Source organism: Diceros bicornis, chromosome 5 (genome assembly GCF_020826845.1).
Source record: "Diceros bicornis minor isolate mBicDic1 chromosome 5, mDicBic1.mat.cur, whole genome shotgun sequence".
Classification (NCBI taxonomy): domain Eukaryota; kingdom Metazoa; phylum Chordata; class Mammalia; order Perissodactyla; family Rhinocerotidae; genus Diceros; species Diceros bicornis.
Genome location: NC_080744.1, coordinates 38,649,564 through 38,893,356, shown reverse-complemented (window position 1 = coordinate 38,893,356; position 243,793 = coordinate 38,649,564). Strand labels below are relative to the sequence as shown.

The following is a 243,793-nucleotide window of genomic DNA, read 5'->3' as shown; positions in this document are numbered from 1 at the left end:
TAGAACTAGGAAATATATGTATATGATCCACACATAAACACCAATCTATATTTCTGTACCTACTGTACATATATTAAAAACCATGTGTTTATACTGATACCTCAGATTCCAGTCCAACACCACAGTCTTCATTTTAGCTTTCCCCGTTTCCTTACTTAATAAATTTTTTCTCCAACAATGAGAAACCCAGCTAATGATCTACAATATATTTAATTCTAGCATACACATTAAGTAGTTTCAAATTGCTAACCTACACTCCCCACTATGAGGAACACTTAGTATGTGGATCCCAGCATTTACGTACAGTTTAGTTGGTCTTATTCTTAGGTATCCAGTCAAGATACCGTTTGCCTCAGTTACTTTTGTGAGTTCTTTTCTTCCCCACCCACTGCCGAGTGGCTATGTTACTCATTTGTTATACGGTTAAGTTTATTCCTTAGTGTCTATACTCACTTTTGGGTCCCCAGCTCCCACATCTTTGTTTTTGTTTATTGCTTTATTACCGGAAATAAAATACATATCCTAAATTGACTGCACAAAGTTTCCTCACAATGATCACTAAAGAATAATCTGTATGTTTTCTTTATTTTCTAATGTATTTAAACATTATTCTAATAAAATTAAATATGGCATATTGAATGATTGTGAACAATATTTAAAGAAAGCCAAAGAGACTCCTCCATTTGGACAGAAAACAGAAAATGTTACAGTGAACTGTAAAATAAAATCAAGATTTTTTAGAAAATATTAAGTCTCAGTTTAAATTCAAATTACAAAGAAACTGTGGATTAAATTTTATATGATGTACTAAATCTCTGAGGCAAAGAATGTACAAAGACTTTTCATTAAGAATGCAGGACTATTTTAGAGACTGGAAACAACTGGAACTTAGTGTGAAAGTCATAGATAAAGGGTGTAGAGAGTTGTACATCAGAAGTTCTAGGACAGATGCAGGGAGGAGAATAATGCCCTCCTCCCCAAGGATGTCCACAGAACCTAAAAATGTTAGGTTACGTTGCAAAGGGGAATTAAGGTTGCAGGTGGATTTAACGTTGCTAATCAGTTGATTTTAAAATAGAGATTATCCTGGATTATCTGGGTGGGCCTGATGTAATCACAAAGATCCTTAAAAGGATGAGATGGTCAGATGCAATGTGAGAAGGTCTCAACCTGCCATTGCTGGCTTTGAAGATGGAGGAAGGGAGCCAGTAACCTAGGAATGCCCGCAGTCTCTGGAAGCTGGAAAAGGAAACAAATTCTTCCCTAGAGCCTTCACAAAGTAAGGCAGCACTGCCAACACCTTGATTTTAGCCCTGTTTGATACCAGTGTCAGACTTCTGACCTACAGAACTGTAAGATAATAAATTTGTGTTGTTTTAAGCCACTACATTTGTGGTAATTTGTTAGCACAGCAACAGAAAACGAATACAACAATCTACCTTTGAACATAAAGGACTCTACAAATTGGTCCCTCCTCAGCTTACTGACTTTTCTCCCTTTATTCTTTTCCTTTTGGTCTATGCTCCAAACAGTCAGCTCATTGTGACTCAAATATTATCCTAGTTGGTTTTAGGTTTTTACTTTTCGAGGTATGTGAAACATTATTATGTTTCTAAGAGTTGGTCTTGTACGAAATATTTGCCGCTCTCTGGTCAATGCTGCTACCTTGTTCCCATCCCTCCCCTTCTTTCCACCCTTCTCATATAAGACTTCAATCACTTTAATTTCTGGTTTATCCTTGTATTTTTTTTCTCCCACAAATGAGAGATACTTGTGTGTTTTCTTATGTCCCCTCCTTTCTTACATACAGGGTCGTATTGTACTTTTGCCTTGAAGCAAAACTAACTTTATATAAAGTCCAGTGAATTTAGCACAAGAAAGCTACTTAATGACCTTAAGCAAACGCTGTTCTGCTTAAGTGCTAAAGGCCAGATTGAAATGAATTAAAGCATAAGACGTGAAGGAGCTGAAATAGCATAGCTAACTTTCAGGAAGTTTTAATCCTTATCTGCAGTTGGGGTCTACACTAGGTACTTCTCATCAGAGATCCTGGTAGTTGCGTTGCATTAACTAGAGTAAATGTGGGTAGCAGGGGCCTCAAACTATGAAGGTGGCACAGACAAATCCATTATTCACTTTTCAAAGGCTCATTGGGTGGATGTGAGAACAGGGAAACATTTCCGATGACAGGTCTGTGTGTTCCCAAGTCCTTGAATCCTAAAGCCTTCACTTAGGCATCTTGCCCAACTATACCACAGCATTGCGATCGTGGTCCCTGAGCCTAAAGGGGAGCCCCAAACTACTATATAAGAGCGGCTCTACATAGCAGGCACTTCCCAGACGATGCACAAACCCGCCCAAAGGGGCCAGAAACGATAAAATATCACATCCGAGCCCATCCTTTCCTTTAAGTGATCTCATCAGTGTTCGGTATCCCCTAACAAACTAATCACAAGCACTCTCCCACCTCCTGCCCGCGTGAACCACCACTCCCAGGACCCCGGGCCGTTTCGATTGACGTTACTTCCGGGAAAAGTAACCTTTCTTGGGCGGTTGCAGGCCTGGAGAGGTCTCGCGACATTTGCACCCGCGAGATCTGCTTGCTCACTCTAGCGATGACATCCTTCTCCTCCTCCCCGCCGCCTTTCGGCAATCTTCGCCAGTCCCAGCCCCGACCAATCTGCACTCAGATGGCATGGATCAGGGTCTCCCCACGAACCCCGGTCCGAGCGGGGCGTCAGGCGGCAGCGGCGGGGTGCGAGCTGCACGAGGCCGACGGCAGTGGCACTGCGGGGGGCCACGGGCTGGCGACGAGCAGTGAGCGTGGGCGGGGCGGGGGTAAGCCAGCTGAGTAGCGGCTCGATTGTTCTGGCCTGGCTATGGCGCCTCTCCTCCCCCCCGCCATGGCTCCCCGTGTCCCTGCTCCGCTCCTCTCAGTGAGTGAAAGTGGCCGCCGCCGCCGCCGGCCCAGCGCCCGCAGCCGCCTCAGCGCCGCCGCCATCTTGGGGTCCCAGGAGCCGCCGAGGGAGCGAGCTAGGAGCGTCCACGCCCAACGCAGTCACCGTCCCACGGCCTCAGAGAGCGAACCGCGGCTCCACCGTCGGCGGGGCGACCCCCCCCCTCCGGACCCCGCCCGCACCCCGCCCCCCCTCCGCCGCCGCCGCGGCGGCGGGGCCCGGCGGCCCGAGGTGAGGCGACCAGACGTGGGCGGACGAACGGAGGGGGGATGGTGTAGGCCCCGTTGCGCCCCTCTCTGCGGGCGACGACTGGGCCGCGTCTTAAAGGGGCCGTCGCCCCCGGCCCTTGGATTTGTTGGGGTTAGTAGGGAGGATGGGTGTGGACACTCCCCGCAGGGTTAGAACCTCAGGGACCTGGGCCTCGTCCTTCCCCTCTTAAGCCTCTGGAGACCTGGGGTCACGCGGTGACCTCAGCCAGCGGAGGAAGCCCGTGGGGCGCCCACACGTGGGGAGTGTGTTAGACCAGGTGCACGTGGGACCTGGTGGGGCGGTGTCGGGCTAACACGTGTGTGGGTTTGGGGGTGGGGTGGGGCAGGGCGGGGACTGGTTGGTCTCGAGTGGGAACTCGGTTAGGGCTATATTTGTCTTTTTAGACAAATGAGATCTGAGGGCTTGGTAGTGTGTCAATTTATGGGGAGCAAGTTGGGATATGGGTGAATGGTGCATGCTGCCTGTTGGTGTTGGGTGGGGGCAGCCTAACACGTGCACAGACTTAGGAGTGTGTAGGTGACACCTCTTCTGGTCTTTTAGGCTTTTGTAGGGCGTGTAGACAAGTGTCATCCTACTTGGACATTCCTTCTAGAGCTTGCTGATGAATACTACTTCCGTAATCACCAAGGTTGGAAGCCCCCTACAGTTTAGGAGTGATAGAGTCTAAGAAGGTACTCACTGTTTTAGGTAACAGCCAGCTGTGACCAAATTTTCCTTTGATTCATACACTGTCTGGTTTCATGTTGGTGTACTTGTTGGTAGGGATGGGAGAGGGAATTAGGGGGCTGACCTCGCTAACATTACAGATAAGGAGCTTACTTTTCCAATCAGTGACTTTCCTGACTTCCTTTCCCAAGGAAATTTTTGTTGTGGTTTACTAGTGGGGACTTTTTATTTATTTTTTAAGTAACAGCTTTATTGAGATATAACTCACATACCAAAAAACTCAGCCTTTTAAAGTGTACAGTTTCGTGATTTTTAGTATACAGTGCTCATAGAGTTGTACAGCTATCACCACTATCAAATTCATTACCCCAAAAAGAAGCCCCTGAGCAGCCATTCCTCATTCCCCCTCCCCCCAGCCCCTAGCAACGACTAATTTATTTTCTGCCTTTGTAGATTTGCCTTTTCTGGATATTTTGTTTGAACGGCATCATACAATATGTGTCGTTTTATGACTGGCTTCTTTCACTTAAAATGTTTTCAAGGTTCATCCGTATTGTAGCATGTATCAGGACTTCGTTCCTTTTTATTGCCAAATAATATTCCGTTCTGGTTGTGTTTTATGCTTGAAATTCTCAAGCTCTTCCTATAAAATGACAATTTGAGATTATTATATATGGTAAAAGTTGCATACCTACTAGATTCTAAAGTGAATTTGTGTTTTTAAGGATTAAATTCCATTATTTTAGGTTACTTTGTTCTTTTCCTCTACATTTTGTTTCAGAAGAATCCAAACCAATTTTTAAAGGTCTCTGTCTTTTAATAGGAAATAACTGTAAAGAGCACAAATGTGATTAGAAAAACTTATGACTAATAAAATCCTTTTGAGTACATCAAGGTGGAAGTGTGATTAAGTCTAAGCAACAGACCGTAAACTATGGTGTTATAATTTCACTTAATGAAAGTTTGTCATAGTACTCCTAAGGGACGGTGTCATAACGGCTTTTGACTGCTGTTACTTGTGTAGATGTAGGGCTAGGAGAGGAATAATAGACACCGCTTCTGCCCACAAGAAGATTAAAACTGGCTTGCGGATTTAACATGTCAACATACAAGTTCACACAAAATATAAATACTGGAATGCAGTGAATTTTAGAATGGTCAGAATGGGATACAGTTAGTAGGAAACTTTTGAGTTTTTGTAGGAAAATAAGTGAAGTTGATGACAAGTTTTAAAGTTGCATAAGAATTTTGATATGATAGGGTTAGCATGCAGAGAATGAGAAGAGCATAGTCACTAATACTTACTAAACACCTTTTATGGGCACTAATCCTAATCATGAGGGCTCCCGTCCCAACTAATACCGTCACTTTGGGGGTTGGGATTTCAACATATGATTCGAGGGGGCGGGGGGAGTGAGGTACAAACATTCAGACCTTGGCTGTACATTAAGTCAGAAATTCAGTTACAGAAGCATTGGATTCACTTGCTAATCATGATACAGTAAGTTTACTTAGGGTTGAAAAATTGATCACAAAGAAGCTTAATGCCTGGGTTTAATAAGTACATAAGAGAGCTTTCCATATGTGTTAGGTCAGAAATAGGAGATCAGTAGTAGTAAATGTAGTTGACAAATTAGATATAAGAAAATCACTGGGAGTAAATTTTATCCATGTTTTTAATGGACTGGAGGACAGTGAGTAAACTGTATTTAACATGCCTTTATAAACCTTCCCTACTGAGGATTGACACATAGCTTGTGTGATGGTTTCTAGAGCAGGGTTCTTACATTTTTATGTGCTGTGGACCCTTTTGCCGTCTGAAGAAGCCTGTGAACCCCTTCTCAGCCTACGGCTTTTAAATGTATAAAATATAGTTCACATATTTTAAAAAACAATTATGAAGTAAGAAATTTGCTTTTTACTGAGTTAAGTAACAGCTAGTGATAGTCCTGCTAATACTGCTGTGGTGTGCTGCCTACATTCAGAATTGAAGGAAATGCTAATTTCAGTGATAGGTTAGTGAAAATAAGGATGTATATTTTTTTCCATCCAAGTTCATGGACCCTAGTTTAAGAACCTCTGCCCTGCAGAGTCCCGGACACATAGCTAAGTTATTTCATATGGGGCAACCAGTGGTTTCCATAACAAGAATGATTATTATTAGGATTATTGACTCTTAATGTTCACAAGAACATAAACATGACTTCTTACAGGAAGAGCAAATGATAGTTTAGCTAAGGAGAAACCTGGTAGTATAAGGGAAAGACATTGGTTTTAGACTTAAAAAGACTTGGGTTTGAGTCCTACTTACCATTGGGTAAGTTACTGAACTTTTTTGAGTTTCAGTTGTCCTTTTCTGTAAAGTGGGTATAATAATTTTCATTTCTGAGATTAAATGACATAAGACAGCATATTGATGAATATTAGTTTATTTTCATCTTTGAAGAAATAAACGTACCAAGGGCCATGCTATATATTTAGTTTTGATTTGGAAGAGGAGAAGCTATTTGTTATGTGGTAGGAAGGAACAACATGTATGGCATATAGGGTTTTCTCAGGGTATTCAAGTATAGAGTTCACCTTTTGGTAATGGTACTAAAATTATTCTTAATTCATATAAAAGAACAAATAAGGTGCCTCTGGGTTTGCATATGACAGCTAGCTTTTCTGAGCAAGAAGTTAGTAGGTGAGTAGGATAAACTGTGGGTAAATCTTTTGTATCTTTGTTTATGAACAGAAAAATGGCCAGTGAACATCACTGTGGTAAAAAGAATGGTAGACCAAATGGTCATTTTATCCTGAGAATGTTGCCAGAAAGGCCAACAAAATGTTAGTCATTCCCAAGAGAGGTATGAGAAATAAAATTTAAAAATGGACTGCATTATCTTGGTACGGAACCACAATACATCCATTCTTAGACTGTTGAATGGATTCCAGTTATCGCACCTCAAGAAAGAACAAATTAAGCAGGAGAGAAGTTTCTGGAAAATGGCAGTATAAATGATGAAGGCAGTGGTGAGGCTTTCATGTGAAGATAAAGAAATTTGGGGGCTGGCCCCGTGGCTTAGCGCTTAAGTGCTCACGCTCCACTACTGGCGGCCCCGGGTTCAGATCCCGGCGTGCACCCATGCATCGCTTGTCCGGCCATGCTGAGGCCGCGTCCCACATACAGCAATTAGAAGGATGTGCAGCTATGACATACAACTATCTACTGGGGCTTTGGGGGAAAAAAAAAGGAGGAGGATTGGCAATAGATGTTAGCTCAGAGCCAGTCTTCCTCAGCAAAAAGAGGAGGATTAGCATGGATGTTAGCTCAGGGCTGATCTTCTTCACAAAAAAAAAAAAAAAGAAAGAAATTTGACTCCACAATGGAATGATGAAGACTGAGATGGACTATGATTAATTTGTATTGAATTAGGAAAAACATGAGTAATAATCCTGGAAAATTAGAACTAGCTTGAAAATGAATATTGTTTGACAGGTGTATAATGATGGTTTTCTTTATGAAACTTATTAGCACAGAAGGTAGTTAAGGCTCAACAACAGACCAGACACAATTTAAGGGTTACTAAGCCAGAGACTTTTGTGATTTAGCCCTAGTTAAGTTCAGGTCAACAAACCATTTAGTGATACTTGTACCTAATGGTTTATGAAACTTCTCATTCTGGTCGTTCATTCACTCAATAAATATTTGTTGAACACCCAGTGAATGCTTTTTGATCCTCCCAACAACCATTTGTTGAGTATCTGCCACACTCAAGGGACCGTGGTAGATTCTAGGGGTGTACAAGTGAATCAGTCCAGTTATATGTGTATATATGGAGAGTACAGAGGGGCTCTGCAAATATAAACACACAATTATGCAAACTCTGAGTGCCATAGAGAAGTATAAACCTAAATATTTCCCTTGAGGTACTGATATGAGTTACTAGTAGTTAGTTTTTGTTTTTGTTTTGTTTTCTTTTTAAATACTGAGACACTCTTTTCATTTGTTTAAAGGCCCTAATCTGCCTTGTTGACAGAAGCATTGTAATCTATTGGCAGTGTGGTATAGCCGAACCCATATGTAGATCCTAGAGCCAGATGACCTGGGTTCGAATTTTAGCTCTCCCTCTTATTAACTGCCTGGCATCGGGAAAGCTATTTAAGCCTTAATTTCTTCGTCTGTTAAATTAGTATAATAGTAGTACCTACTTCATAGAGGGTAATTGTGAGAAATGAATGAGTCACAGAAATGCATAGAATGGTACCTGGCACATGGTGCTCTCAACAAGCTATAATTGTAAGTACCATTTTGACAGTTTAATCTAGAATTTTAGTTTATAAAGTATTGACAGCAGAACCTTTTTTTTGAATAGAAAATATCTCAGATCTTTTTTTTTTTTTTTTTTTGGTGAGGAAGATCAGCCCTGAGCTAACATCCGTGCTAATCCTCCTCTTTTTGCTGAGGAAGACCGGCTCTGAGCTAACATCTATTGCCAATCTTCCTCCTTTTTTTTTTTGTTTTCCCCTCAAAGCCCCAGTAGATAGTTGTCTGCCTTAGTTGCATATCCTTCTAGTTGCCGTATGTGGGACGTGGCCTCAGCATGGCTGGAGAAGCGGTGCGTCTGTGCATGCCCGGGATCCGAACCCAGCCGCCAGCAGCGGAGCGCGTGCACTTAACTGCTAAGCCATGGGGCTGGCCCTCGGATCTTTTTTTAGATAAGTCAGGGAAATTACATCGATAAAGAAAATAGTTACAATGCATTAATCTTTGTGGTTATGTACTGAATACCAGTAGATGTTAATAGAAGTATCTTCCTATTTAAGATTATAGCTCAAAGAGGTGGTATTTTGCTACGTTAAGCTTTTTAGTTCAGGCTCTAAAATATTTCTGTCCAGGATGTTATTTTAATGTTAGTAATAGTTTGCCTTTTTTAGAATCATTCTTAGAATATAACAGTAGGCCAGGCTCTAGAGCAGGTCTCGGAAAAGTTTTTCTGTAAAGGGTCAAATAATAAATCTTAGGCTTTGCTGGTCATGCCTTCTCTGTTGCAGCCACTCAACTCTGCCATTGTAGTGCAAAAGCAGCCACAGTCAATATGTAAATGAGTGAGTGGGGCTATGTTCCAATAAAACTTTATTTATGGACACTGAAATTTTAATTTCGTATAATTTTCATGTGTTATGAAGTACAGTTTTTTTTCCCCCAGTTATTTAAAAATGTAAAAACCATTCTTAGCTGTCAGGATTTACCAAAATAGTCAGTGGGCTGGATTTGGCATGCAGGCCATATTGTGCCAACTCCTGCTCTAGAGTCTTGGCTCTGTGACTCCCTGACTGGATGATCTTGTGCACGTTATTATTAAGCCTTAATTCCATCTTTTAAATGGGGGTAATAGTATCTACTTTATATAAAGAGTTGTTAGAAATAAATGAGATAATACATTTGAAGTGCTTAGCACCATCCCTGACACAGAATAAGTGTTTAATAAATGCTACATATTATCATCTGATTGAACCCCTTCATTTTACATTGAGGCTGTTGGGACCCTGAGAGGACAGCTGATAGTCCTAAAGTGTATGGCTTGTCAATAGTATTAAACTCACAGCTCTTGACTTCAGCTTCTCTTTCTACCCAGCCGTACTGCTTCCATAGAGGATTGTAGTACCATTTAACTCAGTTAAAATACTGCTTGGTAAAGTGGATACATGACATTACACATTTGTCAAAACCCATAGGGCTTTACAGCACAAAGGGTAAACTTTAATGTGTACAAATTAAACAAAAATCATTTAGGAGGTGAGGGATCCCAGGAAGGGATGCAGAGTGTGACAAGAGAATCTAATTGTGTTGCACATGTATGAAACAACCTTACTATAAGGGGGAAGAGGAGAGTGCTGAGCTGAGAAACCTTGGAAATGAGTGGAAGCTAAGACAAAAGGAACTGCACATAAGCACTGTAGTCTAATTGATAAAGTTGTGTCCCCTGGGGATACAGGTTAATTCTGATACTGATGTACGTGTATACAACAGTTGAACAATTAGTAAATGAAGGGTAGGAAACAGGCTTCTCACTGTTAGAGAGAATTTGCAGTAAGCAAGAGAAAGAGGCTACAGTGATCCATGTGGTAACTGATTTGAATTGGAGACATCAGTATGAACCCATGTTTAGCTTAATACATATACAGATGGTTACATATTGAAATATTTACAGATATGTGTACATACTTGGGTTTATATACACACACATATTTCTGTGCTTTGTTGGCTGAGAAGGTTAAAAGAATCCCAGGAGCACACATAGCACCCAGATCTTGGTTTCTAATACCATTATCCAGTAAAAGGAACTAGAGATCCTTGGAGAAATGGCTGATTCTAGGACTGGGGCAGGAAATATTCAAGATGAGCCTGGAATATCTTGTAGTGCCAGAAAGTAAGGAAGTGCTCCAACCACCACCATTACAACAATCACAACCCTGCATTGATGATATACCAAAGGAGCACAGGAACCAACTGCAAGAGCTCCCAGTGGCCAAAACTGGAACAGTTTGAGCAGCAAAATAAACAAGTCGTTAAGTAGTATGTGGTACTTTGGAGTCAGACTTCTTGGATTCCAGTCCGGGCTCTGCCACTGCTAGTTGTGTAACCTTGGGCAGGTTACTTAAGCTTACTTTATCTGTAAAATGGAGGTTATAATGGTATCTATGTCATAAAAAGATTAAATGAGTTAATACATATATAAAGTGCATAGGCATACAAAATTTGGCACATAACTCTCAATGGAGTCTGTATATATAGTCTCCTTATTACAGTAGCATTTGATAGAACAAAATCAAAGAATTGGGATCCCTGCTTGGAATTCTTTGTAATGAAGTCTCCGTCCCCATCCCCCAAGCTTCTTGAATAGAGGAAAAAGTCTAACAAGTGTTTATTGAGCACCTAATTTGAGGTAAACATACCTGCCTTATTCAAATTGACTGGGCAGACTGTGTAGTGAAGATAATGAGAGTAATTATATTTGGTGTTAAAATCATCACGTCTTGATCCAGCCGTGATGGCCTAGTGGTTAAAGTTCGGCACTCAAACTGCTTTGGCAGCCTGGGTTCGTTTCCTGGTTGCAGAACCACACCACCTGTCTGTCAGTTGCCATGCTGTGGCAGTGGCTTACGTAGAAGAACTAGAAGGACTTACAACTAGGATATGTAACCATGTACTGGGGCTTTGGGGAGGGGGAAAAAAAAGGAAGATTGGCAACAGATGTTAGCTCAGGGCGAATCTTACCCTGCAAAGAAAAGAAAAGCAAGATCCATTTAGTGTACAATTCAACTCATATTTATTTATGGTTTGTCCCTGGGATAAATTACCTGAACTTTGATTTCTCAGGCTTCTTTTGGAGAACACAGTGCTAAATAACTTCTCTGTTACCACTCACACCAATTAATGTGTTCACTCCCAATATGAAAACTGACTTTTAGTATAGGAAAACTAAATATAAAGTGAATTTTGGAATGTTGGCTGTTTATGGATGTCTCTTATTTCTTATTCTCAATAATTATCTCTCACCATCACTCATATAATAATAGGGGGCTAACTATACAGAACTGATAACTAAATTTTCCCAGTACTTTTGTAACTATCAAGTAAGCTAATCTTATTTTCTCTTTGCTGAGGAATGAACTGAGTTGCTCAAGATTTTCTGAGCTGTGAATTCAATCTTTTAATTTATCTCTTCTATGGGAGCATCTTTTTCTCAGCTATCTCATTCCCTGAAAAAGATAAGTGTTTTCGTGGATCTAGCTGTGAAAGTTGTTGAAGTCACTGGTTCTTCAGTAAGAGAGGGTCTTGAGCTATGTTTTCAGATTTTTAATTTCAAAAATTGTTATTAATTCAGATTGGGTGCTTTTCCCTGGAAGACTTATGAAAATATAGCTTAGGGACCTCTAACATAGCTTAACTTAAAAAAATTTTTTTAAAACTTGCATGTGAAAGGTCCACTAGCTACTTCAGGAAACATTTCCTCCCTTTTGGATTTTTTGATTTAGTATTATTTAGACCCTAAATGCTTAATAAGTGGGGATTAAACTTGTTTGACCAAATGCTCTGTCTGTGGTGTATAGTACAGAACCACCCCCCGACCCCAGGCAGTTGTGTTAGTAAGGCTCTTGGTTTTATTATTCTGATAAGATGTTTTGTTCCTCATCTTGGTGAAAATATTCTTTTAGGGAGTTGAAATGATTCTTTCCTAGAAGAAAGCAAATGCATTGTAATTGATTTTTTTCCCCCCTTAGTATCATATTTTATTTTGGTATAATCTGATTTCATTAAGGAGGAAAAGTAGGAAAGAGAAAATGTGGATAAGCATTTTTTTCCTTCTCACTAAATACCTGTGAGGTAGGCCAAAATATTTTCTCTTGGCCATTTTAGAAATTTACGGAAGGGCCATCCTTTTTTAGCTGGTAATTCTTCATTCCATTTAAAATGCAGGTGTATTTTTATCTCTGAAAGTTTGTGCTTTGGGTAAAATCTGCTCGTTAAATTGCTAGGCTGTTCCCATGCCCTTGTAGTGATCCTTTTAGTTGAGCAGGTTGTTTGTGGCTCCATGTTGAGGGCTGTGTCAGCCTCTCCTCCTTGAGGGCAAGGTCTTTTCCTCCTCCTGTTTAGTTCAATGTCTGATTCATAGTACCCTCTTAGTGAATATTCGATCGTCTGAATGGAAAGTTTTGGTTCAACTACAGTTTAAAGAGTGCTTTGTGATTTATTTACCTCTTATTTGCCGTGTGTAGGATGACCAAAAATTTATTGTTCAAACGTGGATACTTTTGAAAGTGAAGAGGGGCCGGCCCCGTGGTGCAGCGGGTAAGTGGGCGCACTCCGCTTCGCGGGTTCGGATCCTGGGCGTGCACCAGCGCACCGCTTGTCAAGCCATGCTGTCACGCTGTCCCATATAAAGTAGAGGAAGATGGGCCATGGATGTTAGCCCAGGGCCAGTCTTCCTCAGAAAAAAGAGGAGGATTGGCATCAGATGTTAGCTCAGGGCTAATCTTCCTCACACACAGAAAAAAGAAAGTGAAGGGAGAGGGACTATTAGTAATTATGCTTAGTAAGTATGCTTGAACTGTCTTGGGCAAACCACCAGGAGGTATAGTAACCCTAGTCATGAGGCTTTTTTATTTTTGTTATAGCAGAATCTCGTGAAGAATTGGAGCTTTGGAGTTACTGATAATAGATCTGAGTTCTGATTCTAGTTTGGGCAAGTTATTTAACTAGAGTGAGAATAAGATTCGAATTGTGAGGATTAAATGAGCTAGTATTATTAAAGCACCTAGGACAGAAAAGCCCCGTACACTAGTGTGCTCTTACTTAGTGTTAGGTCCCTTGTCCTCTCCTCCCGTCATGCCATAACTAGAGTTTTCACTTCCAACTGAGGCTGGCTTTGAAAGTTTTTTTATGGTTAAGATTAACTGAAACGTTTCAGTGAATGCAGAAATGTTTTTCAGCTGAGTGATCAAGCTTATATTCTGTTAAAGTTATATAATTGTGGTGGACAGGAAATGAATGCCCTTTCAAACCTAATTATTCGTACTCGTTCTCAAAATATTCCTGAAAAACTTTTTTCCCCAATTATTTTTTGCAGAATTGCTAAAAGATATTTTAATAGTTTAGATTTAGCAAAATAAAGAAGTCACCGATAACCTTTATTTCAACTAAGTGGAGTGATATGAATAAATTTTATAGGTTAGGAAGAAAATGATTTAAATGAGAATTTCATGAAGTTTCTTATCAATTTTTATACAATACAGAATTGTGTATTCTCTTTTGGTATTTGAGTTATTTTTCCTCCTGTATTTTTGGTGTTTTGCTAATTTAATCTATTTTAATTATTTGTGATTTTTTAAAAAGGAAACCAAAGAAAAGCAGTTTTCATATACTTTGTGCCTTAGTACAAGCATCCACATTGTGAGCTAAATGGAAGTATTCTGGTACTAAGACTTCTAACTGCTTCTGATATTGCATATGATTCCTTCCTTGTTAAACAGCAGATAAGGTAATACAGAAAGACCGAAGGTAAAGAACAATCATGATACAGATCCAACTCAGAGAACTAAGAGGAATGGGGATTATGTAGTTTGCCCATTTAAGTTTACAGTAAATTATTGCTTCCTGTAAAATGTTAGAGAGTTAGGGAAGATACTCTTGCTTATTTTATTAGTAAGGGATGCTGGTTAAGCACAGCATATGTCATGGGAGCTTTTAGTATTTCCCTTAGACTGATACTGGAGGAGCACAAAAAATACTTGAAGGGCCATGGCTGGAAATTGAATCCTAATCTGGGCTGTGAAAGAGAAAATGTACCAGGATCTTCTGGAGTAATTCTTGGTGGCCTTGGAACCCATCAGACTTACATGAGAATCCTGGTAAGATTATGACGTTTGTGTTAGAGGCAGTTTGCACCTTTCTTTCGTGTGGAGTTGTAAAGGGGGCCACTTTGCCTGATTGCATGTTATTGGTACTGCTCACTGCAGACTGATTTTTTAATATCCTTGCACACTGATAAAGAATAAAACCATGCAAAGAATGATTAACACTTTTTTAACATGGAAGTTTTAAATTTTGATGGTCAGTTTATCAATATTTTCTTTTATGGTTAGTGTTTTCTGTGTCCTATCTAAGAAATTTTTACCTACTCTAAGGTCATAAAGATATGTTCTTATGTTTTCTTTTAAAAGCTTTATCATTTTAGCTTTACATTTAAGTTTGTGATTCACCTCACATTTCATTTTTGTATATGGTATGAGATAGGGGTTTGAGGTTCACCCTCCCCCTATGTGGATCTCCAGTTATTCCAGCACCATTTGTTGGAAAAACTTTCCTTTCTTTGTTGGATTATTTTAGTGCCTATGTCAAGAATCAGTGTGACCATGTAACTGTGGGTCTGTTTCTGGACTCTATTCTGTACCATTGGTTTATTTGTCTATTCTTGTGCCAATGCAATACCATCTTGATTACTGTAACTTTAATAAGTCTTAAAATCAGATAGTATGAACTCCAACTTTGTTCATCTTTTTCAGACTTGGACTGTTCTGGGTCCTTTGCATTTCCATATGTATTTTAGACTGAGCTTGTCAGTTTCTTCAAAAGCCCCTCTGTGATTTGATTGGGAATCTGAAGATGAATTAGGGGAGAATTGACATCTTAATAAAAACGAATATTCCAGTCCGTGAACATGTATAGTAATACAAATATCTGACAAAGGAATTGTATCATAATATATAAGGGACTCCTGTAATTCAATAATACAACGACTGCAATTTTTTGAAATGTGGTCAAAAAACTTTAACAGGCATTTCATAAGCATGTGAAAAGATGCTCAATTTCAGTGTTTAGGGATGTACAGATTAAAACTACAGTGAGATACCATTATAACACCAAGTGTTGGCAAAGATGGGAAGCAACTAGAGCTCTTATTCATTGTTGGTAGTAGTGCAAAATAGTAGAACTATTTTGGAAAATTGTTTGGTGGTTTCTTAATAGGTTAAACATATGCTGACCTATGACCCAACAGTTCTATTCCCAGAAATTTACCCAAAGAGAAGTGAAAACCTAAGTATTCATCAATACGTGAATAGATAAATTGTGGCTATATTTATTTTTATAATGGAATCTGATTCAGCAACAAAAAGGAGTGAACTGCTGATACATGCACTAACATGAATGAATCTCAAAACATACCATAAAAAAAAGAATCCAGACACAAAACTGTATGTGCAGTGTAATTCCCTTTATGTAAATTTCTGGAGCATACAAAATTAGTCTATGGTGATAGAAATCAGAACAGTGATTGCCTCTAGGGCAAGAGGTAAGAATTGACTGGGAAGAAGCACAAGCTAGAGAGAACTTTTTGGGGTAATGAGCTATTCTTGGTATATCTTACTAGATATGTGAATTATACAGGTATATGCATATGTCAAAACTCATCAAACTGTATATTTAATATCTCTGCAGTTCAATATGTACAAATTATACCTCATTTCAAAATCTTTGTAACTTTTTCATATGAAAAATAATACATACATGGTAAGAATTTTGAAAAATATCGAAATGAAAGGATAGAAAGTAGAGGTCCCTCTTAGTCCAATTCCCAAAAAAACACCTTCAGTTGTTTGAGATATAACTTTCCAGACATTTTCTAATCTTACAGTATAGCGGTTAAAGATGAGGGCTCTGGGGGCCGGCCCGGTGGCGCAAGCGGTTAAGTGCGCGCGCTCCGCTGCGGCGGCCCGGGGTTCGCTGGTTCGGATCCCGGGCGCGCACCGACGCACTGCTTGGTAAGCCATGCTGTGGCGGCGTCCCATATAAAGTGGAGGAAGATAGGCACCGATGCTAGCCCAGGGCCGTCTTCCTCAGCAAAAAAAGAGGAGGACTGGCGGATGTTAGCTCAGGGCTGATCTCCTCACAAAAAAAAAAAAAAAAGATGAGGGCTCTGGGGTCAGATTATCTGATTCAAAGCCGCATTCCCTATTAAGTTGTATGACCTTGAGCAAGTTACTCAACATGTATAAGCCTTTGGTTCCTTATCTGTAAATGGGATCATAATAGTAACAGTCTCTTTAAACAGAAAATTATTGGGTGGGTTCTGTGTGGTAGAGGTATTGCTAGAATTTTGTAAGAAACTGCTGTATGAGATTTAAATTTGTAAAGTGTTGCAAATATTTTTCACAATTTATCGTTTACTTTTTAACTGTTTTTTGTCTGTGCAGAAATGATACATTTTTTTGTGTGTGAGAGAGGAAGATCAGCCCTGAGCTAACATCCGTGCTAATCCTCCTCTTTTTGCTGAGGAAGACCGGCTCTGAGCTAACATCTATTGCCAGTCCTCCTCTTTTTTCCCCAAAGCCCCAGGAGATAGTTGTATGTCGTAGTTGCACATCCTTCTAGTTGCTGTATGTGGGATGCGGCCTCAGCATGGCCGGAGAAGCGGTGCATCAGTGCACGCCCGGGATCCGAACCCCGGGCTGCCAGTAGCGGAGCGCGTGCACTTAACCACTAAGCCACGGGGCTGGCCCCAGAAATGATACATTTTTAGCATGTTTATTGAGATATGATTCTCAGTCTATAAAATTCACCCATTTAAAGTATATATGGTTTTAGTATATTCATTGGTTTAGTATATTCACAGAGTTGCAACAATCACCACAGTCTAAGTTTAGAGCATTTTCATCAGCCCAGAAAGAAACCGTTATCCATTAGCAGTCACTCTCCATTCCCTCCCCCTCCCCGCAAAATCCTGTCCCATGCAACCGTTAGTCTATTTTCTGTTTCTGTGGAGTTGCCTTTTCTGGATAGTTCATGTAAATGGAATCATACAATATGAGGCCTTTCTTGACTGGCTTGTTTACCTAGCATAATGTTTTCAAGGTTCATTCATGTTGTAACATCTATCAGTATTCCATTCCTTTCTATTGCCAAATAAATTCCATTGTATGGATATACTACATTTTATTTATCCATTCATCAGTTGACAGACATTTGGGTTATTTCCACCTTTTGGCTATTGTGAATACTGCTGTGAAGATTCATGTCTAAGTTTTTTGTGGACATATGTTTTCCTTTCTCTTGGGTATACCTAGAAGTGGAATTGCTGGGTTATGTGGTAAGTCTGTGTTTAACTTTTTGAGGAACTGCCAAACTTTTTCAAAATGGCTGTACCATTTTGCATTCCCACCAGCAGTATATGAAGGTTCCAATTTCTCCACATTCTTGTTAACACTTGTTATTATCTGTCTTTTTTACTGTAATCATCCTAGTGGGTGCTAAGCAGTGTCTCATTCTGGTTTTGGTTTGCATTTCCCTGATGGCTAATGATGTTAAGGCATCTTTTCATGTGCTTGTTAGCCATTGGTATATCTTCTTTGGAGAAATGTCTATTCACATCCTTTGCCTATTTTAAAATTGGGTTATTTTCTTTTTATTACTGAGTTCTAAGAGTTTTAAAAAATATATCCTGGATATCAGTCACATATCAGATATATGATTTGCAAATATTTTTTCCCATTTGTGGGTTTTCAGTTTCTTGATAGTATCGTTTACAGCATTAACATTAATTTTAATGGAATCCAATTTATCTATTTTATTCTTTTGTTGCTTTTGTTATTGGTATAATATCTAAGAAACAGTTACCTCGTCCAGGGTCATGAAGATTTACCCCTATGTTTTCTAGTAAGAGTTTCATAATTTTAGCTCTTAAATTTAGGTCTCTGATTTCTTTTGAGTAAAATTTTATGTATAGTATAAGGAAGAGGTCCAACTTTATTCTTTTGCTTGTGACTATCCAGTTGTCACAGGAAATCAGTTGACTCTAAATATAAGGGTTTGTTTCTGTCCTCTCAGTTCTGTTCCAGTGATCTATGTGTCTAGCCTTATGTCAGTACTACACATCTTAACTACTACAGCTATGTAGTAAGTTTTGAAACTGGAACTATGGGTCTTAGAATTTTGTTCTTCATTTTTAAGATTGTTTTGGTTATCCTAGGTAACCAAAACATTTTGTTTCATTTCATTTCATTTCCATATGAATTTTAGGATCAGCTTGTCTATTTCTGAAGAAAAGCCAGCTTGGGTATGGATAGGCATTACATTTAATTTGTATATCATTGCCATCTTAAAAATATTAAATCGTTTGATCCGTGAACCATGGGATGTCTTTTCATTTGTCTAGTTCTTCTTTAATTTCTTTCAAGGTCTTGTTGTTTTCAGTATATAAGTCTTACAGTTCTTTGGTTAAATTTATTCTTAAGTATTTTGTTCTTTTTGATGATGTTGTAAATGGAATTCTTTTCTTTTTTTTTTTTAAAGATTTTATTTATTTATTTATTTTTCCCCCCAAAGCCCCAGTAGATAGTTGTATGTCATAGCTGCACATCCCTCTAGTTGCTGTATGTGGGACACGGCCTCAGCATGGCCGGAGAAGCGGTGCGTCGATGCGCGCCCGGGATCTGAACCCAGGCCGCCAGCAGCGGAGCACGTGCACTTAACCGCTAAGCCACGGGGCCGGCCCTGAAATTATTTTCTTAATTTCATTTTCAGATTGTTCATTGCTAGTGTATATTGATCTTGTACCCTACAAAATTACTGAGCTTATTAGTTCTAATCTTTTTTTTTTTTTTGTGCTGAGGAAGATTTGCCCTGGGCTAACATCTGCTGCCAGTCTTTCTGTTTTTGCTTGAGGAAGAGTTTCCCTAAGCTAACATCTGTGCCAGTCTTTATTTTGTATGTGGGTTGCCGCTACAGCATGGCTGCTGATGAGTGGTGTAGGTCTGCCCCTGGGAACCGACTGCGGGCCACCAAAGCAGAGCGCATCATACTTAACCACTAGGCTATGGGGCTGGCCCCCTAATCATTTTTTTAGTGCATTCCTTAGGATTATCTGTCTATACACAAGATAATGTTATCTATAAATAGAGAATGTTTTACTTCTTTCCAATCTGGATACCTTTTGTGTGTCCCGTCCCGCCCCCCCCCCCCCCCCCCCCCCGCCGTTTCCCTGGCTAGAACTTTCAGTACAATTTTGGATAGAAGTTGTGAAAGCAGACAACCTTGTCTTGTTCCTGATATTAAGGGGGATCACATTCCATCTTTCACCATTAGGTATGATGTTAGATGTGAGTTTTTCATAGATGCCCTTTGTCAGATTGAGAGAGTGCCCTTCTATTGCTAGTTTGTTTTGAAATGGTATTGGATTTTGTCAAATCATTTTTCTGTGTCTATTGAGATGATTAAGTGAGTTTTGTCCTTTGTTCTGTTAACGTGGTATAGTACGTTGATTTGTAGACGTTACACCAACTTTGCATTTCTAGGATAAATTTTACTTGGTAATGGTGTATAATTCTTTTTATATGTTGCTGGATTCAGTTGTTAATATTTTGTTGAGGATTTTTGTGTCTATACTATAAGGGATATTATTTTTATTTATTTATTTATTTTTGTGAGGAAGATCAGCCCTGAGCTAACATCCATGCTAATCCTCCTCTTTTTGCTGAGGAAGACCGGCTCTGAGCTAACATCTATTGCCAATCCTCCTCCTTTTTTTTTTTCCTTCAAAGCCCCAGTAGATAGTTGTATGTCATAGTTGCACATCCTTCTAGTTGCTGTATGTGGGACGCGGCCTCAGCACGGCCGGAGAAGCTGTGCACTTAACCACTAAGCCACGGGGCCGGCCCTATAAGGGATATTAGTTTATAGTTTTCTTGTGATGTCTTTGCCTGGTTTTGCAATCAGAATAATGCCGGCCTCACAGAATGAGGTAGCAAGTGTTCTTTACTTTTCTGTTATTTGGAAGAGTTTGTGAAGGATTGGTATTAGTTCTGTTTCAAATGTTTGGTAAAATTCACCAGTGGAGCCCTTTAGCCTGGGCTTTTCTTTGTGGGAAGTTGAAAGCATTAAATTTTGTATGATCATATTCATCAGACTTTTCATTTTCTGTTCTTTTGGTTGTACATAGAAGGATCTTCCGTATCCTAACCTGCTGTTTCCTCATCAAAGATATAGATGTTTGTAAATAATGCTGTCAGTAGGAGTTACAGATGCCTCGTATAATATTTAACATGGTCTAACACTCAGAAGTAATCATTTTTTCCTGAATTCCATGGCACTTGATCTGTACATCTCTTAAGTGACTTGCTGCGTATGCTTTTATTGTAGTTATTTATGTTTCAGTCTTACCTACTCTGTTAAACTGAATTCTCTGAAGGAAATACCTTTTTCTACACTGCACTTAGAGTTCAACAATTGAGTGGCTGAGTGAATGCAGCGTTACTCTAGTGTTTGTGTGAAAAGAACATCTCACTTCGTTTTGGTCTTATTTCCATCTATTAAAATATTATGGAGTTCATTTATTTGGCCTGATCCTGCTATTTGTGCCATAGCCCTACAAATGATCAGTGTTAACCTGTGGATCTGATTTAGTAGATCACATTGTCATAACAGATTTGGGCTATAGTGTGTCTGAATTACAGAGGAACAGAGGTGGGAAATTCAGTTATTTTTTTCCCTTACTGTTTGGTGTTTTGTATAAGCTATAGCCCATAACCTGCTGCAGACTGTCTTTAGTCCTTTTTGTTTGTTTGTGAGGAGGACCAGCCCTGAGCTAACATCCAATGCCAATTCTCTTCTTTTTGCTGAGGAAAACTGGCCCTGGGCTAACATCCGTGCCCATCTTCCTCTACTTTATATGGGACGGCACCACAGCATGGCTTAACAAGCAGGTGCGTCGGTGGGCGCCTGGGGTCTGAACCGGCGAGCCCCGGGCTGCCGCAGTGGAGCATGCGCACTTAACTGCTTGCGCCACTGGCCTGGCCTCTCGTTAGTCCTTTTTAAATGCTTTAAATCTATTCTCATAGGAGCTGTCCGTTTTTTCAACCTTTTCTGTACTAGTCTTGGTAAATTTAGGAATTACTTCTTAAAGGCAGACACGATTGAACTCTTTTTAGATATCTAAATAGTGATTCCCAATCTGGTCTTCTCTGAGATATTTTGATAGGTGTTTAGTCAAAGAATGGTCAAAAAAGTTTCGAATTCCTCTGAGAGAGAGGCTAGTAGCACATTAGCACATTGAAGACTAAAAAATCTTAGGTCTAACTTTAATATTTTTTATGTCAGTGGACATTTGTTAATATCTTGAGCTAGTATTCAGAGAAGCAGACTTTGGGAATGCTTTTATAAATGATTGGTCTGAAACCAATTTTGGGCAGCATCTATAAAGAGAAATCAGAAATGAAAACAGAATTAAGTATGGAAAGTCTAAATGTGTAGGTCTTAGGACAAATACTTTATGACCATCATTGTATCTGTAGTACTTTATAAGGTGGTCATTATATATCGTGTTCTTACTGTTAGGAAAAAAGGTTCAAAGTCATCCTCCTCCCATTTTAAAAATAAAAATTTTAAAAACCAAACCAAACTAAAAACTGTTTATTCGACTAGGCTACCATTTGAACAATGCCTCTTAGCTCATCTCCATCCAGCGATAGGGTGGCTTTCTCTCCAAGCGTCTTTGTTAGGCTTTTCCTTTGGAGGAAGATGAAAATCCTATCCTTAGGTAAGAGTTGGCAGTTGGTGCAGGTGTCCTTCAGGTTCTCGTCTAGAAGTAACACCTTGATCTCTCACCTCCCAATATTTGTCTAAAGCTTGTCTGAGAGACAATTTTTATGGAGGATTGCCTGAAAGATATTCAGTTCATGCATTCTCCTGTCCTTGTTCAGCGAGCGTAAATAATGAATAATTGAACCCATTCTGCTTACGTTTCTGTTACCCGACTTTTGTATTTTGTGATTTGTTTTATTTAAACATTTGTCCCCAAATCATGTGTCCAGGATGGGAGTAGAGGCCTCTGGTCATTGACTGCAGATTGTCTTTATATGGAATGTAACATTATAACTAGAGTCTGTAGCCTTGACATTTAAGACTGTGCATAAGAAAGCAAATTAATATGGTCATTTGTAAATATCAGAACCAAATAGATTCATGAGATAGGGACTCTTTGCTCAAATAGTTTATAGTTTGGTAGGGAAGACCATGCATGCATGTATACAGTAAGTAGACTATAAGATCATTTAAGTGCCATGTTTTCTATAAATAATCATTTAGAAGTTCAGAGAAGAGAGAGCATAGTCTTAGCTAGCAATAATCTAAAAGTGGTTCCTGGAACAGGGTATTTCATTTTGTCTTTGAAAGATTTTATTTCAACTTGGTAAGACTTTTATTATGGAGACATTTTCATAGGACAAGGGCAAAACAGCATCCATAAAGGCATAGCAGTAACTAGAAAGTGCAAAGCAGTCAGTCCTGCCATCCTTTGAAATGGTGGTACGAGCCTGTACAGGGTCAGATGAATTTTAAAGAGCTCTTCACTTGAAAATTGGAATGAGTCTTACAGGAAGTTGAGACATTTTCAGGGTATTCTTAATTTGTGTGGAATGTAGGGAAGTAGTAAAAGATGAAATTGGAAAGGTAATTTGAAGCCAGATGATAAAGGTCTTTGAACTTCAGGCTGAGGAATTTAGACTTGATTGAATTTTGGAAAGCTGTTGAGGGATAACAACATAATCAGAGTGATATTTTGGGAATACCGACCTGGCAGTAGCTGTGAGGATGGATTAGAGTGAGAAGAACCTGGAGGTGGGAAGCCAAATTAGGAAGCAGTAGTCTAGGTGTGAGATAATAGGAACTTAAATGGGAACATTAATAATAGGAAGGAAAGGACAGATTCCAGACATCATCCCAAAAGAAGAATTAACTAGACATTGAGACTGATTGCGTGTAAAGAAAGAAGTAGAGGACAATGTAAAAAACGATTCACAGATTTTGAGTCTGAATAACTGTTGTATAAATAGGAAAGACAGATGAACCAGCTGGTATAGGGGCAAATGAGAAGTTTTGAGTTTGTTTTGGGGGCTAGCAGTGTATCAAGGGTGGAAGATCCAACAAGCATCTAGAAATGTGGATTGTATACTTGGTAAAGTGAAGGCCAGAGAGTCAGCCATGTAGCAGTATTAATTGAAGTCCTGGTAATAGATGAGATTTTCTGAGGGGTATGTATGGATGATAGAACTTTGGTAGACTCTACATTTAGAATAAAGAAGTTTCAATCAAGGAGGTCAAGGAAGGAATAGTCCAAGAAGTTGTCAAAGAGATGGAGAGTATCCAGAAGCAAGAGTTGGTCAGCAAAATTGACTTCTGTTCATCCATTCTGATAAACAGTGATCAGAGAGAGAGTGATTCTCTCAACCTTTTCAGACCTAACTCTTCCTTTATATTAAAAATATTATATATATATGTATAATAAATTTTAAAAGCAACATGATGCCCTAATTGTAATATATTGGGAAAACATAAAGAAGTAACTTATAATAACGTAATATGTATTTTAAAATGTGAATGCATGGGCATGACGCACAGTAGATGACATAATGTGGTAGTCATATCTTTGCACCAGTCTGCAGAATCACCTTGCCTGAAGAGTTGCAAATGTAGACTGATAAAGTCTGCTTGTATTGGTGACTCACATAACACAAAGAATAAGAGGAAAACTGAGCTAAGTGGAATAACAAAGAAGGGAAAGATTTGCTCCTCATGCCCTCCCAAGATGAAGGGGAATGAATTCAGGATTTTGAGGAAGAGGGAAAATGTTTGAAATAGTCTTTGTAGAGAATGAGAAACAATTGATAAGAGGTGAGTAAAAGAGTTGTTGAGAAATGTCATGTGCTGTGATGAAGTTGGATAACAACTGGTGGGTCAGGTTAGCATAACCCTGTAGTTTTCTTATAGAGAATGAGAGAAAGACAAATAAATGTAGGAGATGAAAGTATAGGTTATTAGAGTAGTAGCTTTTAACAGACTAGCCAGGGCATATGGGTTGAAAAGAGAGGCTACCAATCTTAAAGGCAATTAAAAAAATAATCGAGTGTGGTGGTGATGGTTGGTACAACAGTGTGAATGTACTTAATGCCACTGAACTGTACACTTAAAAATGATTAAAGTGGTAAATTTTATGTTATATATATTTTACCACAATAAAAAAAATCTAATTGAACTCTTTAAAAATATTCCTTGACTCTCTAGCTATCATCATAAGACTTCTTGTGGAGATATGTCAAGAACTTCATGCTTGTAGCAGCTCCTTTTAGTTGTGTGGAAATAAGGGAATACATCATGGTTGCCATTTCAGGCATCGTTGGTGATACGCTCCAAAGGTGATTCTGGGAGAATCAGACTATGGGATTGATGTGTACTGGGTGTCACAAGGGGGCACATGTGAGCACTGTAAGACCATAGAAGTGACTGTGATCTTTCCTGGACAAATTGGTTTTGACTTCATGTTCATATACAGTCTAGTTACTAAGGAATTATTTTTTTAAGTGGTCAGTTCTTTTTTTTTATTTTATTTTTAAATTTTTGTTTATTGCAGTAACATTGGTTTATAACATTGTATAAATTTCAGGTGTACATCGTTATACTTCTATTTCTGCATAGATTACATCATGTTCACCACTCAAATACCAATTACAACCCATCACCACACACACACGTGCCGAATTATCCCTTTCACCTTCCTCCCTCCCCCCGTCCCCTCTGGTAACCACCAATTCAATCTCTGTCTCTATGTGTTTGTTCATTGTTGTTATTATCTACTACTTAATGAAGGAAATCATAATGCTATTTGACCTTCTCCCTCTGACTTATTCCACTTTGCATAATACCCTCAATGTCCATCCATGTTGTCACAAATGGCTGTATTTCATCGTTTCTTATGGCTGAGTAGTATTCCATTGTGTATATATACCACATCTTCTTTATCCATTCTTCCCTTGATGGGCACTTAGGTTGCTTCCACGTCTTGGCTATTGTGAATAATGCTGCAGTGAACATAGGGGTGCATGTATCTTTATGCATTGGTGTTTTCAAGTTCTTTGGATAAATACCCAGCAGTGGAATAGCTGGATCATATGGTAGGTCTATCCTTGATTTTTTGAGGAATCTCCATACTGTTTTCCACAGTGGCTGCACCAGTTTGCACTCTCACCAGCAGTGTACGCGAGTTCCCTTCTCTCCACATCGTCTCCAACACATGTTGTTTCCTGTCTTGTTAATTATAGCCATTCTGATGGGCGTGAGGTGATATCTCATCGTAGTTTTGATTTGCATTTCCCTGATAGTTAATGATTTTGAACATCTTTTCATGTGTCTGTTGGCCATCTGTATATCTTCTTTGGAGAAATGGCTGTTCAGGTCTTTTGCCCATTTTTTAATTGGGTTGTTAGTTTTTTTGTTGTTGAGATGCATGGGTTCTTTATATATTTTGGAGATTAACCCCTTACCAGATGTATGGTTGGCAAATATCTTCTCCCAATTGTTAGGTTGTCTTTTCGTTTTGTTGATGGTTTCCTTTGCTGTGCAGAAGCTTTTTAGTTTGATGTAGTCCCATTTGTTTATTTTTTCTATTGTGTCTCTTGTCTGGTCAGACATAGTACTTGAAAATATGTTGCTAAGACTGATGTCGAAGAGCGTACTGGTCAGTTCTTTTTGAATCACCCAGTATTACTTTGTAGTTGTACCTTCATACCTCCTTAATTAGGTGTGAATAAAATTAATGATAATTTTCATTATCAGCCAAAATAAATAGAGCATGAGATCAATTATTTTGTAATAAAACCTTGGGAGGGAGCCAAGTGGCAATTTTGTATGCTTTAATTTATATGTACGTGTATCAAGATGAATTATATGTATTCTCTAAGAGAGTTTTGCTGTATTTTTAAAACCAAGTTTCTCTGAAATCTTCTGGAGTGGGTACATGTTAGGTCTCACTTTGAAAAGTAGAACTTTTTGAAGTCTTTTTTTTTTTTTTTTTTTAAGATTTTTATTTATTTATTTTTTCCCCCCAAAGCCCCAGTAGATAGTTGTATGTCATAGCTGCACATCCTTCAAGTTGCTGTATGTGGGACTCGGCCTCAGGATGGACGGAGAAGTGGTGCCTCGGTGCGCGCCCGGGATCCCAACCCGGGCCACCAGCATCGGAGCGCGTGCACTTAACCACCAAGCCACGGGGCCGGCCCTGAAGTCTTTAAAAAAGTATTTTTTAACATTTTTTTCTTTAACTGTGTTACCAAGACTGATATTTTACGTACCATGAAATTCATCTCATTTAAATGGACAATTCAGTGACTTTTAGTAAATTTACAGAATTGTGCGACCATCACCACAATGTAGGTTTAGAACATTTTCAGTTCCCCTAAAAAAGATCTCCTGTATCCATTTACAGTCAGTCCCCCTCTGCACCCCCAGCCAACCACTAATCTACTTTCTGTCTCTATAGATTTCCTTTTCTGGATATTTCATATAAATGGTGTGTAATACGTGGTCTTTTGTATCTGGCTTTTTTAACTTAGTATAATGTTTTTGAGGTCCATTCATGTTGTGTGTATCAATTGTTTATTCCTTTTTATTGCCTGAATAGTATTCCATCGTGTGGGTATACCACATTTTGTTTATCCGTTCGCCAGTTGATGGATGTTTGGATTGTTTCGCCTTTTTTTTTTTTTTTTTTTTGGTGAGGAAGATTCGCCCTGCGCTAACATCTGTGCCGCTCTTCCTCTATTTTGCATGTGGGTCACTGTGTCTGCATGGCTGATGAGTGATGTAGGTCTGCATCTGGGATCTGAACCCAGGAACCTGGGCTGCCGAAGTGGAGTGCGCCGAACTCAACCACTGCTCCACAGGGCTGGCCCCCATGTTTCGATTTTGATTATTCTGAATAATACCGCAGTGAATATTCACATGAAAGGCTTTGGGTGGACATATGTTTTTATTTCTCTTGAGTTAGATAACTAGAAGTGGAAGTGCTAGGTCATATGGTAACTTTATATTCAAATTTTTAAGAAACTGCCAAACTGTTTTCTGTAGTGGCTATAATATTTTACATTTTCACCAGCAATGTATAAGGGTTTCTCTACATCCTTCCCAATGATCGTTATTATCTTTTTTATTATAGCCATTCTAGTGAGTATACAATGGTATCTTGCTATAATTTTATTTTGTGTTTTTTGATGTTGAGCATCTTCATGTGTCTGTTAGCCATTTGTTTATCTTTTTTGGTGAAATGTCTGTTCATAGTCTTCTGCCCATTATTTAGTTGAGTCGTCGTCTTATTGAATTGTAAGAGTTCTTATATTGTGTATACAAGTTCTTTATCAAATGTACGACTTGAAGATATTTTCTCCTGCCTATGGCTTGTCTTCATTTTCTTTCTCTTTTTTTTTTTTTTGAGGAAGATTGGCCCTGAGCTAACATCTGCCAATTCTCCTCTTTTTGCTGAGGAAGACTGGCCCTGGGCTAACATCCGTGCCCATCTTCCTCCACTTTATATGGGGTGCTGCCACAACATGGCTTGAAAAGTGGTGCGTCGGTGTGCACCCGGGATCCGAACTGGTGAACCCCGGGCCGCCGCAGCGGAGCACGCGCACTTAACCACTTGTGCCACCGGGCCGGCCCTTGTCTTCATTTTCTTAATGGTATCTTTTGGAGTGCAAAAGTTTTAAATTTTGATGGTCCAATTTATCAGGTTTTTTTTTTATGGATTATGCTTTTGATGTCATATCTAAAGACTTTTTACTTAAAGAAGGTCATGAAGATTTTCTCCTAGGTTTTCTTGTAGAAGTTTTACAGTTTGGGGTTTTACTTTTAGGTCTCTGATCCATTTTGAGTTCATTTTTTGTGCATGATGTGTGGTAAAGGTTTAAATTCATCTTTTTGTATGTGGATATCCAATTGTCCAGCACAATTTGTTGAAAAGACTATCCTTTCCCCTGTTGAAATTGCCTTGGTAGCTTCCTTGAAAATTAACTGACCATAAACGTAAGGGTTTATTACTGGATTCTCAGATCTGTTCCATTGGTCTATGGGATTATCCTTGCGCCAGTACCACACTCTCCTGATTACTGTAGCTTTATAATATGTTTTAAAATCAGGAAGTATAAGTCATTCAGCCTGTTCTTTTTCAAAATTATTTTGGCTATTCTGGTTCCTTTGTGTTTCCATATAAATTTAAGAATCAGCTTGTCAATTTCTGGAAAAAAAAAGCAGCAGCAGCCTGCTGGGATTTTGATAGGGATTGTGTTGAATCTATAGATCAGTTAGGGGAGAATTCTTTTGTTTGTTTGTTTGTGAGGAGATCAGCCCTTTGCTAACATCTGCCAATCCTCCTCTTTTTTTGCTGAGGAAGACTGGCCCTGGGCTAGCATCCATACCCATCTTCCTCCACTTTATATGGGACGCCGCCACAGCATGGCTTGCCAAGCGGTGCATAGGTGCGCACCCGGGATCCAAACCCGTGAACCCCAGGCCTCCGCAGCGGAGCACGCGCACTTAACTGCTTTTGCCACCGGGCTGGCCCCTAGGGGAGAATTTTTAACATTCACTTGAGTAGAAAGATTATATTAGGAAACTTTTAAAAACTGTCATAAAAGGAGAAGACAACTCAAGATAAAAATGTTATGGTTTCCTTTAAAGCTTATACCTTAGTTTGTAAAATTATAAACTTTTGAAAAATAATTTACCATTCATTGAGTACTCACTGTATGTCACATGGTGGTCTAATTGCTCTATCTGTGTTATCTCACTACAGTCATAAGTTGCTTAATGACAGAGGTACGTTCTGAGAAATGTGTCGTTAGGTGACTTTGTCATTGTGCAAACATCATAGAGTGTGCTTACACAAACCTAGATGGTGTAGCCTACTACACCACATAGGCTGTGTGGTACTAATCTTATGGGACCAGCGTTGTATCTGCGGTCCGTCGTTGACTAAAGTGTTGTTTTGCGGCGCATGATTGTATTTAATCCTGTCTTCACCCCTTAACTCTTTAAAGATAGCAAGGTATAAGGCAGAAGATGTTACATGAAAGACAGTTGGAGGGAAAGTTTTTATATTGTTTCTCTGGTGAAGACATTCTGACTCTAACATTGTCTTTAACAACATAAGGTAGCAAAGAGAACGCTCAGCCTATACCTACGTTTCTCACCTTCACTTGTATTCTCTTTGCTCCAGTTTTCTAAATCATTTCTAAATCTTATACTTCATGGCATATTTACAAAGGATTGTAAAATACTCTGCCAATATATCTATTCCCTTATAAATAGAATACCTCACACATATGTATGAATGTAAATACAAAATGAAAAAGGGAGCAGCTGTTTTGGAGGTGGTGTAGAGAGCAAGTGCTCCTTTGTGAGGTGTGCAGTAATGTAAGCTTGTGGTATAGATTTGGATAGTTGTTGTAAGTAATTATTAATTGTAGGGTGAAAGAGAAGTGGGTATAAATTTTAAGGTACTATTTCCAAAAAGTATAATATGAATTTTCATTTCGATATATGACCATATTTCTGTATTTTGATGTTCTTCTCATCCTTTTAGCTTCTGCCTTTGCTTTAGGAGGCATTGCTTAATGAGAGTTTTATCATGATCTTTCTATAGACAGCTATCGTCTGGTCTTGTGTTCTAGAAGGTCTGATTTCTCTTCACATTGGAGAATGAATAGTATTTCATCTTTCACTACTTATCTCCATTCTGCAGCCGTGCAGTCGGAGATCCTTGTGCATGAAGACAGGTTTGTTCTATGGCCTCGGAGCTGGGTGCCCGGGACGATGGCGGCTGCACTGAGCTGGCAAAGCCCCTCTATCTTCAGTACCTGGAGAGGGCCCTCCGGTTGGACCATTTCCTGCGACAAACGTCTGCCATCTTCAACAGGAATATTTCTAGGTATGCTATTTTATCTTCCCAATATAATGTTTGACCACATTTTTCATTCTAATTATCCCTGTAGATTTTAGAGTTAAAGTATGTTGTGATTTTTGGTATGTTTGATATTTTTTTCTTTCTTCTTTAAAATAAAACACAGCTTGTTCAAAAGATCAATTTCTTCTGTAAAGTGTTCAGTCTACTAACCATAAATTATAATATTTTGCTGGGTCAGCTGTGATTGTGGATTCACCATTCTTCAATTTATAGTGATGAAAGTGAAGATGGACTGGATGACAATAATCCTTTATTGCCCCAGTCTGGAGATCCCTTAATACAAGTTAAAGAAGAACCTCCAAATTCATTGCTTGGTGAAACTTCTGGAGCAAGCAGTTCTGGAATGTTAAATACATACTCACTGAATGGAGTTCTACAGTCAGGTCAGTGTGGTGTGAGATCCCTCTGTGGCCTATTGGTTCTCTTGGGGCAGTTGTCCTTTGATTTTTCTGTGCTTTATGTTTCTTTACACAGAATCGAAATCTGACAAAGGGAATTTATATAACTTCTCTAAATTGAAGAAAAGCAGAAAGTGGCTAAAGGTAAGAGGCAGAATGTTTATAATTCAAATAACCTACTAAAATTACAAATAGAAAGGAAAGTTATTGACTCTGGCATATTGGAGAGATTTTTCTAGACGTGAGTCTTCTAGGTGTGGTTTTTTGAAGAGATTATAAAGAAAAATCTAGAGGACTCAATAAAGTTCATTTTAGCAAACATTTTTGAGTATAAAGTACTTTATGGAGTGAGGGAGTACAACAGTATATCACGTAAGATCCTTGCCCTCACTGGCTCACATTGTACTCAGGATCATTATTATTATTATTATTATTATTATTTTTGTGTGTGAGGAAGATCAGCCCTGAGCTAACATCCATGCCAGTCCTCCTCTTTTTTTTTTTTTGCTGAGGAAGACTGGCTCTGCGCTAACATCTATTGCCAATCCTCCTCCCTTTTTTTTTTTTCTCCCCCCCAAAGCCCCAGTAGATAGTTGTATGTCACAGTTGCATATCCTTCTAGTTGCTGTATGTGGGACGCCACCTCAGCATGGCCGGAGAAGTGGTGCGTCGGTGTGCGCCCGGGATCCGAACCCAGGCTGCCAGGAGTGGAGCGGGCGCACTTAACCACTAAGCCACGGGCCGGCCTGTGTACTCAGGATTGTTAATCTGCTTTTCATCAGTCCTTGAGTAGTTCATTCATTCAACAAGTGTTAATTGAATGCATCCTACGTGCCAGATACTGCTGTAGACAGACAGGGTTCCTGCCCCTGTGGAGCTTACATTCTCATGGAGGGAGGCAGTGAGTAAGCCTGTAAACAAATAAATACGGCTTCTTTAAAGAGATAACTTTTCAACTGATTTCTGAATAATCAGAGACAACTACGTGAACGTTTAAGATAAGAGCATTTCAATCAGAAGGAACAACTGCAAAAGTCCTGAGAAAGGAAGCAACTCTTTCAGTGGAGAAAGAAGGCTGGTGTGGCTGGAGCACAGTGAGTGAGGAGATGGGAGAAGATGAGGTTAGAGAGCCTGATCATGTAGGGCCTTGTATACCATTTGAAGGAGTTTGTATTTTACTCCTGTTACAGCAGTAAGCCATTGGTGTGTTTATAAGCAAAGGAGTGGTATAATCTTATTTACACTGTCATGGCCAAACTGAGTTAAGGATAGTGTTTCTTCTATTGAAACGAATTATTTCTCTATTTCATACTTTTCTTTTGAAGAGCTCAAAGTAATTTAAAGGTACTCTTTCATTATTATCACTAGGCCCTTTAAAAGGTTCATGTGTAAAAGGCCTGATTTGCTTCATATCAGTGAGGCTTTAAGCTGTTGGGAATGCAGAAATCTTTATGTTGAGCCATCACATTTTTAAAAAATTGAAGTATAGTTCACAAGCCATATTTAGTATATTCATAGAGGTTTGTCCAGCCATCACCACTATCTAATTCCAGAACATTTTTATCACTCCAAAAAGAAACTCTGTACTCATTAGCAGTCACTCCCCATTCTCTACTTCCCCCAGCCCCTGACAACCACTAATCTGTTTTCTGTCTCTATGGATTTGCCTATTCTCAACATTTCATATAATGGAATCATGTAATACGTTTCCTTTTGTATCTGGCTTCTTTCACTTAGCATAATGTTTTCAAGGTTTATTCATGTTGTGGTACGTATCAGTACTTCGTTCCTTTTTATGGCTGAATAATATTTCATTATCTGGGTAATAACACATTTTGTTTATCCATTCATCAATTAGTAGATTTTGGGGTTGTTTCTTCTTTATTAGCCATCACAGCTTGCTTTCTATATTCCTTTATACCATCTAGGTAGTTTTTTTGTTTTGTTGAGTTGTTTTGCCTTGGTATTTGACATTAAAGTGCTTTATACTCAAAAATATTTTATATATAGTGTAAGTCCTTAGTGAAATCTAGCCTTGTTGCTGCTTATAGCATTTCCCGTATTTCAGTACTCTTTAGTTTGTGCCCACTAGGTTTAATTGGTGTTGTTTTTCGGTTGAGTTGGTAAACAATAGTATAAGGGAAACTGGAATGACTGCCCTCCAACTGTTTTTGTCATAGTTCTGGGATCTGGAAAAAATGCTTGGATTATAAAGGAATTGCTTCATAGCAGAGGTTTCATTTCCCTTTATTCCCTTTTTCAGAGCATTCTGCTAAGTGATGAGTCCAGTGAGGCAGATTCTCAGAGTGAAGACAATGATGAAGAAGAAGAGGAAGAAGAACTCAATCTCAGCAGAGAAGAACTTCATAACATGTTGCGGCTGCACAAATACAAGAAACTTCACCAGAATAAGTATAGTAAAGACAAGGAGGTAAGAGTTTTTGGAGAAATCTCGGACCTTCATGCTGGGTATTTACCCTCTGGTTTATATTCATTGATAGTACATCATTTTAACTTGATATTCAGATGGTGGTGGTCATTGTTCTAAAAACAGCTTTATTGAAATATATTTCACATACCAAAAAGATTCAGCCTCTTAAAGTGCACAATTTGGTGGTTGTTGGTGTATTCATAGAGTTGTGTAACTATCATCACTATCTATTCCGGAACATTTTCTCACCCCGAAAAGAAACCCCACTCGCCTTAGTGGTTGCGCCTCATTCTCTCCATTCTCCTCAGCCCCAGACAGCCACCAGTCCACTATTTGTCTCTATAAATGTGCCTGTTCTAGGAAATGTCATACAAATGGAACAACATGTCATACAAACGGAACAGTGGCTTCTCTCACTTAGCATAATGTTTTCAAGGTTCATTTATATTGTAGCATGCATCAGAACTTCATTTGTGTTTATTGCCAAATAGTATTTCATTGTGTTGGCACACCACATTTTATTTATCCGTGCATCAGTTAATGGACTAATTGGATTTGTTTCTACTCTTTGGCTATGAATCATAGCTATGAATAGTGAGTTATTTCCACTTTTTGGCTATTATAAATAATGCTGCCATGAAGATTCGTGTACAAGTTTTTGGTGTGGACGTATATTTTCATTTCTCTTGGGTATATACCTTGGAGAGGAGTTGCTGGGTCACATGGTAACTCTATGCTTACCCTTTTGAGGAGTTACCTGACTGTTTTCCAAAGCAGCTGCACCATTTTAAATTCTAGTGGTTACTTTTTAATGCAGTTGCTCTTTGGAAGTGTTCCTATCTTGGAAAAACTCCCTTTCTTCACATAATAACCTTAGATTGATGATAGTTTTAAGTGGCAACTGTTTGAACACTGTTACGAAAATCATCTGATTTTTGTCAGAAGTGTGGCACTTCGGGGGGCCGGCCTGGTGGCGCAAGCGGTTAAGTGTGTGCGCTCCGCTGCAGCGGCCCGGGGTTCGCCGGTTCGGATCCCGGGCGCACACCGACGCACCGCTTGGCAAGCCATGCTGTGGCGGCGTCCCGTATGAAGTGGAAGAAGATGGGCATGGATGTTAGCCCAAGGCCAGTCTTCCTCAGCAAAAAAAAAAAAAAAAGGAGGATTGGCACATGGTAGCACAGGGCTGATCTTCCTCACAAAAAAAAAAAAAAGAAGTGTGGCACCTTTGTACATAATGAGCAATAGTATATTTGAAGACCTAAAAATTTTCCAGCAATTAGTTAAGGTCCAAAGTTAGTTCAGAAAGCTTTGAATAATATACTGAAGGTTATAAACCTGTAGAAGTGATACATTGTAAGATACCCACCTGTTTTGATTTAGACATGGAGTTCCTTATTAAAGTACAGTGCTAAGTCACTTGGTGCTCGAAATATTTAGTCTTTTTTAAAAAATATTTTATTGAGGTCATATTCGTTTATAGCATTGTGTAATTTCAGGTGTACATTATTATGTATCAGTTTCTGTATAGTCTGCATTGTGCTCACCACCAATAGTCTAGTTTTTATCCATCACAATATGTATGTACCCCTCTACTCCTGTCACCCACCATCCCACCCCATCCCCACTGATAACCACTAATCTGTTCTCTTTATCCGTGTGTTTATCTTCCACATATGAGTGAACTCATACAGTGTTAGTCTTTCTCCGTCTGGCTTATTTCGCTTAACATAATACCCTCAAGGTCCATCCATGTTGTTGCAAATGGGACGATTTTGTCTTTTTTAGGGCTGAGTAGTATTCCATTGTTCTTTATCCATTTATCCGTTGATGAGCACTTGGGTTGCTTCCACATCTTGGCTATTGTGAATAATGCTGCAGTGAACATTAGGGTACATAGATCTCTTTGTATTGTTGATTTCAAGTTCTTTGGATAAATACCCAGTAGTAGGGTAGCTGGATCATATGGTATTTCTATTTTTAATTTTTTGAGAAATATCTATACTGTTTTCCTTTGTAGCTATACCAGTTTGCATTCCCACCAGCACTGTATGAGGGTTCCCTTTTCTCTACATCCTCTCCAACGTTTGTTATTTTTTGTCTTGTTAATTGTAGCCATTCTGACAGGTATAAGGTGATATCATTGTAGTTTTGATTTGCATTTCCCTAATAATTAGTGGTGTTGAACATCTCTTCATGTGCCTGTTGGCCATCTGTATGTCTTCTTTGGAAAAATGTCTGTTGATATCCTCTGTCCATTTTTTGATTGGGTTGTTTGTTTTGTTGTTGTTGAGTTATATGAGTTCTTTATATATTTTGGGAATTAACCCCTTGTCATATATATGATTGGCAAATATTTTCTCCCAGTTGGTGGGTTGTCATTTTATTTTGCTCGTGGTTTCCTTTGCCTTGCAGAAGCTTTTTAGTCTGATGTAGTCCTATTTGTTAATTTTTTCTTTTGTTTCTCTTGCATGAGTAGATATGGTATTCGAAAAGATGCTGTTAAGACCACTGTCAAAGACTGTACTGCCTACATTTTCTTCTAGGAGTTTTATGGTTTCAGGTCTTGCATTCAAATCTTTAATCCATTTTGAGTTAATTTTTGTGTATGGTGTAAGATAATGGTTTACTTTCATTCTTTTGCATGTGGCTGTCCAGTTTTCCCAGCACCATTTATTGAAGAGACTTTCCTTTTTCCATTGTATGTTCTTGGCTCTTTTGTTGAAGATTAGCTGTCCGTAGGTATTTGGTTTTATTTATGGACTTTCAATTCTTATTCCATTGATCTGTGTGTCTCTTTTTGTGCCAGTACCTTGCTGTTTTGATTTTGATAGCTTTCTAGTATATATATATATATATATTTTTATTGATGTTTTAATAGTTTATAACATTGTGAAATTTTGGGTTGTACATTTTTGTTTGTCCATCACCATATATATGTCTCCCTTCACCCCTTGTGCCCACCCCCTACCCCCATTGCCCCTGGTAACCACAATACAGTTTTCTCTGTGCATGTGTTGGTTTATATTCCACACATGAGTGAGATCATACAGTGTTTGTCTTTCTCTTTCTGGCTTATTTCGCTTAACATAATACCCTCCAGGCCCATCCATGTTGTTGCAAATGGGACGATTTTGTCTTTTTTTATGGCTGAGTAGTATTCCATTGTATATATACACCACATCTTCTTTATCCATTCATCAGTTGAGGGACACTTAGGTTGCTTCCACTTCTTGGCTATAGTGAATAATGCTGCAATGAACATAGGGATGTATAAGCCTCTTTGGATTGTTGATTTCATGTTCGTTGGATAGATTCCCAGTAAGGGGATAGCTGTATCATAGGGTATTTCTATTTTTAATTCTTTGAGGAATCTCCATACCGTTTTCCATAGAGGCTGCACCAGTTTGCATTCCCACCAGCTGTGTATTGGGGTTCCTGTTTCTCCACATCCTCTCCAACATTTGTTGTTTTTTGTCTTGGTGATTATAGCCATTCTAACGGGCATGAGGTGATATCTTAGTGTTGTTTTGATTTGCATTTCCCTGATTATCAGTGATGTTGAACATCTTTTCATGTGCCTATTGGCCATCTGTATATCTTCTTTGGAGAAGTGTCGGTTCATTTCCTCTGCCCATTTTTTGATCGGGTTGTTTGTTTTTTTGTTGTTCAGTTGTGTGAGTTATTAGATTAACTCCTTGTCAGATATATGTTTTGCAAATATTCTCTCCCAGCTCGTGGGTTGTCTGTTCATCTTGATTCTGGTTTTGTTTGTCTTGTAGAAGCTCTTTAATCTGATGAAGTCCCACTTGCTTATTGTTTCTTTAGTTTCTCTAGTCTGGGTAGGCATGGCATCTGAAAAGATTCCTTTATGACCAGTGTCAAATAGTGTGTTGCCTATATTTTCTTCTTCTGAATTTTATAGTTTCAGGTCTCACCTTCAGGTCTTTGATCCATTTTGAGTTAATTTTTGTGAATGGCGATAGCAGATGGTCCACTTTCATTCTTTTGCATATGGCTGTCCAGTTTTCCCAACACCATTTATTGAAGAGACTTTCCTTTCTCCATTGTACGTTCTTAGCTCCTTTGTCGAAAATTAGCTGTCCGTATATGTGTGGTTTTATTTCTGGGCTTTCAATTCTGTTCCATTGATCTGTGTGTCTGTTCTTGTACCAGTACCGTGCTGTTTTGATTACTATTGCTTTGTAGTATGTTTTGAAGTCAGGGATTGTGATGCCTCCAGCTTTGTTCTTTTTTCTTAGGATTGCTTTAGCTATTTGGGGTCTTTTGTTGCCCCATATGAATTTTAGTATTCTTTTTTCTATCTCCATGAAGAATGTCATTGGGATTCTGATTGGGATTGCATTGAATCTGTAGATTGCTTTAGGTAATATAGACATTTTAACTATGTTTATCCTTCCAATCCATGTGCATGGGATGTCTTTCCATTTCTTTATGTCATCATCGATTTTTTTCAATAATGTCTTGTAGTTTTCATTGTATAGGTCTTTCACCTCCTTGGTAAGATTTATTCCTAGATATTTTATTCTTTTTGATGCAATTGTAAATGGTATTATCTTTTTGAGCTCTCTTTCTGTTAGTTCGTTATTAGCATACAGAAATGTAACTGATTTCTGTAGATTGGTTTTGTACCCTGCGACTTTGCTGTAGTTGTTGATTATTTCTAATAGTTTTCCAACGGATTCTTTAGGATTTTCTATATATAAAATCATGTCATCTGCAAATAGTGAGAGTTTCACTTCTTTGTTGCCTATTTGGATTCCTTTTATTCCTTTTTCTTGCCTAATTGCTCTGGCCAAAACCTCCAGTATTATGTTGAATAGGAGTGGTGAGTGTGGGCAGCCCTGCCTCATTCCTGTTCTCAGAGGAATGGCTTTCAGTCTTTCCCCATTGAGTATGATGTTGGCTGTGGGTTTGTCATAAATAGCCTTTATTATGTTGAGGTACTTTCCTTCTATACCCATTTTGTTGAGAGTTTTTATCATAAATGGATGCTATATGTTGTCAAATGCCTTCTCTGCATCTATTGAGATGACCATGTGGTTTTTATTCTTTGTTTTGTTGATGTGGTTTGTCACGTTGATTGATTTGCGGATGTTGGATCATCCCTGCGTCCCTGGTATAAATGTCACTTGCTCATGGTGTATGGTCTTTTTAATGTATTGCTGTATTCGGTTTGCCAATATTTTGTTGAGGATTTTTGCATCTATGTTCATCAGCGATATTGGTCTGTAATTTTCCTTCTTTGTATTGTCTTTGTCTGGCTTTGGTATCAGGGTGATGTTGGCCTCGTAGAATGATTTAGGAAGTGTTCCATATTCCTCTATTTTTTGGAATAGTTTGAGAAGGATGGGTATTAAATCTTCTTTGAATGTTTGGTAAAATTCACCAGAGAAGCCATCTGGTCCTGGACTTTTATTTTTTGGGAGGTTTTTGATTACTATTTCAATCTCTTTACTTGTGATTGGTCTATTCAGAGTCTCCATTTCTTCTTGGTTCAGTTTTGGGAGGTTGTATGAGTCTAAGAATTTATCCATTTCTTCTAGATTGTCCAATTTGTTGGCATATAATTTCTCGTGGTATTCTCTTATAATCCTTTGTATTTCTGTGATGTCTGTTGTAATTTCTCCTCTTTCATTTCTAATTTTATTTACTTGAGTCTCTTCTCTTTTTTTCTTAGTAAGTCTGGCTAAGAGTTTGTCAGTTTTGTTTATCTTCTCAAAGAACCAACTCTTTGTTTCATTAATGCTTTCTACTGTTTTTTTGGTCTTAATTTCATTTTTTTCTGCTCTGATTTTTATTATTTCTCTCCTTCTGCTGACTTTGGGCTTTGTTTGTTCTTCTTTTTCTAGTTCTGTTAGGTGTAATTTAAGATTGCTTATTTTGGCTTTTTCTTGTTTGTTCAGTGGGCTTGTATCGCTATGAGTTTCCCTCTCAGGACCGCTTTTGCTGCATCTTGTATGATTTGGTATGGCATATTTTCGTTTTTGTTTATTTCCAGATAGTTTTTGATTTCTCCTTTAATTTCATCAATGATACATGGCTTGTTCAGTAGCATGTTGTTTAATCTCCACATTTTTGTCACTTTCCCAGTTTTTTCGTGGTTCATTTCCAGTTTCATAGCATTATGGTCTGAAAAGATGCTTGTTACGATTTCAATCTTCTTAAATTTATTGAGGCTTGCTTTGTTTCCCAACATATGGTCTATCCTTGAGAATGTTCCATGCACGCTTGAGAAGAATGTGTAGTCAGATGTTTTTGGATGGTTTGCTCTGTATCTGTCTACTAGGTCCATCTCATCCAGTTTTTCATTTAGGTGCACTATTTCTTTATTGACTTTTTATCTGGATGATCTATCCATTGATGTAAGTGGGGTGTTAAGTTCCCCTACTATTATTGTGTTGTTATTAATGTTTCCTTTTAGATTTGTTAATAGTTGGCTTTATGTACTTTGGTGCTCCTATGTTGGGTGCATATATATTTATAAGTGATAAGTCTTGGTGGAGTTTCCCTTTTACCATTATATATTTCCCTTCTTTGTCTCTTTTAACCTGTTTTATCTTGAAGTCTACTTTGTCTGATCAGACATGTCTGATATGTCTGCTTTCTTTTGTTTGCCATTAGCTTGGAGTATTGTCTTCCATCCTTTCACTCTGAGCCTGTGCTTGTCTTTAGAGCTGAGATGTGTTTCCTGGAGGCAGCATATTTTGGGTCTTGCTTTTTAATCCATCCTGCCGCTCTCTATCTTTTGATTGGAGAGTTCAATCCATTTACATTTAGGGTAATTATTGATACATGAGGGCTTAATGTTGCTATTTTGTCACTTATTTTCCGGTTCTTTTGCATTTCCTTTGTTTCTTGTCTCATTTCTTTTGGACTGCCAATTCAGTTTGGTGGTTCTGTCTTATAACTCTTCTAGTTTTTTCTTTGTTTATCATATGTGATTTTGTTTTGATTATTTGTTTAGTGGTTACCTTGAGGTTTGTATAAAAAATCTTGTGTATGAGATAGTCCATTATCTGATGGCCTATTTCCTTATACTAAGTCAATTCAATCACTGTCCTCTTACCCTTCTAAGTCGTTCTTGTTATACCTTATTTTATCTTGTGTTGTGGGTGTGTGTTTACAGTGATGACGTTATATTTATTTTTGGTGAATTCCTTCCTTTGATCTTTGATTTTGGTATTTAAGTGGTTGCTAACCTATTCCGGTAAAGATCTGTTATTTTTCTGATTTTGTCTACCTATTTTTATCCTTGCTCCAAGCTTTGTATTCCCTTTGTTTTCTTTTTTTCAGGGGTGAGGGCCGCCTTGAGTATTTCTTGTAGTGGGAGTCTCGTGGCCATGAAGTCCCTTAGCTTTTGTTTATCTGGGAAAGTTACTATTTCTCCATCATATTTGAAGGAAATTTTTGCTGGATAGAGTATTCGTGGCTGAAAGTTTTTGTCTTTCAGTATTTTGAATATATCATTCCAGTCTCTCCTAGCCTGTAAAGTTTCTGTTGAGAAATCCACTGAGAGCCTGATGGGAGTTCCTTTGTACGTTATTTTTTGTTTTTGTCTAGCTGCCCTTAATATTGTTTGTTTGTCATTGACTTTGGCCAGCCTTACCACTACATGTTGTGGAGTAGGCCTTTGCCTGTTGACGTATTTAGGTGACCTGTTGGCTTCACTTACTGGTATTTCCTGCTCCTTCCCCAGGTTTGGGAAGGTCTCAGCTATTATTTCCTTGGATAGGCTCTCTGTTCCTCTTTCCCTCTCTTCTCCCTCAGGAATACCTGTAATTCTTATGTTACATTTCCTAATAGAGTCAGATATTTCTTGGAGACTTTCTTCATTTCTTTTTAGTCTTAGTTCTGTCTCCTCTTCTATCTGGAGCATATCTATATTCCTATCCTCTATAGTGCTAATTCTTTCCTCCATATTGTCAGCTCTGTTCTTTAAAGATTCCAGATTCTCCTTTATCTCCTCCATTCTCTTCTTCATCTCCATCAGTACTGATTGGTTTTTCTTTATGATTTCAATCTCTTTTGTGAAGAAACTCCTAATCTCATTGAATTGTTTGTCTTTTCTTGTATTTTGTTGAGTTTTTTTATGATAGCTGTTTTGAAATCTCTGTCGTTTAGGTTATGTATTTCTGTGTCTTCAGGGTTGGTTTCTGGGTGCTTGTCATTTTCCTTCTGGTCTGGTGATTTCACGTATATTTGCATTGTGGTTCCTGTATTGGCTTTCTTTTTCCTCGTCCTGGAAATATCTGGTTGCAATTTCCACTGCCACCACCGTGTGGGGGTTAAGGGCTGTGTAATCTGAGCCCCCTGTGCTCTGCCCCAGCTATTTGCTGTGGTCGGCTGACTGCTTGGTCTGGTCTGGTCGGCTGAGCTGCAGTGACCGGCATGCGGCGAGGGGGCTCTCTCTTTTCCACTGGGTCCCTGGCCTGGAGGGCTTCTTGCTCGCCCCTCATTATCCACTCTACTGGGGTGCTCAGATGTTGATGGTAGCCCTGTAGCTGTTCTGAGACCTCTATGTGGGAGTTTCCCACTGGCTGAGAGAGCCTGAAGAGCTATGGTTTCCCCAAAGAGGGCCGCCCCTCCCCCCTCTCTGGGAGCCGCGCGGACTGGGATTGCTGATCTGATGGGGAGGGAGAGGAGTTTTGTTTACCTCTCCCCACTTTCTTCGGGGGCCCAGCATGTTCCCCTCTCAGATGTGCGGCAGTGTGGATCCTTCCGATCTTGCTTTTCACTGTCTAGGAGTCTGTTGTTGGTCTGTGACTGTTCCTTTTGTTTTGTCTTATCAGGGGAAGAGTTTGCAGGAAAGCTCACTCCGCCGTGACACTGACGTTACTCTCAGCTTTCTGGTATATTTTGAAGTCAGGGATTGTGATGTCTCCAGCTTTGTTCTTTTTTCTCAGAATTGCTTTGGCTATTGAAGGTCTTTTGTTCCATATAAATTTTGGGATTCTTTGTTCTATTTCTGTGAAGAATGTCATTGGGATTCTGATTGGGATTGCAATGAATCTGTAGATTGCGCTAAGTAATATGGACATTTTAACTATGTTTATTTTTCCAATCCATCAGTGTGGAGTATCTTTCCATTTCTTTAAGTCTTCTTTGATTTCTTTCATTAATGTCTTATAGTTTTCAGTGTATAGGTCTTTCACCTCCTTGGTTAAGTTTATTCCTAGATGTTTTATTCTTTTTGTTGCGATTGTAAATGGAATTGTATTCTTGAATTCTCTTTCTGCTAGTTCATTATTGGTATATAGAAATGCAGCTGATTTTTTTAAGTTGATTTTGTACCCTGCCACTTTGCTATGATTGTTGATTATTTCTAATAGTTTTCTGGTGGATTCTTTAGGATTTTCTATATATAGAATCATGTCATCCACAAACAGAGTTTCACTTCTTCCTTTCCAATTTGGATACCTTTTATTTCTTTTTCTTGCGTAATTGCTCTGGCGAAAACCTCTAGTACTATGTTGACTAGGAGTGGCAAGAGTGGGCACCCTTCTCTTGTTCCTGTTCTCAGAGGGATGGCCTTCAGTTTTTTGCCGTTAAGTATGATGTTGGCTGTGGGTTTGTCAGATGTGGCCTTTATTGTGTTGAGGTGTTTTCCTTCTATACCCATTTTATTGAGAGTTTTTATCATAAATGGTTGTTGGATCTTGTCGAATGTTTTCTCTGCATCTATTGAGATGATCATGTGATTTTTATTCCTCGTTTGGTTAATGTGGGGTATCACATTGATTGATATGTGGCTGTTGAACCATCCCTGCATCCCTGGTATAAATCCCACTTGATCATGGTGTATGATCCTTTTAATGTATTGCTATATTTGATTTGCCAATATTTTGTTGAGGATTTTTGCATCTATGTTCATCAACAATACTGGCCTTTAATTTTCCTTCTTTGTGTTGTCCTTGCCTGGTTTTGGTATCAAGGTAATGTTGGCCTCATAGAATGAGTTAGGAAACGTTCTATCTTCTTCAGTTTTTTTGGAGTAGTTTGAGAAGGATAAGTATTAAATCTTTTCTGAGTGTTTGGTAGAATTCTCCAGAGAAGCTCTGTGGTCCTGGACTTTTGATTTTGGGAGATTTTTGAGTATTATTTCAGTCTCTTTACTTGTGATTGGTTTTTTTAGATTGTCTATTTCTTCTTGATTCAGTTTTGGGAGGTTGTACAAGTCTAAGAATTTATCCATTTCTTTTAGTTTATCCAATTTGTTGGCATATAGTTTTTCATAGTATTCTCTTATAATCCTTTGTATTTCTTTGGTATCTGTTGTAATTTCTCCTCTTTCATTTTTAATGTTATTTATTTGAGCCTTCTCTCTTTTTTTCTTAGTAAATCTGGCTAAGAGTTTGTCAATTTTGTTTATCTTCTCAAAAAACCAGCTCTTAGTTTCATTGATCCTTTCTATTGTTTTTTTGGTTTCTATTTCATTTATTTCTGCTCTAATTTGTATTATTTCCCTTCTTCTGCTGACTTTGGGCTTTGTTCTTCTTTTTGTAGTTCTGTTAGGTGTAGTTTAAGATTACTTATTTGGGATTTTTCTTGTTTTTTGAGGCAAGCCTGTATTACTATAAATTTCCCTCTTAGTACTGCTTTTGCTGCATTCCATAAGAGTTGGTATGTTGTGTTTTCATTTTCATTTTTCTCCAGGTATTTTTTGATTTCTCCTTTGATTTCTTCGTTGATCCAGTGGTTGTTCAGTAGCGTGTTGTTTAGTCTCCACATATTTGTGACTTCCCAGCCGTTTTCTTGTGGTTGATTTCTAGTTTCATAGCATTGTGGTTGGAAACGATGCTTGATATGATTTCAGTCTTCTTAAATTTATTGAGACTTGCCTTGTTTCCCAGCATATGGTCTATCTTTCAGAGTGTCCCATGTGCACTTGAGAAGAATGTGTATTCTGTTGTTTTTGGATGAAATGTCTATATATATCTGTCAAGTCCATCTTGTCTAGTATTTCATTTAAATCCACTGTTTCCTTGTTGACTTTCTGCCTGGATGTTCTATCCATTGATGTAAGTGGGGTGTTGAGGTCTACTACTGTTATTGTATTGCTGGCAATTTCTCTCTTTAGGTCTGATAATAGTTGCTTTATATACTTTGGTGCTCCTGTGTTAGGTGCATATGTATTCTTAAGTGTTACGTCCTCTTGGTGGAATGTCCCCTTTATCATTATGTACTGCCCCTTTTTGTCTCTTATTGTCTTTTTTATCTTGAAGTCTGTTTTGTCTGATATAGGTATGGCAACACCTGCTTTCTTTTGCTTGCCATTTGCTTGGAGTATCATCTTCCATTCCTTCACCCTGAGCCTGTATTTGTCTTTAGAGCTGAGATGTGTTTCCTGGAGGCAGCATATTATTGGGTCTTGTTTTTTTTTTTTTTAATTTTATTTATTTATTTTTCCCCAGTAGATAGTTGTATGTCATAGTTGCACATCCCTCTAGTTGCTGCATGTGGGATGCGGCCTCAGCATGGCCAGAGAAGCGGTGTGTCAGTGCCTGCCTGGGATCCGAACCCGGGCCGCCAGCAGCGGAGTGCGCGTACTTAACCACTAAGCCACGGGGCCGGCCCTAGGTCTTGTTTTTCAATCCATCCAGCCACTCTCTGTCTTTTGATTGGAAGATTCAATCCATTTACATTTAGAGTGATTATTGATATATGAGAGCTTAATACTGCTATGTTATCTCATTTTCCAGTTGTTCTATATTTCCCTTATTTCTCTTCCCTTGTATTTCTGACTGCCATTTCAGTTTGGTTTTCTGTGATGGTTTTCTCTTTATTTATGATTTGTGGCTCTGCTCTGATTTTTTGTTCTGTGGTTACCATGAGGGTTGTATACAAGGTCTCATAGATGAGATAGTCCGTTTTCTGATAGCCTCATCTCCATTAGCCTAAGCAGGTTCCCTCCCTTTCCTCTTCTCCTGAATTATTGTTGTCTCAGATTGTTCTTTTTTGTGTTGTGAGTTTGTGACAAAATTGAAATGTTTATAGTTATTTTTGATACTTTCTTTATCTTTTATGTCGTAATTGTTTACTAACCTATTCTGATATAGAGCTGTAATTTTCTGATTCTGTATGTTTATTTCCTTGCTCAAAGTTTTATACACCTTTGCTTTTCAGTTTCAGATCAGAGAGCTCCTTTCAGCGTTTCTTGTAAGGCCAGCCTAGTGGTGATGAACTCCCTCAGCTTTTGTTTATCTGGGAAAGCTTTTATTTCTCCATCATATCTGAAGGATAGTTTCCTTGGATAGAGTATTCTTGGCTGAAAGTTTTTGTCTTTCAGTATTTTGAAATCATTCTGTTTTCTCCTAGCATGTAAGGTTTCTGTGAGAAATCTGCTGAAAACCTGATAGGGGTTCCTTTGTAGGTTATTTTCTTCTGCCTTGCTGCCCTTAATATTTTTTCTTTCTTATTGACTTTGCCAGTTTTACAGTTACATGCCTTGGAGAAGGTCTTTTTGCATTGATGTAATTAGGAGTTCTATTGGCTTCATGTACTTATAAGTCCAGTTCCTTCTCCAGGTTTGGGAAGTTCTCAGCTATTATTTCTTTGAACAAGCTCTCTGCTCCTTTCTCCCTCTGGAATACCTATAATCCTTATGTTGCTTTTCCTAATTGAGTAGGATATTTCTCAGAGAATTTCTTCATTTTTAAAAAATCTTAGTTCTCTCTCCTCCTCCACCTGAAGCATTTCTGTATTTCTGTCCTCTAAATCACTAATTCTGTCCTCCATAACATCAGCCTTATTTATTTTTTTTGTGAGGCAGCTTGACCATGAGCTAACATCTATTGCTAGTCTTTCTCTTTTTGCTGAGGAAGATTGGCCCTGAGCTAACATCTGTGCCCATCTTCCTCTATTTTGTATATAAGATGCCACCACAGCATGGCTTGATGAGTGGTGTGTCAGTCCGCGCCGGGGATCTGAACTCGCGAACCCCAGGCCACCGAAGTGGAGCATGCAAACTTAACCACTACACCGCTGGGCCAGCCCCTAGCCTTATTTTTTATGGCTTCTGGATTATTTTTTATCTCATTAATTTTGTTCTTCATATCCAGAATTTCTTTTTGGTTCTTTTTTTAGAGTTTCAATCTCTTGGGTGAAGTATTCCTTCTGCTCATTAATTTTATTCCTGAGCTCATTGAACTGTCTCTGAGTTTTCTTTTAACTCATTGAGTTTCTTTGTGACAACTATTTTGAATTCTCTGTCATTTAGATTGTAAATTTCTGTGACTTCAGGATTGGTTTCTGGAGACTTGTCATTTTCCTTCTTCTCTGAACTCTTACTGTGGTTCTTCATGGTGTTTGATGAATTGATCCTTTGCCAGCACATTTGTGGTAGTATCAGGTCGTAGATTCCATAGTATCAGGTCGTAGATTCCATCTGCCACCATTGGGTGGGAGGAATGTGGCGGGGGCAGAAGCTGTGTTTTCTGATCCTACCCTGTCTGCTGGAAGTTGTGCCAGTAGTGCTGCTCTGCGTTTGCACGCTGGCCACAGCTGCTTGGCAGGTCACGCACACGTGTGCAGGTGGGCCTCTTTGCTCTGCTAGTGGGTCACTCTCCTGCAGGTGAGACCAGTGAACTGCTGTGTTAGGCGGGAGGGGAGGGGTCTTTTCTTTCAAGCCTGGGCTGGCTCTGCACTTCTGGGTGGTTCAGCTGAGCTGCTGTGCTTTGTGGGTGGGGCTCCTTCACAGGGGCTGAACCACTGCTACTTGGTGGGGAGCTTTTCCACTGGCAGGGCCACCATGGTATGGTGGGCACTCCCATTGTCTGGGCTACCACTCCGAAAGTGTTTGCATGCAGGCCGGGCTGCCCCTACCTCATCTTATAGTCGTGCCAGCTGCTGTGTGAGGACCCGCTACCTGGATCACTGCCACCAGGGAGGGGTTGGGGTTGGGGTCGGGGTCTGTGTCTGCTCACCTAGTTCCACTGCTTCCCGGGGATCTAGTCCACCCACCTTCAGATGTATGGCTGCGTGGATCTCTCAGGCATCCTGTTGTGCTGTGTGGGGAATCCTCTGTTGGTTAATGAATGTCTGTTTAGTTGTAACTTACAAGGGAGAGACAAACTCACTCCACCATGATGCTGACGTCACTTTAGTTGATCTTTTTTTGTTTGAAGTAAAACATACTTTTGGGAAAATTTTTTTTTTTTCAGATTTTAACTATACAGCTCAATGAATGCTCATTTAATTTTCACCTTTGACAGAGGACTTTTTAATAGTTTTCCATGTTGGTCTTCTATCCTAGTTTCAGTCCTTGGACAACTCATTTGGCTATAATCCAGGAGAGAGATTCAACAGTGGACTACCTAATTTTAATTTGTATTCATATTTATTCATTAGTAATAAGTGAGACAAAATTAATGTGAGCTGTGGAGGTCAATTTAAATGAAATGTTTGAAAGGATTACTCCCTGGACAGAAAAAGAGATTATTCATATGTTAGAATTCTAGCAATATAGACACTATCCATAATATTGTCAGACTCTCTTAATGGGAGATGAACAGAGAAAAGACTTGAAAGATTGGAGAATTGGGATGGCTGGTGATTATTTGAACCAAATATAAGACTATAAGCCAGAATAGCAGGCATCAGAAACCTTAGTAAATCTGAGGGCTTATTGGTAATAGAAATATGGTTTATTTCTTGTTGATGAATTCCAAGAGGAGACCTTTGTACAATGAAGTACATCTTTCAAATATATGTCAGGACTAAGTGAGTATTCTGGTGGAGATTCAGAAGCATGAAGGGTTTTCCTTTCTTAACTTATTTCCAGCAGCTTATAGCCAAGGAACCTATTTTGTTTTGATGTTAGGGAAATAATTCACTTGGAGTACTAAATCTTTATTGATAGTCTCTTTGTGGGAAGAAGACCATATTTGGGAGCTATGGTGTTTCTTTGGCTCAACTTTCTATAGTAAAGATGATTTGAAGGCTGTGCTGTAGAATACAGACAGGCCATTCTAAGCATCACTGTCTTTGCCTGCTTCAGTTGCAGCAATACCATTACTACAGTGCAGGCCTGCTTTCCACATATGACCCTTTCTATGAGCAACAACGGCACCTACTTGGACCCAAAAAAAAGAAATTCAAGGAGGAAAAGAAACTCAAAGGTGAGCATATTGACCTGTCTTCCACAATTAACTCATTCTTAATTTCAGGATTGTATTTGGCCTCCTGGTGCATTTGGACTTTACACATAATCCATGTAATAGAAATTTGCTTTATCTGAAAAACCATAGTCTCCTCTAATTAGTAGTAAGTATTATTAACCTCATTTCGTATGTGGTTTATGGTGTTTTCTAGAATTATAAAGACATAAGAACTACAGATTCCCAGCCAAAGGTTTAAGCCAATTAATTCATTCCTTTTTTTCTTGTACATACTCTCCAAAAGTTGAAAATGTTCTGGGAGAGGAAGAAGTGGATTATGCACAGGGAAGTATGGAGAGTGACCTAACGTGTTTGGAATAAGTTATAATTGTTATCGTCTGTGTTGATTTAAAATAGATCACCTCCTGATGATGTTCTGTAGTGTTTGTTTGCAAGTTTTCCAGGACATGTCCTTTCCTCTCTTACTGAGCTCTAAGCAGCTGGAAATCAGGAAGGAAATAGGAACGGAAAGTTTTAAACTATCTGTACAAGGCAGATTTTATTCCCCTGAGGGTATGAACTCTACTCAGACTCTTCAGTCTTCTTGCCCTCTTTCTCCCATATTCTCCTTGTTTGTCTCTGTATTTTCTCCTTCTCCACACCATCCCTCTCAAATTAGGTTTTTGTTCCATGTATGATTTTCTCTTCATAGGTCTTAGTGTCATATCAGTTAATGCATTTTTTTCTTTCTCTGTTATTTCTCTTTAGTCACCTTGACTTGCCACCAAGTAGAAATGTTTCCTTCCTTTTGACCATTACTTGAATCCATGATACTTCATAAACCTCCTTTCCTGTTGTTGGGTTCAAAAGAAATTCAGTTCTTAGGTTTTATTCTCTGTTTCTCTTTCATGAAAAAGAGAGTGTGTTCTTTTCCAAGGCAGTGAGATCTTCCTCTTGGACTATTCCTGGGTCTAAATAGATAAAGGGATAAACATTGCCAGCCTCAGGTGGAGTGAGGAAAGAACCTTGAATTTTCTTAAAGTGATGAGGTTATTTTTGTGGCTGTCTCCTGTGGAAGGGAAGAAATAGAACCTTCTGAGAGTCTGTTTCCTTTACAGCTAAATTGAAAAAAGTGAAGAAAAAAAGGCGGAGGGATGAAGAACTTTCCTCCGAAGAATCCCCTCGTCGCCACCACCACCAGACCAAAGTCTTTGCCAAGTTCTCTCATGATGCACCTCCTCCTGGCACCAAGAAGAAGCACTTATCCATTGAGCAGCTTAATGCTCGTCGCAGGAAAGTATGGCTTAGCATTGTGAAAAAGGAACTACCAAAGGTAAGCAAGTGCCTCCAGTATAGGAGATGGCAAGAATGTTTCCTCTCCCTGCCCTCTAAAGAGGAGCTGTGAGAGCTAGGTACCTTCACAGAGTTCAGAAAGGAGACTCATTTATTGGAATTAAGAGAATGGTAGTTAATAACTATTGTTGGAATAACTGAATAGTAGTCTCTTCAGTTAACTATTTTTCTGGATTTTGATCAGAATTCACAAGACAGTTAATTGTTGTGTGATGCTTCTTGGCCAAAAAAATGGAAGAAAACCTGTTTGAGGAAGGAACATACTTTTCTTACTTACAGCAATAGAGATTTGAAGCAAATTGAGAAGTGATAATGGAAGAAATTAAAATGGTGGAGATATGTTTCTTAGAGAATTTATAAATATTTGGATGTTATGAAGAAGTGCAGGCATTAGAAGAAAACATGAATGGTTCAAGAGAAACATGTATAAGCATTCTTTTTGCTCTTTTAATTTGTTTGGTTTTGATAACATTTTATTTTGATATAATTTCAAACTTAAAAGTTGCAGGAATAGTGCAAGAAATATTCATATACTGTTTACTCAGATTCACCAGTTGTTTGCATTTTACCTGGTTAATTGCCTGATTATAAATTGAGCGCAATTCTAATAGAAATATGAACAGGATATTTTATGAATTTAGAAAAGTTGATACTCAACTCTATGGAAAAAGTCAATAATCAACAATTGATAAGGAAACACTGAAAAAGCCTCACCATACTATATTTCTACTATAAAACCTCTGTAATTAAAACATTGTCATACTGGCACATGAATAGGCAAATAGACCCACAGAATAGACTATGGAATTTGTAATAAATGGTGCTGGGACAACTGGGTAGCCATTTGGAAAAAGAAAATTAGATCTGTATCTCACCATATACTCCAAATGGATTAGAGATCTCAAGGTAAAAAATGAAACCATAGGAATACTAGAAGAAAATGATTGCATTCCTAATTAACCTTTGAGTAGGAAAAGACTTTCTATGACTCAACATCCAGAGGCAATAAAAAGAAATAGTGATAAATCTAACCATATAAAAGTATATTTTTGTGTGACAAAAGACAGCTGACGAATTGGGAGACATTATTTACATTGTATATCACAGTCAAAGGGCTATTATCTCTAATATGTAAAGAACTGTTAAAAATTGTGAGACGGGGTGGGCCTGGTGGCGCAAGCGATTAAGTGCGTGCTCCACTGCAGTGGCCTGGAGTTTGCCAGTTCGGATCCTGAGCACACACCGATGCACCGCTTGTTAGGCCATGCCGTGGCGGCGTCCCATATAAAGTAGAGGAAGATGGGCACGGATGTTAGCTCAGGGTTGGTCTTCCTCGCCAGTAAATAAATAAATAAATAAATATAAGTAAATAAATAAATAAAAATACTTACTAAAAAAAAAAAATTATGAGGACCACAAATTCAATAGACAAATGAAAATGACATGAATAGACAATACCCAAGGAAAGATATAAAGATGGCCCTCAAACATATTTAAAAAGTTCGTCTGTCATATTTGAGTAATACAAATCAAAATAACACCTAGATACCATTTGTCACCCATCACAACTGGCAAAAATTTTTAAATATGACAACACATTCTGTTAAGGAGGCTGTGGGGAAACAGGCACTCTCATACGTTGCTGCTAGGAATGCAAGTTAGAGAGAACTGTGCTAGAGGGAAAGTTGGCAGCATCTAATAATCTACATACACATTTACCTTTCAAACTGGCACTCCCACTTCTAGGAATCTACCTAGATGATCAAAGTAAACATCACTAGTAATAGAAATTTTGACATCATGAACTCCTTGATGTGATGCACTGTGAAGAATGTATCATTTCTGTGGTATTCTTGCCAAAATGCATGTCATTCCAATCATCAGAAAACCACAAATTTTGGACATTTTACAGAATAACTGGTTGGTGCTTTTCAAAAGTGTCAAGGACATGAAAGAGAAAGATTGAGGAAATGTTACATATGGAAAGAGACTAAGGGGAAAAGCAACTAAATGCAAGGTGGGATCTTGTATAGGGTTGTGGAACAGTAAAACAGTATTAGCAGAAAAATTGTGGACATTCAAATAAGACCTGTAGTTTAGTTAATAATATTTTACCAGTTTTAATTTCCTTTCTTAATAATTATACTTTAGTTGTATAAGATGCTAAAATTAGGGAAAGAATGGGGAGGGATGTAAAGGAACTCTGTACCGTTTTTTGCAACTTTTCTGTAAGTCTAAAATTAGTTCAAAACAGAAAGTTTTTAAACATATATGGCAAGAATAATGCAAGGAATACCATGTATCCTTTATTCATATTTAGCAATTGTTTGCCTCGCCTCATTTGCTTTTGTTATATAAATGCAGACCTTTTTTCTCGCTCATTTTGAGGGTTAGTTTGAGACTTCGTGCTAAACTTACTCCTAATAACGCAATGTGTATTTCCTAAGAAAAAGGACGTCTAGGGCGGGCCTGGTGGCGCAAGCGGTTAAGTGCGTGAGCTCCGCTGCGGCAGCCCGGGGTTCGCCGGTTCAGATCCTGGGCACGCACCGACGTACTGCTTGGCAAGCCATGCTGTGGTGGCGTCCCATCTAAAGTGGAGGAGGATGGGCGCAGATGTTAGCCCAGGGCCAGGGGTCAGCAAAAAAAGAGGAAGATTGGCAGATGTTAGCACAGGGCTGATCTCCTTACACAAAAAAAATAAAAATAAAAAAAGTTAAAGGACGTCTTCTCACATGTAACCATAGTGCAGTTATAAAAATTATTATCTGATCCCCAGACCATATTCGGATTTTATCAGTTGTCTCAATAATGTCCTTTATAGCATGTTTTTATTTTCCTGATTTAATCTAGGATCCAATCTAGGACTACATGTTACATTTAGTTGTCACGTCTCTTTAATCTCTTTTAATCTGAAACAATTCCTCTGTCTTCATCTTACATGACATTGTTATTTTCATGAAGAGTATAGGCATGTTGTTTTGTAGAATGTTTCTGAATTTGGGTTTGTATGATGTTTCCTCATGATTAGATTTGGGTTATGCTTTTTGGGCAGGATTACCAGAGGGATGATGTGTCCTTCTTGGTATATCACAGCAGGAGGTACATGACACATCTGTCCCATTATTGATGATATTAGCTTTGATCCCTTGGTATGGGGGTGCTTCTCTACTGTACAATTACTGTTTTTTCCCTGCATAGCAATTAGTAAGTCTTTCTGGAGAGGGAGTTTATATATGAGCATTATTAATGGGAAAAGTTATGGGAAAACCTGCTTTGTATCTGGTGAAGAGGCTTCAGATGATGCCCTTCTAATGATAAGGAATTCAATGGGAGTATTTGAGATTCTTGTCTTTAAAGTGGCAGTAGCTGCTTAAGAATTAGTAAGAGAAAGTGTTTGAAAAAAGGCCTAAAAATTCCCTTAAGCAGACCAGTCTGAGGTGGGAATATTATAGAAATGGCTTCCAGGCCCTCTATGTAACTTTGAACCCATTGTATCTTCAGTATCGGAGGGAGAGCTCTGTAACAGGCAGAGAGCCACTCAGCTCTGCCTCTTCTTGTGTCTTCTCCCGCATCAAATGGGCCATCGTGGGAAATCAGGTTTCTTTATTAAGGTTTTTTTTTTTTTACACTGAAGTGGAAGACATAATAAGCAGCTTGAGACTGGGTTGTGGGCTGCTGAGTCATCTTGTGTTAGATCTGCCGTGGAATTTTTTGTTGGAGAAGATGAGGTTTAAATGATGGCAGAAATTGAATAATAATGGCAGCAGGTTTGCCGTGGCTGGAGGTGGGGCAAGAATCACGAAGGTGGGAGGCTAGTTTACCTGTCTCCTAACAGTTTCTGTATCTGAGTGTCCTGCTATCTCAGCTTGTTTGCAGATCAGCCCTGGAAAGCAGTATACTTTAATCAGGGGGTGCTAGGCTTAGGGTATGTTGTTACATTTTGCTAGTCCTCCTCAATCCTTAAATATAATTCAAATTCTTTCCAAAAGTATATACAAGACTATTTAAGGCAGCCACAGCATTAGCTTATTCTTCTTAATGCTGCTTTAGTAGTTTTATGTGTGGTTCTGAGTTGGTACATTTGGATGACCTTTGGAAGTAAGGTGTTTTGAATATGCTTGGCTTGATGTTTTATTTTTTAACCCTTGAGGAGTTGAATAAAAGACTGTGTCTACACAAACTTATTTCAGAACCAAATCCTAAATAAAATACTGTTTTTAAATATTTTAGGCCAACAAGCAGAAAGCTTCAGCTCGTAACCTGTTTCTCACCAATAGCCGAAAGGTAAAACTGTAGTTTTATATTTTCTGTTTTATATTTTGCTAGAAGATGTTCTTGTTCTTTGGATGCATGCTTACTGCTCTTGTCTCTTGTGACCTGTTGGTAATGAATCTCATAGTACCTAAGAGAGTTTCTAAATGTTCTCAATCTATTTTATAAATAAAATTGTTCTTCCTCACATTTCTGGTATTTGAACCTTTTTGGATAAGACCATAGTCCACTCTAATTCCTTGGGCAGATCATGGATCTTCCTGTGCTCAGTCTTTTCATCTAAGAAATGATAATATTAATACTTTCCCTTAGAGGGAGGTAATACAACGTCCTTTGAGAGTTGTAAGGATCAGATGAGGTAATGTTACTAGTTGTGTTACCCGGCTAGTCACTCATCGTTGGTTTCCTCATCTATGAAATGAGGATGATGGTAATACCAACTTCATAGGGTTTTTGTGAAGAATAAATTAGTTTAATATGTGTTAAGCTTAGAAGGGGGCCTAGCATATAATAAGCATTGATAGCTATTGTTATTAATGAGTGTGATAACATTTTGTCACTTCCCAGCACATCTCGGGTCATTGTACTGTTTTTTCCATCTTCAAAGGCAATATGTCTATAGATTTTTCATCCCTGATATTACCTTAGGGTCTGGGACTAAGTGACAGTACTGTAGAGGGACATTAATCAGATTGGGGGAGGGAGAGACGTGGCCATAGGAGGACTGTGTGCGCTGAACAGATTGAGAAATGCTGTGGTTTAGAGCCCAGGCAGAACTGGCCATGGTGTTGGATCCTCCTCCACTGTAATAACATTATTGTCATCTGTAGCTCGCCCACCAGTGCATGAAGGAGGTGCGTCGAGCTGCCTTACAGGCCCAGAAGAACTGTAAAGAGACCTTGCCTCGGGCCCGCCGCCTCACCAAGGAGATGCTTCTGTACTGGAAGAAGTATGAGAAGGTGGAGAAGGAACACCGCAAACGTGCAGAAAAGGAAGCCTTGGAACAGCGGAAGTTGGATGAGGAAATGCGGGAGGTAGGGCAATAGCATAAAATTTTGAAAACCCTAATTGCTGTAGCCATATCAAGAGATTGGTTTGCACTTCATAGATTATTAGTCTAACCAATTAAATCATTGAAAAAATGTTTTAAGACAGAACTTTGAGGATAGTGATTTTAGTTCAGTAAACCAGTTCTGTGTTTTTTTTTTGTTTTTTTTGTTTTTTTTTTTTGTGAGATCAGCCCTGAGCTAACATCCATGCTAATCCTCCTCTTTTTGCTGAGGAAGACCGGCTCTGAGCTAACATCTATTGCCAATCCTCCTCCTTTTTTTCTTCCCCAAAGCTGCAGTAGATAGTTGTATGTCATAGTTGCACATGCTTCTAGTTGCTGTATGTGGGATGCGGCCTCAGCATGGCCGGAGAAGCGGTGCGTTGGTGCGCGCCCGGGATCCGAACCCGGGCCACCAGTAGCGGAGCGCGCGCACTTAACTGCTAAGCCACGGGGCCGGCCCTCAGTTCTGTTTTTATTCCTTCAGTAAGGCCCTCTCCCTGGCCTTCGCCTCTCTTCTTCTTTTCTAATTTTTTCTATTCTTTGCAGCCTTATTTCTCTATATATTTCTGGAGGTCAAAAAAAGAAAGAAAAGGAATGAATGAAAGAAAAAGAAAACAATTTACAGCTTATCTTGGCTTGGTTCCAGGTGCTGGCTGCAGTTTCAGTTTGTTGGAAGATCAGGGCTGGTTGCCAAATTTAGAGCCAGATAGAGACAATGGACAACTAGCCCAGTTTTCTCTGACCCATCCCTCACCTACTTTGCTGTTTTGGCTTGTAGCCAGTACTCTTGCTAAGCCTGATGTCAGCTGATGTAGGCTGAGTATATCGTTCAGGGAAGCAGGAAGAGAGAATAAGAGGACTAAGTCAATGTGTTGCCATTGGTAAACCAGTTGGGATGAGTGGAAGGAAAGTTGAGGTCCAGAGAAAGAAGGAAGTCTAAGAATTAGATTATGTTGTCTTTCAGGTATAGGTCAAAGCAGAGCTGTGGAGCCTCTTCTGAGCTCTTGATCCTCCCTCCTTAGAATTCATGCCTTTGGGAATTAATATGGATTTTGCCCCATTCTCTTGTATCTTTGTATCTTTACATGCAAGATAAACATATTATTGAGTAGTAAAAGTTGATGCTATTGGGAGTGCTTACTGAGTTTAGAGGCATTTGAGAGTTAGTCACAGATCTTGAAGTTTTGTAAGTGGCTTGGTTTATGGTCTGAGTTTGTGAGACCTTCTCTCAATTATGTTGATAGCTAACTGATGAGAATTTCATCATGGTTATGTTGACTTATATGTCTTTTTCTCTGAAATTTTGAAATGAAGCTATTTTTGATGAATCTTTATTATTCCCTTAATTTACCTTGTTTATTTATTGATTGATTGCGGGGAAGATCAGCCCTGAGCTAACATCCTTGCCAGTCCTCTTCTTTTTGCTGGGGAAGACTGGCCCTGAGCTAACATCCATGCCAGTCCTCCTCTTTTTGCTGGGGAAGACTGGCCCTGAGCTAACATCCGTGCCGATCTTCCTCCACTTTATGTGGGACGCCGCCGCAGCATGGCCTGAGAAGTGGTGCGTCAGTGCGCCCCTGGGATCTGAACCCAGGCCGCCAGCAGTGGAGCGCGCGCACTTAACTGCTATGCCATGGGGCTGGCCCCTACTTTGTTTAAACATGTAGTAGTTTACTTCTTTAAGGTGAAAGGAGATGTTACTCTTTTTTATTTTAGTTTAGAAAGGTTTACTTTAACAGTCTTTTAGCTTTGGAACATGAGTATCCATGTCCATTATGAAAACTCAATTTTCTCTTAAATTCTCTTTCAGATTTTCTTCTAATTTAAATCTAACTCAAGTGCTATAAAACCTTAAAGAGTGAATGTAGTTTTGGGGCCGGCCCCGTAGGTTAGCGGTTAAGTGTGCGCGCTCTGCTACTGGCGGCCCGGGTTCGGATCCCGGGTGCGCACTGACGCACTGCTTCTCCGGCCATGCTGAGGCTGTGTCCCACATACAGCAACTAGAAGAATGTGCAACTATGACATATAACTATGTACTGGGGCTTTGGGGGGGAAAAAAAAAAGGAGGAGGATTGGCAATAGATGTTAGCTCAGAGCTGGTCTTCCTCAGCCAAAAAAAGAGGAGGATTAGCATGGATGTTAGCTCAGGGCTGATCTTCCTCACAAAAAAATAAATAAATAAAAGAAGAGCTTTTAAAGAAAAAAAAAAAATAGTGGATGTAGTTTTATGTAGTATACTTTGAGACTTGTGTCTTTTCGTGGCCGTGTTCCTTGTTTTATTGTTGTTTTTCTTTGGGGGAGGTGGCTCAAGGATAAATCAAGTATATTCATATGAATTTTATTATAAAATAGTTAATGCAAAATAATAACTCTTTAATTTGGTATTTATTAAGCGTGCTGTATTCCATATACATGGAATTTTGGATTATTTTTTCGTTTTACTATTTATCTTGAAGAATGATTGTATTTATTGACACAATGATTATTTTCCTTGCCAGATTATTTTAGAGGCACTTTGAATTTAACTTTCTAACATTTAAAAAAAAAAAGTATGTGTTTGTGTGTATATTTGGTCTGTATTCATATTTTGTAGTTATCATTATCACAGATGGATTATAGGTTGTTTGGGGGAGTGTTTTCTTCCTTTGGTTGGCTTCTTGTTCTCAGATACCTCCTATATTGACTTGCAGAATGATTTGTATCTCCTAGTCACTTATTTTGACTTTTGGTGATAAAGAAGAGGTTTTTGACACGTTTACATTTTCAAAAGTAATAAAGCTATGCACATGTATCTACTGCCCAGGTTATGAAATAAAACATGTTGTTTGAATTTAGTTGGTATCTCAGTGCCACTATAGAAAAGTAATACAATAAAGAAATAAGCATTTTATTTTATTTATTTTTATTTATTTATTTATTTATTTTTTTTTTTCCTCCAAAGCCCCAGTAGATAGTTGTATGTCATAGTTGCACAGCCTTCTAGTTGCTGTATGTAGGACGGACACGCCTCAGCGTGGCCGGAGAAGCGGTGTGTCAGTGCGCGCCTGGGATCCGAACCCGGGCCGCCAGCAGCGGAGCGTGCGCACTTAACCGCTAAGCCACGGGGCCGGCCCATGAGAAATAAGCATTTTAGATAGAAGCCTAAAGGAGAAGAGATTTCATATTGTAAAGGAGAGCAAAACATAGATTATTATTAGACTAAAAGTGAAAGTTATTTGTTTTTTAGTACCACAGACTTGGTTATAATAAAATCATTCATTAGCAATTTTTACCTTTTTAAAGGTAAGGAATTTGTAAAGAAATTGTATGCAAACTATATATAGGTTTGGTGAATTCTGTTGACTACCTCTTGTGTGTGATTGATGATTTGACTCTACTTTCACTTTCAACTTTTTCCCCTTCAGGCCAAGAGGCAACAGCGAAAACTGAACTTCCTAATCACCCAGACAGAATTGTATGCCCATTTCATGAGTCGCAAACGAGACATGGGTCATGATGGGATCCAGGAAGAAATCCTAAGGAAACTGGAAGACAGTTCTACCCAGAGACAAATTGACATTGGTGGAGGGGTGGTAGTTAACATCACACAGGAAGATTATGGTGAGTCCTGAATCAGGAGTTAGAGGAAACGAGTACCCTCCATTTTTTCATATCTAAGGTTATACACATTATTAGTTCTTGCAAATTTTGTCCTGATTGATAGGTAATATTGATGAGTAAAGGGGAATTTATTGTATTGAAGTAGGGAAAGTGTGACTGTTTCTATAAAACAAGCATATAAAATAACTTTTATTAAATAATTTGAAAAGTAAAGAGTGTGGTTGTATGATCTTGCAAGTTTGGGAATATTTTATATGTTTTGATTTGTTGGTAAAAGTAGAAGATGTTAATCAGAAGAATTCAGTGAACATGTCGCAGCAGAGAAAATTATATCACATAATAAGATTCTTGGTGGTGCAAGTGAAGCATGAGAAAGACTTTAGTTTTGGTATTTTTGTGATTACAGGGGAGGGGGGAATTGGGTGAAGTTTTGAGAGGAATTTCACAGAGAATAGTGATCAGAGTCATGTTGAGCTAAGAATACAAGAGAATGAGAGTGCTTCAGAGTATCTTGGAGGTTACACACGTCTCTATTTCTTCTTCTGGAATAGTTTCGCCCAGCATAAATATATCACAATTTTGAATCCTCATTGTCTTGCTTTTCCTGGTTTTGGCATTGCTTCCTGCAAGAAACCCAGGATTGGGAGACTGCAGCTCAGTCTCCTGTTGATTTTCATGAGCTAACTTTTGCTTCTAGAGACCATGGCAGCCCTCTGCCTCCATTGCCACTTCCAGGTCTATCAAGTAATTTGAGCCTTTCTGCTCCCACACCCTCCATGAGCCTAGGGATAAGTAGAATGGGGGAGTCATGGATCCATGTATGTTGGTGTGAATTGCATCTTTGAAGAAGAGCAGTTAATGAGGTGTGATAATCTACAAGTTTTCCTTTTCAGATAGTAACCATTTCAAAGCCCAGGCCCTGAAGAATGCTGAAAACGCTTACCATATTCATCAAGCTCGGGTGAGTCTTAAAAATGAAAAGATAAACTATAATGGGCCCTGGAAATACCCCACAAACTTTTACTTGGGTAGTCTTCCTTTAGTCTTAACCATATTTTCAATTAAAAACATTGACGAATGTGTGTATGTGTGTGTTACTGTGTTGGGTGGGGGCTGTGTCTCTATTTACTTTAGAACAGTAGGCATACTTGAGGAAAGGTAGAAAATGAGCGTTCACTTGTCTAAGCTTTAGGGGTTTTTGTCTAATTTTTTTGTCTTCCTGAGTAATCAGGGGTAATACAGTATGAAATGCATCGTGGTTGTTTAGTGAAAAAGACTACACAAGTGCTTTTTAAGAGAGCTATATTGTGCTTTAAGAAAACTGCTAAGTTAGTACCTTCTTTCATTTTAGTAATAACTTGCTTATTCATAATATAGTGATATATAATGAAATCAGAAAGAAACTGCAGTTACATTGAATTAAATAAAGAAAACAGTTTAATATATTGCATAGGAGCCCCTATGTAACTTTGACAGGATCTAAGTCAAGGATAGACATGAACTCGACCTTCTCCCCACCAACCCCAACCAGTCAAACAAATTTTATATCAAATCTTTAATAAATTCCTTGATGAAGCAAGTAATCATGTAATATGGCTTAGTGTCTGTCCATCAAAAACATATTCTTAATATAATTGTTAAATTAATTTTAAAATATTAGTAATATACTTTAATGTATTATGCTTTATATATAATATAGTACAGTCGTGTCACTTAACAATGGGGATACGTTCTGAGAAATGTGTTGTTAGGCAATTTTTGTTGTGCAAACATCATAGAGTGCACTTACACAAACCTAGATTATATAGCCTACTACACACCTAAAGTAGTACTAATCGTATGGGACCACTGTCGTATATGCAGTCCGCCCTTGGCTGAAACATCGTTATGCAGCACATGACTGTATATCAGATTATATTATTAGAAATTTTGTTCCAATTAGCACAAAATAGATCTGTTGTCATTATGAATTCTATTTGAATTTAATTTTTTCTTCTTATATTTTTCTTATAATATATTCTTATTTTCCAGACAAGGTCATTTGATGAAGATGCAAAAGAAAGTCGAGCAGCTGCCCTACGGGCAGCAAACAAGTTTGGCACTGGATTTGGGGAGAGTTATAGCCTGGCAAACCCATCTATCCGGGCTGGTGAGGATATTCCACAGCCCACAATTTTTAACGGCAAATTAAAAGGTTATCAGCTGAAAGGCATGAATTGGTTGGCAAATCTCTATGAACAGGTGAATTTTAGAACTATATCCTACCCACTGTCTTTTGTTATGTTTTCCTAAAGTCATTGGTTCAATATATTGTGAAATGAGCACAAGATATTGTTTTAGATTTCATCCCTTTTAAAAAGCTTTATCTTTGGTAAGAGTAAGAAAGATGTCTCTATATTTCTAACCTGGAGATTTTATTGGAGAACATTTGTATCATGTATATAGTTTGTCTTAGGGGGTCTTGGTAAACCTGATTGTTTTGCTTTTGTGCCTGGCTTAGATTAGCTGAAAAACTGGCTTTGGCCTGTTCATCTCATATACCGTGATTCACAGTTATTACTGTAGAGTTGGCAAAAGGAATCATTATAGCACTGGGTAATAGTGCTGAAGCTGGGTATCTCTAGTCACTTTTGTTTGAACAAGTTTAACATTTTGGTTAGTTCTTTTTGGCAGTAGATTGAACCCTGTGTGGTGGATTATGAGAGGTGTTGACCATGTGTATTTTTTTTTCCAGGGTATTAATGGCATTCTTGCAGATGAAATGGGCCTTGGTAAAACAGTACAGAGCATTGCTCTCCTGGCCCATCTGGCTGAGGTGGGTAGATGCAGTCTTTCCATCTTGCTCTCTCTGGATCCTAGGGTCATTTTCTATTGAGAATCAGCCATTATCAAGCACTGTGCTAGGCTCTGTAGCATACCAAGACAGTAGGACTGGTTCTTTGCCTTCAAGGCCTTTTCAAGGTGACACAGTGTGGTGAAACATTTTGGTTTTCAAGAAGACTAGGAAAATTTTTGAGCATGTGTTGTTTGAACCCCTGCCCCATTCCCCACCCGCTTCTGTTGAGAACCACCGATATAGTGGCAAAGACACTGTAGTTAGTTAGGTCAAAAGACCTGGGTTCACATCTCACCTCTGTGCTTACTAGCATTGTAAACTTGGGCAATTCACTTAACCTCTTTTGACCTGACTTCGCTTTAACTCTATGAGGTTTAGTTTCCACTTCTGCAAAGTGGGGATAGTATCTACGTTATAGGAATTTTGTGAGAATTAAGGGAGAAAATATGTGTGAAAGCATTTTGAAAACAAAAGCTCTATAATAGTTAAATAATAGTAAAATTGTTTTGATCATCTAGTATAGGGAAAACAACACATACAAGTCAGTATAAGTGCTTTGTGAATGATATATATTAGGACCTAAAAGAGGTGAGGGGTGGGAGTAATTGCTTGGTATTTTTTTCTCAAGGTGTGTATGAGCAGCTTCCTTGCCTGTGTTATTATTAACATAGATACTGTTATTGAGTGTGCAGATATGGGAGATAGACAGTTTTTCTTGTTACAATGAATTTCGTGGGCTGGCCCCGTGGCTTAGTGGTTAAGTGCACGCGCTCCGCTCGCTACTGGCGACCTGGGTTCGGATCCCAGGCGCGCACCGACGCACCGCTTCTCTGGCCATGCTGAGGCCGCGTCCAACCTACAGCAACTAGAAGGACGTGCAACTATGATATACAACTATCTACTAGGGCTTTGGGGGAAAAAAAGGAGGAGGATTGGCAATAGATGTTAGCTCAGAGCCGGTCTTCCTCAGCAAAAAGAGGAGGATTAGCATGGATGTTAGCTCAGGGCTGATCTTCCTCACAAAAAAAAAAAAAAACAGAATTTCCTGTTCTTAAACTGCTTTTGTCATTAATTATAATTTTGAATTACGTATCTTCAGTTTTCCTGCAGTTGACTGACTCAGTTTTTCTGTTTCAGAGAGAAAACATTTGGGGACCTTTCTTAATAATTTCACCTGCTTCTACACTTAACAATTGGCACCAGGAGTTTACTAGATTTGTTCCTAAATTTAAGGTAAATATCAATCCAATAAAAAATTCTACTGCTCTTTAAAATAAACTTTGATTCTTCTTTTGCTACTTACTTATTTAATTGCTCACAATAGTTTTTAATTTCTTGCATTCTTTTCAAAATGCCTTGCATACATTCCCTATAAAAGTTACTGATGGGAGCAATAAGAGAGTATATTACATCCTTATATTTCATAAGTGAGATAGCCAAAGTCCAATTTGAGTGATTTACTGCATTGGCCACTTGAATTGATGCTCCTGGTCAAACTGCTGTAATAGAAAATATCTACCTTGCTGGTTTAATGTAGATTTTGGCAAATCATATCATCCCGCCGCATATCCTGTAATTTATGGCATTGTTGTCCCCCTGCAAATGTTCATAAATAATCCATTTTCTTGATATTCCAAAGCCAGATCTTTAGTCTTGGTCCAAATTATAATGTCTAAGGTAGATATTTTACCTTATAATGTGTAAGGTAGATGTGAAAGTTGATTTTAACTGATTCAGAGGAAAAGAACTGAGATTGAGGTGGGAAATGATCAGCAGGGAAGTATGTTATGTCAAGTTGAATATGACATGACAAGATTTAAACAGAGGTTTAATTATGGAAAGTTATTGAGATGCAAGAAAGAATGGGTAGGATTTATTATATTGTTTGCAAGTAAAAAGGGAGAAATGAGTTAAATATGTGTTCTGTCCCTAAAGGGATATAATGATAATGAAGTTGCATGGTGAGGAGATTTTATGGAGACTATGTATCATGAGATATTGACATGATCTCTCTGATTTTGGGTCTCCATACTAATCATGGGTTCCATGCAATTTAAATCATGGGTTCCATGCAAATTTAAATTCCATATAATTTAATTTAAGTTCCATTCCAATGCAAATTCTATGCTTTCATGGGTTCCATACAATTCCATGGGATATGGTAGAGGTGGGAGGTTGGTGTTTTTCTGGCTTATGCTTTTTAAGCAATAGAAACACGTCTGGGATGTTCCACTTACGGCACCTTGGTGTCTGTGGCCCTAACTTTGTGTCTGAATTGTGGATTTATAAACAGTTGGCAAGGCATATTAGGTGTATAGCTTTTAACTTGGCTGACTCATTTTTAACTTTCTAAGGAGAAGATGAGATCATTCTCAAGCAATTTGTTGAATATTTTCTCTAATTTGTTGAATATTTTCTCTAGAGTTGCTTGCTATATGGAATATGGAGCTCCCCATCTTTTTCCTGCTTTGTTGTTGTTCAGTACATGTTGAACAATCAGGAAGTTGAAAAATTAAGTCTTAAAATTTTCCACTGAACCACTCAAGTTTTTAGTATTTCTTTCACTGGCTGATAGATGGCAATGTAGTACTATTTATGTCATTGATACCTCTCCTTTGACTTTATACCTCTGCCTGAAACTGAGCTTTTATTTGCATGTTGAGCATCCTTCTTTTGGATAATCTAGTGTAGGGGTCAGTAAAAGATGGCCTGTGGGCCGATTCTGCTTCCTACTTGTTTGTCCCAGTTTTTTTTTAATTGTGGTAAAATACATATAACATAAAACATACCAAATTTAAAGTGTACAATTCAGTAGCATTATGTACATTTACAATGTGGTGCAATCGTCAGTGCTATCTGGTTACAGAATTTTTTCATCATCCCAAACAGAAACCTACTCCCCATTAAGCAGTCACTCTCTTTCCCTCCAGCCCCTGGCTACCACAAATCTGCTTTCTGTCCCTGTGGATTTGCTTATTCTGGATATTTCACATAACTGGAATCATAATGTGGCCTTTTGTGTCTGGTGTCTTCTTTTCGCTTAGCATAATATTTTCAAGGTTCATCCATGTTGTAGCATATATCAACAGTTCATTCCTTTTTATGACTGAATAATATTTCATTATCTGAATATACCATATTTTGTTTTTCATTCATCTGTTGATGGATATTTGGGTTGTTTCCACCTTTTGGCTATTATTAATAGTATTGCTATGAACATACGTGTACAGGTTTTTGTTTGAACACATGTTTTCAGTTCTTTTGGGTATATACCTAGGAGTGGAATTGCTAAGTCATTCTATATTTAACTTATTGAGGAATCCGCCACCTGTATTTTTGTGCAGCTTGTGAGTTGTTAATTTTTACGTTTTTAAATTGCTGATTAAAAAAGAATAATATTTTGTAACAAATGATATATGAAATGTAAATACATATGTATTAGAACACAGCCACACTCTTCTGTTTATGTATTATTGATGGCTGCATTCTTACTACCACAGCAGAGTTGAGGAGTTGTAACAGAGACTGTGTGGCCTGCAAAGCCCCAAATATTTACTATCTGGCCATTTACGGAAAAGGTTTGAATGACCTCTGCTCTGTTGATTCATTGTTTCTATTGCCGTTACTCCTTTAAGTGTCAGAAATGTATTCACTTCCCCACAGAACATAGTTAGGTGTAGACTGTAGTCAAGTTTATAAAGTTAGATTACATTCATAAGATACTTAGATCTATGATGACAGATGTTCATTTTATTTGTCAGGTATCTGAGTAACACTCATTTTATGATTCTAATACGATCAGTGCCTCTGACTTCCTTCTCTTTCCCATGAAATATGATTTACATTTTTTCTACAGCTAATGTACCACTTTTCATTCTTGAAATTAACTATTCTGTATGTTTTCTATTTCAGTTATTTCTGCTCTGTCTTTTATTATTCTTGTCTACTTTTTTTGTAAACTTTTTTTCCTAACATCATTGAATTCTTAATTTTGGTTATTGTATTTTTCAGTTCTAAAAATTCCTCTTTATTTAATAGTTTGTAGTACACCACTGAAATTCTCAATCTTTTCTTTTAATTCCATGAAAATTAGCGTTGTTTTTTTGGTTTTTTTGATGTGGAAGATTGGCCCTGAGCTAACATCTGTTGCCAGTCTTCCTCTTTTCTGCTTGAGGAAGATTGTTGCTAAGCTAACATCTGTGCCAGTCTTCCTCTAATTTGTATGTGGGACACCTCCACAGCATGACTTGATGAGTGTTGTGTAGGTCTGTGCCCTGGATCCGAACCCATGAACCCCAGGCCGCCCGCCAAAGCAGAGCACACAAACTTAACCACTATGCCACTGGGCCGGCCCCAAATTAGCTTTTTTTTCCAAGTCTGTTTCTTATATTTTCATTTTCTGGATCTCCTGTGGGTTTGTTTCTTTCATCTTTTTCATGTCAGTTTTCAGTCTTGTGGTCTAGTCTTTCCATATGTTTGGGTTTTTTTATTGTATGCCATCATATAGGAAAAATTCTAGAGGTGATGTGGGCTCTGGATACTATTTTCTTCTTCCAGAGAGAGGATTAATATGTGTTTGGGGTGGTTTTTTTGGATTTTTACGTCTAGTAATATTTTTTTCCTGGGTCACTAATAATCCAAAATCCCCTTAATCTAGTCAGGAATTGAGATGATTTGAAACTGGGATTCAGTACCTGTTAAGGCAAGTTTATGTATAGTTTACCTTTACTACCAGTGTACATGTATCCTTTGATTCCCAACTTAAAGCTAGAGAGGTGGGTGGTTATCAGAATCCCTTCTCCTTGAGCTACATTTTTGTTCTGCAGGCTCTGTGTCTCTTAGAAAAAGGAAAAAAAAAACTGCTCAGTTTCTTAGTCTCTCAACTAGAACTTTTGGAAAGGATCAGCACCTTCAGGGGAAACGCGTGTCAGGTACCAGGCTTTCCTCTCTGGGTTTCCTTTCTTTTCTGGATCTTTGCTCTATAATTCTCCACTGCCTCTGCAGCTCTCTGATGCCTTCAAACAAATATTTTGTATATGTATACCAGGAGGAGCACTAGTCCAGCAATGACAGAAGAGGAACTCCTATATTCATTGTCTTAGGTTCTTTTAAAATCATTCTGAATAACACATTTGTGGTGGTACGTTTAAGATTATCAGTAGAAAATAATCTGTATGTTCATCCTTTTTCCAGGTGCTACCATATTGGGGAAATCCTCATGATAGAAAAGTCATCAGGAGGTTCTGGAGTCAGGTAACTTTCAGCTTACTGCATATATATGTACACACATGTATACATAAGGAATCATTATTTCTCTGGTTGATTTGAGTAATTTCTCTTGTATAAAATCTTCTTATATATTCTATATATCTGGACACTGGGCAAGCGCAATTTTTTTTAACAATGCTTTTCCTGTTATAGACAATCAGCTGGACTTAAAGTCCAGGATTAACTAAGAACTTTTTTCTTTAATAAGCTAAGGACTAGTTTTTAACATGATTTGTGATTAAGGTGACTACTTTAAAAACAGTTATGGTTTAATTCACTACACATCTACCATGTGAGAGAAGCACATCTTTAGGGCTATCTTGACCTTAGAAACTACAGTCCATTCCTCATTATCATGTTATGAATTGTTAGGTGTCTCTTTTCACCCTTATCCTCTTATATTTACAGAAGACCCTCTACACTCAGGATGCCCCCTTCCACGTGGTTATCACCAGCTACCAGCTAGTGGTGCAGGATGTAAAATATTTCCAGCGGGTCAAGTGGCAGTACATGGTATTGGATGAGGCTCAGGCACTCAAGAGTAGTTCCAGGTAATGTGAATAGTAGAAACCAAACTCCGTGGACTGAAGATATATAGAGATATATACACACACGTGAATACAGATCAGAGAGGTTTTAGAACATGGCATGATGTGGTCTCTGCAAAAGCCGTGTATCTGACCAGAAGCCAAAAATTCCCTTTTGCATTTTCCATGGAACACAGAATATAAGGATTTTTCTCAAATTCTATCTCCCTACTCAGTAATTATGACATTTTAACAGATCTTTATTCTTCAAGGAAAATTTCTATGCAGGAAGGGTTGTCTGCCCTTTCGTTGAGGGATTATTTTAGATGGGAGGTCTTAGTAGAAAGTAGAATGTTACATTATGTGGATTGTAGGTTCTGTCTGTTTTATGCAGATTGTCCTAGTCCCTGGATGGTTATTAGACCCCCAAGAATCCTTTTATTGGAAGTTATATGTTTGAAATATTCTAATACCTTTAAGGTCCCAAACTGAATAGTAAATGAGTGCTTGGCTGTGAAATGTTTTTCAGCAGTATTAAACCTTGCGTTCAATGGATTTTTATTAACTCTTGGTGAGCCCTTAGGAATTTCTTAGGAGGTCTGTTAACTGGCAGGATGTTATTTTCCATGGAACTTTCTATCCTCTGAAGGGCATTCCTTCATATTGCATTCTTTTGAAGTAGGACATGCTTGTGGCCAGGAGCGGTAGATTCACTTTGCATTTTCTTCTCAAAACCTTCCCCTTTCTCCATTGCTCCCTCCAAACTCCCAACTAGAAATACACAGATTAATAATTTTAAAGCTTTCTACCGTAGATAAGTACCTTATAATTAAATGGTTTATGTCAATGAAACTGACCCAAGGTAGTAGAGGACTTTATCAAGCCAGAAAGGATCCTACTCTGCCTATGAGGGCTATTTTTTTCTAAGTCTTAATAACATGTTTTCAGTATAGAGGAGTCAATTTCTCTGAAATTTCCTCACCTCAGCTTTGTTGAATAATATTTTTCTCTTGTGTACTTGGTGGAGTACTTGATTCTGAGTGTTTGTTATTTTTTTGGAAAGCATTTTTAGAAATATGGGGTCTTCATAGGGTGAAGAAAGATTTACTGCTAACTTGGAATTTGTAATTTATCTTATTGGATAGTGTTCGTTGGAAGATCCTCTTGCAGTTCCAGTGTCGGAATCGGCTTTTGCTGACTGGGACCCCCATTCAGAACACCATGGCAGAGGTAGGCACTAGAAAAGGCCTCAGTTTTATGTCTGCATTAAACAGAACGGTTCCAGTACAGAACAGAGTTCTTTACCCATGCCCAGCTAGGGTGTTATTGCTCTGTACAAATGACAGTCCCCACATAAAAGCAAGAATTTGACCATAGCTTGCCCTAAGTGATTTTTGTTTTGTTTTGTTTTACATCATTCCCATTTTCTTATTTTCTGGCATAAGGCAAATAAATTACTTTATTGCTTTCTAATTATGTAATAAATAGTGAACACATGAGGAATGCTACGCATCTAATGCAGAGATGTTTTGATGCTAGAATGAAAAGGTGTAATATTCTTTGGGACGAGCTAAAATTCTTTCTTTTGGAAAGATAATTGATCATCTATAAGAGGGGTCAGAAAACTTACTGTAAAGAGCCAGATAGTAAATGCTCTAGACTGTACAGGCCATACAGTCGCTGTTGCAACTACTGACACTTGCTGTTGTAATGTGAAAGCAGCCATAGATTAAATGAATAGATGTGGCCATGTTCTATTAAAACTTTATTTATAAAAATAGGTGGCAGGCCGGACTTGGCACCACAGGCCATATTTGCTGACCTCTGATCTAGAGTTATTAGCAAGTTATGCTACCTCAGATTGTGTTCATTTGTGGAGTGGATTTTATATATATATGAGATCTTTAAAACTATCCCACTGTAAAATCTGAGCAGGACTTGCACTTTCAGACTTGTAATTTGAAATTAAGTGAAAAATAATCACCTTTTGCTATAGCACCTTATAGAATTGGGATTGGTTGATGAGGCATGTGCTTATATGCTGATTCTCTCTCTCACTCACTCACACATACACACGCATCTAGACAAGACACACACACACCTGCAACTTTCACTCTCTCTCTCCAAACCCTCATTATATCCTAACACACTCATTTTGTTGTCCTACAGCTATTTCACTTTTCCTTTGTTTCCAGCTCTGGGCTCTACTTCATTTCATTATGCCAACATTATTTGATTCACATGAGGAATTTAATGAATGGTTTTCCAAGGACATTGAGAGCCACGCAGAAAACAAATCCGCTATTGATGAGAGTGAGTACTTTTATGAACTTTCTTTCTTTCTTTCCACCTATCCATGTAGGCAACTACATAATTGTATATTTTCTTCTATGTGAAGAATTTTTCTTCTAGTATACATAGAAGGATCTTGGGAAAGAAGTTTTTTATCTTGTAATTGTGTGCTTTGTTTATTGTTAAAAGAGTTAAAAAAGGACTGATTTAGGAGATGCTGCTGTAATGTTGATTAATCAAGGCAGAACAGGCAGAGTTCATCAAGTACCACATTTTGGCTTACAGAATCCTCATTTTCCATATAGATCCTGAAAAGTTCATATCAGAATTATATTCTTTGTGTAATGGGGCAAGGCTTTTTTCCTGTGATAAAGACAAAATATTAGAAGGGTCATTTTGTTATTTTCTATCTATATTAGCATTTGTTTCTACTGGGAACATTTTTGACCTTGTTTATCAATACTTTTGACCTCGTTGAATAATATCTTTTAAGAGAATTATGAGGTGTTTATTACATAGACATGAAATGACATCTACTAACCATTAGAAAAGTCCTTAAGTAATTTCTTATACTACAAGTTGTTAATTTGCTGACATAACTTTGAAGAAATGATTTTTTGGAAATATTGGGAGTCCCAGATAGCTTTCATTAGATCTATATGAGAACCCTATTATTGATAAAATGTCCTAAAACACTCTAAAGATGAATTCTAATAAAAATAAAGTCCTTGTTGGTCTGAGTAAATGAGAGCAAAATGCATTTGCCCAATTGACTATAGGAAGATGCTATGAAAAATTCAGATTCATTGGTTTCCTACTTGGGAAAAAGAGTGAGTTTCAGTCTTCTTTCAGAGAATCTTTAAGCCAAAAGGCATTAGAACAGCTTACCGAGAGATGATCATATTTCTTTTGTTTGTGTTAAGTCAATATAATGTATTATTTGTGGGGGACCTCCTGGCATTTCAGATCAGCTCTCTCGCTTACACATGATCTTGAAGCCATTCATGCTGAGGAGAATCAAGAAAGATGTGGAAAATGAATTGTCTGACAAGGTAAGGAAAGAAGACCTCATGAGTTTAAGCCTTAATAGGCACCAACTTGGGGTTCCAGTGCAAAAAAAAAAAAATTGGTAAATGTTTAGTTGAAGGGTAATTAGTTTTGTTGAGACAAGACCTTTAAACTTGAGTGGATCAAAGAAGACTCAAAATGAGTCAAATAATCAAGACAAGTAATATTTTTTTCTTCTTTTTGTTTTATATTTTTTATTATGGAGAATTTGAAACATTACAAAAGTAGAGAGAATAGTGTAATGAACCCTCTTTTAGCCACCAGCATACAGCTTCAACAGTAATCAACTCGTGGCCATCCCCACCCCTCTAGATTATTCTGAAGCAAATCTCAGATGTCTTTTATTTCATTTATAAATATTATCATGTGTACCTCTAAAAGTTTGGTCTTTTTTAAAATACATAACTTTGTATCATTATCACTCCTAAAAAAGTTATTCCATTATAGTACCACATAGCCAGTCAGTGCTCAGATATCCCCAGTTGTCTTTATGTGTATATTTCTTTTTCTTTCTCTGTCTTTTCTCTCACTCTCTTTTTTAAAGAATTAACTTTTTGAAATCAGAATCCAAGCAAGGTCCACACATAGCATTTGGGTGATATGTCTTTTAAATATCTTTTAATCCCTCCCTTCTTTTTTCCTTTGGAATTCCTCATCGAAGGAACTTAGTTATTTGTTGTGTAGAGTTTTCCACACACAGTCAAGTGCTGCTTAACAACGGGGGTTCGTTCTGAGAAATGCATAGTTAGGCAATTTCGTTGTGCAAACATCATAGAGTGTACTTACATGAACCTAGAAGGTATAGCCTACTGCACACCCAGGCTATACAGCAGTAATCTTCTGAGACCACTGTTGTATATGTAGTCAGTCATTGACTGCAGTGTTGTTATGTGGCACATGACTGTACTGGATTTTGCTAATTGCATCATTGTGTTGTCTAGCATGTTCCTTTGTCGCCTGTATTTCTGCAAACTGAGAGTTAGGTTTAGAAGTTTAATGTGCTTTGGGTTGTAATATTTTTTTCTCATATAAGACCAGTCATTTTGGTTTATAAATATCTTTTTTTGGGTCCTTATCAGACATCTGTAATTTGCTGGTTGTCTCCTGTGAATCCTCCCCATATTCTCCTTACTTCTTTTTTTTCTCCCAGATCCCAGTCCTTTGGAGTTTTTCCCCATCTTCCGTAGATTCTACCTGTTTCTCACAATTCTGCTCTCTGCCTAAAAGGCATCTTTCCAGGTTCTTGATAACATCAGGTAGTTCTCCTCTATCACTGCCAGAAGGCTGGATCATTTGAAATTAGTATCTCTCTCTGGAAGATTGTGGCGGGGATGTATATCTTCAAAGAGAGGAATAGAAGTGTACCTTTGTTTTATTCCTTTTTAAAAAATCTTGTTGGCTATTTTATGAAACTGGCTGATTTAACTAAAATAGCAGTGTCACACAGTTGTACCTGATAGGAGGAAAATACTTTATGAAAAAATGAATCCTTGAGGCTTTTATATCAGAAGGGGCTTAAAAAAACAGTAACAGTGTCACAATTTCTGTTAGTGGTCAATAGGGAGGTGATCAGAAGATGTAGTACGATTCTTAACCTCTCTGCATGGTATAAATTCCTTAAACATCAGTAATATTTCTAATCTATTAAATAATATATTTATTTATTGAACTCTTATTGCCTACCAGCCACTAGTGCATAAAGATGCACAGCTTCTAGGTTCTGTTCAGATTTCCAAAGGAGATGCATACATAAATGACTGTAATACTGTGTCATAAGAGATACAGTGATTGTCACTGTGAAGTGTAATGGGAACATAGATAAGGGAGTAGTAGTTCTTTTGGGGAAGGTTAGAGCAGACATCAAAGCAGAGATGACATGTGAGCTACGTCTGGAATAGTGAGTTGGCATTTACTAGGAAAATATGGTAGAAAGGCGGTGCTAGGTAACAAGAGCAGCGTGAACAAAGATAGAGCAACAATCAGATGTGCAGCATGTTTGGCAGACATTATTCAGACCCTTGTTGCTAAGGTATATGGGAGGACATGATGATGAGGAGACTGGGACAATAGGGTGGGTTAAATTATGGGAGAATTCTGCCTATGGGAGAATTTTTTAAATATTTTACTGTAGGAAGTAATGTACCTTGAAGGTTTTTCAGCAGTTGAATTATAAGATTTGTATGGAAAGTTTCTTAGAACCAGGAGAGACTGGAGTCAGAAAGACCCAAAATAATAACAGTCTAGGTTAGATATGGTGAGATTCTGCATTAAGGTGATGGGAATGGTCAGAAAGGATGGTTTGAAGTAGATTTCTAGGTTGAGTTGAGGGACTTAGGAAATGATAGAATATGGAGTATGAGAGAGAGAGAAAAATCAGAGCTGACTGAAGTTTCTCTTCCGGCAACTGAGTGAGTGGTAATGCTGTTAATCAATTTAGTAAATTGTGGAAAAGATAATTCTTTTTCTGATATGTCACATATGCAATTGCTGCAGACTCTCTGAGTGGTACTATTACAGTAAGTAGTTGAAAATATGGCACTGGGGATGTTTGGGAATATATTTTTGCAAGTCATTGCAGTGGATGATATTTGGTGCTGTTGGAAATGGAAGGCATGGCCCAGAGACAGCATGTAGAGTGAGTGACAAGGGAAGAGGGTCAAGGAAAGAACATTTTTCTGGATACTTAGCAGTATCACAGGTTTATAAAGCTGTTGAGTTTCTAGAGATATATATTTTGTTTTTTCAATCATAATCTGGCATGTTTTCAACTTTATGCTGATACTGAGTATTCTTGAAAACTGTTTTTCAAAATACAAATGTTCTTATTGATTTTTAGATTGAGATTCTGATGTATTGCCAACTGACCAGCCGACAGAAGCTGCTATATCAGGCACTAAAGAACAAAATTTCCATTGAGGATTTATTGCAGTCTTCTATGGGCTCTACCCAGCAAGCACAGACCACCACCAGCAGCCTCATGAATCTGGTCATGCAGTTTAGGAAGGTAAGAACTTAAATCAACTGCCTTGGAGTTGTCTTTTTTTAACTCATTTCAAGAAAAAGGCTCTAGCCTTGATGCCAAATAAATAAAGGCTGTTAAAAAGAGATGAAAATGGGAAAGTATATATTTACAAAGGTAAACCTTCAGGGTTTGGGATCCCCCATCATTTTATAGAGTGGCGTCTGCACATGGCAATGTTGTCTTATCATTTCCCTTCCTCTTAGGTGTGTAATCACCCAGAGTTATTTGAACGACAAGAAACTTGGTCGCCATTTCATATTTCCCTAAAGCCATACCAGATTTCAAAGTTTATATACCGTCATGGACAGATCAGGGTCTTCAACCATTCACGAGACAGGTGAGCAAATATTGGTATCTGTTTACTCTAGGAGTGTTTTTGTAATTTGGGGTTGTGTGGCTTAGTAAATGAATTTAGTGGAGAATGTTAGAGTTCTGCAACAATGAGGTATTTAAGCAAAGGGTGGACAGCTATTTGTTGAGGGATCTTGTGGTTTATCAGGGGTTTAACTGGGTGACCGTAAAGGCCCTAGCCACTTCCATTTGCCTTTTTGAATTGAGTAATGTACACCTGTGTGCAAATATGTACTTGCAGCAAGAGAGATCAGCAAATGCTTCTGCCTCCATACTAAAATTGCTCTGTGGTGGCTTATTTTACACTTGGAATAGCACTTGTGGGAGAACTGATTAGATTTCAAATCAATCAAATTTACCTTCTTCCCAGAATCAGCAATGAGAGATTTGGTAAAGGTGAAGTAGTTGTTAATGGTAATATGCTAGAGACCACTTCCAGTCATAAAATAGGTATGTAGGTCCATTCTACACCTGTGACTGAGGGTGGCCCTAGCTTCTGTTATTTTTTAGCAAGCTCCCACGGGATTCTTATGCACATCCACATTTGAGAACCGTGAATTTTGGGGGCCGGCCCGGTGGCGCAAGCAGTTAAGTGCACGCACTCCGCTGCGGCGGCCCGGGGTTCACCCGGGCACGCACCGACGCACCGCTTGGCAAGCCATGCTGTGGCAGCGTCCCATATAAAGTGGAGGAAGGTGGGCACGGATGTTAGCTCAGGGCCAGTCTTCCTCAGCAAAAAAAGAGGAGAATTGGCAGATATTAGCACAGGGCTGATATCCTCACACACGAAAAAAAGAACCATGAATTTAGAAAGCTCCTTCTATAGAGAAACAATAGAAATAGTATTATCAAAATAATTATCAACAGTATTTAGCATAATAAAACTGAAATTGAGACACATTTCTTGGGCTTAATTTTAAGAATTCTTTGTCTGTGATAGCTCCAGGCTAATACTAACTAGATGGGCAGGGGAAAACAGACCAGAGCTGTAGCGTTTTTTGTTTAATATACTATTTGATAACTTACAGTGCTGGTATTCTGATTCTCTGAAATAAAATGAGACTGCTTTGGACTTGCATTATCTTCTTAGGCCTTTATTAAGTACTTAGTACTTTCTGACATTTATGCCATAACTTTTGCCTGGTAGTATGGTAACACACCTCTTCGAAGTAGAAACAGTTGTAAACCTAAAAGATTCTCTTTAGTTTGGAGCCTCCAGTCTAGTTAACTTGCCAATATTTATATTTGGGTTTGGATTTATTTTTTTTACTTACTTTACAGGTGGTTAAGGGTTCTTCTTTCTCCATTTGCACCAGACTATATCCAAGAGTCTCTCTTTCACAGAAAAGGTAGGTGTTTTGATTTTTGGGAAGGAAAATATGCCAAGAATTTACCAGAATGCTCTTTGTTTTGCTGAGTGACTGATTTGGAACTAGTACTGGTTTTGCCTGCATGCTAGGCCTTTATTTGTAAAGTCTTGATAAGGTTTAAGTGAATTAGTCATCTTCATCTATAGATGCTATGATTTATGCTATAACAGGAAGCAATTGAAAATTATTACATTGATCTTCCATCTTTATTTTATATCTACCTCTTAAAAATTTCTTACACCCTTGAACCTTGACAGAGACAATGCCAGGACTCTTATTATTGTGACTTAGTCAGTTCTCTCCTCCTTAGTCTAAGGAAAAGAAGCTGCTTAATTTTGAGCATTGTCCACAGCATTAAGGCCAAGGTTCAGAATCTTTCACCTCTGTCCTTTTCTTTCCTTTCCTTTTTCCTGGCATGATAAAAAGAGGAAGACAGTTAGCCAAGGATCCCAAAACCCCAAAGGTAACTGATGAGCCAACTCCACTCTGGCCCATATATGCCATATCTTATAGGTGTGCCTTTTCTGCTTGTGATTGTAGTACAAAAATATGACACCCTGACTTCCATCAAAGTGGCTGCATTGGAACCTTTAGAATAACTTTTGATTTTTAAGTCAAAATTCAGCAGTTCAGCAAGCTTTAGTTGAGTATTGTCTCTTGGCTTGCTACTCGGTTTAACTTTGTCCTTTCATATTCCAGGTGTTAATGAAGAAAGCTGTTTCTCTTTCCTTCGCTTTATTGATGTATCTCCAGCAGAAATGGCAAACCTCATGCTTCAGGGACTTTTGGCCAGGTGAGAAGTTTGCTCATTGTTTGATGAGAGAGCAGTTGGAAATAAACAGGGACAAAGGTTGAATACTGTGAAATTAAATATTTAATATTGTGTCATCTTAGGGAGCCTTTCATTCTTTTTCTATTATTAAGAATAAAAATTTTTATAAGGGAATCATAATTTTTTTGGATCATTTAGTAATTGCATGATGCTTCATGATATACCTTAAATAAAAAACTAGGCTCTTCTCCCAAATGCTACCAGAGGGTCTTCAAGTTTTCTTAATTTCTAGTTAGTCTACCATGTTTTATGTGCTTCTACAGGGCAAATGGTGGCTGGTGATTCCTTTAATTAGTAATGATTGTAGCATAGCCTGCCTTAAGTGTTCTGGGAAACTTAGTTCTATGTTCTTTTTCTTTGGAATAATGGTTTTCACTTATTTTATTACTTTGTATTTATGTAATAAATAGTGACCTCATTGGGAAAGGCTGTCTCCCTAATATGAGGATGTTTTTATGATAGAGTTTTTGTGATAGAGTTGAATATTCCTTAACACTAAGAGGAGCTTTACAGAGGATTTGAGTTCTCATAGTAGCAAACTAAGACTCACCAAAGGTAGAATTTATAAAACGCAAGTATGAAATGGCTTTATCTGAAAGTAGGAAAGAACTGTTTCTAAAACGTTCAGAATTTACAAAAGAAACATGTTAATGAAAGACAAGGTTCCTCACTGCTATGAACTACCCTCAGACCTCCATGGAGCACTGAATAAGCCTGTCTGCTGTGGTTTGTTTCAGATGGTTAGCTCTTTTCCTGTCTCTGAAAGCCTCCTACAGGCTCCATCAGCTGCGCTCCTGGGGAGAGCCAGAAGGGGAGAGCCAGCAGAGATATCTGAGGAACAACGATTTCCTTCTTGAGGTTAATTTTCCACTCTCCTTTCCCAACCTTTGCAGCTGTCCTTTGTTAAAGGTAAGCAATTATTTCAGCATCAGTTACCTATGTAGTACTGTCTTCCCCTTTCTTTGAATCAGTAAAAGTAATAATAAAGTGAATGATAGCCTAACGGAGCCAAAAAGTTCTCAGAAGAGTGGGAGCAGTGTACTGTTATAACTTACTATATGTAACTTAATAGACATATATAACTTACTATATGTAACTTAATAGACATATATAACTTACTATATGTAACTTAATAGACATTTTGTATGTATATAATTATATATATATATTTGTGTGTGTGTATATATGTACTTTATATTATATTTTGCATATAACTTTATTGTGAAGTACACAGATCTTAATTGTACAACCCTCTGAATTTTTACATGTGTGTGTACTTGTGTAACAACTATCTAGATTAAGATATAGAATATTTCCAGCATCTGGAAGTCTCCCTCATGCTTCTTCTCATTTAAAACCTTTAGTTCAGAACAAACCAACAAATAAAGGTAATCACTATTCTGCTTCTAGATTATTTTTGCCTGTTTTTGAACTTTATGTAAATGGAATTATCCAGTATGTACTCCTTTGTGTCTGGCTTCTTTCTCTCAATGTTATGTCTATGAGATTCATCCATGTTGCGTTATAGCGTTGTTTTTTAATGCAATGAAGTGTTCCATTGTCTGAATGGACCACAATTTATTAATCTCTTCTACTGTTGGTGGATACTTAGGTTGCTTCTTGTTTGGGGCTATTATGAATAAAAGTGCTATGCACATTCTTGCACATGTCTTTTGATGAACATAAGCACTGATTTCTTTGGGGTTTATATCCAGGAGTGGGACTGTTGTGTCATCAGGTATATGTATGTTCCTTTTTTTTTGAATATGTAGTAGTATCTCATTGTGATTTTAAATTGCATTTCCATGAAAAGTAATGATGTGGAGCACTTTTTCATATAATTGTTGACCTTTGTAGGGTAGGTGAGGGGGAAAATGATAGGAAGTAAGGTTTTAGATGTAGGTCTAGATCATATGGACCTCATAAGTTATTGCTAAGGATTTGGATTTTATTCTGAATGAAATGGGTAACCCTGGAGAGTTTTGAGAAGAGATTTGTATGTTTATTTGTTCTAGTCCTTTAACTAGATTAAAAGTTTAGAAAGTAGGACATTTTCCTTGTATCCTCTAGAAAATTTAATGAGTCCTTAGTCTTATGGTTAACTGCTGTTGAATGCAGGATGTTCTTTGGCTGGATCTGGTATTTGCCCCCTATACACTGAAGAACCCATATGGTTTCCTCCTTTTCTCTTTTCCCAATTGGTTTCTCAAGCTTTGCTCCTTGTACTTTTTTGGATTCTGGAGATGAGATCAGTAAGGCAAAAGGAGAATAGAATTGGATTCCAACCTGTTTGAAATAATATAGTTAGTGGTGGCAGGGTGACTTCCTACTAGTGAAATATTAGTGTCTGATGAAGAGTTGCTTAAAAAACCTCCTATAAAAAATTCATATGCATTTTGTAAGGTATATATCTAGTCAATTTACTGGGTTGTAGGGTATGCATCTGGTCATCTTTAATAGATAATGCCAAACAATTTTCTAAAGCAATAGCACCAGTTTTCACTCCTATTAACAGTGTATGAGAGGTTTTAGTTGCTCCACATCCTTGCCGGAATGTGATATTGTTTGTCTGTTCATTTTAGCCCTTCTGTGGTATCTCATTGTGGCTTTAAATTACATATACCTTATGAATAATGATATTGAATACCTTTTCCAATGCTTATTGGCCACTTGGATAACCTCCTTTATGAAATGCTTATTCAAGACCTTTGCTTATCTTTCTATTAGGCTGTCTGTATTTTTCTTAGTGATTTGTAGCTCTTTATGTATTGCAGACATCTCTGTAGCTTACTTTTTCACTCGCGGTGGTGTCTTTTTTTCAAATAGTTAGCATTTTTTGTGTCCTATTGAAGAAATATTTACCTGTACCAAGGTCATGAAGATAATCCTCTATGTTTTTCTCCAAAAAGTTTTTTTGATTTATATCCATATCCATTTGACCCAACTCCGTTTATTGAAAAGACCATCCTTACTGCACTGCAGTGTCACTTTTGTTGAACAGGTGGCTGGATATGTGTAGGTCTGTTTCTGAACTCTGTTCAGAAGGCTGTGTTCCATTAGTCCATTTGTCTATCCTTGAACCAGTACCACTCTACTTAATGGCTGTAGCTTCATAATAAGTCTTAATAAGTGGTAGCACAGGTCCTCTAGCTTTGTTTTTCTCAATATTGCCTTAACTGTTCTTGGCCCATTGCGTTTTCATGTAAATTTTAGAATCAGCCTGTAAATCTTATTTTAAACTCTTTTTTCAGCAATATAAATAGTGTAGGCCAGTGGTCCCCAAATGTTTTTTGATTATATCCTTGTTATTAAAACATTCTTAATCCATTTCAACAGTACCTATAATTATTTTATTTACAATGATATACATATACTAACATATTAATATTATTTACATTGTGAAGCTTGCATGTGCTTTCTTTGGAGACCACTGATCTGGATGGTAAAAGAAGCCTAATTGAGTAAGGAATGGTGATAGAGGGGAGGACCTGATATTTACTGGAGAAAGTACTCCTTTTTTTTCCGCATACTCTTCACTCTTTCTCTCTCATGCTGTTTTCAGTTGTTTGATCTCAAAGGCCAGTGGGATTGAGTGAATGAACACATCGATGTATGTCAGAAGAGCTTATTGATTGAATGAATCTGCAGGGGCAGAATGTGATCTTGGCTTGATGGTAGAGTGTTGTGTCTAATGCTCTTTTCTTCCCCTGGTCCAGGCTACCTTCAGAATAGCCTCCTCCCAATGTCAGTCTACTCCCACAGAGAGAAAGCACGTGTAGTTAATGTTGTTTACAAACCTGTCATGCACCAGTGTCTACTGTGGGCAAAGTGTGTTAACAGTCACGGTCCCTGTTTTCTGGTTTGAAAAATCATTCATGCATACACAAACTTAAAAAGACTTTAAGAGTAAAAATGATTCTTCAAGATAAGAGTTGAAAGAAGACATAATTTACTGCCAGATTAATGGTAAATGATTAGTGGTAAAGTTCAGAATGGGAGATCACTTTAGGTTGAAATGGACAAAAAAGTCTTTATAGAAATGATATTGTTTAAGCTGGATCTTGAGTGGTAGGGGTCTGGATAGGAGGAAGGATATTCCAAGTTAAATATTTGAGTCAAAATAAAGGACAATGTGAGAAAAAGGGCCAGAAAGGTAAGTCATGGGAGTCTTTGAATGCCAATCTGTTGGGGTTTAGATATTAAACCAGGAGTCCCAGCGTTTTTTTGGTTTGTTTTCTTCAACAGGTAGTACAGTTGTAGTCCAGGGGGAGTAAAGTTTTGGTGGTTACTATCAAGCCATGGGAAGGAGTTATCTGATAGCTGGCTTCAGGAAGGCCACTAAATCACTCAAGTCACTACAGCACTCCAGTGGGGATCTCTGCCATTGATATTTGATGAAGATTCATCTCAGTGTGTGATATCAGGAAAGACTGGACCCAGGGGTCCATGTTAAGGAGGATGTTAAGCAAAACTTCCAAGTATCAGGTACTGAGGACCCATCAGAAATGGTTGTAACCAAAAGGCTATAAAGAAAGGGTCAAGGGACTCTGATTGATTTGGATATGGATGAGCATTGGCAGTGGAGGAATCATTTCCAAAACCCAGAGTTCAAGAGAGGATCCAGAAGGAACAGTAAACTGTATATCAAGTTTAAAGCAAACACTTAGGAATGAGATTAGGAACTCTTTGATGTTATGCTTGAAGACAGAACAGAGAAGGCCCAGGTGCAGGGATTTACAGGGAGACAGATTCTGGTTAGGAAGTGTAAAGAGTGGGTAATGAAGTGTGACAATTGAAAAGAATAGGAAGGTATTTCAGAAGGGATAGTTGGGCTTAAGTCGCGGTTGAGTTCATAAGAGAGAGGAGACTCAGCTTTGAAGACTGAAAAGGAAGAAGGCAACAAAGAGGGATGTTGAACATGCAAGAGAGACAATTGATAGGGATGCAAAAGTGGTTAACTACTCTTTTTATGTGGTAGAAGACTCTGGTGAATAGCGATAGGAGCTCTAATTAACAGAAAGATCCTTGTCTACTGCGAAGAATATTTTATAATGTCCAGAAAGTCTGAAACTAAGCTTAATATGGAAATAAAGTGCTATTAAGTACAGTTAATTAATTTAACTCTTAAATAAATTAATTAAAGTTAATTAAAAGTGCAATTCTGTCTTTTTTTTCCTTCATTCTATTTTCTCCTCCAAGTAAGAATGCAATTTAGATGTTTGGAAATTTTATACAGTCCTTCTTGTCCTTGTGGTCTTGGTTATTTTAGGCACCTTGCATTTATAAGTTTAAATAAATGTGTGCTGAATGACTTAGTAAGTATTGCTGCATTGTAGTAGTGTTAGTTTTCCGTTTCGAACTTGGTGTGTATCCTCATCTGAGGGAATGTCCTTCAGCCTAAAATTATAAGTATAGTCTTACTCAGTATTTAAAATAGAATTTTGTGAAGAGTTCTAACTTTTCCTTGGAGGTTGGGAAACGTGGGTGGGATTGGTAACTTGTTTGATCATCCATTAATTTTATTATACATCAGTTATGTTTGCCCTGCATTTGAGCCGAGAGCTGGAGGCATTTCTTGGAGTGAGGAATACCAGCAGAAAGAAGCTAACGTATAGAAAGCTCAAGAGTAATTGCAAGAAGGGTCCATTGTGAGGGGCCAGACTGGTGGCATAGTGGTTAAGTTCGCGTGCTCCACTTTGGCGGCCCAGGGTTCACAGGTTCGGATCTCAGGTGCAGACTTGCGCACTGCTCATCAGGTCATGCTGTGACGGTGTCCCACGTACAAAATGGAGGAAGGTTGGCAACAGATGTTAGCTCAGGGCTAATTCCTCACCAAAAAAAAAAAAAAAAAAAAAAAAAGCATCCATTGTGGATGTTAGCCCCTGTAGTAGTTATCTATACCTACATAACAAATTGCTCCAAAACCTAGCAGCTTAAAACAATCAACATTTAATATCTCACAGTTTCTGTTGGTCACGAATTTGGGAGCAGCTTAGGTAGGTGATTCTGGCTCAGAAAATCTTACGAAGTTGAAGTCAAGATATCAGCTAAGATTATAGTTATCTGAAAAATTAGCTGGAGCCATAGGATCTGCTTCCAGGTAGTTTACTTACATGTTTGGTAAGTTGGTGCTGGCTGTGGCTGGAGGCCTCAGTTTTTTTGCTGTGTGGACTTTTCCATGGGGTTGGCTGCCTGAGTGTCCTTATGGCATGGCAGCTGGCTTCCCCAGAGTGAGTTATTTAAGAGAGAGAGTGCAAAGAGGAGCCACAATGCCTTTTATGACCTGGTTTGGGGAGTCTTTAAGTCTAGCCCACACTCAAGGAGAGTGGAATTAGGCTCTACCTTTTGAAGAGAGAGGTATCAAAGGATTTGTGGACATATTTTAAAATGACCCCAGCCCCTTACTGTTGGGCTGATGTCTTTATGTTAGTTACTTTATTATAAAGTTTGTTTTGGTATTCCCTCTTCTGAGATTTTGGCTTAGGCTATAGATGGGTTCTCACTGTGACACCATGAAAGTTCTTAAACTGGAAAGGATATTGGTATCTCTCCCTGCTCTCCATGTCACCCGTCTGTTCACAGTTTTATTAGCCACAGCAAATGTCAGCTGGGGAAGATATTAAATACAGTATAATATCTGGCTTTCGTCTTCAACAGGAATTCATTGCTCATAAGTCCTAACTCCTTGTGAGCAAAATTTGTTTCATTGCAAGCTCTGTTCTATTCTATATCTTGCATTTTCCTTTGATTTGCCAACTTATTTCTGATTATGTCATTTTAATTATTCATAAACATAATGCTGAAGAGATGCTGGTTCTCCAGCTCCTTGTTTTGCTTTCTTTTGTGGTACTAGGAAGTGGAGTAGCCTTTTTTAATATGCATAGTAAACACAAATTATGTTTCAGAGTTTTAATGGGAGAACGTGTGAGTTGAATCCAGATTCCATGTTCAAAGTCAGTCTTAAAAATGAAGTTTGGAGTGCACACACTCTGCTGCGGCGGCCCGGGGTTCACTGGTTTGGATCCCGGGTGTGCACTGACGCACCGCTTGCCAAGCCATGCTGTGGCGGCGTCCCGTATGGAGTGGAGGAAGATGGGCACGGATGTTAGCCCAGGGCCAGTCTTCCTCAGCAAAAAGAGGAGGATTGGCAGATGTTCACTCAGGGTTGATCTTCCTCACGGAAAAAAAAAAATGAAGTTTGGGATTATTCTCAAGCTGACAGACCTGAGAGAAGAGACACGGGGAAATGCTAAAATTGGAAGCAAGTGTCAAGATTCTTTCTCTTGTACTATTCAATTAATTAATCCAATTAATCCAATAAAATTCCTGTGGAGCTACCAAATTGCCTTTGAATTAGTTTTCCCATATTCAGCTTTGTCCTCTTAAGGCAGAAAATCCTTCATTCTATTCTCTTCCTTGCCTTCATTTGTTTTATAAAAAGTAGTTGGTATTATTCCAGCAGCCTGTCTCCTAAATACAGCTTCATATCATCAGATCAAGGTGAAGGCTTTGTTCTTATTCCTCTGAGGAGACAGATAATGAGTCTTGACTTTGCTCCATGTTGCCATCTTGTTCTTGGAAGGCTCTCTCAGATCACATACTACCTAAGTTGTATTCAGCAGTCTAACCCAATCCTCCCTTCCTCCTTCCCCTCCATGGATGTGAATGAATCTAGACAGTGAGAAACTTTTTGTTTCCCCCAACGTGCCTGTAAAACCCTTGTTCTCACCCTGCAGTGAAAATTAAATTTGAATTCTGGGCCGGCTCCGTGGCTTAGCGGTTAAGGGCACGCCCTCCGCTGCTGGCGGCCCGGGTTCGGATCCCGGGTGTGCACCGACGCACCGCTTCTCCGGCCATGCTAAGGCCGTGTCCCACATACAGCAACTAGAAGGATGTGCAGCTATGACATACAACTATCTACTGGGGCTTTGGGGGAAAAATAAATAAATAAATTTAAATTTGAATTCTGTATTACAGAGTTCAAGGAAGTACTGTTCTCATAATACTGGCTTTGGGATGATACATAAACATCAATGAAACAAGAACTAGGCTAAGGACACAGATCAGATGACACTTAGGGGTGTTTTGAACAAAGTTTAGGGCCTTTTAGAATCTTTGTTGACGTGGAATGCTTGTCTGATATTTTCTTCTCTTGTGATGCTTATAGAGCAAAAGCCACAGTGGTTCCCTGTGTTCCACTTAATTTCACCATGCTTCAGCTTGCTTTACTGGTGAGAATTTCAAGAAAGAATAGTATTTTAGTTCAAAACTTTCATAAGTTCATTCTCACACACCTCCCTCCCCACCATGGGCTCTGGCCAGAGCTCCTTTTCTTGTACACTTTTGCAGGACTGAGAGTGCAAGTTTCACACATGAATCTTTTTTTTTCTTTTCAGTCTTCTTTTGCTTAAAAGAATAAAGACAAAAACCAAAATCTCTAGGATATATATCATTTAGTCATCTTTTGGGGAGGCAGAACAGATTTTATACTATGTCCAGTTAAATGTCATGTTAAAAATGTGATTGGCAGAAACAGAGTACCAGCATTGATTCCATCTTCTGTCTTCAGCCAACAATGAAACTGTTGTCATGGTAATGGTCTACTTAGGCATCATATGCGTTGAAAGCTTTATATACTCTACAACTCTAGTGAGCCAACCAGCTCATAGAAATTGGAGGCATTTCAGATTTTGCAATTTAAAATACACAAAAGGATCTGAATATAAAGAATTGTTTTGAAAAGAGTGGTATGTGTTTAAATTTTAAACACTATTCTCTATTAAATGCTTAGAGAGCTTTGACTGGCTATTGATGAAGAATCCCCCAAACAGGAAGTTTTCAAAAACTCTTCTGCTAAATGTTAATTTGCAACTACGGTATCTATATCTGTCATTTTTTCCTGAGATCATGAGAGCTGCCAGCGCTCCTGTGGAAAGCTCTGGGAACCCATTGTGTTCAGGATTTTTCTGTATTTTATTTTCCCCCTTTTTGTTTGGTCACTGAAAATATCTGTGAAAATAGAATCTGCTATTCTAGCAGATTCTATCTTCAGAATAGAAACAGAACTGCTAGGTCTAGCAGTTGATCTCCAAACACTACGCCCTTTCATTTAAAGTGGGACCTTTTCTCTAATATCTAAGTTTGATGTGTTCTTTAAGAACAAAAGCTGGAAATTAATTTCTAAGTAATGAAGACCTAATGTTAATATAAGTATTCTTTTTAATTTTAAACAAGACATAAAGAGCAAAGTTTGGCCCCTTGTTAAATGGGTAAGTCTGTATCTGAGGGGAAAACGTGTGTTTTCCATGCTACACTGTGGCAAGAGGTGTGCAGCTGTAGGGCCTATCATCTTGCCCTACTTGTTTTCTCTTGAGACTTCTGTATGGTACCCAAAGACTCTTTACAAAAGCCTAACTTCACTGCTGTGTGCATATTCTGGTGCTGGTAGCAAGATGCACACAGCTGCCAGTGCCTCCAGGGTAATAAGACATTCAAGAGCAGGAGGACGGGACAACAGAATAGCAAAATTTGTGACTACATTGTAACCAAGTCACATCTCCCATAGTGTGACATTCTGTTTCTTTCTTTCTAATTTGTTGTAGGCCAAAATAGACCAAAGAAGTAATGAACCTTCTTTTTTGTCCCTACCTCCCCCAAGCATCCTACACAATGGTGTTTAAGGTGTCCTTTGTGTTTTGTGTTAGCATTAAATTTTTCTGTATCTAGCAGTGTCTAGCAGTTCATGTCATTATATGAAGGAAATGTGGGTGGTGTGGTATCAAGGACCACCTATACTAAGGAAGATTTGATGGAACCAATGTTAAGAGAAAATAATCTAGAAAAGTATAGATTGAGTAAAATATGCTGGGGGTAGTCAGGATTTCTCTAAAGGTAAGACTGTGTATGTTGAGCATTTTGAGCTAGTGAATTATTTTTTTTAATCTGATATCAGAAAGCTACAAATCACCTTGGCTTAGTGACTTCCAGTGAGAATACCACCTTAACCAAGCTCATATAAGACAAGTGAACATGTTCTAATTTGGGAATGACCACCCTTGGAAATAGAATTATCTTTAGATTTTTCCAGAATGGTATCGTAAATAATGTATTGTGTTAAAAAGGATTCCCTACAATGAATGTTGTATCCCTTTCTTATTAGCAGTGTTGGAGAGAAAATAATTGAAGGAAATGTTCATTTTTCATCTTTTACCTTTATACTCTAGGAATGAAGTAAGAAACAGACATCTGTTGGATTTTGCCATTTGAGAATACTTAAAATGAGAGTGACTTTAAGAGATCCCTGACAGAGACATGGTTTAGTTATAGCTCTTTAGAAGTTAGTAAAGAATTCAAAAGTCTTTAGGTCAGCTACTGTTGCTACCTCAGCTACCTGGGTGGCAGTGGACACCTCAGCTAGCAGCCCTAAACTACTGCTACTGTAGCTGGATGACAGGAGCAGTGGTTGCTAGACTTGTGTCATCCTTCTCTCCCCTCTTTCCAGGAGGGGCAAGACGAGCTGCTGCTCATAATCAGAAATACACTTTAGGAAAACAAGAAAATTGGCTACATTTTTTTACCTTCATCTATGCATCAGCAATAGGATTTTTTTAGTAATGTTCCCAGCTGTTCGGTAGTCAGTATTGGAAGAACAGAGGACCCTCAGTCCAATAATCTTCATAATGATCCTCACACTAGGCATTCAGATGATAATAGACATAAACATGTAGAGAGGTGGACGAACTTCAGTGCTGATGCTAGCCAACATAAAGATGAGAACACAGATATTGTTGAAAAACTCTTATCGGAAAGTTAAAATTCTTTTCTGGGTAATGACAGGGACCTCAACAGTTAGAGAAAAGGGTCAAGCATGTCAAAGCTTCATGGGCCCAGCATTGTAATAAAGTGTCATAAAGACTTCTGTACTCTATGATTAAAAACCACCGAAGATGGCCCAACTCTGCTAGAAACAATTAAAGCCTTTCAGTTTGTTCATGACCGTTATTTAAAAGATGCTGATTGGTTCATGGAAGCAGAGTATGATACACTTGTCCTACTAGACAGCTTGTGATGGCTTCTCTCAAACTATGATCCTAAAGAGCCCATTTACTTCCGGAGAAAATATGTACTGAACAAAGAAACCTTGAAGAGATTTGGTACTAGAAGCTTCTGGTACTTGAATTAGAACTATTATTCTCCTGCAGAGGGTCCTGGTGACTACTCACCTTGCAGTTTGTTTTCTTGGCCTTACAACAGTCTATAAATTTGACAGCCTCGTGTATTATCTTCATCCATGTGGTTATTAGGTTAGCAACCTGCCTTATTTGAGAAACCAGTAAAACAGATCAGTGAAGTAATCAAGAACTAAGATCTAAAGATAAAATGTCTAACATTGCACCGAAGAAAGCACTGCATCTGCAGTATAGAACACTGTGATCCCACTGACAGATTCTTTGTATGTGAACATTCCATACCTAAAAAAATCTTTCATAAGCATGACTGTAAACTGAATCTTGAACATAAGCTTTGTCTGTTAAAACGTATTGGTACAGTAATATAAACGAAGAATTTATAGTTTTTAAATGGTGGTCAGGTAGAGGAACTAGAGAGAGATTGTTTTCTGTCCCTGACCACTTGTACTGATGTCACCAAATAAATAAAACAGCTGAACTTGCTAGAACTACACTGCACTGTTAGTACATGCACGTGATGCTGAATAGATCTGCCTTAAAGAAAAATTTAGAGGAAATTATTGTTGGTCATTGTTGTTTTTAACTCAAGACAGGAGTTTTCATCCATGGTATAACAAATGAACCAAACTTCCCCCTACATAAACACACAGTGTTGTGTCTAATGAAAGTTTTGCTGTGACTTTTATAATTAACAGTACCTCCTCCAGAAAAAGGTATAATTAGAATGGCACTTGTTTAAGGTACATTAATAAAACCATTAGCATGGACCTTGACTTTGTTATACATTTGGTTCTAAATAGTGCCTAATTGTTTATTAGAATTAATAATATTCACTAGGAAGAATGTCTTTAAGTCAAATGTTTAATATGTGGCGTTTTTTCCGTTTGCTTACATTGAACATAATTGTCAATGGCACTAATTTGCATTTTGTTTTGTAGTCTCTGGTTTTCAGCAGCCACTGTAAAGCAGTGAGTGGCTACTCAGACCAGGTCATCCATCAGCGGAGATCAGCTACCTCCTCGCTTCGTTGCTGTCTGCTCACTGAGCTGCCATCTTTTTTGTGTGTGGCCAGTCCACGAGTAAGTGCCACAGGAGGGAAGAGATAAAATAGATGGTATTTGAAGAAATAAACCAATTTTCAAGGGATCCATTTCTTCAACAGAACTGTATTAAGCTAAAAGGTCCAAACTGTGTTTGGACCTTGAGAAACACGTAAATCCTCAGTATTTGGAAAAAGCATGCATGGTCCTGGCTTTCCCAAGACAGCACTTCTCACTTTGAATTGTGTTGGTTTTGAGAATAGTTGTATGGTGGAGAGGAGTGGCTTTTTTTCCTGACCACGTCTCTCCTGTGTAGTTCCTCTTACCTAGTCAGGGCCTCTACACTAGCATGGGAGCAAGCCATCTGTCAGGTAGATGATCACCCAACAGCAGGGTCAGGGACAGCAGAATATTTGAAAAGGAGAGGGAGCCATTTGTCACCTGCATTGAGGTTTTTGAGGGTTTTTCAGAGGAGGGGGCCAGATTGGGAGGGAGATTTGATCTGGCTTTATCGCCTCAGTACAGTCTCCAAATAACAAAAGGAAACTTTACACTCCAGCATCAAGAAACTTCTTAGTCTTAGTGTCCTGGACTGCAGTTCACAAGTGTGTTCCCTCTGAAAAGTGACTGTTGCCCCGTATTTACCATTCAGCAGTCATAGTCTTGTTTGCAGATTGGGGGTAGTTTCTATTGCGATTTCAACTTTGAGCAGCTGTTAGATCCTTCCGAATACCCTCTTTATCAAAACAGGGTGCTCTGGTGATTGCCGACAGCATCGCTACAGAGGCTCGCTTTGGCGCAGTGCGGTAGTTACTTTGCTTGCATCTTCCATTCTCTTTCCTGTCCTTAATGATCAGAGCCAGACACGAAGACGTATATGAAGGGAGAGGGACAGAGTAGAGAGGTGACCAGACTTTGTGGCTAGAGCAAAGAGTGAGCTTCTATCTTCCTAGCTTGTTGTTTCCTTTTGCTCTAAGGGGCAACTCTTAGTTAGCCAGGAGGCTAACAGGCTGACATTTCTTACCTTTCTTTGTTTTTATCTTGTTTTCTCCACTCATCCTAGTGAGTCTACTGTTTTCACAGTTCTGTTCAAAGAAGGTGGAACCTTTTGAATCTTTCCTAGTGATATTTTTCAACCATTATTTTATCAGCTTGCATTATTACTTCATTGAGTTGTCAAAGGTCAGATTCTGACAGAGGGTTCAAAGAAAGAGGATGAATGAAAATGAGATGATAGTACTGAGTCTCATTGACTCCTGCCTGCCTAGATTTCTTTCTGCTGGTCCTGTGCTACGTGAACTTGATTCCTGTGCTACGTGAACTTGATTCCCTTGCCACTATCAACCTTGATTTATATTGGCTATCCAGAAAGTATTTGGATTTTGTATGTATCTGGTTCTTCTGAAGCATTCTTGGTCTTTGAAGCTTAAGTTGATGTAGGGAAATGCACTTTTTCTAAGAAACATCTAAAGCCACGTGCTTCCATAGAAAGCAGCCTTCAGGCTTTATAGTTATGTGGTTTGTTTCCTTCTCATCTAATCTCATGTGTATACTGAGGCTTAATAAGAGGAAATCTAGATTTCTGAGAGAGGGATGTCAAGACATTTTTACTTCCATGTTCCCATTGTTTTATAGAACCAATAAAAAGTGAACTGCCTTGGACTGTAATTGTATTTATGGACATAAAAATTCTTCATTTGTACCACTGAGAGCTCTATAGCCAATCCATGCAGAAGTAGAGGTATAATGATGTACACCTGAAATTTATACAGTGTTATAAACCAATGTTACTGCAATAAACAAAAAATTAAAAAAAAAAAAAAAAGAGCTCTATAGCCAACAACTCTGAAGAACAACCCCACTCTCCCAACATACTCACACGTGCTTACCCCAACTATACTGCTTGAGTATTGTGTTCTGAGGAGCCTGAAGTCTCAACTATCATGCCTGGTGCTGCTGTTTCTCTAAAGAACAATAAATAATAGCTTGAAGAAGAGTATAATAGCATGAAGGTATGGTGGCGGGCAGTTAGCAGGAGAAAGCTTTTATTATTTGGCTGAAGGGATCCTCCCTAGCACTCTCCTTTCCTGTTCAGATCCTTTCCCCATATTTGTTTGTCGAGTTTCTTCACATAGCATCTGTTAAACTTGAAAGTGGGAGTAATTTGCACCATGGTCATGAGGACTAGAAGAAGGGTTTTAAACATGTCTGAATATTTTATACACACGTACATAAATTCTTACCTTTCAGATCAGGCCTGGGATGTGAATAAAGCAACATTTCATGAGATACTTTAATTATCTTACATTGCTTTCTAACTCATGTGTGGTGGGGAGAAACTGATTTCCTTTGAAGCTTCAGCCCTGGCCTTGAGTTAAGACAAATTAATTTTCCTGGCACATGCTATGAAAACTTTAGGGGCAGTTCAAGTCAGTGCCATTAAGGACGGAATTATTGGAGCTGTTTCCTCATTAGCTGAGAAAATAATTCTGCAGGGTTAATAAACTAAGACCCTGGGAATTGATCTTAGCAAAAAACGGCAGCGCTTGGAGCGGTCACGCTTCCTAGAGCTGGAGCAGGAATGTACGTGTCCTGAGGAAGGACGCACTGAATGCTTGAGGAGGCAGCCCCTGAAGATGCTATAGTTTAGGAAGTTAATGAAGCAAGAAACAGGCGTTAGCTCATGTGGGACTAAAGGGAGTACGCATTTCCATTTGTGAGGAGGGAAGAATGGTATGTCATGCCTCATCTCCCCCTGCTTCTGAGCAATGAAGAAGGCCACGTGGGGTTAGCAGAACGGGTGGAGGCTGTCTAGGATAGAGCTGACTTGGAAAGCACGTAGGACCTCATGAGCTCACTGCTTACGTATTTACAACATGACATTCTATGATTCTGCATATATCTTGATCCAGGGCTCCTGCCAAAGAAGCTTATCAAAACATTAAAAAATATTTCACTAAGAACTGTGCCTTGCAAACCTCCTAGTTTGCAATCCTGGACTTGGAAGGATATCAGCAAAATGAAATGGGAAAATAGGTGAAAGTTTATAACTGGAAAAGGTTGTTTTGTTCTTAAACTGTAAGAGTACCTAGAAATGAGTCCCAGGCAGGAAAAACACTCTTGCCTGTGTCAGTGTTCTCCCCCTATTCCTTCATACTGAGTTTCTAGCTTTTGATTTCTCATCTTGAGAATATGGGCCCAAAGTCTTTATATACAATTCCGATATAAGTTCTCCTTTTCTACAAAATAAAAAAAAATCAAAGCAGTTATCTTTGACTGTAAAATTGGTCAGTATGAATCTCTCATTAGAAAAGACTAGGTATGCTTTACTCATCCAAGAGTATGCGTGCTTTTTGAGATACATAGAACTGGTCATACTTCTGTAGTCCAGACCACTGCTTCTTAAACCATTTTTATGGAAGTATAACCACTATTGATTATGAGATTCTGGGACTCTACCCTAGATGGTGGATGTCTGCTCTAGTCCAGTATCTGCTGGGCTACTGCCAGGACAAGCCATAGTAGAGAGAGACCCAATTTTTATCCACTTGCTTTGTATTTCAGTCTTTATTTGCCTGTGGTCAACTTTCAGTGGGAAAATAAATAACTTGGAAGCAAGAGAACAAACTCCTTTTGGAGTGAGTAAAGGAGATTACCAAAACCTGCTCCTAGTGCTGTCTGGGTAAACTCATTTATATGAGACCCTGTCTGGGTTTTGGAGCTCCAGGGGCCCAGCTTGCTGTGGCCCTTTGTAGTTTTACCTCTGGACTGTAGATGGCACTGCTCCCTAGCGAACTCAGTTCAGCTTTGTCTGCAAGCCAGTTATGTGTTCTGTGGTTATTGGTAAATGATGTTCTTTCTCTGGTTTTGGTATCCTCTAGTCCCCAGCAGAGGCACCTGCAGCCCATAGTCAGCTAGCTGACTGTTTATGTATCCCAAGGCAGTATTTCTCAAGGCTTGGCGTGGGATGCTGGGGTGCTTGTTAAAAACCTAGAGCTATTGGCTAGAACCCTTAGACTTTCTTGATCAAAATCTGCACTTTAGATAAGCTCCCAAGAAGGTGCTTATACATACCAAAACTTGGCAACCATTGCCCTAAAAATTGATGGACCTGAAAACAGAAAAGTTAATAGCAAGATACAGAGGTTTTCTTAAATGTGTAACTTCCGAGAAGTAATAGAAACAATAGAACTACCTAACTAGGTACAGCCAGTGTTTTATGTTCTTATCTCTCCCATATCTCTGCCCTTGCTCCTTATACCTAGTTTCTCCCCATCTCTTGGTCTAGCTCCAAGGTTTTTCTGAGCAGTTTACTGCTTATAATGAGACTTGAGCATTTTTATCAACCTGGGCTTGCAGATAATCACCACCTCCAAATTTTAACAAAAGGTAACCTCAGGCTCCTTATCAGATGATTCACAGCCATCTGAATACACAGCTGCTTATTAGACTGGGAATGAACCCAAATCGCTGAAGATGGATAAAACCTATGTTTCTAAATTGGCAGGAGCCTTCTATTCCATTGGGGGGCAGCATTTGAGTGTTGTTGCACCTTGTGATGAGATAACAATTTGTGCATAGCCTCTACCCTAGCCAGGAAATGAATCCACTACTCTCTGGCAATTGCTTTGTCTACACCCCACCCCCAGTTTATGGCCTGAAGGAAAGGTTCTCTTATCTTCCATTAGATTTGTCAGTCAGCAACCTGGTGAGGGAGGAGGAGAAAGAAGTATTGATAAACTTGGGAGCTTTGCTGCAAAAACATTAAAGATAGCTTCAAATGCACCAGGCTAATACTTTTTAGTTGTTTAATGATGACTAACTAGCTCCAGCTCCTTTTCTGGCCCATCGTCTTGTGTATGGCTAATAGAACTTTGCCAAAAGCACTATCCAGCAATGAAAGGAAGTGGCAAAGTGATCAGATGTATATACATCTATGCTAGAATTATTCCTGACCTGGTATCCCAGGTTTATCTGCAAACTCCAGCACTCTTTGGATCTTTAGTTTGTTGCAGGTTCATATTATTGGAGGTTGGCCTTTTACCTGGGCAAGCTCACTAAGTCACTTATTAGGGACAGCTTAGTTTGTCAGAACAGGGAAGTTAAAACCACTAGTCTAAGAATTATCCACATTAGTCTCATTTCAAAGTTGAGGTTCTCAAAAGGCTTAGTGGGTGTGGAAAATGTGAAAGAGCCATTTCACATGAATCTTTCACTGCAGGTCACCGCAGTGCCATTGGATTCTTACTGCAATGACCGAAGTGCAGAGTATGAGCGGCGAGTGCTGAAGGAAGGAGGGAGTCTGGCAGCCAAGCAGTGTTTGTTGAATGGGGCCCCTGAACTGGCGGCAGACTGGCTAAATCGACGATCCCAGTTCTTTCCAGAGCCAGCTGGAGGACTGTGGAGCATCAGGCCTCAGAATGGCTGGTCTTTCATCAGGATCCCAGGTAAGTCCTCCGTTCTCATGGAATATGTTCCCAGAGAGATACTGCATGTGGTGGTTTCAGATGTTTGGAAGTCAACATTCTTGGGGTTTCTATTTCCTCTTTTGCCCTTACTAATTTATAGGTGAGAATACTTAACTAATTTGTGACTTGAGTAGAAAGAGAAATGTTTTTTAGATTTGTGCTTAACTACTCTCCTTTGACAAGCTTACAGCTGAAAAAGGAATGCCACTCTTTAAAAAAAAAAGAGAGGGGGGTTAGAAATAAACTTGGTAGGAAAGGCTCCAGGTCGAGTGAGTATAGTTGTCTTGTGCTGTTGCCAGTGGAATGAATGAGAATGTCGTCACTCACAGAAAGCCTAGTTTAAGTAGCATAAACAGTGTCCTGCACGAAGCACTAGAGATCTGCATGATAACCAGAAGAAAAACAGTGTGTTTTGTGCCAAAATGCTAGCAGATTCCCAGACCTCCTAGGGTCAAGGTCGAGGTTGAAAGGAAACTAGGTTTTCATCTTTGCTTTAGTGAGACTACTTTTAAGGAAACAACACAGGATTCATAGGCTCATGTTCTTTACTTACACCTGCTGACAAACTGGAGTGATAGCTCAGAGCTACTGTGTTAGTTTTGGTTGTCCATGTTCTCTGGTACTTTGTATTTATCTTACTGGCATGTGATGGAAGTAAACTAAAGCTAAGCATTCAAAAGAGAGAATCTGCTATTTCTAAGAGATAATTGGATTCCAAGGTTTAAGGCCTGATATTTCAATTTAACGTTAACTTTGTCAGGTGTCAAGGGACGTCAGATCAACCTGTTAGTAGCTTTGGGGGTGCTTTGAACTGAAAGATGCTACTTTGGGTATATGAGAGCAATATTGTATATGTCCTCATAGCTGACTGAGAACACATGAAAGCAGTGGGTGAAGGTATATTGTTGGAAAACAAGGGGAAAACCCAAGTGTAAAGCAGGCCTGAGTGTGGTGAGAATAGAGGAATAGAATCTAACAGGTTTGGAAACCACAGAATCCCAGGCAGAAGATGAGCACAGGTATTGAAAGAAGCAAGGCAGCATCTTATTTCTTCTTTCTCCCTTCTTCATTCTGGCTCCTAAGTTCCCAGTACAGGAGTAGAAGGCTTATTGCTGGCGCTGTGGGAATCTCTTGTGGCTTTTCCTGTTCTTTGAAAGAAAAATGGACCTTGTTTAAATAGCAGGAAGTGTCTGAGTTCTTTTCGCATCGATAAAAAGCACCAGCCTCACTGGCTGTTTACTGTGAGAACCAACCAGCTCCTCACTGACCCCATTGTGCTCTGTAGACTGGCTGGGGCTGGGCAGCGAGGGGTAGGGGGTGGGGCGGTCACTGGAACCTGTGTTTTATCTCTCTTTCCTCTATACTTTTACATTTTCTGTTTCCCTGGGAAGGGTTGGTCCCGTTATATTCCTTGAGAGCCTGACCAAAATCTCCTGGATTTTACTCTTTGAATGTGTCTCCATGTTTCACCAGGAGAAGGATGTACAATCCCTTCAAAAGTCTTTTCTCCTTGGAAAAAGGAGATAATATTTAAACTGTTACCCGAATTTTACTGCCACGGGATATATTTGTTTTGTCTCTGAGCAGGACCTTATTACACTGTGATCAGTAAGAACTTGTATCTAAGTGAAAATAGTATAAGTTTGTACCATAGGATTGTAGGGAAGATTGCAAGAAGGCAGGGTAGGTCTTTTCATTTCAACATTTTTTGAGCTCCTTTGTTTTAAGGAAGGGATTGGGCATGGGTTTGACTTGGCAGAATCAGCCTGATTTCTAGGGAATTGTGCTCTTCTTGGCTCTACACACTACTTAGCAACAGGTGGTGCTCTTGTCCAATGCAACTTTGGTAGCTCCCCCCAAAATGAGTAATAGATGCCAGGCCCAGAAGACAGCAGTGTGTACAGAGAAAGAAACCTGTTTTTTCTGCGTATCTTTCTAAGGCCAAATACTGGAGGCCGACTTCCTCTGTCTAGCATGCTCACCAGAGAAGCAGAAATATTGTTCATTGCTTAAGTGCTTTAAGGCTTTTGTTGAAGTGTCTTTCTTCTTAGGCTTTTTCCTTCAAGACAAGAAATCCAGTGTATCTACTTCCATCTCCCCCACCTACACAATAACAAGCTAATAGCAGGTACCACTTCTTGCTTCTTTCAGGCACATCAGAGTTCTGTCCTTCTAAGTGTGTGCACATCTTCATGTCTGGGCTTTCCCTGTCCTAGCATTGGTTCATTCTGGTTAGCAAAGAAAAGTGGATGTGGGAAGCAGGAATGTGTGAAAACCATTGAATCATGAATTTGAGATGAATTGAAGCTTCTCAAAATTCAGACACAAGACAGATTTGTATATGCTTTGTGTTGAGGGAGTATGTGTGAATGGAGAGAGAAGATAAACAGGCTGCAGAAATCGGATGAGCTTTATTAGCTTGCCCACTCTCACTCAATGACTGAGAAATATATGGGCTGCTTTTCTTTTTCACCTTCTTGTGCTTTTAATAAAAAAAGAAAGAAATTTATTGTCTAAAGCTGATTGGTAGCTCTGTGGGGAATGTTTAAGAGCTATCAAAATCGAGAGACCCCAGGGAATCCAATTAAAGGAGGAGGGTAATTGTGAAAAGAAGTTGTTATGGAGGCACTGCTGCCTGGTCAGACTTGGAACTTATACAGGCCTTGTCTGGGGCCAGGGAGAGGGCTTAGCCATCGGTCCTGTCTCAGCTGCAGTCATTGATTATGTTGGTAAGGAGACCAACAAAAAGAAGAGCATTTCAGTAATCTAAAGAGGACCAAACAAAGAGGCTGAACAAAGGTGTGTGCACACAGCATCGGGGGGGGGGGGGGGAGGTGGAGGCAGAGATGTGGCCTGGCAGCGTTCTGAAGGTGGGAAAAGGCAGGCTGCAGTGCAGAGGAGTAAACATCCAGGACCTGTGGCTTTGTAGCAAAAACAGAGTGGCTGATGATTTGTTATGGTGCTGTCAGCACATCCGTTCTTGTTTGGTTTATATAATAATTGTGCACTTGGCAAATAGTGGCGAGAACAGAGAAATGACTGTTGAGAACTCTTGGATTGCTCTCAATAGTCAGCCTCTGTAGTTCTAAGGGAAAACCATGATTCAAACCCAGAAACTAAGGATAGACTATATTTTTCTTAGCAGTTTTCTTTTTTACTTTTAGTGGTTAGTGGTCTAGTATCTCGCCTGTCTCTCCATTTTTGTGGCCCACAGCCACTTCCACATATACTCTTGAATCTCCCAGCCGCTTAAGCCTCATTTCTTCCCCCTCTTAATAGCAGCAATTGTTCAGGGTGTGTTTATGGACCAGTCTGCAAACAGGAAACTCGACTTCCTGAAATGTGATGGGAGTTGAATGATACTGAATGGATAAGATGAAAATTTGTGAGTTAAGTGTTCTTGAAAGATCTCTGGCTGAAATACTTTTTTTTTTTAATAGGAGGAGGAAGGAGAAAGCACAAGTTAGTGAGTGAAAGCGGCTCCATTTCACAGAAACCTAAAGTCAGTCTTTCTGAAAAGCTGAAGAAGCCCTAGTGTCTTTATTGAATTATAGCTTAGGATAATGACATTTACCAGCCAAACTATTCGAAATCATCCAAGAGAGGGAGTTTTGGTTTAAAAAAGGGCAGGAATGAGTATGTTTATTTGCATTTCTTGCTGTTTAAGTGTCTCCAGGGGCAGGCAAGGGCAGCCCTTGTTTCTCTACGTTCTCATGCTTTCAGAAGGTAAACCATTTAGCCACAGAACTAGGAGAAGCAGATATCTAGAGATAGGAAGAACAAAGGAAAAAACAGATTTCTCAGGTCACTTACAGTAGATATGACATGGACATCACTCTTAGATGTCCATGTGTGCCTGCTATCCCCTGAGTAAGGATGTGGAGCAAGGGAACTTTCAAATGCCTTAGCAGCATATGTCTGATTGGGAACTGTTAGTTGAGAGGGAACCTACACCTCCCTCTTTCAAGATATTTCTTCCCAGAGCACTACTGGATCATGATTTAACAGTGCTTTACATTCTTCTTTAGAGTCCTGTCCTGCTCTCTTGATGACACGCATCCTGGTTGTAGTAATTTTGGCTGCATACAGCTTTGCAGTGAGTGATTTTGCTGCCTCAATTAAATACAGTTTCCCCCTCCCCTCCCTTTTCTTCTCCCTAGGCAAAGAGAGCCTCATCACTGACAGTGGAAAGCTGTATGCCCTTGATGTCCTGCTGACTCGGCTCAAGTCTCAAGGACATAGGGTCCTTATCTACTCTCAGATGACCAGGATGATAGACCTGCTGGAGGTAGGAGAAGGAACCTTTGGGACATAGGACACTTTGACATTGAACTTGCAGGAATCAGATGTCTATGACTACTGTCAGTCCTGCTTAATGGGAACCCGAGAACTCATCTTTGTGATTTTACTGTCTATAAAAGGATGAGAAGCAGCTCCTGGCAGATGTGAGAGTATGCAAAGGACTTTTGCCTCCTTCTGTGTACCAGTGAAATAGAATACCCCTTACTCCCTTTACTAGGGAAGAAATTTCCTAATTTTAAAGCAGATGAGAACCTAGAAATTCTTGAAAAGTCCTCTGAAATTCTGTGTAGAAAACAAGATTTGGGATTCATTCTCTCTGTAAAAAACTAGAGAGTTGTAAAAAGCTATTCAACCTGAGTTAATGTTGTGGTTTTCAACTTGACTACATATTGCAGTTTCCTGGGGGAGCTTTAACAAATACTGATATCTGGTCCCATCCCCAGAGATTCTTATTTAATAATAAGTCTGGAATGAGGCCTAGGCATCAGGATGTTTAAAAACTCCCGAGCTAATTCTAATATGCAACCAGAGTTGACAACCAGTGGGTTATGGTGAAAGATACAGCTGTGTCTTACTGTGCAAGGCAGCTTTTGTTTCTTTAGTTACTTCTTTGTTGGTGTTCTTTCTGCTTTCTTGTTGTCCAAGTAGTGGCTTGTTACTTGAGGGAGAGGAAGTCATGGGCATAGAAACAGCAGAGTGAAAGTGAGGGCAAATAATCATAAACCACTAGAATAAGTCCTTAGTGTAAGAAAGTTGGGAAGCCACTGGTCAAGAGGCTACAGCACCTGAATGTCAGTAGTGTATGAATATTCTCATGTTTTTCTGTGGGTTTTATATATTTAAGGCTTCATGGTCTAACCCTGCTACTCCAGGGAGTAATTGGTAATAAATAAGAGGAAATTGGACTATGATTATCCTTATCTAGGAGTAAAGGAGTAGGGATCGTATCGGTACAGAGGGAATGAAGGGTAACAACAGGGAAGAATCTTCAGGTTCTTTGGAAGCGAAGGCTGGCTTGCTGAATTTTGCAGTTTATATGAATTCGGTGGCAGGCTCTTTTTAATAATCTGGCAATTTCTTTTAGCAAGAGACATAACAAATGTTATTCGAGGTCAGTTTAATCACAAGTCTCACGTTTAATACAGTGTTTAGCCCCTTGAATGGTGTCAGCAGGCCAAACTTTCTGATTTGTATTATGAGTAGATCACCTATTTCTAAATGATGGAAAACTGCTTATAAGTGACTAAGTCACTGTGAGAGGTGATTAAGTCATTGCTTTTGCTGTAAATCTTGACTGTGTTAAAGGTCCAAAGAGCAATAATCCAAAATAAAAGGACTGCCTGCGTCTTTAATGTTCTGTTCAAGCCAAGTGATGCTAACAGCCAAAACAATATGAGTAACTGTCTTTCAGTGGGGCTCTTTTTATTTATTTATTTTTATTTTTTTGGTGAGGAAGATTGGCCCTGAGCTAACATCTGTTGCCCATCCTCTTCTTTTTTTTTTTGCTTGAGAAAGATTGTCGCTGAGCTAACATCTGTGCCAGTCTTCCTCTATCTTGTATGTGGGACACCACCACAGCATGGCTTGATGAGCGGTGTGTTCTGAACCCGCGAACCCTGGGCTGCCAAAGCAGAGCACACCAACTTAACCACTATGCCACTGGGCCAGCCCCAGGGCTCTTTTTAGATAAAGTACACTTACCTACTCCTGAAGAGTCCTTACCTATCACTACTTCCATAGATGAAGTAGTGATCTTGTGCTGCTAAGAATTATAGAAAAAACAATGTGCTAAGGATTTTGTAAGGGAGGTGGTGATGTTTCTTTCTCAAGGGTATATCAGTATATTATAGAATCCTAAAAGTTGATCGTATTAAAGGGGAGTTCCAAGGGAAGGTGAGTGAGCCACCAAAAAATAAGCCAGCTCTGATAGATGAAGGTGAGTGTGGGTGGTTTATTTGATACAGTCCTACATTTTAGTCCCTCATTCTGTATATTGCACACTTCTAGGTACTCATAAATATTACTAAAATAAGTAATTCAAAGTATGATCATGAGTTTTGTTCAGGGTGAATGCCTGTAAACTCTACCCACAGGGTCACTTCCTATCTCTCAGTAATCAGCAGGCTTTTTGGAGGGTGGGGGGATGTGGACTTTGTGGGTAGGCTTTGCAAACAAGGCAGCTTGAGAACTGTCTCTGAATGTAGTTGCATCTCTCTGTGTTGAATTCTAAATTAGGGAAACGCCAATTCAAAGCCTGAATTTCACAACTGTTAACATTCCTTAGCCATATGTATAACACGCATCTAGGGTGCTGAAGCCAGAAAATGTTGCAACTGTTTTTATGTTTTACTTAAAAACTAAAATGAAACTGTTGTCTGGTTTTCTTAATATTATACTATTCTTTCTCCTTCAACATTAAATTTCATAAAAGTTCATCTTTTTTAAATTTTTTTGATCTATTTGTTTTAATATTATCTACTAAAATGAACCACATTCTGTATTCCAAGAGGTTAGTCCTCAAGTAAATTTTATTTTGTGGGCATGGAATTACAGTGCCCACAATGTTTAGTGTTTGTCTAATCATTTATTGAGATGTAAATGTATTGTGGATCTTGGGACAGTGCAGTATTGGATCTCTATTTCTTTACCTTTTCAAAGAGCATTATGGGTTTTTCATTCACTTTCCTAATGGAAGCTTTCACCGTAAACATTTAGAACCATGTTTCAGATTTAAAACATGACCTGGGGCATGAACCGTAAGGATCATGTTATAAAAAGGCCTTTCTATATAGATGCTTTCCCTCGAGTACACTTGACCTTTTCTTTAAAAAAATACCTTGAACCTTACCTTGCTTCTTCATTCTCAAAGTATTGTGGTTTTTGTTTGTTTGTGTTTTAGATTTAAAAAAAAAAATTTTTTTTTCAAGATTCTCTTTTTCAACCTTGACATCTTGTCCTGTATATCAGAGAGGGAAAGAAAAGCTTCCAATAGAGGAGGAGTTAGAAACTCACATGGGGAGTTGGAGCTCTGTTGTGTAGCTGTGGAGCATGCCAGCATCTCTTTCATCCAACAGCCTTTTTGGCTTTTTTGTTCTGTGCCTTAGCCTTGCTTATCTGTTTTTCTGTTTCTGGGACTCAGAAGGACTAGAAGACAGAAAAATTCACATACTTCTATATGACCAGGTTTTTATTTTGTGTGAAATACTAGTTCTGAGCACTTAGTATTTGGTCGCTATTTTCTAAAATTATTAATAGCCTCTTCTCTTCTAAATCTGACTTTAATTTAAATTTCTTGTGACTATGTCAGATCTTCTTCCAAATAGAATCTGTATTCAGAAATGTTTTACCCTTTCCCTTGGTATCCAAATTGTATTTCTAGATAGGGGATAAAAAAGGAGGCTGCTTAACTTCCAGGGCCAGGAATTTTTAGTATGCCACAGGCAGAAGTCAAGGACATAAATAGAGTAGGATATGGTAGATCACTAAATGTTATGTTATGGGTTTATTTTATATTTACTCAGTCACCTATAGGGTCTTGGCCACTGTGGGTGCTGTGGAAACAGACATAGCCCCTGCACATTTGGGATAGTGATGTCCAGTTGGATGTCAAACAAAAATTTTCCTACTAGTACCATTTTTTACCCTAGTTTGGGACCTCCTCGCCACCCCCCCCCCCATATTCTAGTAGTTGCAGAGAGCTTTTTTTTTTAAAGATTTTATTTATTCATTTTTTCCCCCCAAAGCCCCAGTAGATAGTTGCATGTCATAGGTTCACATCCTTTTAGTTGCTGTACGTGGGACTCGGCCTCGGGTTGGACGGAGAAGTGGTGCCTTGGGGCATGCCCGGGATCTGAACCCCGGGCCGCCAGCATCAGAGCGTGCGCACTTAACCGCTAAGCCACGGAGCCGGCCCTGCAGAGAGCTTTTAACGCGCTACAGATGACTTACATTGTCTCTGGGTCGTCTCTTTTGAGATTCATTTTTGTTGCATCAAGCAGCTGAGTCTGTAGTTTAAGGAAATAAGCCTCAATATTTTCTATGCAATACAAAAAAAGTACTTGGTATGGGTCAGCCAGCTGGAGCTGTATGTGGTGTGATTGTTAAGTACTAAAATCCAGACAAATCTTAAACTGCACCAATATATGAAAATAGTGCGGGGCCAGCCCCGTGCCTTGGCGGTTAGGTGCGCGCTCCGCTACTGGCTGCCCGGGTTCGGATCCCGGGCGTGCACTGACACCCTGCTTCTCCAGCCACGCCAAGGCCGTGTCCCACATACAGCAACCAGAAGGATGTGCAGCTATGACATACAACTATCTACTGGGGCTTTGGGGGAAAAATAAATAAATAAAATTATAAAAAAAAAAAAAAGAAAAGAGTGCAACGCAGAATTAAATCCAGATAATCCGCAGCTAATGATGACATCTGAGACACTAGGTTGTGTAACTTGCCCAGTGAGCAAGTACCTCACTGGAGAAGGGTTCATCCTGAACAGACATTCTGTCATTTATGAGCTGGCTTCTCTTAGAAGCTCCATTACCTTTGGGAACTGTGATTCTGAACATACTGGGAAGCTGGGTATTCTAACTGCCCCATGGAATGAAAAGCAAATTGGGGTCACTGTTAACTAGCATTTTCATTAGGCTTTAGGAATGATAGAAGGAAATGTGTCAGCTTACAACCATGCTATATTTATTCTATTTCTTTTTCACACCAACTGTGAGCAAGGCATAGTGCTAGGCAGATGTATATATCACACACAAGCACAAATAACTGTCAAGTGTACCCTGATGCTAATGCCAAAAATGAAGCATAAACAGAACTGAAGATAGCAAGAGGGATACATTTATTTCTAATTGGGTCACTCAAGGAAGGCTTCACATAGACAGTGACATCTGAACTGAACTTAAGAGTTTCACCCATCAGGGAGAAAGGCATTCCAGGCTAAGGAAGGCAGATGCAAAAAGGCACAGAGATGGGAAGGTACAGGACATTTGGGGAGAGTAGGTCAGTGTGACTGGAGCATTTGATATAGGAGAAAAGGGAATATTACATGTAGGGTGAAGGCAGCTTATGGTGGGCCCATGAATGCCTTGTGATTAAGTCTTGCTCCAAAGAGCTCTATGTTAGATAAAGGAAGGATGGCTGCCATATTTCACTCACTTGGTGCAATTTGCTTGGACAACAGAGAGATTGTAATGGACATTGAGAAGAGCCTTACCTTTTGCTAGTGAAATACCCTGAAGATGGAAAAGGGCATGTCCAGGAAAATAAAATTACACCAGGTCTGCAGGTTTGTGGATGATACTGAATCTTTCCCCTAACTTGTTTTGTGCAAATGAAATTGGGTTAAAATGAACATCAGAGGCAACTTTGAAATAGAAAAGAAGTCTCAGAATGGAAGGTTTGTGTTAAAGATATATAAAAATTTGTCCTTTATTTTTTCAATCACCCAATTTTCCTTTGTTTATGATGATGATGGATGGCGTTATCAATAGAATATATTAAGAACTTATAGGGCTTCTCCCCTCACCTCCGTTTTTTTTCCTAGTGGTGGTGAGCTTCTGTTTCATCTGGGAAGCAGTAGAGGGGGTAAGCCAAGAACTCTGGAACCAATCTACTTGAGTTTCAATCCTAACTCCATTATCTACTGCCTGTGTCACTTTAGAAATCTTACTTAACATCTGTAAAATGGGAGTGACAATAATAACACCTACCTTAAAGGCTGTAGTGAGGATTGGATGAGCAAAACGAGGTAAAATACATAGAATAGTGATTGTCACTTAGTAAATTCAATAAATGCTAGCCGTCATTGTTATCATTACTACTTCAGGATGAACCTAATCCCTTTGTATTACACCATTGGGTGTATGAATGTTTGCTTTTAGTATACTTTAAAGAAGTAAGAGGCACTGTGCCGAAACTATTTGGAGTTATGCTGATACCTCTGTTTGCATGCCACTACTTAAAAAGTAGAACTTAACGGATGTGATCCACAACTGACCTGTCTTCTTGACTTGTATTCTGAGACAGTGGCTTTCAAGCTGATGGAGTGGGATAGAGGACAGGGGACCTAGGTAGAGATTAGGCAGATGGGGCCCTAGAATCCCTACTCTTCTTCTTCAACCAGAATAGTAATGCTTTTCATCTGTTTCATATTAGAGGGGTTCCATATAAGATTTTGCTTGAAAAAAGTATTCCAGTGCTTTAAAAATAGCGTCAGGGTATGTTCTACAACAGTGTTTCTCAACCTTAAATGTACTTACAAGTCACACATGTTAAAATGTACATTCTGATTCCCTGGGAATGGGGTGTGCCCCTCACTTCTGCATTTCTAACAAACTTCAGGTGTTGCCAGTACTGCTCATCTGAGGGCCATGCTGAAATAGCAAGATTCTAAGGGACCCTGCCCTACCTTCCCTCTGTAGTGGTGGTTTTCAGCTGCAGATATAGGGTATCTATTGCAGTCATCTTTGGACCTTTTTAAAAATAAACCAGTCCAGGCCCTAGCGTAAACTAAGAGAGTCAGAATCCCTGGGGTGGGTCCCGGCACGTGTAATTTTAATCTTGGTTGAGAATCACTACTCAAATGCCAAGAGTACCTCTTGTCCATAAGCCCTTTGGCTTCTTCAATAATTTTAAAAAATAGTATCTAGAATTGTGTGTAGATCTCAAGACTTCCTAAATGTTAAAAGCTATAATTTTTATTTTAATAGTTCAAGCAACATTAGAGCTTACTTTGGTTAGTAGTTACTGATCCACAAGAATCCACTTGAGAATACTGGTGTCATATTTGTTTAATTAAAGGAGGATACTAAATTATAAGACTTCTGGGAGAAGAAGATCTACATTTGGTTTCTCTTCTCTCTTTGCTGCTTTAAGTGGAGCAAAAAGAATTCTTGCTTTACAAGGCTCTAGGAAATTTAATCATACTGGTGGATCATTTTCTAAATACCAAAAATGGACTTGGGTGAAAGATACCCTTGGTTTCCACAGAGTGCCTAGTATAAGGAAGGACTGGGTAAATGGTTGGTCGTTCTGTGCCATATGCCCTCTTTAATGCATAGGAGTGCTAAGCGTGACAAAGTTCCTACAAACCACAGTCAAGTCATCCAGCAATGGTTCTCAGACATGGGAGTGAACTACAGAGAGTTGGAGGATAACTGGGAATATTGTGCCATCTTTAAGATATCTAACTGCAAAACTCAGCAAATAGACAATTCCTAATTAACCAGGTCTCAGCTGCTGACTTTGTTTTATTAAGCAAAACTCTTAGGTAGATCTTAGAAAATCTTTTGATGTAGAGATTGTTAAGTGGAGATAGATTTTTTAAATAAATTTTCAGAAGTTCGGTGAGTACTATCAAATCATTTGTTAGAATTTGTGTTTTTATTTTAACAAAATAGAATTGAATTTTATACTAAATCATTAGATGTTTTTAGAATCATAGGGAAACTGAACTAAGAATGGAAGTGGGCACAGTTCTTGAAATTAATGGTTGGAAGAAATTAGGCATTTCTTTCTGGATGAACGTTTGATTAAATTAAGTATCTTTTCTAAACAGCCTAGAATTTTAGAGAGACATCTAGAATAGCTTTGGTATAGCCAGAATTTGTGAATGGAAGAAATACTGAATTGCTTTTGTAGCTCAGTCTTTATCTTTTAGATGTTTTTCTGTGATGTGAGGATGGGTAGACATTCCTCTGTTCTGCTTTTAACTGCTTTTTCCATGTCCATGTACTTGCTGTCTTGAAGCTATTTACTAAAATAGGATCTGAACTCATCTAAGCCTTCTGAAATCCCATTACTCCCCTGAGTGAGAGAGCAGAGGCTTAAAGCAGTAAACGGAAAAGATTCACTTCTGTTGCCTCACTAACAGAATCAGCTTTGGTTTGATTATAGTCTAGGATTAATATCTCTGGTGTTGTGCTGACCTTGATATATAAATCATGTGAATGGCGAGATCTACAAGAAGATTCATTCATCAGTGCTCTTTCTGGCTTAAAAGGCAAAAGAGTGCCTGTGCAGGAAACCCACCTTTTAGTTAAAGACAAATCTGTGGGATGTCTCTCTGTATAATCTAGTTATTTTGTTCTTTTGGGTGGCAACATTCCCTGATTGTATTAGCTGCCAGGGTACAGTGACCCTCTAAAGACCATCATGATGCTATCATTTTTCATCTTCTTTCCTGAATTCCTCCTTATTCAAAACACCCCTACTCTTCTGCCGTTAACCCAGTCCCATTATAGGGCTGTACTACTACAGGTGAATTTGAAGCTTGCTTTCACTGAATATTTTCCTACCCCTCTGATTATCAAAGCCCTTAAAGAACTACCTGAGACCAAAAGAAATGGTAAAAAATATATATATGAAATATAATGAAGGTGTGTGCTTTGAAGAGCTTGTCTATTTTGTCAGCCAGCTTCACCTCACAGGTATCATAGTCAGAGACTGCTGCCAAGCCATTAAAGGGGTTTTGGCACTCACTTGCTTTAAGAGTAAGCTGCCACATAACACTGCACCAACCATACCAAAGTAGCAACCTTGTCTGCTAAAATACCCAGCCAAGTGTAAGAGCTACATATGAGAATATTGCGATAGAAGAACATTTGACCACAGAAAATTAATTAACACAGACATCTCTCAAATGTAGCAATGATTAGTCTTTTTCCATGGGGAAAATTTATTTTAGAACTGAAACAGTGTTTCTTATAAATAGGCAGCTGTGTTGAGCTTTGGATAATAGTTCCTCTACAAATGGACTTTTTGAAGTGTAATCCATATAATCAGGGGTAAAGAAGGGAAATCAGTGCTCATTTGGACATCATCTGTAAGAGGAATTGCAACTTCTAAGAACAGAGATCCATCCTCTCCATTGCATCTCTTGAGTCTCTTCTCTGTTGTTAAAAGTTGTAATTCCACTTACAGATGATGTCAATAACATTCTCTCTGACATAGAAAGTTACCTTGTCTTCTGTTCCCTTAACAGTGATGCATGCTCTACTGGGAGAATGAAGCTTAGTCTGTAAATTCAAGGACTTTGATCAGCAAGAATTTGCTGGAGAGAAACACACTAGGGCTAGTGTTACTTACTGAAAGAAAACTGCATATTCCATAGCTGTGAGAAATCTCTGGGTGGTAACTGAAAAGCCATTTTGGTGACTGAAAATTTCATTTTGTTTTGTTTATTTTGTTTTTTCATGAAACCTATAGTAATCTGCAGAAATAAGATTAGTTTCCAAGTTGAAATTGGGGGTGGTTGTAATCTTCAGGTTACTCTTATTTTCACACACTGCAGTAAACTCATTTACCAGTTAAATTCCTGTCCTTTTGAGATTGCTTTCTCCTCATTCTGGATATAATGACTTGCTCCCAGTATGGATGAGGTGGAAGATAGGTAGATGCTTGTGGGAATTAGAATACAGTAATTAATTTGCATCAGACTTATATCTTTTTACTCTGATTGGCAGGAATATATGGTTTATAGGAAGCATACCTACATGAGGCTTGATGGCTCATCCAAGATCTCAGAGAGGCGGGACATGGTTGCTGATTTTCAGAACAGGTAATGTTAATAGGAGTTACAAAAATTCTCATTTGTTTTTCCTCTAGTACTTGAGATGGTGAGTTTAAAAGAAATGCCAACACATCTCACATTGTTAGGCAATCATGAGATAGTTCCTGCCCTTTTAAGAGGTAGCTAAATCTGCTTATAGTGGTTCAGATCTGTGTGTCTGTGAGAGAGACAGAAAAATGAATAGTTGGTAATATTTGTGTTTGAAATATGCTTTCTTACCAAATCAGTGCCTATTTCTTTGGGCTGTAAAAGAAATGGTTTCTGAGTATGAGCCAAGATCCTCTTTATGTGGATAATATGTACGTAGAAAAAAGTCCACAAGGCTATATTCCTAAATGTTAACAGTGGCTGTCCCTAGGTGTTGACTTATAGTTTATTTTTAGTTTGTGTTTGCTTACCTGTTTCATTTCATATTAAGTTTAAAGAAAAACACCTTCCTTTTTCCTGCTTTCCTCTAGCATTGTAGTAGTACAGTGCTGTATGACAGACTGCAATAGTGTGCAAACTATTCAGCTGGCAGCTCTCAGTTACAGTCCTTCTCCCACGTGGTAATGAGCCTATGAAATTTCAAATACTGCCTGCTGGATGCTGATGGCTTACAGAGCCATAATTATCCTAAGTGTAGGTTCTCATTGTAATAAGCAGAGTCTGGTTACTGCTCTCTCCAAGGAGAAAGCCAGGCTCCGCTAGTGACTGATCTGCTGAACTCCACCCTTAGTTTTCTTCCTTAGACCTGGAGAACTAAGAAATAGAGTCGATCTTAATGTTCTGTAAATCAGAACATTTCTGAATTTCTGGGCTTTAATTGTATAGTCTGTTAATATTTAACTTTTGAGTTCTTGGGAAGAAAATGAAGTACAAATGAAGCACATTTTTGTATTTAGGTTACAGTTTTTAATTTGTTTTATTTAAAGCATGATTTACTTCAGATGTAAAACAATTTAGCATAAAACGAATTCATAGTTCGAATTCATAGTTCAACGTAGAATGCCCTCTGAGAATTTTTGCTATTGCACAATCCTTTACGATGGAGCACAGGTAAGGAGATACATCCTGATGTTTTGGTTTACAGCGTGTACTCAGGCCAGTAACTCCTAAGTTGAAACTATATATCTGAATTCAGGTGCTGTTTGAACAACAGTGGAGGGGAAGATCTGCTTTGGACCCATTTCAGTTTGTTGCCTTGGAACAACTGTGTAGGTGGCCTAACCTAGCTTCTCACCTAGCAGAAGCCATCAGTGGATTCTTAAATTGGTTATTTGAGACATGTATGAGCTTAGTAGTGCCTCCTAGCCCCACCAGATTGTTACGCCCCTCCCCCAAAAGGTTTACCAGCTGATCTTCATCTTTTCTTGATTCTGAAATCAAATGAAATGTATTTTACTGTGTCCTTACCTACTCCAACCTAAGAGCTCCAACTAACAAGAGTCTTAAATACAAGATCTACAGACTGTATATGGGCCCGGCCCCGTGGCGTAGTGGTTAAGTGCGCACGCTCCGCTGCTGGCAACCCGGACTCGGATCCCGGGCGTGCACTGATGCACCGCTCGTCAGGGCATGCTGTGGCAGCGTCCCATATAAAGTGGAAGAGGATGGGCACAGATGTTAGCCCAGGGCTGATCTTCCTCACCAAAAAAAAAAAATCTACAGACTGTGTGTTTTCCCAGGGTGCCTGTATTTTTTCTCCAGGGATGCCAGCACCTCTGTGATGGGGGCACATTGGCAGGAGGTGGCATGAGTTCTGTGTTAGAAGAAAAGCCATTAAGTAGTGGGTTTTTCACCTACTACTGTTTGTGTTTATTTTCCACTGGTATATTCACTGTGGTACGTTTGAGGATCTCATTAACAGCAAAGCTTTTTTTTCCAGTAACAATTCGGGTCATTATATATTATAATAAAATGCCTATTTAGGAAAATTTTTGAGAAATATTTAATGAAGAAAATAAGAATCATTCACAGTCCCATCATTGTTAACATTTTGGTATATCCATCTAGTCTTTAATGTGTGTGTGTGGTTATATTTACACGTTGATACATATTGTGATAGGATTGTGTGTCCTGATTTCTTCCACTTAACATTATATGTATATATATAATACTTTTCTATTGTTAAAATGTTGAGTGAATATCTTTTTTATAAAGCTTTGTCACTATTTTAGATTATTTTCTTAATATAGATTCAAACAAGGGAAATTACTGAGCCAAGGGATATGAACATATAAGACTGTATATTATATTGTCAGATTGCTTTGTAGAAAATTCTACTGATACAGATTCCAACCAGAGCTGTAGTATGTTGACGTCTAATAATTTGGGCTTCTGAGTTGTGGAGCTATACCTGTTCTAGCTGACCCAATTCCCAGAAAACTGGACTGTGAGATCCAGGGCTCAGTATATTTTACAGTGACCTTTTAGTGGAAAAAATCAGTAAATGTATTTAATTTATTACTTCTAAAATCCCTTATTTAACTTGTGAAGCTTCTATTTGGGCAATCCCAATAGCACACAATAGTTTTGAAAAGCTTAGCTCTAAAAGAAGGGTATTTTCACCATTAAATTTTACTACACCTACTTCCCAAATATCTTATTTTGCATACTTTTCCTGGGAAACTTACTGGAGCTTCCAAACCTTACAACTGAGAATTACTTAGGGAGCAGTGAGTTTTATTTAGATTCAACACTTGAGTAACTAGCACTTATTATTAGGCAAAATGAAAACACAGTAAAGTCTCCTTCTCTGCCTACATTATGAGCTAGATAATTAGAGTTGGGATTACAGTTAGGAAATAATCTCCTACTTGTGTATAGAATCTGAGCTGTGCCTATGCTGACCAGAAGCTTATCAGGCAGACCTCTCCAAATGGGGAAAAAGTTCTCAACTTATAAATTTGAGTGGCTTGCAGTAACCCAATATAAGAAAAAGACAGGTGTTTTTGAAAACAAAAAAGCATGCCTCGCCAAATATTTTCATTATTATTAATGAAAAGACATCAAAAGAAGAAATTGTAGTTTCAACTGGAAAGCCCTGTGGCTCAAAGGTCAGCCAGAGTAAACAAGAACTCCTATAAAAAGCCATTTACATTCCCTTCATACAAGATTTATTTATGAGGGATCCTTCCAGGAAAGAGTCTGACTGAGACTTAAAGACTGTTTGGCCAGGATGTCCTGACTGGGCAACATTCAGAACATGTGACCAGTGCATGATCCTAGAAGCCATTCACAAGGTCTTTGCTCTTGGGTGCCTTGGTCTTTGCATCCCTTCCTCCTGTCCCATGACATTTACCCAACGGATCCCCCCTGATTATCTGACCACTCAGGGTGACCCTTCAGAAAACATGAGAAAATGGGAGTGTAGTGTGGATTTATCTTTCCTGGTGAGAGTGTTGTAGAGTTCTGGTGTCTTCTTTCATTCTGGCTCTTTTTCAGTCATTCAGCAAGTCTACTGCATTCGGCTACATGCCTATAGCATTATTTGGGTATTTTGGTGCAAAGTAGCCTCAGTGGGTCATTAACTAAAGAAAAGTAAGAATGAGACCTAGGCTTGTCTTTATTACGTGATGTCATAGGCTCCTTCACAGGCCACCCAGAAGCCTGGTCTCTAAGGCCTGTTCCAACAGACCCTGAGTTGAGATTCCTTTTCAGCCCCCTAGAGGGCACCCAAACCATCGTGTTGCCTTCCAGGATTCTGTTTTCTTGCCTTTCTTTAGTCAGAGCCCCAAAAATATTAATTCATGTTATAATACTAAATTTATTAAGTAGAAAGGAACTTCTCAGCAGTTTGATTCAGATATTTTTTGTTCATAAATAATCCAGCAGTATGATCCAGGATAAAAGCTAATTTCTTTGATTTTTAACAGCCCAAGGTTTCCATAATCCTTATTCTTATGTTACAGTGTGGTAAAATTACACTGAATGCAGCCAAACCTTGCTACTTACCATCTACCTCATCATTAAAGGACATCTTCTCAATACATAGTTAATATCCCAAAAAAAAGTTTTCCACTGTTATATTTCTAAGTTTTGCTGCTAATTTATTATTTTCACTAGTGTTTCTTCTGTATATAGTCCCAGTTTGTAAGTGGTTACCACATCTGGGGACTTATTTCTCTGGCTGTCCAGACTATGGAAATGACCCATCTTTCTACCTCTACCCTTTCTTCTTCTTTTTTTTTTTTTTTTTTTTTGGTGAGGAAGATCAACCCTGAGCTAACATCCAATGCCAATCCTCCTCTTTTTGCTGAGGAAGATCGGCCCTGGGCTAACATCCGTGCCCATCTTCCTCTGCTTTATATGGGACGCAGCCACAGCATGGGTTGACAAGCCGTGCATCGGTGCACTCCCAGGATCCGAACCTGTGAACCCTGGGCTGCCAAAGTGGAGTGTGCGCACTTAACCACTGCGCCACCGGGCTGGCCCCTACCCTTTCTTGTATTGTAGTTCCCAACTGCCTTGTACCTCACTCCTTGTCCCATCCCCATTCCTCTGCCCCCACTGCATGCTCAGGCTCTGGACTTCTTTAGGAATTACCAAAAAAGTAGCCATTGGGTGACTCCATCAGCTCTCACACAGGTATTGGAGGGAAACCTCTGACCCCTCTGGACCTACCAAAGCAGGTGAGAGAGCTGTGTGGGGAAAAGCAATCTTCTCAGGGCCAGAGTGGGAAGGATTATTCTATAGAGATTGGTATAGCCCTAGAAAGCTCAGTCCATTTTTATTTGAAGCTTTATTGTGGTTAGATACTCTCCTGTGGGCTATGAGGTATCAAGCTTCCATTTACATCGTCCCATATCTATGGGAAAATGTGTTTGTAAACTGGCAGGTGCCTTTTAACTTTGTGGTTTGCTCTGTGTGATTTAACCATAAAAGATGACATCTTATAAATTAAATAAATAAAATTATGAAATATTAAACTTCATGATAAAATTCAAGGATAACCAATAGAACTTTAGTGAGAGTACAGAGCCTTTGAAATCATGCCCTACAGGAGGCCTCCAAACATGCTCTGCGATCCATGCCTGCCTCCAGGAAAGCTGTGTTTAATTGAATGCAAATAATGGACAGATTTCTACTAGGACCTACCAGCTTAGTGATTAACCAGGGTGCTTGTTTCAAAATAGTTCGTTCACTGATATTCACGTTTGTTGTTGATATGTCATCAATTAGTCACTTCAGTTATAGTCAGAACATCCTCATTTTATAGTCCAGGAAACAGACCTTTAGCAGTCACGTGACTTTACCAAGGCAAAACAGAATCAAGGAATGAGAGCATCTGATGTCAGTGTGTTTCCTTTTTTTTTTTAACTGAAACCCACAGAATAAAATTCATTTTACTTTGGGATTTATTACCTATTTACCATATCGGAAACTTTACATAACAGCACTTTTTTATGACCTGTGATGTAGATAATATTTTCATCTGTTCTATTTCTTTCTTTAGTGCAGTCCAGATCCACCAAATTGATTTCATAACCAATGATAGGTGTGACGTGCGATTTGAATAACACTGATCTAAATGAATTTCCAGTTGTATTCCTCATAGTCATGAAGAAAAGGGATTAGCAGCTTGATCTAGAGGACTGTAAAGTTTGCTCACCAGTATAATGCAGTCTCTTTCCCTTAGAAGTGTTCTGGAAAATAACTTTAGGTGGCAGGAACATGAAGATGGCAAGATAATCTTAAAATATATTTATGTTATCTGCAAGAACTCAGTTCAAACTGAGCCCCTAATTGTATGTGTACATAGATAAATCTTATAGTCGAAGCCTGCTCTTTGTGATCCAGCATGGGCCTGTTCCTAGAAGATATTCAATAAATATTTGTGGCCTGAATGAGTAACAGGGACACCTACTGATTTATTCATAATTTTAGGTTTCTTTAAAAGGACATAGGATGTAAAGGGAAACTGAGAAAACTATAGCTGATCATTTCCGTGTAAGGGCTGTGTTGGCATTCATCAAAAAGTTCTTTAATTCCAGCCTGTCTTCATGGGTTAATCCTAAATTCAACTTAATTCATAAAAGTCATGACCTAGGTCTTAGTCCTGACCTCGGGTCATTTTTCTGGGACTTTCTTCATCTGGAAATGAGTGCTTTGGGATTATAATCATTAATTCCAAAATTATTGAAAGTCATGGTTCTTGGGGGAAACACCAGGAAATACTGATTTATTTGTCCCTCTGTATGAACTAGGAACTTGTTAAAAATATGACTATTACAGAGAGGTCTCTACTTCTGTGATAACATATTTTTCTGTTATATTTGCTACATGTTTATAATTATATTGCCTATCAGTCAGTATTAGTGGGCAGCAAAAGTATAACTGCAAATTGCAAGGTAACTACCATGGTTTGATTTTAGCAACAGAGCACCTTTGTACAGTGTGTCGAAGAAACATGAATCAGGCCTGGCTAACCACCAAAAACCATTTCTAGCCCTAAACGCTCTCTTTTGCAACATGCTATTTATTTATTTATTTATTTATTTTTCAGTTTTTCCTCTTAACATATCCCTCCCTTTTCTGCAGGAATGACATCTTTGTGTTCCTGCTAAGCACACGAGCTGGAGGACTGGGTATCAATCTCACTGCTGCCGATACAGTAAGTGATGAGAGTACAACACAACACCAGATATGCAGGTTTTCTACTCTAAATATGTTGTTCAGTTGGTATTACCCTTTGCTTTCTGTCACAAACTTTTATTTCTTTGCCTCTCCTTATGTTAAAAGATAGTAGTTGCACTTTGCCTGGAACTGGAACATTTTAAGCTTTCCTTTTGGACTTTTCTCTCCATTCTCTTGGAATAAGTTTCTGACACATTCATTCAACAAATATTTAGTGAGTGCCTTCTATGTGTCTGATACTGTTCTAAACGCTTGTACGTCTGAATAAACAGACTGAAAAAAATCAGTCAATCCAATCAGATTTGTTTTAGGAGCTATAACTGAACAAATCAGAAAGGATTGTTTTATTACTCCTATACATTATTCCATTTTAGGAAAAACTCTTGTTTTTGTATCCCAAACTTCAAAAAGTGGTTGGAGAACAAGGAAATTGGTAATTTTAAAAATTAAATTACATTAAAAAGATGTTCCATCAAATTATATATCCTTTCATACCCAGTCTCCTTGGAAGACTATTTCAGCATCCTAAAGGGAGAATAAAAGAGCATTCCTTTTGAATCTTAGAATTACTCCCAGGATTCAAATATATTTTATAACAATTTCGGTAACCTTGAGACATAAAAATGCATAAATGAGAAATTGTTTTGTAGAAGGCATGACTCTAAAAATGTTTTTTTTTGTGGCCATTGTGGTGCCTCTCTGTGAAATACAGAGCATCAGAATTCTTACAAATATGAGGAGGGTGCAAACTCTGGAGGGTCATGGAGAAATGAAGTACAAGGGTAAAGAGGCTTGAATAGACTCACAACAGCAGAGCTGGAACTAGATCCCATGTTTCCCAGTCTGCGCTCCTGGGCTATGTCCACTCTTTCTCCTTATTAACTACTACACCACAGAACTGCCTGCCTTCAACAATGAAAAACAGATTATGTAATATCACTAAGTAGAATATGAACCGTAGGGCTCTGCTGAACCTTCCTTGACATCTAAACCTCTTCAGCCAGTTAACCAGGCTGCGACAGGGATCCAGGGCCTGAGGACCACGGGAGGCATAGCTGGGTAGATACTGTATCTAGTGTGCACATCATCAGCCTCAGTCTTCTTAAAGGAAGTCTGTCATTGGTGGTAGGTGTTGTTCTTGTGGGTTCTTGAATGTAGTGGCTTACTTGGTGCCATATCAGACAGTAGAAACTTGGCTTTCTTTTTGCTCCTTGGTTCTCTGCTTTCTCTATTTTGTAAGCATTCCATGCAGTCCCAACTGAGTCATAGTCTCAATGTGAGTATAAGATTCGTCTCTTTCTCTTAGCTGATCTTTTGAACTCCAGTCTCAGCCCCCAGCCCTATACCTACTCTCTTAATTTGTTTATACCCTTCTTTATTAACCATGCCACTCTCTTGCTTAAAACTCTTTAGGTAGTCTCCATCATCTACAAGATAAAGTATAAGCTCTTCTACGTGGCATAAAATGCCCTTCATTTTGGAGCCTTTATCTCCCTTTCTAGTCTAATTGCGAGATTACTTCCCCTTCCAGAATTTATGTTTCAGAAATAATAATTGACTTTTAGTTTCCTGAATGCACTATATTGTATCACACTATTGCATAAGCTATCCCCTCAGCATAGATTACCCTCCTGGGCACCTCTTCTTCCACCTGGTAAACTTCTGTTTGTTCTTCAAAACCCTATTCATGATGAGGGCTGCTGTTTTATATGGGCTGGTAGGCTTCTCTGATAAGGTGACATTTGAGCCAAATTCTGAAGAAAGTGAGGAAGCAAGCCAGGCAAATATCTGGCAGAAAGAAGAGCATTCCAGGCAGAGGAGATAAGTGCAAAGCCCTGAGGTAAGAACATGCTTGGCACAATCAAGCAACAGCAAGCAGCCCTTTGCAGGTAGAACAGAATGAATGAGAGGGAGAGTGGTGTGAGGTGAGTGTTGCAGAAGCAGATCATCTAGGGCTTGGTAGACCATGGTAAGGATTTTGAGATGAGAGGCCAATGAAAGAATTTGAATAGAGGAGTGTCATGATTTGGCTTGGGTGTTAAATGTGTCCCTCTGGCTTCGGAGAGGTTGGGTGGGGAGAACTGTAGGGAGAAAAGTAGAAGCAGAAAGTTCAGTTTGGAGTTAGACACAAGATGATGGTCACTTGGGCCAAGATTGAAGCAGTAGAGCTGGTGAGAAATAATTGGAACCTGCATGTATTTTGAAGGCACAGCTAATGTGGTTTGCTGCTAGATTGGATGTGGGACATGCAGGAAGCATCAAGGAGAACTTCAAGGTGTTTGGCCTGAGCAATTAGAATGATGGAGATACCAATTACTGATTAGGGGGAGGAGTGGGTTTGAGAAGGGAAATCAAGAGTTTGGTTTGGGGTGTGTTAAGTTCAAGATGCTTAGCACACGTTAAGTGGCATTGTCACTCAGGTAGCAGAGTCTGGAGTTCAGGAGAAAGATTGGGGCTGTTGAGGTACTTTGGAATTATCAAGTCATAGGTGATATTTAAGGCCATGAGGCTGGATGAGGTCACCTGGGAAGGTCTAACCTAAGTTCATTTGATTAAAATGTATTTCCCTTCTTGTCAGCCTGGCTATCTCAGGTTTGGTCTATGGTTTCTTAAGAAATAGTTCCCTTAGTCATTCATTTGAATGGTCAAAAAAATAAGCAGATTTGAGGGGGGAAATCTGCATCATGCTTCCAGTGTTCACATAGTTTGCCTTGTGGGCATAAGGAGCTCCTGCCAGCCGTAAAGAACTAAAGTAGGCCCCTAACCCATAGTGAGAGGAGTAGTAGAAATCCCCTTTTCATCCTGGGGTTTAGAGAGAGACTCTGAATATTCCGAGTTCCCAGTTCCAAAATAATTTGCATTTAATTTTGAGGGGAGGGCTTGGGGACTCACTTGTAAATTAGAACCTCCTGGAATACTTGTCAGAAAAATGAGACCACAAGATTGAAATGAATTCTTAGGTTATGCTTTGTGTAAAGTCAAGTTATACTCTGTATGTATGTATTATTAGAGAAACAATAGGTTTAACTGCTTCCTTGGCATTTTTCTTTTGTCCTGAGATTTATTTAGCTTTGGAAGATCCCCAGAACCATTTATGGACAAGGAAGAAGTTAGTCAGCTTAAAATGTCAGGAAAAACTGAATGTCTTAAGATTGAGAGTGCATATATAAACGTGTGTTTGTAAATAGTGGGGCTCTATCTGGCCCACTCTGTTAGTGAAAACGTGATTTCAGCGTGTGATTAATGGCAGCTGCCCCTTACTGTCTGTGTTGTTCTTTGTGTATTCTTCCTGATGTAGGACTCTTTGCATTTGACTCTGTTTAGTGAGGGGTTGTTATAAACTGCACTGTTTGTTTTGTTTCTATGTCAGCCTTGTTTTAAATGCTTACATGTAGGGAGAGAATGAGGAGCGTTTGTCCCTTGGTAGCAATGTGAGAAAATCCTGCATCCCATGAGACAACATGGGACAGCTTTCAGCCCTCCCAAGGGACTGAACTTCCACCCATTCTCTTAGGAGAAAAAGAGTTCCACCCTCCAAGGGTTGGTCCAACTTTTTCCAGCTGTTCCCCTCGAAATTTTCCTGTTTTCCATTTCACTCCCTCATCCCCTGAAACTCCCTCTCATTGACCTCTATAGCCAGGCATCTCCGCCCCATCTCAGCTCTCACCTCGCCTCTGCCATGCCTGCCCAGCTTGGTGTTTACAACTTCATGAAGGTGCTGACTATTAATATATTTCCCCTTAGTCACTGCTGGGCCACGCTTTGTGGACTGACTTGCTTTCATCTTTCTTAGTTAAATCAGTTGTTCTAGTCCTTTAATTGTTATTTATTTTTCTCTAGAATGTCTCCCTGAGCTCCATAATAAACATGATTACCAAATACAGGTGTCATCTCTGTCCCACTGTGGTGGGCACAGTTGTCTCCCCCAATACCACCTGCCCCTCCCCGCCCTGAGTTCATGTCATGGTTCATTCAGTGTTCATCTTATTGTCAGATTATATAATAATCATACATCTGGCTTGGTTTTTAGTTCTCTCGCTCTTGTTCTTGTTTTAACTTACTAGCTTACACATATTTCATATTCTTTTTCCCTGAATAAGTTTTTTTCTAAATAGAATCTTATTTTATTCTCTCTTTCTCCCAAATTCCACACCTCTTTTAATCAATTTAAATGATAAATACCCACTAAATTTGGGGGGTTTTTGAAGTTAAATTGCAAACATATCTCCTTAGGCTTTAATCTTCTTATTGTTTATGAGTAAGAACCCAAGTTGAATCAGGTTCGGCCACTGAGACTTCAGGAAAAAATGTCAGTGTTAAGGAAGCACCTATGAAATGATTCATAATATAGAACTCCCCATTATGAATTCATGCTGAACCATTGCCTCAGACTTGGACAACTAAAGGTACTATCTTTGGATGTGACATCAGCTCTCATTTCTCACATATGTAGTCATTTTAGGTATGTTGGGCAAGTAATGTTCTCCCCTAGTCCAGTTGGAGGTCTCCTTTTCATTAACTGTGTCTTCTCTTCCTTTGTATCTCTTTGAAAGTTTAAACTGGATTTTCTATCCTGTTAAAGCTCCAAAGTGTCCTGTGGTCAGGTTTGCTACGCACTTCTACAAGTGACAAGCATTGTATACTTCTAAATCCTAGGTCTGTGGACACTGTGGATTAACAATAAGCATTCACTGGGGCCGGCCCAGTGGCGTAATGGTTAAGTGGGCGCTCAGCTTCAGTGGCCTGGGGTTCGGAGGATTGGATCCCAGGTGTGGACCTAAGCACCGTTCATCAAGCCATGCTGTGGCAGGCATCCCACATGTAAAGTAGAGGAAGATGGGCATGGATGTTAGTCCAGGGCCAATCTTCCTCAGCAAAAAGAGGAGGATTGGCAACAGATGTTAGCTCAGGGCTAATCTTCCTCACAAAAAAAACCCAATAAGGGGGCCGGCCCGGTGGCGCAAGCGGTTAAGTGCGCGCGCTCCGCTGCGGCGGCCCGGGGTTCGCTGGTTCGGATCCCGGGCGCGCACAGACGCACTGCTTGGTAAGCCATGCTGTGGCGGCGTCCCATATAAAGTAGAGGAAGATGGGCACGGATGTTAGCCCAGGGCCGTCTTCCTCAGCAAAAAAAGAGGAGGATTGGCGGATGTTAGCTCAGGGCTGATCGCCTCACAAAAAAAAAAAAAAAAAACCCAATAAGCTTTCACAATGATTCTTTTTCTTTGGTAGGCAGTTTGTAATTTTTTCCCCAAAGATTCTAACCTACAGTAAAAATTTAGGTGTTATACCTCATATAAAAGCAAGACAAAAGGAGCACCATAAGAGAGAGCCAGTGGGGGCTCTTATTAGTAGAGCAAGAGCACTGAAAATACTGATGCCTTTTGTCCATCTTTACCCAAAATCTGAATTCTTCAGAGAATGGCAGAAGAATCACCTCCAATTTTTAAATGAGAAAACAAATTACTTAGCAATAGTGTTAACCAATGGGGAAAGCGTCATAGAGAAACAGTTTCAAGAGAGATGGAATCGCTCTTTAGTTTACATTTTTAAGCTCTGCCTAGTCTGGATCAATCCCCTTAGAGATTCTGGTATCAATCGACTAGTATTTGTGGAATTCTACTTTGCACTGATGAATGGTGTCTGTCCTTATATAAGACTCGATGGGAAAATTTTTAAATAGTACACATGAAATAATTGGACACCCGTAGAAGATAGTCAGTGATTAGGTGGGAACTTGGACCAGGGTAGGCAATGCAAGGTGGAGTTAATAGTGCATGTGTTGGAGGGAGACTGTGTGTGAGCTCAGGCTTGTCTCTTCCTAATTTATAAGATGAAGGAAATAACATAAGTTTTTGTAAAAATTCAGTGAGATATGTGTGCACGCTAATGCCAGACACATAGTAAGTGCTCGACAGATTTTAGCCACTATTATTTCTAATAAGAATTCATGAGGAATAGGAATTGGAAAAGGAGACATTGTTATAGGTAAGAGAAATCAGGGAGGCCTTCCTGAAAGTGGTGAAGCTTGAACTGAACCTTAAAGGACTAGAGAAGAGTTGAGGGATACTAGGTCAGAGAAACAGCTTGAGCAAAAAGTGGTGCAGACAAATGTAATATAAGTGAGGAACACTGACGAGACCTGTCTGACGAAAGGGAAGGGTCATGTTTATGTTAGGAAAGAATAGAGTGCAGCTGGCTCAGTATAGCAGGGGCTGATTATTAAGGGGAGTTGAGACTTGGTGTGTTACAGCATAACCGGCAGAGATAGAGGGACTGGTCTATAGTGGTACCCAAAGTAGACTGAAGAAGAAAGAGATTGAGATCTAGGGAGCCTGCTGATCTAACAGCATTAGTGAGCCAGATGTAGGTGGTGGATATGGACAGTGGGACTGTAGAAAGAATGGGTTCATTTCTGAAGAAGCTCTGGCTGGATTTGCTGACTTGATTGAATATGGAGGAAGACACATGAGAGATGAGGGCTGCTTTGAACTGGCTTTCTTAAGGAGGTCTACTGTAGCCTCAAGGACTGAGAACCCAGGAGTCTCTTGGTTTTAGGATCACTGTGGGGCGGGGGAGGGAGGAGTACATTTTGTTGTTGTTTGAGTTTATTTAGTAAACTAGAAGTAGCTTCCAAGGAGCACTTTAAACATTTCTTCCCAGGAATTCAAGGGACAGAAAATGACCCTGTTGATGAGAGCCTGAGAATGCCCAGGAAAGCTATGCTGGTTCTCTTCCCAAGGTCAGCCCAGTGTTAAAGAGAAGGCTTTCACATCCCTCACATCCCAGGCCCACCGCCTGCTTAGGCTGTGTGATCTTGGGTAAATTCTCTAATTCCTTTGTGCCTCAATTTCCTCATCTATAAAATGGAGGTTTTAATAGTACCTAAATCATGGTGATTGTGGAATATAAATGAGTTAATAAACATAAAGCAACTAAAACAATGACTGGCAAATAAATAAGTACTAAGTGTTAACTATTAATATTATTCCCATTCCCTCTTTTTAAATGAAAACCCTGAAAAAAGCCCTGAGTATGTCTCTTTTGCCCCGGGCAAGTGAAGGAATGGCTTGGTTTTATGAGTGGATTATCTGCTTATCTTAATATCATAGAAATAAATCTAGCACCAAACTGTTGCAAACAGATGAGTGAGTGGGTTGCTCTCACGATTCCTTGTCTTTCTCTGAGGGTGCCTCAGTCTTTGCTGTATCCCTGTCCTGCCTGTGCAGGTGATTTTCTATGATAGCGACTGGAACCCCACTGTGGACCAGCAGGCCATGGACAGGGCCCACCGCTTGGGGCAGACGAAGCAGGTTACTGTGTACCGGCTCATCTGTAAAGGCACCATTGAAGAACGCATTCTGCAGCGAGCCAAGGAAAAGAGTGAGGTAAGTACAAGGCAAAGTACTATACCAGTGGAGAAAGTAGAAAGTCCAACCACGTTGACTGGACTAAGACTAACACTCTCTCACCTTGTGTTGGTCATGAAAGAACTAGAATTTCTTCTTAATAGAAAATAAAATCGGCTCCTGTACCAGAGCAGTCTCAGCTGCCTGGCCATTCCTTGTTCCTTTTCTACCAGAATGGTAGAACAACAGCCTAGATTCAGCTGTTCTTCCTGTGGAGACCGACACTAGTCATGGCCCTCATGTTGGATATACATTCACATTTAGAGGAAGAAGGAATGACATTTTAGCTCTCAGCCTAATACTCTCAATTTGATCAACCTCTTTTGTGTGCCAAATTTACTAGTTTCCCAGGAAATGATTATTTTTGTTTTGTTTTGTTTTTTCCATCTTGATTCAGTATTATTGGATCTTCTAGCTATCAGTTAGCAGTCCCACGCTAAGATGTTTTCATTGTCCTTTCTTTTGGGCAAATAATCTGGATGAGCCAGTCAGATGAATGAGAAAGAAATAGGGAATCCAGGGGCCTCACCGGAGGAGCAGATTGAGAAAGATGTTTCTTTCTTTCTGGATATTTGCCATAAGGGAATGGATGCTTGGTGGTGATGTTTTGATCTGCTTTGGTATAGATTCAGCGGATGGTGATTTCTGGTGGGAACTTCAAACCAGATACCTTGAAACCCAAAGAGGTGGTTAGTCTTCTTCTAGATGATGAAGAGTTGGAGAAGAAATGTACGTACTCTAAACTTCTTATTAATGCTCTCTCTTCCTTACAAAAGATGTTTTTCTAGCCCCACACGTCTGAAAATGGAGGGGGCCCGTCCTTGGCTGGATGCCAAGGGTAGGCAATGCCAAAAACTATATTTGAGGAGAAATATTTTTTATATTAATATTTTATATTAAAATCCAAACAAGGGTGTGTCATGGAATAGAAGGCAAAATTCATGTTTTGTTTGTTTTGATTGAAGTATCTTTGACATACAATATTATATTAGTTTCAGGTATACAACATAGTGATTCAATATTTTTATATGTTATGAAATGATCACAATATGTCTAGTTACCATCTGTCACCATACAAAGTTATTACAATATTATTGACTATATTCCTTATGCTGTACATTACATCCCTGTGACTTATTTATTTTATGACTGGAAGTTTGTACCTCTTAATCCCTTTCATCTGTTGTGTCCCTACCCCTACTCCCCACGCATATATTTTTTAATTAATATGACTTAATAAATTTGTACCAGGAAGGCTATATCCCTAGACTCCTCAGCAGTAATGAATTGACTCTGTTCTGCCCAGAGAAATGTTTTTATGGAAAAGTTGGAGTAGCACACTGCTGTAACATACTAACCCTTCTCCCATGTATTTCTGGCTTTTGATAACAATGGGTTTCAGACTTCCCTTGTGAGCCTCTGAGGACTTCCACAGCATCACATCAGAAAATATGAGGAAGCTTGTTTCTTAGGGTGCTCACATTTGCCACCACCTTCTAAAGACCTTTGGGACTCTAGAACCATACTCAGTCTGTGCAATACAGAGATATTAAAAGCCTGAAAAGAAAAGGAAAAAGAATAAAGGCAAAGAAAGTCCCGTGATAATTAAACTGCGTCATGATTTGAACCCAAAAACCGTTAAGACTCCAAGAACTCTGTTGCTTCTCCGAGTTAGAAAACCACCAGTTATCTGCCTTAGATAGATAGAAGTCGTACCTTGGAACATAAATATCAAAGGATATGGCCACCTTTATTTCAGAGAATGAGGATTATGATTGCCACAGGGACTTCATCAGATCTCTTTTTGCTTTTCTTGCTAGTGAGACTGCGGCAAGAAGAGAAACGGCAGCAGGAGGAAACCAATCGAGTCAAAGAACGCAAGCGCAAGCGGGAAAAGTACGCAGAGAAGGTATCATCTTCAGGCCTGCGGTGGCCACAGGGACTGGTGGTGGCAGGTGGTGCTTACAGAACAGGCTTCAGGGTGCATGGCTTGTCATCTTGGGCACTGGTTGGTCTCCAGCTCCAGCCGTGTGTGGTTAGTAGTGTTTCTGTGCTGACTGACGTTTGATCGGGAGAAGTGCGGCCTTGGTAGGCCTGTACTACTCACACAGACCCACCATGTCCACGGTCACAGGAGTCACATGTAATTATGGAAACCATTTGATGGGCTGTTAGAAAGCATAAGGCTAAGTAAATGTGAGTAAGATGGATGTTACTTACATTATTAGATTCCATAGAATCTTAGAAAGGGCCTAAGGGGTCATTAGATCCAATCCTTGTACCATAATTCTGCTAGTGTACCATTCAGTGTCATCTACCATTGGAAAAATAAATTGCTGGCCAGTTTGTTCATCTCTTTTTCTCCAATTCATGCCAAGGATTTGAGCCAATTTTGTTTCCCTTCTGACATTTCCTGCTTGAGCCCACTAGGCTAGCTGCAAAGTGGGATGTAGTTCCTGTACATTTCTCCCTATCTTGCCGTTTCTCCCAAAGTATTATAACAGTTAATCCTTATCCCCAGTCTTTATTGACATGTAAATCGGAAATGAGGCTTTCAGGACTTAATCGTTTTTCAGGAGTCAGCCCGTTAGTTCTGACTAGGTTCCTAGACTTCTTATGCCTTAGGACTGTTGGTTTGGAATCATTTTACTACCTTGCAGAAAGTGCTTCTTAATTTTTTCTGATGAATTTGGCTTACCTTTGGGTCACGCTGCCCTTGCCATCTTCACCAGCCCTGGTGGGCCCCTGGTCTTGAATACGATAGCCACCTGAACTTTAGGCACCTCCATAGCTCTGGGCCCTCAAATCTGACAACTGTCCATGCCTCATTTCCTGGGACTGTTTGCTTTGACGTATATTGTGTAGCCGCATGTTAAAAGTGGTTCTGCTTAAAGTAGAGATCAGCTTCTTCCCCTTATCCAAGCTTGTATTGGATGTTACTTACATTATTAGATTCCATAGAATCTTGATGGTCCACAGCCTAAGAGCCTGTCTATATTATATGATCGTCTTCCAGTAGATATTACCAGCTCTTCACGTTGTAAAATCCACACCCTCTATTGTACCTTCTGCTAAGCAGAACTGTTTCTAGCCTAAAGGATACCCCTCTTTCTACCCTAAAGGATTTACAAAGCTGAGAAATCCCAGGAATGAAAGATTAAGTTTCTTCTAGCCTGGGCTGCCATCTCTGCCCATTTCCTCAGGTTCTGTTTTATGACTACCCTCAAATCTCTAACCCACTACTTACTACTATTTAGAATTAAAATAACTTTAACATTCAGAAACAACATCAAAGAAGAAAAAGTGGTTTTCTCATACTGGATATTGTTTACCAAGCTTGCATCAGATGCCATCCCTGCTCTGAGCATAGCAGTTTCAGATGAATATCCACTGATAATATAAAGTATACAAAGACATAGCATATTAACCCTAATGTAGGTGTATAGATACAAATGCAGTTAGGTGCAGTGGGTGACTGTGATTCTTTGATGTGTCCAAGCATACTTTCTATTATTCCAGGTCTCTAATCTGTGGCAAAGCCCTACTGAACTTGGTTCTAGAACTGCTTAGTGTAGCTTAATCACTCAACCCTTAAGCATTTACATATAAATTGAGGAAATAATGACAAAAGCAACCCATTATTCATGGGGTATAATAAGAACCTTCGTTCTCCTTATGCATATTTAAAAAGAAAGCAGAGTGAAAACAGATGTGCAGAAGATGTACTAAAGGCACTGGCCCTCCCTCTCGTAGGACTGCATCAATTCGACTCCTAGTAAGTCTGCAGCTTGGACATGCCCGAAGCTGACCGTGCACCTCACCCCATGACAGTCAGGCTTGGTGCAACTCCAGTTCAGTGGGACTGGCCTACCTTTCAGCTCTGTATTTGGTAGAATATACATAAACTTTTACTAAGCCATCCCTTTCTTGCCTTCCTTATGAGTTTTTTTGTCCTTAAAAATATGCTAATTGAAAAAAATAAAACCTAGACATTTATAAAGAGTCAAGGTTCTGTCATCGCTTTCTTCTCCAATTTCACTTTTCTCTTGGTGCCAATCCTCATGCTTTTTCCATATTTCCTGGTTTGTGTGTTCCCAGAAGAAAAAGGAAGATGAATTGGATGGGAAAAGGAGAAAGGAGGGTGTGAACCTAGTGATCCCGTTTGTTCCCTCGGCTGATAACTCCAACCTCTCTGCTGACGGGGACGACTCCTTCATTAGCATGGACTCGGCCATGCCCAGCCCTTTCAGTGAGGTGAGGCTCCTTTTAGATGCCTTCATCATGGCAGTGGAGACTGTGTCCTGACTTGTAGCCTTTGCTTCTTCTGGAGTCCTCCTGCTTTGTAGACGGGGGCACACATGGAATCTATAAAGAGAAAGGCAAATGAAGACAGGCTGGCTTCTCTGGAGCCAAAGGAGGGGATCTAACCCTGAGGAGTGAAGCCAGGCAGGAGAGGGAAATAGTGGCAAGACCTGAGAAGCCTGTCCTCACGTAGGTGCAAGGACTGTGGGCTGTAGGCACTAGGAGTAGTGGTGATCTTGACCTTCCTCCTCTAGATCTCCATCAGCAGTGAGCTGCACACCGGCTCCATTCCCCCCGACGAGAGCAGCAGTGACATGCTGGTTATTGTTGATGACCCAGCCTCCTCAGCCCCTCAGTCTCGAGCCACCAACTCTCCCGCTTCCATAACGGGCTCCGTCTCAGACACCATGAATGGTAAGTGATACTTCTGTCCTGAAGAGCTTGGGCCTGGCCCACTGCCTCAAGAAAAGCGTTGGTTTGGTGATCAGTGAAGTCCTGATTCCTTTTAGGATAATGGCAGTTTCTACTTTCTTTAAAGAAGAGTGGAGTGGAGCAAAAGGGAGTTTGTAGGCTCATTCTTTCGTTAGCCCTGTCAAGTGAAGGGGAGAATGAGAAGGTTTAGGGAAAGCAAAATAAGAACTTTATTTGGATTTCAAACTTCTTTGTTTTCTAGTCATCCCTGTCTTTCATATTTCATCCTTATTTTTGCTAGTTTTTAATTAAAGCTAGCTTTTCTGGTCCTTCCCTCACTTTGTTCTGTGGGGCCCAGTGTTGCTGCTCTTTCTGCAGGAGCTCTAGGTTATAAACTTGGGAGTAAAAGTTGACTCTCCAAGGCAGGAGCACATTGGGGTGTGCAGGAGAATCACAGATAACAAGTCCCTGGGGTTCATTTAGTACTGATCCAGCGTAGAGAAGAAATTCAAGGGTCATGGAGCCACTCTTTAAAATGAAAAGTAGCTTGAGGAGTCAGGCTGTTTTAGGTATTTGGAATTCTTACTAACTCTGTGCGACTCCATGGCCCAGCCATTAAATGGGGGCATAGACCTCCCTGGGAGTCCTGAAACAAACACCCTGAAAGCCAGCCTTCCCTGTCAGGGGAAGAGTCTGTTAACATCTGAAGAGATTGAATTTTTTCCCTCTTGGCCCATTTGTTCCCACAGGAATTTCCATTCAGGAAGTGCCAGCCGCAGGACGAGGTCACTCAGCCCGAAGCCGAGGCCGCCCCAAAGGTTCAGGAAGCACAGCCAAAGGAGCAGGGAAAGGCCGGAGCCGGAAGTCCACCGCAGGCAGTGCTGCCGCAATGGCAGGAGCCAAAGCAGGGGCTGCGGCGGCCTCCGCAGCCGCCTATGCTGCATACGGGTACAACGTGTCTAAAGGTGCGGAGCCCTGGGGAGGTGGCGGGGGAGGATATCGGGGCGGGCACGGGCTGCACTGCAGGCTCTATTCTGGTCAGGCACGGGCTGGAGAGTCTGTTGAGCAATCTACTGGGTAGAGCAGGTAGGACACCCTCAGTCCAGGAAGCTCATTCCCAGAGCCCACGTTGGGTTCTGCTTCTGCGTTGAGCAGGCCTGACTCTCCCCTTGCCCTTGTGACTTAGTACAGTGCCACCTTCAAAGTGGAAGTGGCTGTAAAAAGAGAAAACTGAATTTCTGGACTGTACTACTTTAAACAGTCAGAATTTTTCCTGCTTTGAGAACTGATATTTTTCCGAGACCCGTGTTTCAGTAATTACATTTCAGCAGTCTTGCCTAGCGTTGTTAACGTTTACCCAGCTATGTGATCCCATCATCTTAGGTATTAAGCACTTGCTGTGTGCGTAGGAGTGTAACATATAGGACCCTGCTCTTGAGTGTATAATAGAAGTGAGAAGGGGAAGCTGTACACGGAATATGTTTAACAGCAATACAAGGCAATATACATGTGTTGAGTAAAAAAAGAGGGAAGGCCTTAATTGTGGTTGTAAATCAGAAGGAGGAGGAACCATGGACCTGATGACGAAGTTGCCTGACTATAATTCGGAAAGAAGGAGAAGGATAACAAAGACTTTGGACTAGGGACAGAGAGTTGGCAATGACCAAGGCATATGGGGGGTCACAGAGCAGGTCAGTCAGGCTGTGCTAAAGAGGAGCTGTGGGAGTCAAGGTTGGAAAGACATGATGGGCAAGAACTTATCAAGTGTATGACGGGGCTCTGGAAAGTGTGAGAAGGGAAATGGCTGCTGTGACCATGACATGTGGAGGATGATTGTAGTGATGGAATGTAGGATGTGGGAGAGTGGTGAGAAGGGGAGAGCACGTTTAGAGACCTCTCTCCCTTTTCAAAACATGGGTTTAGGGAAAGTGAAATCAGAACTTTATAAAGATTTCAAACTTCTTTGTTTTCTAGTCATCCCTGTCTTTCATATTTCACCCTTATTTTTGCTTGATTTTAATTAAAGTTAGCTTTTCTGGGCCTTTCTTCATAGGGCTCTTGTAGTAAGTAAGGGGATTGTTAATAGAAGGTGGTGTTCAGTAAATGTTAATTCACCTCCCCTTTCTCCTACTGTAGGAATAATCTCAGCTTTCGTTTATTTGTTCATTCAGCAAATAGGTAGTATAATAGCCTGGCCCAGTGTTTCTTAACCTTTTTCCAGCTCATCACATCCTTGGAAAACAGTCATGCCAGCAATCAAGGCTGCTGTGGTAGACCTCACCTGATGGCTCCTCAGGCTATCTCCTGGAGACCTGGCCTGAGATGAGAAGGGGGCAGGAGGGGTGAAGGAGGCAACAGGGGTAGACATCAGAAGGAAAATCAGCAATGCTTGGGAACTGAGAGTGGAAAACAAGGGGAAGGACTGTTTCAGAGATTCCCTGTGGTTCCACCGTGGACAAGAAGAGACACATGTCTGCCCACCAACCACTTATAGAGTTCTTTTTAGGAAAGTAAAAGCAGTACACACAAAACAATTGAAGCATCATATGAGCCGACATGTTATCAGATGTAAGTGGATTTGGCACATACAAGGAAGAGAGAGAGTTCACTGTTGCCCAGGAGCCATTACTGAAGATGGGAGGTTTGAACTGAGGGCTTGGAGAGTGGGGGTGGCCACTTCCAACACAAGGAGAACTGCATGAGCATAGACACAGGATAGAGTGGGCAGCCTGTGCCCTCTGGCCAGACTGACTGGGGGGTAGATGACATCTTCTGAAACTAAGAAGGAAGCAGCTAATCACAAGTGATGTCCCAAAAAGGAAGAAGAAATGTGTAAGAAAATACGTTCATGCCTAGTAAGTTACAGTTCATCCTGCAGCCTTGGCTGCCCCATGTTGTATAACGTGTGCCCTGTCCCTGAGCGCCAGTGTGACATCTTACTTCCTGCAGAGGAGGTAATGTGGAGAGGGCTGGGTAGGTGTCGTTTTTCTCTTAAAAACACATCCCTCATACTGAAAAGACAGTTTAAAGGAAGAGCAAGCAAATGTGCTAAGAAGAGGTTGGCAAGGAGTGGCAGGGGAAGGGGTTCCCCATGAGCTCACCTCAGCCCATACTCTGGTAACCGAGGTCAGATGCTGAGTCAGCTCCGGCAGGACTGGTGCTTACGCTTTTCTTGTCTCTTTCTCCATCCGCACAGGAATCTCTGCCAGCAGTCCTCTGCAGACGTCCCTTGTTCGACCTGCTGGCCTTGCTGACTTTGGACCTTCAAGCGCCTCTTCTCCCTTGAGTTCCCCTTTGAGCAAAGGAAATAATGTTCCTGGGACTCCCAAGAGCCTCCACTTGACCAGCAGCCTAGCCCCAGACTCCCTGGTCCGGAAACAGGGCAAAGGCACCAATCCCTCTGGAGGACGGTAACCGCCTGGGCTCTCCAGCTTCCTTCAGCCAAACCACGGGCTACAGTCCTGGCCTGCAAATGATCTTTGGATGGCTTGCCTAGTGCAGCATCTTACATCCCAGGTCAGAGGGCGGAGATGACCAGTTGCAGCAAGGGAAGGACAGGCAGGTGGTTAGTGTGAGCACTTTTATCACCTGTGTCTCAAAAGGAGTGCTCTGGGGTTGCCTATAGGAAGAAGGCCCAAGGACAGGAATCATCTCCGCAGCATCTCAGATGAACTTTATAGCCACGTCTTAAACCTCGTGCTAGGGAAGGGCCTGACATAGACCCCCTTTAGATGCTGAGGCACACTGTCTCCATCCCCATTCCACTCTTTGGCTCTGGCCATTTCCTTTGCAAAGGCTCCGCGAGTGCTGTGAAGAGCCTTTCATGGTGGAGACTTCTCTTAGGGCTGTGATTTCCTGTAGGGCTGGGAAGGGAGGAAATCATGTACCTGGCATCCTCAGTCTTTGGGCAGCTCCCCAGGTTTCCAAACCCCATTTGCCAGAGTGTCACCATTGAAGAGATCAGTGAGTGCAAGAGAAGATAGTGGCTTGTGAGGAGGACAGAAGGCTGGAGGAAGCATGCTCGAAGGCGGCTGTTTTCCCAGCGTTTCCTCCCATGTCCTGCATGGTTCACACCAGAGAACCTTCAGGTCCCACCAGCAACAGTAGCAGCAGCTCCCGCCCCGGGACTCCCAGAAGCCAGTAAAGAGACCAGGAGCCACCTCAATCAGCAGCACATCCTCACTGCCTCTCTTGCAGACTCCTCCTGCCCTTCCTGAATGCACAGTCTCCCCACCCTTGCCCTTCAGCCCCCTGCTTGGCTGTATGCACTGTCTGTATTGCACTGAGAAAGGAAGGGACAGCAGGAGTGAGGTGGAGAGGATGGAGAGAGGGCAAGCTCAGCCCCGACCCTCCCAGCCCCAGCCCCACCAGCCTGAGCTTGCTTCCCTCCAAGAAAGGCAAAGGGGTGGGGTTTGCGTGGGAGGTGTTTCTACCTGCCCCCAGCCTAATGTCCCTGGTGGAGCAGGTGCTTCTGGGCGGGCCAGCCTCTAATTTGCACACCTGAAAATCGCGGAATTGAGTTTAGGTAGATTGATTTTTAAAACTTTTTTTTGGAGTAGGGGTGGTAGGGGAATCATTTAATTTAAATCATTAAGAGTCCCCTGCCCAAACCCAGACTCCTGTGTACAGATACTATTTAGAGGGAATCAGAAAAATGCCAAGCCTTTTTTCTCTTTGAATGTGCTGTCTATTTTTATAACTGAACTTGTACATATGTATAAAGAGAGACACATCTTTCTTTTACTAACTGGAGAAAAAAATCTTAAATAAAATGGAGTGAGATAATTTTATGTAAACTGAGGTGTCTGTGGTCTTTCAGCTGCCTCTCTTTGGCAGCATAATAGGGCTCCTGGGGGAATGTGGCAGGGTGAAGGAAGCAGAGCCCCAGCATCATTCCTGTGGTCAGAGAGGATAGTGGTCAATGGGACGAGGAGTGCTCTGTGAGCATTTCCTCAGTGGCATTATTAATTGGGCTTAGGAATTTGCCTCCAGCCGTCAGAGAGGAGGCTTGACCAAGTGCCTGGCATGCCAAGGCCAAGGCCCTCAGGGTATGGGCTCATTGTGACTCAGGACCTAGACCCCAGGACTTATGTGTGGGCAGCTTGGCCTGGTCCAGTCAGGCAGTTACATAGTGGTAATCTTAATACTGATGTGTTCTTTCTCCAAAAAACATAAGTGAGAGATTATCCTGGCAGTGTGTAATATATAAAATCCCCAACTAATAGGAACTTTATGGTCCCAGTTTCTAAAACTGTGATATGTGTACAAATATGTGTACAGGCGTACCTCGGAGATATTGCAGGTTCAGTTCCAGACCACTGCAATAAAGCAAATACCACAATAAAGTGAGTCACACAAATTTTTGGTTTCCCAGTGTATATAAAAGTTATGTTTGGGAGCCAGCCCAGTAGCACAGCAGTTAAGTGCGTGCGCTCCACTTCAGCAGCCCGGGGTTCACAGGTTTGGATCCTGGGCACGCACCAATGCACCGTTTGTCAAACCATGCTGTGGTGGCATCCCATATAAAGTAGAGGAAGATGGGCATGGATGTTAGCCCAGGGCCAATATTCCTCAGCAAAAAAGAAGAGGATTGGCATTGGATGTTAACTCAGGGCTGATCTTCCTCACCAAAAAAAAAAAAGTTATGTTTGGGACCAACCCCATGGCATAGCGGTTAAGTTCAGCATGCTGCACTTCAGTGCCTAGGTTTACGGGTTCGGATCCCAGGCACGGACCTACACCACTCATCAGGCATGCTGTGACAGCATCCCATATACAAAATAGAGGAAGATTGGAACAGATGTTAGCTCAGGGCAAATCTTCCTCAGAAAAAAAAAGTTACATTTACAATATGCTGTAGTCTATTAAGGGTGCAATAGCGTTATGTCTGAAAAAACAATCTACGTACCTTAATTAAAAAATACTTTATTGCTCGGGGCCGGCCCCGTGGCGTAGTGGTTAAGTGCGCACTCTCCGCTGCTGGCAGCTAGGGTTCAGAACCCCGGGCGCGCACCGATGCACTGCTTGTCAGGCCTTGCTGTGGCGGCATCCCATGTAAAAAAAAAAGTGGAGGAAAATGGGCACGGATGTTAGCCCAGGGCCAGTCTTCCTCAGCAAAAACAGGAGGATTGGCATGGATGTTAGCTCAGGGCTGATCTTCCTCACAAAAAAAAAAAAATACTGTGTTGCTAAAAAGTGCTGACCATCCTCTGTGCCTTCAGCAAGTTGTAATCTTTTTGCTGATGGAGAGTCTGGTAAAAAAAGCAGTATCTGAGAAGTGTGATAAAGCTAAGCCAATAAAACAAAGTATGCCTGTATATAAACCCCAGAAACCAGCCCATTCACAGTTCCAGTACACACTGTCTGTAGGTCAGTTAAGCCAGTGAAAATACAGTAGTCCCCCCTTATCCGCGGGGGGTACGTTCCAAGACCCCCAGTGGATGCCTGAAACCATGGATAGTACTAAACCCTATTTATGCTGTGTTTTTTCCTATACATACATATTTGAGATGTGGTAGCAAAACTAGCATGAATTTCTTTTTCTTTCTTCACAATTTCAGAGATAGAAGATTCGTTCTTAACCATAGATCTTAGCAACTTCAACATATGATGTTTTTTGTTAAGTTGAGAACTTTCACCTTTTCATTTAAAGGAAGCACTTCAGGCTTCTCTTTGGCATATGCAAATTGCCAGCATCACTACTCTTGCGCTTTGGGATGATTATTAAGTAAATAAGGGTTACTTGAACACAAGCACTGCGATACTGCCACAATCAATCTGAAAACTGGGAGGGCTATTAAGTGACTAATGGGCTGGCAGTGTATACCCTGTGGATCTGCTGGACAAAGGGATGGTTCACCACCCGGATAGGACGGAGCAAGACAGCGTGAGATTTCATCACGCAACTCAGAATGGCATGCAGTTTAAAACTTATGAATTGTTCATTTCTGGAATTTTCCATTTAATATTTTTGGATTGCCATTGACTGCGAGTAACTGAATCCACTGAAAGCGAAACTGCAGATAAGGGTGGACTGCCGTACTAACGAACTGTGAAAGGAACTCAGTGTTCTCAAAGGTAGCTATGCTGTAAGAATCGTGAAAGAAGACAGTGAATTACGTTGCTGGGGATTCCAGAGACGTCTAGGCTCTGAAAACTTAGCTCTGATCAGTTGGAGAAAGGGCAAGTTTCCGGCCTGGACTGGAGTTGGTGTCTGATTGAGCTAAAACACTGATATGCTCTTGCGTCACCTGAGAGCAGAGCTCATGCCATTCCCAAGTGTGCTGGCTGTGTGGCCTCCCGAGCCTTGGCTCACCCTGCACACCTTTGATCAGGGTGGGCTGGCTCCTGGGCAGCTGCTGCTCACCCAATCACAGGGTCAGCCTTTTCTTCATTTTGTTGATCTCAAGTAGCACTATCAGATACACTGAGTCTTGTTTTTCTTGCTGGGAAACTTGACCAAGGGCTCACACAGAACAAGTCAGTGTCAGTTTCCCAATTAACCATGTCTTGTCACCACTGTGGCCTCTGGTGAACAAGCCCACTAGGTTGGGTCCTCTCTAGTTCTCATTAGTCAGCAAGGCCCCCAGTGACATTACTGCTAGAGCCTTGCTAGGGTCATCAGGGGCCGCCTCTCTGGGGACCTGACAAATCAGATTCTTGCACAGCTTTGTTCAGATGTGGATAGGCTAATGCCCCTCTCCTAAAAAGCATGTAAGTTTTGGATCAGAGCCCTCCAGTCTTTTCTGTCCCCAAACATGCAACCATACTCCCCTTCCACCCATTTTCAGTCCAATCCCTGAAGAAACACAACTAACATTTCATATTGAGGGATGCTCACAGCCTTAATGTCCCTTCTCACCTGTCCTTCCCTTACCCGAGGATAGAAGGATGAGACTTAAAAAGTGAAGGCTTCAAGCTTATTAACATCTTGAGTCCAGTGCCCAACTTATGATTCATGCCCTGTCTACCCACTTTCTGAAGACTTATCCATCTTCCACATGAGAGAGCCAGCTCTCACTGATGAACCCAGGGAGCCAGTCCCTTAACGTGGAAAAAGGCTGCGGAGAGGCCCACCTGGCTTAAAGAAGCGTCCCTCAAGGAGCTTAGAAGCCTAGTCCTAGAGTGCAGGTCTGGGCTGGATCACAGTGAGGGCCATCCCCTCCGCCAGGGTCATCTTGCCACATGAACCGGCTCTGGGGGCCTTAGGTAAGTGGATTTTTAGATTGTGGATCTGTATGAGCAGCCTGGAAATGCAAGGTTTGCACTGGGCTTACTATCACAGTTTCCGTGTGTAGGGATTTGCTGAAGTACGGACTCTCTGGAGACCCACCCCTTGACTTGGTGGGCTGTCTGGTCCTGAGGGTTGGGCTGGGTAGGAGGTGAGGCAGCGCGGACTGAGCGATGAATGAATTTCTTCACACCTTGCCCTGTTCTCTGCCGATGTTTCCATCCATAGAGCTTTGCTGCAAGCTTTCACATACAGTCCTCACGCCCTCACCTGTGTTCTTCACAGTAGACCACCTGCCATTAGAAACACATCTCTTTAGCTCCCTTAAATACCAAATGAGGAGCTTGGGCAAGATGAGTAGGTTTTAGCCGGTCTCTGGAGTTTTAGAGATCCACAGATGTGCCTCAAGGGCTGTTGGGAGTGATGAGCAAAAGGGGCTTGGCCCGCCCACATTAGAGCAGCTCTGCTTTTACTGCCAGGTGCAAAGATTTTGTGTGGAGTTAAGCTGTAAGAGGGGGGCTGGCCCGTGGCTTAGCGGTTAAGTGCTCGCACTCTGATGCTAGCGGCCTGGGCTCGGATCCGGGCGCGCACCGACGCACCGCTTCTCCAGCCATGCTGAGGCAGCGTCCCACATACAGCAACTAGAAGGATGTGCAACTATGACATACAACTATCTACTGGGGCTTTGGGGAGAAAAAGAGCAGGGGAGGGGGAGAAGCTAAAAGAAAAAAAAGAGAATTTGAAACTTCTAAATCATCCCTTAAGGCAATGCTTCTCAAACCTTAATATGTATATGAATCACCTTGGGATCTTCTTAAAACGCAGATTCAGTCTCAGAAGGTCTAGGGAGAGACCCGAGACTGAATTTTTCACACCTCCTAGGTGTGTCGGTGCTACTAGTCCTTGGACCACACCTGGGATAACCAGGCCCCAGGGCTCCCTCCAGCCCTGCCTGTCAGAATAAACTCTGACCTCTGCTTGTACACCTCCACCCCAGCCAGGAAGCACTATGCAGGAAATACAACTTTATTTTTTCTGTTGTTCAACTTAATCCACCTTGATGACAGAAAATGAAATCCTAGCATTTCCAGGAAAATTCAGTCCCCCATGTGTTTTCTCAGTTTTTTCATTTTAAAACTCAATTCATGATTTTCTCCATCACCTTTCTCCCCTGAGTAGCACCTCTGTTAGGTGTGAGAGAAGGTCTCTCATCTGTCGCTATCCCTCTGTCCTGTGTGGCCTCTGCCGAGATGTAGCCTCTTGAATTGCTGGCATTCATTGGAGGGTCTGTGACCCCTGGACTCGCTATTTCCGCTGCACGTGTCTTCTTATTGTGGCCACCAGACTCTTCAGGGTGAGTCTGCTTACTCAGTTATTCCTGAGCCCTCCTGGGGGCATGGAGGAATTGGGCTGCCCTTCCGCGCCTCTCTCAGACAGTCCCGAGTGAGAGGCTCCCCAAGTCTTATCTCCCTCTCTTAGGAAGGTAAGAGTTTCTTCCCAAAAGGCAGGGAATGTCTCCTGTAAGCACCCCTGCGGGGCCTATGCCTCTGCTCTCCTGCCACTTGGGATCTTGTTGTCCTGGGACTCAAAGCTGAACACTGAGTGCTGGCCCCAGGGGCTGGGGTAGCCTCTCTGGGTCTGACCGGGACTGAGGATTAGGCTGCAGCAGCCTCCAAAGGGATAAAGGAAGCAGGGGCACAGAGGGTCTAAGTTGCAGGAGACAGCGGGGAGTTTTCTAAGCTCCCCCAGCCCAGCTGATGGCCCCCCGAGAGCAGCTCTCTGGGAGAATGCCCAGGAGCGCTCAGAATGTTCCACTCCCTCCACCACCACCAACACACAACCGCAAACCCCACCCTGGATCAGGCCCACCTTCGGCTTTTCCTGCCCAGAGAGAAGGGAAGGGGCTTCCTTCTCGTTTCCCAGGTGAGGGCTACTGGAAGACCCCGGGCAGCTCAAGCCTTGCACCCTTGAAGTCACAGTGCCACTTGTCTGGGAATGTCTGAAGAGGGTGGGGGCTGGGGGGGTTGACGGATTGAATCACATGGGTTATCAGGGCAGTGTGGCCTCGGTGGTCTCAGTTTGCTCTCAGCCCAATGGAATTGGAAAGTGCAGCATAAACTCTGTTATCCAGAATCTTTCTGAATAGCTGAGTGTTTCAGAGAGCTGACATATAACCCTTTGAAGCACCAGAATTTATCTTGGTTAGAACTCTGTTTAAGAGGTTTTATGAATGTCACTGCTTAAACAGACTGCACTGAACATATCTTAACCTTTCCTGAGGACCTGGGTCATGTGAGCGTCTGGTGCTCAGGCCCACTGTGAAGTGACTACCGTGTGCCCAACACCAAATGGTGCCAACAGCCACATTGGTGTAATTCTTAAGTCTGCTTTGAGTAGGGCCTGTGCCCCCTGAGTGTTTTTGTGCCAATGAGGCAGCCCTCCCTCTTCTGACTTACCTTTTCCAAATTCTTGGTGGCTGGGAAACCATTTTACCTAATTCAGAACTTCTGAACCAATGAAAAGTACCCTGAAGGAGGAATTGTGCAGTCTCCTAGGAATAAAGTAATTGAGCTTCAGTGCATGCCTCCTGTCTGGCCTGCCTTCTGGCCCTCTTACTGGGCTCCAGTTCCAGGCTCTGAGTTCTGGATAAGCCAAGTGTTCCAGATAAGCATGCTCTGGTTTGAAGCAGTTTACTAAAGCTTGTTGATTTTATTTTACTCTCTTCTTTTTTTATTCTTAAAAACCAAAAAATGTATTGATTAATTTAAATACCTAGGAACAGTTGTGCCAAGGGGTCTAGGCAATAGATTGGTGCATGCCCACTCTCAGAAGGCCATCTGAAGGCAACGAAAACAAATGTAGTCCATCATCCGAGTTTAGTGAGAGCAAAGAAGATGAAACGGGTGATCTCAGAGGCCAGTGTCACTGAACCTGATCTCCTGATCCCTGCCACTGCCCCGCGTTTCATCTTTATGGGAACAGGCTGGTCATCCCTAGGGACTAATTGCAGATGTCCACTGGTTGGGCTATTAATCCTCTCACCAAATAATATCATTGCTTACGTTGGTTAGGGCAGCACACACTGCTGTAACAGAGACTCCAAAATGCAATGGCTCAAATAAGATATGAATCCATATCTCTCTCACATAGAGTTTGAATTCGTATCTGTTCTACATAATCATTTAAGGTCCCAGGTTCCTTTCATCTTGTTTCTCTGCCATCTCGATGCTTTGTCCTCATCTGCATGGTCCACGCTGGTTTACAGAGACGTCTTATAGGAAGGGGAAAGACTGAGGAGGAGGTTCGCCTGCTGTCTTTAGAGTTAGATCTTTAAATCGCTCACAGTACTTTGGCTCACATTCTATCAGAGAGAGCCTTAGACCCAAAGACTCACCTAACTGCAAAGTAGCCTGCCATACAATTATGGAAGAAGAGGACAGATTTGAATGGACAGCTATTAGTCTTGGACACAATACCCCAAAGGAAAATGGGCAAAACCATTTATTCCAGATTTATTTATTAAGCACCTTCTATGTGCTAGGCCCTGTACATGCATAGAAAATGCACACACACACATGCAAATGGGCAATAATCATATGGAGAAATGTCCAACCTCATTAATAATCAAGGAAGCGCAAAATAAAACAATAATGAGAGTCCAAGCTTTTCCTGTCAGACTGGCTAAGATTTGTGTTTTTTTTGAGGCAGATTTGCCCTGAGCTAACATCCATGCCAGTCTTCCTCCACTTTGTATGTGGGTTGCCGCCACAGCATGGCTGACGAGCAGTGTAGGGCCACACCTGGGATCTGAACCTGTGAACCCCAGGCCGCCAAAGCAGAGCATGCTGAACTTAACCACTACGCCACTGAGCCAGCCCCCAAGGTTTGTTTTTAAATGACAGTTGCCAGAGTTGGGAAAGATACAAGGCAGTGGGCTTTATCATACACTCCTGGTAGAATCAGAGGCTGATTTACTATGAAACACTGTAGTTTAAGCTTCAGGAGACCTCACTTTGTATGGGCCGCCTTTGCACAGATGGCATGGGACATTGCTCCAGCCTGGGGGACCCCCTCTATGCCTAGGAAAAGGTGGTCCTAGGGCTATTCCTCAACCTCCAGTAACAATCTGCCCTTGGGTGGCCCTCGTCCAGCGTCCAGACCCCATTGGTGGTCCCAGGGAGAATGATCTGAACAAGATACTGTCCCACCTTGACCCAGGCTTCATGGCCAACAAGCCCCCAAAGGACTGGCATGCTGCAGGGTGCCAGAGCAGTGAGAACCTGGCTGGCTGGACCAGCTGCCGTGGGAGACCAAGTCTGCTGAGATCAGCAAGCCAGGCCTAGCCTGGACAGGCATCTCTGAGGAAGGTACAGAGATGGCAATAGAACATTTACCAGAACTATGAGTAATAAAAAATTTATATCAAACATGCTATAAAAAAGACATTTTCTTGCTATTCTCTCTATAGAAAGTGAAACTGTAATATCATTATTGGTTGAAAAGGCAATCAAAGAATATGCAGCCTTTCATACCCACTAGGATGGCTATAATAAAAAAGACAGATAATAACAAGTGTTGATGAGGATATGGAGAAATTGGAATCATTTATTGCTTGTGGTAATGTAAAATGCAGCAGGTGCCTTGGAAAACAGTTTGGCAGTTCCTAAAAAAGTTAACCATATATTTACTATAATGGTTAATTTTATGTATCAACTTGACCAGGCAACAGGGTACCTAGACATTTAGCCAAACATTATTCTGGGTGTTTCTGCGAGGGTGTTTTTGGATGAGATTACCATTGAAGTCAGTAGACTGAGTAAAGCAGATTGCCCTCTCAACTTTGTGAGTGGGCCTCATCCAATCTGTTCAAGGCCTAAATAGAACAACAAGGCTGACCCTCCCTCCAGTAGGAGAGAATTCCTCAGCCTGACTGCCTTTGAACTGGAACACTGGCTTTCTCCTGCCTTCAGACTGGAACTGAAACACTTACTTTTCCCGCTAGCCCTCGGACCAAACTACACCATTGGCTCTCCTGGGTCTCCAGCTTGCTGGCTCATCTTGCAGATCTTGGGACTTGTCAGCCTCCATAATCACACGAGCCAGTTATGCTATATCTATGTATCTATTTATATGTCAATAGATGATGATTTGGATAGATAGATAGGTATAGATAGATAGATAGACTCTTATTGGTTCCACATCTCTGGAGAATGCTGACTAATAATATGACCTGAGAATTACATTCCTAGGTATATACCCAAGAGAAATGAAAACACATCCACACAACACCTGTATGCAAATGTTTATAGCAGCACTATTTATAATAGCCAAAAAGTAGAAACAACCAGAATGTCCATCAACTGAAGAATGGATAAATACAATGTGGTATGTCCATACAATGGAATATTATTCAGCAGTAGAAAAGAATGAAGTACTGATACATGCTACAACATGGATGAAACTTGAAAACGTTATGTTAAGTGAAAGAACGCATACACGAAAGACCATATATTACATGCTTATGAAATGTCCAGAATAAGCAAATCTATGGAGACAGAAAGTAGATTAGTTGTTGCCTATGGATGGGGGTGGAGTGGATGACAGGTAAGTGGTATCAGGTTCCTTTTTAAGCTAATAAAAGTGTTCTAAAATTGACTGTAGTAATAGCTGCATATCTCTGTGAATATATAATAAAAGCCATTGAATTGTACAATTTAAAGGGTGAATTATATGGTGTGTGAATTATATTTCAGAAAGTTGTTAAGAAAAAAAAGATGTATCCAAAAATGTAGGGGAAAAGTTGTAGGTGGAACAGCATGAAATTGCTTTTTAACCATGTGTGACTTTTTTTTACTACAAATATGGCAGTTTCATATGTTTCAACCTATTGATAATTAAAACTAAAGTTATTTTATTATTTTTGAGGTATTTGTCAGCTTTTCTTTTTTTTATTTTTCTGAATATTTGTTTTCGTACTTAATTTTGTACTCTTTTTCTTAAAGAGGGCTTTCCCAAATTGCATAAGCTTTAGGCCTCACACCCCCAGATCCCAGGGGGGTAGAATGTGAAGTGATAGAGCCTTATACAGGACAATTTGACAATACGTATCAAGAATTTTAGAAATATCCATGACCTTTGACCCGCCATTCTACTTACAGGGATCTATTTTCAGGAAATAAGTTTGCTGTAGGGCGGGGCTTCTCAACTTTAATATGCAAACAATCTCCTGAGTGGGGCTCTTATTAAAATGCAGAGTCTGATTCAGTGGATGTAGGGAGGTCTCAGAGATTTCTGCACTTCCAGTTCATTCCAGATGATGTAGAGGCTGCTGGTCCACAGACCCCGATCTGAGTAGCCAGGCTGCAGAGGACATTCTTTGGCTGTCTACTTAGCATTTTCCCTTCCCGCATTTTGCAATAGCCACAGGGATAGGCCTAACCCTCCCCCACACACCGTGCCACAATGACCTGGTCCAGCATGGGTAGGGATCCCAGGCCCAAGGCATTTGGAGCAGTTTCCCTCTCTCATGGCTACCCTTTCATAAATTGGCCCATCAGAGAAACAGAGGCCCTGAGCCGTCTCTCCACCCCCATGGATGTGAACAGGAAGTTTGTTCCCCAAGAGCTGAGGAGAAGCCAACCTGAGGGTAAGGCTGCCACACAGAGAAGGGTAAAGCCAGAAGAACTCCAGGGATGAAGCAGGAGCCCTGGCTGAGCCTTGCCTGAAGCTCCCTTCCTCTTAACTTCTGAGTTTCGCCCATAACTCCCAACTGGCTTAAACCCATTTGAACTGGATTTTCTGTTGTATACAACTGACACAAAAGGTTTCATGGCAGCGTAGCCAAAACTAGCAAAAAAATGGAAACAACCCAAATGGAAACAACAACGGATTCGTTAAATAAATTTTTGTACATCAATATGATGAAATATTAGGTGGCCATTAAAAATCATATTTTCAGGAATATTTGATGACATGGGAAAATGCTCACAGTTTCATCTTTTTTTTTTTTTTGGTGAGGAAGATTAGCCCTGAGCTAACATCTGTTGCCAATTCTCCTCTTTTTGCTGAGGAAGATTGGCCCTGGCCTAACATCCATGCCCATCTTCCTCCACTTTATATGTGGGACGCCACCACAGCATGGCGTGGTAAGTGGTGTGTAGGTCCGCTCCCAGGAACCGAACCTGCAAACCCCAGGCTGCCAAAGTGGAGTGCATGAACTTAACCACTATGCCACGGGGCCAGCCCTCACAGTTTAATCTTAGGAGAAAAAGTAGGACACAAAATAGTAGACAAAGTGTGGTCAATTTTATGATTTCACTTACATATGTAGGTTTTTTAATAAAGTTGTAAGAGGGAGGTCTAGAGGTGGATGGTGGAATTATGAATGACCTTCTAAATCTTTATACTATTCTGTATTTTCCAGACTTTCTACTATGATCACATGTTATTTTATATATAATTATAATAAGCAGTATTAATAAAAGAAGTATATGTTTGTAATGGAAATTTAGAAAAAACTCAAAAGAAAGAAGAAAGTAAGATATTTCCCACAATCCAAGCTTTGTTACAGTGTGTCTCCCTATTTCAATTCAGTTCACGTAATAAAATGATAGCGTGGTAACACCCCCGTCCCCCACCTTAATGTTTTCAGGGGGACTTTAGAGAAGTGGTACTACTGCAGGCAAAAGCATGGGCTGAAATTTCAGACTCCATCAGGAGATATTTTAAGGCGGGTATGTCCTTTTTCGTGCCTCAAATTAGATTCTGAGCACTGATGGACCCCTATTCCAGTTTGCAAGGCTGATGTTCTGGCTGAGCTGGGCATAGAGCCAGCTGTTCCTCTGCACAGAAAAGGGAGACCCTGCGTGGCCCACCATCCCAATAAGTGTTCTTAACCTCTGAGGGCTACTTCCAGCGCCTCTTTATGCATAGGCCTTTTCTTTTTCAGCTCTGCATTTTATTCTATTACGTGTTTGACTTATTTACTTATGAATGAGTAATAAATTTGCACAATTCAAAATCAAAAACATACAAAAGGGCACAAGAAAAAAAGTCTCTCCCCTATCCCATCCCCTGGCCTCCAGTTTCCCTCCTGGGAGGCAAACTGTGTTGACAGTTTCTGGTGATTCCTTCCAGACATATTTCTATGCTTTTTAAAAGACATGATTATATTCATACTACGTACCTCACTTTGTATGCTTTTTTTTCCACTTCACATTATACAGTAATGTTAAGAGAGTACTGTAAAGAGAGTAACATGTTTTCCTAACAGTCAATACTCTTCCTAAACATTCGTAAAGACTGAAAATATGCCATCGAAGGGAGATGAGCCATTTGGTTGTCCCACTGCTGGACAGGTGGGTTCATAGGGTTCTCCCCTTATGTCCTCTGATTCTGTCCCAATGAAACTCTCCGCCTGGGTTCAGCCAGAGATGGCATTTTATCTGGACCCTGATTGGCGGTTGACTCCCTGGGGACACAGGGCTCTGGGGTCAGGAGAAGGCCCAGGGCCCAACCGGAGGGATGAGCGGGTGGTCCCTGGCCTTCAGGGGCTGGCTGTGTGGTCCTGGCCAGCAGAGGAGATATATTTAGCTGGGTTAAATGCTGCTGGCTGTGTCATGACCCAGCAGGCCTGTGCTGTTGTAAACAAACCAGAATGGCCTAGCTTCAGCCAGCCCCCCTCCTCCTCCCTCTCCCTGGTAGGGCAGGGGCTGTGAGAGGTGGAGGAGGGCTCTGACGAGGGAGGGGCCCCCTGCGAGGCCCTCAGCCCTGGCAGAATTGTGAAGCAGCCTCGTTTCACTGCCCCAAGTTTTTTTTTTCTGTCATTTCCTCTCCTGTCTTTCTTCACCCATGCTCCCCAACATGGCGGAGCCTGGGCAGCCCAGGGAGCACCCCCTTCCTCCTCTGCCTCCTCCCCCTTTTCCCTTTCTCCCTACACCCCAGTCAACCTGATTTGTTTTCAGTGCTCTGCTCATGGAGTTCATTCATGCAGTCATTCATCCAAGTCAACTCATTTATCCATTTATGTGTCCAGCAAATATTTTTTGAGGACCTCGGCTAAGCCAGGCTTCCACACTGGGCACCAAGGATGCAGCAATGGACAGGGAGGCGCCAGCTCCGGCCTCATGGAGCTGACCCTCTAGTGAGGTGAGAGATCATCCAGTGACTAATCAGGTGTTGGTGAAAAATAATAGTGTTAAATAATAATAGTAACCAACATTCACATGGTGCTTTAAAGTATAGAGAGTGTTTCTCACCTGATAGCACATCTAATCTCGAGAATCTGAGAGGTGGTTATGATGATCAGTCCCATTTTAAAGATGAAGAAATTGCAGCTCAGAGATGTTAAATAACCTGGCCGAGGACTCACAGGATACATGGAGCCCTGGTTCTGAAACCCAGTCCCTCTGACCCTGAGTCCACGTCCCTCCTGAAAAAGAAGAGCCACTGGAACTGTATGGGAACTGGTTTCTGGTGCAGCTCTTCATTTCACATTTGAGGAAACAGAGGCCCAGAGAGGATAAGTGCCTTGCCTAAGACACACAGCTTAAAACAGGGACTGCGATCTCTGCATTCCAGCCCAGTGCTCTTGCTTGGCACCTGAACAGCAGTTCAATCCTCCGACCAGGATATGGGGCCCTGGTGGATTTGGGGTCGGGGGTGGTCACGGTAGGTCTGTCTCCTCCCCTCCCTTGTGCCTCCACCCAGCCCACCCTCCTCTGCTGCATAGTCCCTCTTGTGGGGAGATGGCCCAGAGCCCCTACTCCAGCCCCCAGCTCCCCCTCACCAGTGCTGGCCTCTTCCTAAGTGAGTGGGCTTTCACTCAACAAACGCAATGTGAGCACCTACTGTGTGCCGGCTCTGCTAGGTGCTGGGAGGCCCCTCAAGGGCTCACAGTCTGCTGGGGAGGCCAACAAGGTACATAGGGCTATCAAAGCTGCAAGAGAAAAGGCCCAGGTGTCAGAGATGCATGGCAAGGCCTCAAAGCCAGGCCTGGGTGGTCAGGTAGAGGAGGTTCAGAGAAGGCTTCCCAGAGGAGGTGACATCTCACCTGAGCCCTGAAGTTTGAGTGACGAATTAGCCAGACCAGAGCCTGCAGGAAAGAGATTTTCAGGATGAGGGACTAAAGGGTGCAAGACAAGGTAGGAAGGCATCCCGCATGTCACAGGCATGCTGTAGGCTTCTGTCAGATCAGCGCCCATCTGTTCAGTGTGTGTCATGCCTCTCAGGTCAGATCTGCAAGTGGCCGATGAGCAGGAACTGGGCCTCCTTCCTATGGAAACCCCTACAGGCCGGGGCCTACTCCTGTGGACAGGTGACTCAGGCACCCTACGTGAGCCAGTCGTCATCAGCTTTCCCCTCGTGGACTCACGGTCCCTCCCAGCCAGAGCCACCTGCACGTCTGACATACCCGTCTCCTGCCGCCCTCCTGACCTGGCACAGACATGACTAGACCCAGGAGGCGCTGTGCCTGGCTGGAGGCTTTGACTGCTGTGAGGGGAAGCCACAGTTGGATACACTACTGTCCCTTTCCTCCTCTAGTCACCAACACCCTCAGGCTGTCCCCAGGAAGGCCGAGCTTCCCCTCCTTTGGGCACAGAGAGCATCACCCCAGGAGAGGCAGGAACACTCTTCCAGCTTAGGGCCCAGAGTGGGAGGACTGGCAAGGGCGCAGCCTCTGGCCCCTGAGATGCCTGTCAAAGGGCAGCCCTTCCTCTGGTGTGTGTTTAGGGCCTGGCGTCTCTCAGACAGACCAAGGAGAGAGAGGGGCCAGCCCAGGATGGCAGCCGCCGGTGTGGTGCCACCGGCGTGGGTCAGCGCTGCCCCAGTCAGGCGCGCGCTGGGCTGCCCGTGCCTGCCTGGTCCACCCGTGGCCCGGGGGCTCCCAGTCCCACATTCCTGGGCTGTGCACATGAACCTTCAGATTGCGTGTTAGCCTGGGGAAGCAGCTTGGCACTCTCCCTTGGCTCTGACTGAGGTTTTCATGGAGTCTTTCCCTGCAACAGGACGTGTGACGTGGCATTAGAAGGGTGTCTCATTAAATCCCATTCCCCACAGGTCGCCTGGGCTTCTACGTGGACCCAGAGATGTGCTATTGTGCTGGGATACGTACAGTTGCTGCCCTGGGGGACTCCATTTAGTGGGGACAGGCCTGCAAGCAGATCATGCCAATACAATGTGCTGGGCACAAAACAGAGGTGCGGGGGTGGGCATGAGGAGGGCAGCAGCCAGCCGGGGTCAGCAGCAGCTTCCGGAGGTGCGATGCTGGTGCTGAGTTCTCAGGATACCAGAGGGTCAGGCGAAGCCGTCAGATAGGGAAGGCAAGGGGAGCGAAGGCTTGGTGGCCAGAAATAGCATGAGGTGGGAGGAGACAGCAGGCAGCATGGATACCAGCGGGCCGGGATGGGGGGGCCCAGGGTGGGTGCCGAGGCTGGAGGGGAGAGCGGGGGCCAGACTGCAGGGAAGCTTATCCTGAGGGCTGCAAAGAGCCAGCGGAGTTGGTCAGCGTGGAGAGGTGTGGCCAGAGTTGCAGTCTACGTTATGTGGAAGATGAATATCCAGGGAGGGCTCAAACTTGGGGAAGGTCGATCAGTGTGGAGGTCATGACAACGGTCCAGGGAAAGGGCGAGTATTAGGGCAGTGGTGGTAGGGTGGGTACAGGAAGCCTTTAGATCACAGAAGACCAGCAGAGCAAGACCAGCAGAGCAAGACCAGCGGAACGAACGCGTGAAGGCTTGAGGAAGGAGCCTGGGCCCTACGTTCAAGCTTGAGTGATGGGGGAGCACTCACCCTTGGCTCTACGTTACTGCCGGGCCGGTGGTCCAGGGAGGGGCAGGGTCCAGAACAGAGCCAAAGACGGACTGAAGCACCAGGGGGAGGAGCAGAGCATGAGGGGTGAGTGTGCAGTGCAGGGTCCCCAGATGAAGGAGGAGGGGCGGGCTCAGGAGGAAGAGCAGCTCTGTGGCAGAGCCTTCAGAGTGTGTCGAGGGAAATGCCCGGGGCAGTGGTGAGGGCAGGGGCAGACCCGAGTTGGGAAGCGCAGGCCTGGCAGGGATTCTTCAAGGGCAACCAGGGAAGGGCAGAGGAGAGGTGGCCCCCCGGCCTGTCCTGGGGGTGAAGGTCCATGGATAGGGAGAGGAGGGCAGAGGGCAGGCATGGTCAGGGCCTTTGGTCAACCCCCTCTGACACCCACCTGATAGAGCAACCCTACTCGGTCCCAGTCTCCGCAGCCGCCATGCAATTTACTGTCCAAACCTGGATGCCTTTGAGAGTGAAAATAATAATTACTCTAAGACAAGAGGAGTAAACTAGGCCTGTCCTGGGCACACTAGGATACATGGTCTGGGGTACATGGTCACTCTGGTCATGGGCTGGGAGGCTGGCCCTTGTGCTCCAACTCTGGCCCTCAAGCACGCTCTCTCTGTGACCACTGCCTCCCCTGACCTGGCCCTGGGCACTGAGGTTGGACTCACACCCTGGAGCACCTAGACTCTCCTCAGAGCTAGGCCTGGGAAAAGGGGGGGGGGTCTCCCCCATTTGAGGTCCATCTCCCCACACCCTGTGCTTCTCTAACATGGGCACTGCCACTGTCTTCAGGGGAACGATAGCCCCTAGAGGAACATGGTCCTTCCCCGGGCCTGGTGGGGGCAACCTGGAGACCCCCTAGGAGGCTGCCAGCCTGAGAAGGGTGCATGGGGGCCAGAGTGGTGTTCACCCACGTCCTTCTGCACTGTCCATGCCCCCTCTCGGCAAAACCCTGGGATCCCCAGTCTCCTCCCTCCTGCTGGCCCCCCATTTCCAACGGGCCACCAGGAGGAGTCCCCACATTCCCACTTCCTAGTTTTGGTTCAGCTCTCCCCGCACCTGCCTGGATCACGGCCCCAGGCGCCCACCAGGTCTTGCAGCCTGCAGACCATCTCCACCCTGCCACAAGCACAAGGCTCCTAAAACCCAGGCCTGAACACAACACTGTCTGCTTGACAAGCAGACAAAACAAAAAGAACCAAAACAAACAGAGACTCTTCCGTGGGAGGAAAAACATGAAAAAACAAAAACATCACCACAGAACTCAACTTCCCTACAAGATAAAGTTCAACACTTCCTCCTCGAACTGACTCCAAAGTAGCTTTCAGTCCCGGCTTCCTCCACGCAGCTACTTACCAAGCTCCGGGTGCCTCCCTCCCTTGCTGCCGCCGTCCCCACGCCTCGAATGCCCTCTACCTGGTGGAGTCCTGCAGCTGCTTTAAGGCCCTCCCAGGCCTGACCACCTCTGCCCCAGCCCCCGAGCTCCTGGAGTTGTCCTTATCCGAGACCAGGTGTAAGGGTGATTCTGTGTCCTCTGTCTTCCACAGCCTGAGGTCCAGGGCCCGGGGCCTGCTTTATTTAGACTCCATAAATGATAAACAGCGACCGAATTGCTGATCCTTCCTCCTCACTCCCGGTTCTCCAGGAGGATGCCCTTGAGGGATGGACAGGATGATTTCTGAGGTGCCTGCTAACTCTGAAATTCCTTAATGCTGCTGCTTAAGGTTGGGTACCCCCATCACCCTGCTCCAATCCCTCCAAATGAAAGAGAAAAGAAACAAAAAATGAGGGTCGGCCCAGTGGCGCAAGGGGTTAAGTGCGTGCGCTCCACTGTGGCTGCCCGGGGTTCGCCGGTTCGGACCCTGGACGTGCACTGACGCACCGCTTGGCAAGCCATGCTGTGGCGGCATCCCATATAAAGTGGTGGAAGATGGGCACGGATGTTAGCCCAGGGCCAGTCTTCCTCAGCAAAAAAAGAGGAGGATTGGCAGATGTTAGCACAGGGCTGATCTTCCTCACAAAAAAAAAAAAAATGTTTGTTAGTGCTTCTACACCAGAAGTCCTCAAAAATGGCCCAGGGACTCCTGGGGGTCCCCAAAACCCTCTCAGGGGGTCTGTGAGGTTAAAATTATTGTCATAATAATACCAAGAGGTTATTTGCCTTTTTACTCTCATTTCCTCACAAGCGGACAGTGGAGTTTTCCAGAGCTATAGGAGATGTGGATTTGCAACAGATGGAATGCAGAAGCAGATGAGAATCCAGCTGCTTCCATTGTCAGACATTAAAAATATAAAACAATTCCACTCTTTTCACTAAATTTGTTTGTTGTGGAAAATAGAATCATTTTTCTTTAAAAATATATTAACATGTAATGGATTTATTATTTTTATTTTTAATTTAATTAATAAATATGTTTAAAACTTGTCAATATTTTTTGTGTGTGTGTGAGGAAGACTAGCCCTGAGCTAACATCCGATGCCAATCCTCCCCTTTTATTTTTTCTTGAGGAAGAGTGGCCCTGAGCTAACATCCGTGCCCATCTTCCTCCACTCTACATGGGATGCTGCCACAGCATGGCCTAACCAAGCGGTGCGTTGGTGCGCGCCCGGGATCCGAACCTGTGGACCCTGGGCCGCCGAAGCAGAGCACGCGCACTCAACCGCTTGCGCCACTGGGCCAGCCCCTAAATGTCTCAATTTTAATATGCTAAATGTTGTCAGTTGCTGTATCCCACATAAACAAAAGCTCTTGGGGTTCTCAGTAATTTCTAATCTGTAAAGGGGTCCTGAGACCCCTACACCCTCCCCTCACCCTCAGTTTCCCCTCTGCTTCTCTCTCCTCTCAGCAGCCAAATTTCTTGAGAGCTGTCTACTTCCCCTCCCACTGGCTCCTCAGCCCTGCCTTGTGGCTTCCCACCCACGTTCCTGAAATTACTCTCACTGAGGCCACTGGGGAACCCCTGGCATTTCATCCAATGGGCACTCCTGTGTCCTTATTTTCCTCCACATCTCAGCAGCACGACCCTGGCTCTTGGACGCCACACTCTCCTGGTTCTCCTCCTACCTCTCCGGCTGCTTATTCTTGGGTCCTCAGGGCCGGGCCTGGGCCCTGCTCTCTTTTCTCTCCTCTTCCAAGGCTTCAAGCACTGTCTCCATGTGTATGGCTCCCAATTCTCTAACTCCAGCCCATATTTCTCTCCTGAGTCCTAGACCCACATATCCAGCTGCCCCCTGAACATCCACGCGAGGCCGCTGCCCCACACAGGCTCCACCAACTCAAATACAGGGCAAGTCTCCAAGCCCGCCCTTTCCAACTCTGCCACTGCACCAGGAACCCTGGCCCTCTGCCCTCTCCCTCCCTCTCCTCATCAACCAGCCACAGCAAATCCTGCTAATCTCCCCCCTAAACTGCTCTCAAATCCATCCTCCTGTCCATTCCCACTGCCACACCTCAGCTCAGGCCACCTTCACCTCTCCCTGGCCTCTCTTTGGCCTTCCTCCTCCCATCCAACACAGCAGCCAGTGCTCCTTCTTGAGCGGTCTTTTCCCTGCTCAGAATCCACAAGAGGCCCCTTCTGACCCAGGAGGAGTGCCACATCCGCAGCACAGCACAGCTCACTAGGCCGGCCAGCAGTGTGCAGTTCTGCCACCTGTCCAGCCCCATGTCCCCTCCCCCATACCACTCTGTCTGACCTTGCTTCCCCCTCTGGCACAAGCTGTTCCCTGCCTCTGTTCACCAGAGATCCCTTCTCAGGCTCAGGGCACGGCCCCTTCATTCCCTCCCCTAGACAGCCTTCCCTGACTGCCCCCTCCGGGTCAGGAGCCCTTTCTAAGCTGAGCAGCTATTCTCCCATCATGGCACATTTCATGCTGAATGGTCACCACCCAGTTTCTAGGCTCCGAGTTCCTTGAGGAGGATTCTTCACTGCTGTACCCCCAGTGCCTAGATCGGTGTATAGCAATTTAGTAAATACTTGCTGAATGAATGGCCTGAAGAATGCAAGCACATGTACAGCTGACAAGCAGCCCTCCCCACCCCCATTCAGTATAGAGCAGGGCTCTCTGAGCACCCAGACTGGCCGTCTGGCCCTGCCCCAGCACAGGACGCCCAGGAGGCGGTGCCCAGGGCTCCCTGCCACCTGCTGCCTCCTCCTGTCATGTTGCCCTGACTGAGCTTCCAGAAGAGCCTGGCTGGATGCCACACTTTTCCCATCAATGGCCAAGACACGAGGCTGCCAACCCATGAGTATCCTCCCCAGGCATAACAGCCACCCAACTTGGTCGGAGCTGACCCTGCTGGGGACACCCAGACAAATCCAGGACACCAGCCACAAGAGCAGCAGCCACACATGTCACACAGTGTCCCAGTGAACTGATGCTCAGAGGGCTGACTACTTTTCTGGAGGTCACTGGGCCAGTGAGGGAAGGGGCTGGGTTGGAGCCCTGGTCTGAGTTCCAAGCTGGCCAACCTCCCCGGGGCAGCTGGGAGGAGACAGAGTACTAAGTTGGTGGCAAGGACACAGTTCACAGGGTTGCCAAGCAGAGCCACACGAGCTGAATTCTGCACGACTCAGGGGCATTCTCTGCATGCTCTAAGACATGAATGGTGCCCATGGGATGGTGTAACCTTGTAGTCCTGTCTGCTCAGCTGCCTCCTCCCTGGGAGAGAAGAATGGAGATGAAGAGGGAGCACTTTCTTCTCTTATGAGCCTTCCAGGGCTTCACCACCTCATTCACCCCAACTCCCCATCTGAAGAAAGAACCACATTCCAGCACAGCACAGATAATAAGAGATCAGTTTATGGATAATAAATAGTCTGGGACAGACTGGGAAGACGACAGTGCCTGTAGTGACAAGCTTCCCAGGAACAGACCAACAGACAGGCAGGCAGGCAGACAGACAAGGAAACAAAGCCAAATGGGTGAGCGGCCCAGGCCCAGCCTGAGCAGCTGTGTCTGGACTCCAGATCCAGCTCTGCCCCGGGGACCTGGGGGATGAGCAGGGCTAGCAGGGGCCTCAGTTCTTGTAGGGTACCCTCTCCTCACTCCCTCCTGTCCCTCCCCAGCAGGTTGCGACCTGTCGAAGGTGGTATTTCCAGGGCTAGGGAATGGTGGGCCTGGGGGTGAGGGGCAGAGGGTCAAGGGTGTTGGAGGCTCCCTAGGGAGGTGGAGGCCTGGGTGGTATAGGGTTAGCAGCAGCACTGGGGGGAGTCTGGTCAGGCCCCAAGCGCCTGGGGTGGGGCACCGCTCAGCAGGGCCCCTATGTCCAGGGCAGACCCCCCACCTTGCCCACCACATCAACGTGGTGTAATAAATAAAGTTTCAAGTAGGAAGTAGTGTCACGCAGGAGAGCCGGAGGCTGGTGGACAGGCAGAGGCCTGCAGAGAGAAGCCCCAGGCCGCCCACCGAGTCCTCTCAGCTGGCTCCAGCTGTATCAAGTCTGTCTGTGTGCAGTGGAGTGGGGACCTGGCCCCCACGTCCACATAGGCACTCCCTGCAGGAGCTCAGCCCCTCAGACCAGTGCCAAAGCCTGCTCTGTGGGGCAGAAGCAGGGAAGCATGGTGCCCACAGCGTCCACAATGGCTGCCAGGTGCTCGTCCTGTGCCTGGGGCCCACAGAGCTGCATGAAGTCCGCCAGGCGCAGCAAGTACTCGAGGTTGTGGCCGGAGAAGCCGCGGCAGGCCAGGATCTGTGTAGCGATGGCCTCTTCGGGTGCAGGGCCCAGGTAACCAGGGTTCTGCGGGGTGGCCACGTAGGCCAATGCCTTGAGGGGTTGGTCAGGAGTATCTTGGGGGTAGAAGGTGACCTCCTTGGTATCATAGCTGCCGAGCACTGCCTCCCGCACGTTCAGGTACTTCAGGGCCTCGCTCACCTGCTCACCTCGCACCTGGTATGCCACGCCCCAAGTGCAGCCCTAGGAGGAAACATGGACAGTGGAGTCAGTCACAACAGCTCCGCTGGGCCCTCCCCAGGACTGTGCTCTGTAAGGGAGGTAGGCGAAGGGCCAATGAGCCATCTAGTAGCAATACATCAAGCCCTCATTCTCCCTCTCTTAATAAGGGTTGACAAGGTGGTCCAGCACCAGGGCGAACAGGATTCCCACTCAGTGTGGTCTGAGAACCAGCAGTATCACCTGTAAGCTTGTTAGGAATGCGAGTTTCAGGCCCCACTCTAATCGTATTAAATCAAAATCTGCATTTGAACAAGATCCTCAGGTGATTCTTGTGAGAACCCTCCCTCTTGGCCAGAGGGCATCTAATCTAGCCTGCAGCCAAGGACCCACGAGCTCTAGCTGTCTGCACCCCTCCATGCTGGGCCCCAGGGTCCCTCTCTTGACTCAGGCACTTACCTCATGATCTTCAAGGAGGGTCACCACACGGCCAGGCTAGGGAGGGAATAAAGATTTTGAAAAAGACAGGTTAGAAATCAGCTCTGCCATCAGTGCCAGAGGAAACCCTTGTCAACCCTGCTGGCCCAGGCCTCAGAGAGCCCCACTCATCCAGGAGCAAGTGGAGGGAGTGATGCCTGGATGCTGGAGAAACAGACACATGGCAGTGGCCCAGACTGGTAAACAGAAACATTGATCAACACGGTGAGCCACAGGATCAGACTCCAGCCACCACGCAGCGATCCACTGGGCCCATGAATTTAAGCCACAAACTCTGGCCACAGGTTTACACATTTTCCCCATCAGCACGGAGTCACCGTACGCCCAGAGAGACCTAGACATTCCAGGGCACCAGTTCCCACTATCCTGTCCCCACTCCCCCCGGGGATGGTCGGATGCTCACCATCTTGTCGTTGCCCCGATGGAAGGTGTCTCCCTGCCAGAAGCGGCGGCTATAGCCACGCACGAAGCCCACACGGCTGTCGCTGTATGCGAAGTCGGGCCTCCAAACCAGGGAGCCGTACCCGAAAATCCACAGGGCTTGGGGGTCGCCGTGGTCCCGGGGGGCCTGCGTGGGCGGCGAGGGGGGCGGCAAGGCAGGCGGGCTGTTCTGGGCTGCGGACTCCTGCTTCATGGTGCCGGGCACAGGGACGGGCCCGGGCGGCCTCCGGGGCTGGTCTCCGGCGCGGGCACGGAAGGACCGACGGACGCGCACACCTGGCCTGGCACCGCTTGGTCGCTCCAGCTGCGCGGCCCTGTCCGAGGCGCCCTTTAAACCCTCCGGCTGGGCAGCCCGGCCCCCCGCGGCCAGCTGCCGCGGTGATTGGGGCGGGGCAAAAACCCTTTTGGCCAATCATCTTCGGATTTTGCTGCCCGGCTAACCGCGCCGCCCTCTGAATGGGTAACTGAGCGGCCTGCCCCGCGCCCGGCTCGCCCGCTGATTGGTTCGGCTCCACCTCTGTAGCAAATCTGGCAGTACTGATGCAACGGCGGGGGGGTTTCCCCAGCTCCGGCATGCAGCAAGGGCGCCTTGGATTGCGTCAGGCGGAGGGCGGTGGGCATGGGTCGTGTCCCCGGCAGCCCCGCCATGGCCTGGGCCCCTCAGGAGCCACGGCGGGCGGGTCCCAGGCAGGTGTCTCTCCAGCAGTCCTGCTGCTGGTGCACCTGGCCGAGTCACTGCCACCCCAGGCAGCACGGACTCATTACCAGGGACAGTGCAGGGCACGTCCAGAAGCAGCGCTCTGGGGCTGCGCCTGAGAGCACGCACTCTAGAGAAGCCGTCAGAGGCACCCTCCGCATTCCGCACTGGTGCCTCATGCCATTGGCCCGCGTGAGCAAATGGAGAAACTGAGTCACGGGGCTGGCCAGGGGTTCTGCAGAGGCTGCGAGGCTGAGTCAGGCCGGGCGCTCGGAGCTTGCGGGCCTCACGTGAGGGCTACGCCTCGGGCTAGGTGTAGGATCCCCTGAGCTCAGGTGGGCTCGGGGAGGAGCCGGTCCGAGCACTTGGAACTCAGTTTGGCGTTGGTGGCCGGACCTGCGGAGAGAGGCAATAAAGACAGGAAAGCCAAGCCAGTCCTGTCCCGGGGCGATGGATTTAGTTCTACCAGAACAGGAGACTTTTCCAACTATGGTTGGGTTACTTCTTAGGACCGAGGTTCCGGGGGAGATGGGCAAGGAGGGCCGAAATGAGGCCCCCGGAGGGCTGTGAGCAGCTACTGGCCTTCTCCCTTGGCTACTGGCCTTCCAACCAACGGAGGGTCCGCATGCCGCCTGGGCTTGATTCCCTAACCAGCGGCGAGGGGCTGCCTCCTGGGGGTGTCTCTGGCTGGAAACGGGAACTGGAGGCAGCAAAAGGCCTGCCCCTCGGAGAGCCCGGGACGGGGCGGGGGCGGGGGGGGGGTCACGGGACACGACTGCTGAGGAAGTCGGGGTGAACCCTCCGCCAGGGCAAATGGGCAATATTGTTTCTCATTCGATTCTATTTAGATATTTAAACTAAAAATTATCTGCACGCTCAAAAGTAGTGATTCCAAAGCTGTCTAAGATATATTCTCCAGTAGGAATGTTGCATTTGGTGTGTATAGTATGAAGCTAGTTCTTTAAAAACAAAATGTTATACATTAATATTTGTAAAAGAAATGATCTGGAAGAATATACCTAAATTGTTAGCAGATCCTGTCACCAGTGGAGGACTTTCAATATTAAATGTAAACTTTTATGGAAAAGTTTGGGTTTTTTTACAAGGAGCATGGATTACTTTTCCAAGTGGAAAAAATTACAGGCAAAATGGTTATTTCTGGTCTTTCCTTCCTCCTTCCCTCCATTCCCCATGTTCCCTGTCCCCTCTTCTCTGCCACTCTCTATCTTGTCCCCTTTAGTCCACATGAGCACCTCCTTTGCTGCTAGTTTCTTAGGGAGAATATCTCCTCCATCTACCACCTGTGGGTAGTGGAGTGGGAGGCGGGAAACTGGTACCAACACATTGTTGGAAGTATCTGAGTTGGCACAAACAACCCTTTGAAAAAGCAGCTTGGTAATACAAATCAAGAATCATAAAACGTCCCTGCCCTTTGACCCAATACTTCCACTCCAGGAAATTATTCAAAATATGGGAAAAGCCATATGCCTGAAGATTTTTCAATGCATTGTTATTTATTATAGCAAAAACAAAAGAAGAAAGACTACTTAAATATCCAAAAATAGCTAAATGTTTAAGTAAATTATGGTCAATCCACATGGTGGAGAAATACACACAAACACACACAAAGAAAACAACCTAAGTATCCAGCAATAGATGATTAGTTACATAAATTTGATATAGACAAAATTAAATCTGTGCAGTCATTAGAAACAATTATGTTGCCTATTCTTTTTTTTTTATTTATTTTATTTTATTTTTTTTGTGAGGGAGATCAGCCCTGAGCTAACATCCGTGCTAATCCTCCTCTTTTTGCTGAGGAAGACCGGCTCTGAGCTAACATCTGTTGCCAATCCTCCTCCTTTTTTTTCTTCCCCAAAGCCCCAGTAGATAGTTGTATGTCATAGTTGCACATCCTTCTAGGTGCTGTATGTGGGACGCGGCCTCAGGATGGCCAGAGAAGCGGTGTGTCGGTGCGCGCCCAGGATCCGAACCCGGGCCGCCAGCAGTGGAGCGCGTGCACTTAACCGCTAAGCCACCGGGCCGGCCCTGTGTTGCCTATTCTTATTGACATGGAAACCTATCTATGATGTATAATTAAATGAAAAACCAGGTTATAAAATAACCCAGCATAACTTTTTAAACTTAAAGCGTATATGTGTTTATTTGCATAGAAAAAAGTCTGGAAGAACACATAAAAATGCTCAGTGATTACCTCTGAGTAGTACACTACATGAGATTTACACTTTCTTTTTATACCAATTCAGATTGGGATTTTTTCTTAAAGAGAATATAAACCACTTCTGTTTAGGAAAAAAGTTAAAAATAAAAATAAAAATCCATTATGAAAATAACATAGTAAAAATACCTATGATTGCATAGTTAGGCAAAAATGCAAAATATGAACTATCACATGCACTATGATGACTATGATTAAAACTATTAGAACAACAAAAACAAGATGCGTGAGGAAAAAGACGGGGGGCGCCATATATTAATGATGGGTGGGTTGGGGTATTGGGATTATGGGTGATTCTTTTCTCTATTTTCCAAGACTTATGAAATGTAATTTTTAATAATAAAAAGTTGCTTTTAAAGAGTAGTGAATGGTTTTCTGGTGATTAAGAGGCAGATAGCATATCAGAATCACCTACGCAACATTTTCAAGATGCCCATTCTCAGACCTGCTCCCACTGGACCAAAGCGCCAGGTTTCAATAACTCCGTTGGTGAGGTCATCAGTAACCAGCTCTTGCTCCAGGCAGAGTTAGACACTCCCTCCTCTGTGTTCCCACAACCCCTGACCTCACTTCTGTTTATTTATCTGATCCCTCCACCTCATGCCTATAATAGAAACAACATTGATCAAGTGCTTACCATCAGCCTGGCAGTTTGCTAAATGCTTTTGTATCTATTCTAATTATAAACTTCTCTACTACATTGTGAGGTAAATATCATTTCACAGATGAGCAAACTGGAGCCCAGGAAAGTTAGGTAACCTACTCACGGTGATGGAGCAGCAAGTCATGGAGCCTGGGTCCGAAGGCAGATAGCCCAACCCAGAGCCTTCTTGCTGATAAGCATTTGACTTCCTGCCTCCCACAAATCGGAGAGCTCGCCGTGAGCAGACTTCATCGTTGAAGGCTCTGGGGAGCCAACACGATGCTAGCTCATGGAAGGTTCTCCACAAAAGTGGAGTCACATAGTGTTAGAAGAAGTGAAGCTCTTACTTGGAAAGAGCCAGGACACCCTGGGGTTCACAGGAGACATAGGTTCAACCATGACCCTCTGAAAATAGGAATCCCCACAAAAGTTGGCCCAGGGGTCTTGGCCACCTTCCTGGGAACGTGTCTTGCCTGTTCCCACCCCTTGCTTATCCTTGCCAACAACATCTGTCTCCTTCCCTCCCGTGGGACACTCCCAGGCAGTAAATCACCCCATTCAGCCTGTTCCTCTCTAACATCTTCAGCAACTATTCCATTTTTCCTCCTAAAATCCCCTCAGGAAGGGGCTGCAGGTGTCATGCCCACAGAGGTACCAGCTCATGAGAGGTGATGAGAGAGCATCACCTCCACCTTGCAGAGTCACACATGATTTGCACATGATGCGCACATGGTGTCTTCCTTTTCTGGACTTTTCCCAAATTAATTTTTCCTTATTTTCCCCTTCAGGCGGTCACTTCTCATTTCCTTATGTTCTGTTCCTTCTCACTTCTCATTCCAGTCACTGCAAGCAACTCCTGGTGTTAATAGGCACAATTATCTGAGACAAGAGAAACGTGTATTTTAGGAGCTAGGGGATCATGCTAATTTATTTTGCTAAATGATGAAGTTGCTTTATAAAGCTGGTGATTCCAGAGGGATGAAAAACCTTCCCAAACATGGGCTCTGCGCCCAGCTTGCCCAGTTTTGAGGCTAGCTCCACCGTTTACCATCTGGGTGACCCCAGACACACTGTCTGTGGTCCTCAGTTTTCTCAATTGTGTAATGGGGAATAATAGTACCTACCTTGTAGGTTCTGATGAGGATTGAAAGAAATAACACCTTAGCCAGCACCTGGCATGTGGGAGCACTCAATACCTGTTGGCTTCTTATGATTTTTTACTCCAGACTTTTCACTTTCCATTTTATCCAGGGTAGAGCCATAATCTACTGTGATATTGTGATTTATAATAAGAAATATATATTTGGTCTTCATCCTATTTCTGGCATGGAGCTCCTAAACCCTTGAAATTTCCTAAGTGATAAGAGTGATAAAGATGTCTTTTTTTATTCATAACAAACCCCTATCAACCACACCTGAGTTTATATTAATAAGGGGACTTTTGGGAAGTCCCTAAGGAGAGGGGCTGGTTGCCAGGGGAAATCAACCACGTGATTGGGTGTTTGCAACTTTTGGCCCCATCTCCCGACCTCCAGGGAGGGGAGAGGGGCTGGAGATTGAGTTCAGTCACCATTGGCCAATGATTTAATCAATCACACCTATGTAATGAAGCCTCCATAAAATCCCAAAAGGACGGGGTTCAGAGAGCTTCCGGGTTGGTGAACACATGGAGGTGCTAGAAGGGTGGCACACACAGACAGGACACGGAAGCTCCACGTCCCTTCCTACATACATTGTCCTATGCATCTCTTCCATCTGTCTGTTCTTGAGTTAAATCCTTTTATAATAAGCCAGTAATCTAGTAAGTAAACTGTTTTCCTGAGTTCTGTGATTCACTCTAGCAAATTAATCAAAACCAAGGAGGGGGTTGTGGGAACCTCCGATCTATATAGCCAGTCAGTTAGAAGCACAGGTTACAACCTGGACTTGCGATTGGTGTCTGAAGTAGGGGGCAGTCTTGTTGGATTGAGCTCTTAATTTGTGGGATATGATGCTATCTCGGGTCACATAGTGTTAGGATTGAGTTAAATTGTAGGATCCCCAGCTGGTGTTGCAGAATTGCTCAACGGAAGGAAAACCCACACGTCTGGTGTCAGAAGTGAAGTAGTGTCGTAGTATTGAGAGTAGATGAGATGCACAGGGAGTGTGTTTTCCTTTACCCTACTCTCAGTCTACTCTACAGCTCAGAAGAATTGAGTGGGTCAGGAAAGTGATCAGTGTAAGTATTTTTGATTCAGTGGAGGAAACTTTGGCTATCTCACCCTCCATTCTTGCCGTAGAATTCACAGATTGTTCCATTCAGTAGGGTGCTAAAGGAGTATTTTTATTTGTTTGTTTGTTTGTTTATTTATGTGTGTGAGGAAGACTGGCTCTGAGCTAACATCCATTGCCAATCCTCCTCTTTTTGCTGAGGAAGACTGGCCCTGAACTAACATCCATGCCCATCTTCCTCTATTTTGTATGTGGGATGCTGCTACAGCATGGCTTGATAAGTGGTGCCTGGGTCTGCGCCCCGGATCTGAATCTGCGAACCCTGGGCCACCAAAGCGGAGCACACGAACTTAACCACTATGCCACCAGGCCAGCGCCCAGGAGTATTTTTAAAAGCAGATGGGTGATAGTCTGCCCCAAGCACACTATTAATAGAATAGTTACTTGAGCAGAGAGACATTGTCTGTGTATCTGGGGGGGGGGGGTGCTAAAATCAATCAATTAATAAGATAACTCACAATCTATGAGGGGCTACATCTCCCACAGACCTCTGAGAGATAAATGTGTCCTCAGGTCCTTGGCCTATGTGCAAGAAGGACACAGCTCCCACCAACACTCTGGCAAAAGGATGGGATGAAGGAGTAGCTGAATCCCTCAACACAGTCTACCTCGGAAGAGGGAGAGAAGAGAAGACAGCCGCTCTGCTGGTTATGCCACTGAAACCAGGGCCAAGGGGGGAAATCTACCTGGCTCCCTGTTCACAAAAGCAGGAGCTGTAAGGATTCACCCATGTCCTGGCAGAAGAGTACATGGGATGGTGGGAAAACCTGGCTCCTGCCCTTTTCTAGCCTCCAAAGAGGGAGGAAGATGCTGCTGACAGGGCACCCTGGGGTGGCCAGTGTTCCAGTTATTCAGACCTCTGGCCTAGTCCACCTGGAAGGGGAGGGGCCAGGGCTTCAACAGAGGGTTGGGATGGTGGGACCTCCCTCAAAATTCCAAGAAGAGAGGAAGGTATAGTTTGTGGGGGCAGGAAGTGGCTGGCCGCAGGGCTGAGGAGAACTACAGTGGGGAGCATTTCAGTGGAGTGACAGGGCTGTGTAGAGAGGAAACTCAGGGGGTCAGAGTTGAATGTCAGACCTCACAGAGTGCTGCAATGTGGTAGGACCTGGCTTTAGAAGAGAACCCTAGAAAAACAGCCCATGTGGAGAAGTATGACTGCTCAAAAGGGGCCTGACTGTGGGGGCAGACTCTGACCCACCAAGAGCCAAGGAAATGAAGCCGTTTAAATGAGAGCAGCTGGCACACCATCCCCCAAGGGCCTACTGCGAATGAGAAGGAGATCCAGAACCCTGTAGATCTCTTTCACTAGAGATAGAAGAGGAAGCACTGAGTGAAGGGAGTCACTGATGGAGATGAAAGTGAACAGACCGGGCCTAGCAGGATGGACCTGGCCTGGACAGCTGCCACTGTGGGAAAGGGACAGCAATCCTTTGACAAGCCAAGTGGCATGCACTCGTCTGCTAACCCCCAGGGCTTGCTTTGCCTCCAACCTGATTGCTGGAGACAGGCTGGCCAGGCCTGGCAGGGCTTTGGCTCTGCCCTGCAGGGGGTGCCATGACACAGGCCTGGCATGGGCCCAGAGCAGACCTGTTGCTAAATCCAGATTCCTGAGATGCCAGTTACCTTGTGTCTGCTAGTTGCCTTGTGTAGCCTCAGCTGGCTTTCCAGACCTTGTGTCATGGCCTCAGAGGATCTTTGGGGATGAAGGGAACAGGCTGAGCCCACTCTTGACCAGAGTGTTAAAGGGTGCCGGGCCCCAGAGACCAGGGAAAAGGCGGCAAAAGCCACTTGTGGCAGATCTCCAAGGGAAAGGGGACTCTTAAGGACTTACGGTCCAGCTGTCCCTTCCCACAGCCAAGGTCTCCCCTCCACTACTCCCTACATCAGAGGAGGCTGACCTAGACTAAGAAGTGTTCCTTAAAGACAGGGCCACAAAGGGAAGCAATAGTGGAGGCAACTTGGGATCCCAGCTGCCTCCTTTGTCTTGGGGCTACTGCTGGGACTGTCCAGCCAGACTCCCAGCTCCTCTCTAGCCCACCCTGATCCCGTGGGCAGGGAGAGTGGAAGCTCCGGAAAGTGGTTTGCGGCATAAGCTTGAGAAGGATTAACCAACCAGTGGAGAACTCGCTGCTCACAAATATTTTCATACACTAACTCATTTCAACCTCAGTGTAACGTGCAGTGCAAGAGGTACTATCATCCTCTGAGAGGTTAATTAACTCCATGGTTGGCTTCCTCGGGCAGAGACCATGTTATATTGCCAGCGCATGGCATATAACTGGAAGGAATGAAGAAATGGACGGACTTGTCCCAGGTCACCTGGCATTGAGAGGTGGCGCTGGAAGGGAGCTTCAGCCTCCCAATCCAAACCCGGTGCCTCTTCCAGCCGATCCCCATTCAAGCTGCCTGCGGGGCGGTGATGGCCGGAGGACTGGGAGTCCGACTTCAAGGTGGGGAGGGCGCTGGCTGACTGCGTTCAGTCGGTCGGCGCTGCTGCTGCGATGGCTCAGTACGCAAAAGGGCCCTGCTGCTCTGGACACCCGGAGGCACAGACACGGGAGGGCGTCGCCCTGAGCTCTCTGGCTTAGGGACTGGGGGCCTGGAGGGAGCTCTGCGCGACAAAGACGCAACCTGAGCTCGCGTCCGGCTGCCCCCTCCCCTGGCTCGTCCCTTTGGCTCCCAGGACGCAGAAGGGCTGACCCCCGAGCCTTGCGGGGGACGACAGCCCCCTCCGTGGGCAACCCCGACGGCCGCGCAGCGCCCTCTGGTGCCAGGCAGCGGGCCCGGGCCGTCCCGCCCGCTGGCCCGCCAGCGACGCCGGCTTCCCGCGGCCGCGGCCCCGCGCGGGCTCCCAGGCCGGGGGCGGGATTCGGGGACGCAGGAGGCGGAGCCGAGCGGGCGGGGGAGTCTCCGAGAAACTCGCGGCCTTCGGCGGTTTCCCGGCCCGGGAAGTGAGCGGGGTCGGGAGGCCGCAAACAGGAAGTGGAGCTGTAACAAAGAGCGCAGGGGGCGGGGAGCCGCGGGACCTCCGGGGCGCCCGGCGGCGGCGGCAGGTGGAGGGCTGACCCGGGCAAGCGCGCCGCACCTGCCTCTTCCGCCGCCGCTTGGGGCTCCGGGCCCGCCGGGATCCGGCCGGACCACGGGGTCGGACCGTGCGCCCTGGGCGCGAGGAGGGCGCGGCTGCCCGGGGAAGGCCGCTGGGACCTCCCAGGCGCATCCTCTGCCCGGGAAGGGACAGTCACGGTTCCCTGAGTGAATCACTTCCATCCCCTTCCCGGAATGCAGCAGGCCACGTGGGGCAGAGGGCTGGGTCTGCCGATCCTGCGGACCCACGGGGAGAGGCTGGGAGAGCTAGAGGGAGGGGAGAGCCCTGGGGGTCCCCGTCAGAGGCGGAGCGGCCGTACTGCCTGAGTTTAGTGGCCTTATTTAGCTTGGGCTGGGGGGAGGTAGAGGCCACTGTCCTTTTTTTTTTATCCCCTGACCAGTCTGACCGGGGCTTGACGCAGGAGAGGGGACCCTGGCTGATCAAGCAGGATAAAGGCGTTCCTCCCTTCATTAGGGCCTCTCTCTGACTCATCTCCCCCCAGTGATATCCAGGTGGTGACCAGCCAGTGTGCGCTGGAAAAGCAGCTGTCCTCAGAGCTGGAGGTCACTGTGGGGTCACACTTACTCTTTAGGCTGGGCATTGCCTCCAGGCTGTTAAGGAACTGCTGAACTTTGAATTCTCTTGGGAAATACCCATGAAGATTAAACACTGGCATTTGCTAAGCCATGGAGAGCACTTCACAGTGAGTCTAGAGCTATTATCTGGCCTTGTTTCTGCCAAGTCTGGGACCTCTCCTGCACACCTGGACGCTCCGTCCGGAAAGTCTTGGCTATCTTACTTCTAAGAAGGGGCTGGGCCCTCAGGGAGTGACCTCCTGGAAATCCTGGGGAGAGGAGGGCTTCCACTGGGGCCTGTTCACACCCCGAGTGCCTGGCGCAGCTTCTGCCATGTCACTAGATGTGGAGCCTAGCATGAACTACAGTTTGGAGCTGCCCAGACCAAGTCCATGCATGGATCCCCTCTTTCCCCAGAAAGCCGGGCTGGCGGGATCTGCCAGCTCCCTGTCTAGGGTATCAGAGCTGGTGAGTGGGTTTAGCCAGCCAGCTCCCCTCCAGGGCTCCTCTTTCAGGGGCTGGCAGCCAGTGCAGCCCAGCACAGCGTGGTGGTGTGGACGTGCAGGCCCGCGGGTGTCCTACCTGTCCCCCACATGGGAGCCTCGTCATCTCGACTTCGTGTCCCAGCCCAGTTTCCCCCCGCCTCCAGGGCCCGGGAGCAGCTTTCCTGTTTCATTTTGGGCAGGAAGAGTGAGGTCGTGTTGTTCTTCCCCCTGCTGCCGGCTCAGGCTGTGGGAACGGCTCCCTGAATGCTTTCCTGTTTGATACCCTGTGTGTGCAGCGAGGGGAACAGGGAGCAGTGAGCAAGGCGTGAAGCGTGTGCATGCTGGTGAGTGTAGATCAGCCTGGGTCTCTTGCTCCCGTGTCTCTGGCATAAGCAACCAGATCAGGGCCAGGCATGCTGTGTGTGTGTCAGGGAGAAAGAGGAAAACGGAGAGCAAGTAGCAGTGCATAGACTTGGACTCCATTGGGAGCATCTGGTGGGTCTATTTTCCTTTACTGGGACAGGCTGAGAGCTGGGATCATCTGCTCAGCTTTTTGTCAATGGCTCAGTTTTTCATTTGCTCTCCATAGAGAATGTTTGTGGGTGTAGAGAAAGGACTGTGGCACCCTAGGGACCATCCTGTGCCTTAGAGGAAGCTGGGCATGAAGTAGAGACTGGAAATTCCCTCATCGGTGCCTCAGCCAGAGAAACTTGGGCTGAGGAAAGGCCACCTCCTCCCCCTCCGCTCCCTGAAGTCTTCAATAAACTCCAGCAGCTCGGAGCAGACCAGGGCCGAGACTCAGCTCTCCTGCCCAGCTACAAGGAAGACAGACCCAAGGCAAAGCCCCCCTCACCCTCCAAGACCAGTGTCTTCTGCGGCTGAGAAGAGTAGGGTGCAGTCCATCTAAAACCCTGCAACGGCAGGAGTCAGGACCCAGACGTCATCATGGTTCAGAGACCCCATTCTCCCACAAGAGAATGCGTTTGAAAAGAGAAAAACAGGCAGGATTGTCCCCTTCCCCCAAATTCCTGTATCTTCCAGGCTCACTAGGGAGCCCATAAGCTTTTTCAGGCTTGAGGAGAGAAAAGGGGGATAGATTCAGGTCAGGGGGCAGATCCCCCAAGGAATAGTGGGAGTATAAGGAGAAAAGGGGGGACGCAGCCAGCCTCAAGCCATCAAGCAGGGAACTAGATGGGCGAGGCCGGGCTCCTCCAGGACTGGAAGGGGTTAAGGGCCTGGAGCACAGCAGGCCAAGCCCAAGACCAGCACAGGTCCTGGGGGTTCTGGTGGGGCAGCCCACAGCAAACAATACGAGAAGGGGAGTCAGGACGAGGAGAGGATTCCCACTCTGCCATCACAAAGACAGGACCCAAGAAGTAATAAACTCCTGTACACATCTGTTCCATATTATAAATACACATTATATACAAAATAATGTTATAAAATGTAGAAAGGTCAGTGCTTCTGATTCTTAAATTATCGAAATACTAGACTCCAAAATAAACTACAAAAAACAAAATAAAAACTCATATTATTGATTTCTGAAGATCAGCTTCAAGGGTGGTCTGGGGGCAGGAGTGGTGTGGGCAGAGCCCAGGCTTGAGGCCACACGAATGGGCTTGAGGGAGGAAAGGGCCTAGGTGACAACAGCACCCACTTTCTCCCTCACTGGAATTTCCAACATCACTGCCCTGAGCTCCCCAGTCAGGCCCGGCGCCCCTGGCTGGCAGAAGGGGCAGGCTCTTCACCTGTCTGCTCACAGGAGCCCTGAGGCACTCAAGGCCAGAGGCTCTGGAAGCCAGGTAAGGCTTACCAGCATCCTTGCCCAGAGGGGCTGGGCCAGGGAGAGGCTGGGGTGGTGTTGTGAGCAAGGCCCACATGAAGTAGCTGGAGGCCTGGGGCAGAAAGTGCTCCTCCGCTTCAGGCACTCACCTCACCCGCAGGGCAACTCCTGCCAAGAGCCACACCTGATGCTTTCCTGCCCACGGACGGACAGCCCTGCTCTTACTGGCCTCCTCTCTCCTCTCTGATTTGGACCCAGCTGTCGCCATGGAGCCTGGGCCAAAGGCACTTTTGGAAACACAGATGCCAGTGGAGACCACAGCAGCTCCAGGCCCCAGGAGGCCACTGCCACTCCCTCTGGAAAACAGGCCAGAGCCCCAAAGAAGCCCTCTGAAAGCCACTGCTGGCAGGGCAGGTCCAAGTGGCACCTCTCCTTTCCTCTGTTCCCCTTGCTGGCATGGCTGCCAATCTGATGCCAGACACCCAAAGGTGTGGAAGGGTACTGCATCTCCTGGCAAGTTCACAGTCTGTCCAGTTCATGCCATTCCCTCTTCCTCCTGAGAGCAGCACGTTGCATATTAAAAACGTCCCATCCAGGATGCAATGTAAACAATGCAGAAGGAAGGTCCAGCTGCTGGGGCAAAGCTGGGATGTCCTGGGGAGGCTCCTGCCTTATACCTGGGGAACGTGTGGAGAGCAGGGAAGTGGGTTACCCCGAGGCCTCCATGGCTGCCCTCCTTGGGAGAAGCCAATGGGGCAGGCGGGGTGAAGGGAATGTGGGCAGCCCTCCCCCGTTTTCTGCCTTACACATGCATATGCCTGGGAGCCTGTGCTCATGAGGTGGGCCAATGGAGGAAGCCAGTGAGAAGGCGCAGGAGGGGGCATAAAGCAACCACCCTCACCCACCAGCAGCTGGGAAGCAGCACCTGGAAGCTGGCCAGATGCCACGGCCGCCCAGCCCAGCACTAACACAGCAGGAAGAGACCAGGCCCGGCTCTCCACCACGGCTCCTGTTTCACACCCTTGTGGCAACGAAGCCAGCAGGGGCCCGAGAGCCACTGACCCTGGCCTGCCAAGGGGGGGTTGTGACCCACACTTCAGGAGAGCCTCTGGGGCTGATAGTCACCAGGTCACTCTCCCATCCCCTAAAGGCAGCAGGGGACACGCTGGAAGGGCACGCAAGCCCAGCACTCACCTCTGTGGCAATGACACATTCATTCCTCTCCTCTGATATCAAACACACAGACTGGTACATGGAGTCCCTGGGGGAGCATATCGCTGATATCCGACACTCTGGCTTTTCACTGAGGGAACACAAGACACGTCTGTGAGGGAGGGATGGGGAGAGGGCTGGGGGGAGGATGGGGGTGCTAACCTGGACGCTGGAGAGCCAAAGGGCACTGGCAGAGGTGGCTCTGGGAGAGACACAGGGACTGGGGGTGCCAATACTAGCCTGGGGACCAGTTAGGAACAGGCCCCTAAGAGAGCCACAGGACCCCCAACCTTACCAGGGGGTCTCAGGCCTGGAAAAAGCCAGCATTGCCACTAGAGGCAAGCCATGCTGTGGAAAGATGGAAGTCACAAGAGACACAGTGTGGACACTTGACATTTGTGAATGAATGAATGAATGAATGAATGGGAGTGAGGGAAGGACAAAGGACCCCTGGCAGAAATCTTGTTGGAGGATCCTCCTGTCAGTAGCAAAACCCCCTGTTTGCTTAAAAGCAGCCAAGGTGCCACCCTCCCACCTGTCCCGGGGGGGCCCAGGCTGTACCATGCAGGGGTCCGTGGCCGGGCCCTGGGCCTCTAGGTGCTGCTCACCTATGCAACCGCAGTGGCGCCTTCTCCCCTAAGCTCTTGTCACTGTGGGGGTATTTCCCCAGGATGGTCCCCCGCCCCAGGGGCCCTGGGGCCAGATTATAGTCCAATGTGTGGTTCTGCTGTTTGCCACAGTTGGACTTGTCCAGGCCACAGTCCACTTCCAGCTCCTTCTTCTGGTTCGTGTTCTTGAGCTGGGCTGTGGGGATCAGGTTGTCTTTCTGGAAGTCCGACAAGTTGTTCATGGCCTCCCTGCTGTCGTCATCGGGCCGCCGAAGCCGCAGCTGCCGCACAGCCACGGCCACCATGCCCAGCAACACCAGCACCACCACCAGCCCCACGCCCAGGGAGACAGCCACCCAGGGGAAGCTGGGTGGCATGCTCACAGGGAACTCGCAGCGGCTGCCCACAAAGCCGTAGGGACAGTTGCAGACAAAGTTGTCCGAGGAGAGGCCAGTATAGCAGGTGGCCCCGTTGAGGCAGGGTCCGGAGGCACAGGCGTCACTGGGCGTCCGCACCTCACAGCGCCGGCCAGAGAAGCCAGGAGGGCAGGTGCACACCAGCCCGTTCTCTAGGTCATGGCAAGTGCCACCGTGGGCACAAGGGCTGCGGGCACAGTCACTGATGTGGAGTTCACAGTGGGCGCCTGTGAATCCAGGACGGCAGCGGCACATGCGGTTCGGACCTCGGTTCAGGCACTGGCCCCCTGGGGGTACACAAGGGCACAAGTCAACAATCAGCTGGGAACGCCCTGGTGCAGAGTGAGCGCCTCATCCCAGGAACGAGCTCGGGTCCTTCCGCCTCCATGAATGCAGCCAGCATTTACAGATCCCATGACAAAGAGCACTGCATGAAGAGTCAGGAGACCTGGAGCTGAGGGTGACCCTGGTCCTCTATGCCTCAGTGGGCTCATGTATAAAAATTACTAGCATCTTACAGATCTTGACAGTAAAATTGGACAGCTATCCTTGGGTTTGAATCTCAACTGCCTCTCTCTCGCTGGGGATCTGGCACCTGTTGCCCTAGCTTATCTCTGAGCCTCAGTTTCCTCATTTGGTAAATTGGAGCTAATGCCACCCCCTCCACAGGAGACCTCTCAGGGTTAGGGAGGATGATGCATGAAGGCAGAGCACACACCTGGTATATAGTACATGCTCAGATAAATGTAATTATCATTGTTTCATTTAATCTCCACAGCCAGATGAAAGACAGAAGACAGGTATTATATTTCCCATTCAGTGATGAAGAAACTCATGGCTCCAGGGAGTTAACTTAAGTGACTAGCCAGAGAGCAGACTCCATGGCAGCCCTTCTAACCCCTCCCCACTCCCGAGGCTTCTCTCCTGCACAGTGTTGTCCGCCTGCCTCACGGAGGGTCACCAGGAGGCCAAGGAGACAAAGATAACCAGCATGCTTTGCGCCCAAAAGATGCTGAACATTCTAGATGCCTTGTGCCATGCCAGGCTCCACTGAGCAAGGCCATAGGCAAAGTGAGGCCCCCAGGAGCAGGGCCTTGATCACGCCAGCCTCCCTTGAGGAGGGACATGAGGCCTCCAACGTCCCTCTCTCTAGTCTAGGACTTCCTGGGGAGGGTCAGGGGCCACCCCAGCCAGGTCAGGGCTCTGACATGGGACTAGGAATAGAAGCCACGCAGGGCACACACCACTCCTCCTTAGGTCTGCACCCGCTGCTAACCTGCTCCTCTTCCAAAGCCACTCAGCTGACCCAGTACGCTCTTCACCACCCAGAGCAGATGGGGACCCATCTCAGCTGCCCAGAGTGACAGACAAGGCCCCTCTCCTGTCTTCACTCTCCCTTGCCAGAAGGCTCTCTTGGCCCCAGGGCTGGTCCATCAGGTTAGCAAAGCAACAGGACGCACCATTGGCACACGGGTTGCTGGTACACCTGTCCACTTTCTTCTCACAGTTGGAGCCAGTGAAGTTAGGGGGGCATTCGCAGGCATAGCTGGCCCCCTGGTTGCGCTCCCGGCAGGAGCCCCCATTGAAGCAGGGAGAGTCGGCACAGCTCAAGGTGCTGTGTTCACAGTGCAGGCCGTAGTAGCCCGGGGGACACAGGCAGCGGTAGCCATCCTCCTGGTCCTGGGGAGAGACCAGAAAGGGGCTAAAGTTAGACCTTGGGGGGCAGAGACACATGGCTGGGGGTTAGGCCCCACCTGTCCATGGCTGCACATCCACTGGCCGCCTGGGGTGGGGATGCCTGGATGCCACCTGGCCAGACCTCTGCCTTCCTGTGCTGTCCCAGGCCTCACCTTACAGCTGCCTCCATTGCGACAGGGATTGCTGTCACACTCGCTGAGCTCCAGCTCACAGTCCACACCAGTGTAGCCCGGGCGACAGGTGCAGGTGTAGCTCCGCTGCCCACTATTAGAGCACGTTGCCCCGTTCTTGCACGGGGAGTGGTGGGTGCAGTAGTTGAGATCTGTGGAGACAGGAACCAACCAGCTGAGCAGAGCTAGAGAACGGTGTCCCCTCCAGGGTCCTTGCAGTACAAGTTCACTTCAAAGTCTGCTAGGCCCAAATACCCTTCCTCCTCCCCCAATGAAATCATGTATGTTGAAGCACCTACAACTGACCAGTGCAATCAATCAAAGTTGAAAAAACACAGTTGGACAACTGCCTGCCAGGTAAGCTCACAAACTCTAGCAGCCAGAGTAGAATGAAGGTAAGGAAGAGGAGTGGATGGCAAAGCCATGTGTTGAAGAGCAAGTCAGTAAAGGTTTCATGGAGGAGGGGCCACTGAGATAAGCCTGGAAGGTGGGATAAAATTTTAACAGGTGGAAACGGTAGAGGGGAGGCGAGAGCCACCATAGGCAGCGACCAGGCATTATTTAAAGGGGAATGCGTTACGAGCGTATTTTGAAATATAAGTATTTGTTTTCTTATTTGGGAAGGACAGGGAGTGAGAACCAGACAGAGCAAATTTAGAGACTGTAAGGGCTGTGTTTGCATATGAGTATATGACTGTGTCACCTGGGAGCAAATGTGGGGAGAAGAAAGAGAATGGGCAGGAACCAGGTGTGCATGTGTGTTTCCAGGGGAGGGGGGAGAAAGTCACACAAATACACACACACACACACACACACACACACACACAATCAGAGGCTGAATTCCAAGTCCCTTGTTGCCAGCGAGTCTTCTAGGCAAGTTCTTTCTATCTTGGCAAGCCCCCCACCCACCCAACCCAGGCCTGTGCTGGTGTCTCCATGGCAGCAGCCACCCCATTTGACCCTGAAAGTGGGAGGCACATGCTGCAGCTGGCTACCAGGATGAAGGAGAAAAGGCTCCCTTCCCCACGGCTGGGGCTGGCAGACCCCTATATAGCCAGAAGAGTGACCAGCCTCCCAAACACCAGAAAGAGTGTGGGCTCAGGCAGCTGCCTGGCAAATGCGACTGGGGAAGAACAAGGGAGGCTGTTTCTGCCCACACCAAGAGAAGTCGGTTAGATGTCACTCCGCCCAGAGGCCCAGCTCACCTGCAGCCTTGGGGCAGCCGGTGGGCACACCCCACCAGACAGCTGTTTACGGGAGAGCTGCTCAAACAGCCCTGGCAGATAAGCAAACACTTAGGGGGTTAATAGGTAACTACGAGGCAGAAAGAGGAACTGAGCCTGGCATCCCTCTCTTTGGCCTTGCTGGAATTTATGAGTGCAACCTCCAGGCTGCCAACTTGTCACCCGCCTGGCTCCTCCAGCCACCCTGTCTCCCCAGCACTTGAGGAAGAAGGATCCAGCATCTCATTCTAGGCCAGTTGTAAAGATCCTTAAAAGTCCCAAGCTCCTTTAAGGATAATGGGAAAGCCAATGCAGCAGTCACCAAGTAAGAAGGGTCCAGGTGACAACTCTGGTTCCCACCCCCTGTCTATCTTTCCCATCCCCTCTGCATCCTCTCTTTGCCCTGACTCACCTTGGTCACAGAATAGGCCTCCCCAGCCCTCATCACAGGTGCATTGCCAGGGAGTGCTGCAGGTGCCATGGCGACAGCCATTGTGGGGGATGCATTCGTTGCACAGGCGGCCCTGCCAGCCTGGGCGGCAGCTGTGGGACAAAAGGGAGGCTGAGGGTGAGGTGAGGGCCTGGCCAGGGCACGGCTCCCCTCTCACCACTTCCTGCACTCTACTCACATGCACTCCGCTGGCTTGCTGCAGTAGCCATTCTGTTCGTGACAGCCAGAAAGACAGACAGCTGAGGAAAGAAAACAAGGCTGGGTGAGATTGGGATGCCAAAGACTCTGAAACCCCACTCTCCCTCTCCTGGCCCTGGGGATGTCCCCAGCTCTTCTGGGCTCACTTCGCACTCCTGGCCTTCCAGAGGAGCCGTGGGAGTCTTAAAGGGAAACAGTGGCACAGGAAAGCAGGATCCAGGCTGGACAGAATGCCATAACGGGGTCCTTGTGGGCTTTGGCATGATGGGGAGGAGCACTAAGAAGGGACGAGGTCAGAGTCCAAGCCCATCCTAAGCATCCCCAGCTGTTCCTGAGACCCAGCTAGTGGGCAGCCCAGACCGGCTCTGTGAGGGAGGCAGGTTGTGGCCTAGAAGACGCCACTGTGTTTGCTTAGGGCCCCCCCCTCCAGGCAGGTGGGAGCTTGGCTGCTTACGCTGTTCGCAGTACTCCCCAGTCCAGCCGGGCAGGCAGGACAGGCTGCCATCTGGCTGGCACACGTAGTGGCCGAAGTGGTCATTGCGCTTCTTGCACAGGCGTGAGCAGCTGTCCCCATAGTAGTTGTCACTGCAGATGACCCGGTAAGAGTAGCGCAGCCTTGTGAGGGGGCTGGTCTGCTCATCCAGTAACCAGTTCTGGCCCACAGCTAGGGAGCCCTGGATGGCGATCTTGCTGATGAGCGCGTCTGGTGGCAATGCCTCTGAAGGGGCAGAGGGCCAGGTCAAGGAAGGGCAGCCAGTCCCCGAGAGTGCCAGCAACTGCTGGATCAAACCAATTGTCCAGATGACCCCCACCTGCCAGCAAGCACAGGCCAGAGGAACCCAAGGGTCCCACTGCTTAGCTGCCCTGTGAGTGTGCATGTGCAAGGGGCCTGATATCATTCAAAAAGGGGACAATAGAAGGATGTGGAGATATCCCAGTGTTCTGGAGGCAGATAGGCAGGGGAAAGAGGAAAAGAGGTCAAAATGGAAAAAAAGAAAAAAAGAAAAAGAAAAGCTCTTCAAGCCGGGGAGGACCCTGGGAGCAAGGGGTCCTTTGGTGCCCATTCAGGGGTTCTGCCCTCAGAGATGGGTAATGCTTTTCTTTTTCCTTTTCAAAGTGAGAATTGTTGTGCTGCTGAAATATCCTTTTCCTCTGTGTCAGAACAACATCCCAAAGCCATTATTCCTTTTCCAAAGGAGCGGAATTCGCGAAAGGTGTAAAATACAGGAAGGGGCCCGTCAGCGGCGCTGGCAGCTTCGGCCTTTCTCACCGCCGCGCTCCCCGCGTTCCCACGCCAAAAATAACCCGCAGGAAACGCAATTGTGCTCAGAGTCCAGGCAGCGGGCGGAATCTGAGCGTCCAGCGCGGGGCGCAGCTCCTGGCCGAGCTTAGCGTCCTGCCCCCCACCCCCAACTCCGCACTTCCCCCGCCTATGACAGGTTAACTCTTTCGGCGCTGCGCCGTGTCGCCCCCCTGTGGCGGCGGAGCGAGCTACTCACCTGGCCTCAGGTCGTCTCCTGGCGCGTGCCAAGCTTCGATGATGAGCGAGAAGGTACCCTGGGAAGCGAAAGGAGGGGGCGGGGGAAGACAGAGAGATAGCGAGATGATCAGGGGGGTCCGTGGGGGTGCCTCGCGGCAGCCGGTTTAATTAATCTAATTGCAGGATACAGTTACTGCGCCCGGGTCAACATAACGGGTCTTGACGCAGCATCGCGCGCAAGCAGGAAAGACGAGAGGAGAAACCCTGGTAGGAGGAGGGTTGAGGAATAGGAATGTACTCCAGAGCCCTTCGGAGGTGGGGGACGCGCTGAAGTGGTAGGTGATGAAAATCGTATCCTAAAAGCCAGGAGAAGAGAGGGCGTAGAACTGAGAAGAGGGAGACTGGTGAGAGCCCTCCCCAGGATGAGGTCCCAGGAAAAAGAAAGGATCAAAAGACAGCGCCCCACGTTTCTTTATTTTTTCGAGGGGAGCGAGGAAATCTGGGGAGAGGGCTTTGGTCCCAGGGAACCCCCTTCTCTCGGCTTTCGTGACCTCCCAGTGCGCCCAGGCTGTGCTCACCGGCCAGGTGAAATTGAAGGGCAGTTGGAGAGGGTTGCGTCCCCCGCCGCTACTGTCGTCCCCGACGGCGAAGGAGTTGGTGCCCAACACAGGCGTGGAGACGCTGCCGAAAGTGCAGGGCCCGGGCGAGACGACCGCCTGGAAGTGCTTAAGGCAGACGCGGAAGAAGGTCCGGCAGCCGGGTTCGCACGGCCGTCCGCTGGCCAGAACGCCGCGCTCGTTGGCAAACTCCTGCAGCTGCAGCTGGAAGACTCCGGAGCCGGCCGCGCGCTGTTGCACAGAGACCGAAGTAAGAAGGAGGGGAGCGGTCAGCTCGGTGGATGCCCGGGGCTCAGGCCCAGAACGCGGCGGGAGGGGGCGGAGGGGGCGCGGGTCGTTACCTGCTGCCAAAGTGCCGCCAGCAGCAGTAGCGCCCAGCCGGAGGCTCTACGGGACGCCGCTGCCATCCCCTGGGGCGTCGCTCTCTCCACCCGCCGGCCCTGAAGCTGGCTCCGTCCGGGACGCCGCTTTCCCGCGCGTCCACCCGCCGGAGGAGGACCTGAAAAGCTGGGCTCCGCTCCGGGCTTTCCTCCTGCCTTGCTCCTCGCTAGCTCCGCTCCAACTGCCGCGGTAGGTAATCCAGGTGAGGGCGGCTGGGCGGAGGCCGCGCAGAGGACGTGTCCTCGGGCTAATCCTAGGGCTGCAAGCGGGCTAGTGCCCGGGTACACTGCACTGAGGCGGCTTGAGCTGCGGCTCTTAGCCTCGCGTTCCCAGCCTGCGCTCAGCGCCGCTACTGAAACCTGCGCGCTCGGGAGCCTTCCTTATATATATTGGCTCCTCTCCTCGCTGCCTGTCACTCAGACTCACGGTCACTCTCCCCTCCCCTCCGGGCCTCTAGTTGCTACTGCCCCAGCGCCGCCCGGAGGGGGGCCTCCGCCCCCGCCATCCCCCTCCCCGCCAGCAAGTCAGGCACAGGTCCCCGCCCCTCCGTGCCGCTCTCAGCCTCTGGTCCCCCAGCTCTGAGAGTGCGGAGGCGACCAGTTCTCCGCAATCGTGGGGTTACAGGCCGAGACCCCAGCAGTGGGAGGATAGGGGGAGGGCCGGGGTGAATGAGGCGGGAGGTGAGCGAGTGGTTCCCGGGGTCGTGGGGGCGGAGACACTGGGGAGTCCCCGCGGGCATTGCGTCCGTCGCGGCGCTATTTACCTGTAGCCCTCGAGCAGGTGAAAAAGAACTGAAGTCCAGAAAGCGAAACCAACGCCAAAGGACTCCGATCTCCTCCTTCCCGGAGCTTCGGGCGCCCTCGCCTCGTCGGCCCCCAACCTGTGAGTGCCCACCCACCATAGGTCCCCGGCGCAGCAGGGAAGCCAGCGGACTCATTAACCTCTCTGTGGCCACTAGGGGCAAGGCGAGGGCCCCAGCGTCTAAGACTCCGGGGCTCTCTCCCTCCACCTGGTAGGTGTCTCCCTCCCTAGTTGCAGGGGGTGTGCCCAGCGCGTGCCGTCTCCCTTCTGCCCCCCGCCTGGGCTTGGCGCGTGCCAGCCCCCAGACGCGTGGTCCGGGAGATGGAGGGCGTGGTCCCCGAAGCAGGAGAAGGGGGCGCGTCCTCAGCTGTATGGTAATTGGGTCTGGCCCCGCCTCCAGCACCTCCCTTCACCTGGGTTCAGCTTCAGCTCCGGAGCCCACCGTCTCCCCCCACCTCAGCAGCCCCAAGCCCCCGCCCGCGTCCTGTCGCTCCGTTGGAGCAGGAAGGAACTCTCCTGCCTCCACAGTTGGCTCAAGCCACTGTAGAGTCAGGTGAGCGGTTGAGGCCGGGCAGACCCGGGTCTTCTCACAGGGCGAGATGTAGGGTGGAACTGGAAGCGCGCGGACTCGTCCGAGTTTCAGGCGGCTTCACCCGTCTCGCCTTCGCGGCTCCCCTGGGTGGCCCCACTTCGAGCGGCGGCAGTGCAGCTGCTTTCCCGGAACACGGCGTGATCCCCGGAGGCCTTAGACCGGGGAGGGCCGGCTTCTCTCAGTCTCGGGGGTGCTGGGGAGCTCGTTCTCTGCGACGCTGAGGGCAGCGGGGGCCCTGTGGCTTCAGCTGTCAGCCCGCCTGCACAGCGATGGCTGTCGTCGGGCGATAAGATCGCCGCGGGGGGAGCAGGGACGCGGCGCGGGCCCCGGGGAGGCTGGCGGGGGGGGGGGCACGGAGCCCAACAGCTGCCTAGGCCAAGTATGGTCTGATTTTTTTGACTTGGGGGTGGTGGTGGAGGATTGGGGGGAGAAAGATGGGAAACAAGAGGTTGGGAGCGTGGGTTGGGGGAGGGGCGAGGTGAGGAGACGGGCTCCGGGGTCCCCCACGCACGGCCACCCCTCCCAGCCACCATCTGGCGCGAGCGGGTTGGCGTGGGGAACCGAGGTGGGGCGGGGGCTGGCAGATGGGCCCAGGCTGCGCTCCAGAGTTAATGTAGGTTATGGGCAGGCGGAGTCCCCGGGCCTGAGGGGGGTGGAGCCCGGGTCTTGCCTCCCAGCGATCCTGACAAGTGGGTTCCCCATCCTCTCTCCGACCGTACTGTATAGATCCCTAGACCTGCCTGGGGTGCCCAGGAGTGCCTCTTGCTCTCCTCTGAGCTGGCATCCAGCCCTACCTAGTTCTGTCCGCTTCCACCCCCAAATCCTGGCCTGGGAGTTTGTAAAAACTCGCTCCTTTTCTGGCGCTGGCACTTGCCTGACCCTCCAAGGAGACATCCAATCCCATGGGAGGCATTTCGCTCAATTCTGGTAGATCTGGAACACTCTCTACCCCTCATACACATCCGGGCTAATGTGACCAAAAGCAGTTTGCAAACAGTCAAGGACCAAACAAAAATAAGTCTTACCGTTATCCTCAGAGAGAGGAAAGGCAAGGGAACAGAGACCTAGAAATCCTCTGACCTGAGGAGGAAAGTGTTAAATTCTCCTCACCATCAAAAGGCACTTTTGAAGCACCTGTTTTCCACCCCAGAGCATCCCAGAACTTCATTACCCGATAGGATGCCACCCTCGACCCTGAGGACCCACTGGCTCTCCAATCTGCTGGGGTCCAGCTTTGTCCACATTTGCTGGGCAGGAGAGGGTCTCACTGTGGACAGGGACTGAAATGCGAAGGCTCCACTGCTGGGGCTCTTCCCTTTTTCTCCCACTGGTGACTTGCGGACAGAAGAACCCAACAGGGGCCCTGGGAGCTCCCAGGAGCAGGAGGCTGTGAGGCGGTGGACCGCCGCAAATCACAGTGGGGTTGGACCCACGTGGACTTCTGCTGACCCTGCCCCTATGCAGATGCTGGGCGACACCCTGGAGAGGGGGCACGATGCAAGGCCTGACCCACTGGGCTCCCCCCGACTGACTGTGGGCCCTGTGAGGATTCACGGTTCCTCACTCCAACCGGCACCCGAAACACTGCCCAGCGTCCGCAGCTGGAGCAGCGGCGAGGCCTGGCTTCACGCAAGGCCCACAGCCTCCGCCCCAGGGGCCTTCTGATTCTGCTGTCCTCTCTGCGGGTCCGCGGCACACAGCCCCCCAGCAGGCAGAACCCGAACCTGGGGCCGGGAGGGGCCAAGGTTGTCTTCCAGCCGTGCCTCCAAGCTGCCCCAGCTTATTGGGGTGCGACAGGGGCCGCGTAGAGCCTCGGGACCCCTCCTGCACTGGGTAGGCCGGGCGCCCTCCCCAGGGCCGGCGGCGCAGCTCCGAGGCCTCCCGCGGCGTTTTGTGCAGCCCACCCCCACCCCCGGGACAGCGTTGTCCGCAAGGCAAGCTGCACTCAGGTAGGAGCGCGGTGGGGGTCAGGCCGCAGCGCCCGCAGGGTAGATCAGGGGCGGGGGAGTTGGTCTGGCTTGGGCGGGGCGCTTAAGCCTTGAGGGGCGCCGCTGCGGTCGCTGCGGAGAAGGGGCCACGTGCAGGGAGCAGCGGTCGGGGAGCTGCACAGAAGGCGGGGAGATTTGCAAACTGTTGCTGCCACATGGCTGCTCCATTCGATCCATTCACATTGAAATGAGGCCGGCGCGTGCCTCATCTGCCGCAGGGCGCTGCCACGCGTCAGCCCGGCCCGCCGCGTGCCAACTGGGGCAGTGGGGCTGGCAGGATCTGCCAGCCGTGGGGGCGCAGCCCGGGCCCTGAGGCCAGGAGGGGGGAGGAGGAGGGAGCTGAGCTACCCTAGCCGCTCAGGCGCCGCAGTTTCGCGGACCTTGGCCCTGCAAGTGGGAGCGAGCCTACGAGAAAGGACCAGGACCGACGGGTTTCGGAGGGGGGCCAGAATCGATGTCGCCTCTCCCCGCAGATGCGCCCCGGCAGCGCTACTCTCCATCTGCCGCTGCTCGCACCTGCCGGTCAATAAATCGATTTTACAATTTAATGCAGCAGCTTCCCGCCCGCCTGGGACAGATGCCGCCGCAGAACCACCTCCGCCCTCGCCCCTCCCCTCGAGGGGCGCCAGCGGTTAGGGCTGGGATTCCCGCTCTGCAGGCGGCTCCCCGCGGGGCCTCGTTTGCCTCTCTCTGGAGTCCCTACGGGGAACTGTGTGCTCCGGGTCTTTCCCACAGAACAGAGTGGGTTCCCCATAGGACAGGCCTGAGGCTGGTGGAGACAGAGGAAGATGATGACTTGATGGTGGCCTTGAGGACTCATATGGGGGCTTCACCAGGGAGGGGCGGAACAGGATGCAGTGGCTGACGTTAAGATGTGAGATCCCCTGTGAGAACGAGGAAGGGATAGGACCTGGGGCATGGGCGCTGAGAAACACTGATTTCTGAAGAATCTTCATGATGGAGATGGAGGCGTTGAGGTGGACTTCGCCTCTCCCCAACGTCTGGTTGTATCTGGTGCATAAGCATGGTATGGACCTGGCTCTTGGCACTTCCCAACCATCTAGTCTTGGGCTTATAATTTAACTCTAACCCTACACCTCAGTTTTCTCATCTGTGTAATGGAGATAATAATGATAGCAACCTAGGGGCCGGCCCAGTGGCTTAGCCGTTAAGTGGGCGTGCTTTGCTACTGGCGGCCCGGGGTTCCAATCCTGGTCGTGCACCGATGCACCGCTTCTAGGCCATGCTGAGGCAGCGTCCCACATACAGCAACTAGAAGGATGTGCAACTATGACGTACAACTATCTACTGGGGCTTTGGGGATAAAAAGGAGGCGGATTGGCAATAGATTTTAGCTCAGAGCCGGTCTTCCTCAGCAAAAAGAGGAGGATTAGCATGGATGTTAGCTCAGGGCTGATCTTCCTCACACACACACACAAAAATGATAGCAACCTAGGAGGGTGAAGAGGGACTATATCAGATTATGCTTTTGCAAGGCCAAATAAACATTAATTTCCTTCCCCCCAGGTGACATCCTGACAGCCAGGGGCAGACTTCGAGTAGAGGGGAGACCCCTGACAGCAAATGAGTTCTAGGAGGAAAGGAAGGAAAAAGGAGAGCTGAAAGCAAACCTTCAAGCAAACCTAAGGGATGAAGCAAGAGGAGCCGAGGATGGGAAAAAAGAGGAAAGCCAGGTGGGGCATGGACAAGAGATGGACCCTGTGGAAAACCTCAACCGTGAGGGCCTTTTGTGGGAAGAGGACATGATAAGGTTCTTGACTGGAGGGAGAAGACTGGAGATTTGAGAATGGGTTGGGAGAAGAGATGAAGGTTTGGAAGAACAAATTCCCCATGGCCTTGGCCTTCCAGAGATGACCCTCCAACCAGGGCCAAGTGTAGGGCTCAAGCTGGCACCCCTCCTCCTTCCTAGTGGTGTTTCAGAGCAGAGGCCTGTAGGAGGAAGGAGAAGTCAACTTCTGAACTGCCCTGGTCATTGAGGTTCCTGGCAGCTCAGGAGGCTTAGCCCTCCCCATGTCACCAAGAGGGCACACAGACCAGAGTGGACGGTCCACTGGCTGATGGCTCATGACTGATGACCCAAATGTCCCAAGGAAGAATGTCCGTGTGGGTGAGACCATTGAGCATGAGTCAGAATGCCTGTTCTGGCTCCTCATGAGACCAGGAGGGCCTCCACCTTCTCTCTCCCAGGTTCTCAGGAGCCTGAGGGTCTAGGCTAGCCCCATACTCTGTCTCCTTTGCCTTCTCAGAAGACCAGGGCAGGTGATGCCTGCAGCTGGGGTAACTGGTGTGGACTGGGCCCTCTCCTTCTAGATGAGAACGCCTTTGGCCTGCAGAGACAATGGGCTCAAGAGAGAAGCTGAGGGCCCCTGACCTGAGAAGCCCCTTTTAACTGTGTGGGAAGGAAGCTTTTCCCAGGCTTCCCTGTGTGCTGGTCAGGAGGAAAGAAGGAGAGAGAGGAGGGGCAGGGTGGAGACCTGCTGGCTGGAAGCAAGGGCCCTCATCGGTGGGGGGCCCCAGCTTCATTTGCCAAACCCAGAGGATGCCTGGAAAGCTAGGGCCAGGAGCCACACAGCGGGTATTTCCAGCCACAGAGGAGTCCGGGGTTTAGGGCAGCCTCCACGGCAACTTTCCCAGAGCCCCTGGCTTCCCCTTCCCTAGCTCCTTCCTGTCCCCACCCTAGCTAGTGAGCAGGGAGGCTCAGGGGAAGGGAGGGAAGGCTCAGGGAGGCCTCTGCATGGAGACCCTCAGACTGCAGGCCTTGCCCCAGCCTGCCCTTGCCTCCTGCCCTGATCCCTCCAGCACAGAGGACTCTGAGAGAGGGCTTACAGGGCTAGAGGATAGAGGGCACAGGGCAAAGGCATTGCTGAGAGTCATGGGGCCAATTTGTGCTGAAGGACAGGGTGGGGTCAGGGAGCAGGGCCTGAGACCCTCGGCCCCGGAGCTTGGACCTGCTTCCCTACCCCAAGGTTTTTCTTCCCCTGTAGGAGCCTCCTCATCCACTCAGCCTCTGCCCTGGCTGTGCTAGCCTCCACTGTCCTCTCCTCTTGTCCCCTCCCCAGCAAACAGCTCAGGTCCCTTCTCTGTAAACTTTGACAGGTGGGAAGCTCTCCCCAGCCCCACCCTCCCGTTCAGCTCTCACTCCCCTCTTCCAGCTCTGGCCCTCAGCCCTCACTCCCGTCTTCTGGTTCTGGCCTTCCATTAGCATCCAGGCCCAGCATTGTCTCTGACCCCTTAGTGTCCCCAGGTCCTTGCGTGCCCTTCACCTTCCTCCACTGAGCAATAGCTCATCTCCTAGAAGAAACTCTGACCTCTCCTCATTTCTCCACACCACCTCTGATCTCTGATCCCAGCTGCCTCCTAGGACTTGGAGCAATCAAGGGATAGGGGATGGGCTCACACCTCTCCCTCTCTGCAGCCCCAGGAACCTGGGAGTGGAGGTTACTCAGACAGGCTGTGGTCCCCCGCAGCCTCCCTGGAAGGAAGGGTCAGGCCTGAACCGGGAAGTGCTGTGTGTCAAATACTCTCATATACAGAGAAGGAAATCGGGGACAGGTGCCAACTCTGTGAACAGCTGCCTGAGCAGGCAGGTCACTGTTCCCTGGAAAAGGCTGAGGAGGACTCTGACTGCCATGGTCAAGTAGGTGATGGGTCTTAAGCAGAGGATGGTGACCAGCTGTCTCCTTCTCCCACAGTGATCAGAATGAGAGGAAACAGGCTTCAATTGTGGCAGGAAGGATTTAGGTTAGACGTATGGGAGAACTTCCTGTGACAGCATCTACACTATGTATCCCAGTTGTTAATCCAAGTTGAACTCTCCCCTGGAGTTGATGAGAATTGCATGTTGATGATTGCTAATGAGTAACTTGCCTTGCCTGTGATTAGCAAAGAACCTCCAGTCCAGAGAATTCTCTTTGTGTCTAGACTGTCCCCAGGGAAGAAGTCCAGAGAGGTCTGGGAGGCACCAGGACTTGGGCCTCCTCTCAGCCCCTAGGAGATTTTTGGACACTGTTAGGCCACTGTGAGCCAATGTCACTTTGCCTCTCCTGCCCCCAGCCCTCTGGCTGCCACTCTCAGAAAAACAAGCCCTGTGGAGCTGTCCAGCCGCGCAAACTGCAGCCAAGGGGCAGACTGAATTTAAGATCTGGAGAGCAATGGTGAATACTCAGGGTCTCTGACACCAGGGGTTTCAGTAAAAACTTCAGCTAATTCTATAAATTTAGAAATAGACAGGGCTTCAACCCTCTTTTGTGCCCACTCCCCGCAATCTCATGAGTCCTGCTTGGGCAGCATGAACACTCCCATTGTTGGAGCCATTCTGTCACCAAAATCCCTGTGTTGCCCTGTGGCCGACTCCCCCCCTCTCCTCTTCCCCTCCTCTCCTAAGTGGCTTGATCCTCTACCCCCATTACCATAGCCCTTCTCCAGGTAAGGAGGAAGCTGGAGAGACCTGGGACAAGTTCATCAAACAGAAGGAGAGAATACAGGCAGAAGATGTGCTCCATCTGGAGAAGAGCTCTGCACTGCATGGTTAGTTTTTCCGGGGCCTGTGTGTGCCCACGTGCATACGCCGAGTTTGGGTCCATCAGTCAACCAATTGTGGATGAGGTCTACCATGTGCCTGGCACCGGGCTGAGATCGATGAGGGCAAAAGGAAAGTCAGATTCAGCTCCTGATGCCCATGGGATGTGGAGATGGAATCAAGGCCCATGGAAAGAGTGTGACGACCTTAGGAACTAGGGTTCAGAGAGGGCCTGTGGCCCCAAGGGTCAAAGGAGGCTTTGTGGGGGAGGGGATTGCACTGGGCCTGGGAAAAAGAGCAGAACTTGGATCAAGAGAAGAGAGGGCATTCCTGGCAGAGTGAATGGAGAGAGGGAAAGGATCGGGGTGGAAATGAAGCAGGTATAGCTGGAGCAGACTTCACATGTGGAGGATTGGACGTGAGGTTAGATAACTAGGGTATGCAGATCCACCAGACAGATGAATTTGGACTTGATTGATAGGCACTAGGGAACCTGTGGGTTCTTGAGCAGAGGAAGGTGTTCAGGCACCCTCTGGCAGTGCTCTGCAGGGTGGTCTGGAGGAGGGAGGTGCAGAGGGAAGGCCAGAGGCAGCCAGGAAACTTTCAGCATCTGTGGCTGGTGGCCAGATGTGCACTGAAGCCTGGGTCCTGTCCCTGAGATGGCTGGGCACCTGAGAATGCCAGACCCCTGACGACCTGCTGAGACAGGCCTCATGCTTTCCTTTCCGGCAGCTGCTCTCTCCTCTTGCCCCCTGCTTTCCAGATAGAGCCCTGCAAACATGACTAACAGCAGGGCTTCCCTGGCTCCTGCATGGAGAGTGGGGGTCACTTTGGCCATGCCCCTCTCCCAGCCAGCCCTTCTCCTTTCCCCCTTTTCCCTCAGAGGCCAGAGGCCCTACCTGGCAGCCCAGACTTGACTGGAAAAGGATAAAGGGTTAGATGAGGCCAGAGTTCCTCCAATCTCAGGCCTGAAACCCACAAAGGGAGTCCAGACGTGTCTCGAGGGAATGAGCTGGGGCCCTGTATCTAGAAGCTTAGGGTGAGGTGAGCTCTCAAGAGCACCTAGACCAACCCCATAATCTGTAGCCAAAGGTTTGAATACCTCCAGGGACAGGACCCTCACTCCCTCCCTGCTCTTTAGATGGTTCTAGTTATAGAAAGTGCATCCTTCTGTTCATCTAAAAGTCCTGCTGTGGTCAGTGTGGGCTGGTGGTGTGAGATGGCTCTGGGCTGGGCCTCACTGAGGGGCTTCTAGAATGGGACCGCCAGAGGCAGGGTCCACCAGCCCCTTGGGTCTAGGGTGGCTCTGCTGAGTCCTGTAGGCCCCCCTGCTGCGCCTGCTTGGCGCCCTGGGCTGGGGCAGTTTAAGCGTGAGAAGCACCGGTCAGTTCCCACCTCCGCCCGGGGGGTGGGGCAGCCAGGGTGAGGCAGCCCTGGTCAGCCCTCCTCAGCCTCACCAGGGAGGCCAGGCCTGGGTCAGCCTGTCGCAAGGGCTGGCCCTCCCTAGGCTGAGATCATCGCCCTCCGGCCTCCATGGCAGCCCCCACCCCCAGCTGAGCTCACTGCCCTGGCCCGCTGGGGGACATTGTTGTCTCCCGGGCCCCTCCCCCGGGCTCAATGAGCTGTTTGTTGGCATGTCCGGCTCTGGCAAGGGGAGGGCGGGCACGGGGCGCCCGCACACAATGGGGATTCCGTCCATTCTGAGGTGGCTGCGGGAACCAGGCTGGCTTTGTCCCTGGGACCCTCATTCCCACCATTTAGCGGAGCCGGAACTCCAGGCGGAAGGCCCCGTATAAGAACAACAATGTCGTCACCCCCGTCTGTGGGGGAAGGTGCTGCAGGCCAGGCCTCCTGGGGCCCAGGGGACCCACAATCTGAGGCAGCCTGAGGGCACTTGGGACAGGTCCTAGGGCTGAGGCTGTGCCTCAAATCTGAGGGAGACCCAGGAGGCAGATGGGCGCCCCCCCACCCACCCTGCCATCCATCTGCAGCCTGCAGCAAGCACGGAAGGGGGCTCCCTGGCACCCCCAGCCACGCTCAGCTCCTCCATGTGCAAAGACGAGCCCTAAGGTGCAGAAAGGACAAATGCATCCTCTGAACCCCATGAGTGGTGTGTCATAGAGCGGATGAGTGAGGGGCAGTCTGCCCCACAGGCCTTTCTGCATCCAACTTGGGCAAGGACCTGTGCTCAAAGCTGGGCTCAGTCCTGTTTCTGGGCCTCTAGCCCGGCCAGCCTGCCCCTTCGGAAGTGGCGCTGGCCGCTCAGACAACAAGTGTTTATTTTCCAGGGTAGGGGGGGAACAGGACGTCACGGCGTTTCCCTCCTGCCTGGTGCTGCAGCAGTTCTCACAGTCTGGGCACTGGTGACATCACCAGCCTTTCCTCCACAGCCCTGGCCTCCTTGCCTCCCCGCCTCCCCCTCCTCCACACCCCATGCTCTGGCCAGGCTGCACAGTTCTGAAGCTCCTGCTTCCGGAGCGGGCACTTCTGAGCAGGTCCTCATGGAGGCCCTGAGAGTGGCCAGGAAGTACTGGACCAGCCCTTTGTCACTGCCTTTGGCATTCAGGCTGAGCCTAGGGATAGCCCCTCTGGGCTCACCCTCACTGGAGCGGTTGGTGGCCCACCAGGCTCACCTTCACCAGAGCGGTTGGTGTCCCAGCCTGGCACGCTCCTAGTGCAATGCTGGCCCTTTAAGGGTCTTGGGAAGCCAGAACAACAGGAAATCCAAACGGCCTCATTAGGCAGCTCGGAGCTCAGCACAGTAATTAGTGCCCTGAAAACAAAACAAGGAAAAGCAGGTGGTGGTGCCCCCCCTCCATCTCAGCTGTCCCCGGCGTGGCCTGTTAGTACCCAGAGCTAGGCAGCTGGGATTGCAGCCCCTCCCTCCTAAGCCTCCCCACCCCAAGCTCCTGAAGCCTGCTGCCCACTGCCCAGGCCAGGGGTCAGAGCTCAAGCTTCTGGGGAGCAGGCAGTGGCTTCGTGGCCAGCCGTTTCCCCCTGGGGAGACTGAAGCCCCAGGGACATGCACCGGGGCTTCCCCTCTCCTGCAGCCAGGTGGCCACTCATTCACAGCATCCTCCACCTGTTTGGAAAATGCTCTGATGGGGGCTGGGAGCTGGGTTGGGCTTCTCCAGAGGTAAAGGGGAGACCCCTGGGAATCGCAGGCCCAGAAGGCCCCCTTAGGAGAAGGGAAAAGCTTGTTCTGTGGTCCTGCCTCTCAGGTTCTCTGGTGATGCTCCAGGTGGGCAAGACCACTTGGGCAGAGGGGGTAGTAACCCACAGGTCTGGACACACCCTGGGGACTTGTAAGCCCCCCAGCTGATAAAAGCCTAGCCGGGAGCAAAAAGGGACCCTAGTGAGTTCTCTTCAGCCAGGCTGCAGACCCCAGCTCATTCTGTCCTCCTCCTCCCCATCTGATGCAATTGGAACCCCACTTTGTCCTGACCCCTGAAATATTTCCCTTTATTTGTACTGCTAGTGCAGGGGCATACTGTACTCCACTTAAGAAACAAATATTCATTCAACAAACATTTATGGCGTGGTTGCAATACTCCCTAAACTGTGCTGGTGGGGAGTTCCTGGGAATTGAAATGGTACTACCCTGTGATAGCTCATTACAGTCCCTCCCTCCATCTTGAGAAGGCCTTTGAGAGGAGGGAGTGTGGCTCTCTCAACGTGAGCATCGCCCCACAGACCTAGCACTTAGGTGACTGGTACGTGCTTATGAACAATCAAAAATGAACCAGGAACGGTCTCTGACCTCAAAGAGTTTACCAGGTAAGCCCAGGATCTGGCGTGGCCCAGCAGCAGCACCCTGGTGGGCCCCCCAGTCCCTGGGGCATCACAGCCTCTGTGCTCAGAGCCCAGATCTCCCTGAGGGCCCCAGGTTTTGTGCAGAGCAAGGGCTGAGGGCATTGTGGGGGAAGGAACCTCGGTCCTCCTGAAACAAAGCTGGCGATGACCCTGGGATATGGGGAGGAGCCGCACTGGGCTTGTCTGGGCTGCAGGCTGTGGCAGAGGGGGCGGGATGCTGAGGGGGAGAGCTGGGCAGGTTGAATGTGGACAGTGGCCAGCCTATGGCCAGTGAATGGGGCTGTAATTAAGCTGTGGGTAGGTTTCTGGTCACACTCCTGTTGGCTGAGAACAAAGGCCCCAGGCATCATTGCCCAGGGGGAAGGAGAAGGAGCAGAGGGAGGCGGCGGGGGCAACCCGGGACCCACTATCAGGTCGGGCAGCTGGCCTCCAGCTGGGCAGGGAACTCTGCAGGCACCTCTGGAGGCCACCAGCTAGGTGGTAATTTTGGAGGGGCTCCAATCTGGAACTGAGGGGCCAGTGCTGATAGTGGAGGTCGACGGGACCAGCCAGCAAGTGACCAAAGGGTCACAGGGTCATGCAGCAGGGGTTCTTAGCCCTGACTACACACACGAGTCCCCTGAGCAGCTCCCTAGAGCTTTTGATATAATTGGTCTGCGATGAGGCCTAGGAGGCCCTGGTATTTTTTAAGAGGCCCCTAAGTGACACAGTGCACAGCCAGTGTTGAGAACTACAGCTTGCTGGGAGCACAGGGCCCTCTTTAAATCCTAGGGCCTCACCTGGCCTTCTCCTGGTCGTAGTGCTCAGAGGCCACACCCATTGGACCAAATAGCGTAAGAGCCCTTGGCTGAGAGGGAAATGGGCAACAGAGTCTCCTAGGCCTAGGGGTGGGGCCTTTGGAGAAGTCCTCCCCTTCTTGACCACCCCCCACCCCCAGTGGAAAGTTACCCAGGGAAGCGGCTGTGGGCAGACAAGCCAAGAAGCCAGGGGAGGGGTGCCCATGGGGTGCCCATGGCCTCTCCAGGCCCCTGAGAAGGAACCCTCCTGTCTCACCCCCACCAGCCCCCCAGGCCGGGGACAGCACCCAGAAGAACAGGCTGGTGATGGGGAGGGAAGAGAGGTAGACACAGAGCACCTGAGCTGATGGGGCCTGATCCCATTTAGAGACGTGCGCGGCTCCTGAATCATTTCCCGGATATAGCTCAACAGCCCAGACTTCAAGGTTTTTGGGGGGAAATCTTTTTTCCAAGTTCCTCGATCTGTCATCCCCCTCCCCCACCGGCCGGATAGGCCTGGACCAGTGTCCTCTCTCAGCTCCCCCTGAGCCTCCCAGCTCAGGCTTCTCCACTGAGCTCGCTGGACATTGTTTCCCGCCTCAGGAAGTCTCTGATGCCCTGCACTGGATTTTGTTTTCCTTGTTATCGGGACAACTAATATTTTTTCCTGTGCGGAAAAAAAAGAGATTTTCCCAAGCAGATTACAGCTGTCAGTGAGGGGGGAGGGGGCTGGAGGTTGAGCCCTCCCTTCACCCTCCCCTCCCTCTCTGCCACCCTTACAGGGCTAAGCTTTTGAATCAAGGAGGAAGCCCTGGACCCAGAGCCAGCCAGGCCAATTGGAGCCGGGGGCAACTCTGGCCTTGGCAGAAAAGTCAGACCCTGATCCTCTGCCTGTGGGGCCCCTGCTCCCTGCTGAGAGGGTTGACCCATGGGCTGGGACACATTTCCAAGGACAGGGAGAGGGCAGAAAGGGCAGGCTGCCCCATAGCTGCAGGGTGGCAGGAGATGAGGCAAGACACCCTGGGAGGAGTGGGAGCACACAGGAGCCCCAGATCTGTCAAACTGGGTGACTTGGGGCAAATCCCTCGCCTCCCTGTGCCGTGGGCTCCTCACCTCCAACATAGACATATTGATACCTGCCTCACCTACCTAAACGGTTATGTGTGAGGACGCCGGTGAGATAATGTGTCTGATTCAATGTCAGGGGTTCTCATGACTCGGGGCAGAAGGGTTCACGGCAGGTGTCTCATTACCTATGTGACCTATGTAAGGTCCCCATAACCAGCAGACCAGAAAACAGAGGCTGTCACTGAGCAGGTTCTGTTGGAATGGCATACCCCAGGCACTCATGCACGTGTGCACACACATGTGAAACACACACACACATAGGCCTTTGCATTCTTCCTTGATAAACGCTCACTTACTACAAGGGGGAGCTGTGATTCTAGGGATAGGCTGCCCGGGCCTTCGGGTGGGAGCTGCGGCACAACCACCGCCGCAGCCATAGGGCCTTACCTAAGATGACCAAGTTTCTCTCCAAGTTAACAACAACAAACAGAAGGGCTTCAGACGGGGCTTACTCAATTGCTCGTGGTTTGCAATGATTAAGAAAACTAGCCGCCCCCACGCCCTGTACCCTTCCGCAAGGTGGATGGTCTGCTCCGAGAGGCTCTCCTGCCTTCATCTCTCAGGATGGTGGGCTCCACAGTGGGCTGCATGCAGGAGTGAGCAAGGCCATCTCCTAGGGGTGGGAGGAAATAGGAGGATTTCTATTTAGACATTTCTTATCTAAAACGTAAATTGAACTCTAATAATATTTAATATGTGTTTTAACTGTAGTGTATAGTCGATACATAAATGTTCATAATCAAAAAAGTTTGGAGACCACCACCCTGGGCAATTCGTGAGGGCTTTATATCCTATAGAAGCCTGTTTCAGATTGGGTGCTGGGTGAGGGAAGAGAGCCATGGAGGAGGGGCTGGTGAGCTCTGGGTGCAGAACCGCTTTGGCCCGGTCAGACTCCTGGATGCCACCGGCAGTGTGGACCTTCCTGGCCCCCATGGCCCCCATGGCCCCCCTTCTCCCTGCCCACCCTCTCAGGCCTGCTTAAGCCCCAGCTGAGTTTTAGGACCTTTGGCTGCCATGCTTCCTGCAAGGGAAAAGCGGGCCTGTATGACACTGCCCTCGCCCCTGGCTGGCGGCAGTGTGGCTGGGGTCCCTGTAGCTGCCCTGTATGCTGTGTCACCCCCAGGAGAAAAGTCCCTGGCGGGAGGCGGCCCTCTGCCGGGAGGCTGTTTCCTCAACCGGCCAAGGTAAGAAGTGGGGGATTTCCAGCCCTGTCCATGGGGCTGACTTCAGTACTGGGGGCTCCTCTCCTTTCTCATGCAGCCCAGGCTGGGGTGAGGACAGAAACTCTGGAGTTAGGCATAGTTGTTGGCAAGGGGGTTGGGGGCAGCAGTCAGCTAAGCCCACAAGCCTCCAGCTGCTACTCTCTGCTCTGGAGGGAGCTGAGCCCAGGGCGGAACCCCAGGGCTGCACCTGGGACCAACAGGGACCCAGCCCTGGAAGACCCCGAGAGGCATCTTGGTGGTGGGGGGTGGGAGTGAGGGCTGGAAATCCAGAGCCGCAGTTACTCATGGGCTTGTGGGGAATGACTCAAATCGATGAATGCCCCTGCCTAACCCCAGCCTCCCCTGGTTCTGGTGGTAAGGGGAATGGCAGGTCTAAATCTCACCCTGTAAGGCTCCCCTACTGGCTGGCATTTCCAAGGGCGCTGGAGCGTCAAAGAAAGCAAAGTGGGCCCCTCAGGAGCTGGGAGCCAGGAGCCTCACGTCCCAGTCATCTTGCCCCGAAAGCTTGACCCCCAGGAAAGGGGAGTCTGTGCCTCAGATACTTGCAAGTTTCACTTCATTACCTGGCTTATATGTGTGTGCTGTGTGCACGTGTATGTGCTTTGTGCACACGTACACATGCTTGTAGGCTTGTGTGATCGAGGCATGCCAGGTGGATGAATAGGCAGGGACTCATGCAAGGTCCCTGCGCAGGAGAGTATCTGAGAGATGAAATAATAAATCCAGCCACCATCAAAGCAGGCTAGCAACATGCCATGATAATGTACATGCGTTATCACCAATCGACACAGCAAACAGTCCTCTGAGGAAGCTATTATTATCTCCCTTTTACAAATCAATAAACGGAGTGAAGCTTAGAGAAGTTAAATGACCAGCCTGAGGTCACACAGTGAGCAAATCCAGGTCAGGATTTGAACCCAGGTCAGCCTAAGGCCAAGCCAGAGATCTCTCTACCAAGCTGTCTCAGCATGGTCCTCCTCAATTACGCTCCACCCGCTCCTTGTCTCTGAGGCCCTGGCTGCCCTGGTCTGAGGTGACAGGCCCTTCCCCGCCTTTTGGTCCCTCCCCTCTAGTCAAGGTGGCAAAGCAGAGCCTGTTGAAGGACACGTGGAGCCCAGGACACCGTGCCCAGACCTTCACACAGGAAGCCAATCCCCTGTTCAGAGATGGTCTGGCTGGCCCTGGGCGGGATCAGCTAGGGCTGAGCTGGGGCAGCTGTTTACAGTAAACAGAAAGCTCCTGAGGAAGGAAGGAGGGGAGGGGCTGGGGTCGTCATGGAGACTGGGAGAGCAGCAGGGCCTCAGCCCTGATCCACAATGACTGACTGATGATACATCCCTGCCCCTTCCAGAGCCAGAGGAGGCCCAAGGAAGGTCTGCAGGGGGAAGCCTCACCAGCAGAGGCGCGGGCAGACAGGCCAGGCCTCAGAGCAGTGCCCAGTGAGAACATACTCACCCTTCATTATGTATTTCTACTTATTATTAACAATAACACTACTGTTTATTGAGCTTGGACAGCATGCCTGGTGCTAGGCCCTCGAGAATATGTTTTCTTTAACTCTAGCCACGGCCAGGAGGTGGGTACAATAACAGTCTTTAACTTATAGATAAAGAAATTGAGGTTCAGAAAGATTAAGCCGTTTGTCAAGGTCACACAGCTTGTGACAGAGCAAAAATTTTGGATCAAAAACTCTTTTTACCAAGGCAGGTAGGAGATGAAGTAGCTGGTGAAGCTTTGAGCCCCGCAGCCGGTGGGGAAACTGAGTCCCTTGTGTACTTTCCCAGGCTTCTGGCGTTAGTCAAAGAGATCGCTGGGGACAGAACCTATGTGTTCCAGCCCTAACCACTAGACCACACGGCTTCTCCATGGCTTGAGCTGGGAAGGTCCAAAGAGAAACTCCCTTTCCAGCCCCAGCCTGGAGTGTCGACTCTTCCCCTGCTAACAGGCTGCCCCTGTGGAGGCCAGGCTGGGCCAGGGTGCCGTGGGGGATGCTGGGGGGTTTCTGCCCACACATATGGTTTCCAGATTCCAGGGGATGAAAACGAGGCCCTTAGGGGCGGAAATGGGGGATGTGCGATGACAAATTTAGACTGATTGCTTTAAAAAAAAAAAGGCCAAGAAACCCTAAAAAATAAAAGCAAAAATTCCGCTAGAAAACCAAAGGGAATTATTCGATTGTGAAACTGATTGCCGTGAGGCGCAGCATGGTTTAATGTGGAACAGTATCAAGGGTTCTTCCAACTTTGCTCAGAGGATGGCGGGAGAGGAGGAGGCTCTGTCTGCTGTTCCTGGCTTTACCGCTGGGCTTTGGGACAGGGACGGAGCCGGGCAGGGCATCTGGGAGGATGTCTGGTGTTCAGGAGCACTTGTTGGAGGGGTTCTCCTGTAAGGCTTGGGCCCTTCAGATAGCTAGACTCCCCAACAGTTCTGCTGGCTTGTGGCCGAGGGTACCCACTAGCTCACATAGGGAGCTGCCCCAGGGGAGGTCCCAACTGGTCTGTACAGGAGAGCATGTGAAAGGATGAGCTATAAGGTGGGGGTTTGGGGTATCTCTGAGTCCCAGCCTTAAAGGGAAATAGCTAGGAACAGAAGGTAAAAGAGAGGACAGCTGCCTGGAATTCTGGCCTGCAGCAGGCCTAAAGGGTCAAAGGTCAAGGGGAGGACAAGGGGGACTTCCTGAGGCTCCCAGGAGAGTGCCAGCCAGCCAGCCAGCGAGCCAGGCTGTTGTGCAAGCTCTGGGCTGGACCATGAGGGCAGGCTGGCAGAAAAGCCACGCCTGGCCCAGCCCCCTCAGCCTATCCTATCCATCTCCTGGAGCTGGAGTAGTGCCCACTCTCCTCCAGGAAACCAAGACCCTGTCCCCCAAGGTAGCACCACTGTCCCTCCTCGGTGGCCATATTCTATATGCCTGAGGGCTTCCTCTCTCATACCCATCCTGAGCCTCTCTTCCCCAGAATCACCGTCTTTTGAGAAACCAAAAAAACCTTCTCAAGTAAGCCTCTTTCCTCCGATTCCACTTTGGTTCCTGGAGAGGAGATGAGAGTGGTTTGCGAGGGCAGAGCCATGATAGGGCTCACAGGGTCCCAGTGGAATGAGGCTCAGAGTAGAGTGGAAGAGAAGCAAACCGACAGGAAGTGCTTAGGGGCCAGGCCCTGGGCTGACTTTGTAGATGCACTGCACTCTCTCCTCTAAGCTTCACTCGGGTCTCTCGAGATCTATTCTATTTGTTCACATTTTTTTTTTTTTAATTTTATTTATTTTTTCCCCCAAAGCCCCAGCAGATAGTTGTATGTCATAGCTGCACATCCTTCTAGTTGCTGTATGTGGGACGCGGCCTCAGCATGGCCAGAGAAGCAGTGCGTCGGTGCGCGCCCGGGATGGAACCCGGGCCGCCCGTAGCGGAGCGCACCCACTTAACCACTAAGCCACGGGGCCAGCCCTATTTGTTCACATTTTATAGGTGAAGAAGTTGAGGTTCTGAGGGCATGATTAAACTGACAGCTGGTACAGGGTAGAGCAGAGACTTGCACTTGCTCTTTCCAGATCACCTCCCTGTCCCTCAGCTCAACCCACTTTTGCTGGAGATGGAGAGCAAGCGCAAGGGCAGGCCTAAGACAGCGTTTGGCTCCCAGTGGTCATGGGATCACTGCTGAATGATGCTGAATCTCATGGAGAAGGGACAGGATCCTGGATGGAGCCTTGTGTCAACTACCAATTTCTCCTCTTAGATTCAGCATCTGTAAAATCAGGAGGCGGGATTGGCAGTTCAGTGGTTTTCCGACTGGGTTCCTAGGCATCCTGGCATCCCATAGAGATTGGGACGGAGGAGGAAAGGACAGTGAATGGGGGTGTGGGCCCCCACCAGCCCACCTTCCACCACGGAAGCTCAGCATACCAATTTCAGGTATCAGACATCCATGAACGTTTTTATTTGAACAAGGGTCTCAGCACTCTATGGCCTCCATCTGAAGTCTCCGCAGCTCTGACCTTCTGGGAGCCGTGATCTAGGCAGTTGAGCTCCTGGGCTGGCAAGAGAAGCCAGAGGATCTGGTGAGGGAAGTGGGGTAGACCATGTCTGGGCTTCTAGCCCTGTGGGAGGAAGCGGGTCGAGGTCAGAGCCATGGGATCAGGACATGGCAGAGGAGGTGAGCTGCAGAATTACAGGGCACCTGCCTCCACACCTGGAAAACACAAACAGACCTTTGGCCACGGCAGCCTGGGAACCAGGAGCAGCACCTTCCAGGGGCCAGCCCAGTGCCCCTTTCTCTTTTTTTGCCAGGCCTGCCGGGGCTTATTCTCAGTGGTTGCTGGTCACCAACCTAGGGCCACCCTAACCTCCCATGACCTTGTGATTCCTGAGTGCTCAGCTCAAGGGCCTCTTCAAGGCCAAAGCTGAGAAATGGCAAAGCTGTTCAGGGAGAGGAAAGTACCCAGTAAGGGGGCGTTCAGCGAGCAGGGGCTAATCCCCTTGAAAGAAGAACCCTACTTTGTGCCCCTTTTATTGGCCGTCCCAGACTAAAGCTTGCCCGTCTGCCTCAGTTTTCCCTTTTGGAATCCAGACATAAGAATTGTGTCCCTCTCCTAGTGGCTTCCACATGTATAGCTCCCTGAATATCATCATCTCCATGCTCCAGGTGGAGGAGAAAGCTGAGGGCTCCAGCTGCCCAAGAACTAGAACTATCTAGCATCCTCCTTCTATCCCACTGCCATCCGAGGCCTGCCTCTGACCACCATTCATCCTCAACCTGCTGCATGGCCCTGCCTCGCTCCACATAAGCAAAGCTGCTAGCAGGGTCCTTTGTGGTGCTGCTCCCGTGTGGCACTGCCTAGGGGCCCCACCATGGGGCAACAGATGGACCTATGGTCTCTACAGAACAATGGTGGGGGGAGGGGCCCTGGCATCGCCCGCCCCAAACAGGAAGCGCTGCATGAGCTTCAAAGAACTGGCAGGGCCAAGGGGCTGAGTGGCTGGAGCCAGTGCCAGGACTGGCGGCTGCCTGAAGAGATGCCTGCCAGCCTCAGAATGCCCAGCCTGCAGTGGGGGTGGGGCTGCAGTGGCCAGGGCAGCTGGGTCTCTGGCAGAGAATGCCTTGCCCCCTCAGTGCAGCAGCCTCTGACCTGAGACAGGCTGAGGGAAGGGGGCTCAGACACCAGGCTATTTCCTGGCCCTGCTGCCACTCGCCAGCGGGGCTGCAGGTTCTTTCCCAGGCCACAGTGGGTCTGGCCCTCCAGCAAGTAACCATGAGGGGCAGGGCTGGCACCAAGCCTGCCGCCCACTCCCTGCCTCCTGCTCCCAGCTGCTCTGCTCAGAGCCTTTTCCTCTCCACTTCCTGTTCACACAGGGGGGGGCGGGAAGTGGAGGGAGGAAGTTGGGGGGAGGCGTGTAGGGGGGACCCATTGAATAAAAGGAATTAACCGTTTCCCTCCTCTGACCTCTGGGAATTTCCGCCTGTGAAAGTGTCTCGAAGAATCTGCAGAGCTGGGGCAGTGGGGAGGAGGTGTGCCCCTCTTGGCCCCCTCTCTCTTCCCAGGTGGTGGTGAGGCCAGATAATTCCCTCTGGGCTCCCTAACCTTTTGTTTCCCTGGAGCCAGGGGGACAGCGCCAAGGGCAGCCTGGAGGCTGGTGGCCTCGGAGCCCCCTCCCAACCAATGGGGTCGGTGCGGGCCGGCCCGTGACCCGGACCCCAGGGTGGTGGGGGTGGGGTAGGAACTGCGAGAATTGGTGGTCCCGGGGGGAATGAGCTCACACCCAGGCTGGCCAGGCTCTGAGCCCCGCGGCCTCCCTGCCAGGGCTGGTGCCCTTGGCCAGTCTGCCTTGGGGACAGAAGGGAGGGCGGCCAGGCAGCAAGTTGAGCCTCAGACACCGAGCCGGCACACCCTCCTCTGGCCACACCCCCTCGAGCTGTGGAAGGGAGCTGGGGATTCGGGAAGCCAGTAGACAGCGCCCTCTAGTGCCCGCTGCCCACTTGGCCGGGCGACCCCCCAGGGCCCTCTCAAGGGCGGGCCTCAGGAAGCACCTGCTCCCCAGGACTAGTGGCCGCCCTGCGTCTCCCCCAGGTGGCTTCCTTGTTTACAGGCCTCCTGCCCTGATCCCAGCGTCACTGCCTGTGGCCACTCCTCCTATTTCCAGTGACGGCTCCAGGAGCAGCTCATTCATCTTGGCCCCTGCCCACGCAGCTGCTCCCCCCCCACCCCCTTCTGGCCCTCCCCCAGGCTTAGGGCCAAGGCCCTGAGGGCCTTCTAGCTCCCCTCCATTCCAGGCCTTGCTTGGTTTCCAAGGATCTAAGAGCTGTGGTTTCCCGTTGCCCTGACTCAACGGAACCCCATTCTGTCATTGCCAGGGAAGCCTGGGGCCTTTTTCCAGGAAAGAGGAAGGCTTAGGGCAGATGGGCAGGCTTAGGAGAGGACAGAAGGGGCAGGGGGCGTCCCAGGCTGTCTTAGCCAAGTCATCTGGGAGGAGGGAGCAATAGGGCAGTGTTTGTTTAACTAACATGTATTAGGCATCCATTATGTGCAAAGACAGAAGCCCCAAGCTGTTCTAAGTAAGCAAGTGACTACACCAGCAGCAGGCCAAGGTTTATACCTAATACTCACTGACAGCGGAGAACAGTTCCCTGAGCCCTCTACTGGGCGTGTGAGGGGAGCCTAAGCCACACGGGGAGAGGAAGGGAGCAGGAGCCCTCCAAATCTTCCTGGAACAGTGGAAAGGAAGCAGGATTAGAATGCCCTCTACCCACCCAAAGGGACCCCACCCCCCCACATTTGCTTCTACTCTTGCTTCTGGAGGAAGATGGGGTGTCTGAGGCTTATCAAAGATGGGCAGCTTCCAGCTCTCTCCGTTGGCAGAGCCCATGAAGAGACCCTGTTCCAGTGGCTGGGGAACACGGCAGGGCAAGATTCCACCAGGACTGCAGGAGACAAAAGTCTTGGAAGAGGATTAAGTAGGCTGCAGGGGGGAGAAGCCTGCAGTCACCAGCCTGGTGCCTGACCCCAGCCTGATTCCAGGAACACTCGTTATTTTGTTTCAGCCTGGGCAGCTGATAGACCACACCCAGAGAGCCAGGCAGTGGACTGTGAACACCAGTCCACAGTGCAAAGGGTGTGCAGCTGATGTCACAGGAAGGTCCGTGCTCCACAACTCCCTAGGGCTTAGCCTCCAGCTACAACTAAAGAAGTGTAATCTTGGGGGAGGGGCAGGTCACCGGAGCAAGATGGGGAGAAAACATACGTGCCAAATGCCATGGATGGTGACAGTGGCAGTCTCAGCTCCATGCTGGACCTCAACATTAAATGCCAGAGAGTGGAAGGGCAGTATCAAAGCCAGGCAGAAGCTGGGAATGCAGGCATGTGAGCAAGCAAAATCTAGCATGCACAAGGGCTAGTGGAGAGAGGAAGAATGAGGGGCTTAGATTCACGGTTAGGCAGCAGAGACTCCCAGAAAATTCTCGGGACAACTACGGAGGGAACAGACTGAGGAAGCTTTAGTGGAGAAAGTGACTTCAGAAATCAGCGCCCCCAGCTGCCTGACTGCAGAAGATTCTGTGGGGAGCAGCACCACCTGCTGGCCAAAGGGAAGAACAGTCTGTACCCCGAGACAGGATGATGGGCTGTAATTCCCAACTGGAGTCAGAGGACAATGGAGGGACGAGGAAGCAAGCAGAAAATGGCAAAATCGTCATGTCACATCTCCAGGTGAAGGAGTGAGGGCGAAGGTTTGAAAGCATGCAGAGCCCTGGCAGCCTCCCTGTGGCACCCCAGTCCTGCCTGGGACCACTCACATACCTCTCAGCCCAGCATCAACACAAAGCCGTCAACTCGAGAGGCACCAGTGCAGCGCAGACAGTTTAATGCTCTCCACCCCCATCGCCATCTCCCACTGTCCTCCATGAGACCCTTGGTCCCAGGGCACCCCTTGCACCGGAGCCCCAGACAGTCTGCACAAGAGCACGCCCACCATCGGCACCACCTTTCCCACTGCCAATGCCTAGGACTCAGAGGGGCTGTCTTTTTGCTTCTGGGACCTAGAGGCCAGACACCTCTGAGGGAGAAGAACCAGAGTGAAAAGGAAGAATGGTACTCTCGCTCCAGAAGGTGAACAGGATGCATGTGGGGAGTGAAAAGGAACAGAGAGCTGTTAGATGCAGGGGGAACAGTAACGGGGTCAGAATTCTGACTTCTCCAGGCTCAGGCCCTCTACTGGGAGGCAGGCTGATGGCCTGGCATAACAGTAGCTCTAAGGCGGCTCTGAACAGCATGGGCAGCCGGCAGAATGCACTCACAGCTGACACCTTGAGGGCAACAGCTCTAATTCTACTCCCTCAACACAGTCATGGCCCAGCAGTCTGCAGATGACTGAGCACAGACTACGGTATGGCCCTCCCAAGAGGGGAGAAGTAGCTACCCCCGACTGTCTGCCCACCCATCAGGGGCAACACCTTCCTACAGCCAACTGAGGTGCTCCTCCTCGTAGTGCTGGGGGTCGATGAAGGGCCGGTCGATGGAGCGGATCATCAGCTCCCCACAGTACACACACTCAGCAGCCACCAGTTCATCCAGGTCAGCCTTGAGCTGTTCCCGGCTGGGCCCCCCAGCGGCAGCCCCAACCTCTGCCTCCTTCGCCCGGGCAGAGCCCTTGGCAGGGGGTGGAGCAGCCCCCAGCTTTCGCTGCAGCTCCTCGAGCCGGGCCTGCTTGTAGGCCGGCAGGCCAGGCCGCACTGCCTGCAGCAGGCAGTCAGCATGGAACATGTGACCACAGAGGAAGAGGTAAAAGGGACGGTTGAGCAGGGGGAAGTCACAGGTGGCACACTTATCCTGGGGCTCCACAGTGCCGTAGCGGCCCCGCAGCTCCTGCAGGTCTCGCCGGATGCGCTGGGCGCTGGCTGTGGCCTCCTCCATCTCCCGCTGCAGCTCCTGGATGTGGTGGTTGTAGGCTTTAAGCGAGCTGCAGATCGCCTCCTTAAAGTGGTCGATGGTGACAAAGTCCGGAAAGAAGGGCAGCACATCTTCAATCTTGAGCAGGGGGCAGCTGGCCAGGCAGGCCATGGCCGTCTGCACATCTTCCTCCTCCTGCACCACATGCCGTGCAATCTTCAGCCACAGCTTCTTGCGCAGTTCCTCATCTTCCTCAGGCAAGTCAGCACACTGCTTAGCCAGGTCCACGTCCACCTGTGGGGAGACCATAAGCGTTGGGGTCAAGCCCCTCCCACCCAGGATGGAGACTGGGAGAGACAGATGCCCAGGGAGAACCTGGGCCTGGGGAGAGGCCCCAGTGCAGGATTCCAGCACCCCTGGCAGCAAGAGAGGTGGGGCTTCTGGGGGCCAGGATAGGAACCTGTCTCAGTAATGGGCCTGTCCCTGTCACAGCTTTGTAAAAGCTACTTATGATGGGGGGGGCTTCAATTTTAATGAGTTTAAAAATCACCTGGGTGGGCTGGCCCCGTGGCTTAGTGGTTAAGTGCGTGCACTCCGCTACTGGCGGCCCGGGTTCGGATCCCGGGCGCACACCAATGCACCGCTTCTCCGGCCGTGCTGAGGCCGCGTCCCACATACAGCAACTAGAAGGATGTGCAACTATGACATACAACTATCTACTGGGGCTTTGGAGGGAAAAAAAAGGAGGAGGATTGGCAATAGATGTTAGCTCAGAGCTGGTCTTCCTCAGCAAAAAGAGGAGGATTAGCATGGATGTTAGCTCAGGGCTGATCTTCCTCACAAAAAATAAAAATAAAAAATAAAAAAATAAAATAAAAATCACCCGGGGAACATAGCCAAAATACAGATTTTTGGACCCTACCCTCAGACACTCTGATTCAGTAAGTCCTGGGTTCCGACCCAGGAATTCACATTTTACATAGCACTTTATGTGATCCTGAGGCAGGTGATAATTCATGATTTGAGAAACATTAACTCAGCACCTTCCTCTTCTGCAGTTGTGACCATACTGCAATAACTAGCATGTATGTAGAACTTACCTATGTACCAGGCACTGTTCTGAGTGCTTTTCATATACAGTACTTTAATCAACACTCTGAGTTAAGTACTATAATATTACCCCCATTTTGCGGCTGAATAATCGGAAGCACAGAGAGGTTCAGAAACTAGCCTGAGGTCACACAGCTTGGGTAAGTGGCAGAACCACAGTTCAAACCCTGACTTCAGAGTTCATGTTCTTAACCTCTATACCACAGCACTTCTCTGCAAGGGAAGCCAGTACCTGCTAGCCACAGCACCCTCACAACCCTTCAGCATCTGAAGCTACTGCTCTCCAGGCCCCTCTCCTGGATGGGGTCAAGACTCATTGGCTCACCTGAAGGGCCAGATCCACAGCCTCCTCATACAGCTCCAGGACCTTGTAGACATGGACACATGCGCGGTGGTGGCCGTGCTCAGCGCAGAGCCGCAGTGCATACTTGAGGTCATAATGCACCCGGTGTGGGCTGGCCCCGGCCTGCTCGAGGTAGGCCAGCAGAGAGGCTGGCTGGCCTCGGGCATACAGCGACAGCAGGTAATTGTGAATGGCCTGTTCAGTCTCCCCCAGCACGTTCACGCAGAACTCCATGTAGCGGATGGCCTGGCTCACCTGCTGGGCCTCACCACCCTGGCTATAGTTTACCAGGGCAGGGATGAGCTGCCGGGCATCCAGCCGGCTGCCCAGCTCAATCCAGGCATCCACCAGCTGGCGGGGAATGTGACGGATGAGGATGGGCGAGAACTTGTAGAAGAGCTGGGGGTCACGGTGGCGGGCAAGCACGGCCAGGGCCTCTTCGTAGGCCTCATGCTGGCAGTGGTAGGCCACCACCCGCTCGTAGTCCTGCATGATCACAGCAAAGTACACCATGTGTTCCGTGTCCCCATGGCTGGCAAGCAGCTCGTGGATGGAGGCCCGGCTGGCGAATAGCCACTCCTTGTGGCGGGGGCTGCTGAGGAAGGCCCGGAAACGCTCCCGTGTTTCCCGGTAGAGGTTCAGGGCTTCCGGATCACCCTGCAGAGCCCCGAGCCGGCTCAAGTAGAGCTCCGTGAGCCAAGTGGTAAGCAGCGTGGCCTGGGTACGCTCAGCTGGCTTCAAACTGGCCAGTTTCCGCTGCAGGAACTCAGCCAGGGCCTCCTCCTGTCGGGCCTCTAAGAACTTGAGGGCAATCTCCTCAAAGTAGCTCTGGGTGAGGGCGTAGCAGCGCGCGCTCTCCAGGTAACGACGCTGGTGGAAGCAGAAATCAGCCTCCCGGGCCAGGACCGTGTCCAGGCAGTCAGGCCGCTCTCGACAATACTCTTTGGCCAGGTCGAAGCGGTTCATGTCCAGGTACGTGCGCCAAACATCCCGGGCCTCCCGCTGCACATGGTAGCGGAAGACAGCCCGCTCGGTGTAGGCCCACAGGTGGCCTGTGGAGGAGTCCTTCACCATGTGCTTCAGCGGCCCGAACTTCTCCAGGAAGTGGTCTCGCAGCACCACCTGCCCTGTCAGCGTGCACACCGCCTCCACCCGGTCCGCCAGCAACAGCAGGAAGTGGAACTGGGTGAGGACGACGGCCAGGGGGGGGCTGGCCCCAGGGCCTACCCCCTCTGGGTACTCCCAGACTCGCTCCTCGCTCAGCAAGGAGTCAGGACGCCCACAGTCCAACGCCCCATACAGCACGCCATCCCCCATCATCCAGGCGAAGGCCCGGGGTGCAGAGCGCAACTTGGGGGTATAGAAGGCCAACTCACTGTAGCCCAGACTGCTGGGGAACTCACGGAAAGGGGGCGGGTGGTCAGCATAGGCAGCAAAGAGCCCCGAGAAGCCCTGGGCCTCAGCTCCCTCTGCTGCTCGGCCTATGAACTGGAAGAGGCGCTGCCGAGTGGTGGCGATGACAAAGCCACGGCCATCAGGGCCCCGCTCGGCCTCAAGGGAGCACACAGGTGCTGGACCCCCTTCTTCATTTAGCACGTACAGTGGACGGAAGTAGAGATCCGGGGCAGGGCCGAAAAGCCCACCCTCACTGGCTGAGAGCTCTGCTTCGAAGATCTGGCCTTGGGCAGTGCCGACCAGGATGGGGCCTGTGCTGCTCTCTGTGCCCAGTGCCTTGTTCCAGCCCACACTCTCCACCAGCTGCCCCTTCCAGCGTGCCAGGGGCCGTACCTTCTGTCCATTACGGTTCACATAGAGGACCTCAGTGCTGCTCAGAGCAATCAGCAGGTGAGAGCCTGGAGGGGGAGGGAGCATGGCACCCTAGAGGATGCTGCCATTCCCACCCTCAGCCTCCCCCTTGCCCCCCTCATGCTCAGATCCCACCCACCCAGGCGGTGACTTACCCTCAGCCCCACTCCCCCCATCCCCCCCAGCTCAGATCTCCACCACCACTTACCGGTATGGTCCAGGAACATCTTGTGAACTTTGGCATCATCCTTGCGCCCCAGCTCCACATGGTTGGGTTCGTTTGCTTTGCCCAAGTCAATGCTATTAGGACGAGAGGCACAGCATCACTCCAGAGGAAGGACAGACCTCTATATAATCTAATGAAAGCCACAGCCTTTCTTTCCTGAAATCTACACATACATATACAATTGTGAATACAATCCCAAGTGAACTCTGAAACACATATAGGGTCCTACTTTAGCACCCTCAGCTCTGAGAATTCCCCACTTCAATTTGAGAAGTCACTAAGTAGAAATCTTTTCTCTCTGCTCCATAGATCTCCAGTGCAGCTGGGAAGATGGGCCGGGGTACCCCAGATCGCTGGGGTAAAAAGGGAACAGTGAATAGTAGTTGACGGTTACTGAGCTCTTTCTATACACCATGCCAAGAGCTTAATGTAGTATTATCTCAATTAATCTTCACAATAACCTCGAGGGGTGCTGCTGTTTAAAGCATATTTTCCTTATTAAATCCTTTTCAAATTACATGCTCATTCTAACTCAAGAATCAACGTAAAAAGATGTATAAAGAAAAAGTTAATAATTTTCTTCTCAAACCCGTCATTCCCAATGAAGAAAACAGATGTTAACATCTTTCTCCATGCTCATAACATACAGTTGTTTTGTCACTGTTTTTACAAAAATGCCTTCATATTATATATATGTGTGTGTATGATATTAATTTATAACTTGCTTTTCTCACTTAATGATATTTCGTGAACATTCCACTGGTCAACAGATACAGCTCTAACTCGCTGTTTTAATAACTGCATAATATTCCCTTTTATGGCTGAACCATAATTTAATCACCATTTTCCTACTGATGGGCATTCAGGTTGGGTCTAGTTTTTCCTACCACAAATAATGCTGCAATCAATCTCCTTGTATCTGTATCCTTGCAAATTGGTACTTTTCTTTTTATAGTTATGTGTTCCCCAAAGTGGGACTGCTGGGTCAAAGTTAGAGATATTTTAAATTTTGATAGACATTGCCAGATTACTTTTCCAAAAGATGGTGGCAATTTATACTCTCACCAGCAATGTATGAGAGTATATTTCTTTGTATCTATACCAGCACCATACATTAGTTTTTAATTTTTGCCAATCTCATAGGTTAAAAAAATGGTATCTGTTTTTTTAATTTGCATTTCCCAGAGATTGAAAATATTTTCAGATGTTTACTGGAAATTTGAAGTTCCTTTTCTGTGAACTGCTTGTTTATATTCTTTGCCCTCCCTTTTCTACTAAATTGTCTTTTTCTTATTAATTTGTAAGGGCTTTTTAAGGAACAAGGATGTAAATCTTTACTCATATGTGAAACAGACATTTTCTCACCATCTTTTGTCTTGATCTAATTCACGGTGCTTTTTTAAAAAAATTTTGTCATAAAATTACTATGTAGTCAAATATATCTATCTTTTTTCCCTGTGGCTTCTGGATTTTTTAGCTCGAGTAAGAAGGTCTCCCTTCAGCCCAAGAACATAGAAATTAAATGTTCTTTTAATATTCACATTATTTTCTATATTTAAATAATTATTCCACCTAGAAATCATTTTTGTGATAAGAAGCTTAGCTCTGTTTTACCCAGATGATTATTCTGGATAAACAATTTTGCTGACACCTTTGTCATATATTATTTCCATTTATTTATTTTTATTTCCAGTTTTATTGAGATATAATTTCCATTACACCGGATTTATTTCAGGACTCTATAGACAATTCCACTGATCTATGTGACTAACTCGTGGGATGGTACTATCTTTAACAGATGACAGGACACATTTAAAGAGATTAGGTGACTTGCTCAAGATTCCATAGCTGGTAAATGGTAGAGCTGGGATCTAAATCCAGGTCTATCTTAATTCTTTACTACTACACTATATTGGTTCTCTTTAGGAAGGGATAGGGTATTTCCTGAAAATTCCATGTCCACTGCTTCACCAGCCCAGAGTGGAAGAAAGGCCCCAGTTAACAGTCCCAAAACACCACCAATCCACTCCCTACTCCTAAACCTTGTGGGCCTTCAGTTACCGGAGCAGTGTATCCTTGCCCAGGCTCATGCAGAGCTGATTGCAGGAGACGACAAGACTGGTGATACGCTCAGAAGGGGTAAAGTCAATGCGCTGCTTCGTGAAGATGGGCACCTCTTTCTCTAGCTGGGCGTTCACATACCCTGCAGGTGAAGAGCAAAGAAAGGGTTTGCTATGGGAGGGACCAAGGAAGGGCAAGGAGAGGCAACCAAAAAACAGGGCTCCTCTCCACCTTCCCAACATACTCCTACCCCAGGACCTTGGTTAACAAACAGTTTAATATCAAGATATCAAGTAGTTTGCTAATCACCTCCACATTAGGGGTCCTGGGCTCTTCTCACACTTCTGACAGCAGGGAAGGGTTGATTCTTTTAGCCCTTGGGATGCTGTCACACCATGCTGCACCTGCTCCCATTGGCAATGGGGGAAGGGGTTGGGTGTTCTCCCTTATCAGTCTTTGGCCCAACAACCCCAGCTCAACTCAAGTCTAGTTCCACTCTCTCCCCTCCTCCCTGCCCATGCAGTAATGCTCTCAGTGAGTCTCCAGGAGAATGAGGGCCGAGGGAGCCCTGGGGACCCTCCCATCACTTGGTTAACAAACTGCAGCTGCTCTTGCTCCAGGCTTAATTCTCGTTACCATCGCTCAAAATATCCCAGCACTTTACACTCCTCTGCCAACTCTACTACTTTCTACCAAAATTTCCCCTCAACTCCAGGCTGCACCCAGCTTTAGCAAAGGCCTAAAATATTTCATTTTTCCTGTTCAGTGACCAAGTTCCCTCCAGGACCATCCCCCTTCCCCTACAATATTCCCCTTTCACTAGTTTCTTTGCCCACTCTCTACCTCCCACCTCCAGAAGGGTCTGGTGGGAAAAGCACAGAATCAAGTGAGGCCTGGAACCTATTCTCAGTTCTCCCAACTGCGGCCCTGCAGGCAAGTCACTTCCTTATCTGGGTCCCAGTTCCCTCTTAGAAGGATCCTAGTGGTAGGGCCTCGATCACGCGACTGCTCTTGCTGCTCTTCCAAACATCGACCACCCACAGAGCCTGAGGAGAATCAGGGGCCTAGCCCCGGACTGCACGTGAAGAAGGTGAACCAAGCTTTTGGAGCCACCCTCCCCGTTCCTCCCCCGCAGGTGCCAGGCGGGCCGAGAGGGGTAGCGGCGCCCTACCCTCCCTTACCTGAGTGGGGGATGCCCACGCTGGGGCAGCCAGGCTGCAAGACGGCTGACCGGGACAGGGAGTCCTCGTATTCATCCAGGATGGACGCCATGGCGCCCGGCTTCTGGGCCCGCCGTCCCGGGCCCAGAGATTACAATAGGGCTCCCCCCAAGGATCCCCGTCGCCCCGGAGTGGAAGCTGCCACTCCCCAGCCTCGACAGGGATCTGACAGATCCTAGCAATCCGCCGCCGACTCCTCCCCTTTAAACCCCTGAGGATCTTCTCGCTCTCGCCTTATATAACGAGAAGACCAGGGAGCCCTCCCCCTTGAATATGGCGCAGTCCTGCACCCCACTCCCTCCCCCGAGAGACCACCAGCTCCCTTGTGCCGATCCCATGCGCCCCCAGCCTCGCCCCGGCAGCTCAGCTGACTCCCGCCCCTGGGACGCGCGCCTATAACGTCACTTCCGGGTTCTCAGACCACCCCCCCCCCCGCCCTCCGGTCCCCCCGCCACGTACGCTCGTGCGGGAACGTCGCCCGGCAGGCCACCGGGCGGCGCGGCAAGGCCTGGGGGGGCGGGGCCAGGGCCCGGCCGGCCCTTGCTGGCGGGAGCCGGGAGCGCAGCGGCAGTCCTCGGCCTGGGGGCGGAGCCCAGGACGCGTCCGAGCTGGAGACGAGCGGTGCGGTGAGCCGCCCCGAGGAACACAAGCCCCTCCCTCCAGACTCTGCTGCAGTTCCGGGCTTTGACACCAGGCGGCAGTCTCGGCTTCCTCAGCCCCCTTCCCCGACCCGCCCAGCGCTGTCCAGCCCCAGCCTGGGAGCTGGTCCCCAGCACCTTTCATGCTCAGGCTTCCCTACCTCAGAGGGACCGCTCAGCCTCCCTGTCTAGTCCACCTTTCTAAAGAGCCCGCTGCCCTAGGTCCCCAGGAGAACCTCCCGTTCCTCGATCTAATCGCTGTCTTGATCCTACTTCACAAGGCACAGGCAAGCAGTCCTGGCATCTCTTCTCCCACATCCAGGGGGCCCACCAGCTTCCAGAAAGTGGCAGAGCTGGTGGTCTGGCCAGCGGAAAGCCATGTGCTTCTTAATCTGCCTCTAACCTGCTCCGTAGTGGCTCCTTTGTGTGGGGGAAGACAGAGAGGAGGCGGAGACCACGAGGCACAGCTAAGGGGTGCCTGGCTGCTTCCATTCACTCATTCACCAAAATGGTGTTGAGCAATTACTCTGTGCCTGGCCTTGGGCTAGATGCTGGGATCACAGAGGTAAGTACAATACTGTCCTTGAAGGTCATAATCCAGCAGGGACGATGGGCCAGTAAATAGATAATTACTGCTAGAAAGCGATAAATGGATTTGTTCAGAAGTTCACTGCTTCTACAAGTGAGCACACACTCTGTGCCAGGCATTGTTCTAGGCTCTGGGGACACGGCAGAGACAAAAGTGGCCACAACGCTGTGGAAGCATGGAGGAGCAGGGAACAAGTATCTGCAAAGCCTGGCAGGAACGAGGGACAAGGGACGTTGGAGGCGGATGGGGAGTCCTAACTGCGAGAGTTCGGATATGACTGCGGTTGAGTTTCCCTCTTCCATCCGCCTAGGCGACCCAAACGGAGTCTGTTCCTTTCTGGGGCCCGTGGACTCTACCTTGCTAAAGTGGAAGGCTTTTTTTTTTTAAATAATTTTATTTATTTATTTTTCCCCCAAAGCTCCAGTAGATAGTTGTATGTCATAGTTGCACATTCTCCTAGTTGCTGTATGTGGGATGCGGCCTCAGCATGGCCAGAGAAGCAGTGCGTCTGTGCGCGCCCGGGATCCCAACCTGGGCCGCCTGCATGAGAGCGCACGCACTTAACCGCTAAACCACGGGCCGGCCCAAAAGTGGAAGGCTTTTGACCTGGGTCACTGCTGTCCTGGCTTTAAAGGGAAACCCCCACGTAATGACTAAGAGCGCCCCCTTTACTCTCAAAAGCGTCCAGGTTTGCACCTTATGTTGTGTGGTCACGCTACTCTTGCAGAACTTCCCTGCGGGGAGCAGACTGGACGCTCACCAGCCCGCACCAAGGGCTCCCTGGGTGGAGTGGCCCGGCCCCGGAGGGGGCGACAGGTTATGCGATCCAAGATAACTTCCCGCCGCACCCGGGTCCTGCTTCTCCCGCCCAAAACCTGCGGCTGCGACGCTGCTCTCCCCACTGCCCTGCAGGCTAGATCCGAGGAGGGAATTTGCCCAAGCTGGGCGGGAGGCAGGAGGTTTCTGCCCTGGGAAAAATGATCCCAGCCAGGGAGCTGCCCTGCTCCGTGCATAAGGCTCCACCCCAGATCACCTGCCAATTGCATTAGGGAAACACAAATAGGTCCAGCCAAAGGTCACATAATCATAAAAGGTACATTTACTGAGTACCACAGTGTGCCAACCCCACACTAAGTTCCCAATGTTCATTGTTATTCCATTTTACCCTCACACTAATGCTATGAAGTAGGCACTGCTCTCCTCCCCACATTACAAAAGCGGATGCTGAAGTTCAGAATGGTGGAGCGATCTGTCCAAGGTCCTCTGGCCAGGAAGTGGGGAAGCCAGGAGGCAATATTCAAATCCAAGCAGATGCTGAAGAGTTAACTCCCACACTGCCCATGCTCCCAATGCCAGCCGAGGGAAGGGGGTACAGCTGATTCCTCAGGTCTGGACTGTGCAGAGAGGGTGTCCCCCTTGCATGGAGCGGGTCAGCATAGGAGGGGTGTCTCAGGGACAGAGAGTCCTTCCAGCCACCTCTTCACTGTCCCCAAAGCCTCCCTCTTGAGTTCCCCTGCTCCTCGGGGTGTATGGAGTAGGGCCTAAGTGGGCCTTGCTTGCTATAGACTCAATCCATCCTTCCTGTTGAATTGATTGCACAGTATTCTTCCACACACTCATTCTTCCATCCTTAGGCTGCACTTTGGAATAAGAGCCAGAGACCAGCCTTTTTGTCCCGGCCCACTCATTCACTAGCTGTGTGACACAGCACATTTGATGCTCTTAGCTTCAGTTTCCTCATCTACAGAAATGATATAATGATACTTACCTAGCAGGTCTGTGTTGAAGAGTAAATGAAGTGACCTAGGTGAAAGCTGATTGCTATAGCATAACGTCCGACATAGAGCATGTGCTCAATAAACTCTAAATGTGGCTTTAATCTGAGAGTCTCTCTCAAGTCCACCTCCTCCATGAAGCCTCTCTGGACCACAACTTCCCCCTCAGAACTGCTATGGCTTTTTTTGTCCTCGCCACTTACTGTCACCTAATTATGAAGCGTGGGCATTTTGCTTTGATATAACAGAAGCTGATTGTGGGGAATAACCCAAACATTCCTGAGCACAGGAATACAGAGGTGTCTTAGGGAACTCGTAGATACGGATCCACCAGCTCTTACCCCTCAGAATCCATGTGATAGCTGCCAGCAGACAGTAAGGGCTCGGCCAAGGAGAGAGAGGATTGGTGTATGAAAGCAGGTGAACTGGAGCTAAGACTTGAAGTGCATGTATGATTTCCAAGGGCAAAAAAGGGGAGGCATTAGGCAGGACTGATTAGGAGTCAGCTCTCGGCATCCATGGGTTCAACCAACCGCGGGTTCAACCAACCGAGGATCGTGTTCTGTGTTTACCATCTGCGACTGGTTGAATCCGTGAATGTGGAACCTGCGGTTGCAGAAGGCCAGCTAAGGGACTTCAGCATCCGCGGATTTTGGCGTCCACAGGGGTCCTGAAACCAATCCCCTGCAGAGACCAAGGGACGACTGTACCAGTATACTGGAATGATGACTTGAATAAAAGCTAATTTCTTTGTTTTCCCTATCGGGGTCACAGAAGACAAAATTCTGAACCTTACCCTACCTGACAAATTTGTATTATTCATTCTCAGGCAGGGCCATGACTTCACTGAAAAAACTCACCTGACCCAGAGGGAAGATAATATAACAATAGTGCCCCTAGCAGAGCATTCTCTGTATGAACACTATTTTTGTGTGTGTGTGTGAGGAAGATCAGCCCTGAGCTAACATCCATGCTAATCCTCCTCTTTTTGCCGAGGAAGACCAGCTCTGAGCTAACAGCTACTGCCAATCCTCGTCCTTTTTTTTTTTTTCCCCCAAAGCCACAGTAGATAGTTGTATGTCCTAGTTGCACATCCTTCCAGTTGCTGTATGTGGGACGCCGCCTCAGCATGGCCGGAGAAGCGGTGCCTCGGTGCGCGCCCAGGATCCGAACCTGGGCTGCCAGTAGCAAAGCTTGCGCACTTAACCGCTAAGCCACGAGGCCGGCCCCTATATGAGCACTATTCTAAGCATTCTCTGTAATTCATTTAATCCCCACAATGTTCTATGAGATAGGTACTATTGTAATCCCATTTTACTGACAGGAAAACTGAGGTCTGGAGAAGAAAACAGCTAGTAAGTGAGACAACCTGGATACCAATCCAGGTACATGGGTCCAGAGCCCATACTCTTGATCATCAAGCTAACTTGTCTCTTGTTGACAAAATTGTAATTTGAGATAAAGGAGAGGAAAGGAATTTGATTTAGAAATGCTAGCTTTATACAAACCTAAATGTGAACAAAAACCAGTGCCTTTCATATCAGTACTTTCACGAAAAATAGTGAAAGCTGATTTCACGTCAGTTTGGAAAATTCTGCTCTATTTCTAGTTTCAGTTGCTGCGGTCTTTCTGAAAAGCAGGCTAGAGCACTCACAGGAGCAAAAAGAGAGCAAGTTAGGGTAACCAACCCTCCTGGGTTTAGCATGGAAAGTTCTGTGTCCTGGGACACCCCTTAGTCCTGGTCACCGTAGGCTTAGCTGCTCCCCGTGAAATAACCCCGAAGGAAAAGAGAAGCTGTGGTGTGACCTGGATCTGGCTCCTGCCTCCCTTTCCAGCTCATTTCTCACCACTCACTTCTTCCCCTAGGCTGAGCTAGTTTTAGTTCCGAAGTGGATCAGGCTCTTTCCCCTTTGGCCGTGACTCCTGCTGTTTCTTCAGGCTGTTTCCCAGCCCTCTTTGCTTGGTTCACACTCATTCCAAATGAGAGTGAAGGATGAAGACGGATGAAGTTCAGCAGGTGCATACCGGTATAGCCACACCAGTTGTTAAAATATCCACCTCCCTGAGTGTGCCCCGCCCCGTCTCTTCTCCCCAGGACCCAGCCTCGAAAGGGTTCATGTCAGGCACACCAGAGGTCTTCTAAAAAGCTGCTCCAGCACAAGGGCTACCATCTTTCTGAGGCAGTACCAGTTGTTAAATAATTTAAATATCATCCCTGATTACAACTATGTAAAATGTGAATTTATATAAGCAATGCCAAGAAGAGAATTTGGAGCGATATCATGATTAATTGAACACTGTTTTATTGGGTCCTCCTTTTGTAAAGTTGCTGATGTGCATCGTGATCATCATCATCATCCTCAAAGGATAACTCATGCTCTATAGGGTCAACCCCAGAGACTTGAAGGGACCTCAGGTATCAGGGCCCAGCTTCTGGCCCCGAGGAGGCTTTGGGCCAGCAGAGCTGGTCTTTGGGGAGAAGCAACTAAGGATTTGGCCGGGCCCAGGGCTTGGCCATTTGGACAAGTGTTTGTGGCATCAAGGAAGGTGAGACTGCCCACCAGTCCTTTAATCATTTGGCAACCATGCCACACCATTCATTCCACAAATAGTAAATAAGCTCCTGCTAAGTGGGATGCTACCGAGCTGGGGCAGTAAGAGACAGAAGTTGTATAAGACCTTCCTTGTCCTCAAGCTGCTTAAGTATGAGATATGCACCCAGGAAACATAGTGTTCTCAAAATTAGTGAAGCAGAAAATGAGTTCGGAGAAGAAGGGGTTGCTGTGGGGCAGAGCAGGGTCGAGGGAACAGAGGAGCCCTGTTTTGTTCACCACTCTGCCCTACACACTTTCCACAGTGCCTGGCCCTCCGTGGGTTCGCAAAGAACCTCGTGGAATGAACAAACGAATGAAAAACTATACATAATCGTGCCATTCAGAGGTAATCATTGGTGCATTTCACCTATCTTTTTGTTTCTAAATATACAATAAATAGTTTTTTGAATTTCAGTAACTTTTTTCTTTACAAAAGTAACATGTCCATTGTAGAAAAAGGAGAAAATGCAGATAAGCAGCACAATATTAATAGCTAACATGTGCTTAGTGATCATTATACCTCAGGCAAAAAGTTCCCCACCTAGTGGTAAAGACTCCCCACATTTTGGTACATGTCCTTCGTATAGGACTCTCTTTTATTCTAACTGTATGCTTTTAAAAAAATACTTAGACTCAAACTGTGTATATAATTCTGTATCATTTAACATTATCTTTTAACATTTTCCTATGTCATTGAAAATTCTCTTAAGAATCACTTTCAATGGCTGCTCATCCCATCCTGCAGGTGTGCTCTAACTGGAGGATGAGGGATGCTCGTCAAGGACTCGAGCACTCTGCCCTGTGGCTAACAGGGACTCACTGTAGGTTTTTGAGTAGGAGAGTGACAGAAGAATAGGTTGTCTTAGGAAGCTTGAGTGAACACACAACACAAAGACAGGGAGGCAGGTAGGAGGTGATTATTGAGGCGAAGGATGCCAAGAAGAAGGGGAGAGTCAACTACTTCAACGGAAAGATTGAGGACTGAGGGGGAAGAAGAGGAAGGGGACCAAGTGCATTGTGAGGTTTGGAGACTACAGACAGTCCCCAACTTACGATGGTTCATTTTTCAACTTTACGATGATGTGAAAGCATACACATTTAGTAGAAACCATGCTTCGAATTTAGAATTTTGATCTTTTCCCAGGCTATTGATATAGTACAGCACTATCTCGTGATGCTCGGCGGCACCAGCAAGCTGCAGCTCCCAATCAGCCACTAATCACAAGGGTAAACAAACAATACACTTATAACCATCCTGTACCCATACAACCGTTCTGTTTTTCACTTTCAGTACCGTATTCAATAAATCACATGAGATATTCAAAACATTTTTTTTCTTTTTTTTTTTTTTTGCTTGAGGAAGATTGTCGCTGAGCTTACATCTGCGGCAATCTTCCTCTCTTTTGTATTTGGGACACCGCCATAGCATGGCTTGATAAGCGGTGTGTAGGTCCACGCTGGAGATCCTAACCCGAGAACCTGGGGCGCTGAAGTGGAGCACGTGAACTCAACCACTACATCACTGGGCCCAGCCCCCAACACTTATAAAATAACTTTCTGTGAGATGATTTTGCCCAACTGTAGGCTAACGTAAGTGCTCTGAGCGTGTTTAAGGTAAGCTAGGCTAAGCTACGATGTTGGTAGGTTAGGTGTATCAAAGGCATTTTTGACTTAACGATATTTTCAACTTCTGATGAGTTTATCAGGCAGGAGGTAACCCTGCGATAAGTCGAGGAAGATCTGCATTCAGCTCCAGCTCCTTCCATTAGCTTGAGAGAATTGTGCTATTCCTGTCAGAAATAAGGAAGTTAGGAGGGGAGCCCAATTAATGAAAAGAGAAGGGACTCCTTTTACTTTATTTTTTTTGTATGAGGAAGATTAGCCCTGAGCTAACATCCGTTGCCAATCCTCCTCTTTTTGGCCAACATCTGCACCCACCTTCCTCTACTTTATATGTGGGACATCTGCCACAGCATGGCTTGATAAGCCGTGCATAGGAACATCTGCACGCACCTTCCTCTACTTTATACGTGGGACATCTGCCACAGCATGGCTTGATAAGCCTTGCGTAGGTCCATGCCAGGGATCTGAACCTGCGAACCCCGGGCCATCAAAGCAGAACTGGCGAACTTAACCACTGTGCCACCAGGCCGCCCCCTGGGAATCCTTTTAGAAGAACGTTTTGGGTGGCAACTCCTGCAGGTGTTTCAAAATTACCGGCCAGAGCTTGAGTGCAAGGTCTGGGCAAGAAAGAGAGGTTTGAGGGGGGCATTAGTAGTTGGGATCAGCTGGATGGAGAGGAGGTGGAGAGAAAGGCAGAGAGAAGCAGAGGCTAAGCTGGTTGTGGGGGAGGGGGCAGGACAGAGCAGAAGCCCAGGGGGCAGACGACATGATGTGGAGGGGGTGGAGACCGTGGGGGCTGGAAGGCTGGCTAGCAGGATCCTGTCCTGGGGCCACCATGAGGCAGCCTCAGCCCAGGACGCTGAGTTTGCCACCAACTCCCTCCCAGGACACAAGCACTCCTCTGATAACCTAATTAGCTGGAAAACTCAGAGAGTGTGCAGTCTAATTATTGTAGTACTGTTATTGTTAGTATGTGGGCGAATAGGTGGGTGTTTCCCCCAGCTTTATTGAGGTATTATTGACAAATTAACTGTTAAATATAAAATTCTTTTTATTTCAAAGCTTTCTGGTCTGCCCATCTGAGTCTCTGGACTCGTTCTGAGCAGCAGGCCTGCTCTGGGGGCCTTGGAGTGGGGTATGCAGAAGTAGACACCGAGGTGCATTTCGCTCACACGGAGCCTCTGCATACAATTTTTTGAATAAATTCTTCCTCCCAACTGGTGTTCTTTTGTTAATCCCTTTTTCAACAGTTGGAAATCACAGTGGCGGGGTAGGGATAGATTTCTTTTGGTTTATTCTTGTTGAGTTGAGGTTTTCTGTAGATATCACAAGGTATGTGGTAATTTAAAATAAGATAAGAGATTAACAGAAATGCCTAAGAACTTGACCACACCCGAGGGTGGACCTATGGACTGCTGGTTCTGGGACTGTCTGCCACTTACTAGTTCTTTGATTTGGGGGCAAGTCCCCTAACTCCTCTGGGCCCCAGTACACTCAGAGCCCCCCCCACTCCCAGCAATCTCATTGAATTCTTTTTTTTAAATTTTGTTATTAATTATTATTATTTTTGTGAGGAAGATCAGCCCTGAGCTAACATCCATGCTAATCCTCCTCTTTTTGCTGAGGAAGACCGGCTCTGAGCTAACATCCATTGCCAATCCTCCTTTTTTTCCCCCAAAGCCCCAGTAGATATCTGTATGTCATAGTTGCACATCCTTCTAGTTGCTGTATGTGGGATGCGGCCTCAGCATGGCCGGAGAAGCGGTGCGTCGGTGCGCGCCCGGGATCCGAACCCGGGCTGCCAGTAGTGGAGCGTGAGCACTTAACTGCTAAGCCACGGGGCCAGCCCTCATTGAATTCTTATAAGACAGGGCAAAATAAAGCACTTTTATTTTTTTATGTATTAGTCTAGTATTCTGCAACCTTGCTAAGCTCATTTATTAGTTCTAATAGTTTCTTTAGTAAATTATTTAGGATTTTCTGTTACAAGACCATATCATCTGCAAATACAGATAATTTTACTTCTTCCTTTGCTATATCTATATGCCTTTTATTTTTAATTTAATTTTTTTTTCTTTTTTTTGGCTGAGGAAGATTCACCCTGAGCTAAGATCCATGCCAATCCTCCTCTATTTTTCACTATGTGGGCCACCAGCACAGCATGGCTGCTAACAGAGTGGTGTAGGTCCAAGCCCAGGAACCAAATCTGGCGCCACAGAGGTGGATCGCACTGAACTTAACTACTAGGCCACTGGGGCTGGCCCAATAAAGCACTTTTACAAGTCTAAAGCCCTATACAGCTGTGTTGGACATTTTGGAAACAAAATATTATTACTGCAATGATTCAATGTCAAGGCCACGTTTTAGCTTTTTGTTTAATAAACTTTATTTTAGAACAGTTTAGATTTACAGAAAAATTGAGAAGATAGTGCAGAAAGTCCCACACACCTCACACCCAGGTTCCTCTGTTATGAACATCTTATATTAGTATGGTATATTTGTCACAATTAACGAACCAGCACTGATACAGTATTATTAACTAAGGTTCACATTTTATTCATAATTCCTTAGTTTTTACCTAATGCCCTCTTTCTGTCCCAGGATCCCATCCAGGACACCACATCACATTTAGTTGTCCTGTCTCCTTAGGCTCCTCGTGACTGTGGCAGTTTTTCGGACTTTCCTTGTTTTTGATGATGCTGACAGTTTTGAAGAGGACTGGGCAGGCATTTCGTAGAATGTTTCTCAATTGGAATTTTTCTGATGTTTTTCTCGTAATTAGACTGGGGTTCTTGCGAGGAAAACCACAGAGGAAAAATGCCATTCTCATCACATCATATCAAGGGTACATAAATGTCGAATTGACTTATCAATGCTGATTTTAATCTTGATCACCTGGTTGAGGGAGTGTTTGTCACGATTCTCCACATAAAGTTACTCTTTTTTTTTCCCATCCTTTCCACACTGTCCTCTTTGGAAGGAAGTCACTATGCACAGGCCACACTTAGGGAGAGGAGGTTTACACTCCTCTTTGAGGGTGGAGTATCTACGTATGTTATTTGGAATTCTCCACGGGACATTTGTCTATTAACCTCCATTTATTTATGTAAACAATCATTATTTATATCAGAATAGACTTGTGGATATTTATTTTATACGTTGGGTTATAATCCAATACTACTTTATTTTGTTGCTCAAATTCTTCCAGATTTAGCCTTTGGAAGCTCTGTCAGTTGGCTTCTGTGTCTATTTCACGTTATCTCCATCTTCCTGTCGTTTTGTTTGTTCAGCACTTCCTTACTTTCTGTACTGCAAAATGCTCCAGGCTCATCTTATATATTTTCTGCCCCAGGCCTAGAATCAATCATTTCTCCAAGGAGAATGTCAGGGCCAAGTTTTAATCTTAGCAAATGTGGGTCTGACTGGATGTTGGGACAGATGATCTGTCAGGTGGACAGGAATAAGACTCAAGCAACCCTTAGGAGGGGACTTTCCCAGACGTAGCAGCCAGAATTGCAAGTCCTTAGCTGAGAAATAGGTGACTCACCAGCTCCCCAGGTTGTCTCCTCCCTCCTCCCTCCCCCTCTTGCTGAGAAGACTGTCCCTAAACCAGCTCAGAGAGAGGGACCTAGATCAGAAAGTCTCCCCACCCAGGGGCCCAGTGAAGAATAGCCTGTCGCAGGCCATCAGGGCTTTTACCCATGCCCAGCAGACATCTCCCCCCATTTGTGTATTATTTATACCCCTTCTACCTGCAGAAAGGATTAAACAGGATTAACCTCAAATTTACAGCTACAATAAAACTATTATTAAAACTTGCATAAAAGACAAGAGCACCGGGAAAAAGAGCCTGTGTGTGTGTAGTAATTTTGTCCCAGACACCTGGGCTGGGGCAACTTCCCTAGGTTCCCTGACTCACAGATTGCTAGCACCGGAAGGATTTCAGGAACGGACATCCTTCACCTGTCATTTCATAGCGTTGAGATGGATCAAGTGACTTCCCAGGAGTCAAACAGCTAATGAGCTGAAGAACTAGGAATACTGGGACAGGTCTCCTGATGTCCAGGTCTTTTCAAATCCCCATTCTTGCCTCCCTTTCCAGGAGAACAAAAAGAACAGCTTTTGGATCTTCTGGGGGATGAAATGGCAAGACAACACTTTGGGCCTTCTTTCACTTGCTAGATGAACAAACTTATGTGGATGTGTCTGAGAAGTCTTTGGGGCTAAAATTAGGGATTATTAGCATCCCCAGACATTCGGACATAGAGAATGCAGGAAGCAGACATTGGGATGTATAAGTGGATACTGGGGATCCTACCATTTCTCCATCGTCAAGATTTTAATGGTTAAATCAGCAATTTTCTAGCTATTGTCCTCAACTTTTGACTAAAAAAAAAGAAATATAAATAAATAAAATCAGGGGTCTTGAGACTTTTCCCAATAGATTTAGACATTTGGATTTATGGATTTTTTTTTTTTTTTTGGTGAGGAAGATCAGCCTTGCGCTAACATCTGCCAATCCTCCTCTTTTTTTTTCTTTTGCGGAGGAAGACTGGCCCTGGGCTAACATTCGTGCCCATCCTCCTCCCCACTTTATATGGGACGCTGCCACAGCATGGCTTGTCAAGCGGTGCATTGGCTCATGCCTGGGATCTGAAACGGTGAAACCTGGGCCGCTGCGGCGGAGCGTGCTCACTTATCCGCTTGTGCCACGGGGCCAGACCCTGGATTTATGGATTTTTATACTACCAACTGTTTGAGAATTAGGATTATCTCTTTTCTCTAATATGCAGCACCCCTCCCCCTCCCAACACTCTCTGCAGCGACGCAGGTGTTTTCAACCATCTTTGTATAGGTTGAGATGAAAGACCACGTTGGGGTTCAGAGAAAGGATTCTGGGCCTGGTGTCACTTAGAGTGGCTGCAATAAAGAGATGAAATTAACATCAGGCTCCTCTTTGCTTGCTCTCTTGGTGACCTTCCTATCTTGTCTCAGTCTGTTGACTCCTAGGGCGAGGTCAGTGGGCGGCCCAGAACTGCATCTGCAAATAGGTAATTACTAGGCGCTTTTAATGATGATGATGAAGAAGATAATATTAGGGATTTGGGGGATTTAGAAAATATTCCAATGGAGAATTGTCCCTGAGGACCCTCCCCAGCCAGCTTCTCCAGCTCCCAGAGTTCCTTCAGCTGAGCCGAGCGAAGCTCTTCTGTGGACAGGAGTACGATGCATTCCTGCCTGCTGTGTTCAGGCTTGAGTTTATCTTCATGATCTGTATATTTTTAAAAATCATTCTTTAATTAATAAAATTATTATCCTGACTTTTTTGTACTCGCACCAACATTGTATAGTTGTTTTAATTTGAACATACTGCATTATTTGTCCTACAACTTGCTTCTTCCTCCCAACAATAAATCCTGGATATCTTCCTTTGCCAAGATACTTAGATCTGCCTCATTTTGGCAATTCTTTGTCCTCGTACCTGTGTGGTTCTCTGAGCGTCAGCTTTCGGCCGCCGCTCCTTTCTCCCGGTGTTTTGAGGTTGCCTGGCCTGGCGGGCGCACTGCAGAGGGAGGTCCTGGAGGAGGCCGGGCGGGTGGGCGTGGTCCGGGGGCCGCTGGGGATATGCAGATGAGGTGGGCGGCGCCCCAGATATACCCGCGGATAGCGGCGGGCCGGCGTGCCCGGCCTCGGCGGACTCAGTCAGAGGCAGCCCGCGGAACCTGCTTCCCTCAGCGCAGCGGAGCCTGGTTCCGGGCTGTCCCCGGAGCGGGCCATGCCCCCGCGGGAGTTGAGCGAGGCCGAGTCGTCCCCGCTCCGGGCCCCGACCCCTCCCCCGCGGCGGGGGAGCGCGCCCCCGGAGCTGGGCATCAAGTGCGTGCTGGTGGGCGACGGCGCCGTGGGCAAGAGCAGCCTCATCGTCAGCTACACCTGCAATGGGTACCCCGCGCGCTACCGGCCCACGGCGCTGGACACCTTCTCCGGTACGTTCAACGGCCGCGTGGCTGGACGTGGGGTTGTGCACCTGCGGGCTGGGGCCCGCGCCGAGGCGGGAGGGCACGGAAGCCCCCGGGGAGGGAGGCGGGAGTAGACCTCGAGGTGGCGCTGGTGAGGCCTGCTGGGACCCGGGACGCTCTTCCTCACTCCGACTATCCCCCGCGGGACGCTCTTCCTCACTCCGACTATCCCCCGCCCCGCCCCTGCAGTGCAAGTCCTAGTGGATGGAGCCCCCGTGCGCATTGAGCTTTGGGACACAGCGGGACAGGTGAGAAGCTGGGAGCGGCCTCTACTGGGCTGAGGGGAGGTGGGCTGGAAGCTGGGAGGACCCCAGATCTATCAGGAATGGAGCAGGCCTTGGGCCCTTGGTTACGAGTCTCAGGTCTCCCACCCCCGGTGATGAGCAGATTCCTGCTTTCTGTGGCAGGGAATGACTACTAATGACTACTAATGACCTGGCTTTCCCATCCCAGGAAGATTTTGACCGTCTTCGCTCCCTCTGCTACACGGATACTGATGTCTTCTTGGCCTGCTTCAGCGTGGTGCAGCCCAGCTCCTTCCAAAACATCACAGAGAAATGGCTGCCCGAGATCCGCACTCACAACCCCCAGGCGCCCGTGCTGCTGGTGGGCACCCAGGCCGACCTGAGGGACGATGTCAATGTTCTGATTCAGCTGGACCAGGGGGGTCGGGAGGGCCCCGTGCCCCAACCTCAGGCTCAGGGTCTGGCGGAGAAGATCCGGGCCTGCTGCTACCTAGAGTGCTCCGCCTTGACGCAGAAGAACTTGAAGGAGGTGTTTGACTCGGCCATTCTCAGTGCTATCGAGCACAAAGCCCGGCTGGAGAAGAAGCTGAATGCCAAAGGTGTGCGCACCCTCTCCCGCTGCCGCTGGAAGAAGTTCTTCTGCTTTGTTTGAACTGCTATCGCAGGGTAGGGAGCAGTAGGCCACCGGCCACAGACTTCTGGAACCTGGGGCAAGGGGCCTTTGAGGGGGCTACTGGCAGAGCCAGGCCACTCCATAGGACTCAGTTCCCTTATGAACACTGTGGGGACTCGGGCCTCTAACTGCCCACACTTACATGCCAGGGTGAGCCTAGGGCCTGGAGGAAGGAAAGCTCTGACTTGGATTTCTGTGGTCAAGGCTCTCAGAGAAATCCCAGCACTTTGGTTTTCATGGGGTGGTTCTAACAATGTCAGCCACCTTCACACAGTTTGGGATCCAATTCCCAGTTTCTTATCATAGGCCCTCACATCAGCCTGGCTGAATTAGGACCCCTTGTGGTCTCCACCCCTTCCTTGTCACAGGGGTGAGGAAGAGCCTGGGGAACAGCTGGGAATCTTGAAGGGCTGGAAGGTGTCCAGCTCTGATTTGGAGAGAAGTTTGGGATGGACTAGTAAGACAAAGATCAGTGAGAGATTGAGAGGGAGCAGGAAGCAAGGCCCTGGAGCCTTGGGACTGGAGGCAGACTGGGGAGGAGGAGGCGAAACAGAGGGCTAGGCCTGGAAGTACGAAGAGCAAGGAGAAGGAGAGCAGAGAAGTGGGGCAGCAGAGGAGCAAGGCTGACACCTGGGCTGCCCTCAACCCCCAAGGCTAGGGAGGGCGGGGCTGGTCCCTGGGAAGAACTGAGTCTCAGGGCTCCCTAGGCACTGCCCAAACTGGCTGGGCCAGGAGTGGGGCAGGAAGTGAGAGGCAAGGCCCAGCAAGAGGAGGGGGAGGAGCTGCAAACTAGAGCCTGAAGGAGGAGGCTGGGGTCGCCTCTTTCTCCAAGGTCACAGCCTAGAAGATAGAGCAGTGCAGAGTCTGCAAATAAAGTCTTAAGTTTCTGAAGCTGCTGTCTGTGTCATTTCCTGGAGCAGTCAGCCTGTTGCTCCCTCAAGGCTCAGTAGCGTGGCTAGAGACAGGTTGGGTACCGAAGGACTGAGGCTAGGTTGAAAGGTGGGGGCTGGACTAATGGGACAGTGTGATGGGAACTGGACTGGGGAGGCAGGTTTGGAGCTCCCTGCTTGGGGCTTAGCTAGTTCCCAGGAGAGCTAGCGTGGGAAGCAGCCTGAAAACGGGTTTCCCCAGGTGTCAGCGCCAGAGCTGCTTTCCCATGACCTCACTGGGCGGGTGGTGCCTCCCCCCAACCCCCCTCCTTTCTAGAGCACCGAGCTCAGCGCTGTGGCTCTGGGGCAATCCTGAACCCTCCAGCCTTCCTGTTCTGATCCTTCTAACAGTTCACAGGGCCCAGGGTCCCAGGTTGGGGGGCTTCCTGGCTCAGAGCCTAAGCATGAAGGAACCCCCGTGCAGCCTGAACCTCAACCACTGGCCAGACTTCTTGGACTTGGGTTGGTTGGACCCAGTCTTTAGCCTTGGCACTCAGAGTCCACATAAGGACCTATTAGTGAAGGTCAAGGTGCTGGTTGTCAACAATTTAAATAGAAGTTTGGTGCCCGAAATCCTGGGAGTGAGGTCTCATTGGGTGAGGACTTGGCGAGGAGCAGGGATCCAGAGAACATTCCCTGAAAACAGAGCTGAAAGGAACATTAAAGGGCACTTTGGGGGAAAAAAACCCTCATTTTATTTTACCTGTAAGGAAAGTGAGGTCCAGAGAAAAAAGGTAGTATCTGAAGTGCGAGATTATTACCAAGTGGCTCTAGAGCTGGGTCCGTGGGTAAGTGTTATTCCTGTGGAGAGGTATTTCTAAGGCTCACCTGGGACACCTGCTAGACAACTGCTGGGCCAGGTGAGCGCTCGCCCTGTCCTGGCCCAGCTCCCTCTGCAGGAAGTTACAGCCCTGTGTGTGAGAAAGAGCGTGGCTGAGGGACAGAAATCCTAGCCAAGTGAAACCTCAGATAATCCCCAAGTTTAGTTTTAGCCAAGCCTGTCCGCCTCTTGCCCCACCAGGGCCCTCCCCCAGAGCTCTAGCCACCTCGCCTCCCTTTGTCCCCTCACTCCCTCAGGTGGTGGTGCTGGAGCCAAGTCCTGGGGGGTCTCACACCCCAGCTCCACAGCCTGCTGTTACCTCAACCCAGCCTGACACACTGCCCTGTGAGGCAGAGACCCAGGCTCAAGTTCAGGCTCTGATATCAACCAGGACCTTAGGCAAATCTTTTCCCTTCTCTGTGCCTCAGTTTCCTCATTTACAAAATGAAGGACTCAGGACTCTGGATTAGAGGTTTTCAGACTGTTGTGAGGGGCCTTAGCGGTGCCGTGAGTGGGGAGAGGAAGCCTAAGCAGGTGATCTCTGGGCCCCCCATCTCCAACTTTTTCCCTAATCCTTTGATGGCACCAGCACATCCACATCACCATGCCTCCTCTCCTGCTGGGTCATCGAGCCTGGTCAGCACCTCCTCCAGCAGCCTCACCCCTATGTCCCTGCCACCGCTACTCCCCACTCCAGGCCCTCTAGTGCTGCTGCCTTCCCTCTGGCACCTCCCCGACTTGACTGTCACCAGCTCTCATTGCCCACAATGAACTCCCAGCTCCTCATTTCAGCATTGAAGGACTTCTCACATCTGACACCAACCTGGACCAGGCCAGCCTGTCCCGGTGATCCCCACCCACTGATCCCCAATTATTTCTTGACTTCTGACTTCCAGTCTTTACTTTGGCCAAATCCTCCAGTTTGGAAAGTGTCCCTCTCAGATGCCCTGTTTCTCCTCTAGCCATCTTCCAATACCTTGCTTCTCCAAGAGGCATCTCTGACCTGTGTTAGTGTCTGCACTGTTCTCTTGGCACACCGAGGGCACTCTGAATCTGGTCACCGACTCAGGCTGCATCTCCCCAGCTGAATGGAGAGAGAGAGAGTCCCATACATGCCCATGTACTCCCACAGGGAATCGGGTTCAGGCAATGTTTGCTGTGAGCACTTAACTGCTCAAAGTTAAAAAGCCAACCAGTGAGCCATGGAGGGGACCCAGAGGATCAAGTTCAGCTCCAGGTTTATGTCACCAAAGCCTGGAGACAAGGCTAAGAGCAATGGCTTGCTGGAAAGGCCCTCTGAGGTGCAGGGCCCAACCCAGGCAGGACAAGAGGGATTTACCTCTGGTTCCAAACGCCCGGGCTCACTCTGCTTCTGTCTCTCTCTAGAATATGGTCTCTCTACCTTTCTGGAACTGTTTCTCTCTCTGGAACTCTCTGTTCTGGAACTCTTTCTCTCTCTCTCTTTCCCTTGCCTCTTTTTCTCTGCTTTCTCCACTCTTGAATCTAAATTTAAAGGAATATTGATTATATTAACTGGATAAAATTGTATGTTTCATACATATACATTGCTAGATATGTCCTTATAGATGTAAATTGTTCTTAATGTTTGTTTAACCAACATTTAGTTGATTTTTTATAAAAAATGTTTTTTTTTCCCCATCATAAATACTCACAGAGGGGCCAGCCTAGTGGCCTAGTGGTTAAGTTTGCCCGCTCCACTTCGGCGGCCCAGGGGTCACAGGTTCAGATCCCTGGCGTGGATGTATGCCCTGCTTATCAAGCCGTGCTGTGGCAGGTGTCTCACATATAAAGTAGAGGAAGATGGGCACAGATGTTAGCCCAGGACCAATCTTCCTCAGCAAAAAGAGGAGGATTGGCAACAGATGTTAGCTCAGGGCTAATCTTCCTCACCAAAAAAAAAACTACACAGAAAAATTGGAAAATCCAAAGAACTAGAAGATTAAACATTTACTCATAGTCTTAACGCCCCAAAAAATCAATAATAACATTTTGAGGTACTTCTTTCTAGTCTTTAGTTCTATGCATAGTTTTAAACATTTTTTATGATCCTGCTGTATACACAATTTTGTATTTTTGGTTTTTTCATTTAAAATTTTAACTGTGTTTTCATGTTATTATAAACTCGAACCAGAGGCTGTAACTGCATGTGAATGTTTGCTTACTATTTCCCCTGACCATAATTTCTTCAACTAGATCCCCATTTGGGGGCATTTAGGTTTTTTTCCTTTAACTTTTTTTTCTATTATAAATGAGCCTACATCAACAATTGATTATTTTTTCCACCATGGGTTGTTGACCATCTACCAAAAAAAAAGTTCTTCATCTTTGGCTTGGAGACTGGACCCCAGTATAATCCCCAGTGGCTTCTTTGAGGGACCTTGAGTTTCTGTGTATGTATGACTGGAGGGGGGAGGGGCTTTTTCTGTTGGACCATGACTAGCAGATGGTGGGTGTTCAATAAATACTTAATGATGACACAGTGTGTATATGTTTGTGTTCATACGCATTTCTCTGGGTCCCTGTTTTTGCTCTTGTGTATTTAAAGTGGATGTTGTCTTTATGCAAAACTCTGAATAATTCCATGTATGTGTAAGTCTCTGTATCTACGTCTGTAAATGTGCGTGTCTGTCTTTATGCAAGATGTGTATAGCTCTGCATGTGTATGTCTGCCTTGAGGAGTGTGTATTATACACAACCCTATGTATGTGTCTGGGTGTGTGTGTTGGTCTCTGTGCCTGTGTGTGCACATCTAGGTTGGGCCCAGTTTCATGGGGACCTGTGTCCATGTGTCTGTGTGTGTCCAGGCTCAGTTCTGTGTGGATCTGTGTGAGGGTCTCTCTCCATGTGTGTCTTTGTGCCGGGTGTCATGCTGGGTCTGGGCTGGCATGTGTGTGTGCCTTGCTCCCTTTCCCCCTGGGAGTGGAGTGATGCCCAGGGCAGAGGTGACACCACACCCTCCCTGAGCTCCCCATTCTCTTGGGAACCAGCTTGGGAGAGTGAATGAGACCGAAAGTAGACTGCGTCAGGAGCGCCGGCCCCTTTTGCAACCAGCCCAGGCCCCGGGCGGTAACCGCGGCTCTCCCAGGTCAGACCTGCCCACTGTGCCTGGCTGCCAGGAAACCCAGCTCCCAGCGGGGCTGCGCTGTCAGCGCCCTCCTTGGGCCTGGGCCAGATCCTCTGGTGTGCAGAGCTCAGCCAGCAGAGGGGCCACATTAGTCACCCTGTGGCAACAGCAGAGAGTGACTTCCTGGGCCTGGGTAATGCTGGCTGTCCCAGGGAACCACTGCTTTCTGTCCCTGTATGCAGCAATGCTTGGGCAGCCTTATCTCCTCCGTTATGGCATTCTATTCTTACAACTGAACTTCAAGATAGGCCAAATGGCTCTTATTAGCTCCAGTTTTCAGATGAAGAGACTGAAGCAGAGTCACATGACCAAGGTTAAGGCAGAACTGGGCCTTGGACCTGGTTTCCTGACCCTGGGCCCAGGCCTTTTTCTAGTGTGCCACCTTGGGGGTTTTCCTCCCTAGACACAGTTCTCTTAGAGGGCAGGGCTGGGAGGCATGGTTTATAGGACAGAGTAGGTTGTCCGGGGCTGGGGAGGGAGGCAGAGGGAGACGGGGCAGGTGGTGAGATGTGAGGAGAGATGTCAGCATTGACCCAGGCCTGCCCTCCTGGTGGAATGTTCTCAATGCTTTCTCCACTGAACAGATAATTTTCCCCATAACTGGGATGAACATGGAATTCATTGTTGGACTCAGGATATTTTTGTGACCGAATGGGAGCTCTGTTAATAACCTGGGCTTATGGTTACCTTACTTGTAACCCCTCTAAAAGGCAGAGCCAGTCATTGTCATCAGCTCCATGGCCTCCTTGACCCTCACCTGTGCCACCCCCCCCCCCGCAGTGTCCAGATGACTCCTTGATCCCTTGGCAGTGGGGGGCAGCAGGGGAGCCCTTGGGCCCTTTGAAGCTGGCAGAAAATCAGGTAGCACAGACCCCACCCAGGGACACCTGACCCATGATTGCTTCCTCCCTCAGACCTGTATTCTCTGTGGCTATATTCCACTGCCTCTACCCATCTTCTCTCCCTCCTCAGTACCCTGCACCAGTTGGGGAGCAAGCAGAGCTTGTCTCCAGAGGTCTCCCTCCAGGGACGGTGAGATCACTCTCCTGGTAAGACAGGAGAGTCTCGATTCCTGGGGCTGTGTGCATTTTTCTACCTATGGTACCACCCTAGCCCTGCCTAATAGGCCATGTGCTCCGCTGACCACCCCATCTCCCACGGGGCCTCCTGTTCTAGCCCCATCCCTGACTTGCTGGGCGACTATGGGAAAATTACTGACTTCCTTCTTGTCTGAGTTTCTCCCATTTGTGAAGGAGGGCTAATACTCTCTGCCCCTCCCTGGTTCCCAGGGGGCCTGCAGGGATAAGCAAGATAATAGCGGGGAACTGATTTAGAGGAAGCTATCGAGAGCCAAGTAAGAGGTATCAGTGCTGGCCTCTGTTTACATGGGTGTGGACCTGGGGTTCCCAGCCTCCTGGGGCTCGGGACCAGCCCTGACAGCTTCTTTCCTGGCTCCTGGCTCCTTTGTCCCACTTCCTGAGAAAGGACAGAAACTGAAGCCAAGAGTCTGGTGGACTAAAGAAGATGAGACATCAGAGCAAAAAGTTTGGGGCTGAGGAATGCTGGCCTCCCGGCCTACCTCTGTCCCCAACCACTGGCTGTGTGACCTTGAGACAGTTGCTGCCCTTCTCTGGGCCTCAACAACTTGGCTCTGACAGCCTTCCCCAGCTAAGGACTCAGAGGGCCCTAGAGCCTATAACCTGAGGTCAACATCATGGTTTGGGGATAGAAAGGATCTTGTCATCCAGTCCAAGTCCTTTACTTTTCATAGACCACTATGAACCCTCTCCTTGGGGGCCACAGACTAACCCCTGGTCATAAACTGTTTGCAAAGGGGATCATTTGAGAGAAGGTAAGTGGGTCAGAGAAAATCCACCGGGAAGATAACCCCAAGTGAGTTAGTGGGATGACAATGTAATCTTTTGTACTCCATCAGTGTTTGATTCTCCCTGTACCTTCAGTCTCTCCCCCCGTGCCTAAAACCCAGCACAGGCCTCTCCTCTGCCCACGGCTCTCTGTGGCAAGGACACCGGCTCTTCATCCTTCCCACTACACCTACAACAGCCTCCACTCCCGATTCTGCTCCCTGCCCAGGTTAGGTTTCCACCTGGCTCCTCCACTGCTACTGCCCTCTCAGCCATCCGTGATGGTCAGCTCTCTCCTCAGCCCCAGCTTCCTCCTTCCTGACCCTGGCAGGCTTTGAAACCCCTCATCTTTGAACTTCTCTCCTCCTGGGTCTCCTGTCGCCCCTCTGACCACTCCTCCTCTGCTTCCTCTTCCTCCAAGAAGAGCCTGCGTCCTCACTTTCTGCTCTCCTCTCTAGGGCCGCTGTTGCTCTCGCAGTAATCTCCCCACTCCTCTGTTTCACCCTCACAGTCTATTCCCAAATCCAGGAGCTCGACCCCCTCCACCAAGCCCAGACCCCTCACCTCTAGGGTCTCACCAGGATGCACCCACAGCTAGAACACTCAGAACTACCTATGGCCCAAAGACTACAAAACTCATATGTTTTTGCCTTGTTCCTGGCCCTATTTTATGTTCCTTCTTGCTCTTTTTTATCTTGTTCTTATTTATACTCATGTTATCTCATAATTTATTGACCGTTTCAAGCTGCCTTTAAATCCTTCCCCAGTAAGGCAAGGCATAAGCAAACAAAAACTAAGTAACCAACAATAAAATCAATAAAACCAGTCTCCATCTGGTACCTGGTGACCCCTCACCTTCTGCCTGGTTCTCCTGAAGCTGCCCCCACTCCAGTCGGTCCTGTTTCTCTCGGTGGCGCTGCCACCCATCCAGGCTCCCAGGACAGAAAACCTGAAGTCTCCGCTGACTCAGGCTCTCCCTCTGCATAATCTAGTTAGTAAGTCTTGGAGCTTCTTCCTTCCCCAGATCTCCAGAAGCTCTCTCCTCTTTTCCATTCCCACTGTCTCTATCCCATCTCAGAACTTCATAGTGTGATGATTTGTTTCCTTCTGAAATATATCTGAATACTTTAAAAAAAAACTTTTTCTTATTATAAAAGTAATAGATATTCATTGTAGAAAATTTAGAAAACGCGGGTTGACAAAAAGAAGAAAAGGAAAACCACCTCTAATTTCATTGATGAGAGATAACACTATGGACATTTGAGTAAATATCTTTTTTTGTTTTTCTAAACATACAGCTTTTTTTTTCTTTGATGAGGAAGATTGGCCCTGAGCTAACACCCGTTGCCAATCTTCCTCTATTTTATATGTGGGACACCAGCACAGCATGGCTTGATGAGTGGTGCATAGGTCTGCGCCCGGGGTCTGAACCCGCGATTGGGCCCCAGACCATGAAGCAGAGCGCACAAAGTTAACCAGTACCCCACCAGGCCAGCCCCAGCCTTTTTTTTTTTTTTTTTAGCTCCATAACAAGTGGCCTCTTAATTTCTCTCTCAGTCTATTTTCTTGGTCTTTCTGGTTCTGGGCTCCGCTGATAGAACCCCCAGGAGCCACTGTAGATGGGCAAGGAGAGGCATGTGCTCTCAGAGATCCTGTGGGAGAGTTTGGGCCATCCCCTGGGCTGAAGCTGGGCTTCCGGGTTTGGGGCTTCCAGGTAGCGCTATTGACAACAACCCCTCCCAGGGGGGGGCTGAAAGTGCCTTCCCAGGCTTGAGTCTAGCTGCGGTTGGGTGGGGAAGGGAGTGGTCTTGTGCAATAGGGCACATCACTCCTCATCCGGGGCTGTTTGTTTAAGTGGGCAGGGATGGGTCTGGAAGAAACTGAGCTGTTTTTGTGTTTATTTGAACTATTGGGACCAATACATTTTGGAGAAAACTCCCCAATATAGGGAAGGCAGGAAGGGTTATAAGGGATAAGATGATGAGGGTCCCAAAGTTGAACGCCTGGTGTGCCCTGGGAGCAGCTGGCTTGGTGGCGGCTGTAGAAGGGTTAGCGCCTGCCCAGCTGGAGGACCCGAACTCAGTGCCTGCATTGCTGCAAGAATGTGGGCCACAGATTGCCGGTCCCCTAAGTTTTCACAAGAAGCTAGAAATATGGATTTTTAAAAAATGAAATTTCCTGACTTTTTAAATGTTGGAAACTAATTAATGAAATTAAAGTGTTGTTTGAGTCAAAGCATGATTGCAGGCTGCTAGCGTGCAAACTGTCGACTAGCCTTCACTGCACGTCTATATGTACTGCACATAGGGTACCCGGCCTAGCTTACTTGGTGTGGCTTCCTCCCTCTTTCCCTCTCCCTGTGGTGCGACCTCTAGTAATATGGCCTGCTTACCTCTCCACTCCTTAAAGCTGAGTTTGGATCACTCCTTCCCCTGCTCAAATTCCCAAGTGCCCACTGACGTGGCCTTTATCCACCAATGCTTCAGCCAAACCAAGCAGCTTGCTGCTCCCCAAACAAAACAAGACCCACGATCTCCACTGCCCAGCTTTTGCTATGATTTTGTTATGCCTGGAACACCCACACCTACCTGCTCATCTCATTTTATACTTCCTCCATGAAGCCATTTCTCAACCTCCTTTTTTTTTTTTCATTTTTTTTTCAACCTCTTTCTTAATGGCTTAACCAGCCCCTGCTTTACTCAACAGCCATTTGCTGGATACCTCATATCCGCGAGAGGGACCAGCATGGAGGATGCTGAGATAAATAAGACCCCATCCCTGCCCTGAGGGGCCTGGACCAGATGAGGGCAGACATACTGACAAGTGCCGTGTGAACGTAGCAGAGTCGTGTACAGCATGAGAGAATGGAGAGGGCAGCAGTGAACTTTGGCTAGGGAAACAGGGAAGCCAAATCTGGATCACGGGGTGAGTAGAAGCTTTTGGGGGGCAAATAGGCATTTGAGGGAGAGGCAACTGCCTGTGCTGAGGAACCGAGGCATGAAAGTTCTGAGAAAGGGAATAATTTGGGTGGGATGGAGCGGAGGACGCCTGGGAAACTCACCGAGATAAGGGGCAGTTTGGGGACCAAATTGTTTTGTTACAGTATTTGCATCCCTTTTGCCTGCGCTCCAGAGCGTAACTCCAGGAGATCAGGGGCTGCGTCTCGGCTTTCATTGCTTCACATCTACCACCTGCCTGCGACTGGTGTACTCCGCCCGAACTCTTGCAGCGCCCAGTACTGGTAAGAGCGCCCCCTAGCGGCCTCTGCGAGCTCCCACCTCCTGTCTCCACAGCGGACCCAGCTGTGCCCTCCCTGCATCCCAGCAGCTTACTACGGATGGCGCTTTGTCTCACTTCATCTCTACCCCTCCCTGAGAGGAGGATGTTCCCTTAGGTCCAACAAACACTTATTAGGCACTTATTCTGTGTTGATCACTGTTCTAGGCATCAGGATACAGAATTTAAGGAGTCATTAATCACCTCAGCCCTGGAAGTGCTCAAAGAACCAAAGGATGAGGGGAGTGGTTCCCAGTGCTGGGGGACCAGAGGAGGGAGCGAGCCCATTTTAAGCCTTAAAGGATGGACGAGTGGCTGGCAAAGTAGAAAGCAAAAATACAGTGCCCTATGAACTGGGAACAGCCAAAGCACAGCAACGAGCCCCACCCCATCATCCACTCAATATTTAGCGAACCACTGCCGTTTACCAGTCATAGAGGGAGGAAGGGGTGCTGGAGACCCAGAGATGACTAAGTTGCCGTCTGCATCTCCGGGAGCTCAAAACCCAGCGGGAACACAGATAAGTAAATGGAAAAGGGGGTGCTGTGCTCTGGGTCCTGTTAGCAGACACAGGGCTGTGAAGCAAGGAGTGCCACCTTGGTGTGCATGGGAGGATTTTGTGAACAAGAACCTGAGCTTAGGCTGAAAGATGAAAGTGGGGGGTGGTCCAGGCTGACAGTACAACAGGTACAAAAACACAGAGGTGTGAGAGTTACCCATCAAAAGAGGTCTATCCTGGGTGCTAATATGGTTCTGCTTCTTGATCTGGGTGCTTGCCTCCTGGGTGTGTGCAGTTCCAGAAAAGTAAACTTATGACTCATGTGTGTACACTCACCTCGGCTGCACTTCGATCATTGAAAAGTAGCCCCCAAACTCTCACACGCCATTTTATTTTTCTGCATAGCACTTATCACAAGCTAAAAGTATCGCTTTTGTAAGACTCTCTGGAGCCATGTTAGGGTTTGAATCTGGTCCTCCCCTACGAGCTCTATGACCTTGGGAACTCAACCCCACTGAGTCAGTTTCCCCATGTGTAAGATGGAGATGATGATAGTACCTTCACCACAGGCTGTGTGCCAAGCCAGTCACTTGAGATACGGACAGCACTTACAGGGTGCTTCCTCTGTGCTCACCATGACAACACCGAATTTCTAATGCTCGGTGGTGTCTGGTACATGGGAATTCAATAATTTGTTGAATAAATGAAGAAATGAATTAAAAATATGATTTTTCTTTTTGTACCAGGAGGTGGCTCAAACCAATGGAGGGGTGTGGGTTGGAGCGGAGAACCTCAACTGAAGGCTCCGGGCAGGAGCACAGAGCCTGGGGAGCAGCTACACTCCTGTGAATCCACAAAGGCTTCTGTGGGCACAGGGGAGATGGTGACCTGGGCCAGATGGGACCCGTCCCCAGCCCCCACACAGAAGGGAGTGGAGATAAGAACCTCCCCTCAGTCCTCAACTACACACTGCAGTGAAGACTTGTCCCAGCTACTGAACAGGCTTGACAGGCTCAAATCAGGGAGAAATAATCCTCCATGGCAGCACTGCAGCCTCCAGAGGCCCCCTGCTGCCATGGCCTTCTCACCCCTCTCCTCCCCTCCCCTCTGGTGGTCAAATTTGGCACTTCCCTCCACCCTCAGGGGCTGGGGCAGTTTCGGGAAGGCTGGGAAAACCTGCTCAACAGGGTGGCCAAAGCCTGAACCGGTTGGACAGGGCAGTCCCATCTCCCCCCAGCGGCCCTGTCCCTCTCCTGGCCGGCCCTGTCCCTCTCCTGGCCGACAGAGCAGAGGCAGAAGCCTCACAGACAACCATTTTATTACACTGTGAGCGGACTGGGGCCTGTGGGAAGTAGGGGAGCCTGCGCGAGTGCGATGTTAGAGAGCCCTGGAGGGTGCGGGGAGGATGTGGTGGATCTGGCTCTGTATGCCAGGCCGGGCTGGGCTGGGGCTCACTCTTGGGGGAAGGAGAAGAGGCAGAGGCCAGATGGCCACTTTCCACTCTTTTCACCCACCCCCACGGCATTAAATAAACAAAAAGCAACTCTGTACAGCACAAAATGTGGAGGTCCTTCCCCCAAGCCCTGGACCGTGCAGAGTGGGAGGGGCAGCTTGGAAGGACAGGGTTAGGGCCTCCCGCTTCTGACACAGGCCCAGGCCCCTTCCCAACGCCATGGTGTGGAGGCGGGCAGCTTCAAACCAGAAGCAAACTCCAACTTCCTCTGAAATCCTAGGCAGAGAGGTCCATCTGTGTGCAGGACTCCTGGCTCAAGGGTTTTCTGCTCCTCTCTGATCCTTGAGCTTTCTCAGGAGCAACTGGCCTCTGAGCTTAGCTGAGACACCTCCAGGTGGGGCTGGAGCCCTGGCCTCTGAGGCAGAATTGTCCCGGGAAACAGGCTGGAGGAATCTGGTCCCAAAGTCTTCCCCAGCCTAGCCTCCACTTTGGCAAGGAGGAAGCAGGGCCAGGTGAGAGCTGGGGAGAGCCTGTGAGAGCCTGCAAGGGCCCGCAAAAGCCCCAGACTGAAGGGCCAAGGCAACTCCAGCTCAGAGGGGTCGAGTCGTGTGGTTATAGACCAGGTGCTCCGTGTCCTCGGTGGTGGAGACTGTGGAGCTGGTGGGGGTAGGGGGTGGAGGGCGGCGGTGGCGGTGTCTGTGGAAGCTCTTTCTCTGGTTCTTGAAGAAGCAGTAACCCAGGATGGCTACCACCACCACAATGCAGGTGGCCAGGAGCACTGCAACGGCCACCTCCACGGAGCCTGGGGGATGAAGGGGCCAAATGAGGAGCTCCCAGGGCCTGCTCAGTTCTGATGCCCACCCCCACTCTATATCAAAGGGACCAAGTCAAATGGATGCCAGGTGTGGAAGGACCTTCAGCACATGAGAGCTGAATGGCTCCATGCAGAGCTCAGTGGGAGGGATGCTGATGGGCCATGGGTCTCAGCTCCAGGTCGCTCTACTTGCAGGCAGTGTAGGGAAAGGCCCGGGACTCTGAGGCAAATGTCTGGCATTCACTTTACTATGCTTCCCTCCTTTGCCCATGGCAGGTAACATTGATTGTGGCACTCTGCCCCTTTAGTCAACCTCAGGATCCTTCTCAACACAGGTTTAGGAAGTCACAACCAATTGTGTGGAGTTGATCCTCAAGTTGATACCTATTCATTGGTGACAGGGCAGACCAGGGCTTACCTGCGCTGGGAATGGGGCTTTCCCGCCGCAGGCCAAATACATCCTTCTCTACAAAATGATGGGGAGAGAGACAAGTCAACACTAAGGGCTCTGAGATTCAGCTGCTCCCCAGTGCCCCAGACCCCCCACTGCCATCCTCTCCTGCCCCCATTCCAGGCACTGAGGATGAGATGTGACCAGCCCAGGCTTTAGGACAGAGCAGAGCACCCTAGCTAAGCCTTTCCCTTCCCATCTTCCACCTCCCACTGCCCCGCTCACTGGAGATGCCACGGCAGGACTCAAGACACTGCTGCTCCTCCTCAAAGTTGTTCTTGTTGCCATAACAACCGCCATAGGTAAAGCGGGCACAGCGTTCACTGAAGGGGTTGTAGTACCAGCGTGGGATGCTCTCTAGGCAGAGGCCCGTGTCTGGCAGGTCCACACAGTGCCCTGGGGGGTAAGGAGAAGGCAAAGGGGCAAGTGAGTCCATGGGGCCTCCCTGCCACCATGCACCAGGCTCCACGTGGTTGCTACCCACCACCTCCCGACCCGCCTTATGCTGAGGACGGCTGTGACTCGGTGAGGGCCTCAGAGCCCCAGAAACGTCTGCTCTGTCTGCGGTGTTGCCAAAAGCAAGGAAGACAAATCCTGGACAATAATCTTAGGCACAGAAGTAAACTACCCTGACTCACATAACTATTTCTTTTTCAGTTTTTCTGATGTTGTCAAGGACTCGGCTTCGTCTCCAGCACTGGACAGTCCACCTTTTAACAAAGAGGCTCAGGGTCTGAGCCTCGGCAGGCAACAGTGTCCAGCTAAAATTTATTACATTGTTTTATTATACTCATTTTAATAGTTAGTCTCAAATTGTGGCATGTAACAGTGGCTTTCTATTTATGGTAGTGATGTGAAATTTCCTTTTCAATACATTAAGTTAAAAAAGCAATGGATTAAAGAAAAAATATTCAATAAATAACATGTCAGTGATATGTGGGCACGGCTCAATTTCTGAAGGTGTTAAGAGGATGACTGATGATTGGGAAACACAGAGCCAAAGAAGAAAGCCCAGGAGCTCCCCTGGCTCTTCCTGCCCCCAGCCTGGCCCACACAGCAGGCCCCTCAGCAGGCTGTTGGGATGAGTAAGGATGGCGGCGCTGGCATGTGCCCTGACCCAGGGGACCTGGGGAGCATCTCACCTTTGTCACTGCGGAAGCGGATGTTCTGGAGCTCTTTGAAGCCACTGGTGTCTGCAAAGATGGAAGATCAGAGGCTCAGGCCCAAAAAGGGTCTCCCAGGGGTGCACAGCGAATGGTCAGGACCTCCCCGCTGCTGCCCACCGCCCCTTTGTCGCCCAGGCCTCACATTTTTCACAGGTGGCCTCGTCGGAGGCATCAGGGCAGTCGGGAGTGTCGTCACACTCCAGGAAGCTGTCGATGCAGCAGCCATCGCTGCAGCGGAACTTGGTGGGCGGACAGGTGCCTGAGCACACTGGGTGGGGGCAGGGCGGGGCAGGGGAGTGAGGTCAGGCTTGCGCAGAGGCCAGCAGGTACCAAGGGGCCATCATCTACCTGGCCCTCTACCCCAACACAACACCATGACACGTCCTTGTTCCCCTCCCACCCTCCAACACACAAACTGGGAGGATAAGAGGATGCTGGGCAGCGAGGGGTGGAGTGCTTGTGGTCCTTCCACGTACTGTGAGCGTAGGAATGGCTTGGACAAAAGCAGCTTGGTCAGGGGTATGGACGTGATGTGGCAGGGGTGAGGGGAATAGAGAAAGGAGCAAAGCCCACCTGGATGGTGTCTTTCCACTGAGGGGCCTGGGAGAGAGAAGAGAGAGAAGTGAGAGGAGGCAAGGCCAGGCCCCAGGAGGGATGAGCTGATCAGGGGAACTGGGGACTGGGAATGGGGGACTCCCATGCCCACCTCCCTGACTAGTGAAGACAGACCACCCACCCTGGGGGAAAGTCACCTGAGCCCCAAAGCTGCCTCACAAAGGCCCACCTTGCACATCGCGGCAGGCCAGCTTGCACTCTTCTTCCCGAAGGTAGTTATTCTTGTTGCCCAAGCAACCTCCATACACGAAACTCTTGCAGATCTGTTCTGTAGGGTCGTAGTACCAGCGGGGGAAGGAACCACGGCAGCGGCCCACCTTGCTGGACGCGAGGCAATATTCTGGGGAGAGGAAAGCCTATGATGGGTGCCTGCAGGGCCAATCAACAGAGGCGGGTGATTTTAGGTGCTGTCTCCCCGCCCCCGCCCCCTTACCTTCTGTCTGCTTGGCGGACAGCACAGTGAGTGTGACATTGGTCGTGCTCTCTGGCTCATCTGAGCCAGCTGTCAGCTGGAACAGGTAAATGCCTTCCTTGAGTCCCCACAGCTCCACCTGGTCCGGATCATTCCTCTGTATACAGGAGTGGCCATCAGGCTGGGACCCCCTGATGCCCTTGGGCTGCCACAGGCTCTCCCAGCCACACGCCCCCTTCTAGGGAGAGCGAAGGGACTTGGTATTAAATATATCCTCAGTTTCTATCCACCCCACCCTGTCTAGAGCCAGTGGTTGGTCTGTGGCCCCAGAAAGGGGACCCTAGAGAGTGGAGGCAGGGGTCAGGGAGCCAGCCCAGTGTCTCACCTCTACCCTGACGTCCGTGTCACCCTGCAGTAGGTGCCAATCTGTGTTCTCCACACCCTTCAGCACTAGGGGTTCCTGGGGCTGCACCTTCAAGTCCACGCCTGCCCAGGCCCTGGGAATCCGGGACCCTGGGGGAGGGGGAGGGAAGGTCAACTCTCACCGAATGGACCAGATGTCTCCTGGCAGCAGGGCAGGACGGGCCACACCTAGACCAACCTAGGCCTTGGCCCACATGCAGTGCAGGTGGGAGCTCACAACTAAACCATCTTCTTGCTCTCTCTTTAGATATTTTGTCTTTGGTAAACTCACTTTCTGAAACAAATTACTGAATAGCATGTGCCATTTGATTCCATTTAGGAAATTTATATATATACGGGGGAGACTGATTACTATCTTCTACAATAAGCAGGTCTTCCGCTAATTGCTTTAAAAAGTTAAAAGTAACATTATTTTTGAAAAGCCAAATAAGTAAATAAGTAAATGTGTAATTAACACCCATCACCCATCACTCTGTTGCCCAATTGCTGCTGAGAAGCCCATCCTGATAGAGGCCTTACGCTCAGAGTCCCTGGGCAGCAACGTGGCAAGTCTTGGTGTCCCAGGGTGAGTGGCCACAGGAAGAAGGTGTCTCTGCCACCTCCGACAGACTCTGCCTCCAGTTATGAGGGGGCCCAAGGTAACCAAGCCCTCCCTCCACCTGACAGTGCCTGTGCCTGAGGCTGCCTCCAGTCTCAGGTTAGGCACTGGAGAGAGAAACGAGCACAAAGCAGGACTCCTGCCTGTAGTGAGTCGAATGGTGGCCCTCAAAATACATGCCCACTTCTAACCTCCAGAACTCATGAACGTGACCTTGTTCGGGAAAAGGGTCTTTGCAGAAGTAATCAAGTTAAACATCTCCACATGAGATCATCCTGGATTAGCTGCGAAGGCCCTAAATCCAATGACAAGTGTCTTTACAAAAGACAGAAGAGGAGAAGATAGAGTCAAGAAGAGAGGGCCATGTGAACAGAGTCAGAGACTGGAGTGACGCAGCCAGAAGCCAAGGAATGCCTGGAGCCACCAGAAGCGGGGGAAGAGACTAGGACAGATTCTCCCCTAAGGCCTTGAGAGAGAGTGTGGCTCTGCTGACACCTTGAGTTTGGACTTCTACCTCTAGGACTGTGAGACAATGAATTTCTGGGTTTTTTTTTTTTTTTTTTTTTTTGTGAGGAAGATCAGCCCTGAGCTAACATCCGTGCTAATCCTCCTCTTTTTGCTGAGGAAGACCGGCTCTGAGCTAACATCTATTGCCAATCCTCCTCCTTTTTTTTCCCCCAAAGTGCCAGTAGATAGTTGTATGTCATAGTTGCACATCCTTCTACTTGCCGTTTGTGGGACACGGCCTCAGCATGGCCGGAGAAGCAGTGCGTCGGTGCGCGCCTGGGGTCCGAACCCGGGCCGCCAGTAGCGGAGCACGCATACTTAACCACTAAGCCACGGGGCCGGCCCGAATTTCTGTTGTTTTAAGTCACTCAGTTTGTAGTAATTTGTTACAGCAGCCATGGACAATGAACATACTGCCCTTGAGGGGACTACAGTCCAAGTGGGCAGATAAAACCCAGCAACATGGGAGAAAAGACCCAACAAGATGAAGTGATACATGGTACATGTACAAGACAAGGAAGTGGACCCTGAGAGAAGGGAGAGGCCACAGCAGGCTGGAGGAATAAGTCAAGGCTTTCTGGAGATGGAAAAAAGGATTTTTTTGATTCTCTTATTTTTGTTTTTATTTGCTTAGTTGTAGGGAAGAATGTGCTGTGTTGTTGATGACAGCAGAAAACATGAGGAGCCAAAGCAAGGAGTTGGGAATTTGTAAGGCTGCTTTGGTGGGCATTAAGAAGACCAGCTGGGAGCCAGCCCTCACAGCCTAGTGGTTAAAGTTCGGCACACTCTGCTTCAGCAGCCTTGGTTCAGTTCCTGGGTGCAGAACCACACCACTTGTCTGTCAGTAGCCATGCTGTGGTGGCGGCTCACATAGAAGAACTAGAAAGACTTACAACTAGAATATAAAACTATGTACTGGGGCTTTGGGGACTGAAAATTAAAAAAAGAGGAAAATTGGCAACAGATGTTAGCTCAGGGCGAATCTTTCCCAGACAAAAAAAAAAAAAGACCAGCTGGGCTGGAAGAGACTTCAAAGGGCCCTAAATGCCAGGCCAGGGTATGTGGACACAGCAGGAGTGATATTCAAATACTTAACTGGTGGTACAGGAAGGGGACAGACACTGGCCATGAGCAGTGGCACAGAGTTCTAGAAGCCCCGGCTGCACCAGACACTGACCTCCTAGAAGCATGATCCAGGTCCAGGAGTTGTAAGGGAGGGGCCGAGGGCCCGGGAAAGCAGGGAGAGTCCTGAGCTCTGGGCAGCAGCTGTTTACCCATCTGTTTGGAATTATTTCTAGGGAGTGAGGAGGCAAGTGGACCAGTCAGCGGTTCAGGGCAGATGTAACAGGAGTGGTCTGCATCAAAGGTCTGACAACTAAGGGGATGGAAAGGAGGATATGAGAACAATGCTGGGCAGACGCTTCAAGCATCTGTGCCTGACAGGCTCTGCGAACTGGGGAGGAAGAGCCAGGGCCCAGGCGGAAGGGAAACCAGATCTAGAGGGAACATGTGGGTTCAGTCATAGAGAAGTTGAATTTGAGAGACAGAAGACCATCCAGAGGGGAGGTGCACAGTGGGAGCTCCAGAGAGGCCAGGGTTGGAGACAAATCTGTAGTCACATTTATTAACAAAGCTGCCACTTGTCGAGTGTGTGCCTGGCACCACGTAGGTACGTTACCTGCATCATCTACGTCAGGGATTGGCAAACTATGGCCCGCAGGCCAAATCTAGCCCACTATCTGTTATATTTCTAAATGGCTGAAAAAAATCAAAATAATAATATTTCATGACATGTGAAAAGTACATAAAACAAATTTGTGTCCATAAACGGGAACACAGTCTCACCTATTCATTTACATATTGTGGATGGCCACTTTCCCGTTACAACAGAACTGAATAATTCTGACAGAGATTGTATGGCCCTCAAAGCCTAAAATATTTACTATTTGAACCTTTACAGGAAGTTTGCTGACCCCTGACCTACACTGCCTAGCTTCCTAACTGCCCTACCACAACTGCATCCTCACCCCTTTCCAGATGAGAAAAGTGACACCAGAGAGGTTAAACCACTTGCCCAGAGTCACTCAGTTTCTAAACAGCAGAGCTAGGATGGGAAGCCTGGTCTGTCTGACTCTATAGCTCATGCTTTCTCCAAAACACCATGCTGCAGGTCACCACCTGCTTAGAGGTGTGATTTTGATTGCTTTTCTTGTGGTTTTGTTGTTTTTAGCTTAGGTAATACATGTATATGATATAAAATTCAAAAACTACAAAAGGGTAGTGAGAATTAAGTCCCCTCTTCTTAACTCCCCAGGTTCCTCTCTCCAGAAGCACTCCACTCTTACTAGTTTATGTGTGCGTGACTATCAAGAGAGAGAATATTGAATTCATAAGCAGGCAAGTTCTTCTTCTTGTTTTGTCCATAATATATTTTGGAAGTCATTCCATAACAACACAACGAGTTTCTTTTCTTTTCTTTTTTGGTTGAATAGTACTCATTGTATGAATACACCAAAATTTACAACTTATTTAACCAGTCCTCTTTTTTCTTTTTTTGTGAGGAAGATCAGCCTTGAGCTAACATCCATGCCAATCCTCCTCTTTTTGCTGAGGAAGACTGGCCGTGGGCTAACATGCGTGCCCATCTTCCTCTACTTTATATGGGATGCCACCACAGCATGGCCTGACAAACGGTGCATCGGTGCGTGCCCAGGATCCGAACCCGGGCCGCCAGCAGCGGAGCGCACGCACTTAACCACTACGCCACCGGGCCGGCCCCACCAATCTCCTCTTAATTTAGATTTTTCCTTCCTTCCTACCTTTCTTGCTTCCTAAGAACTAAACTATGCTGCCTCGGGGTTTATTATTATTATTGAAACAGCATCACAGTATCCAACTCTAGGATGTTGACAGACATTGAGATTGTTTCCAATCCTTTGCTATTATAAACAATGGGACAGTGAATAACTGGCTGGTAAGTTGCTTTACACATGTATAAGTATAGCCACAAGACGACTTCCTACAAGTGAAATTGCAATGAAGGTTGTGCATTTACAGTTTGTTCTTGTTTTTTTGTTTTGCTCAGGAAGATTCACCCTGAGCTAACATCCACTGCCAATCTTCCACTTTTTGTATGTGAGCCGCTGCCACAGCATGGTCACTGACAGATGAGTGGTGTAGGTCTTAGCCTGGGAACCGAACCTGGGCCACCGAAGTGGAGCATGCCAAATTTAACCACTAGGCCACCGGGGCTGGCCCAGCATTTACAGTTTTGATGGATGTCACCAAACTGCCCTCCAGAGAGGCTTTACCAAGGCTTATGTCAAGTGTAAGAGTGAGTTCAAAGGGACAAGAGAAGGTAAAAGGTAAGAACAGCTCATAGGAGGCTGAGTCATAGGGATTCCCCTTTGGTGAGGCAGAGAAGGCAGAGCCAATGTGGGACTCACAGAGGGTGGTCCCAGGGGTGAGAAGACCAGGACGCATGGTGACAGCAAAAGGATGGGAGGAAAGAGATTCCACAGAGAAACATGTCAGATGGTGCAGAGGCCTATGAGAATGAGAAAAAGGACTTGGGTTCCAGGGGTTAAGGGGAAATACGACTGGGAGAGCAGGAAGCAAAAGTCCCTGTCTGGTACCATCCCTCAGTCCAGTGGCTTGGCTGGCCATCAGGAGAGGGCCCAACAGGGTCAGCCCTGAGGAGACTTCTGTGACGAAGCACAGGGGGCAGTGAGCTGGGAGTGGCCCGTTCCTCCCTCCCTGCATTTTTCAGAAAGTAATCAGCTGTCTGAAATGATAAAGAAGACAGACTCCTTGGCAGTCTACCTCGAAGCCAGGCAGCCCCCAGGGTGGAAGTGGCAGAGCGATGTGTCAGACCTTGGGCCAAATCAGCAACGTCCCATCCCCTCCAAGCCCCAGTCCTCAGGAGCAAGGGGCACATGCCCCACCCTACCACTCCCTTCTTCCCACCCCTAAGAGAGCAAAGGGCCAGAGTGGCAATAAATCCAGCCCCTCCCCCAGCTGCCAGGCCTCAGGACATCTCCAGGGAACACAGACTCCACCTTCCAAGCCACTCCTCCAAGGGCAAGAGGGGGAGGGTCAGGGAGGGGGACCCGAGGAAGGAGCAGGGTGCTCAGGAGGCGGCAGGAATCTGGACTGGACTGGCCACAGGCAGGAAAAGGGAAACAAACCAACCTACCCTGGGGAGGATTTCTCTACCCAATACAAGAACCAAAGATTTAGAAGCCCTGAGCACCCACCCATCTTGCCTGCTCCACCTAGCCTAGCCTCCAGGATTCTCTAATAGTTTTATCCTGGTCTTATCCACCTCCAACCTCTCAGCTGATAATGGACTCCCTGACACACACAGCTTACCCTACTCCCCAAAGCACTGCAGCGCCTTGAAAATGGTCTGGAGCTCACACTCAGTCCAAGCCCTACCTAGCTTCCAGGTAATCCCCATTCCCCAGGAAATCCCCATTCCACCCTGTCTTGTGCAAAACAGGCTAATCTAGGAGTGGGTAAGGTTTCCAAATGAGAAAGGCTGTTCCCAAGACCATGTAGCCCCATCCAGCCCAGCTCCCTGACCAGACCCCAGAGTTTCCAGCGCCAGCCCCGGAGTGGCACTCCCATGGGACTCTGTCAGAGCAGGAAGGGAGCTCAGGTCAATCAGAGTCATCACCACCTACACTCTCTGCTACTTCCTTGTGGAACAGGCTCAGGCTCTGGCTCAGTGGGACTCGGTGGTCCAGCCTGGCCCGAGATGGTGCCCCCCTCCTGGAATCCACATCCCAGCTCACCTCAAGGACCCAGGAGAGCTACTGGAAAGAGAGGGAGAGGGGCAGGCCTTCACCTGGGAGAGAGAATGGCCTAGGAAAAGGCTGGAGGGGAAAGTTCCTTCTCTACTTTCCAGAATTGAGACCAGCCCCAGACTCAGCCCCAGCCCAGTCCTGGCCCCTGGCTTCCCCAGTCTCTGGTTCTGTTATCTGCTGGGCTGTCTTGGGTCAGAGACAGGTTTCTTCCAGAAAGGTGGTCTTGTGTGAAAAACAGCAGAAGACTTTTGGAAGTCCCTCCTGGGGTTGAGTCTTGGGCCTCCCATTTATGGGTAGTGGGTAGTGTTATCCTGAGCAAAATTATTTAACATGGGAGTCAGTTTCCTAATCTAAAAAGTGGGATGACTACTAATAGCACCCTTTTCAGAGGTGGGTGTCATGAGGCCTAAGTGAGAGGCTGAGTGGCACAGCAATCAGTAAACTGTAAAGTGCTAACAGAGGTTATCAGGCATGACCCATCCCTGCCCTGGAGCCCCACCTGGCCAGAACAGCTGGTGGAGAGAATGGGGAACGAAGGTCTCTGGAGGGATCCTGAGCCAGATAACTGCTCGGTCCCAGGAGGAAGGAGAAGGAGCCCTGGCCCCCACTTTGCCCTCATCCCAGGAAGTAAACAAGGCGAGCAGACAGCTTGGCTACCTGATCCTAAGCAGGCAGAGCACACATGCACCTGCCTGGACAGCTGACATCCCTCCCCCACCAGGTATACATACCAGCGGGCTGACTCACCCAGCAACCCTCCTCACCGCACTCCCCCAGAGCCTCTAGGCTACTGTGCCCACAACAATGCCCCCTCCCCTTTTGGGTCACCCTCATTCTGGGTTTGTTTTTTAGTCTCTGGGGTCTGGCAGTTTTCCCCACACCACAAAAAGGGCAATATGTGGGGGGAGGGGTGCAGAGAGATGCTAACCAATCCCAAACCCAACAGCGGAGGAGGAGACTATCCTTCACCAGGCTCACTTGACAGGGCCTCAAGGCGCCTAGGACAGTGCTTGGCCAGAGTGCCTATCTGGTCACCAGGCAGCCTCCAGACAGCTCACTCCCTGACTCAGCATAGCAGGGCCAGAAGTTGGAAATCCCAAGGTGCTGCCTCCGCTCTTCCATACACACATCCCAGAGGACCAGCCCCCTCAACAACCTGAATTCAGGAGCCAGAGTCGGGGGTCTCAGACGTCGCCCCTCCCCACTCGTTCTTTGTTTACTGTTTATACTGCCTACTTCTAAGGAGGAGTTGGGGTAGAATGGACTCTCCTTAACTCCTTCCTTATGCTCGCCTCCTCCACGACTCCATCACCAGCGCCTTTTCCGAGTCTCTCCAAACCCATCCCGACACCCTCCTCCTTACCTCCAAAGCCCTGGGTCCGCAGCTCGCGGTAGGAGCGGTAAACCTCCCGCGTGAGGTAGTTGATGAAGCCCCCCCTGGGCGCGAACTTGCACACGAAGTTCTGCTCATAGAGGCAGTCCATGAGGAAGCAGGTGGCGATGGCGTCCTCCCCGCCGTCGGGGTGCAGCTCCACCAGAGCCAGGTTGCAGTTCTGGGTGATGCAGCAGGCGCGCACGCAGTCCCAGCCGCGGCGGACGGTGGGGGAGCCCAGGAAGGTGGCTCCGTTGCTGACCGAGGCCTCGGTGTCGAGCACGAAGTCAGGCACCCCGGCGGTAAAGCGGTCCAGGCAGGCGGCTCCCGTGGGCAGCTCGGGGGGCGCGGGCGGCGGCCCGGCCTCGGTGCCCCGGACGACGAGCGCGCACAGGAGCCAAACCGCGACCGCTAGGATGCCGGCCTGGGAGAGGCGGGCGCCGGCCATCGTCCTCCCAGGGCCGTCGCCCTCCTCCCCACGGGGGTCACCTTCACAGTGCAGGCCTCTGGGCTCCAAGGGTGTTTGCGATCTGCAAGAGGGGAGGGGACGGAGGAGGAGACACACCGGATCAGCTGGGGAGACTTCAAGGGAGGCGGGCCGGCCAGGAGGAAGTGAAGGGGAGGGCTGGGGAGCACCCCGAGAGCGAGAGGAGCACGGGGGCCCGGCCCCCCCACGCACACTCGGGAGAGCCGGCCGCCCGACAGACCGCCAGATGAACAGCTAAGGAGCTCGCGTACCGGGACACACGCACAGGCGCAGAACAAAGCGCCAAACATGCTGCGAGCCCGCTCCGCCTCCGCCTCGCGCGCCGGCGCCCCGCTTACCTGCGCAGGTGAGTGGGGTGGGGCCGGGCCTGCAGAGGTTCCGGTCCCGGCTTCCTGCGCGGCTCGGGCCGCCGCTTCCGCCCCGGTGCCAGGTGCACTAGGGATCGGCCGCCTCCTCCCCCAAGTTTCTGGTGAAACTGAGTCAGCGCGGTCGGGGCGTGGCGGACATTAACCCCAGCGCCGCCGGCCCCGCCCACGCCCGCGGCGCCGCGGCCGCCCCTCCCAGACGAGCTTCCGGACCCCCAGCCGCGCGATCCCCCCCCCCCCCGCAGGGGGCTCGGAGGCGGTGGGTGGGGGAGCCCTGCCCTGGGCCGCGCCTCTGCAGCCTGCTGCGCGCTGGCTCCAGCCTCTCGGGGGTCCCCGCGCTCCAGAAGTGCAACACGACCCCGGAGGCCCAGACACGGCGGGGACGCCTCAGCGAAGTCGGGCACGCGAGGGTCCCGCGATCTGGGCGGCTGCCTCCAGGCGGCCTCCCTTTCCGGTCCGGCCCGCGTTCCCAGCCCCTGGCCCGAGGCGCTGGTGAAGGGGCTGGGAGAGGAGACGGGGGGGGGGGGGGGGGGGAAGCCCGATGCACATGATCTCGCCGTCGTCGTCAGCCTTCGGGAAACATTTCCATCTCGTGGCGGGAAGAGATCCCAGAAGCTGCGTGGCTGAACCTTTGATAACCGGAATCCGGGATGCCTGCTCCGGCGTCCCCGCCCTTGCCAGCGCCGGGAAGCCCTCCTTTCTGCCGGAGTGAGAAACTGAGGCCATTTCCCAGCTTGATTCGCAGTGCTTCCCTTTTGTTTGAGGCCTTCCCTCATCTTGTACTAACGTTTACATTCCCGTCTGCGCTGGAGCTGAGTCTCTGTTAGCGCTCATTAGCATCCTTCGCGCCCTGTTAGCTGCTGCTCCCTCCCTTGGAACACAGGTTCCCTCTCCTCTCTCGCCAAGGTGCTCCTGGTCAAGAGCTGGCCACTCTCTTCCAGTCAAATGCCAGCCTTGGAAGCTAGAGGTTCCAGCTCACCAAAGTAGCTGAGTTAACGACCTTCACAGAACCGTGGACTCCTTGAAGCCACTCTCACTGCTTCTCCTGAGTGAAGAACTCCTCTTAAAGACCATTCCTTGCAGAGCAAGATTGGTCCTATTAATGCCGTCCCAAAAAAAGAGATTCCACGCCTTTTCATGATGACTTAACAAACCCCCACCCAATGGGAACGTTCTTCCTAATTTCTCATTTAGAGCACCTTTACCTATGAGGTCCTATAGCCAAACCTTCGATCATTTTCCTGGCTGAACTGCAACATCCCCCAGCTGCCTACACTATGGGTGTTAAGAGTGGGAATCTGGGGTCTGTCTCCCATTCTCTAGATTTTCTGGATCTTTCCACAGCCCCTGGCACAGTGGTGGACGTAGGGCAAGGATGGATGCTGGGAATGAAGCAAATGATCATGCAGCTACTGGAAAGAAAGGATTTTGTTTTGATACGATTCCTGCCTCCCCTAAGACTTTATGCACACAAGAATCCTAACACAGGAGACTCTTACCTTCTGGTAATTTTACATTACCACAGATTTATCATTACATCCATCATACACACTATTACAAAAACCTACATTTATCAAGCACTGACAATGCCCAAACTGTTCCTAAGCACTTCACATACATTGCCCCGTATACTCAAAACAAACCAAGAAAGTAGGTACTACTTTTATCCCCATTTTACAGATGAACAAACAGGCTTTGACAGATGAACTTACCTGTTAGGTCA

General features: G+C 45.9%; 6 protein-coding genes and 1 pseudogene across 11 annotated transcripts; 3 read left to right on the top strand and 4 right to left on the bottom strand.

Moving 5' to 3' along the window:
• Positions 1 to 2,829: 2,829 nt before the first annotated feature.
• On the top strand, positions 2,830 to 131,113 carry INO80 (INO80 complex ATPase subunit). 5 transcript variants are annotated; one of them, XM_058541267.1, is made up of 36 exons: positions 2,830 to 3,188; positions 29,999 to 30,184; positions 30,434 to 30,603; positions 30,695 to 30,762; positions 32,882 to 33,049; positions 48,066 to 48,186; positions 49,284 to 49,498; positions 53,749 to 53,802; positions 54,621 to 54,824; positions 58,246 to 58,441; positions 59,335 to 59,402; positions 60,473 to 60,682; positions 61,176 to 61,256; positions 62,415 to 62,510; positions 66,471 to 66,530; positions 66,954 to 67,096; positions 68,218 to 68,302; positions 69,268 to 69,385; positions 70,331 to 70,416; positions 73,269 to 73,436; positions 73,658 to 73,791; positions 75,087 to 75,154; positions 75,875 to 75,968; positions 76,745 to 76,916; positions 88,135 to 88,275; positions 93,458 to 93,683; positions 97,865 to 97,992; positions 107,474 to 107,568; positions 114,103 to 114,175; positions 121,425 to 121,583; positions 122,231 to 122,333; positions 123,425 to 123,513; positions 125,706 to 125,858; positions 126,161 to 126,320; positions 127,067 to 127,282; positions 129,514 to 131,113. In XM_058541267.1, the coding sequence occupies exons 2-36, from the start codon at positions 30,042 to 30,044 to the stop codon at positions 129,729 to 129,731; spliced, it is 4,683 nt and encodes a 1,560-aa protein (XP_058397250.1). In that variant the 5' UTR covers positions 2,830 to 3,188; positions 29,999 to 30,041; the 3' UTR covers positions 129,732 to 131,113. The 5 variants fall into 5 exon arrangements, with proteins under 5 accessions (XP_058397250.1, XP_058397251.1, XP_058397247.1 ...); XM_058541264.1 differs by having other exon boundaries at positions 2,832 to 3,188; positions 125,703 to 125,858; XM_058541266.1 differs by lacking the exon at positions 2,830 to 3,188 and adding an exon at positions 3,233 to 3,317 and having other exon boundaries at positions 125,703 to 125,858.
• Positions 84,527 to 88,128, top strand: LOC131405970 (glycoprotein-N-acetylgalactosamine 3-beta-galactosyltransferase 1-like; annotated as a pseudogene).
• Positions 131,114 to 151,136: 20,023 nt separating the features above from the next.
• Positions 151,137 to 153,493, bottom strand: CHAC1 (ChaC glutathione specific gamma-glutamylcyclotransferase 1). Its single transcript, XM_058540450.1, has 3 exons — positions 153,144 to 153,493; positions 152,702 to 152,737; positions 151,137 to 152,266 (listed from the first exon to the last, which is right to left on the bottom strand). Exons 1-3 carry the CDS (start codon positions 153,372 to 153,374, stop codon positions 151,865 to 151,867), a joined length of 669 nt encoding a protein of 222 aa, XP_058396433.1. The 5' UTR covers positions 153,375 to 153,493; the 3' UTR covers positions 151,137 to 151,864.
• A 3,607-nt stretch (positions 153,494 to 157,100) lies between these two features.
• DLL4 (delta like canonical Notch ligand 4) lies at positions 157,101 to 174,593 on the bottom strand. 2 transcript variants are annotated; one of them, XM_058541261.1, is made up of 12 exons: positions 174,177 to 174,593; positions 173,374 to 173,683; positions 172,994 to 173,263; positions 172,435 to 172,492; positions 171,390 to 171,653; positions 170,916 to 170,976; positions 170,699 to 170,829; positions 169,046 to 169,215; positions 168,656 to 168,875; positions 166,780 to 167,482; positions 166,154 to 166,262; positions 157,101 to 157,639 (listed from the first exon to the last, which is right to left on the bottom strand). In XM_058541261.1, exons 2-12 carry the CDS (start codon positions 173,437 to 173,439, stop codon positions 157,601 to 157,603), a joined length of 2,091 nt encoding a protein of 696 aa, XP_058397244.1. In that variant the 5' UTR covers positions 173,440 to 173,683; positions 174,177 to 174,593; the 3' UTR covers positions 157,101 to 157,600. The 2 variants fall into 2 exon arrangements, with proteins under 2 accessions (XP_058397244.1, XP_058397245.1); XM_058541262.1 differs by lacking the exon at positions 157,101 to 157,639 and adding an exon at positions 164,312 to 165,636 and having other exon boundaries at positions 174,177 to 174,592.
• A 21,496-nt stretch (positions 174,594 to 196,089) lies between these two features.
• Positions 196,090 to 204,260, bottom strand: VPS18 (VPS18 core subunit of CORVET and HOPS complexes). Its single transcript, XM_058541260.1, has 5 exons — positions 203,873 to 204,260; positions 202,692 to 202,833; positions 200,613 to 200,704; positions 198,581 to 200,451; positions 196,090 to 197,439 (listed from the first exon to the last, which is right to left on the bottom strand). The coding sequence occupies exons 1-5, from the start codon at positions 203,961 to 203,963 to the stop codon at positions 196,714 to 196,716; spliced, it is 2,922 nt and encodes a 973-aa protein (XP_058397243.1). The 5' UTR covers positions 203,964 to 204,260; the 3' UTR covers positions 196,090 to 196,713.
• A 12,576-nt stretch (positions 204,261 to 216,836) lies between these two features.
• RHOV (ras homolog family member V) lies at positions 216,837 to 218,956 on the top strand. Its single transcript, XM_058541259.1, has 3 exons — positions 216,837 to 217,114; positions 217,337 to 217,395; positions 217,601 to 218,956. Exons 1-3 carry the CDS (start codon positions 216,907 to 216,909, stop codon positions 218,042 to 218,044), a joined length of 711 nt encoding a protein of 236 aa, XP_058397242.1. The 5' UTR covers positions 216,837 to 216,906; the 3' UTR covers positions 218,045 to 218,956.
• Positions 218,957 to 229,900: 10,944 nt separating this feature from the next.
• SPINT1 (serine peptidase inhibitor, Kunitz type 1) lies at positions 229,901 to 242,417 on the bottom strand (the record flags this gene model as incomplete). The annotated part of the gene is made up of 11 exons (XM_058540536.1): positions 229,901 to 230,854; positions 231,285 to 231,332; positions 231,543 to 231,713; positions 232,460 to 232,510; positions 232,626 to 232,751; positions 233,057 to 233,083; positions 233,268 to 233,438; positions 233,532 to 233,667; positions 233,896 to 234,023; positions 241,210 to 241,748; positions 242,044 to 242,417. Coding segments are annotated over 11 exons (1,983 nt in total), but the record flags the coding sequence as incomplete, so codon positions are not given.
• Positions 242,418 to 243,793: the final 1,376 nt, after the last annotated feature.

Excerpts from the sequence above, each read along its gene's own strand:
- INO80 (XM_058541264.1), top strand. The coding sequence starts at position 30,042 with ATGGCCTCGGAGCTGGGTGCCCGGGACGATGGCGGCTGCACTGAGCTG. Across the intron at positions 66,531-66,953 it reads TCAGGAGGTTCTGGAGTCAG|AAGACCCTCTACACTCAGGA; the intron begins GTAACTTTCAGC and ends TTATATTTACAG. Across the intron at positions 126,321-127,066 it reads CGTCTCAGACACCATGAATG|GAATTTCCATTCAGGAAGTG; the intron begins GTAAGTGATACT and ends TTGTTCCCACAG.
- CHAC1 (XM_058540450.1), bottom strand. The coding sequence starts at position 153,374 with ATGAAGCAGGAGTCCGCAGCCCAGAACAGCCCGCCTGCCTTGCCGCCC. Across the intron at positions 152,738-153,143 it reads ATCGGGGCAACGACAAGATG|CCTGGCCGTGTGGTGACCCT; the intron begins GTGAGCATCCGA and ends TTCCCTCCCTAG. Across the intron at positions 152,267-152,701 it reads CCCTCCTTGAAGATCATGAG|GGCTGCACTTGGGGCGTGGC; the intron begins GTAAGTGCCTGA and ends GTTTCCTCCTAG.
- RHOV (XM_058541259.1), top strand. The coding sequence starts at position 216,907 with ATGCCCCCGCGGGAGTTGAGCGAGGCCGAGTCGTCCCCGCTCCGGGCC. Across the intron at positions 217,115-217,336 it reads GGCGCTGGACACCTTCTCCG|TGCAAGTCCTAGTGGATGGA; the intron begins GTACGTTCAACG and ends CCGCCCCTGCAG. Across the intron at positions 217,396-217,600 it reads TTTGGGACACAGCGGGACAG|GAAGATTTTGACCGTCTTCG; the intron begins GTGAGAAGCTGG and ends TTCCCATCCCAG.
- VPS18 (XM_058541260.1), bottom strand. The coding sequence starts at position 203,963 with ATGGCGTCCATCCTGGATGAATACGAGGACTCCCTGTCCCGGTCAGCC. Across the intron at positions 202,834-203,872 it reads CGTGGGCATCCCCCACTCAG|GGTATGTGAACGCCCAGCTA; the intron begins GTAAGGGAGGGT and ends CTTCACCTGCAG. Across the intron at positions 200,452-200,612 it reads GATGTTCCTGGACCATACCG|GCTCTCACCTGCTGATTGCT; the intron begins GTAAGTGGTGGT and ends CTCCCCCTCCAG.
- DLL4 (XM_058541261.1), bottom strand. The coding sequence starts at position 173,439 with ATGGCAGCGGCGTCCCGTAGAGCCTCCGGCTGGGCGCTACTGCTGCTG. Across the intron at positions 172,493-172,993 it reads CCTTCAATTTCACCTGGCCG|GGTACCTTCTCGCTCATCAT; the intron begins GTGAGCACAGCC and ends TTCGCTTCCCAG. Across the intron at positions 170,830-170,915 it reads AGCAAGCCAGCGGAGTGCAT|CTGCCGCCCAGGCTGGCAGG; the intron begins GTGAGTAGAGTG and ends TTTGTCCCACAG.